This window comes from Mauremys reevesii, linkage group 2 (genome assembly GCF_016161935.1).
Source record: "Mauremys reevesii isolate NIE-2019 linkage group 2, ASM1616193v1, whole genome shotgun sequence".
NCBI lineage: Eukaryota > Metazoa > Chordata > Testudines > Geoemydidae > Mauremys > Mauremys reevesii.
The window spans coordinates 112,537,379-112,794,690 of NC_052624.1; the positions used below are offsets into that span (position 1 = coordinate 112,537,379).

The following is a 257,312-nucleotide window of genomic DNA, read 5'->3' on the forward strand; positions in this document are numbered from 1 at the left end:
AGACCAGTGGTCCCCAACCTTTTTGGCAGGTGGGCGCCAGCCAAAGGACCACTGTGCCAGTGGAGCACCTGCCGAAATGCCGCCGAATTTCGGCGGGGATGCCTCTCGATGATACTGCTTGCTGTCGACAAGCGACATCATCGAGAGGCGTCCCCGCCGAAATTCGGGAGCGACGCCTCTCAATGACGTCACTTGTCGACAGCAAGTGGAGTCAGCGAGAGGCGTCCCCGCCGAAATGCCGCTAAAATTCGGCGGAATTTCGGCAGGTGCTCTCCCGGGGGCCAGGACGCGGGCGCATTAAGATGCCCCCGCGGGTGTTATGGCGCCTGCGGGCTCCGCGTTGGGGACCACTGACATAGACAATGGACCATGGAAGAGCTTAGCTTCCCTGTGAAAGTTTCAGCCAGACTGCGCGTAAAGGCTGCTATGATTCAGCAAGGCATACAAGAGCGTGTGACCAGACCACATGACACTGAACTCCATTTTGGTACCTATATTTTTCCATAAACTGGACTGGGAACTTATCTTTGAACAAAGGGTTCCCACCATATGGAAAAGCTCTATAAGGTGAGGAGTGACATCATCTCTTAACCTCACTCCCCAAGAGAATTCCTAAGGAACTGGGGGAAGTGCTGGTCCCAGGCTAAAGGGATTTCTAGCCTCTTTATGGAAACTTGGTGGACTGCTTGTATCATCAGTCAGGGTGAGAAATTGCTAATTCAAATCCTATCTACTATATTAGGCCTAGTTTGTATTTTTTGTTTATTTGCTAGGTAATCTGCTTTGGTCTCTTTGCTATCACTTATAATCACTTAAAAATCTACCTTTTGTAGTGAATAAACTTGTTTTATGTTTTATCTTAACTGATGTGTCTTTAAGTGAAGTGTCTTGGAAAATCATCTTGGCAAACACTGGCTTGTGTATAATTTCCCCGTATTGAGGGGAAAGCAACCTATATTAATGAGCTTGCATTGTACAGATCCCTATGCAGTGAAAGATTATATAATTCTGGGTTTACACTCCAGCAAGGGTGCAAGGCTGGGGAGCTGGGAAACTGGCTATTGTCTGTCCTTGAGTGGCTTAGGTAAAGCACTCAGGTAGCTCAGTTGGGTGTGTGGTGCCACCTGCTGTTGTGTTGGGTGATAACAGGGCCTGGAGAGGCTGGTTGAGTCATCAGAAGAGCAGGGTGAGCGGGACCAGCTGAATGGTCGGGGGCAAAGCGGGTCCCATGGCTCCCAGACTGCACCCATCACATACAAGTTCATAAAATTCCCATCTATTAAAGTTAGTCCTCCAAGACCAATTCATTTTATCCCAGTGCTTGATATCTTATTGTTCCACAACAAATGTCATGATGCAACATCCTGGTATCTTGGGGAATTTTTCATATCCTGCACGCCTGGGTTCAGAATGCAGAACAGCCCCATCAAATTATCAAAGCGTGGATGGCTGATAACATTAGATATAGAGGAGCTCCTGGGTTTTTCTGGATCAGTTCAGTGCTCTCTATAACAAGCCCTACTAGAAGGTGCTGCTTATTTTGTCCTGACACACAAAAATAGTGATGTGAAAATAGAAACACCCTCCCCCCATACACACACCTTAATTAAGGGTAAGCTTGGCAGTTGCCTACAAGGGAGAGTGAGGGGAATGACACTTTAGTGTCCTGTAGTAGTTACCCACACTGCAGGTCACAGCATAGGTAAGCACCACAAGGGTGCTACTCCCCTTCCTGTGCAGGCAAGCAGGGGAGAAGGATGAATATAAACCTTGACTTTATTGCCCAATGTGCCAGCCAGCATAGCTGAACTGACAGGGAGGGAGAAGTAAAGAGCTGGCACAGATTATTCCCCCCCTAGCACAAAGGGAGAAGCAGGGACTGAATTGTGACTTTCCAAGGGACAGCATAGCTAGACGCTGCCTTTGCTCAGGACAGATTACATTGTTACAACGTAGCCCTAAATTGGGGATTCTTGTAGCTTTGTCTATTTCTCTTTTATTATCTATCTAGGGTCTTATGCCAAGAGGAGAAGGTGAGTGCCTTCCAGTTACCACTACTGTAAATGGTCAGTCGACTAATTTCTTCCCTATTTCCCCTCTGTCACTAATTTATCTATTCATCACACCCCTGCCTCACAAAGAGTGTGAGTGTTGTGTATTTGGTTGTTGTGGTAATAGAATCTTGTGTTGCTATGGCAACTGAATTAGATTATTAGGGGATAACCCAGCCTGTTTGGCTGGCTGTTGGTTAGTTCTGTGTGTAGCAATAAATGGCTGCTTTCAAGGTTTACAGCTCTATGTGGCTCCAGTGATTTCTCCCTAAAACTGTTGTTCCCAAGGATATAACAACCTGGCAACGAGGGTGGGATCTCTGTGCTGCCCCAGCAACAGAAGGAAGTAGAAGTTAAGGTACAAAAACAAACAAACCTTGTTTGCTGCTGGAAGCGGATGAGAACTGGCTTGTTTGCTCTGACTGTGCAAACTGAAACTAAAATCATAGCTACACTTACAGGACCACTGGAACCTTTTGAGGAGAATATAGTTCAATAGCATGTATATACTGAGCGTTTTGAGCTTTTTGTTATTGCAAATGACATTACAGAAGAGAAGGTGCCAATTTTCTTAAGTGTTGTAGGGACTAAGACCTACTCCCTGCTACGCAGCTTACTATACCCTGTTAAGCCAGAGACTAAATCTTACAGTGAAATTGTGGAAATCCTGGGGTCCCATTTTTCTCCAAAACCACTGGTAATTTCTGAAGACGTATATGGGAGAAGCTGTGCCCATTTTGGGCACTACTGATGTTAAGGTGGAGCTCAATGGACAGGCTGCTAAATTGCCACTGTTTGTGGTGAGAGATAATTACACAGCCTTAATGGGTAGGTCTTGGCTTAGGAAGATCCAGCTGAATTGGGCAGAAGTGCACCAAGTGACATATGCCATCAGGCGGAAAGTTGAAGCGGACCTGGAGCGCCTGGTCACAAATGGAGTCCTAACACCAGTTACCCATAGCCCATGGGCAACTCCTATTGTTCCAATAGTTAAGAAAGATGGCTCCCTCCAGATTTGCAGTGATTTTAAAGCTCTGCACATAACACTGGGTTGACAGTGTTGCCGGCCCAAAGGGCCCGAGGGGGAAACAGCGGCGTTCGTTGCCCGGTGTGCATCGCACTAATTAACACACCAGGGTGGAGAAGCAAACCAAGTTTATTTGAGATCTCAAAGCAATGCCAGGAGACAGACACGTCTTAAATCAAGCACACTAATTACAAGCAAGTTCCCCTTTTATATTTCAAGCTGTTTGTACAAGCCTTTGTTTCTTCTTGTTTTTTTCCCCTTTTTTTCCCCCCTTGCAACAGTTACACTAAACACTATATTGTAGCTTGTTAGAACTGTTCTTATTCGCATGTTTATTTATGGCCTTCACAGCACAGACGCATGCAGACTTCCCTCTCCCTTCTCCCCTGTTTTACTGCCGCTTTTTGCTGTTTCGAGCTGTACTGCAGCTGCAAGCTAAGAAAGGTGACAATTACAAATTTTTTGCTTGCTGTTTGTTAGCATTTTAGGCTGGTTAAAGTTCACAGCATGGAAGAACTTTGGTTCACCTAGGCCTAGAGACACAACTTTGGTTCACTTAGGCCTAGGGACACCAACAACTCCCCCCTTTGAGAATACTCAACAAACTTTTGGCTGAGTTTTCTCAAAATTTGAGGACAAAAAACAATTAAGCTTTAGGGAGCTGTGGTCATTAATGAGGGGGTATTCAGTCCCACATTCATCCTCCTCATGGACCCGGCAGGATTTGGTATGTGGGAGCCCACATCCACCATAACCGGTCTATATGCTTGGAAGGAGCACTGTGAACGTCCACACTTCCATTTAGAAAGTGTCCAAGTATGTCTCCATGACCACAGGTTAGATGGTTCCTGATGTGTCTGTAAGGGCAGTGGGCCAAATCTGGTGCTCAAGATCACGCCGAATGGCCATCAGCTGGTCATTCAGGAAATCCTGAATTTCTGAACATGCTAGATCCCACTGCAATGCCTTCCCAGCCTCAGTGATATTTAATACCATTTTTGTCAGTAACTTCTGGGTCATAGAACTAAGGGTGGAAATGACATGTAACTCACCAACTCCAGCCTGTACTTGGGTTAGCTGAGCTTTAGAATTAAGGCTAGTGGCCTTTTCTAGTTCCCCCAATTTTTTATTATGTTCTTGGCTTTTAAAAGTATTTTAAATGGCTGCTGCACTATTGGCCCTAGCCCACAGGGATCTGGTTAATTTCCCTTTTTTCCAGAGGAAATAACCCAGGCTCTCTGTTGTGCTAATTCAATGGCAGCCCCTTGTGAGCAATCTGGGTATGTAGAAGTGATCTGGAAACTGGATAAGGGCAATGTCATTTAAAAATCAATTAGGGAGGGCATTACATGCTGAAGGATTTATTCAAAACACAGGGCGCAGCCTGTAGAATAAACCCCAAAATTTAATTAATATTACATTTCCAAGCAGGGGTCCCACAAATTTTTTTCTGCCAGTGTATAATTTTTTTGTTTTTTTACCAGGGTTAGTTTTTAATGTCCTTTTTGGTCAGGAATTCCTGGACTTTGGCAATTTCAGTGGAGTGAGTGTTCCGTCTTCTTTCCCAAAACAGTCGTGGTTTAACATCCTACAGGGGAGAGGTTACCAGCACATTACCCTGTAATGGTTTTGATTCTTTTAGAACAGTTTAAAGGCACAGTAAATCTGTCAGTGGACAAGGGAGAGGTTACTAGACTTCACCTTGTACTTTTTTCCTGCTGTCCAGAAAGCACAGTGGAGCTAGAAGGAGAAATAGGCTAATTATTAGTAGGAGAATTCTCCTGATGTGGAGGAGTCTTTTTGCAGTGAGAATCATGGGTCCAGGAAGTCAGTCTTTGGCATTTCACAGCGGTGTTGGTAGTCAGCAGGACTCAAGAAGGGCCTTTCCAGCATGGAGCCAAAGCAGTCTTTCGTTGGTAGACCTTTACATTGATTCAGTCTTCTGGTTCCAAGGAGTGGCAGGGCTACTAGCGTCTTTGGGTAGCGCTTCTTTACCTGTGAGAAAAGAAACCTAACACATTTCATTAGTGCCTGGCAATGTTTTGCAGATTTCATAGCTGCGTGGGCAAATTTAAGTCCCCCCCTTTTTTCTGGTTATCAGCCAAGTTTTAACTGTGAGCAGTGTCCTTTAATGGGGCCAGCGCCTTATTTTTAGACTGAGCATGTTAGCTATTTTTTTTTAGTTTATTTATTTATTTATTTTTGGCTTTTTAACCTACAAAGGAAACTTTTACTTTTTACTTATACACTTTTTTAAAATCATGAACACATAAACATTGCCATTATACAGTACATTAGTTTTATTATTTAATGTATGCCATATATACTCTTTTACTAAAATAACCTTTTACAGAGCATTGGAGCACCAAGCCAGGGCAAGCACACCCACTTTGATGAGTTTATTTAATACAACCTTTAGTCCAATAGCTTCCACCATTCCCAGCCCTCTGGCTAGAAGTCTGAGATAGCCAGAAGGATCCCATGTACAATATGGGGAGTGGGTTAACTTTTCATGTCCTTGCTTCCAAAGACTGTTGGTATGCAAATTTTAATAACAATTTTTAGTTAAAAGATTTGGCCAATAAAGTTTCCTTTTGTTACTTAAGCAAATGTATTAGACTTTAGTATATTACATTTTTTTTGATTTATTTAAACACTTTATATTTTAAGTTGAACAAAACAAGTATTTGCATTTTAATCCAACACTTTTGCTTGATTTTAAACCATCCCATCCCATGAAAATATTAAACACAACAATTCTGGCCACGAGACAAACACCACAAGACAGAACATAGAACACAAAACATAATTTTTATTGTGCCAGTAAATGCATGGTACGTTGAATGCTGTTCAGCTGGCATTAGTTTTCTTTGATTATTTGAAAGACAAAAACAGAGGTCTACCCCTTCTGGGCAGTCAATCATTGCTTAAAATATACAAATACCCTTGTTGATTTTAGGCAAAACAGGGGAATTACCCCATATTTTCTTGTATGTGTTTCATAGGCAGCCCAGGTTTTAGTGGCTTCTACCTTATTAGTTAGATAATTTGCATTAATACAGATGCTTTTTGGCTTGCTTTTTACTTTTTACTTTTGCTTTTAAACACTGAAAGAAAACATTACCACTTATAATGCTCTTAGAGCCTAATACAATTTTAATTACATAGCACTGTATACATTTTTTTAGCTAATTTAACAAAATTGTTCACAGCCAAATGATTGCAATCTAATAATTTTTTTGCCTGAATTTATTTACAAACATTTTAAAGACACCAAGAACTTTTTTTTAAGCATTTTTATAAAGTTTAACTGCTGTTCCCTCCAGCAACTACAGAGTTAACTTTTTACTTTTTTTTAAATTACTTGCTTGTTTTTTAATCACTTTTATTAACTTAAATGACCATTTCAAGTATCCTTCTGGGTATTTGAAATCCCCATGCTTATACTTACTTACTTTTTTTTTTTTACTGCACCCTTAAAAGTTTCCAACCTGTTTTCCAATCTCTCTGTCTGTTGCTTGCCCGCCTGGGCCCGATCCTGCTTTTCTCGCTGAACCGTCCCTTCCATGGGCACCAACTAGTTTGGCTGCCAGTTTAGCTAGGAGGGTGGGCTTCTTAACTAGCCCCCACCCCTTCTGGTCTTTTTTTTTTTAAACATTTTTACTTACAAGACTACCCGAGTCCTCCCTTGTGAGGCTTGCCACCTGGGCAAAAATACATGGCCCATTGGGTAAAGGCCATCTATCTGCTGACACTTAAACAGAAAAGAGAATTACACAGAGAACAGAGGGAATTACGGTCTAATCCAGATTTTTTTACTTCTATTACACTGTCCGTTACAGGGGACGGGACAGAAGGATCTCAATACAACCTCAGAGCTTTATTGCACACAAACGCTTCCACCCTGAGGAATTACGAACGAGAAGTTCAGTTCCACCCACACACCTAACGCCCAAATGAACAGAGCAGAAAAACAACAGCAACCAGTTAAACAGAACAGAACCAGAACCCAGATAGCAAACCAGAACCAGATAGTGTTTCCTTATTCTATTAGGGCTCACCTTTAATTATGCAATCCTCAATTTATAACTTCAACAACATAGAGCAAACATAAAATAACAAGGGTAAAACAGATAGATGGTGTAAATTCTGCAGGGCTCCCCCATTCTCGATTGCTCACCAAACTGAGACAAATTTCTGTTACCAATCTATCCCTCATGTCAGGTGATCAGGCTGACACTGAAGGACGTTGGGGGAAGATAAAGAAAACACACCATATAACCAGATTTTAAAGCTTCATTAAAAATAATAAAACAACAATGGAGAGTGTTGGGAACGCTCTTACATTACTCAGAAAAAATATGAATGCCCCAAGCCTTAAGCCACTTTAATACTTACACATGTTCAGACTGGCCACATCTGTGTATAACGTTCAGAGAAGGGGAATAGATGGATGGGAGATTATCCTGTGTACAGGTTGTTCAGAATTTCCAACATGCTTCCGCTCTTGGGAGGGCTGTTCTTTTACACCCTGGAATCTCCTGCGGTGTCTTTTTTTTAGAGATTTCAGTCCAGGTCAGCTGCCTGTGGCTTTTCCAGTGTCACCAAGCCACACTGGCTCCGGGGTCGCAAAGACACACTGTTGGATCTCACTGGACAGTTAAGCTTTGCAAATGCAATCTTAGTTTTGTAACTTGTATTGCCTTTGGTTTGCCTTTGTCTATATGTTTTTACAGCCAGCTGGGGCCGAAAGCAGTTTTTCTTTGTACTTAGCATAGTCTGCGTTGATTCTTGACCTTGAACGCAGAGCAACTTTCTCTTTATCTCTGGGCCAAGCTGAACTTCAAATTAACCCGTCCCTAGACAAATTGATCACACTGTGTCAGAGGCTCTTCTTTGGTGATTAAAAGCTCCTCTGAGATGTATGATCTTATCTAGATTAAAGGTACCTTCTAATGGGCATTGTTTAGGTGGATTTTCACACGTGTGAAGATTCCAATTCTCTAAATACCTGCAGGTTTTAGGACCATAATGTACGTACATGTAATATGCTGGGGTACCCTTAGGGGGTGAGGTGGAATGTTTAGACTGTCCCTCCCCCATTTTTCATTCACACACACAGGGAGGGTGCCCTGTCCATGCTAGCGGCTCATAAACTAAGGTTCTCTCCCTACAGGGTACTTACACAGGAGAGACTAATGAGGATGACCACGACTCTTCTACACCTCCCTTCAGCAGAGAGCGTCGGCTAGTCTCTGGGAGATGGCGCCGCTTACTCTGATTGTGTCCAGTGAGATGATCAGACTGTTAGTAGCCCACATGGAAAGGAAAGGGGAGGGAAGATGGGTTCACACACTCCTAGACCCAGGTAGCTTCCTCGCTGGACGATGACAGGCCGAGTCAGCCCACCATGGGTCGGATCTTCTAAAGATCCACTAGTTACCAGGCTTGCGTTAGAGTAGTCCTGGTCACGAGCTTTCGCTTCACAGGGTACTCTGGGCATCTTCCAGTAACAGTCACTCACACTGGTGTACACCCCCCCCCCCCAAGGCCTTTATTTCCTATTACCACAATGCATTTTATTTTGCTGCACAGTCAATAAGTTCAGATGGCGTGAGCCCAACAGAGACAGACGTCCCCACGGACAGTCCTCCTCCCAGTGCAGCTCTGGGGCATATGATGGGGGATTTTTTTACAAGAGCTCTCCATACAAACAGCTTCAGAAGCTACCCGTTCACTGACAAAACAGGAGTAATTGAAGGATCGTGTTGTAATTAAGTGATCCTTCCGGTGGCCACCTTTCCTGGCTCTCTAGCTGATACTAAACCAAAGTGGAACCAGACTGCTGGCACTAAACATTAAAAAGGTTGTAGAGCAGTTTTTAAACTAGGAGATGGGGGAAAGCCGACTGCTGCAGAGGAGCGTGTGGATCGGACACAGACTTCTCTTAGGAGAGAGTCTGATGATAGAGAATCTCCAGGTTATAGTCAGGAGCAGAGGAATGAGAAGTATAATGTAAGGGCCGGATCAGATGATAAACAGTCACATAAAAAAGAATCTGGCACATCAGAAAAAGGCAGGCTAATAAACAGGGACAAGTTTTTAAAGTGCTTGTACACAAATGCCAGAAGTCTAAATAATAAGATGGGTGAACTAGAGTGCCTTGTGATAAAGGAGGATATAGATATAATAGGCATCACAGAAACCTGGTGGACTGAGAGCAATCAATGGGACACAATCATTCCGGGTACAAAATATATCGGAAGGACAGAACAGGCCGTGCAGGGGGAGGAGTGGCACTATATGTTAAAGAAAGTGTAGATTCAAATGAAGTAAAAATCTTAAGCGAATCCACAGGTTCCATAGAGTCTCTATGGATAGAAATTTCATGCTCTAGTAAAAATATAACAGTAGGGATCTATTATCGACCACCTGACCAGGACAGTAATAGTGATGATGAAATGCTAAGGGAAATTAGAGAGGCTATCAAAATTAAGAACCCAATAATAGTGGGGGATTTCAATTATCCCCATATTGACTGGGAACATTTCACTTCAGGACGAAATGCAGAGATAAAATTTCTCAATACTTTAAATGACTGCTTCATGGAGCAGCTGGTGCGAGAACCCACAAGGGAGGCGACTCTAGATTTAATCCTGAGTGGAGCGCGGAGCTGGTCCAAGAGGTAACTATAGCAGGACCGCTTGGAAATAGTGACCATAATACAATAGCATTCAACATCCCTGTGGTGAGAAGAACATCTCAACTGCCCAACACTGTGGCCTTTAATTTCAAAAGGGGGAACTATACAAAAATGAGGGGGTTAGTTAGACAAAAGTTAAAAGGTACAGTGACTAAAGTGAAATCCCTGCAAGTTGCGTGGGCCCTTTTTAAAGACACCATAATAGAGGCCCAACTTCAATGTATACCCCAAATTAAGAAAAACAGTAAAAGAACTAAAAAAGAGCCACCGTGGCTTAACAACCATGTAAAAGAAGCAGTGAGAGATAAAAAGACTTCCTTTAAAAAGTGGAAGTCAAATCCTAGTGAGGCAAATAGAAAGGAACACAAACACTGCCAACTTAAGTGCAACAGTGTAATAAGAAAAGCCAAAGAGGAGTTTGAAGAACGGCTAGCCAAAAACTCCAAAGGTAATAACAAAATGTTTTTTAAGTACATCAGAAGCAGGAAGCCTGCTAAACAACCAGTGGGGCCCCTTGATGATCAAAATTCAAAAGGAGTGCTTAAAGACGATAAAGTCATTGCGGAGAAACTAAATGGATTCTTTGCTTCAGTCTTCACGGCTGAGGATGTTAGGGAGATTCCCAAACCTGAGCTGGCTTTTGTAGGTGACAAATCTGAGGAACTGTCACAGATTGAAGTGTCACTAGAGGAGGTTTTGGAATTAATTGATAAACTCAACATTAACAAGTCACCGGGACCAGATAGCATTCACCCAAGAGTTCTGAAAGAACTCAAATGTGAAGTTGCGGAACTATTAACTAAGGTTTGTAACCTGTCCTTTAAATCGGCTTCGGTACCCGATGACTGGAAGTTAGCTAATGTAACGCCAATATTTAAAAAGGGCTCTAGGGGTGATCCCGGCAATTACAGACCGGTAAGTCTAACGTCGGTACCGGGCAAATTAGTTGAAACAATAGTAAAGAATAAAATTGTCAGACACATAGAAAAACATAAACTCTTGAGCAATAGTCAACATGGTTTCTGTAAAGGAAATCGTGTCTTACTAATCTATTAGAGTTCTTTGAAGGGGTCAACAAACATGTGGACAAGGGGATCCGGTGGACATAGTGTACTTAGATTTCAGAAAGCCTTTGACACGGTCCCTCACCAAAGGCTCTTACGTAAATTAAGCTGTCATGGGATAAAAGGAAAGGTCCTTTCATGGATTGAGAACTGGTTAAAGGACAGGGAACAAAGGGTAGGAATTAATGGTAAATTCTCAGAATGGAGAGGGTAACTAGTGGTGTTCCCCAAGGGTCAGTCCTGGGACCAATCCTATTCAATTTATTCATAAATGATCTGGAGAAAAGGGTAAACAGTGAGGTGGCAAAGTTTGCAGATGATACTAAACTACTCAAGATAGTTAAGACCAAAGCAGATTGTGAAGAACTTCAAAAAGATCTCACAAAACTAAGTGATTGGGCAACAAAATGGCAAATGAAATTTAATGTGGATAAATGTAAAGTAATGCACATTGGAAAAAATAACCCCAACTATACATACAACATGATGGGGGCTAATTTAGCTACAACGAGTCAGGAAAAGATCTTGGCGTTATCGTGGATAGTTCTCTGAAGATGTCACGCAGTGTGCAGAGGCGGTCAAAAAAGCAAACAGGATGTTAGGAATAATTAAAAAGGGGATAGAGAATAAGACTGAGAATATATTATTGCCCTTATATAAATCCATGGTACGCCCACACCTCGAATACTGTGTACAGATGTGGTCTCCTCACCTCAAAAAAGATATTCTAGCACTAGAAAAGGTTCAGAAAAGAGCAACTAAAATGATTAGGGGTTTAGAGAGGTTCCCATATGAGGAAAGATTAAAGAGGCTAGGACTCTTCAGTTTGGAAAAGAGAAGACTAAGGGGGGACATGATAGAGGTATATAAAATCATGAGTGATGTTGAGAAAGTGGATAAGGAAAAGTTATTTACTTATTCCCATAATACAAGAACTAGGGGTCACCAAATGAAATTAATAGGCAGCAGGTTTAAAACAAATAAAAGGAAGTTCTTCTTCACGCAGCGCACAGTCAACTTGTGGAACTCCTTACCTGAGGAGGTTGTGAAGGCCAGGACTATAACAATGTTTAAAAGGGGACTGGATAAATTCATGGTGGCTAAGTCCATAAATGGCTATTAGCCAGGATGGGTAAGAATGGTGTCCCTAGCCTCTGTTCGTCAGAGGATGGAGATGGATGGCAGGAGAGAGATCACTTGATCATTGCCTGTTAGATTCACTCCCTCAGGGGCACCTGGCATTGTCCACTGTCGGTAGACAGATACTGGGCTAGATGGACCTTTGGTCTGACCCGGTACGGCCTTTCTTATGTTCTTATGATACTGAGGCCAGTCAACTGTACAGAACCTCTTTAGTTTACTCTTAGTCATTGGATCCGAACCAAACACCTTCCAATTTGCTAGAAAGCATTCTAGGGGCGTACACCTTGCCCTACCGGCCGTACCCTGTCCCTGCCCCATACCATGGGCATGTCCTTGACCCATTATAGGACGCTCTATCGTCTAATGGGAATTACAACGGCTGGGCGTCCCCAGCCTCGGGCAAAAGTCCACACCACTGGACTGTTCCTACCTTATCCATGGGACTGGTCCTCACCGTCACCTGCAACAGCTTCTCCACTACTCGAGCGCGTTGCACCGTTGTGTCCTTCAAGGTCGGCCTGACGCGTCTCTGCCGAGGCCCCTGGTAAAGGCACCAGTGCGCGCTGGGCGTCGGCTGTGACCGTCATCCGCCGGCCGTTGGAGGAGTCCGGGCAAGGCTAAATTTCAGCCTCGAGCCCACCCAAGGACGCCAAAACTGTTGCCGGCCCAAAGGGCCCGAGGGGGCAACAGCGGGGTTCGTTGCCCAGTGTGTGTCACACTAATTAACACACCAGGGTGGAGAAGCAAACCAAGTTTATTTGAGATCTCAAAGCGATGCCAGGAGACAGACGCGTCTCAAATCAAGCACACTAATTACAAGCAAGTTCCCCTTTTATATTTCAAGCTGTTTGTACAAGCCTTTGTTTCTTCTTGTTTTTTTTCCCCTTTTTTTCCTCCCTTGCAACAGTTACACTAAACACTATATTGTAGCTTGTTAGAACTGTTCTTATTCGCATGTTTATTTATGGCCTTCACAGCACAGACGCATGCAGACTTCCCTCCCCCTTCTCCCCTGTTTTACTGACGCTTTTTGCTGTTTTGAGCTGTACTGCAGCTGCAAGCTAAGAAAGGTGACAATTACAAATTTTTTGCTTGCTGTTTGTTAGCATTTTAGGCTGGTTAAAGTTCACAGCATGGAAGAACTTTGGTTCACCTAGGCCTAGAGACACAACTTTGGTTCACTTAGGCCTAGGGACACCAACAACAGTGACAATACCCGCTTCCCCGCATCGATGACCTCTTCGCAGGCCTGGCGGGGGGACAAAATTTCAGTAAGATTGATCTGAGTCAAGCATATTTACAGATGCACGTTGATGAAAAGGCCCAAGAACTGTTGACTATTGTGATGCATAAGGGGCTTTATCGATACTGTCGCCTACCCTTCGGAATAACATCTGCTCCCACCCTGTTCCAGAGGGCTATGGACCAGATCTTGTGTGGCTCGCCAGGAGTCCAGTACTATCTGGATGACACCCTGATCACTGGAAAGAATGAGGTGGATCACCTAAAGAATTTAGAGGCTACCCTACAAAGACTGGAAGAGTATGGACTGCAAGTCTGCAAAGACAAGTGTGAATTCTTCCAGCCCTCTGTTGAATATTTGGGACACATTATTGATGCTACAGGTCTTCACAATAGCCTTAACTTTGGCAGGGGTCTTACAGAGGCTCCCACTCCTCGAAATGTTAGCCAGCTTCGCTCGTTTCTAGGATTATTGAACTATTATGGAAAGTTTATCTCACAGTTAGCCACACTGCTAAAACCACTTCACGAACTCTTTGGGCAGAACAAGGCCTGGAAGTGGACTGAAGCCTGTTATGTTGCATTTAACAAAGCTAAGGATGCATTGCTAAATTCTGAAGTTCTGACGCACTTTGATCCATCCTTACCCCTACAGTTGGCCTGCGTTGCGTCCCCTTATGGAGTGGGAGCAGTCCTGTCACACATTATGCCTTCGGGAGAAGAGAGACCTATTGCTTTTGCTTCATGCACTCTAAGCAAAGCAGAAACTAACTATGCCCAAATCGAACGTGAGGCATTGGGAATCATTTTCGGAGTTCGGAAGTTCCATCGGTACCTTTTCGGACGGAAGTTTATTCTTCTCACAGACCATCGACCCCTGACTTCACTTTTTGGACCCCACACAGGCATTCCTCCATTAGCCACTAGTCATATGCAATGGTGGGCATTGTTGCTTTCCGCACACACATATGAAATCAAATATCAGAAATCCACTCTGCATGGCAAGGCGGATGGTCTCTCAAGGCTGCGTTTGCCAGTCAACCATTGAGATATTGCCCAGAAGGAAATCTTTTACTTTGAACAGGTAGAGAAAACACCCATCACCGCTATTCAGGTAAAGACGGCAACTCGAGTTGACCCAATATTGTCCCAGGTTATGGACCTGGTGATGCATGGAACATCTCCACAAACCTCTCTGGTCTCACCCGACCTTGTTACCTACATGTCCAGGAGGACGGAGTTATCAATCCAATCTGGTTGTTCGTTGTCGGGGAGACGTGTCATTATCCCACCACCACCGAGATCACAGATGTTAGAACAGCTCCATTCCGATCACTGTGGAATAGTGCGGATGAAGGAAATTGCACAAAGCTATTTTTGGTGGCCGGGGTTGGACAGTGCTATTGAAGAGAAGACAAGAGCTTGTATGTCATGTCAGGGTGTGAGGAATGCACCCCAGTGGGCACCCCTACATCCATGGGACTGGCCTGAAAACCCAGGCAACGTATTCACGTTGACTTCGCTGGCCCCCTTGAAGGAAACATGTTCTTGGTGGTGGTAGATGCCCATTCTAAATGGCCAGAAGTCTCTATAATGCAGTCCACTACTGCAGAGAGTACTATCCAAAAACTACGAGGGCTCTTTAGTTGTTTTGGTCTGCCAGAACAACTTGTGAGTGACAACGGACTGCAGTTCGTTTCTCAGGAGTTTCAAAATTTTATGAAGGCAAATGGGATGCACCATATCATCCATCCACCAATGGATTAACTGAAAGATTTGTGCAGACAATGAAAGAAGCTTTGAAATTGGCAAGGAGACAATTATCCATTCAAAAGCGTCTGGACACCTTCTTATTATCCTACAGAAACACACCTCATGCTACGACCAAGGCATCCCCGGCCTTTCTAATGATGGGATGACGGCTGCACACTTCCTTTGATCTGTTGAAACCTTCTGAAACCCGACAAATTGTGCAATGTCAGCAGCAAGATCAAGTCATCAGGCGTGCACCCAGAGCAAAAGACCGAACCTTTAGCCCGGGACAGCCGGTTTGGGCTCGGAATTATACTTCTGGAGCTAAATGGGCCTCTGCCACTATCATCGCTCAAATGGGACCTGCTTCCTACACAGTCCGGACTGCAGAGGATCTCACCTGGCGGCGACATGTAGATCAGCTGCTGCCAGGTCATACCAGTCCTCAGGACACATCCTCAGTTGAGTTGCCTGACTTCACCACCTCCAGCGAGACACCGAATCAAGAGTCACCTGTTCCTGACTTTTCCCCTCCATTACTGCCAGCGGCAGAGATACCCCTCTGCCCAGCACGAGCTGATACCCCATCCTCACCCCTTTGCCCAACGAACCCTGAGCTCATTGTCAGGCCCGCCCCCAAGACACTTTCGGGTGCAACAACACCAGAAGTCCGCCGTAATCCACCTAGAGACAGAAGGCCTCCTCGTCGGCTGGATCTTTAGCTAGGGCGAACCCACGGTTATGGGGCAAAATAATCCCCGGTGTTTAGCAGTCTAAATGGAGGCCTCCTTCTCTAGTTAGTGTTTGTTTTATTTTGGGGACATTCTTATTAAGGGGGGAGGAATATGTTGTGCATTTGGTTGTCGTGGTAATAGAATCTTGTGTTGCTATGGCAACTGAGTTAGATTATTAGGGGATAGCCCAGCCTGTTTGGCTGGCTGTTGGTTAGTTCTGTGTGTAGCAATAAATGGCTGCTTTCAAGGTTTACAGCTCTCTGTGTCTCCAGTGATTTCTCCCTAAAACTGTTGTCCCCAAGGATATAACAGTGAGTCAGTCCTATGCATGCCCTATAGTTATAATGCCTCTTGGAAACCCATCAGAATCACAATTTTATCATGAAACAGAAGATTAAAAACCTGATAGTTACTGCTCAAAGTTTCATGATTTTACAGCAGAGTCAAATACTTGATTGAAAACAAACAAACAAACAAACAAAAACACATCACATACAATAAAAATAAATGTAATGGTAGAAATTGTTTTATTTTTTTTAAAAAAGTATTAAACAAGGGCAGTGTTTGAAGTAACAAAAGTCAAACTGTTTTCAACAATCCATGAACAAGAATATGTTTTCATATTTGATATTTGAAAATGGTTACAAATAATTATTTCTATTTTTAATCTCTAGAAAATGCCATATTCTAACAGACATCCATGTTTACTATGATTGCAGGAACTCATGTTGCCTTTGTGGGATGCTGGAGAAGACACTAATAAGTAGATAAAAACGGATCTGCTGTAATGAGCAGCAATAAAATAATATTTACAAAAGTTCCAAGCAGTTTGTATATTTTTCCTTTTGTACAGATATTAGTTCATTTATTGAGGATTTCTACATTTACAGGACTGAACAAAATATAGTAACATCTACATCATCATCATCTGCTATATACAAGATTCAGGTTAAAACAGAAAACAACATTCTAATTTGCCACACACACGTACAAAGCCAAGTTCTACTCTTGCAGGCCTTCAATGCCACTCCCTGGAATCAATAGACCTGCATGCTTATTTGAGAGCAGAATTTGGTTCATATTTTGGAAGTGCAGATTAAGAACTCTGCACCAAAAACCTGCCTTTAAAATGACAAAGAAAAAATAGGATCTCTTTTCTCTGGTTGTTTAAAAAAATATTTCAATTTTGATTTTGCTGATGATGAAATATCCAGTAAGAGAGTCCATGAAGTGTGTCACAGGTTTTTCATCACAAAATGAATTTGGGATGATCTGCAACAGCAGGGTCAGCATGGCTGAAAATGTCTTCATAGTAATTTGACTCAGAGCTGTTAAAACAATCAACAGGTTACAGTAAGTTTTACTATCTTTAGTTAAAATCAGAACATCACAACTAGCATAGTGAAGCATTCAAACTATTTAGACATTAGCACTTCTGTTTATTATTATGCTGAAATATGGTGATAAAAATAAAATTCAGTTAAATTGCTTGAGATTGAAAGTTTTTCAATTAATACAAAAACAGATCTGTCAGTGCAATCTGTGTATGAAAAATATTCCTTAAGTCAATTTTAATAGATTTCAAAGAACAGTTAACCTAACTGTAAATGGTTATTAAAATGATCTGTTTCAAAATAAAGGATTTTCAGCAGTGCTCAACATTGGCCTAACTCTGTTCCATTACAGTCTATGGTATGACTTCAGTGGGAGCAGCTAGGCCAGCACACAGAGCTTTAGAAAACGTCACACTACATGTATAAAGAATCTTTAACCCTTATCAGAAATTCTTACGTAAGAAAGCTACATAGAAAGAAATACCCAGTTTCAGTTTTATAATCTACTACAGAATGTGTAACTCTATTAACTTCAATGGAGTTACTCCCGACTGAGATCAAAGTGTGTGTGAGAGAGGAATCTGACTCTTTAATTCATGAATTACACACAAATGCTGCCATTTTAATTGAGTCATTTCAATATCCATTGGTTTATTTGTGTAAATACGGAGTCTTACAAAGTCAGTTGTGTTGTGCAAAAGTATAAACCTTTACTTATTAGCCGGTCAGATTTGTAAGAGGGAAGGAAGAGGGAATTGTGGGTTTTATGATAAAAGCATGAAATTTGCCACAGTGTTAGGACATGACCTAATAAAGATTTTCAGAGATGGGGCTATCGCCAGCTCATGCAAGTTGGCTGTGGCAGCCATTTAAAAAACATTGTCATAATCAGCAAATAATGTTTTACAATAGGACATACAAGGGATGTATTCTTGGTTTTGCTTCAACAAGACCTTAAAATTGGTGTAAGGACACATTTTGTACTAATTTTGATTGTCAATGTGGTCTTGGAAGAATTTAATCACATCTCTCTTTTTTCTTTCAGATACTACTTTGGTTGTGTGAAAGCTGTTTTGTGTTTGGGTAGTATTAACTATACACAGTAGTGAAAGATACAGATTACTATTGGCTGTTACTGGTGCTTCAAACCTGTCAAAAAGATACAAGCTTGTTTGAGAGCCAGGTCCGTCAACGGAGACATCCCATTCCTCTACTGACTGAGGCAAGCCGCCTGCGCTTTGTCAGGAAGACAAACGATAGAGTTGATTAATCCAGCAGAATCAAAAAGAGAGCATGTTGGATCTGGCCATCAAACTCTAGCAGAAAATATCAGATGTTTCCATAAAATGAATGCACTTCCCATATCCACAGACAGATGATTAGATAATGGTGATGGTACTGAGAAAACTTTGAACAAGGCACAAATCCTGCTCTATTAAGTTTTTAAAAAAAACTTGAAAAAGCTGTGGATCACTCTGATGAACTGCAGAGGAAATACATATGTTTAGGTGACGAAAACAAAGGACCTCCAGAAAAAGAAAGGTGCTTTATTTGTGAAATGAACATACCATCAGAAGACCTCCATGAAGCTTCTACTCTCAACATTGATAGTTGAGTCCACAACTGTGCACTTTAGCTGCAAGACCAGTGCTTGCTTGCAAACCTAAGTGCAGGGAACTTAGTGGCCCAAGGGACAAGGTATCATGCAAGATGTTTGGTGTGTCTCTACAGCAAAGTAAGGGGGAAGAAACCTGAGCAAAGCAATACAGAGAAGAGATCACATGGGACTATCTCTTCTGAACTGATAACATAGATTGAAGAGACAAAACTGAACGAAGACGTGGGTGCAGTGTTTAAACTAGCTGTCCTCATGATGCTCTATACAGCTAGACTAGAACAGCTGCCTGCCCGCATTCACAACACAGTGAAATAAAATCCCATATCCTTTCACACATTCCAGCTCTCCAAGCACACAAAGAAGGATGTGATGTGCTCCTTGCCTTCAAGTAGGGCATTAAACTTGTCCTCTGAAGTGCACATGAGGAAAACTGATGAAGCAGCATTTCACCTGTCCCAAACAAAAAAATATTCAAAGGGACCTGTTTTAAACAAAAGAACAGTCTACTTGCATCATTTGACCCAGGATGCCAGGCAAAATCTGTGCTTGAGTCACTACTGGCACTGATGTCCATGATATTGTGTGGTTCAAACATTAAAACTCAGTCAGAACAAGTTTCCATTCATCCAGCTACCCTTATTTTGGCACAGCTGTTGCAATACAACAACAACATCCATTGCCATGAAGGAACAGAAAGTTTGAACCACAACGAAGCTCGAGAAATGCCTTTTCCAGTGTACACTAGTTTGATCCTTCATGCACTGCCATGAAAAAGTGAGCTAGTAGATACTTCCTTTAAACTTGGATAGTCCACTATCTCCTATGACAGAGAGTGTTAGCCTCTCTACCAGCATGGCAAACAATGCATGCCAACACTCCGAGGACAAGAATGTAGTCTGTCCGCTCAAGCTCCATGGTAGTCTGTTCACTGTTGCAGCCATAGACAACATAGACCACAATCCTAGCTCCACCACAGCAACAGACTCCTCCCAGAGAATTGGGACATCACATTATCAGCATCCTCAAGTGGAGGGAGTTGTCCACAGAATTTCCACCCTGGACTGAGAGACTGCGGCATCAGTGAAGAAGTCTATATCATCACTTCCTGAGTCTTATAGAATTGTCCCTCCAATGATTTTGAAGAAAACCAATGCTGCCATCCCTGATACAAATGTTGAAATGAAAACAGACTGCCAACTGATTACGCAAGCCCTGCAAAAAGAATGCAGGTGGCTTGAACAAGTAAGGCAAGCAAGTCGGGATACCTTCAATGGAGAACAAGACACTTCCTGGGGAGCTTACCATCCCAGACTTCGCCCCAGCCATCACTGCGCTTCTTCCCCTTTCCAGATGACTCCAAGTCTGTGCAATGATTCGTTAGGCCATGGATGTGATAAGGAACGCTGTGCACCACCTAAATCCATGTGCCAGTGATCACGGTGGATCAACTCCTTTTCAGCATAATCAAACTGATACAGTTGACCTGGCCTGCTGGGAATGGAAAGGACAAATTTGTTATGTTGAGTGGTCTTCATCTGGAAATGGCAAGTCTAAAGCTGATTGAGATTGGCTAGAAGACAGTGGATGGACAGAAGCCCTTGTTCAGGCCAAAGTGGCTTCCCCAGGAACAGCTGACTCCTTCCTGAAAGTGTCTCATGAGACACTTTGGCCTACCAGTGGGTCAGTACATCTTGCTCTAAAATGCATACACACAGTATATCCAAGGTCTCAGGGAAGATGAGGCCACATGGGGTAATATAAATGGTGTGGCAAGTGGAAACTAGAAAACCCAACATTCCACTTTTGACATACCACACTTAATCTGGAGCTTCTCATCTTGACCTATGTGCTGTCAATCTGTCAAACCTTGCTTTATACACTGAATGCCTTGGAAAGCGGTTTCTCTGGTTCTTTGCATTAGATCATACTAATTATGCTCAGTAGGTGCCTGTTCATCCACAAGATACGGTAAGCCTTCACACAGTGTATCCAGACACAGCTAAAGAGTTCCTGAACAGGAAATCCACAGTTTGCAAGACCCAGCATACTTTCTCTGGAATTGCGCTTGACCAAGCTCATGAGCAAAATAATGCCATAATCGAAGGGCATAGTGGAGCTGTTGATCTAACACAAAGTCCAGAGGCCCTTCGACGGTGGATGAAAGCGGGACCAGAAGTAGCCAGGGTGATAGGAGAATTTGAAGCCACAGCAGAGAAAGGAACCACCTGAAAAGGGTCTAACACAAAGCACCATGCGCAGATGGTAGTGCCCAGGCTTCGTTTACACAACATGTCAAGGCACTTGTTGAAGTCATAGAAGACATGAGCAACCTCTTCTCAGAGGAGAGTGTAGACTTAATTAAACTGGACACTGAAGACATTGCAGACCCTGCTGTGATTGTCTCCGCTAGGGAACTTGAGAAGATCAGGCAGCAGCAGTACATCTCATTTAAAACAGAGAGATTGCAAGACAAAACCAAGTCATTAACAGAGCATATCAAGCAAAATAAACTCCCCTTGTTCAGCAGACCTCGTGCAAGGGAGATCTCCAGGACCAAATTGCAGCTCTTCTTCTTGAAAAATGGTGGGGAATGCAATGTTTCAATATATTGAAGACTGAAAGACTTCCTTGTTTCTTAATTCATTTTAAGCTGCATTTTAAGATGCCTTTTCAATCTTTTTGAGACACAGAAATATCCTGTTAAGCACAGACCGATCTGAAATATCGTTATTAGAAAAGAGAAATGTAATTTCCTGTTCATGAACAGAAACTTGTAAACTTGTTATATTTCTATGTAATTAATATTTCTATAAATACTCCTTGATGCACCTACAACGCATGTTCATTCTAAATATTTTTGTATAATCTCAATTTCATTGCTTTAGTTTTTAGGTCACCTAGGGCAATAGGAATATAAAAATACAAAATAAAATACAAAAAAACCCCACAGTGGGATGGTTTAATACTATAAACAATCAGTATCTGAAAAACATTAGAAAAAATGCATTCAGAATTTAAAATGGCTGCCATGGCCAGCATGGGATGAGTTGGTGATGGCCCCATATTTGAAAATCTTTATAGGTCATGCCCTAAGACTCTGGGAAATGTCATGCTTTTATCATAAAACCCACAATTCTTTCACAAATCTGATCAGCTGTGAGATAAAAAGAGTAAAATGAAGGACTAATTCATTAGACAAAGGAAAAAATCCCTCTCCCTAAAAACCCACGATTGGGTAGTTGCTGGGGTTTAGCCAATCTGTACAGAAAGCAGGGCACAGAGTAGGTGGAAAACTGGCCTAAAACTTACCTTTGCACATCTCTGTTGTGATGACTGCGTGCAGAGGCAGTCCTTTTTGTGTTCTTGTTCCTTATCTAACACATTAGTAGGGTATGTATCTTGGGGCATATTGTGCCAATTTTTAGGCAAAGATTCCCCATTGACTTCAATAAGAGTTCATTTTAAGAACTGATGGTGTGATAAATCTTTGGTTTCTGACAATGCGGTCTCTTCCATTCTTAAATTATATTTGGGAATTTTGTAAATGTTATTTGTAGAGTTGGTCAAAATTATATCAAAAAAAGATTTTTTGTGAAAAATGGCCTATTTTAGGAAACTAAACTTTTTATGAGAACTTACTGGCATTACCAAATTTTTTTGCTTTTTGAAAAAATATTCCCTGGCATTTTTAATCCATATATTATTTGCAATGTTATTTAAATGTTTATCAAAATCATTTTAGAAATAATTATTGAAATGACTAGTTTACTGAAAACTCTGTTTCCAATAAGAAAATGCGATTCTCAGGAAATGAAAAATTTAGCTTATTTTAATAAAAATTGATAATATTTTGATTAAAAACTCACAAAAGACACCATGGAAAATGATTCCATTTCAAACTCTGTGAAACAGAAACAACTTTGACATTCAGGGTTTTTTGTTTTGCTTTTGTGAATGTGTTTTTCCTCTTTTCTTCCCAGTTATTTTGTTTGACTTTAAATTACTTTAACATGAAATTAATAATACAGGGCATTTCTCTAGCTACACAAGGGAGACTGAGTGTTTTCCCTCCAAACACTCCCATATTTTTGTACAAATACAAACAGTATATATAGTAGCCTGACCTATAGCAGCAGAGCCTGGAACAGTCTGCCTCAGGCATCCCTGGCCACACAAACAGGTTAGTCAATTCTAGTGCTGTAACTCCCCTCAAAGGCTATGCAGTCCTTGTGTGTGTATTTGTGAGCCAGGAGGTAGCAGGGGATGACAGAGGATATGTCTACACTACAGTTAAACACCTGTGGCTGGCCTGTACCAGCTGATTCAGGGTCCCAGGGCTTGAGCTAAGTCTGTTGAATTGAGGTGTAGCTGTTCGGACTCAGGCTGGACCCTGGATTCTAGGACCCTGCGAGGTGGGAGGGTCCCAGAGCTTGGGCTGTAGCCCAAGCCCTAAAGTCTATACCACAATTAAACAGAGTTAGCCCAAGCCCTGGGAGCCTGAGTCAGCTGGCAGAGGCCAGCCCCAGGTGTTTAATTGCAGTGTAGACATACCCTGAAGAGCTGCAGATGGGCTTGGGAATCAGGAGTTGTTGAGCACGACAGGCAGGGAGTTTATCTGCATGGACTTTCCTAACCTCTGGCTGCTAACTCCCACGACAGGCAAACCTCCTAGAGACAAGCTCAGCCTGCTGCATGCAGCCAGCACCTTCAGCCTACCAGGCTTTGAATCCAGGCATTCCGTGCTGGATTCTGTCTTTACTACTTGAGTAAGCGCATGCTAGAAATGCATCATCTCCATCAGCACCTTACTTCTTTGTTGGCATAAACACCAGTGTTTAAAATTAAACAGTTAAGATGACATGTATATGTACATACATAATAGACACATACCAAATGGCATAAGCAAAAATAGGCAGTACTGCACTATGTCCGGCATTATGCAAATAGTAGAACGTAGGCCCCGTTACATCATTTCATACCATTGTTATAGCAGCATGTGTGCAACCCACAAAGCAAATTTCTGTGGGCCAGAGAGGCAGATATGAGAAAGGGGAAACATTCAGTGAAGGAAGAGAGTGAATTACAGGGAGAAAGTATAGTACTTTTATACCAGAGCACTCTCTAGAGAAGATTGTTAATAAGGGGTGACACAAATAGGATTCAATAACTTTTCTAATATTGTTAGAACATGCAGATCAGTTTTAAGACATTCTCTCATGCCCCAATTTAATTGGTTATTATCTTATAATTAACGTGGCAGCCTGGAGTCTTATTAGCTTGATCATTTTAGTATAAGGATTGAGCTGAGAAAACCAGTTACTTACTGAATTTATGCCTGTCAGTCAAACCATTGTTGAGAGGCCTAATACATGAGAGGTTTTGTTCTGACGGAAAAGGGAGGGAAATCTAATTAAAACCAACATTACAGTTTGCTAGGAATAACCTGGATCATACTAACACAACAGCGGGATCATCAGAACCTTTTTGTCACAATGGCACATCATATAACATTCTCCTGGTTCTAGGGATAGTTCAAAAATGTGTCCTTAAACATTTCTAAACATTACCTCTGCTTAATCATAAGAAACTGAAGATGAAAATATTGGATATCATCAATATGTTTTGCTTCATAAAATAAAAATATAAGATGCACCATCATCTTCCTGATTTTATACATGCAGCAGGAAATCGTTCATAATAATGTCCCCAGAACACATTTACCCATTTTTACATTTTGGTTTCTAAGAAAATTATATCTCAAAGTTATTTGTTGATATGTCCCTTCAATTACTCTTGAAATCCATAGAGCTCTGTGTGGCTCGAAAGCTTGTCTCTCTCACCAAAAGAAGTTGGTTCAATAAAAAAATATTACCTCACCCACCATTAGGGTTGCCAACTTGGTAATGGACACTCCAGCAGGAGTGCCGGAACCTCCCCTGCCCTGCCTCTCCCCACTGAGGCCCCAGCCCTGCCCCACTTCTTCCCCTCCAAAGCCCTGCCCCTGCCCCATCTCTTCCCCATAGGCCCTGTTCCACCTCTTCCCCCAAGACTCCGCTCACTCCCCTCCCCTCCTCCTCCCCCATCACTCGTTGCTTTTCCCTTCGCACCTGCTGTCCGGGTCGGGGGAATCACCTGTGGAGCTGCAGCTGCCCAACACCGGGCTGAGTAGGGCTAGCAAGGGTGATGACCCAGCACCTCCCCGTCTCCTCCGCCCGCAGTGATCAGACACTATCAGGCATTCTTTTTTACTGGACTTTCCAGTCAAAAACTGGGCACCTGGCCACCCTACCCACCACGTGTCTCTAATGTCCTGGGACTGAGATGGCTACACCTACACTGAATATTTCAAATCCATAGGCCTAATCTGACACTCATAATCCTCAAACCAATGGGAATTTTCTCTCTGTGATAAACTCAGGATCAGGACCCAGCTATTTTCAGAGTAGTTACTTTTCTATGTAGTCTCTAAACAGGCATCCAAATTACCTTTTTATGCCAACCATAAAATCCACAGTTCTCCTCCATGATGGTTTTATCTGTTGCACGTCCCTATCAGAGCCCATTTCCTCAATTCTATGCCTCTGCACCTTGAGGTCTTTAAACCACGATCTGAGGACTTCAATAACTCAGATATAGGTTAGGGGTGGGTGGGTGAGATTCTGTGGCCTGCGCTGTGCAGGAGGTCAGACTAGATGATCATAATGGTCCCTTCTGACCTTAAAGTCTATGAGTCTATAAAAGTTTGTGCTGCAGCCACCATCATGGTGGCTAAAGAGAATGGGTGTCCTCAGAACCAGTCTATGCTTCTCCTTAAAGAGCCCAAAGGGTTGCTATGAGTGACACAAAGCTTTTCCTTCCAGCACCTGGAGTGAGCAAGCTGTGCTGGCAGTGCTCTCAGCCTGGGGAGCAAGGGAACCATCATGAGTCTCACACAGCAATGCAGAGGTCAGAGTGTCACCACAGAGGCCGCAGAAGACACGTCTTACACTTTCATCCTCCCATAGATTAATCAATATGCAGGGTTAACAGTAAGAAATAAGGCTGTGAAAGCTCAAAGGGGTTTCATTAACAATTTAGAGCCAAGTGCTCCAGATTCTTCAGTAAATCCCCAGCCCACCAAAGCACTTAAGCATGTGCTTAAATTTAAACATGTAAGTAGTGCCTTTCACATCAGTGGGATTATTCACAAGCTTCAGTGCTTTGCTGGATCAGCACTTACGTTCACCCATGCTCATGTTAAAAAAAAGAGTGCAATGTGTGCCTAGAAGGAGCCCAACTCCTGAGCTGTGGACTGTTGGAGATGTTCTCTATTTAACTGTGGCAGGAAGGACAATACAAATGCCGTGCACCTGGAGTGAGGTGTAAGCCAAAAAATGGAGGCAGTTTAGGGAAATGTATGCTGAATATTGAATTTACAGACAAGCTCACCTACACTGCCTTCAAAATGCAGCAGAACCACGGATGCTATTTGTGCTTAATGTTTTCCATCTGCAGCTGGAATAAGTCAGCACTGTGTTCTTGATACACTTCTCCTTGGCTGGTTTGGCAAGGACAAGTTTGATGCATGCCTCGACTGGTGTCTGGAGTCAAGGGCAGATAGATAGGGCCCCCATTCTGATCCATATTGGTCAGGAGGCCTTGATTTAATCCTGGATCAGGGAAGCTCTAGCTCCCTTCAGCTCTAGGTAGGTGAAAGAGCAGTCTGTGGTTTGCCACATACAGGGGATTGCACTGCTTACCAGCCAGAAAACAGCTGTGTTATACTGTCTACATTTTGGCAGGAGAATTTGGCCTATATTCTGTGACTTCCTGTTTCCGTATAGAACAATATAATACTTGGAATCAGTATGAGTTTGTTTTAGTTTGTTCATTTCCTTAGGTAGCTTAGGGCCAATTTTTCAGACCTTAGCTAGTTGTGCATTTGTGCACACACAAATGTGTTATTTTGTGTGTGCACTATGGTTAGATATCCATAAATTCCAATTTATGAACTTGCAGGCTAGATAGATTACCATCAACCATGTACACACACAAATCCCAATTTGCACACCAGCATCCAATCCAACTTTGCACAAGCAAAGTAGGTACATATTTGCACCTGTGCTAATCAAACCCTTAACACATCATGTATTTAATTTATCCCGAATGAAATCTAGAGGGTCCCCTGGAAACACAGCATGGATATTTGTCTATGGGACCAGGCCCGCATAGATCCAAGAAGGGATCGTGTTGTCATTAATGTCCTTGCACAAACAGGGATTTTCATTATAGAGGAAATAAAAATCACACAGAACACTGTTGTAGTATTCAAGCACAAGGGACATGAGCCTTAAAAAGGTGACTGCTCTGACTAATTCTAATAGCACTTTATTTCCTAATTGCTTCAGCTTTACAAGTTATATACTTTGGGAACCTCTCCTTTAAATCACTGTCGCTTGTGGCAACATTAATTACCAGTATTCATTGTGTTCTAACTCTACTTTTGTTCAAGTTGACATGTAACCAAGTGACATATAGGACCTCGGAGATACTCTGCTGACTGCACATCCTGTTGGGTAGCATCCTCTAGCCTTTGTCCTCTAGTGAAACAAACACATTATCAGCAGTGCTGACCATAGAGCAGGAAGCTCTATACTTTGTCTACAGAGGTTAACTTGAAGGGCACCTGCAACTCTCAGATGGATGCTGGCTCCAGACTTCATGATGTTACAGTTTCTGGGAGGAGTGCAGAGACCGTTGTCACTCAGACTCAGTGTGTGAGTGAGAAGTACATTGTAGCCCTGCTTTCTTTATGGTGCCAGGCTATGTCTTGAGTTGCAGTCAAAGTAAGGTGTTCAAGAGAGACTGGGGTTTCATTCTCAGGACTTTAGGGGGGTGCCTCTTTTTGGGGATTTAGACTTGGTCATACTCCTGCAGTTTGAAATTCTTTTGTGAGGGCTACTGAAGAGACTTTTCACAGCAGGAGGCCAACAGCTGCCAATCCCAGCGCTGTTTAACTGTTGCTTTTAGCCACCACTGTCAAGATGCAGCTTCTATTACTCTAGCATTACTGTGCAAGAGGCACTTAATTTGTTTGTGTCGTCCAATTTTAAGTGCTCTCTCCAAATCCATAAAGCCCGATTCTGCCACATTTACATTGAGTAGGGACTTACTCCCCAAGAAGCCCCATTAAATCAATACGACTATTCACATAATAAGGTACAACATGACTAATGCCAACAGAGTTTGGCCAATACAAATACATTCTACCTACATAACAAATAATAGAAATGTTGACCTTCTCATGCACGGGCAGTTCAGAGCAGTTAGTGTATACAGGCCAAATTCTGTTCTCAGTTTCACCAGTGTATGTCACAGTCATTCTGCTGAACTCAGAGTAGAATTGTAATTGAAAGCAGCATTTGGACCAGGAAAGGGTTTTTAAGTGAATAGAGTTACTGCTGAAAGGTGCTGGGTTGACAGCCCCGGAGTGTGAAGTTCTTTGTTTATCCAAAGACACTGGTGGCACATTGCCCTGCAGGGATCACCCCCTCTCAGTATGAAAGGGTAGTACAGCCTCCAGGTCTATTCAGTCCTTGACCTCTCTGATGGAACTGCCACCAGGAAGCTGCAATCATGGCCAACTGTGGTGCTAGCTCTGTGATGTAGGCCTTTGCCTGACAGGGAACAGACTCAGATACCAGCTCTTTTTACTGTTCCAAGGGGTTAAAAGAAAAAACATGGATTTCCCCTGTGAAGATAAGTTGTTTCTAAAATGGAGACTAAAATCCATCAGCTATAAAACTGTATAAAAAATGTCTACATTTAAACAACACTAAGGGCCAAGCCCTGCTCTCATTCACACCCATACAAGCCCACTGGAATCACCATTGCAACTATGAAGCACTGTGCAATTATGCAACCCAAACGAAATCAGTAGGTTGCATGGGTGTAACTGATAGCAGAATTTGGCTCTAAGAGTCTTACTGAGTTCAATGTGAAGTATGCTCAGATCAAGACCCGACAATCAAGGTCTTAGAAAACAGCTTAGTTCAGTATTGCCATGTTGGTAAAATGATTGGTAATCATAATAAGTGAAATCAATTAAGGCTTTTTGTACGACTTGTGAGCTAAAAGGTGAAATACTTACTGCTGTAACATACTGGTTGGTGTGTTTTGATCTAGGATTCTTCTCAGGGAGAGCAGGAGATGTGCACTGGGAAGGAGGTTTAGAGCCAGGATTTGAAGCATCTTCATCCAAGAACGTCTCTGTAGAGAGCTGGGACAATCCAGGATGGGCAGAGCTACTAAAACCACTCACACTTTCACCGGAAGTGCACTGGGATGATTCTGAACTCTCTGTCACTAGAAACAGGAAGAAAGCATGCAAAGTTAGACTCTGTCTAGGCCTGTAGTCCAACAGTCTTTACACATTTAAAGACAATATATCTTTCAGTGTCTAATATTTTAGGACTCTACTGATCCAAACTGAACACTATACTCTGAGTGTGGCCTAACCAGTTCTTTATAAAGTTATAGACAATCTCCTTAGATAGATATACTCTTCTTGATAAAAACCACCATCCTAATAGCCTTCTCCATTGGTGTGGGCATTGGACTGAGGAGGAGCGTGCACACACAGACCCCCACAAAAAGTTTGGAAGAAGGCTAAGATTGCCTAGCCCTAAGGAACTGGGCCTAAGGAGTAATGCAGTGCCTGTGCAGTGATGTGGGAGTCAGTGTCACCATTGTTTCCCTTATTTGGTTCATGTATTTAAAGAGTTCTTAAAATAAAAAGTTTAAGATAACCACTTGCGGAGGCACTACTTGTACATCCCACCCTAGGTGACAGTGATGGCTCCAGAAAGCAGCAAGGAGCTGTCATGGTTGTTGCTACCTGGAACTAGAAATGTGATCAATTTGAGGAACTAAAAGTATAGCCGAAGACATAAATCACAAAGCTCTGATGTATTCTACCTCTACACATCTGGGTGTGTCGATCCATCGAGATACACACATCAGAACCAGAACAACCTGCCATGTTCAAAATCCTTACAAATCCCTTCTAATCCAGATGCTGAAATTCACTCACTCATTGAAGGCTGACTGCCAGTTTCCTGCTCCAGTTCATCTTCCTCAATGCAGGTTCTAATATCATATGACCAGTGGTAGAAGGGTGGTCCTAATAAGCCTGGATGAGGTGGGCTGGAATACACATGCAGGTTCAGTGATCCCAAAATGGAAGAAGAGGACTGGCTGCTTGAGGAAGATGTGCTACTGTTTGAGATAGTGGAATGCGGCCTTTTAAATGGAGTGGAGTGATCAAATGAAGACACTGCTATTGATGCTCGAGATCTTGATTCTACAAGCAAACAAGAACCTTTGATCATTGGAAGGGAACAAGGTGAATAAGGGAAAATGCTATTTTGAACAAGAAATAAAACAGGATTGGTACAGTGTAATAGGCTAGCTCACTAATCTTCTACTACTTGAATTAAAATGTTATTGAACTGAGTTTAGGAAAGTCCATTTGTTCAGCCCACAGCTGCCCACGTGCTCTCCAGATTTTCTGACCAGGAGAGATTGAATACACTTTGAGGTCTGTATTGCTGAAGTTCTATGAGTTTAACAACAGAAATAAGATACTAAATCTATGACACCAATACAAAAGTACAATCAATTCTTTGCAGAAATATGTTGCAATCAACTTTTTTTTTTTTTTAATAAAGAGCGTGAAAAAATTAATGAAGACAATCATCCTAGCAGACTGGCAAGTGGGAAGGCAGAACAGCAATGTAATGTGAGTAGTAGACAGTACCTGTTCCCTTCATGATGTAATCTATTGCTCGGTCGCTTATGGCTGCTTCACTGGGCTTGATGTCCATGAAAGGTTTATTGCCTATTCCCATTGACACCATTTCTTGCATTCTGAGTTCTAAAGTGGGAAAATGCACATATGAAAAAGATCAGCAACCCCTTTGATGTTTTAGTTATGCTGCTATGAGAGAATGAAAATATTTTCCTCTTTCCAGTACCTTAGGCAGTAGCTTACTGACCCCCTACAGGAGAGAAAAGCATTTATCAGCTGCAAACACTCTAGCTCTGGAGCCAGCCAGACACTGGCAACTTGAGTCAGTCAGATTTCATTTTTTATAAAGTAACTAAAGGATTGTAAGGGATGGTGCCATCTCCTCTGGTGCCATCTCTCAGACCCATTTCACTATTATTATTGAATCTTTTTACCAGTATGTGGTTTTTTTTCCTAATGGCAAAGTGAGATTTGTTTTCCAACCATCCTCAAACATTACAGAATAATTCTTTAGAGGGAAAATGGTATGATCGTTGTTTTCATCACCACTGAATGTGACTCAGTTTCAGAACATCCACAGTCACACCAGTCAAATACATTGCAATTCAAAGTAGAGTTCATAACTTCACTCTTACTAAAAAATAGCCCTGGAAGTGGCATGTCATTTATGTCTAGCACAAATCACCAAGCCTATTGCCACCAGGATACCATATTATGATGTTAACTTTAGTGTCAGGACTGTTTTACACAGTACTTTGAGGCTAGCAGTACAAATATCTTCCCTCCTTTAACTTAAGGTTCTTGGCAGAGAATCTACCCTTATTAAACTTTTTTTTCCCCGTTGTGGATGGATGGCTGCTTGTGCCAAGGATGGAGACTACCAGAGCAGCATGAACATTATGGTACTGTTTTATTATGCATGCAACACAATTAGGGTGGCATGCTCCCCTCTCTGGGCCTGGCCAGTCCCCGCTCTCTTTGAGGCAACTTGCTCACCAAGGGGAGTTTGGAAAGAACGGTCCCTTTGATTGGAGGAGATTGGGGACTATGATTGTGCAAATTAAAGAGGACATGGAAGGCTTCTTAGGGGGCTGATAGAGTCTTTCAGGGCTGCATTTCAAATCCTGCTCATGTAAGTAGCAACTAAAAACCATTCATTACTATCTGAGGGCTGTTCAGCGACGTACGTGAAAAGAGTTAGTGAAGTCTCACTCCTGGTCCAAGCAAAAACCAGCTGCCATTACAAACACCTCAATTGCAGTTAGCACTAATATTGGGCTTGGGTTTGTATTCCCAACCAACCTTCCTGTAGGGACAGGGCTGAGGCAGGGCATAGGGGCAGGGCAGGGCATGCGTGCTGCCGCAGGCGTGGCGGCACGCTAGCTGTTTTTCAGTGGCACTCACACTGCCCAGGTCCTGGCTCTGCATTTTAATGTAATTTTAAATTAAGCTTGTTAAAACATTTTAAAAACCTTACTTTACATACAACAATAGTTTAGTTATATATTAAAAACTTATAGGAAGAGACCTTCTAAAACACATTAACATATATTACTGGCAAGTGAAACCTTAAATTAGAGTGAATAAATGAAGATTTGGCACACGACTTCTGAAAGGTTGCCGACCCCTGTTGTAGGGGAACAAGCTTTGCTGCTGTCCATGATGCACGCAAACAAAAAACAACTCGAGCTCTGGATACACTACAGAGCTTACAATGGTGCACTTGTGCCGCTGTACCACTGCTAGTGCAGATGCTTTAAGCTCTTCTGGAGTTATGTCGGTGGGAGAAGCTCTCCTGCCGACATAGTGCTATCCACATTGGTCAGTGTAATGCACTTTGCTCGGGGGAGGAGGGGGTGGCTTTTCACACCCCTGAGCGACATAAGTTATACCGACGTAAGCTGCAGTGTGTACAAAGCCTCAGTCTTAAAGCAAGAGGAACAGAAACAGAAGTTTTCCTTGACCCAATTTCATCACAGGGGGAAGAGTCAGACCCTCCAACACACAAAGGCCTCAGGAATTGTGCCAATCAGCCCTCACTCCTCAGTGGCTTTACTTCTAGCACTCAGTGATCTCTCTCAGGCCTTTGCTTCCAATTCCCTAGAGATTATCCTGATGATGTAAAATAAATGGCTTGCGGCACAGAGGCTCAATTTGTCCAAAGCTTTCAATGTGCACAGATATTTTCCCATTCTTCTAGGGCTTAAATTCAGCTGGAGCAATCTGGAGTAGAGTGCCAGTAAATATTTTTAAACCCACAAGGAGCCCTGGCACCCCAGTGCCTCACCCCTAGGGCTGAAGCTCTGAGCCCTGGTGCCTCCCGTGGGGCTGAATTCCTAAGCCCTGGCATGCCCCAAGCCCCGGCACGCACACGCCCCACAACCCCACTTCCCACAGCTGAAGCCCGGAGCCCTGCAGCTCCACAGGGCAGAAGCCTCTTGCCCCACCAACCTGCAGCAGGGCAGAAGGCCAGAGGCACTCCCTGCCCACTGGGCCCTGGAGGTTTTATAGCATACTGGGGGTATGCGGGAGGGGGGGGGAGGCTCTGTGAAATAATCTATGAGATTTTAAGCCCTGCTTTCTTCTAAGTAGTTTAGATGTCATTAACTGACCCCAGGTCTGCAGTAAAAATGAACTTATTGTTTCTCTAATAATTGTGGATTAAAGCACACAGCTCAGTGGAAGGAGGCAGGCACTGACTGGTACATCAAGGTCTTAGCCTGGTAGCAGAGTTTCTCAAACAGGCTGGGAACCATTCTTCTAAAAACCCATTAAGGTAATGAAATGAATCTGCGAATGTAGTTTATCACCATTAATCAGGCACATGATCTTTTGATGGGATATTTACAAAACAACAGAGCCAAATTGAAGCTGACCATACACATTCAATAATCCTTAAAAAAGAAAGATGTACAAAAATCTTTCCAATTATAAGAACTTAGAAATATCCAAATCCTTAAGAAGACACTATTGCTACAAGTACTTCTCAGAAAGAAAAAAGCTGCAGCATTAATTCATGGAATGCCCAGATGGATTTAGAATAAATATGCCATGTCCCTCCTCCTTTGTTCATATCTATTCCTTTCATGTCAGTTCTGAGTTTACTGTCGCTTTCTGTGCTACTTCTCTTTTGGTGTGAATTAGGAATTTCTGGGGGGAATTCTGAAGTGATTGGCTAGAGAAGAATAAAGGAAAAAGGATTTAAAAAAGAGGAAAGCATTAAAGTGGCTGAGTTAAAGCTTCAAATCGACCAACTAGTACAAAGTCTACTCGTTAGTATCTCCCCAAAAATGCTTACCACCAAATAGGATTCTGCCCCAAAGTTACTATTTTCTAATTTTCTTTTTTCTGAGTCATGTATTTAACTTCTAAATTTAAAGTAACCTGAAAAAAAGGGGGAGAGGAAATCATGCCCCTTTCTTCATTATGTTGTATAACGAAGGCCTAAAAGGTAAGAACTTTTTGTTTCCTTGTTGTTTTTCTTTCCTTCCTTCCTTCCCTTCCTGTTTGACTTTTACATTAGAAATGTCTACCCTATTTTTGTCTATGGATGACAGCAAAATGGTAGGAATGACATTAGAGATACCATAACTATGTATACCAAACTACTTATGCTAAACAATCTGTTCCACCTTGTACTCAGAGTGTCACAGCTAAATACATTTCCCAGACCTGAAGAAGAGCTCTGTCTAAGCTTGAAAGGGTCTTTCACCCACAGAAGTTGGTCCAAAAAAGGGTATTACCTCACCCACTTTGTCTCATCAGCGATACTACTGGACTAAAAGAGGGGGAGGTATTTTTGAATCAGACTGCTTGAAACTCTTCACCCTCTTTTGTCATTTGTTTTGATTTTGTCTGCATCAATTTAACTTAAGTGCCTGACAAATCCATGGGAGAAAGATGTATTGGTTAAAGATTTAATTTGCCCTTCAAATAAGGGCTGAGAGAGCTCACAATTCACATTTGGAGCTTCCAGAGAGACTGTAGCAAGACCAGAGCTCCCTGTACTGATATTTCTAACATTAAAACAAACAAGGAGAGCTCTTCACCACCCTGCACGTCTGATGAACAAAAGGTTTTACTCATAGCCCTTAAAAAAAAATCCCCCCCCCCCCCAAGAAAGGGCAGCCACCTAATTTTTTCTTCTGGAGCTCACTTCTAAGCACTATTAGCTGCAGAGGTGAAAGTAAGCTGGTACAGGCTGGTACAGAGGACCGGTAAGAAAAGGAGACTGGCTGAGGGAGGGAGAAGCCTGCCCCCTGCATAAGAATAGTTTAAACTCAGCTGTTCCCTGAATGGTTCAGTTAGGAGGGGTTTCTGGCATCCTTGTTAATTTCAGTCACAGTAGCTGGGGGGGGGGGGTGTTTGACCATGGCAGGGGCAGTCCTTGTCTGCCCCCGGGATGAGGAGATCTTGTCTCCAATACTAATATACACAACAAATACAAGCATTTGGCTGCACAACTTAAATCCAGAGCTAATAAAAGCAGGTGGAAGGGGAAAACTCACTGTCACATTGGTTTCTCGTCTCCTCCCTCCCCCTCCTCCAGCCAGGCTGCAGACAGGCTCTGCATTCCTCCCCCTCCACCCCCAGCAGGGGTTCTCCTCTAGGCTCTAGCTTGCAGTAGGGACACTGGCTGAGATGCCTGCTGCTGCTGTCTGCATAAGAACAGCTTAAACTCAGCTGTTCCCTGCACAGTTCAGCCCCCAGGGTTAGAAGCCGTTTCTGGCATCCTTGTTAATTTCACTCCCAGTTGTTGTTGGGGGGTGGGAGGGGGGAGGTTGTGTGTGACCATGGCAGGGGCAGTTCTTTTCTGCCCCCGGGATGAGGGGATCTCCTATGCACAAAAAACGCAATCAAAATCAGGAACCATTTCCAAGTTCAAATCTATCCCATTCCCTCCCCAGCAGAGGATCATGGTTGTGATGTCCAAACTGCTTGCAGGTCCTCTTTGAAATGTTACTGAACCGCGCAGGGAACAGCTGAGTTTAAACTGTTCTTATGCAGGAGGCAGGCTTCTCCCTCCCTCAGCCAGTCTCCCTGCTCCCTGCTGCAAGCTAGAGGGAAGCCCCTGCAGCTGCTGCTCAGTGCCAGGCGGGGAGAAAGCATGGAGCCTAGTGTCTGCAGCCTGGCTGGAGGAGGAGGGAAGACAGAGAAAAATGTTACAGTGAGTTTTCACTTTTTCAGGCTTATTCCAATAGTAAAGTTTTATTACAGACAGTACTGGTGGTAGTAGTAATAGTAGTTTTATTTTCTCTATCTATGTTATGCAATGGGAGGGATCCATGAAGCATGTAGGAGAGGTGGGTTGCTTGCGATTGGACCATATGGGTAAGAAATGTAAATTACTTTCACCCCTGCCCAAATCCCAGGGCTTCCAACTGCCTCTGCAGCTGGTAGCTCCGGGGGTGATTTAAAGGGCCCGGCTCCTAGCTTCAGCTGAATCCCCGAGCCCTTTAAATCCTGATTTAAAAGCCCTGGGTTTTAAAGGCCCCACTTCTTCCGATAGAGGCCACGCCTCTTCCGGTCGAGGCCCCTCCCCCTCTGCAGGACTCTGGAGTACCGGCAAGTCCTTTAAGTTACTTTCACCCCTGATTAGCTGCATTTGTAAGACGCAGTGCTACCTACTGTGGCAAGACTGAAAACCAAGTGTGTATTCCACATAGGTTTCCCAGGGGGTTATGTTCCATACTTACCACCATTAAGGGTATACAGTATAGCTGTAGCCATATTGGTCCCAGGCTAGTAGAGAGACACAGTGGGTGAGGTAATATCTTTTATTAGACCAATTTCTTTTTCAGATCTGGGAAAGGAACCCCCAGCATCATAGCAAAATGCAAGGTGGAACAGATAGCTTAGCATAAGTAGTTAGCACAGAGTCTAAGGGACCATTCAAGATAGAATGGCCTGTTAACACCTCTGCAGTCATAGGACAAAAAGGGGAGTTAGTGGGTTACAGATTGTTGTAATAAGCAATAAAAAATCCAGTGTTTAAAAACTAGGTTTTCCCACAGTGCTCGCAACATATCTAAGAGGCCCTCCCAAAGCCTACTAATTGTAGAGAGACAACTTTATTGTGCTGTAATTGTTTTAGGAGTGCTGTTTGAAGAAACTGTTTTCCGGTTGCTTTTTTAAAATTGAAGTCTTTGGTGATTGCAGACATATAAGGGTCACCTAATGGGATTGTTTGACTTGCCTTTATAGAACTACAAGGAGTAGACTGCTAAACCCTTCAATTTCTTTCTGAATTAAATAGTTGGTGTACCTCGATTTCTCAGAGCTTGTCTCCAAAGAATCCTTCCTATGATACTGGTCCAAGCAATTTTAACTTCTGCTGAGTTTGCTTGAAGGATGTATGTGTCCTGGGATTTCCTCCTCCTTCTAAACCAGATTTCAAATCGCAGACCACTGTCTCCAACATTCTCTGTCATCCCAATCTCAGCCGTCTAAAATCATATTTTAAAAGCACACATTCAACTGGATGGAAACATGTATAACAAACTGATCTAGTGGAATTCTTTGCATTGCTCATTCTATAATGGTAGAAAAATGTCTTTATCTTGATTCCTTGCTAGTACAACTGTACACAGCTATAAATATTTCTGTTTGAATTTTCAATATCCCGAGTCAGCACTCTAGTTTCCCCATGTGATCTCTTTGTATAGCAGCATGGAGCTGGCAGTGTTAAACTCTAGGAGAAGCACAGAATCCTCAGAAGTTCAGAGAGCTGCAATGAATTAAGTTGAAGCTGAATATCTGAAGGCAGATCTTCAGCTAGTGGATGTTGTCATAGTTCAACATATACCAGCTGACGATCTGCCCCTTGGGGTCTAGTATGCAGGGAGAATGCTCTATGTTTGGCCTCAGTTCAACAATTCAGTTCAGCATATGTTTAAAGTTAAGCACATGCTTTGGTGAATCAGGGTTTTGCATATATCTGGTGTTGCCAAACAAAGATAGTTGCAAACCCTGGCTTCACACACATACACCTCTTAAGACTGAGAGGTATAAGTCTGTAGTCAGAATGGTGGCTGAGAGGGCATAACTACATATCTGGCGCTTCTTGTTGTAATGAAAGAAATGTTAAAAATAATTATTTCTACAGGAAACACCTGGTTTCCCATGAGTCCGGTCCAGCAAGACATACATGCACTTATGATACAGCGTATAGACACACAGACATGTTTTGCTCATTTTACTCATCAGTTTCTGTTTCTCTCTTTTCCAACTTTTAAAAAACACACACAAACTACTTGAAATGTAACGTACAATGGAACTGTGATCCTTCAGCTACCATTGTCAAACGGATGGGGTTCCTGTCCACTCAGAATACTAAGCAGATGGCAGAAGGCATGCTGCATTGTACATGCTATCCAAACCATAACAGCAGGATTACATTTACCTTGAATGACTGTTTGTACATGTAGATGTCATATCCCCCATCAATCTTTTTTGTTTTGCTAAACAAGATGAGGTCTTCAAAAAGGAAGACATGTCTCAAATACTTCTTTCTTCCACAGCAAACAAGAAACTCATCTTGACATCTCAGCTGTCCTTGTTCTTTCAAATTGACCTGATTGGAGAAAATGACAATGCTACTAAAGATAAGCGACGGCTGAGCCGATTTTGTCCAGTCCAAGGATGAATGGGGGAAGTGCATTATGTCACTTAGACTGTACACTCTTAGGGCCACGGACTGTCTTCTGACTCTGTATTTGTACAGCTCCTGGCACATGGGGTCCTGGACCATGACTAGGGCTCCTATGTGCTACAACATATATATAATAAAATAAAATAAAATAAAATAATCTGCCTCTTAGCAACTTTCTGTCTTTGAATGAAAACTGCAGCAGCAAAGCCAAGGGGATATCTGAAAAATAAAGGAAGGACTGAGAAATGCTTACATCACACCCTCTAATGGCATCCATAGCAAGCAAGTCGTTTCCATGACGAAGCTGGAATTTTACCATTTCTTCAGCTGCCCTGAGATCATTGAGCTCCTGCTCCTGGGTCTTAGTGCACTCTTTGATCATATCTTTTAGAAGAAGAGCATATTTGCTCATTCTTTGAATAGGCTTCAGCAGATAGGAAGCCAGATCCATCTTATCACCTAAATCCTGTTGTTTATTCTGTGGGAATATTAAAGGAATGTGTAAACAATATTTGATATACTGCATAAAAGTACACACGGCAGTGAGTGGTGTTCACACAATTCACATTAAATAAGAAACTGGATAGTAATTACTTTAAAGAATGCATTTCCATGGCTTGTAAGCAAAGCATCCGATTGTGGTTTGTTCTTGCTGTATAATGCATACATTCCAAACTGTTCTTCCTGAAAAAGTATAGGAAAAGATGTTATTCCTTGTTATTTTCTATTTCTCCAATGATCAATTCCTTCTCCATTTAACATCAGTTTTGTACAGAAATCATGTACAGTTTATAACACACACTCCCTCCCCCAATGGATGTATTCCAATCCAAAACTGCAGGAGGTGCTTTAATCTAGACACATTTCGGCAATGGATATCCAAGAACCATTTATTTAGGAGATTTAGTTCTCTATAATTTTCAGCTCTTCCAGATTGAACAATTTGCAAAATTCACCTGTTTCAACTGTCTATGGTAGGTATTTCTAGAGCACTCTTCATTATAGTATCTAAATGCTCAATCAGCCAGGCTGACTTTAAACAATATTGGCAACTCATGTGAGTTTGTCAGGATCATTCATGTGAGTAAGGGCTACTCACATGAGAAAGTGTTTCCTGATGTATGCTAGAGTTAATTTAGAACCATTAGAAATTGTAAGGCACTCCAGTTGGGGGATGGGGGTTGGGGTCGCAAAGGTACCTAGGCACCTAAATCCCAGTTTTAGGCTCCCCTGCGATTCTCAAAACTCTCGCCAAACCCTGTAGGTGCTTAAAGTCATTTGTTGTCAAAATTTCACATTAAAAGTTCCCTCAGTGCTCAAGTTCCTGCCTTTGGGCATGCACACTGCTGCCTCCCTCTAGGTGTCCGGGCACTTTTCTCCCATCTAAGCCCCAGAGCAATTCACAAATTGCAGAAGACAGGATTTTGCTTGCCTAACTTGCATGCAGCACCTGATCTGATGTGTGCGCTCAAAGGCTGTGTACTGGATCGGGTCCTGTTCCAAAACTGGCGGGAGGAGATGGTGACAGCAGTGACCACCTTGTAACTTTTAGCCCAGGGATTAGAGCACGTGCCTGGGATGTGGACCCATGTTCAATTCTCCCCCCATCCCCACCAGATGGGGGAGAAAGGATCTGAACAGAAGTCTCCTGTCTCTCAGGCAAGTGCTCTATTCACTGGGCTTAAAGTTCTAAGGTGGGTAACACCACCACCTCCTCTTTTGGCCATTTGCATGGAGCTAGGCAGGCACCTAAGGGTACCTCTACGCTGCATTTTAGAACTTGCAGCAATGAATCTCAGCGCCTGGGGACACAGACTCGGGCTTGCGGTGCTGCACTAAAAACAGCTGGATAGACGTTTGGGACTGAGCTCTGAAGCTGGGGCAGGGGGTTGGGCTTCAGAGCCTGAGTGCCAGCCCAAGCTGCAGCAGCTACACTGCTATTTTTAGTGCTGGCGCCCAAACCCTGCGAGCCCCAGTCTGAAGACGCGGGCTCTGGGGCGCTCTGTCATGAATTTTAAAAAGTAACGTAAACGTATCCATACTCATTCTCAAAAGAAATACCCTAGGTGCCCAAACCACCTGACTCCCATTCATGAATTGCTAGGAGAAATAGGCACCTCCTTGCGGCCCAGACTTAGGTGCCTGTCTCCATGAGAGGGGCGGGGCATAGGACACACTCTTGTCCTCAGCATCTCCCATTGGGGCTAGCTTAGGTGGCTTCTCACCCAGTGTGCTGGCCTTTGTGAAAAGCGGTGTTGCTCCTGAGATTGTCTAGGTGCCTAAAAGTTATGCACCGTGACACTCAGTGTTGCAGCACCTAAGTCCTTTGTGAATCTGGGCTTCAGGTCCCAGTGCTGAGTGTGTTATAGATGGATATCTAGATAGCATTGTGCCCAGTCTAGTCTTTAGGACAGAATGAGATCTTCTCCAATAACTGAATGGTATTAAAGCATACAAAAAGATCCCCTTTTAAATTCCCTGGACATGAGGGAAGCTTCCCAATTCATTGGAAGGTATAAAAAGATCAGGCAAGATCACTATTTTCCCATTGCCTCGGAAGACTGAAATAAACAATCTTTTTCACTTCACATGTTTGTTTTCCTTCTTATTAAACAAATTATCTTCTTCCTTCCTTTAAACTAACGGGACCCAAACAAATCATGTACGGATAAACAAACAGATCTTCCCCTCATAATACAATCCGAGCAAGCAACCAATAAGTAAATGTTGGTTTTCTTTTCAAAGAAAAAATAAACAGATTATTATGAACTGTTCTCTGATTTTTGCCTGATGTAGAATAGTTTTTCAGATAGTTTGTGTTGATACAATAGAGTATTTATAAAAATACAGCACAATTGTGCTTCTCCCAGTTTATCCATCGAATAATAAGGGAATGCACATATCAAATGATCAGGTTCTATAATACTTTCTCAGGCAAAGCTCCTGTCAAAAGAAGATCAAATTTTTCAGTTTTCCAGGTTTCTTTCTCCTCCTTTTTCTATTTCTCCCTCTTTCCCTTTTTTCCATTTTGACACTGAAAATGAAAGGGAGGGGGCGCGGGAGGGAATAAAATAAGCAGAAAGAAGGTAAAATAAGTTTGAGTTTGAAAACCAAAAAAATCCTTGGTTTTAGTTTTTTTTTTCTTCGAAAAAAATCAGACATTTTTGAAAAAATGCCTCATGAATATATTAATTTTTTTATAACCCCCCACCCATCAATGAAAGGCCATCCTTTGTCCTAATCTTTACAAGGGTCCGCCTCCTTTTATGTTGTTATTCCTAGTATGAGAACAGGGTAACTAACAGAGAAAATGTGGGGGCCTATATGAGCTGGAGACAGTTTGATCCCTGAAATCCTCTGCTGGAGCCCACAGAATTAGGACATCAGCCTCTCTTTCTCCTGCAACAGCTAACGTATAAGGTGGCAGCCCTAGCAGTAAAGGACCTGTATGAAGTTTAGGGTTATAGCTCCCACTCCAGGCTCCCCTGCATTACTCCCTCAAGTGTAATGCTCGAGAACATGGGGAGCAAGGGCAGGTCCCCTTCCTCTGGGCTTAGTGATGGCTCCCAAGCAGATTAACAGAGTATGAGTGAAAACTGCCAGTTAGTTGAGTGGCGGGACTGGCAAGAGCGAAGAGGCTTGCTTTTCATCCAGGTACTGGAACACAGCCCAAAACCACTACTCAGCTGAATAGCAGGACATATGAGTCAAAGACAATCTGGTGCTGCTGAGTACCAGCTACAGGCAGAAGAACATGTCATGGTTCCCTTGTGCCTGCACTCACAAGACAATGAGCACGCTGGGAGAGTCGTTTGGAAGGGCAGTGCTACAAAACCCTCTTGCCCAACTTCCCCAACTAAGCTTCCCTGACGAATCAGCCACATTGTAAGTAGCACACTGGTATTTGCTCCTTTCACACAAGTAGAACCCAGGAGAGCAGACAAACAAGCTTTTCATGTGCAGGCCGGATATCTGGCAAACTGAGGATGTGGGCCAAAGGGAATGGTACAGCATATGATCAAGGATGAAGAGAGGAGCGGGAGAAACAGGAAAGGAGCAACTTCTCGTGTGTCACTGGACTGAGAAAGATCCGACCTGGTATTAAAGTTGTCTCACCCATCCAACCCTAAACACACACACAATCAACAAAGCTATCGCTTTCCTCTACAAAGGGAAAGAAACTCAGATCTCAGCCTGAGGAAGTATCATTCAAATTGGCCACCCTGCTATGGCCCAGAGCTTTCAAAAGGGTCTGAGACATCAGTAAACAACTGCCACTTTCATACTAATAGTGTCTAGTAACGAGCACTAAAGTAATCTTTTCCTCTTTCACCAGGCCTTGAGCAGGAAATAGCACTATGTGCAAAATGCAGCCTGAAAGAATCTGAGTCCAGGACACCGTCTTCTAGAGCAGAAAATCACCACAGCAAATTTCTTCCTTATCTACCAGCATCCCTCAACCTACTAACTGAGCAATATGGACAAAGTAAATATCAAGGACTGACACATCCATGCAGGGGGAACGTCTGCAAGCTGAGCACAAGCAACAGGTTCCTGGATGGAGTCACTTCTGAAGGTCAGAGTCTGGCCCAAAGAGTTAGTCTTCCAGTGTTTGTAAAGCCCATTAGACATGAATAACATTAAATACTCTAGGTTTCAGAGTGGTAGCCGTGTTAGTCTGTGTCGACAAAAACAACGAGGAGTCCTTGTGGCACCTTAGAGACTAACACATTTATTTGGGCATAAGCTTTTGTGAGCTAGAACCCACTTCATCAGATGCATAGAATGGAAAATACAGGAGCAGGTATAAATACATGAAAAGATGTGAGTTGCCTTACCAAGTGTGAGGTCAGTCTAATGAGACAATTCAATTGACAGCAGGATACCAAGGGAGGAAAAATAACTTTTGAAGTGGTAATGAGAGTGGCTCATTTCAGACAGTTGACAGGAAGGTGTGAGTAACAGTAGGGGAAAATTAGTATGGGGAAATTAGGTTTAGGTTTTGTAATGACCCAACCACTCTCAGTCTTTATTCAGGTCTAATATGATGTTGTCAAGTTTGCAAATTAATTCCAGTTCTGCAGTTTCATGTTGGAGTCTGTTTTCAAAAAAAATTTTATTGAAGAATTTCCACTTTTAGGTCTGTTATTGAGTGACCAGGGAGATTGAAGTGTTCTCCTACTAGGTTTTGAATGTTGCGATTCCTGATGTCAATTTGTGTCCATTTACTCTTTTGTGTAGAGACTGTCCAATTTGGCCAATGTACATGGCAGAGGAGCATTGCTGGCACATGATGGCATATGTCACATTGGTAGATGTGCAGGTGAACGAGCCCCTGGTGGTGTGGCTGATGTGGTTAGGTCCTATGATGGTGTCCCTTGAATAGATATGTGGACAGAGTTGGCACCAGGGTTTGTTCCAGGATTTGGTTCCTGGGTTGGTGTTTTTGTTGTGTGGTGTGTAGTTGCTGGTGAGTATTTGCTTCAGGTTGGAGGGCTGTCTGTAAGCGAGGACTGGCCTGTCCCCCAAGGTCTGTGAGAGTGAGGGATCATCCTTCAGGATAGGTTGTAGATCTTTGATAAATACTAATTTCACCCTACTGTTACTCACACCTTCCTGTCAACTGTCTGAAATGAGCCACTCTCATTACCACTTCAAAAATTATTTTTCCTCCCTTGGTATCCTGCTGTCAATTGAATTGTCTCATTAGACTGACCTCACACTTGGTAAGGCAACTCACATCTTTTCATGTATTTATACCTGCTCCTATATTTTCCACTCCATGCATCTGATGAAGTGGGTTCGAGCCCATGAAAACTTGTGCCCAAATAAATGTGTTAGTCTCTAAGGTGCCACAAGGACTACTCATTAAATAGTCTAACTGCTACAGTGGACTGAGAGCCAGGTTATTACATCCCACCTATCCTCTGTAATGTATGTTTCGTTTTACTATCCTAGCATAAACAGAATGATATCTTGGTTTTTTTCTGCAAATCAGGTGGGGACACAGGCGACACATTTCCATTAATCTTTACAGAGATAGAGTTCTAAATGATTAACATATACATCCCACCTGGAGGCACAATGGTGATTTTCCTAGATGACTTGAAGGGTTCTCTGTTTTCTAGAAAACTAGAGGTAGTATGCATTGCAAAGGGGATGAGGAATAGAATAACTTGCTCCTTTGTCAGTAACAGCACATACAGCATACAATGCTTTTCAACTTTACAAACACAAATTAATCCTTACAACACCCTGGTATGGTGAGAAAGTAATAAAATCCTGACTTTTCCATCCTAGGCAATAGGAAAAATCACAGCTGTGGCTCCAGGTGAGGGGCCTACATTACGCATTCACAACAAAAATGATTCTCTTTTCAGATCATCTCCTTACTTAAAAAACAGTGGGCTATTTAATCAATCATTTATTGTCAGGGTTGGGATTTTCTTTTGTGGTTAATATTGGTTACACAGGTTCATTAGGAAAGAGTAAAGCAACACCATGTGAAATTGGATGTGTTTTTCAAGCCATTATTGTTCATTTCCCAACTGCTTTTAATGTTACTTTGACACAATTATGGCATACTGAGAGGGCTTCAACAGACACTATGGGAATTTATTAAAGTGAAACAGGTTTAGAAAGCGGAAATAGACAGACAGAAACCTATTTGCTTCTGTTCTAAAGTAACATCTGAGGATATATGGTTCAGACAAAGATGGCTATTATGGAATATAACAGTGGGGCAAAAGTTTGTATAAGATATAAGAAGAAAACACGAATAATGTTCAATTAATGTGAATCCCAAACCATAGGGTAGTATTTGTTAAGATATGCTTTTCAAAATGAGAGGACGACAGCCAAAATACAAAGAAATGCAGGAGCAAGCAATGGGAAAAACATTAAACCTCTTGAGCCCTGAGCTGCTACCGCAACAATTATTTACTTAAAAGTATCCAGCCTTCTATATTGCAGTACTCTCTCCTTAACCGTTGTATATGAGCACTCAGGACCACAGAATCATGACTGATGACGGCCAAGTGGTTAAAGAAGTAGGGAGAAATAGTTCATTATAGTGAGAGTAACCATGACCACTATAGTTAAAAGTTGCAGAATAGAAATGCTTTTATGCCCCGTCTGCCTTTCCCCACTCCCTAGCTCCCAGTCACTTTTGGTTTTTAGGCTGCTTCAAAGTGAACATTTTTGGAAAGTCTGAGCAAAAACATTTCCAGTGTTTTGCAGTACGTGGAAAATGAAAATAAAAAAGCTTTTCCCATTGTAAAAATGACCTATTTTTGAACACTGGTAGCACTGAAATGACACGGGTAAAAAGCTGAAATTTGGCATGGAAATAGTGTTGTTTGAGAAGAACCTTTCTAAGTTCTGGTGAAAACTGCTGTATATTTTTCCTTGTTATGACACACTGAAATCACGTTATCTGGATGTACAATAAATTTTACACAGATTATCTTGCTAAACTTGAATGCATGGCTAAGGAAGGCTGAACTGCACAGATATGCGCAGTGAAGGAAGATGCAGTGAATGAGGAAGGGGTTTCACATCCCCTACGTATCTGTGTACCAAAAATTGACCAGCTTGTAATATGTGTGGAACTGTCTTCTCCTGTAAAACTCTTAAGGTGTGTGGAATAGGACATTCCGGTCGGTGGTTTCTTACACAACAGTCAAATGTTGAGGAATTTCTGACCATAACAGTCATTTCCTGATGTTCAAGTGCTTGCCATGTCACCGTAGCATTCGATTAACATTAATTTTGATGGATTTTAAAGTTGGCTTAACTCATAATCAGTGTAATATGCAACTATAAGTCTTTGAAAACATTTTACAAGGAAATCCTGATCACCAGGCCCATTCTGCTTATCCCGACAGTAAAAATTGACCTGAAATCAGTGTTTCCCAAACTTTTGAAAGATGGACCTTCCCTTCACGAAAATTAAATCAACCCTGCCATGTGTTGCTAAAGGCCTCCCCATTTCTCTGCCCTGTGTTAGCGCCATACTGAGATTTCTGCAGGGGAGTGAGAGGCCAGGTCCACACAGGGCCTCTCAGGAAGGTAATGACACGTTCACTTGCATAACCTCCCCACCCTCATCAGTGGTTCCTCATGTCCTGACAATAGAGCAGCACCATTTCAGCCACTATATGCCCCTTTCCACAATGGCTGCACCATCCTCTGGATCAGTCATGCTGATGCAGACTCCCCATACGTTGAAAGAAGGGATGTGCCCTGAACATCCTGCTAGGAGAGGGTCAGAATTAGGCACACAGCGAAGGAGGCCCAACAAGGCATTTCCAAACAGCAAAATGTTAGTGCTTTTAAATGTAATTTTAAATTTATTTTTCTGTCCAGACACATCTGATTAGCTGAGTGGAAATGTTCATGTATCACAATTAAACTACAAGTGGAATGCTGGAGACTGATACCCAAAACCACAAGCCACGCATCAGACCAGCCTGGTATATGCAGAACGATCCTTCTGCCATCCCAGAGCTGTCCCTTGGGTAGAACGAATCGGGGCAACTGCTCCTGGCCCCACGGACTGGTGAAGTCGGTCCCAAAAGAGATGAATCCATCACTTCTTCCCCACGCCCCTTCCCCACCCCAGGGACAGCCCTGCATCATCCAATACATAGCCCTCTGTGTACACATTACACACAGAGAGCACATACCACCATCTTTTCTCTGGTTAAATGTCTGCTATATTCAGCAAGTATAGTTCACACATGTCAGAGCAGATGTGTAAGCAGCAATTTGATGCTTTGTCTATTGTAAGAAAATTACTGTCAATAAGGTAAGATTGTGGAATTTAAGATTAGTTTCCGCTTGAAACAATATCAGCCCCTTTGTCCCAACTCACACCTTGACATTAGGGTGATCAGATGACACTAGGTACTTTTCCAGTGTGATTACAAATGATGCTATAAGAGCACCTGTGCACTGGTTCATAATAGGAAACAAAATTAATAGAAAACGTATATAATTATAGAAAACTGAAAACTTAGAGGCTTGTGTGGCAAACTCAAGTATTACTTCTAGCAAATTTAGAAAGGGTCCAGCCAGCATGTTTTGAGATATCAAAAGGTGCAGCTTCATGAGGAACTAGGGGTACATGTACAACTCTCTGAGAGAAGACAACAGGCCACATACACAGACAACAGTAAACATTCATCATAGGACATCTAGAACGTACACACTATGGGAAACACAAAAAAGGTAAGTGACATTATTTACTCGGTAATAGGATCTGTGATTAACTCAAAATATCTGATTCTAAGAATTCACCCTTCTTTGGGAACGGGACTTACATGTCTGAGAAAACAGTGGCTGACAGGCAATGGGAAGTCTCTGCAGTGTTCCAGCTCTTTTAGAAAATACTGGCAATGGAAATCATAGAGCTTCTCCAGGTTCCCAAAGATAATATTCCGCTTCCCTCGCAAATCCTGAGGTAAATCGATTCTTTCCATTTCTGGAAAATAGTTGTCGATGATATATCCTAAGGATCTAACATATTCCCTTTCTGTTGTGATCATTTCATCCATTATATGTTGCACTTTGCTGCTGGAAGACACAGAACAGCTGTTTTGAACACTGACAAATTATGACAATGGGTAATCACTGAATACTGAGTGACTGTCTTTGCTATTTGCATTATTTGGCTAATTTTTACCTGTCCTTTGAGGAAATCACGCTGTTGCACTGGTGGCTAAGTTGTTTACCATTATAGTAACAGATCTTTCACGTTTTTTTTGCTCGTCTCGAGCAAATTTTGCCCACAGTTACAATGGTGGAATCTCACTGACTTCAGTGGAGTTACATGGGCATACCAGAGGACAGGATTTGGTCTACAACAGTCTACAGCAGCTGTAATGTAACAGCTAAGCAGCCAGAAAAGAAAGAAAGAATTTTGAGCTCTGGAAAGACTTTTCATTGTATTAAAGAACTTTCTATTGCATTTGCAAAAGTGTCATGACCTTTTCTATTCCTGCATTCTGTTTGGAAACAGAGCAACATTCCTGGGATGATAAACTAACATATAGCTAAATTCTCATGAGTTTCCCCAAACAATATATCCTCTGATACAATATGAGCTCCCATTGAGAAAGCATGTTCAGTTCTGATTAAAATATGTGACCAGTTCTAGAATTACATTAAGATTTGCATGCAGCAAAAACAGATTATGAAAAACAAGGCAAACTGAGGAAGCAATCAGTTTGGAAGAAAAAATTTCTGATTAACATTAAACATTTGACAACATAGAAGCAAACAATTTCTTTAAGGAAAAAAGGTGTATTCTCATTCATAGACTGAGAAATAAAAGTATAGAAAATGTTGGTTTTGGTGAGATTTCATTAACTAGTATACTTTATTTGCAAGGAATTGAAGCTATCTGAACTTTTGATAATACAATATGGAACAAGTTTGACTTCATAATAATTAAGTTTTTTCTTTTTCATATTAACATTCCTACAATAATTTAATAAACAACTTAAAAAATAGTAAAAACATTTTTGGATGGTTAACAATGACAGGAACAGATTTTAATCTTTACTTCTAACATAACAAATCAAACAAAAACCAGCCACTACAGTAGAGTAGTCATGATGGGAAATGCTGCTGAATAAACTTGATTTAATGAGGTGGACATAGCTGATGACAATACAGAGAACTTTTTGATTTATTAAATCATTTTAACGGCATCTGAGGTTACATACTAACAATTCCATCAGCTGGGGGGACATAACTATTTATATTATGAATTTTTTTCCCTTATGAAATTGGCTAGCTCTTAAACCTTCATCAGAGGCCAGCTAGAATAACTTCAGTCAGGATTTCCTGTCCAAAAAGGGAAATGCATCTTACAGTAGCTCTTTAGTGTCAAGATTAGAGGTGAGCTTGAATCTTAAACCCTAGATCTAAACATCCTTGAACTTGGGGTTTTGAATCCAAATCCAGATTTGTGGCTGAATTCTATGGCCAATAACTTGGATCAAACACCAAAACGAAATCCCAGATCTGGACAACCACAAGCTTTAAGTGAGGTGGGATAAAAATCTGGATTTGGAGCTCAGTGTTGTACTCCAGGCCAGGGATCTCAAAGCACTACACTGTGACCTCTTTTCTCCCATTTCTCACCAGAGGGAGCAAGGAGGTCAAAAAGTGTTTTGCAAATATTGAGTAAGCTGCACAACAACTTTGTGAAAGAAGCGTTAGTTTGCCCATCTTTAGAGCTGGATGAAAAACGGGACATTTTAATGACAGTTTTTGTGGGGAAAAAATTAGTTCATTTTTCATCAAAATTCAAATTTTCATTAAAAATTCTGTTGAAAGCTTCACATTTTGCAATGTTCAAACCAGCTCCACCTAGGAGTAATTAGAGTCACAAAGCATTTAAGGGACAGGCTGTGGCTGGCCTCTGTAGAAGCAGCATTGTCAACTCTCAAGATTTTTACCTTGACTTCCTGTGATATTTGGTGTTTTTCTTAAAGCTCCAACACCTGGAGTCGGGTGAACATATGAGAATCTTGAGGTTTTTTAATAAATACATTTCTAGCTCTCATGGCTGCAGAGAAAAGCTAGAAAACATGACCCCCAAAAGCTTAACAAATGCAAGAAGGTAAATAATAGACCCCACATTTTAAAAACGTCATGATTTGTAAGCCAAGCTAATGTATTTTGGGGCTTGACTCATGGTTTTTGAATGGTTGGGATTGGAACTACTGCATGGATGCCTAGCAGACTTCCCATGGCTACACACTGAGTCAGTGGAGAGCTCGGACTAGAACCTAAGACCTTGATTCCCCACTAATTTATACCAGTGTAAATAAGTGAAACTCATGTAAATGACAGGAAAATCAGACCTCATGAGTCCATACGCAGCCTCACTCTTGAATCACTACATTGTGCTACGCCTCATGGAAAAATCCTATATAATTTAATAGAAAAATTAAATTACACTTCCAATAGAATTCTATAGGATAATTAAAAATTAAAAAAAAAAACTTACAAAAAGTATGCCAGTATTTATTAACTGTGATAGGTTTTAAGATAACCAATAAGAATCTATAAAATTTTGTTCCTATTAAATTCTAAAGGACTTTTCCATAAGGAAGACCAGATTTTAACTCATGGCATTCCGGAGTTGAAAATCATAAGCAAAACTTTATCTTTTTATGCTTTAATAACTACATAATCCAATACAAATGCATTTAAAAAAAAACTTAGCAGATGTAATCCTGCAAATACTCAGCCATGTGAATAAAAGTTACTGATCTGATAAGTGGCATTGATTGCAGTGGTTCTACTAGACTAACCTTTTTCACATTTGTTAGCAGGATTGGGTGCAGTTTTTGTAAACTCCCATTAAACCACTGAGCCTGGTGAAATACTATAAACGTCTGTGATCCCATGACTTGGTCCAGAATAATTAGATAATCAAATTACGGAATTATGTCTGAACATAAGTACCCACATTTGCATGGATTTAAGTGTCTGCAGGATTGGGGCTTAAATGGGGAAAAAGATGCTGTTAACCTGAACAAATTTGCACTGGAGGACTATATCCTCCATAGTCCGAAAATAAAGACTCCTAATTTTATAAGAAGGCATTATGGAAAAGTGGAGTCATTCCAAAGTTTACTCATTTCATAAAAAAGAAGTCAAATAAAACCACAAACTACTTTGATTGTATTGGATTTTTTTTTGTAACTACTAAAAAGTCAACATACATATGTTTTAAAAGAGGAAAGTACATAATTCAGTTTGGACAGCTTGTTTTGACCCATTTAAAAGCAGCTTTTACAGATTAAAAAAATGGAAACTGAACAGACTTTTAAAAACACCAATTTCTATGCAAGAAAGATCACACAGGATGCCCATTCTTCCTCTGTTGCACAAATTGATGGTAACATTACTATTCAGCAACACAATTAAGCATGTGCTTAACTTCCAGATCATTAAGTCAATGGGATTTAACCATCTGCTTAAGTTTTTTGCTGAATAAGGATGGTTTGCTGAACTGGAGCCCCTGAAAGCTATAATACACAGATACTATAAACAAAATGTATGATTATGAACTACTATGGGACACATTCTGATATTCTTACTCAAATTGAATATCAGCTTACTCCATGAGTAATCCCACTGGCTTCAATGGGATTGCTTGCAGAGTATGGTGTTACTCACTGTGTGTAAGGGTATCAGGCCTTCAATTACTAGACAACAAATATAAACAGCTTGACTTTTTAAAAACTTAAACATAAATCCTGACTTTGGTCTTCCTTTTAACCATTTTTTTTGGCACTAACTGGGATAAATTTATGCTGTTAAAATACAAAATCCCAGGGAGGGAGGATCCTAATCAAGCATGCGTGCGAGAGAGACACCAAAAGTAAGTTTAACGGAAAAAAAATAGTTAAACTTAAGCAGAACTTCAAATTCAAATTGGAGCTAAAGACAGTGTTTAAATTTCCTCTGCATTTGCACATTATGTTTATCTGTATTTCCTTAATATTCTGTCACCAACTCTACTACAAATATACTTTATCTTAAAGAAAAACAAATTATTTTAATGGTCATTTCCAATGGAACACTGTCAAGATAAAAATAATATATTTAAAGCCGTTCTTTACCATTGTTACTCAGTCAGATTATTAAAATAGTAATTTTAAAAAAAATCTAATTCACTTTTATAGTAATCACACAGTGATTACTATATGCACTTCACTCAGCTTGGAAAATGAAACTTTTGGTTAGTTTCAATTTCTGGCTGTTAAGTAACAGCACAACGGAACTGGTTTTCCAAAACTGGAGGGAAACATTTAAATCCAAAATCCCCAACACATTAATATTGAAAAAATAAGGAAACATTTCTTTTCATACTAGGCTAAGGCCTCAATCCTGAACAGATTTACACACGTGTTCAACATTATGCCCTCTGAATAGTCCTATTGATTTTCAGTGGGACTGCTCACAATGAGTAAAGGTAGACTCATAGACTTTAAGGTCAGAAGGGACCATCATGGTTAGGGCCCTACCAAATTCACGGCCATGAAAAACACAATCGCAGACCTTGAAATCTGGTCTCCCATTGTGAAATCTGGTCTTGTGTGCTTTAACCCTATACTGTACAGATTTCACAGAGGAGACCAGCGTTTCTCAAATTGGGGGTTCTGACCCAAAAGGGAGTTGCAGGGGGGTCACAAGGTTATTTTAGGGGAGCCACAGTATTGCCACCCTTACTTCTGTTCTGCTTTCAGAGCGGGGTGGCTGGAAAGTGGTGACCGATGGCTGGAGAGCAGCACTTGTTGGCCAAGCGCCCAGCTCTGAAAGTGGCACTCTGCCAGCAGCAGCACAGAAGTAAGGGTGACAATACCATACCATGCCATCCTTACTTCTGCACTGCTGCAGGCAGCGGCTCTGCCTTCAGAGCTGGGCTCCCAGCCACCTCTCTCCAGCTGCCCAGCTTTGAAGGCACCGCTGCTGTCAGCAGCAGCGCAGAAGTACGGGTAGCAGTACCGCAACCCCCTCTACAATAACCTTGCAGACCACCCACCCACCCAACTCCTTTTTGGGTCAGGACCCCTACAATTGCAACACCATGAAATTTCAGATTTAAACAGCTAAAATCATGAAATTTACGATTTTAAGAATCCTATGACTGTGAAATTGACCTGAATAGACCGTGAATTTGGTAGGGCCCTAACCATGATCATCTAGTTCAGGGGTCGGCAACCTTTCAGAAGCGGTGTGCCGAGTCTCCAGTTATTCACTCTAATTTAAGGTTTTGCGTGCCGGTAATACATTTTAATGTTTTTTAGAAGGTCTCGCTCTACAAGTCTATATATTATATAACTAAACTAGTGTTGTATTGTAAAATAAACAAGGGTTTCAAAATGTTTAAGAAGCTTCATTTAAAATAAAATTAAAATGTTGATCTTACGCCGCCAGCCTGCTCAGCCCGCTGCTGGTCTGGGGTTCTGTTCACCTAGGCTGGCAGTGGGCTGAGTGGGGCCTGCGGCTGGGACCCCGGCTGGCAAGGGTCTGGCAGCCAGAACCCCAGACCAGCAGCGGGCTGTGGGGCGCCAGCGGCCGGGACCCCAGACTGGCAGCGGACTGAGCGGCTCAGCCCACTGCCGCTCAGGGGTTCCATCCGCCGGCTCCTGCGAGCCGGGATCCCAGCTGCCGGATCCGCTCAGCCCGCTGCCAGTCTGGGGTCCTGGCCCTCCCCACATACACTGGGTACCTACCTTCTCCCTGGTTCTGGCCATTCTCTTCCTCTCTCTGCACTGAGCTGAGGATGGGAGTGCACTGAGCACAGGGCTGGGGGTGAAGGGTTGGGCCAGGGGCTAAAATGAGGGGGGGGCCCTCAGGGTTGGGGCAGGACGTTTGGGTGTGGGGCACTTACCTGGGCAGCTCCCATTTGATGCGAGGGGTGCCGGTGGGAATGTGGCGAGGGGTGCAGGAGCTCCTGTTTGGTGCTCCGGGTGGGGATGTGGCATGTGCATGGGGTGTAGGAGGGCTGGGGATATGTGGGGGTGGTGCAAGAGTCAGGGCGGAGGGCTGGGTATGTGGGGGTGCAGGTGTCAGGGCAGGGGCTGGGTATGTGGGGGTGCCAGAGTCAAGCCTAGGGTTGTGGGGAGTGGAAAATGAAGGAGTCAAGCAGAGGGCTGGGTGGGTATGAGGGAGGTTCAGGGCTCAGGTCAGGGGCCTGGGTGTGTGCGGCAGTGCGGGGCTCAAGGCAGAGGGTAGGGTGGGGTGTCTGTGGGGTGGGGTCGGGGTCAGGGTAGAGGGCTGGGTGACTGACACCCTTAGAACTCCCAACCCCTGCTCCTTGTCCCCTAACTACCCTCCTGGGACCCCTGCCCCCAGGACACTACCCCCTATCTAAGCCTCCCTGTTCCTTGTCCCTTGACTGGACCATACCCCCTACCTGTCCCCTGATTGCCCCGACCTTTATCCACACCCCGCCTCAGACAGACCCCGGGACTCCCATGCCTATCCAACCACTCCCGCCCCTGACAGGACCCCAGAACTCCCGACCCATCCAACCCCTGCCTGCCCCAACCCCTCTCCACACCCCTGCCTCCTGACAGGACCCCCAGAACTCCCGACTCATCCAACACCCCCAGCTCCTTGTCCCCTTCCTCCCAGGTATTTAGAGAGAGAAAACATAGCTTCCCATAGCCTCTGCTTGGTTAGGCTAAACAAGCCAAACTCTTTGAGTCTCCTCATACCCCTCATAAGGTAGGTTCTCCATTCCTTTGATCATCCTAGTAGCCCTTCTCTGCACCTGTTCCAGTTTGAGTTCATCTTACTTAAATATGGGAGACCAGAGTTGTAAACAGTATTCCAGATGAGATCTCACAAGTGGTTTGTATAATTGTACTAACACATCCCTGTCTCCACTGGAAATACCTCACCTGATGCATCCCTCGACTGCATTAGCTTTTTTCATGGCTGCAGTACATTGGTGGTTCAACCTGTGCTCAATCAATATACCCAGGTCTTTCTCCTCCTCTGTTGCTTCCAATAGATATGTCCCCAGCTTACAGCAAAAATGCTTGTTGCTGGTCCCTAAGTGCGTGAACTTGCACTTTCACTTTGCACTATTAAATTTCATTCCATTTCTATTACTCCAGTTTTCAAGGTCATCCAGATCTTCTTGTATGATATTCCAGTCCTCCTCCATATTGGCAATACCTCCCAACTTCGGGTCATCTGCAAATTTTATTAGCACTCTCTCTCACCTTTTGTGCCAACGTCATTAATAAAAAATGTTAAATAAATGGATCCCAAGACTGATCCCTGAGGAACACCACTAGTAACCTCTCTCCAGCCTGACAGTTCATCTTTCAGTCTGACCTGTTGTAGTCTCTCCTTTAACCAGTTCCTTATCCATCTTTCAATTCTCATATAAATCCCATCTTTTCCAATTTAACTAATAACTTCCCATGTGGAACTGTATCAAATGCCTTATTGAAATGCATTTCCTTTGTCTAAAAAATCAGTTATCTTCTCAAAGAAAAAGATCAGGTTGGTCTGGCACAATCTACCTTTTGTAAAACCATGTTGTATTTTATCCTAATTACTGTTTACCTCTATGTCCTTAATTACTCTCTCTCTTTCAAAACTTGTTCTAAGACCTTGCATACAATTGGAGGTCAAACTAACAGGCCCTTAGTTTCCTAGATCGCTTTTTTCCCCTTTCTTAAAAATAGGTACTATATTAGCAATTCTCCAGTCATATTAGCAATTCTTCAGCAATTCTCCAAAATCTAAGTTTACAGATTCATAAAAATTAAGCATGTGTGCAAGCCTTTGCAGGATTGGAGCTTAAATCTTGAAGTCCTTACTCAGTTTCCACTAAACTCTTACTTGATTTCAGAGGGCCTCAATAAAAAGTCTAAGGATTTTGTCTATTAAGTTGTATAAACTATCAAAAACCATCTCCCCCAGCCCCACCAAATCTAAGTGTTGGGCCTAAAATGACTTGACAGTGTCCCTTTAAAATGAACAACTTATTTTGTATTCAGCATGTTGAATTTAATGTCTCTTTTAAACTGTTTTTCAGAAAGCGTTTAGAATATTCAGTACTTTATTTGTTCCTCACTCAACAAAATGGATTGTGTTGCGGCCATTTCTCACCTTCCTGCTCTCTTTTTTTCTTCTTCTTCTGTATGATGGATCCTTGATGGGGAAGATAAACTTCGGTTTCTACTAATCAAAGGGCTTTTAATATTCAAGCGCTGCATGTATTTCTTCTCAGCAGCAACATTGCTGGCCACCTCCAATCCCTTGATGTAAACTCCAGTGTATCCGTGACGGTGCAACTCGCTGTGGCTGCTCTCAAGCTGAGTAAACTCAAAGCTTTGCGTTTTCTTCATGATTTTCTTTAGTGGATGTTTTCTGTGGCGGGTAGTTGGTGACTGGACTGGCTCAGAATAGCAGGAGGCTGATCCTGAGGTGGAAACATTGTCCATATCTTCTGAGATTGGGCTAGTCCTTTGAAGCCCACCCAAGAGAGGAGCAAATGTCTGTGGTGGAGAGGCATTAAGCTGCACATATACATCCATATTTTGATTGGAGTTCTCATGATCTAAAAAAGGTGGTACTCCGGATGGCAGGCTCATATGCTGAGGTTTATGCAATGGCTTAGCATTATTATCCCAAATGTCATTATCAGTGCTAGAAGAGAGTCGAGAAAGGGACTGACTTGGTCGTCTAGCACCTTCAGTATCAAACTCACAGTTCACTTTCACATTCGCTTCCTGGGGGACTGTGCGAAAAGTTTCTTTGTTGGAACCTTTGAGAGCTTCAGAAAGGACCTCTTCTAAATGGTGCCTTGTTTGCTGACATTTTAGCCATAAAATATTCCATTGTTTTAGTTCCTTTTTGCTAGCCAGACCCAATACCATCTCATTCACTTTTTGAAAGTTTTCTGCAGAAACTTTTGTAGCTTCTTGGTGGTAGCTCTGCAAACTCTGAATCACTGATTGAGAGTATTTGTTCTCCACAGTAAGAAGTTCAAGATACTCATTGCAGTGTAACATCCACCCATGTGCCTGGATTAAAAGTCAAAAGTACAGTTAAATAATAAGACTGTGTATTCACATAACACCTTCTGCTTTAGAATCTCAAAGCAATTTACAAATATCAGGGTGAAAGTCAACCTTGTGCAGAGGACCAGCAAAAGGCCTGTGCAACATTTAAGTCCCATTTAAGTGCTCATAATAGATCTTAACATGATATAAGTGCTGAACAGGTGTTGTGCTGTCCCTTTACCCAGAGATGAATTTTGCTTCTTATGGTATGTTCTACACAGCAATGTAAGCCCGGGCTTGAGCCTGGGTTCAAGCCTAATCTCCTCTGTGTCCACTCACCAGTTGTGTTAACCTAGGGCTTGAAAGCAGGATTGGAGGGTCTAAGCCCGTGTTAAGCGGGGACCTAGAGTCCAAGCCTATTGCTTTCCTGTGTGCATGTGGCTCTGGCTGGACTCGGGTCCCAGAAGTTCTCCGGATGTATCCTAAAGTTCTTTGAGACAACTTCTTTAGTCCTCTCTATGCCGACAAGCTGTGGTGCAGTCCCAGAGAGAGGCGGGGGGGGGGGGGCAGAAAAGGAGCAAGGGCTAGAGAATGAAGCTGGGACTAAGCAGCTGCCCTGCTGGGAGTGGCAGAGCTCCTGGCTCAGCACAGCCAGGGGAGGGATGATCCCCAACACCTCAGCTGCTCCACCGCCCTGCAGGGCAGCCGCTTGATCCTGCTCCACTCTCTGGCCCTTGCTCCCAGGCCCCCCTGTCCTTCCTAGGGCAGTGTGTTGCAGAGGTGCCCAGGCAGCGTGCACTGGCAGGGGGGCAAGTGTGAGTCAGCCCCAAACTTCCCCACAGCCTCCTGGGGATCCCTTATTCCTACCCCCTGAGGTGTGGTGGGGGCAGGGATAAGGGATCTGGCCCGGGGGGTGCTGGAACACACTGCACCCCGAGCCCTGGGGATGCACTTTACCGCTCTGCAGCCAGCAGCAGCCAGGCTGGGGTGTGTGTGTGTTTTTTCACTGATACCTTCATCTTATGTCAAACTTCTAAACAGACAAAACTAACAAAAAACCCAAACAAACCAAAATACTGTTGCTGAACATCCCACTTTAAAAATGAAGAAGTGCAAAGTTTCATTGTAATAGTCAGACAGCCCTGGAGACTGATTGCTAATTATCCTCAAAACAGGTGCACATGGGAATTTTCCTGCCCATGTGACTCAGCCCGGTGCTGGAGAGCCCAATTCTCTGATTACAAGGCAGCTCAGTATAAAGTCTTCTCAAACTGCCGTCATTCTACTGAGACAGCCACCAAAGGAGCGAATTGTGCAGTTCATATATTTGTGCTGCTTATGGGCACCTGAGTGCCATTAACAGCACCACCACCAGTTAGGAAACAGGGTGGGCAGTAGAGTTTTCCCACAGTGCAACACATTTGTAGGGCTAGGTCAGTGGCTCTCTTTCCAAACTACGGCTCCCCTTTCAGGAGTCTGATTTGTCTTGGGTACCCCCAAGTTTCACCTCACTTAAAAACAACTTGCTTACACAATCAGACATAAAAATACAAAAGTGTCACAGCACACTAGTTCTGAAAAACTGTTTACTTTCTCATTTTATCATAGAATTATAAATCAAATGGAATATAAAATATTGTACTTACATTTCAGTGTATAGTATATAGAGCAGTATAAACAAGTCATTGTCTGTATGAAATTTTAGTTTGTACTGACTTCACTAGTGCTTTTTATGTAGCTTGTTGTAAAATGAGGCAAATATCTAGATGAGTTGATGTACCCCCGGAAGACCTCTGGGTACCCCTGGTTGAGAACTGCTGGGCTAGAGTATCAACACTATGGTGAGGGGCACTAGGCACTCTGGAACAGGGTTACTTTGACTAGGGTCTATGCACTGCAATGTGTACACCAGAACCCTAGGTTCGAACACAGATCAGAAAATCCTTAACATAGGGTTCCCTGACACAGGTCAGGTGACTTGAGTCTCACTAAACCTAGGCTTAAATTGCTGTGTACCCTTAGTGAATTAAGGCTCAACACCCATGAAGTGGGGAAATATTATTCCCATGTCATAAGGTTTGGTGAATTACCCCAGGTCACACAGGAAACTCTGATGTAGCTGGGAATCAAACCCAGAATGCCTAACTGCCAATCTTGAATTTCATCTCAAGACTACTTTTTCCTGTCAAGAAATTTTGTTCTACAGGATTCGACCCTGCGGCCTCTTGTACACACAGTGTAAGTCCTGATCCAGTAAAGCACTTAAGTGCAGGTACCTTTCAGCACAAGTAGTTTCACTGAAATCAATGGCTCTACCCATGCGTTAAAGTATGTGCATAAGTGCTGTGCTGGATCAGGGCCTATATTACTAAATTAATGACCCACAAGTTAAGAAGTACTGTTGTACTACTGGCAGTTGTTAACCAACTTATTTTTTAAAATTCTAAACCAGACAATTTTCACAAAACAAAATATTATCTTTTAGGTTGTTCCTAGGAGCCAAAGAGTTCTTGTGACATAAAAGGGGTGTTTATACTTAATCTCAATGAAGCAATTTTTCTATGATTTAGAAGCTACAGTGAAAAGGTTTTCAAGGCCGGCACTGAAATCCAACAGAAACAAGCCTTGTTTAATTTAATCTTCACTGATATTCTGTGCGACCTACTCACTAGAACTTTCAGAATCAGAAGGAGAGAAAAAACCAAAAGCCTTAGGACCCAATTCTCCATTTGGGTACACTGATGTTAATCAAGAGTATCTCTAGTGAAGTCAGCAGAACTGCACCAATGTAAAACAGATGTAAGTGAGGGTATGTCCAGACTACCTGCCAGATTGGTGAGTAGCGATCGATCTATCGCATCTCATCTAGATGTGATACATCGATCCCCGAACGCGCTCCTGTCGACTTCAGAACTCCACCAGGGCAAGTGGTGGAAGCAGAGTTGACGGGGGAGCTGCGGCCATTGATCCCGCGCCATGAGGACGGGAAGTAAGTCGAAATAAGATATGTCGACTTCAGCTACGCTATTCCCGTAGCTGAAGTTGCGTATCTTACACTGACCTGATTTTTGGGGGTTCCCCAAAAACTACTCGCAAAGACGTGAGTGCGGTTCTATACTGCTCCCTTCTAAGGTATGGGGCTAGGCCTGATTACGTCCTCAAAGACAATCCTGAATTTGGGGAGGTGGTGGTCCTCCCCTCTGAAGAAACTGGAAGAAAGAACTGGCCTGCCTTCAAAGAAACCAGAGGTGAGTATCGTTGCTCTGAGAAGATAAGACCAGGATTGAGTGAGGGTCCTCCATAGTTTGGACACTTCAGATAAGCAGCCAAATTTTTGGATGGTGGCCCAGACTGAATTCTGACCCTTTTGAGGTTGCCTATCCACAGATTAACTATTTTGAAACTGATTTACCTGGTGCTTGTATAATTATTTTTCCAGTGGAGATTACAATCTTCTTGAACTCTAAGCTCCATTGGGCAGAGATCTTGCGTTAGTACAGTGCCTAGAACACTGGGGCACTGATCCTGATTGATGTCTCTGGGTGTTACAGTTATACACATATTAAATAAATAAATAATAAGCGCTTTCATATGTAGCTTTGCTGTAGTAAGGATGGATTACTCTGTGGTTTTATACACAGAATGCCTGTGAAAAAGCTTAGGTTTATACATTTTTCATTTCATTCCCTTTATATTATAGAAGCAGAGAAACAATTATTTAAAAGGGTAAAGGTGCTTATTATGTCATTTGGAGCTTCATAATTGTGCAGAGAAAAATTCTGGCCAGTCGGGTATGTAAGTTCTTGGATTGCACACGAAGAGCAGTATATGACTATCTGTGCATAGGGCAGATTTAAAAAGGTTTTGCCTACACATTCACAAGAGAAAGAAGAGATCCAGGCTGTGGTCCATACAGGAAAACCTGTCTCACTCTGGTACTGCTGTTTCTGGCTGGGTTTATAATACTAAAAAAAAAAAAAGCTCCTAATTGCCAGTCTTGTGATTGCATGTGCAGTGCTCAGGGTATTAGATTCACTGAGACTCTGGGCAGGGAACAGCCAGCTTAGCTGCTGTTCTGTGGCTGCAGCATAGGCATAGTCTGACTTCTATATCTGGGGGAAGGGAGCAGCTCCAATCAGGCCAACGGGGCTGCGCATTGAGGGAGGGGGAATTCTGTGCCTGTCTGAGGCTTGCAGTTTAGGCGGGGCAATGTGCCTCCTAACTCCCCTCAAACTGCACTCATGGGTTGCAGCTACACATGTAATTTCCTGCCTAAACTCTGCCTGTTCTTTTGACCCTTCTGGTGCTTGTGTGTGTTTCTGAATGACACTGATCTCTCTGTCCTCTGTCTGGCCATTATTCCAATATATACACCAACACTTAATGCAAAGCAGGAAAACAACAGACATCCAGATAAACAACAAGGAGTCCGGTGGCACCTTAAAGACTAACAGATTTATTTGGGCATAAGCTTTTGTGGGTAAAAAAAACCCTCATTTCTTCAGGTTTTTTACCCACAAAAGCTTATGCCCAAATAAATCTGTTAGTCTTTAAGGTGCCACCGGACTCCTTGTTGTTTATATGGATGCCTGTTACAGACTAACATAGCTACCCCCTGATACTAGACATCCAGATGGGGGAGGGGGGAGAGAAGAATTGCCATTCTCAGTTGTTTATTTGGACAGCTGAGGTACTCTGGGGAATACCAAATGCCAACACACCTTTGCTCAGGCACTTGAATGACCAATACAGCTCTGGCTTGATGTGCTGACACTAACTTGTGCTGGCTTTAGATACTGTTGTCCTGGGAGGCCTGCAGGAGGGAATCCCTGCTCCTAACAATGTTATTGTGGGGATGTTAGTGGGTGCAACAGAGCATGTCATTTTAAGCTGCCAAACTACAAATTACTTCAGAAAACTTTTGAAGTTCATCAGTGCTCTGGTGAACTTTGAAGGGTCATCAATTTCCTTTGGATATTTGCCAGATTCTGACATGCCATTTTGACATGCCTCAAATTTGATCCTGTGGGCTACACCTCACCAGGGTCCTTCAAACAGGCCTATTTAGAAATCTCGTGGACAAACTATTCTTTACCTAGGACATGGCTAAAAAAAAAATGCACTAGAAGAAGAAGAAGAAGAAGAAGAAGAAGAAGAAGAAAGTGTCACCACTGATTTATCAAAGAAATCTTGCTATCAGGTGCAGTGCATGGGAAAGTGCATTGATACCTCCCAGCAGCCTGGGAGACTCATTAGCACCTCCAGTACCTTGGAGTGGAGAGAAAGAGGCTCATACAAAACACATGGAATATTGTTGCACAAATATTTAAACTACTATAAATCTGTACTGAACCTGAAATGTTTCTCTTACCATCTCGTAAAACTCATACAAGTGGATCAGCTTCTCCAGCTCACTCTTCCTTTTCTCTGTCTGAGTGCTGACATTACTCAAATAACTCTTGAAGGTCTGAACTTTTTCTTCCAAGTTCAGTGACCAGTTCTTTTGTATCAGCTGCAGCCCTTTCTCACAATATTGCTGTTGAGTCCAAAATGAAACATACTACATTAGCACATTGCTTCTTCTGCTGTCCGAATTCTTGTTTGGCATTGTCATTTACTCCATACAATTGTTATAGGCCAATTGTAAAGTGAGCAAAAGGTCAAAAGTGAATGATCACTCTTGCTGATCCTTTTGGTGCTTTTTTTCCTTTTTGATACTGTTCTGCTAAGATAAAATTACTGTTGGGCTTTTTATAAATCTAAATTTATTTTGGGAAGCATAAGAAAGAATATAATGATATGATGGAGCAAAAACTACAGTCAATTAAGCTTGAACATTTGAAAAGAATTATTATTACATGTTTAGAAGAGTCACGGTTATGTTGCACTTAATATCATTGTGAGAACTTTTGTTTCACAAGTAACAGCTCTCCTGTACCCTTCTTGATGCAATTTCTTTATATGAAATAGTTACAAGCTGAACTTTTCTCTTTACTAAGCTCTAGGAGGGCATCAGAGAGTCCTGTGGCACCTTTAAGACTAACAGATGTATTGGAGCATAAGCTTTCGTGGGTGAATACCCACTTTGTCAGATGCATGAGGGCACGTATGTATCTAACTTCCCATTTTAATTCTGGCTTCATTTACCGTTTATTGGTTGGTGTGCCTGTGTATGCTGCTCCTCATGGATGTACTGTGATGGCAGACCTGCACACAACGCTGTGGTTGGGCTCCAAAAATGTTTAAGAGTAAACATTCTACCATAGAAAGCAGCCATTCTTCTTTAGCACAAGTGGTAGGTGTGTGTGGGCCTGACCTAAAGCCCACTGCAGCCGAAAGGAGCCTTTCCATTTACTTCAATGGGCACTGAATCAGGCCCTTTTATTTCTGGAACACAAACTCCAGAGTTCTATTCCCAGTACTATGTGGGCACTGAGTTATTAATATCATTTATGATTTTTGTTGTTTCTGGCCACAGATTAATTAAAAACTCTCTCCTAAATTCCTCAATTATGCTTTGCATTACTGAGAATTTGTGCAGTCCCTCTTGCACATGCATAGCTCTCCCTCTCCATGTATTACTTGTATTCTTCTTGGATATAAAAAAAAATTCAGTTCAAGAGGCAGTAACTTTCCCAGAGCCACAGAGTTAGTGTTGTTATATTACCAATAAATCAGTGAAATTAACATTCTTAATCTATTACAGCTTTGGTTTGTATTTCCCCAGTTAATTTTCTATTAGGCTATTGCAGATGCAACTAAAATAACAAAAGCAAAAACAAGTGGTCCTTAGTACAATACTCACCGTCACTTTGTCACTGAAAACTCTGAATTCTTCTTGCTGCTTCTTCACACTTTCCAGAGAGAGCAGCTCTTGATCTAAAGGGCCAAGATATTGCTCCCTTTCATTTTCAAACCAGAGTTTTATCTATAGAGGATACAAGATTTGTTTTTTAAAATTAATGAGTAAACTATATCTAACACAGAAATTAGCAACTTTATCAAAACAAATTAAACTCCTGTGAACATATACCAAATAAATCTTTTAAATTCTTTATTTCAAAACTATGCAAAAATATCTCTCCCCTTATATACAATTTATTTAGAAAGCTATTTTATGTACTGCGCTTAGTAACAGACACTTTAGTCAAACATATTATTTTGCATCATATGTTAGGCCTCACCTTGTACTCCTTACACAGGCAAAACTCCCATTGAACTCAGTGAGAAATTTGCCTGTAGAGACTGTAGGGCAAGATCATTAGTGATTAATGAATAAAAATATAATTAGGATAGCTCACTGAATACAAAGAGCCAAAAGGTCTGTGCTAATTTTAAAAAACATTTATTAAAATATTTACATTTTCTTTACTCAGGATTTATTACAGATGTTTCACTGACTTGGAAAGTTTACCCTTGTGACAGATATGGCAATTTTCCTGCAATATCTTTGGGAGACCTTACTGAATTAAATTTAAATAGCTTTACAGTCCAATGTATTATAAATGCAAAGTTTATGTATTATTATGGGATTGCACATAAACTATTCTAGTGGGGAGACATGGCCAATGTAAAATCTGAGCAGTGCTATTAGCTTCAAAATGCCAGATAAAAAAGAACTTTCAGGACCAACAAAGTGAAGTGGATTTCCCAGGAGATACCTGGGAGGAGTGGAATGCAAATTCCCACCTCCAGACACAACCTTTTGAATCTATGCCTTGAGGAGAGAACCACTCCTTGGCTGATTACCTATTCAACTTCTCTTCAGATCATAAACCCAGGCTGTAGAAAGGAAAGGCTAATCTATGCATATGGGTTCTTGTTCTGAGCAAAAGCTGTTATGATCTTGTGAATACAGAAAACCCCCATACTGGGGTTTGAAGGGCTGAATCCTACCAGAGCCCTTGTTGGAGTAGGGGAGGATCTCTGGCTTATGCGCAGGCATGTACGCACTTTTATTGTCTTTAATGTGTTTTCTGTGTAAAGCTTTCACCTTAAGAATAACTGTGCTTGCTTATAAAGGGCTGTGTGGTAACTTGCAACTGTGGACAATTACAACTGTTCATAACCTCTGAGGAGAAAGCACAGCAGGCTTACTTAGGTAGTCTGACTTGCCACAGAACTCAGTGTAGATAGGGACTGTGAAGCCTGAAAACCCTGGGTGAGAAGGGAGAGAGACACATTTCTGCCCAGGAGAGGTGACAGCTGAGGAGCCTGGAGCCTAGAGTGGGTGTCCTTGCCAGACCACAAAGAAATACAGCTGCAGTTACCCCGAACTGTGACATTATTTGCACTGCATACACACTTATATGGCCAACCCAATATATAGCTTATATTCACAGATTAATTTGGCCCCAAGATGGAAGGTTAGCCCTATAGCTGGTATACATTAAATCTCAAAAATAGTACTGACCTGGTCACAATGTTCTTCAAATTTTCTTATTTCCTGGAGATTCTCCAGTTGTTGCAGACACTTATTCGATATGAGAACCAGCCTATGGACCTCCTCATCTACTTGATTGTACAATCTTGTTATAGCTTCCATGGCATCTCTATGGGGGGAAAAAACAACACATAAATGTCCAGTGCAAACACAATGCCAGAAAAGTCCACTCTATATTTCAGAAGACAACAATCAAATCTGTTAATCAGCAAAGCAAAGGAGGTTTGGGCCAACAAGCCAACACCTACAGAACATATTAGCTGTGTGTTAGCTTGTTCAACTTGTCAAAGAAAAATGTATCCTACTCAGAACCACAGATACATGGCAGCCAAGACTTTCAAAAGTGACCAGTGATTTGAGGTATCTCAGCTGCTGGGTGCTCAAGCGTGTGTAGCTCAGCAGACTCTCTAAGGCATCCGAAAATCACTAGTCATTTTTTAAAATCTTGGCTGTTGTATATAATTGGAGTTGTTTCAGCCAGCCAGGCTGCACTAACCCAGAGCTGCATATAAAGCCTTGATTCAGCAAAGCTTCAAGTCTGCAGGATTACTCATGTGCTTAAAGTTAGGCAAGTGCTTTGCAGGATCAAGACCTTATTACAGTTATAGAATTCTCTGCACGCTAATTACCTAATCTGATCAGACTGGCATAATACCTGCCTCTCAACTTCTGACTCATCAGGTATGTGTCTGCCCACCAACCCCTTCCTACCTCACCCTGCATAGGGGGAGGGATAGCTCAGTGGTTTGAGCATTGGCCTGCCAAATCCAGGGTTGTGAGTTCAATCCTTGAGGGGGCCACTTAGGGATCTGGGGTAAAAATCAGTACTTGGTCCTGCTAGTGAAGGCAGGGGGCTGGACTCCATGACCTTTTAAGGTCCCTTCCAGTTCTAGGAGATAGGTATATCTCCAATTTTAAAAAAATTAAATAGTTGAATTAGGGAGGGCCCAAGTCTTTCCAGACATAAGTCTGCAACCAGTCTTCCAGCCAGCCTCAAACCCCTACCAAAAACAGGTATCTTGACTTCATGTTCTCAAAATCTGAAGGTAACTCCCCGTATATGAAACGTTTCTCTGAACTTTTCAGTTAAATTGACAAGCACTTTTTCAGATGGAGAGATTTAAAATTTGCTTCTTTTTGAAAATTTTTGAAAATTTAATGTTTGTTACTCTGTTTTGCCTTAGGTCAATCACTTCTTAGAGAGACAAATGCTACATACAGTAGGCGATTTGTATGTAAATCCCATTTCGTCCACTGGGAACCGTGTATGTATAAATGAGGGCAGTATCTGGCACAAAACATCTATATTTGCTATTCTTCTTAGTTGGGAACACGAAATCTGTTAAGGTGTTACACACGTCTTCCCCTTGTTACATTTCCTCTCTCTTTGGGCTTGACTACAACGGTGCCACATTCTGGTCTACAAGGGTGTGAATTGTAGAGCACTCTAACATGCTGCACTCTAACGGCCCCATGCAGACTCTTCTGGGATGAACTAAAAGGTACCTTAGTTTGTGTTAACATAGTTGTAAAGAGTGGTCTTCTCTCAGGCACACCCTCATGGCCTTGGGAAAGCCCTGAAAATGCTCTGTGTCTCAGTTTTCCTCATGGCTCCCCAGTAACTCAATACAAGTTTAACCTCCAGTCCAGTGGTTCTCAACCAGGGGTACACATACCCCCGGGGGTATGCAGAGGTCTTCCAGGAGGTACTCAACTCATTTAGATCAATTTTTCTCAACCTGGGGGTTGCGACCCCAAAGGGGGTTGTAGAACAGGTTTAGGGTCGCAAGTGAAGAGCTGGCATTAGGGGTGGCCACAGTGGGCCCTGCGAAGCTGTTACATGCTTCAGCCCTGGGCAGCAGGGCTCGGGTTTCAGACAAGGCTCACAAGAGAAAAACAGGTTCAGTATCACACTGAAATGTAAGTACAATATTTATATTCCAATCAATTTATTTTATAATTATATGGTAAAAATGAGACCGCAAGCCATTTTTCAGTATGAGTGTGCTGTGACACTTTCATATTTTTATGTCTGATTTTGTAAACAAGTAGTTTTTAAGCGAGGTGAAACTTGGGGTACCCCAGACAAATCAGACTTCTGAAAGGGGAACAGTAGCCTAGAAAAGTTGAGAGCCACTGCTCCGGTCCGTCATAATTTATTAACAAAAAGTCCATAACCAGTAGTGCCAAAACATAGTCCAAATCCCCCAGGGCATGTAGCCTTTAAAACCCGGCTTGGTTCTCACCATCCTAGTGTCTTCCACCACACCTGGACTCTTTGGGTATGTCTACACAGCAAAGAAAAACGCGAGACTGGTCAGTGCCAGCTGACTCAGGCTTGAGGGGCTAGGCCTGTGAAGCTGTTTCACTGCTGGGTGGACTTCCAGGCTTGGGCTAGAGCCAGAGCTCTGGGACCCAGCCACCCCACAGAGTGCTAGAGCCCCAGCTTCAGCCTGAGCCCAGACGTCTACACAGCAATGTAATAGCCCTGCAGCCCGAGCCCTGTGAGGCCAAGCTGGCTGGCAAGGCCAGCCGCAGGTGTCTAGTCACCGTGTAGACATACCCTGAGTCAATCGTCCTTTGTCAGGACCAGCCACCCCAGCCCTTCCTTCTGGGGCACAACCCTGCTCTTCACAGCAGGAACTCCCACACCATCTCCGCTGGGAGTGTCCTCACGTCTTGTCTGGGGCCCAGCTCTCTGGCCAGGAGACATCAGGGAGTAAGTCGCTCTGCTGTTCCCCCTTCCTTCAGCCCTTGGCTCTGGCTCTCTGGTTTAGAGCCAGCAGGCATCGTCCTCTGCTGCTGCTGCTCCTCCTGCCGTCAGCCCTTTCCCGCCCCTTAGCTCTGCCTATGGGATGCCAGCCACAAACCCCTCTGGCTGCTCTCCCAGGAACCACCTTCTCTCTCTCTGGTGGCTCCCATCTCCTACCCCTCTTGTCTGACTGACTCAGTCTGCTCTGGTTCCTCACTGACCTTTTATAATCCCAAATGCTGCCCTGCGTGCTGAACTGGCCCAACTGGGAGCACCTGGATGGGAACAGGAGAGCCGAGCCCAGATTCATATGATGGACCAGAGACTGTTACAGTGCTCCTACAGGACTGCATCACTGCCAACTAGGTGCCTTCTAGTTCACACCAGCAGGGTCTACATGGGGCAGTTTAATCTAACATGTTGTGCTCTCTACAATTCACCTCTCCACACACCTACACAGACACTGGACTGCAGCGCCATGTAGATAAGCCCTTTCTCTCCCTTTTCCCTTCTCTGATTAACATGGGTCTCTGACGCAGCACTTATTGCAAAGCAAGCACCTACCGGTAGTCTTCTGTATTGCAGAATTCCTCTTTCCTGAGTCTTGCAAGGATTGTCCCACCCTCTAGCCTTAATGTTACCAGCAAGGCATCTTCCAAAACAAGTTTCATCATTGTCTTGTGTTTGTCAATTAAGTCCCTTACCACCTATACAGAAGAAACACAATTAATCTCATTTTACTAGAAACTTAGGTAGTGTTGGTACCACAGCTTGGCTAGCATGGCTTTTATAAAACAAATCCATGTGCACATTGGTCAGGGAATAACAGAACCCTGTTAATGCCTGGTTCCCACTTGTAATTTTTGCCCTACATTTCCCAGTTGCTTCTACTGGTGGAGCTGAACCAGTTTTAGCAATAATTTTTGGCCAAAACATTATGGAGACTGAACTGCTCTCTCATTCACTACACTTGGTCCCTCAGGTTGATTCAGGCACTCTGGCAAGGCAGTGTGGGGAAGCCTGTACCATCACTGACTAAGCTGTGCATCTTTTGTGGACAGAGGAATTCAGTTTCCAGGGCTAGCAAACTGGCACCTTTCACAGAAAATGATTAAAACAACAATAATTAGAGATGGGCCAAAACTGGAACCTTGAATCCAAACTCCTTTAAAATTAAAGGGATGCATATTTGAATGACTATACCTGAACTCACCCCTATAATTTTGTGTTGCATTGAAAATAAACCAAAAGGGTCAATTTTCTAGGGTTTGTTTTTCAGGTATGGCAGAAATCTTATGAGAGAGGCTCATCTTGCAAGATGTCTACAATCTTGGTTTCAAATTTTGTGAGAACAGCTCATGGGACATTGGTACTTTCAGATCTAAACCTTGACACCCTATTCTGACCTCGTAACTGAATGCTACTCTAAACCTGATGCAGACAGGATCCAAATGTTTCTTCCTCAGATAACAGCCCCCATAATATATTACTGAGCTACCTCAGGCTTCCAATTTTTTGAATTCAAGATATAGGATTTGTGACATCAGCTAATACTTACCTGCACTGTACTTAGGATTCTGTTAGAGTTCAGTGAACAGACTGAATGCCGTAGAAAGACAATGGCCTCTTTGCAGTTTGTAATAAAGGGTTCCAGTTTCTGCAGCGATAAAACACGATGACAGGTAAAAACACTCAAAAAGTCAGTCTCAGGAAATAGCTTTGGCTTCTTAAACTTAAAGTGTCCTAGATGGTCAGAAAGAGTTATTTGTATGTTAATCACAGTAAGGGCTTGTCTGCACGTAATTTTTGTACTGCTTTAACTATATCAATTTGAAACCAGTATAATTAAGTGGTACAACCCCCCTAGTGTGGATGCAGTTATACCAATATAACTATTCCTGTATGGGAAGTGGAATAAAGGGAATAAGCCAAACTAACAAGGGGAATAAGCTACACAGATAAAAGACACTTTTATACCAGAATAACTACATTCACACTAAGGGTTATATAGATCTATTTCGGCAACAACAAAAATTACTCCCTTAACTGAAATAGTTAAATAGGCATAAAAACTGTGTTTAGACCTTAGACAGGTATTTTTTTTTAACATCAAAATAGGCAAAGCCTTAAATAAGATCATTGTTTTCCAAGTCAGTATTTGGAATGTGTGGTTATATAGTCTCCATAGATGCCAGACCTTCAGCTGGCATAAACTGGCATAGCTCCATTGACTTCAGTGCCAGAGGATAAAGTACTGCACATGAAGAAAACTTCAGGGCCAGTTATTGACTTTAATATAGCTAAGCTGATTGACATCAGTTGAGGATCTGGCCCTAGTGATTCAGATATGTGTTAGAAAGTGAGTTTTGCAAATCTAACATAATCCAGAGTGGAAATCTGTCTGAATCCTGCAACCATGACACAGCTGAACAGAGGCCAAGGCTGACCTAGCCAGGGATTAACAGAGTACAGCGGCACAGCTGTGTGGGGGAATGTTTCAACACCACCTACATGCAATGTACAAGACTCTAGCTGGTGCTATTTGTTTCTCATTTTTATGAGGAATAAAAGTTACTAAATTCCATCAAGAACATTCTAAAAGGGAAAATAAAACCAGAGGAGAACAAGTAATGGGAGCTGCAAGCACTATCTTACCTTTCGGAAACGCATCCAGTCATGGTGGTTATACAGAAAGGTTCCATCAAATTCTGCTGTCAACTGGGTACAGTCAATGTGCTTTTGCAGAGCCTTCAGTGATGTGAGGACTTCATACTGTTAAGGAAAAATTGTGAATGGAGCTATATTAATGCCATAAATCAAACCACTGGGAAAAAAAACTTACATAGTGCCAGTTGTCAAAATCTTTTACAGAATCTCTTGAGACAGAGGACCAGATCCTCAAGTGGGTATAAATGAGTGTAGATCTAATGAAGAAAATCTGAGCCCCAGTTCTTGACTTCATGTGTAATACTCTGTCTTCTGGAAGGAAGTCAATGGAGCTATGCAAATCTACACCAGCTGAGGATCTGGACTAAAGTACTACATCTTCTTTGTAGAAAATATTTTCTGTTACTATTATATATTTGTTAATATATATATAAGATTGAAGGGAAAAAAATCTCAAGTGACTTCTGTCTTTAACAACCATCTGTGCCAATAGAATATTACATACAAAGAAAAAAAAAGACATTGTTAAAAATTCTTTGGGTATCAAGTTTTATTGAGAGAAAATTGTATATTTTAACTCTACATACAAAGTTAAAGAGAACAAGCTTCTGTTCTGATTGATTTAAATAATAAATTCATTTTTCCCTCTAACTTCAGCTCCCTTTATATTCATTTCAAACATCCATCAATTTTGTATTTTTAAAAATATTTTAATTATAAAATTCCTGCATAGTAAATACAAAAATAGCAGCAGTAAGTCATCATGTTATTGTAAAGAACACAGTTCACACAAAAATACTTCTGACTACCCACTTATACAATTCAGCAAACTGGTTTATGCAGTAAGTCTACCCAAAGGGCAAATTCTGCCACCCTTACATTCCTTACACGGCAGGGCTGTTGTGAGGATAAATACATTAATGACTGTGATGTGCTCAGATATCATGGTAATGGCAGCCACATAAGTACCTACAATAAGATTTGCATTGAGAAGCACGTTATAGATAGATATAGATTTCAGTGGCACTATTCACAGTAAGGTGCTACTGAATTGGAGCTACTCAAAGTATAATGTATTATTCAGTGAGTAATAGCAGAATTTACCCCTTAAAAACACCAAAAAAATCAATTTCTTCTAAACAAAATAAAATGTCATGAAGTCATATTTTGCAAAGTAACTTTTCATAACAAAATTTAACTTTACAAAATATCATGCACATTCTTCTTAATGTTACCTGAATTGCAGTATCTTTGTCAGGTCTAAATGTAGATTCCTTCTCAGTTAATATCAGCACACTGTGAATGGAGTGAGGAACTGCACTCTGGAAAGCAAAGCAAAATGAATTTAGAGAAATGCTTTATTATGAACCTCCCAATCTTTTTTCCTTTTTGCCGTTTTTCAAAATTCAGCTTGATTGGCTAATATGATCATCATAAGACAAGATAGTCTTAAATCATTATTTTTAAATAATGTATTTTCCCTATAATAAAAGTAGTTCTGGGGTCAAATTCTGTTCTTTTTGTTGCAGGAGCACATTGTTTTATTCTTCAATAAAATTAACTTGGATTATGCTACAAATGCAATGATGTTTTCTTAATGACTAACCTATGCTGTATGTGTTCTTGCTTTACACTATGTTTTTCCCATAAGGCATTAAAGAGCCTTATTTGAAAAATGCGAACAGCACAAAACAAGGCTGCAATAGCCTGCAATGATCATGGTCAATCTTGTCTATCACATATTAAAGTGTGTTTGTGGTTCTCACATTGGTGTGACCTCACATATATGTGTTCACCTGTAGTGTTTGCTGAATCCTCATAGGTCGACATCAATATGAGACTACATCATCATGTTGTAAACTATACACATTTCAAACAGTAACTGAAGTTTAAATACTTTAACTAATAAAAGGATGACATTCATATTTCTTGCTTCATGCAGTATTGCTTTGATGGTGTTTTCTCTCTTATAAAAGTGGCTGTTGGAGAGGGTATTAGGTCTCAAAAGACATTGCATGTGTATTTTTTTTTTAATCAAGAAGTTATGCATTTAGGGATTTATCCAACCTCTAATGAAGACAATCAGTGTTTCTTCTGCTTTCAGTAGGTGCAGGATCAGGGCCTAATTCATCCCAGTGCTGGAGATAAATATGGTGTAGGGCCATAAGTAGGTATTATATCACTATTATGCCTTCCTTATTCTGCAGCTCTTATTCAAACGGAGGTTTCAGGAGGCAGAGCACATGAGTTCGCTGCCTGCCTACCATCCATCATTCTTGCCAGTGAATTTTAGGTCATTTGGTGCTTCACTTAGAAGTACAAAGCAACTCTTCATATTTTAGCCCTAAATCTTGATTGGGGTGCTTCTGCGTCATCATATCCACTCAACAGCTTGCAAAAAAGACTTATTATTTCTGTTGCTATGACACAATGTACTATTGGTGTTACTGGCTTTTTTCATTTTTAGTATTCTGTGTTCTAATTTTCTGTTATCTTTATCTAATATTCCTTCTCGTTTTCCATCTCTGTGTTTAAAAGGATACTTCAGAAAACATGGCTTAGCCATACACATCGGACGTGCTCTAATGCAAAGACTGAGCATTGGGACAATACAGGCTGAGTGGCAGAGTTAACTCTGATTTCACTTGGGGCTTGGTTATAATTTTACAGTATGCCCGGAATCAGAGGCAATATACAGCTGCCTTGAGACAGAGAACAAACACTGAGAACGATTCCTCCTCCATTCCCCCTTTGCTCTGGGGGAAAAGTAAATGGCTTGTCCCCTTTTCCTGGAGCAGCTTACACCTCCCTGTGCATGGTGCCAGGGCTCCTTCCCACTTCCCACCCCCTCATAGAATCATAGAATCTCAGGGTTGGAAGGGACCTCAGGAGGTATCTAGTCCAACCCCCTGCTCAAAGCAGGACCAAACCCAACTAAATCATCCCAGTCAGGGCTTTGTCAAGCCTGACCTTAAAAACCTCTAAGGAAGGAGATTCCACCACCTCCCTCTAAAGGCTCATCGTGAGGGGTCCTAGGCAAGTAGTCCCTGTCCTGCCTGCATGACCACAGCCACCACCAGTGCTGGGCTGAGGAGGAAATAAGAGTGAGCTGAAGGCTAAGACAGTATAGCTTTGATTTTGTAAGTTAAACAGAGGGAACTGATGTTGTAAATAGAATGACAAGAATGATAACAAAACCACCAATCCCAACTCTGAGCCCTCTCTACTGATGATGTATTAAGTCTTTAATCACAGCAGCTGCAAAGCATGCTGTAATGCAGAGTCCAATGTATGTTTATGGTACATGCTCAAGTAGCCACATTTATATTTGAAGCACATTGGTCACCTTTCCGGATTGGCAAAATCAGTATTTCATCTTTGTCGTTTTTCAGAAGTTCAACAGTGTTTGCTCCTGGCGTGTGGGAAGAGAGTATCTGGAAGCCCACGTTTTAGTTATGTCTCCTACATGTGCATTTCAAAATGGAAAAAGCCAAACTAATTGAAATTTTTTTTTGTTAATGGCAACCCCTTCTCCACCCAAACACACAGACCAAGTTTCAGCCCACTCTAAATTAAAATGGCTAGTCTAAATCTTAAAATATCTAAACTCTAAAAATGGAGCTGACAAAGGAAAAATTGTCAAAACTGTTGCATTTAATTTCATTATAATAAAACTATATCTACCTAATTCCACATTTCCATTGCTTTCATCTGAGACAAATACCTTGTTAAACACTGTGCCAAAACCAAACTCATTTGCTTCCAGGGTTCAATTCATCATCTTGTGATGACATGTTTTTCCTCAGGGCATATCTGCCACATATCAGATGTGTAATATACTTAAGAAAACACTAAAGCCAGCTTAATAAAATAATTACAACACTGCAAATTCAGTAGATTTCCTTTTTTCAAGTTGGTTGCCAAGCCGTTTAGAAGGTTCAGTTACAATAAGAACTTAAGTATTTGGTGGAAATTTCCCAGTGCATATTTCTTTTTTCTCTAAACTGTTTCGGTGCACCAGCTGTGTGTAGGAAGGGCAACTATATAGATCTAACTGCTACATATGGTTAGTGTCTGTCTGCAGCTGTGGGAAAATGGCTGTGTAAAACTCACAGGGTGATGTTAAGTAAATGCAGTAGCTGGTGGTACTTGCACCTCAAGTCTGAAAATGTTTGATCTATTGTTACAATACTCAAGTTCTCACTAGAACCATAAAAGATTAAAGATCAAAAATCATTTTGCTCTGGTCTTCTACTTTGTTTACTTTGGGCACCTGACAGCACTTTGGAAACAGTTAGTTCCACTGTTTCCCTTTTTTTAGTCAGTTAGGCCTCATACAGGTACCATGTGGAGCTGATTACAGGACTGCAGCATCAATCAGTTTCCTCTCATATTAGTGTGGATCTTCATACAGTAAATGGACGGGGAAAACATTTTAGGAAAGATGGTCAGGAGAATAAGAAGGTTTAATACCTGAAACTACTTGTAACTAATTTTTTTAATTGATCGGATTTCAGGTGGACAGCGTAGTGTCTTTTTAATCTGATGTAGTTACAATATAAGGCTTGTAAGGGTAGATGGGAAAGAGTGAAAAGGTGGGAGGAATCATAAAGAAGTCATCATCTACAACAACTTGTTCTTGTTTTGTTATATTTCTCCTTGAATAACATGATTACCATATCTACATCCTGCACTGTATAACCTTAAATGTCAGCTATGGCTCAAAGAAGACTCTGCATCGGAAAATTTCACTCCTCTCTCCATGAGTTTGCAATGTTTTCATTTTGCTGTTGTCATGATTCAGAACCAAGGCTGGGATGTACAAACTTTGGAAGAATGTCCATTTTCTGACTCTGATTAATTCTGATCTGAACAAAAACCACTTCACCCTTGTCAAAGGAATACTGATGAAAGCCAAGCACATTAAAAGGCCGTTGTGATAATGATGTGCTAGAGTCACTGTAATGTCAAAATACGTCGTAATAGAAATTCAGACTAGAAGATACTAAGACCTTTGTGCTAGCGTCTTTTCCTTTTTGAACTGTTCAGTGAACCAGCACTAACAGATCTTTAGTTTCACTGTGCAAACAAAAACAATTCACTCCATTAAAGGCAGAAGAAAAGTTGGCCTCAGTTGTCAAGACATTTTGTGTAACTTTTACTTTGCTATTTGTTTCCCTCAGTGCACCAAACTACAGGTTAACAAAATGATTGTTGGATAATATCAAATGCAAGTGAATCTCCATAACAACTTCCCAATAAGCTGCTCTAGCCCTATCACTATTTGAGAAAACTGGACTTAATGTCAACAGACAGACAGTGCTTATTTTTGTAGAACTAGCACTGAACTCTCAAGAATATACCATACTTGTAATTTTGTATTTTAAATCTATTCCTTCTACTTATATTTATACCTAATCAGCTTTAACTTTTTCAACTGGTCCTTTGATGATCCTATTGTGTAGCACAAATTATTTTTTCCATGTGCTGAATGGAGAAAGTAATTCAGAAAGGAAAGAACTACAACTGGTATTAAGTTTAACACTGTAAGCTCTTTGGGACAGGAGGCAACTTTTGATTGTCTGTGTGCACAGCACCCAGAAAAACAACACCCCAGTACCTTATTAGTGGCCTCTAGGTGCTATCACAATACAAATAACAACAACAACAACTTAAAAAAAAACACTAGTATTTTATTTTGTGCTCTTAAACAATGCACCATAACCACTAGCACTTACCTGTAATGCTGTGAAAGCTTTGAAAAGACCAGGACTAGGCTGGCACTTACGAGCATCCACTAAAATAACGAGCCCCAGATCACGTACTTCCTTCCTAGAAACAGAGAGGCAGATATTTCCTAAGCTGCATTTCCTCTTGATAAAAGTATTTGGATACAATTTTATAAACATTTCGCAAACAAACAGGTTGATGATGGGGCCACCTAGAACAAATATATTTTGTTTCCAGTCAGAAATAAAGCAGCAGACCGTATATTATGCAGAAAACGATTATGGTCAGCCCCTCTTATTAAAAAATCTGTTGTAGGAGGTCAGGGGTGGGAAAACTTGTGATTCCCTCTCAGAGTTTTCTCCAGATCATACTGTCAGGGATGAACAATTTGCTGTTGTGTTGTCTCTAGATTACTTGTGGTCCTTCCCATTCTCCTGCCAGCATGGCTCCCTTTCCAATTGTCCACTGTATCTAGAACTCTGCCTCCCCCACATGCCTTAAAAGCGGAGTTTCCCCTGTATGGAATGGCTGTTTGGTTAAGATAACAGAACCACAGTAGATATCCTCCAGGTTTATTGGGGGTGGGGGAAATGATCTGGAACAGTAATACGAAACTGAAATGAGTTCCTGCTCATGAAGAACTAATTGCATGGCAGACTGATGCCTTGTGCTGGCATGTCAAATGGTAATATCCCTATTTTTCAGATAGACTGGTGTAACTGAAATGCTTTCCCTAGTATGAGGGTTTTATCAGCTAGATGTAAACATTTATTCTGAGTTAAACTGTGTAGGAGTTGCTTGGCTTTGGGGAAAATTATTGGAGCCATAAAAAGTTTTAGCATTAAATGAAAAGGCAAAAAGGAGATACGATTCCCAATATATTTGTGCTCTTACAATCCGCCTTTTCAGTTAGTCAAGATTATAGACTCTGTGACTAGGCTTTTAAAACACACTTTCAACAGATTTGGGTGCCTCATTCCTTTATGCTACTTTGAAAATCCCAGCCCATAATGCTAGCCAATAACACTGCTATTTTCAGCAGGAACTAGAGTTTTGGGGACTGTTCTAACGCCTAACTGCACTCGCTTTAAGGGGGAAATTCACCCCTCTGCCGAGACCAATTGCACAGGATTTGACCTTTCAGCTGTTGCACACATGAAATATGTTGTTTCAAATTTTGTTTAAAAGTTGTTTTATCATCCTCCAGACACATCTTTACATGCTGTAATTATATAATCTAAATATTGGGTTACATATATTTACACTAAGTATAAACAGCAATTACCTTTAAAGGCATTAATGACAAATATACATAATGAACAACTAAACATTACTTTAAAAAGCCAGGGCCATTCCATGGCAAACAGTACATTCAAAGAATATCAGGGTTATGAAGCAAGTTTAGAGGGGAAAAAAGGAATTATACTATTAAACATTAGGGCACCTTCACTGCAGTGTGAGTGGGTACAACTATCAGACACTAATTTATTATGCCCTGTAGTGGGGAAGTACAGATTTTGGGCTCAATCTAGCTTCCATTTAAGCCAATAGTAAACTACCCATTCACTTTAATAGGAGCCCTAATTCCTCCCCATGCAAAAACATCTTATAGATGTGAATAGAAAATTATATCCTTTCTGCAGTTCCCTTCCTCCACCATCCTGAGAGAAAGGACCACATTCTCTGTTACAATCTACAGGTTTTACAATTAGTTCTGTAGAACCTTATTGGTTTTGTCCCTATGAAAGTCTATATGACTTTTCTGTAACGGATAAGAGCTAGATTGTCCAATTAGGCACTGAGACATTATCTGATTAAAATATGACCATGTAGATCATTCTTGCTACTACTGTTACATAATTGCAACAAATCTTGTACAAAGTATGTCAGGAAAGGTGTCTATGGAATGGGTATGATTTGCTGAATATGATTATGCTATTTGTACGCATGAATGATTTTTGTATTTGAAGTTATGAGTATTGGGGCACTATATCTGGATTTCGAATGTTTGCTCTTGGGGTAATGCCCACAAGATATTTAGCCTTAACTCACAAGGGACCATGGGAGATGCCTATCTATGCTTAATGGACTTTCCTGCCATGACTAAGTGAAATCATGCATGGACATGCAACTTGCCCATGTGACCCCAAACACTCTCTTTTACCTGTAATTTTCCACAGTGAGAACAATGGGATGCCCTTCAATTGGCAGAAGCTATAAAAGGCCCTGGAAACATCTCCATTTTGCCTCTTTCCTGCTCATACCTCTGGACTATGGACTTATACTAATGGGAGCATTCTAACTGAGGGACTGAGGACCTTCCAATGATTTGGAAGCAACCAGAGACTTGACTTAAGCCAGCAGTTTATTCCATCACTGCTTCAAGCTTGCACCAAGAACTTTGCAATTGTATGTATTTGATTGCTTTAACCAATTTTAACTCTCACTTTTCTTTCTTTCTATAAATAAGCTTTTTTTAATATCTAATATCTAGACTGGCAACAGCGTGATTATTGGGTAAGATCTGAGTTATATATTGACCTGGGTGTGTGGCTGGTCCTTTGGGATCAGAAGAACCTTTTATTTGATGAAATGGGTTTTTAAAGAACCACTCATCTTTAAGTCTAGTGTTTTCAGTGGTGATATAAGGATTGGAATGCCTAAGGAAACTGCTTTTCTGACTTGTTAGCCAGTGTAGTGAAACAGAAGTTTACTTTTGTTGCTGGTTTGGTGTATCTTATGGGAGAATAGCCACCAGTTTTGGGGTGGGTCTGCCCTATTTCTCAGCAGTTTGTCCTGAATTTGGTATTCTCGGTTGTGACCCACGGAGGCACGGTTACAGGCACCACGAAAGCAGAGGGTGATGCAGTGCCACACTGCTGGAACAAGTGGTGGGGAAGGGACTGTGACTCAAGGCCTGATCCAAAGCCCACTGAATCAACTTAAGGACTTCCAATGACTTCACTGGGCTGTTGGCTCAGACCCAAAGAAAGGTACAACCCCACCCTAAGCTCCCTGGCATACAGGGGAATGCACCGTAATGCATCTGACAGTGTGTGGGATCAAAGTTGAGAGGGGTCATGGTCCTCAAGGGGGTGATGTATGGCCCTCGGAGCAAAAAGAGGCAGCAATCCCTTGGCTTCTGTGAGCACCGCAACTGCATCTATCCCTGCTCTTTGTCCCCTTCACATACAAGCCCAGGACAGTATGGCCCTAACTGTATTTTTCTTTGGTTTTTGAGTCGGTAGAGTTTGATACAAAATTTGTGAATTAGAAACAAAAAGGTTTGTAACATAGAAAAAATAATTTCTCTGGAGTTATGTGCCAAAGTGGACTTCCTTGAAAGTAGAGGGACATTTTTCTGCAGTGGTAGATAAACATAGGCCAAGACTATAACAGGGTTCAAAAAAGAACTAGATAAATTCATGGAGGATAGGTCCATCAATGGCTATTAGCCAGGATGGGCAGTGATGGAGTCCCTAACCTCTGTTTGCCAGAAACTGTGAATGGGCGACAAAGGATGGATCACTTGATGATTACCTGTTTTGTTCATTCTCTCTGGGGCACCTGGCATTGGCCACTGTCGGAAGACAGAATACTGGGCTAGATGGACCTTTGGTCTGACCCAGTATGGTCGTTCTTATGTTGTTATACTAGACTAGATTCTCATCTGCACCCAAACAAAGAAAATGCTTTTGGGTCACCGATCCTGGGATTTATTCTGTAGTAGCCTGGTTCCCACAGGGCTGCTCTAAACTAGACCAGCTGGTGAGAGCTTCAGAGGACTTCTTAGCCAACTGAGGACTCCTTTAAACCAGGAAATTTCAGCTGGATAGGTCAGTCAGCTATCCAGCCTCTTTGGTACAGCAATATATGGCTTATTGTGAGGGACAATCTGGCCCTCTGCATTTACCAAATATGCCACTGCTTTGAATTAGGGTAGGACAGGGCCCTTCATACACTTTTGGAAGTTGTGTGAAGACCACTGGTCAGTAGTACTGTATTTTTTAAACTATACAAAAAAATGTTAACAACATCCCCTAATACCTGAGTTATGACGTTCATGTATCCACTAATTCATGGGGAATTCTTTTAAAAGTATTTTGGGCAGAACTATTTGTCCAACATTGGGCAGAAAGATAATTATCTCACAGGATTATATTTTATATTTGGAATGCTTTGATGTTTAATTCAAGCCCCGTAGGTTTATTTATTTTATATTAACTTTTGGAAACTTTTCAAAATTCTCACTCTATAAATAATACTTTTAAAAGCACCTTTACTATGTTTATTAGTATGTATAAAGGCACAGAACAAGACCTACAAGATAGGAAAATTGGCAACATTTAACGTATCTGGCCAATTTTCAATCATCCTCATTTTTTGTTGTACAAATAAAACTGTACAAAAAGTTCTCCATAAGTTACAGTATTGTTTGAATTTGCACCCACTATCCTACACGTGTGCATGCACAGAGGAAGAGACTTAAAATTTGGTCCATTACTTATAAACTTAGATGTAATTTCTTAGATATAATTTCATCTGTTTCCCCATAATAAAAAATGGTGTCACAATTATTAGCGCGCTCAGAAATTTTAATAATTTTTTTATTGAAAAATGGTCTTTCAAATATAAAAGATTTATTAAAAACTGTTGATTTCTTAATTTTCATTTTTCACAACATTTTTTATTACTTTTTTGTCAATTTTTTTAAATAAAAAAATTGCATTTTTCATTCTACTGAAAACTAGGTTTGTGACACAAATTTTGATTACATTTTAATTTAAACAATTTTAGAAAACAAATTGAAAAAAACAATGAAAAAATTGATACATTTGAACCTGTAAAACTAAAAAAAACCCTTAAAAATGTTGAATTTTAAGTGATTTAACAAAAAAAAAAGTTACACTGGCTATGATAGAACTAAGGGACCAATCCTGCGAATGCTTACACACTAGAAACTTCACACCTTCATGTAGTCCCACTTGTCGTGTTAGTGAGTTCAGCTGGGATCTGCCAGGCTTGGGGACCCTCCCTCCCCCCCAGCAATCCCTCTTTTTATGGGTTTTTTATGGAAGCAAATGATCTGAGCCAATATGACTTCTCAACTGATACAAATTTGAGGAATTACTGCGTGTTCCCCATGCGCTGTACTGCTTTAATGTAATGAAAAATACGTCTCACATTTTGCAATTTTGCACAGTGGAAAGTGAAAAAGACAATTCAATAAGTTCTGCTTGTCCATTCCAGAGGTTTCCCCATTGTGGAAAGCAGGAGCCTTATTTATTTAAGTTCTTTTTGTAAAATCCCCAAATGTCATGACAGTAATTTGTACCTAACAGCACCACTTTTCCTACTCAATTTAAACTTTTATTCACTTGTGGATTCTTACTTGGATTCTACAACTGCTATTGACTAAAATATGCTTCTTGATGAAAATGGAATAGAACCCCCCCCACGTTATGAGGTTTTCATTTACAAAACTCATTATCTGTAGTGTACAGGAACTGGCTCGCATCCCTTTAAATAATATGTGAGCCCTCTAGCATGTGTCTACACTACATCTGGGACTGAGCCTTCCAGCCTGAGTAACAAACTTATGCTGGTGCTCTAAAAATAGCTGTGTAGATGGTGCTTTGACACTGGGGCTCAGGATCTCAAGGCCCCACCTCCTGCCCCACAGGCTTGAGAGCCCAAGCTCCAGCCCGAGTTGCAATGTCAAAGCACCATCTACACAGTTATTTTTAACATGCTAGCATGAGCACCACCACCACAAATCTATGGCGCCAGGCTGCGAGGCTCGCTCCCAGGTGCAGTGTAGACATACCCCTATGGGCCCTCACGGTCTTCTATTTTTGACTAAGGATAATGAAGTCTGTGCAGTTCTCCTTGTGTTTTGATATCCCATGTTTCCCCATAATTTGTGAACTCATTCATATTCAGAGATATAAAGATGACTAAATTTACATTAAAATTCTGGCTTCACAGTACTAGGAACAGCATTCATATTTTACAACATATAACAGGACAGAGTCTGAGGGCACCACGCAAAGAACTTAATTCTCAAATTTGGGATGAAAGTAGGTAATATAATGAAAAATGCCAAGTACTTTCTGCTTTGCCATTTTCCCCTTCTGCTTTGGAACACTGCTGAAATCAGTGCACATCCTTTCAGTGGGACTTTGGGGGTGATTTCCAATATTTTACAGTTTGGAGATATCCGAGTTTAAAGGTGCCAGATGAACTCCTGATCCTTGTCCATTTAGACCACTGCTCTAGGTAACACAGTCTTCAAGAGGAGTCTGTTGCATCCCTGAACATCCCTGTTACCTGACCATTGGAGTGGGACTGACACTAGCCTCACAGGAGACCTACCTGGTTCCCACTAGCAGAGGAGAGCAAGAAATTATAAAGGGGGAAATATGTAGCCTGAGCAGAAAGAGTAGCCTACTGGGCTATTAGTCACACTAAAGTATACATTCTATACCCAGTGCACATACACTGAGTAGACCACAATACCTGAAGATACCAAACAAAGACAAAAGAAAAGCAGAAAAAACCCTCTAAAACTATTCTTTTTAAAACCAACGAAAATATCCCTAAATCAAACTGTAGATCTGTGATATCAAAGATAAAAGTAGTCAAATTATAGAAACACTGAAAGTAGCTGCAGGAAACACTCCATAAATAGCTGCAGAAGTCATTGCAATGTTTCCTGGTACAGGATTGCACCCTGCGTTCTTTTCACAGAATAAATGTAATCAGTGTTATACATGAAGGGTCACATTTGCAAAGCAGTCTCACTGTGATCTCTGTAAATTGCATGCAGTTTTATAAACATAAATCAAATCACTCTTGATCTACATGACCTGTGCACACAAAATTGAGGACAGAAATTTAGAGACCTTTTCCTATTTATAGAAAACAACAGGGAAGACCAAAAAGAAATTGAATGAGTAATGAAGAAAGGTAAATGCAAAGAATAAGTCCAACAGGATTCCCAAATTGTAACTCCTCATTTCCAGGGATGGGGATATCATCCTATAAATTTACTCCAGGCAGGGAATCAACCTATAAATTCCAGTTCTAATACATTTTTCACTGCCATGAGCTATACACACATTCTAATACATATAGATACAATTTCTAAGGCCCAGATTCAGGAAAGCATCCCTGTTCTGGACAGCACTTAAGCACATTTGTAACTTGAAGTCAATGAGACTGAGCAACATGCTTAAAGTTATGCATGTACTTACGTGCTTTACTGAAGCAGGGCCTAACTGCATACAAGGGAATTTTTCATTAATAAAAACAAAAAATTGTTTAGCGCCATCCTTTTGAATGTCTATCCAAACTGGGCTGATACTCCAAGCATTTTGATGCTCTGCCATTCCCAACAGTGAGAATGGCACTGTTAAATTTATGTGACACAGAAGAAATCAACTAGAGACACGTTTTCCAGTTTATTCTAACAAAATGTATTTGTTTCACTGACAAGTTTTGTTATACTTGAAACTTATCAAAATGTCCAAAGCTAACAAGTATTAACAGAACAAAAAAATCTTGTTAACTTTAACTTAAGGGAACATTGAAAAGAAGTAACAGATATTCAAATATACTCTCAGTGCATAAAATCTCTTAAAATAAGTGTAAACATAAAATATCACACTGCATATTTGACAAATTTAACACTGCTACATAATCAGCACCCAGCCTCAACCTATTCACCAGAAACCTTTCTAAACTCATATCCCCTTACACTGTATGCATTTCACATCTAAACTGTGAAATCTCACAAAATGCTAACTTCCCCCACACACAGATAACAGAACCAATCACACACCATCCCCAGTTCAGTTGCCTGTTATTACCTAGAGACCTCTATATTTTGCCTTTTCCCCTTGCTATACAGAACAGAGACTTGATCCTTCCACATCCTACCTACCCACAATGATCAAAGGATGACAACCTATCACATATTAATCTCCATATACAATCCAGAAATAACCCCCTTTCCAAAGGCACAAAAGACCAATGTACTCCATCCACCCTTTCTTTACAGAATGAAAAATCTCATTATACCTTCCCTAGTAACCCTCCCATTATTGAGTCAGATACAGATACTTTCCAGATACAGACCATATGTCCATCTTCATCTACATCATTCAACACACATAGGCCACAGATCTCAAGAGCACTTCAGGTTTCTGGCTCCCCTCACCACTCCACTGCCTTCTCCCTAATCTTCAAGATTGAAGAGTTGCACAATATTCCTGGCTCCTGCTCCTCTCCTTTTAACTGGCGGCTTAGGAGACCTCAGGATCAGGATCACTACGTGCCCTGACCTCATACCGCCTTGCACAATTTATGGGATATCTCTTTCTAATGGGAAAACTTTGAAATGACATCAGTTCCTCAGGTTCCCCGCCCTGTGAAGTGGAGGGGTGATACACAGGGGTCCCTTTCCTTTATTCAGTGTCCCATAGGCCACATAGGCTTTATAAAGTGTGCATCAATATATGAAACAAAACCAATTTTTGTAAATAAGTCTTTCAAAAGGTTATTTTAAATAGTGCTAAGTCCTAGATGTTAATGGTATTTTACTATATGTAAAGACTGAAGTTTTACAGTCAAGCTGTTTTTACCAAAAGGGACTTCAAAAAGCAGGCATTTTTAAAAAAAAATGTACAAGTGCACCTTTAAGCCTCTGTCATCTATTAATGGCTTGACAACCACCCTTCAAACTTAAATAATTTTTACGTACCCTGAAATTAAATCCCCAAACCACTTCTTGTGTGAAAAGGGAGTGAATACAGGGACTAGAACTGAAACCTGGCTACAATCTTAGCTAGTGAGCTGATACTGGAGTAGGTCCATAGGAAGGTAATTTTTAAGGACCCTCAACTCAAAAACATTGTTGCACTTTGGTGAATAAAACTGTACTTTGGAGCAACAAAACCATTGCTGCGAACAGAAACAACATCACTACTAGATTAACCACACAAACCTGGACTAGATCGCCAATCCTTTAGGTCCAAATACACAAGCCCCAGTACGTGAGCTGAAAGAAAACCAATGCCAAATGCCACAGTACACTATGAAAGAACCCGTCTGATGTGCCTAATTTGCAACCAGCCACCAGAGAGCAAACTGTTCAAACACACTAGCCGTCACAATTAGACACCTAAGTAGTTAATTTTGTGTAATTTTGTTCAAATACAGCTTTCTGCAAGGATTTTTAAGGATATTTAAATATGCAGATATTTGATAGGATAGTAAGAAGCTATTTTTGAGCCAGAAGGACACAACGGTATGTTAGACAAACCACACGTCAAATAACGAGTTATTTAACGACAATAAAACAACAGCACAGCCAAGTAAAGCTGGCAATTCATCCAAACCAACATCCCTAGCCAAAATCTTTGAGTAGCTAAAAACGACAGTTTATAATGGAACCTGGTTGCAAACTTAAGACCTGATTCTGATTCTGATTCTGCAATGCACAGGTCTGTGATGCTTGCAGAGACCCACACAACTTCAATGGGCCTCTGCGTGAGTATAGCACCCCACCAGGGCATTGTAAATTGCAGGACTGGGGCCTTAACGAAGAACCGGCTGTTACTGTGATCGCAACATCTGTATCACCTGAAAAATGACCAGCCCAGCTCTCTTCATACCTGGGAATGCTATAGAAATACATCAGAAGACGAGCAAGCTCTGTAGTTGTGGAATGTTCACTTGACCAGATGGTATTTCTTGTGCAGACTTGCACCACTGCTCTGCCACCCCGGTCTCGGCTTCCTAACCAAATAAAACACACGAAGAAAAGCCTTTGAGAAAGCATGACTGAGAACGCGTGATTTAGAAGCGTGTGTGTCTGGAAAACGACAATGCAGAAACTCTTAAAAGTGAAAATCAATGATTTTCCATCCCCTGCATTTACCTTATTATATAGATTGTGATCACAAAATTTCTTAATCAGTGTGAGATCATTCCTACGTATTTAAGTTCCTACTGGTGATTTTTATGAGCAAGATATCTAGCTGGTGTAAATTGGCTTGGCTCCAATTCATACCAGATGACCCCAATATCTTCTAAAAAATAACTTTTTCTATGGCAAACAATTTATCTTGGCTATCTTTAAGAGATTTGTGTATATATACTATGCATGTGTGTACTTATGTTTCATTTATCATCAGGCACATTGTTATCTGTAATTACATACCACATAGAGAAATGACTCCAGACTGCAGTAATTCCTGGTTGACTTCAAGTAATTGGTTTGGTAATCTGTGGCAAAGGTCTCCAGCATTTGTAGACAGCAGCTCACTCTCACAATGGAATAGCTCAGGAGATGCATTTGTAATTGTGCTACACTCACCCTGGAAACTGTTTCTTGAGTCTATTACTGTTGAGTGCTGAGGAAAAACTGGCCAAATGAAAGACAACTGGTTAAAATGTTTGCTTTTCTGTGTATTTGAAAATTGCTCTTTAGGTAGCTTTCTATCAACACGTAAAAATTAGCATATATTTATATATTAGCATATAAACAGAACAGAAACCATACATAGATTACATTAAAAATAAATTAAAAGAACATTACAGTTGTAAAGTTAAGCTCTCAGAAGTTAGGAAATTCCAGAATGAAGGTTGCCTGTCAGACCTGTGCATATGCATGATTCAGTCTAATTATACGATCATAGAGTATTTTCGGCACAGGACCCCTGCTACTCTCAGGGCACAAGAATCCTTCTGCCCCTGCCCCGGCTTATTCCTGGCTCCAGTCTGTTCCTATCCTCCCCAGGCTCCTATGTCTGTTCCCCTTCTTCTCTTATTCCCCATGCCCAGTTCCAGTCCCTGTTCCTGTCCCCACACTCACCACAGCTCCAGCCTCCCTACTATACTCTTCACTCCCAGACATTCAAGACAGGCTGTTCCTTCTTCTCACTGGAGAGCCAACAGGAGGCAATCTCCCTGCTCTCAGGTCTTGTGCCCAGCACTAGTGGCCCCTGGCAGTCATGAGAAGCAATTGCAGGGAAAGTCCCTTGGCCGGAGCATACAGGCTCTGTGGGATGGTGCACGAGCACGCAAATTGAGTAGGAGATGTATTGGGTCTGAGCATGCTCAGTAAGGATGGAATAATCAAAGAATAATGCTGCTAGCATCTAATAAACTTGCACTGAGCACGTGGGAACTGAGATTTTCAAAGGTTTATAGTTTGGCTAATTTGGAACAAAATTTTACAGGGATGGCAAAAGGCATATCACTGACATGATGGTGACCACCTCTACCAAATTTCAAGTCACTGCTTCAATGCATGAAGGTGCTGCAGCTTGTCAATCAATATGTTATATTAATTTTGTTAATGAATATGGACAAAACAATGCATTTTCCCTAACTTTGTTATTGGAAATAGCTAAACTGCTTTAGCGGAAACATCTGGAAAAAATTCAGCCTGAGGCAGAAACCCAGCATGGAAAATTTCAGCCCAAACAGTTACAATTTGGCAATGTTATAAGCAACCAAAAACAGGGTTTTAAATTGGTGACCCTTAACTATAGGTTGTGGCAGAGCTCTGACCTTGCTCCCGTGGGTCCTGCACTTCTAGGCGGTTATTGCTAGCCTCAATGGCTCACTGTGACCCTCCACGTAACCCTTCAATCTCTAGGGCCAGGGTTACAGTCTACTGAGCCCTTTTCATCATAGGCCAGCAAGGAGGTTGGTGAGAGAACTCCCACAGTCTCTGTTCAGCCTCCTGTCCTGACAGGGACCTGACTTCCCCTTCCAGGAGCTGTTCCTGTAGTGGTGGGTTGGGGGGAACCCAGGCCCGCCCTCTTCTCCGGGTTCTGGCCCAGGGACCCTAATGGTAGCAGCTGTTGGCAGCCAACCTTTCACTGCCAGAGTTGCTACATTTCCCTGGGCCACTTCCCCTCAGCAATCCTGCTTCTCCCTTCTTCATCCTTATCTTAGGGCTCCCTTAACGATAGTTTGAGGGTGTCTTCATTAACCAGCCCTTCAGCTGCACTTCCTCTCCTCTGGCTCCCTGGCTCTCCTCTGCCTGCCTGGAGTGAGCCCTTTTTATAGTATCAGCGGGGCCTTAATTAGAATCAGGTGGTCACATTACCTTAATGGCCTCACCTGACTCTTTGCAAGTTAATTAGAGTCAGGTGTTCTCATTAGCCTGGAGCAGCCCCTGCTCTGGTCAGTCAGGGAACAGAAAACTGTTAATCCAGTGGCCAGTATCTCTGCCTTCTGCTATTCTGCTGTACCCAACTGGCCTGGGTCTATCACAAGGTGTAGCTATCAAGCCTGCCTATGCTAAAGCTTGCATATTAAATTGAATGAAAAAAACTGGGATTAATGTCATATTAAGTTTGAGAAACAAAGCACCCAGAAGTCTGGAAATTTCAATCTCAACTCTGCTATGTTGTGCTTATGCCTTCAAATATGGTCAGGGCTTAATTTGTGCCAAGGTTTGCCAGGGCTGAGCCCTGACACCTCTAGGCTTGGCAGTTCATAGCCCTCTGGGCTTGCTGTATCATTTATGAAAGTAAAATAATTGCCAGAGCCAGGCACACAATTGCTTGAGCCCAGGTACCTCTTTCATTACAAATTAAGCACTGAATATGGTCTCTCTTTATATAATTATAAATTATTGTTAAAATTATAGAAGTGGTGATAGCAAGTCCATAGCCAAGACTGCATTTAGATTTTTTCTTTTTAAACATAAAGCAGGACTAAAGCCCCTTCAATATTAATCCTTCAGGGAACAATTAACTGCATTATCCATTTCATTTTTAAAGAAAATATTTTCAGACTTATGCAGAGCAAATATTTTTAAATGAACCCTGACTGAAATGGTCCCGAGCATCTTGCTTTTTTTGGCTCTCTGTGGCTAAAAAACCTCATTCATCACAAACACCACACTTCTCGCACACACACAAATGCAATTCCTATAACCTCTCACAGATAGACCACTTTTCAAATGTTTAATGTTAACACAAAGTAAGTTATTCCCCTAATTCATCATTCCTTTATGTGGCTCCATAAAGAAAAGCCAATGGAAATGGCCAGGATCAAGCAATTACTTCTTTCCTCTGCGGGTGCCCAGCCTGCACTGAGGCTGGGATCGCTTGCAGGCAAGCTGGGGTTTGTCTTGTCAGCCCGGTTTGGCGGCCATTTTCCACCTAAACATGCCCCTTTCCATTTTACGGTCTTTAATAGCAACAGGGAGCAAGCAGAAGGAGAGAGATTTACAGCCACATTGGGTTGACACAACCCGCTTGTATTGCACCTCAGCAGCAGCAGTAATATACTACAGTGATGGGGGGAGGCCTAGAAATAAATAGATTACATTAGATAGTAGGGAGACACTGGATCTGATTAACTTCTTTGTTTCCTAGGCAGGAGAACCACTCTGATGATCCATATTTTTACATGTACATAAATATACACAAATACACAGACAAAAGGGAAAGCAGAGGAAAGAAACACAGAAGAAAAAGTTCCTTGGCTGATATCCCACATTTTGGAGATGTCTACATCCCACAGTGCAGCACTCAAAGGTACATCAACAAGAAACAGGGAGAGAGCAGAGTTTGCTAACTTGGAAAGGACAATTCAGCTGGAAAATGGCTATTTTCAAACATCCGAAAGACTATTACCAGCAAGAGAGAGAAAAAATAGGCGTTAAAAGCTATAAAAATACACAGTACTTGACATCCTCCCATGGCACTTTATATTACTAAAGGATTATAGATAAAAATCAGCATTTATGCTGGTGTTGCTAAATGAGCAAAACTGAGTTAATTATGGAATAACATTCTTGGCACAATGAAGCAACAAATGGCAGTGTAGTTGACTCAATGCCAAACTGAAGCTGCACAAGGCACCTAATCAACTGTAAAGAAGAAGAACCACTGGCTAGGGCATGGGACTGGGAATTTGGAGACTTGGGTTTTGTCCCTTGATTTTGCCAATGTACTTCCCATGGCCTTGAAAATTATCACTGTAATACATCATTTTATTGTTACTAAAAATAAAAATCTTAAAATGGCTTTAGCCAAAACACCACCACTATACGCGTGGGACAGTTGCTCAGCTGGTATAAATCATCATAGCCCCTATTAACGTCAATGAAGCGGATTTACAACAGCTGAAGAACTGGCTCAGGTTATTTATTTGGAAATGTTCTGGCTGCAAGGGTCTCTGCAGGACTTGGCAGGGATATTAATGCCAAGGGTGTGTCGTAGCTGAAAAATATGCAAGGTGCTTGAACCCTCTAAACTTTCACTAGGTGCAATGTCAGCTGAGGGTGCGCAGCACTTTGCAGGATTGGGCTCTGCATTTTCAGAGGAACCACTAATCTGAAAGCACAGCATGGAACATAGGTTTATATTTTAGAATAGTTTATAATGGCATCATTTCAATGCTTTCTGGGATGTAACTGGTTGGACCTCTCTGGCTTTAAGATTAAGCTTGATAAGTTTATGGAGGGAATGTTTATGATAGGATAACGTGATTTAGTCAATAAGTCAATAACGTGCGACCACTGGTAATTAGTACCGAGGGTCAATGTTGGGATATTGAAAGTCTTTTTCCTGAGTGTCTGGCTGGAGAGTCTTGCCCGCATGCTCGGGGTTCAGCTGATCGCCATATTTGGGGTCGGGAAGGAATTTTCCTCCAGGGTAGATTGGCAGTGGCCCTGGAAGTTTTTTGCCTTCCTCTGCAGCATGGGGCAGGGGTCGCTTGCTGGAGGATTATCTGCTACTTGAAGTCTTTAAATCAGGATTTGGGGACTTCAACAGCTGAGTCAAGGGAGAGAATTATTTCAGGAGTGGATGGGTCAGCTTCTGTGGCCTGCATCTTGCGGGAGGTCAGACTAGATGATCATAATGGTCCCTTCTGATCTTAAGTTCTATGATTCTATGATTCTATGAAAGTACTTTATCTGTGGTTGCTGGTCTATTCCTTCTTCCAATTGATGGAGAGAAGGTAGAAATCATCTCTTCCCATAAAACATTAAAATCACTTTGCTGAGAAAGTTTTAACTCTCTCTCTATCTTTGCATATATGCTAAGAAGTCTTCAGGATCTCTGCTGCCCCACCTAGGTTCTGCAGCCATGGGGACAAACGCAAACCCTAAGGGAGCCAGACTTAAGAGTCTGCCCTTCCCAAGGCAGAAAGTGTGACTCCACTTCGCCAGCTGCCATGTATAGCAATTGGAACAGGGAAAAATGCAAGGGGAGGCAGTCCAGCCCTATTATCCTGGGGGAGCAGAGACTATTCCATCTGACTGACAGATAGACAGAGTGGATGAGCCATGCTTCATGAGGACAGCTCTGTTCAGCCAGAGAATGAAGACAAGGCCACCGGGTCAAAGATAAACTCTCCTGCCCCACTAGCAACTAAGATAGAAAGTAGCAAAAAATCTCCCATGGAACTTCCCAAGCTAACTGGAAGATGAGATGGAAGAAACCCCAGCCTAAACCTGCTCCCTATGCCGCTGGAGCTACACAAGTTTTGCTACTGCCCTGGAGCATGAGCTCTCCATCTCTACCTGTCATGCAGCTCTGTGATCTCTCATCTAAACTAGGCTCTAGCACTCAGAGGATAAAGCAACATGATGTAGAGCCAGTTTATGATGTCATCAGAGGCTTGCAAGCCCCTTACAGCAATGTAAAGTTAAGTCAAGATTTGGCTTTTTGATACCATTGTCAGTTTTTACAAAACATGGCTCTATATCCTAGTGTAAACCATTAATTCTAGCTATGATACCATTGATATACGTCACCATGAATACAGATTTTGTCACAAACAACGAGGAGTCCGGTGGCACCTTAAAGACTAACGGACTAATCTGTTAGTCTTTAAGGTGCCACCGGACTCCTTGTTGTTTTTATGGATACAGACTAACACAGCTACCCCTCTGTGATTTGGATATTAATTACATCAAATTGTTCACTGAAAGAACGACTGGTAAAACCCAGCAGCCTTCTCACTCAAAGACTATAAAAACACAATAATAGGGTGTTCCCAGTTTCAGTACTTGTGCTCCAAATTTTCAAGACATTATCCCACATTATCTTAGGTGATAACCCATGGCATTACAGAATAAAACAACACCAGTAGATTAACAGAATCTGGAAATCACCAGTGGCAAATGCCCGGTTCAGAAGCTGTGAAATCACCTGAGATTTCTCATCACACAAACTGGAACTGGGGGGGGGGGGAGGGGGAATAGCAGGGGGGAGAGGAAATCTCTGTCCAGAAACACCTCTCCAAAAACACCCCAGTGCATAGCTCAAGATGCTAATAAAAATTATATACTACAAAACCCCATTGTCTTGCTATGATGCTGAGCAAAAAAAAATATTTAAAGAGGATTCTTGTCTTAGAAATGACCCATATCTAAATAAATAAATAAATAAATGACAACTTCTGCATTTCCCTTAGACTTGCAAGCATAACCTCTGAACTCTAAATGAGGAAAAAATAAAACTCTAACTCCCAGAAGCTGAATCTGTGACCTCAGTCACCTCTGCTGCCAATCATAAAATCAGTTGACCATAACATGACAATTTTTTAAGCAGAACTCCACACTGAAGTCAATAGAAAATTTTACTTAAAAGCTTATGGCATGTCCTGGCCCACAGACTGACATTTTTATATTTTTATTGTGGCTTGATTCATGTTTGAAGATAAAGGTGACACTGTGATACATACATTACCTGAAATATAAGAACAAAGAAATGCTGCAGATGAGAAAAGACCACACATTTATGAAGTTTCTCTGTTGTTTAAATGCCATTAAATTACATAGAAGCAGTCTTGTAAAAGTCTATCAACAACCATTAAAAATATGTTGCACACTATTTGTAATTCAATACCATGTTTGTTATAACTAACCACACACTTTCCCTTATTTGAAAAACAGGCTCAGATAACTTAGTTTGGGAGGGCAAAGGTTACTCTGGGATAATGACTGTTTCATTAGAAAGGTGGTATTCATGGTGTTCTCAGGACTGCATTTCACAGCTATTTAACACTTCTCCATTGACAATTTGCATTTAAAGGTAGTTGATTTTTTTTGTACTGATCCAAACCACATGAAAAGTAACTTGAGTCGTTTTTAATGATATAAATACAAAGTATAGAGGATAAATTCCAGACCTTCACTACATGCCCAGCATCTATGCTTTTGGTAACATCTGTAAAACGCTAGCTGACTCCAAGGACATTACATGGGATTAACTGAGAGCAGAATTTCATACGTTTCAAGGTTTTTTGTTGATCTCTGATCAATTTTTTTAAAAGCAGAATATACAAAGCATTCTGAAAAGCATATCTTAAAGCAATGGCAATAAAATAAATGTACTTAAAGTATTAAAACAGTAGTAAAATAAATGTGAAATAATAAAACACTGATGATGTCACTGCTATTTGTGCTTTAAATCTGAGCTCGGAAAGCAGAAAAAAAGTAATTTATGTACAAAGTTTATATATGTTGACATAGGCAAGCTAAAGATTTTATAAAAAATAAAATCCATGATGTAGTTTGTTTTTTACCTTCATCCTCCTTGTTGCATTTGTTGCTTTTCACAGAAATGAATAAATGACCATTGGAGTCCAACTTCCCCAGTCTTAAAGCATGTCCATTTAAGAGCTTTTTAGGGTTTGAACTTGCTGAACTATCTGAGAACAACCTTGGACTATGATCTTTACCATGTGAACTCTTATGTGACCTATCTAAAGACCGAGACCTCCTCGGTCCAGCCTTGCAATCTGCTACTGAGAAAGTTTCATGAGGCATAGGCAGTTTTTCTGAGGCCTGTGAACAATCTTCAGGCCTTATGACCTCTGTTGTTTCCTTCTTTGGTGCAAGTCTATCAGCAAGAGAATCTTCCTTCTCAACTTGTTTCTCACGAGATTTGCTCTCAGAGATTCTTAAGTCATCATTCACTTCACATGAGTCCACTGTCTGGTCTGAAGTCTCCTCTTCTACAATTGACTCCTCTGAACTGGAACCAAGATTCATTGGGTTTTGCAAAGCTTCCATGTATGACTTTCTAAACAAGCGCCTTGTCTCAAAATATGTAGAATCCCTGAGTTGTCGTCTTCTTGGACAAGGGCTGCTCAAATCCGTGCTGAAAGTTATGCTTTTGATGCTGTTCTTTCTCTCCATTATGGGCGATAACGCGCCGCCTTTTAATACTTCAGGTGTCATTTCAGGCTCAGTGGCCTGTGGTAAAACCCTCTCTATCATGCTGGGGCAGTCCTTAGTCAACGTGCTGAGATTTACGTACTCTCCTGTGCTCTCCTCAGCTGGGGTCCCAAGGAATTCTAATTCAGCCCTACTTTCTGCAGTATGAACTGGACTATACACTTCACTCCCTTGGTTTCCATGATTATCGGTAAGTGTTGCTTCTATGACAGTAGAGCCAGTATCATTGGAAGTGGAACTGTCATGTGAACTATTGCTCTCCATGGTCTGTGTCATTGTTTTCACATCAGTATTATTGCTGATTAACCGACCGAGGAGAGGGCTACTGGAATAATTATGCAGGATTGTTTCAGCTGTAGGGACAAAAATAGGATTCACTATATTCTTCCAAGGTGTTCTATACACAGCTGGGCCAGTGGTAAGTAAACAGCTTTGCAAGGGAACACTCTCCCTTTCACAATTTACATTTTCCAAAAATTCTGCTGTAAAAACACATCCATACATGGTTTCAGGTACAATAACTTCTTCCATTCCTTGTCCATGTTGGGAGAGGCATTTTAAAACTAGCTTTGCTGACTGCTTCCCAGCTGAAAGAATTTGTAAGTAGAAATCCCCTGGTTTCAGACGGACTCTGTGAAGAGATGCTAACTGTACTACCACTTTTTCATGGATGCACAGTGGCCAGCCTTCATGGTAGAAAATAAGACCAGTGTATTTAGCCTGTAAGGAAAAGAGAAAGCAAAGTGTCTGAGGAAAAAATCTTTATCTTGGACGACAGCATTTTGTTACAAATATAAAACAGTGAGGTATAATTCTGCACTGACTACTCCATCACTGAGTTCCATGCAGTTAGACAGGGCTATAAAAGGTTCGTATAACATAAACATAACACAATTTAAATAGTGTGTCTTAAGATAAAGTGATATGAATATTATGCCTCTTCCCACTAGAATAAGCTATTAGTTTAGTGTTACATCCTATCTTGCAGCCTAATTACATTAATAGAACTGATAATAGTTTCAGGAGAAGGTAGATCTCTGGGGTATAGAAAAAAGGGCAGCAATAGGCCACACACAGACATGCAGATAGGAGCCATTAGGAGAAAGCTTAAGATAAGCCAGAAGGATAAAAATGGCAGCAAAAATAAAGGAATGGTAAACTCTTCCCTTCTAACCTAACATTCAGAGTCACCATTGCTCTGGGCATTCTCACAGTCAGTGAGAAGCAAAATGTGGACAATACTGCCCATGATGTGTAATAAAACATTTTTCAATGCACACACACTACAAATTTCCCACACTGGTATTTAAAGTAGTACCAGATACATACTAGCTGGTGAGTGACAGGAAAATGAGGGAGGGGCATCAGTGAGATCCAGGGTAACATTCTGGTAAAAAGCCCAGGTCTCACTCTGTCTATAGTTGCAGGGAAGGGGGAGTGTGCTGACCCTGGACTCTGCTTAGAGAATTTATTTTTCATATTAACCCCTGGTTTGCAGGTGTCTGATAAATCTGCAGCCTCTCGCTCTGCCAGCTTAAAGGGAGTTATTTCTCTTCCCTCATTTCCCCACTCCAGAGTCTTCAGGCTGTTGGGGCAAAAGTATGTCCATTTCTTCCTCTAACCAGTGACCTAGATGCTGCTTGGGTGTGAGAGGGATGTCTCTGCTACTGTACCCACTTCCCACCCTCCTGGCTGCTGTGAGGAGAGTGGAGAGATGTCTTTACTATTAAACCCTTCCTCCAGCTTCCTGACTGTTGCAATGGGGGAGGTTTTTCACTACTGAGATTTTCCTCGCCTATAAAGAACTTCAGTACCTGCCTCTGATGCTACTAGAAGTTTTCCCAAAAAGCAGCAGAGTGAAAATGCAGTAGTGCCAACCCCAGGCATTAAAAATCATAACACAGGCCCACAAAAATCACAAGATTTTAAACATAATTGGGGGTTTTATTTTTGAGCATTTAGGGGTAATATTTTCTACTTTTTGTCTGCAACCATGAGGGCTAGAAATTTATCTTAAAAAAGAAAGCCAAGCTATTCTCATATTCACATGACTGTAGGAGTTGGGGCTTTTAAGTAAAATATCAAATATCACAAGACTCATGATAAAACTGGAAGTTGGTAACACTAAAACTGATGTGATTCTTTTCAGCATCACTGCTGCCCACAAGACGGTCACCTGGGCAAAGCTAGGAGTAGCAGCAGAGTTGTCTCGACAGACTCAGAAAGACAGCACAGCACTAGGTCACTTTTGGAAGGTTTTGTTTTACAGCCATAAGAGCTCAAGAATTAATATTTTTTAAAATATAACAATGAAAGCTTAAGTTTTGCAGAAATTGATAGTGTCTTAAGACCTATAGAGAAAATTTTCTACTCTTTGCTAGGGGAAGGGTTTGGATTTTTCAAGCTTTGTACTAACATAAACTATATTTTTTGCACTTGAAATCAAACTAGTTCTGGTTCTGAGCAACTTGCAAGAAGTTTTAGAATAATCTAATCAGGCACTGGGAAAAAAAAACAATAAGAAGGAAAACCAGAGAGTTAGGAAGCAGGAAGGGCTTGGGGCTTTGGGGCTGAAAAGGGGAGCACACCCTCTCTTTCCCACCTCCTTGGGGAATATGGTCTTATCTCCTTCTTCTTTGAACTTGTCTGTGTAGGTCCCACCCAATGATTCTCTTACCATGTCCCATGGAATGCTGAGCATCCCACATGGCTGGCGCTCTCTCCCACCTGGCTGGGTACACTCCCCAGCTTCCCTATGCCTGCATCCCTTTCTCAAGGAATTCTCCCTACTGAGCCTCATAGAGCAAGATGTTTTCTTGGAACTAAATACTGAGTTTGCCTGGGCAAAGGGAGTAAAGCACTGATCCGTTCATTCCATCGGCTATGCAGAACACTGCACAATGTCTGCATGCTATTAGGCTGAGCAGAGAAATGCATGAAAAAGTGGCCTTTCCTTTCTGGGGATGTGTGAGGAGCATAAAAAGAATAAACCTGTGATTTCACAGATAATTGGTAAAGATGGAGAGGTATCAGAGTAACCAAAAGAAGGAGGGTCTCCAGGAAATACATCCATGACACCTTTATCTTGAGGAAAGGGTGGGGTGGGGGCAGAGATGGGAGAGGAACCTGAAGTTCACTTTACACAAAGATTCATTGTTTGTAGTTAAGTTCCAAATATTGGGAGAGCAAGGTACTTGCTTGCAACACCCTGTTTGCTTGCCAGGAATGGAATATGTTGGTCTCCAGTTTCCATTCACTCTGCACAATCTCTCTTTTTGCCTATATATCACTAATGACAAATGACTCTTGCCATTTGGACTCACCGTTTATTTTCATATATGCCCAACTGCCTCAAACATTCTTTTGGATTTAAGACTTATTCAACTAATGCCACAGTAACAGCAATGCATAAAACAAAACAACAACAAAAACAGCAATAAGGTTACAAGAGTGAAGGAGATGCACATTCCCTTCCCCTTACTAAAAAAAAGCCAATAGCACAGGAACAAAATATCAAGACTGAATGTTAGCTCAGGCAAAAATGCACCTGCTGCAGAATCCTCCTGCATCTGGGACTAACTAATACAGCATAAAACTGACAGGGTCATAACATGCAGGCAGAAAGATTTAAGGACTGTAGCAGCTGTAAATACAGTAATTTATACAAACTGTACTATCTGACAGATAAGGAAAGCTCTGCATGTTTCAAGAAAAGTTATTTTAAAATAAAATAAAATAAAATAATATGACCCTACACAATCTTGCTTCTTTTAATTCAGTTTCTGTTAAACTCCTTATTAGTGGTCACTAATGCTAACATATATATGACACTGTTTAGCTCATAAGAGAAATATTTTAGTGACATAATGGGGAGGGTGAATTCTTCTGAGAGGATCTATATACGGAGGGGAGCTCCCCATTCTCACTAGCAGGGTAGTGACAGCTGATTCCTTGGTACCATCACCCCATGCACAGATCCTAGGCAGATTGCAGGTTAGGGGCAGATAGCCCCACCATCCCACCTTAAATCTGCTAAGAAGTAAATGCAGTGTCTGGTTCTGCAGGGTGGGGGGTAACCCCTGCCCTCCTCAATGGTACCATGTAAGGAAAACTCCACAAAAGGAACCTCACAGTTTCCCTCCCCCCATGGCCGCCTCCTATTGTGCTTTCATGGTGTTGTGTGTTTTTGCCCCCCATTCCCGCAAGAAAGGAACAATTTCTCCCTTCCCCTCATCAGCAGTTCTTTCACACAATTGTCAGAATATACATTCAGTTGGGGGGAGAGAAGGGGAGAAGATAATTCACCCAAATGAAAATAAGAAGCAACCCTCACTATTTTTGTCTGCCTCTATTTATTTCCCAGCTTTTATTCTAATCTAATTAGTCACTCTTCATGGCAAACACAATTACAGCTTATTTCTTTTAGTATTCTGTAATAGTAAACTCACTGTTTAAAATTCACAGTAACAGATGAAAATTACAAACAGCTTTAACTGTTTGGAATGAAGGCTAATGATCAGTAATGTTACACAGTTTATGATGAAGAGATTTCATTTTAAAGTAAAAAAATATACTTGTGTAACTAGAAAGATGAAAAGAAAAACAGTCACAGAGACTAGTGTTATTTACATGTCACTACAACAAAACAAAAGGTTTGTCAAGGCTTTACTGTAACATTCCTATTCTATAAATCTACTCATTTTGACAATTATTTCATTATTTTTGGAAAAAACAAAGAAGCTGAAATTTGCAGTTTTATCCCTAACACTATACGGTCTTTAACCAGGCAACATTCACTTACAGAAAAACCGTCTTTTCCCAGCTCCTCAGCTAATGACATTTTTAACAAATTGTTGAATTCTTCAGAGACCATGAAAGGTGATGAGAAGTTCAGAAGGAAGCCAGCCATCCAGAACTGGATTTAAAAACTGTTAAGAAAAAGGATTTCCAACCACTTCCAGACTGACAATGAGATGTGCTGGTCCAGTGGGCATAAGAGGAAAGAAAAAGCTGAGGCTGGGAATGTTGGAAAGCAGCTTTCAATTGTTAGTGCAGTCAGCTTCACAAGCTCTCTAAAAATAATCTGTCTCGATACCAAAGAAACTCTGTTCCCTAAAAATCAATCTAAAGAATGACCTTGATAGATTTCCTACCACTAAACATGGGAATGGCTGTTTCTCTAGGCATAACTCATACTCAAACTCCCCCAAAAAGATATTGTAGCGTTACTGAGGAAACGTAATACTACTTCATATGGAGAATGTAGAAATAGAGTGTCACGCAGCAGAGAAGAAATTACTATTTCTCCAAGAAATAAAGAATGACCCCCCCCAAAATTATATTGCAGCCATAACAATCATCACAAAAATACATCTGGCACAAGACGACCACTTGGAAAGAGACTGAGTGAAATCCTGGCCACTTGAAATCATTCAGGGTCATTTGTACAAGGTGTATCAGTCCACACTAAAGAGGTGCAAATTCTAGTAAACACTAGCATGTTGTGCACTAACTGGCCTGTGTGGATCCTCCTGGTGTGCACTAAAAGTTGCCTAGTGAAAGTTAATATATTCCCACATCAACGTGCACAAGGAAAACTTTTAGTGCACTCCAGCAGAGTCCTCACAGGCCAGTTAGTGCACAACACGCAAATGTGCACGAGAAGTTACACCTTTCTAAGGCAGACTAATGAACCATGCAGACAAGGCCTTACTTCAGGGAACCAGAATTTCACCCATTCACTCTAACAGCAAATCATTATGTAAAAAACATTTTAAAATGATACATTACATGTAAGACAAATATTAAAATGATGCAGATGTTTCAAGTACAATGCAGACATCTCTTGGACTTCTTTGCTAATTTAATATGGTAGAAGAAACCACAGCATTTCATACACAGAAAAGCATCAGTGGTCAATAGAAAACTAAATGACCATGACCATATGATACCTGGAATATTGTAGCAGGTTCAATCTGGTTTTCCCACACTGGATCTTAAAAAATGGGTATTGGCAAGTGGAAGTGGATCCAAAGGACAGGGAAAAGACTGCTTTCATAGCACGGTAAGGCCTGTGGTAATTTAAAGTGATGGCTTTTGGCTTGTGCAATGCACCAGTCACATTGGAAAGTGTATTGCACAGCGTGCCGCTCTCAGTCTGTTTGTTATATCTATATGGTATCTGGGTGCATGGTAAAACTTTTGAACAAGAATTGATACATTTACAAGTGGTCTATGATAAGCTTAATGCTGCCAAACTGAAACTGAACCCAAGGAAACATGAATTGTTTCAAAAAAGAGGTAATTTATCTCGGGCACACAAACAGCAAAGGGGGAATTTCCGCTGACAAAGAAAATGGAGGCTATGCAGAACTTGCCAACTCCCCAGACACTCGGTTTTGGAGATGCCAACAACAACAAAAAAAAGTTGTGAACCATTCCTATAATCTAAAAAATGTACAGCAGGTTAATTCTAAGACCTGAATACTCTGGCACAGGTTTTTTCCATCTCCTATACCATACTTCATCTTAAAAGTACAAGCTGTCCCCCTGTGACCAGAAAGTTTTCACTGTGGTATTCTGAGGCACCTTTCTAGGTGCCAAATGATTTTCCAGTCACACACTGTTTTTATACCAGGATCCTCTCTGTGGGAAGCTTTAGTTGCTCTGAACTCTGCTTCTACCACCCCACATGCATTGTTTTAGTGGATGAACCAGGAACATTTTGGCAAATTATGGGAAGAGAGGAGACAGCCATCTCCTCCTCAGCACACTCATTCCCTTGAGCAAACAATTCCTTGCTATCCTGCTTAGGGCAGCATTTGCAATTAACTGCCCAACAAAGCCATCTGGACAAGGCATCAGCATTACCATGCTCATGTCCAGGCCTGTGTGAGACTGAAATCACAGCACTACAGGTTTTTCCAACCACCTGGCAAGTTGCCCTCAGGATTCCTGAATCTAAAGAATTATTGCAGGAAAGCATGGTCTGTGCTGACCACAAACTTCCTCCCATACAAATATTGGTGAAAGTGTTCTATGGATGTAGCCAGTGCCAGGAGTTCCTTTTGGGTGGTGCAATAACTTCTCTCCGGAAAATATTTTTGCTGTAATAAGCCACCACCTTAAAGTCTTTGGGTTCCTATGTCAGTACTGACCCCAAACCATAAGCTAGCAGCTGTGACCAATATGAAAAGGGGTTTTGAAACGTAGATAGGCCAAGACAGGCGCAGTCACCAGAGCCTTTTTCAATGAAAATGCTACATCTCACTCTGCTAATCACTGAAATGGTTTCCCTTTCTCACCCAACCTATGCAATGGTCTTGCCATATTGGCAAACCCACAAATAAGGCTTCAGCAACAGGAGAAGAGTCCTATAAAACTCTGCACATCTGTGAAGGATTGGGCAAAGGAGACTCGCGCCCGACCATTAGGCCATGTCCCAATACGCTTCCCTCCATTCTCCACTTTTCTGTCCATTTCTCTCTCGCTCACTGAGCTGTCCTTTGTTGTCTGTTTTTTCTCCTCTCATTTCCACCCTCATTTTATTTTTGCTTTTATTTGTTATTCTGATTTAGGTTGGCACAAGTCTTCGAAGTACACAGTTCTAGTGGAAATGTCTTATGTTTTCAGTGTGGTCTCTGGGAAATAACTTATTTTGCTTGATCACTGATTTAGGTGGTGGTATTTTTTGTCACCACAGAATTTGTCCCTAAAACCTGAATTTGGCTGATAAATGAAGAATAGCTTGCTTTTCTGGTACAATAAAAATAATTAATTATAATAATCCTTATGATCACTTTAACTAGTTTTTAAATATTAAATTCAGATGCATCTAAAAACCTGTGCATAGTTATGAAGACCAGGCATCCTTCTGAGTAACAAGATGATTTAGTTGCTACATTAATAAGAACTCTATAAATCAATGAAGCAAATAATGAAATATAATACAGATGGTGACATTTTTGTCAACAGAGTAATAAAATGTTTTACTCAGAGAAAAAATAATGAATAGTTTCTGGATGCAAAGCACCTGTCCAGACCTGAAAGAGAGAAAGATCCCCTGGGCCTGCCTGCTATCTGCCTCAGTAACCACAAATCTAATGACTTTATCAGTAAGCTCATCTACCTAGGTACTGGACAATCATAAAGGCGGTATATTGCTCCAGGAAAGAGATTTCTACTATACAATGGAAGTGTTCATAGCTGAAGAGTCTTTGATAACATTAAATCAGACATAAAATACCTCAACCTACAATATAAGTAATGTCTGAAATCATACACACAAGGGCTACTTGTAGTGGCATTACAGTTATATGGCAGTTCCTTAATGAGTGTACTGGTATCAATTAAAGTTTAGTACTGTCTAGTTCTCACATTACGCTTTTATTCAGTAGATCTCAAAATGCTTTACAAAAGAGGTCAGTATCACTATCCCCATCTTACAGATGTGGAAACAAAGGCACAGGAAGTTCATGTAATTTGAGCTGGGAATAGAACCCAGGCCCCTAAATTCCAATCCAGTGCTCTATCCACTAGGCCACATAATTACTGCAGTACAACTTTCATAAATGCAGCTTTTGTTACAAACTCAGAATGTGTGTCAGGTGTGCTAAAGGGGTCACTGAGGCTGATGAACCTTTTGACCAAACTTGGGCAGAGTTTGGAGTGAACCTCAACAGATCTATGGTTTTGGGTGGAGCCATTAGAAATCCAGTGGTTTTGCCTGGTTTCATCTGGACACCAGGAAAAACTTGTCAGGCCATCAGCTAGTTTTTGCTTTGGGTTTGAACCTAAAACTTAAAAGTGAAGCAGAACAGCCAAGGATCCACATGAAGCAAAACCAGAAACTAGGTTGGCACAAGTCTTCGAAGTACACAGTTCTAGTGGAAATGTCTTCTGTTTTCAGTGTGGTCTCTGGGAAATAACTTATTTTGCTTGATCACTTTTCTCCCAGAAGCCATTTATAATTTGCTTTTGCAATCTGCTGTTTAAGTGTTTGATCCTGTTTGGTGCCTTTCTGCATAGACTATACCTCCCTTTGACAGTTACCTGAGTGTTACACTTTGGAAATACTTGCATATATTTTGTCTTGCCGATAACAATGATTAAGTTTGAATTTATTTAGGTTTTGCAATTTGTAGCTACTAATAAGTAATTTAAACAGCTGCATCTATTTAAATTTTAAACAAACAGTAAAACAAATGTCTTTGGACTAAAACATGTTACTTTTCACCCCAATTCCTTTATACTGTGTTCTGGTTAATTCAGCAAAAATCCTGACATCTCCTGCCTCACAGACATCAGTTCCTTGAGTTGCACGTATGGGCACTTTTGTCTTATGTACGAAGAAATCAGTAGTGCTGTAAACCATCATTTGAAAAGTAATGTTTTTCTGTATTCTCTCTCCCGCTCTCTCCTCCCGCCCATATGCAGCAACGTGTTTAAAAATTCCACAGAGGCATTGAATTGGAAAACCCATGACGACATAGAAGGGCTAATTGATAGGTTCATAGATCACTCTGTTCCACCGTGGCACAGGCAGAAGCAGGGCAGAGGAGACAGGCAACTCCACCAGATTGTCTTTGTGGAATTTCCTAGTGATTAATGCCTCAGGTAAGAGGGTTCTGAGGAGTGCAGAGCAGGTAGGGAGCATAGCCTAGTATTTATGGAAAGAGACACTCTAGCCCTAGAGGCACAGGCCTATGCACAAAAGGCACTCTTCCCAACCCTCCTGTTTCTCCACAGTTATGCCACAGCAGCTGCAGAGAGGATCCAGAGGGAGTCACTATTGTAACAATCAGGTTTTGGTTTGGGTTAGCTCAAAGTGATGTTGTGGAGAGGAAGACTAGCCACTCCCACATCTTCCTATACCCAGCAGGAGCACTTTCACAGGATGGTGGATTCGCTGGAGCTGTGCCTTCACCCTTCCAAAGCCCCTTCTGGCATTCCCTGTCTTTGTGACACCAGAGGAAAAGCTCTAGACTACCAAACTTTGAGATGGAAAACACCTACTGGGTTATTTAACTCACTGTCCAGAGAGGGGCTAATCCAGGTCTGTTATCTACAGTATCTTCTACAATGCTTTGTCCAGACTAGTTTTAAATGACTCTAGAGAGTCTCCTGTCTCTAATTTGTTTTCTGAATATCATTAAATCAACAAAAGTTCATTTTTCTTGCATCTATTTAGGCTATGAAGATTATGTTGCTTTTAAACTGCCAGTGGAAGCAATGGTAGGTTCAGCTTCCCAGCCAGGTAATTGGAAGTTATCAGCAAAAAAAGGAGACAAGGGTGAGAAGAAAGGCATTTTGTGGGTTGAAACCTCTGTCATTGAGGCAATGAATAACTGCATGTAGTACATAGCATACTCTATGGCAAGAGAACTGTCCATTATGTGACTACAACTAAATAGTCATTAAACCCCTTATTCAGAGTGCTGCTGAGATTCTATATTTTGGACAAACGTTGGATTATAAATCCTTCAGTGCCTTGTAAATTACAGCCTGAGGACTGTAAATCTTCAAGTCATTTCCTGAATAGTTGCATTCCTGAGAGACTTCCAGTTCACAAAGTATAAATATGGGCAAAAATTTCCCTCCTTTTCACACTGCCCTCATCCCCACAACCTGATCCTCTCCTCCCACTGAAGTCAACTGAAATACTAACTTCAATGAAATCAGGATTGGGCCCTGAAAACTTTAATAAGGCTGTTGTGACTTGCGTATTTCTAGCAAAGAGCAGAGACCCTGAATTCTGAATTAATGTTTTCTCATTCAAAAGAGGTTGTAAAATAACATGACTGATTATCCTTAATTGTTTTAATAATCACCTCAGCCATTGTCTATCAGGCAAAGTCCTTCTTCATGATATCAGTTTCATGTAACCACGAGATACTCCAAACGCTTCCATGGTCTGTCTCTGACAGTGCTCGTGTTATCATTTACTCACTTCAGATATAAATACCTCACTGATGTGGCAATCTTGATTCAAGGCTTGAACCTGCAAAACCCATAGTCACACAAATAACCTCATTATTCTCATGGAAATCAGAACTACTTGCACAAGGAAGGGCTGGCAGCACGGACAGCACAAGGATGAAAACGACAGGGTTCCATGCGCCAGGATAACAATACATGTTTAGTTTCCAGGCTCTCGTGAATATCATTATCAGTGACACAGAGCTATACAGTAATTAAAAATGAAAAAACTGAGCTATGAAACTATCCAAGTGTCTGCAGACTCCAACAAAACCCTATATTTCTTATACTTGTTTACATCTCTGAAATTTGGTGAGCCGGGGTTTGATTACTGCGTTCCCAATAAACTGTGCATTTGATTTTAAACAATATTTTCAGTAGTGACACTAATTAAAGCTCAGGCCCGGGCAGTGCTGAGCATGGAAACTGAGTCCACTCAGCATCGGCCAAGTACGAAGCACCTTGCAAAACTGGTCCAAATGTTTACCCAAAAAAGGGCTTAAGAAAAATACTGAAGCCAAGAACCTTAATATGGGACCGTTAATATAGGAATGTCAATTGTAATGAGTAGTGGCATGTGTGAGGACTCAAAAGATTTGTTTCATGTTTGCATTTGGGGGGACGGGGGTGGGGGAAATCATCCTTGTAACTTGGTTTGTTTCAGATCCCTGGATATCAATATTGTCTGATCATACAAAGTGTACTTGGCAACGTTTGAAGCCTTTAAGTAGGAACATTTGGGGTGAAATATAGGGAAAGAAGGAGAGAAGCAGACCATAGGAATTTTCACTCTTCTCTACTCTAAGGCCCAAAGAGGGGAGCTGCAGATGGGTGCAGTGGGAAAGCGACATCATCATTTCCTTGCTCTGATGATTTCCTGTCCCTTCCCCCTGCATGGTCCACAGAAGGTGGAGAGCCTGGCTAGCAGACCAGGCAAAAAGCGAGATATGCGATCTACGTCTCTTTAACTCTGTCTGATCATGACTAAGCTACAGAGAGATAGAGGAGAGTTGATTGTGTCTCCTAGTAAGGATCTAGTGCTATCCAGTAAGGGATAGATGGAAGAAATATCTTGCAGCCCAATGTTTTTGGACTGTCAGTTGTGAACAATGAGTTTTCCAAACAGTACAGATATTCATGCTTTTCAGCAAATGTATTACACCTCTACCCCGATATAACGCTGTCCTCAGGAACCAAAAAATCTTACTGCGTTATAGGTGAAACCATGTTATATCGAACTTGCTTTGATCTTCCAGAGTACATATCCTCGCCACCCCAGAGTGCTGCTTTACCGTGTTATATCCGAATTTGTGTTATATTGGGTTGCGTTATATCGGGGTAGTGGTGTATTTCATGCTCCCATCCCTCCTATCAATCTAAACAGTGTCTTTGTGTCTCCACACTCCTCTACAATGGAGCTAAAGCAACAAAAAATTCTATGGGGCTAATTACCCCATTTCTGAACTGGTGGTACCAAGATATGCAGAGCTATAGGAGAAATGCTCAGAGGCATTCTGCCTGCAGGAGATCAAAGCAAATGGGAATGCTTTGAGAAGGGAGCTTGAAAGAGGAATCATGAACTCTTCCCAGTTCCTGCTGCCATATACTAGCAGGCACACAGAGGATGGTGGGGTTCTTACCACATCTTCATCCCAACTGGCCTCTCCCTGTAGGACTGTGCTGAGCTACTGAGCATACTAGCTGGCTCATCAATTTTGGGCTAAAGGAAAGACTAGGGGCCAGAGCCCCAGCTAGTATAATGAGACATAAGCCTGGTCTACACTACCGTCCACACTAGGAGGCACCTTATATCGATTTTAATGGCTCTTTAAATATCGGTATTACCATATCGGATTAGGGTTAGTGTGGCCGCTGATCGCAGTGCACCAGTGACCGCTCTGGACAGCATTCTGAACTCGGATACACTGGCCAGGTAGACAGGAAAAGCCCGAGAGCTCATCAGCACAGGTGACCACGCACAGCTCATCAGCACAGTTAACAATGCAGTCTCCTGAGAATCGAAAAGAGCCCCAGCATGGACTGCATGGGAGGTACTGGATCTGATCGCTATATGGGGAGAGGATTCAGTGCTAACAGAACTGCGTTCCAAAGACTAAATGAAAAAGTATTTGAAAGAATGTCTAAGGCTATGACGGATAAAGGCCACAGCAGGGACTCAGCAGTGCAGAGTGAAAGTTAAGGAGCTCAGACAAGCCTACCAGAAAACCAAAGAAGCAAACGGACGGTCCGGGGCAGGTGGAAGATGAAGATGAAGAAGAGGAGGAAGACCTAGCAGAGAGCACACAGCACTCCGTGAGCCCCAGCAGCCAGGAGCTTTTATCACCCTGCTGCTCCCAGCCCTCACAAGCCACTATCCCAGACAATGTGCAAATAGCAAACATTGTTTTTAAGCAAGCCTTTTTAATGATTGATTTGCCCTGAGGACTTGGGATGCATTAAAGTTTGTTAACATGTCCGGGATTGAGAGGAAATCCTCCAGGGACATCTCAATGAAGCGCTCCTGTAGGTACTCCAGAAGCCTTTGCAGAAGGTTTCTGGGCAAGGCAACCTTGTTCCGCCACCATGGTAGGACACTTTACCACACCATGCATGTAGCAAGTAATCAGGTATCATTGCGTGGCAAAGCATAGCAGTATGGTCCCGGTGACTGCTGGCATTCAAGAAGCATCCGCTCTTTATCTTGTTCTGTTATCCTCAGCAAAGTGATATTGTTCAGGATATCCTGGTTAAAAATCAGGAATTTAAGTAAGGGGCAGGGGGTGTTTTCTACTGGGTTCGTGGACTGCAGGAGCAAAAACCTTTCCTGGAAATGCCGATGATCTTTTTGTGTTTGGTCACTGGCGATCTTCCCCAAGCTACCAGCACGCAGTGGGTGGGGAGGGTGGGAAGGTTGTTGATTAAGACAGTGGCTTACCATGGCTGCATGCAAGCTGAATTCTGATGCCTGGACCTGTGTCTGTGAGATCTGTAATTCCAGAGCTGCAAGCACTCACTATTAAGATGAAAAATGCGACCTGGGAAATCGCATGTGCTAGGTGAATAGTGCTGTTCACTGTGAAAGTGTATAACCATTGTTCTGTAAAATGTATTTTTCTAAATATTTATCTTCCTCCATCCCAAAGGCTAGCACAGATAAGGCGGAGGAAAAAGAAGACGCAGATGAGATGTTCTCGGATATTATATGAAAGAGCTCATCTGAATGAATGGAAGGACCTGGTATCAAATTACAGGAAAGAGGCCAGTGAACATGAGGACAGGAGGGATGAACGTGAGGACAGGAGGGACAACCGAGATGAGAGGTGGTGGCAGGAAGACAGCAGGATCACAGAGTGCCACTGCAGCCTCACCATGTTCCACATCCTCCTCACCCAGGACAGCCCAACCAGAAGGCTGTCGTTACTGTGAATTTTTTTAATGGCCTTCTCCATCCCTCCTATCCTCCTCCAAAACCACACCCTTACTTCTCTCCTCTTTATAATGAATTAATAAAGGCCATTGATGAAGCTCGTTTTCAGCTTCTCTGATCGCGCCGCTTCCTGGTGTGCTCTTCTAATCTCCCTGGTGTCTGGCTGCGCATGCCTCCCACCCCGCCATAAATGTCTCCCCCTTACTCACAGAGATTGTGGAGAATACAGGGGACATTGGTTTGGCTGAGGTCTGCATTCCACCACCATTCTGCACTTGCTCAGCCTGTAATTGAACAGATCCTGACCACTGTCCAGGCTGCCTGTGTTCAACATCCCCAACTGTTATTTTCTGGTCTCCATCCCACGTGGATGTTTGTGAAACGTCTTGTGGTAGCTGTCTGGCGTTGCAAGCTTCCACAGGGCTATGCCACTCGCCTCTACTGTGAGGCTGCTCTCATCTTGGTATTATGGCATTTCAGGGCAAGTTCCATGAAAGTGCCCTTACGCATGCGAAAGTTTCGCAGCCACTGGGAATCGTCCCACACCTGCAAAACAATGCGGTCGCACCAGTCAGTGCTTGTTTCCCGGCCCCAAAATGGTGTTCAATGGATAGAATCTGATCACTGTCATCGCCGCCTGCCCGTATCCGCCTCTCCTCGCCTCTCGGTTTGAAGGTCCTGGTTCACCATAGACTGCACGAGTGCGCGGTGTTTAAAACATTCACGATTGCGTATTGAGCTGAGCAGGGTCCATTTTTGCCCCATCAGGCACTGAGATCTCAACCCAGAAATGCCAAGGGGCGGGAGGCCATAGCTCCACTGGCTTCAATGGAGCTATGACAATTTACACCAACCAAGGATCTGGCCCTCAGTTTATATTTTGTACCTGATGCCGGTTTCCCTGTTCAGATGTACTAAAAATGCTTTATTGCTCCTTCCGCAGACCTAGAAATTCAGCTCTGGTGCTCCAGTAAGTCCTATGCATCAGGACCAAGATCCAAGTGCAGCAAACGACAGGAAAGCAAGAGAGAGCAAAGGTTTTGGATTTTTTGGTAACGTAATGTGACAGACCCACACCAGTGGGGTACAGGAGTCTGGTAGAGGGCAAATATACTGGTCACTGGATAAGCAGTTTTCTGTTCCCTGAGTGACCAGAGCAGAGGCTGCACTAGAGTAATCAGGAACCTGCTAGAACCAATTAAGGCAGACAGGCTGATTAGATCACCTGCAGCCAATCAAGGTAGGCTAATCAAGGCACCTGGGTTTAAAAAGGAGCTCACTCCAGTCAGGCCAGGGGGAGCTAGAGGAGAGGAAGTGCGTGTGAGGAGCTGGGAGCAAGAGGCATAAGGAGTTGAGAGTGAGAGGGTGTGCTGCTGGAGGACTAAGGAGTACAAGCATTATCAGACACCAGGAGGAAGGTCTTGTGGTGAGGGTAAAGAAGGTGTTTGGAGGAGGCCATGGGGAAGTAGCCCAGGGAGCTGTAGCTGTCATGCAGCTGTTACAGGAGGCACCCTAGACAGTTGCAGTCCACAGGGCCCTGGGCTGGAAGCTGGAGTAGAGGGCGGGCCTGGGTTCCCCCCAAACCTCCCAACTCCTGATCAGACACAGGAGGAGTTGATCCAGACTGTGGGGAGGATCACTGAGGTGAGCAAATCTGCCAATAAGTGCAGGACCCACCAAGGTAGAGGAGGAACTTTGTCACAACTGGTGTCAGGGGTGGGATTTGGTGTGCACAGCGTGGCAGAAGGAGGGTTATTTAAAAAAAAAAAAAGGTAGAGGGTTTTTTTTTTTCCACCACAATGGATGACTTAGTCCGGGCATTGATATAAGCTATAGCGGCCCAACAGGAGGCTACCCATGTCCAGGCAGCTGCCCAACAGGAGGCAGTGCGGCTGCTGCAAGAGACTAATCGCCTGCTGATGGACCAGGCTTCTCAAGACCGGGATATATGTTGCGGGAACTGGTAAACCAGGTAAAGACCCTTACAGAGCTGAACCGTGGCCATGATGGGACGCGACTCATATGGGCCAGCCACTGGCTGCAGAAAATGACATGGGAGGATGATGTAGAGGCATACCTTCTGGCCTTTGAGAGGACAGCTCTACAGGAGGCCTGGCCTCGAGATCAGTGGTCTGGCATCCTTGCCCCATTCCTGTGTGGGGAGGCCCAGAAGGCTTACTATGATCTGCCTGAAGAGGCTGCAGCAGACTACCCCCAGCTGAAAGCAGAGATCCTGGCCAGATCTGGGGTAACGACTGCAGTGCGGGCCCAGCAGTATCACGATTGGAGGTACCAGGAAAACAAAACCCCGCGGTCCCAATTATATGACCTCATCCATCTCGCACGAAAGTGGTTGCGAACAGAATCCCAGAGTCCAGAAGATACACTAGAGGTTCTGGTCATCGACCGATACATGAGGGGGCTACCGCCAGACCTTCATGCCGGGTAAGCCAGAATGAACCCTCCACCTATGATGAGGTTGTTGCACTGGTAGAGAGGCGAAGGACGGCGAGGGAGCTGACCTGACCAGTTAAGGAAGAGGCACCCCGGGTTAAACTAGCAGCACCAAGCCCTAGAGCTCGGGTGACTGGGTCACCAGGAGGGCCCAGGTGGAAAAAGAGAGGGGCTGAAGGCCCACCAGAGGCCACAAAGAGTCGGAGCACTGAGAGAGAAGAGGATCATTATGTTAGATTGCCCAAACCAAGAGACTGGGGAATGCCTAGGGCTCCATACAGATGTTATGCCTGCGGGGAGTGGGGACATATAGCTGCACAGTGTCCCAATGCTGAGGAGTCGATGCAGTGTAACCTGGGGAACTGGGCAGACCCATGCTCCCTTATCCACCTTGTGCGGGTCTCACTAACCCCACATATGTACACCAAACCAGTGAAACTAAATGGGGTAGAGACCACGGCACTGGTTGATTCGGGGAGTGCTATCACGCTTGTCTCGGGGAAGCTCGTCAAGTGTAGTCAGCTGCTGCGGGCTAAGCGTACGGGGATAACATGCGTCCATGGGACAGTTGGTTATTACCCCACCATCCCAGTAAAACTCAAGATTCAGGGGAACACTACTGAGGTAGCAGCAGGTGTAGTCCCTAAACTCCCATACCCGGTGCTCATAGGGAGGGACTTCCCAGGGTTTGGAAACTTACTCCCAGTAGGAGGATTGGAGGAAAAGGGGAACCCTGAAGTTAGTGAGGCATCCACAGTAGACTGTCAACCCCCAGTCTTCTCTGAAATATCCCCAGATTTATTTTCCATTCCCAGACAGGGTAGAAAGTCGAAAAGGGAAAGGAGGGCAGCTAAGGCCTTGGGAACCCGAATACTGACCCAAAGCCAGAGGGTCGCTCTCGTAGGTAGGCGGACCTGAGCAGCTGAAAAGGAGGCCACCCAGGAGGGAGAAGCACCCGAGTCTGACCCCCACCCTAACGCTTCTGAACCAGTAGAGGCAACAGAGACTGGGCCCCTAGATCTTGGGCAGATTAGCCCCGGAAGAGGAAATTTTGGATGGGACCAGGCCGAAGACCCAAGGTACGACAACATTAGGAAGGAGGTGACTGAAATAGATGGGGTCCTCGTGAAAGGGAAAACCCAGGGACCAGGACCCTACTTCATAATGAAGAAGAATCTCTTATACCAGGTTGCACCAGTACGGGGGCAGAAGGTACAGCAGATCCTAGTACCTCAAGAACACCAGAACGCTGTATTAAGTCTTGCTCATAGTCATCTTTTTGGGGGGTATTTGAGGGTAGAGAAGACCCTGGCACGAGTTCTACAACGGTTCTTCTGGCCTAGAGTACATGAAGAAGTGCGGAGGTACTGTGCGTCCTGCCCAGAGTGTCAGCTGCACAGTCCCTGTCCCCACCTGAGGGCACCTTTAGTACCCCTTCCCATCATAGAGGTCCCCTTTGAGCGAATAGCCATGGACCTAGTGGGACCCCTGGAGAAGACAGCTCGGGGCCACCAATACATACTTGTTGTTTTGGAGTATGCTACTCGTTACCCAGAAGCCGTCCCCCTGCAGAACACAGCCTCTAAAACGATAGCCAAAGAGCTGGTGGGGATCTTTGCCCGAGTGGGGCTACCAAAGGAGATATTAACAGACCAAGGAACCCCATTTACGTCAAAGCTAATGAAGGACCTCTGTACGCTGCTCCATATACATACCCTGAGAACTTCAGTCTACCATCCGCAGACTGATGGGTTGGTAGAAAGGTTTAACCGAACCCTCAAGGCTATGATAAGGAAGGTGGTAAGTCGGGATGGGAAGGATTGGGACACCCTACTACCCGTACCTCAGGCCTCAACTGGGTTTTCCCCCTTCGAGTTATTATACGGGTGTCACCTCCGTGGCATACTAGACATCGCCAAAGAGATCTGGGAAGAGGAACCCAATGAGGGGAGAAATATAATAGAACATGTAATACAGATGCGAGACTGAATAGCCCCGGTCACCCCTATTGTACGGGAACATTTGGAAAAGGCACAGGAGGCCCAGAGAACCCATTACAATCACCAGGCAAAAGTCTGACAGTTCCAACCAGGGGATCGGGTGATGGTGTTGGTACCCACGGCAGAAAGCAAGCTTCTGGCCCAATGGCAGGGACCCTATGAGGTGGTTGAACTCGTGGGTGAAGTAACCTACAAGGTGCAGCAGCCAGGATGCCGAAAACAAGAACAGATTTATCACATCAACCTTCTGAAACCCTGGCATGCACAAGAGGCGTGCATAACTATCCAAAAAGTCCTAACCCAGGAAAACAAGCCTTCCAAACAGGTAAGAGTGTCTCCCATTTTAACACCAGACCAGAAAAATGAGGGGTCTGAGATGATCTTCTGGAACCAAGATGTGTTCTTGACAAAACCGGGTCGAACAACCGAGACATATCACCACATCGTCATGAACCCTGGGGCCAGAATAACAATGAGGCCCTATCGGGTGCCAGCGGCCAAAAGGGAGGAAATAAAAGCAGAAGTAAAAAAAAAATGCTGGAGTTGGGGATCATCGAAGAATCCCACAGTCAGTGGTCCAGCCCAATCGTGCTGGTGCCCAAACCTGATGGCACCACAAGGTTTTGCAACGACTTCCGGCAACTAAACCAAGTATCCCAGTTTGACGCATACCCCATACCTCGCATAGATGAGCTAGTGGACTGTCTGGGTAATGCCTGGAACTTGACTACTCTAGACTTGACAAAGGGGTACTGGCAGATTCCCCTTGTGGAAGACGCAAAGGAAAAGACTGCGTTCTCTACACCAGAGGGTCTTTTTCAATATACTGTCCTCCCTTTTGGACTACATGGGGCCCCAGCTACTTTCCAGCGCCTCATGGACAAGCTATTACGCCCGCATAAGAGTTATGCTGCTGCCTGCTTGGACGATGTGGTCATTCATACCCTAGACTGGGAAATCCACCTAGAGAAGGTGGAGGCAGTCCTTGATACCTTCAGGCGAGCTGGCCTTACAGCAAACCCTGCCAAGTGCGCTGTAGGGTTTACAGAGGCCAAATATCTTGGCTACATTGTGGGAAAAGGTCTGGTAAAACCCCAAGTGAACAAGTTGGAGGCCATTCAAAATTGGGCCCGACCATGTTGCAAGAAACAAGTCTGGGCATTCCTAGATGTAGTGGGGTATTACCGATGATTTATCCCCCATTTTGCCACAAGGGCAAGCCCCCTGACAGACCTAGTGAAAGCCCGTGGACCTGATCTGGTGAGATGGTCTGAAGCAGCAGAGGAAGCATTGACAGACCTACGGACTGCCCTCTACAGTAACCCCGTACTGATAGCCCCTGATTTCACCAAGGAATTTATTCTGCAGACAGATGCATTAGAAGTAGAGTTGGGGGCCGTTCTATCACAGATGGTTGGGGAGGAGGAACACCCAATTCTCTACCTCAGTAGGAAACTCCTTCCGAGGGAACAAAAATATGCAGTGGTGGAGAGGGAGTGCCTCGCCGTAAAATGGGCCATGGAAGCATTGCGCTACTACTTGCTCGGGCACAGATTTGTCCTCGTGACCGACCATGCCCCTCTTCAATGGATGCAGCGGAACAAGGAGAAGAACACAAGGGTGACCAGGTGGTTCTTATCCCTCCAACTTTTCCAGTTCTGTGTGCAACACAGAGCAGGGAGCTGTCACGGCAATGCCGATGGCTTGTCACGTGTGCACTGTCTGGCATCCCAAGCTGCCCAACCCCTTGGTGTTGAACAGGGGGGAGGGATATGTGACAGACCCAGACCAGTGGGGTACAGGAGTCTGGTAGAGGGCAAATATACCGGTCACTGGATGAGTAGTTTTCTGTTCCCTGAGTGACCAGAGCAGAGGCTGCACTAGAGTAATCAGGAACCTGCTAGAACCAATTAAGGCAGACAGGCTGATTAGATCACCTGCAGCCAATCAAGGTAGGCTAATCAAGGCACCTGGGTTTAAAAAGGAGCTCACTCCAGTCAGGGAGTGGGGAGCCAGAGGAGAGGAAGTGCGTGTGAGGAGCTGGAAGCAAGAGGCACAAGGAGCTGAGAGTGAGAGGGTGTAGCTGCTGGAGGACTCAGGAGTACAAGTATTATCAGACACCAGGAGGAAGGTCCTGTGGTGAGGATAAAGGTGGTGTTTGGAGGAGGCCATGGGGAAGTAGCCCAGGGAGGTGTAGCTGTCATGCAGCTGTTACAGGAGGCACTATAGACAGTTGCAATCCACAGGGCCCTGGGCTGGAACCCGGAGTAGAGGGCGGGCCCGGGTTCCCCCCAAACCTCCCAACTCCTGATCAGACACAGGAGGAGTTGATCCAGACCGTGGGGAAGATCACGGAGGTGAGCAAATCTGCCAATAAGTGCAGGACCCACCAAGGTAGAGGAGGAACTTTGTCACAGTAATAATAATCATTGTATTATTTTTATGCAAAGACGAGAGCTGTCCGAAAGGCTCAAAAATGTGTCAAGTCTATAGAAAAAGGAAAACTTAAATTCAAGCACATTAAAATTTCAGTGCTTTGGGCTTGGGAATAAAGAGACAGAGCAGACATTTAAACCAATATAATTATGCTGACAAATGGTCTGTTTATGGAATACTGGAATGGGAAAACACAAGTAGAAACCACTAATAAGCTCCTAAAATATAGAAGTACTAGGTGAAAGAAATAAAGCCAGACATTACTCAACAAAAACAATGCAAAGCAAAGCCAAACACATCATGAGAGATATAACAGGCTCACTGAGACTACCGATAGTCTAGATTGAGCATGATTAGAGATAAAGTTGGGCTTCTGGCTATAATGAGGTAATGACAAAAGTACCTTTTCCGTAACTACTGTTTCAGTGTCAGCATAGGGTAAATCAGCAGCACAAAGTAGAATACTGAAAAAAAGCCATTAGGTGATAGAACTGGCAGAAGGGAATATGTGACACTGTGTGGTGTGATGGGGAAGGGAGATTCAGATTTCAGCCAATGAGGGACAACACACATGATATGGGATTTCATTTAGAAGGGTGAGAAAAAAGTGCATCAAAGACACAGAAAGCAATCAAGAAAGCAATGAATATAAGAGCAAATATATACTTTCTTCCCACGTTCCTGGAAGTGCCTTCCATCTCTAGGTTATGCTGTGGAGGTGGGAGATGCATATTACCCACTTTGATGGGTACTGCGCGCACACACAAATTTTGCTGTAAAGCAGAACTGTGGGGGAGGTAAATCCTTAAATCTACCATGTTTGGCAGAAATTCCTGATGGAACATGCCCTCTAAGAAGATTCGAATGATTTACACCAGCTGAGGATCTGTCCCAAAGTTTTACTCTTTTTTGTTATCTAGTTTAAATGGAACCAGATTTCTCTGTGAGTAGAAGAAAGGAGCAGGGGAGAAGAGAGGGAGGCTGCACATACAGACAATTTTCTCAAGTTTGCCCACTGTCAGCCTAGCTTCCCTTATGGAAGCATGGCCCCCAGGACCTCTCTTCCAAAAGCCCCCATAGAAGTCTTTTTCCTGGGAGTTTGGTGCAGGAGGGGCTGGGGCAGGGGATTGGGGTGCAGGATGAGGTGCGGGGTCCAGGAGGGAGTTTGGGTGCAGTAGTGGATTCTGATCTGGGACAGGGGGTTGGGGTGGAGGAGTGGGTGTGAGGTGTAGGCTCCGGCCAGGAGGCGCTTACCACAGGCACCTCCCGGCCAGCGGTGCAGCAGGGCTTAGGCTGCCTGCCTGCCATAGCCCCACCCCGCTCCTGGAAGCAGCTGGCTGCTAGCACATCTCTGCATGCCCCTTGGGAGCTGTGGGGACAGTGTTGGGGATGGAGCCGCCTTCCCCCCACTTGCCAGAGGCCACAGAGACGTGCCAGCAGCCAGCCGCTTCCGGGAGCGGCGTGGGGCCACAGCATGCAGGCAGCCTGCCAGAGCACCCTTTTAGCGGCCCGGAGATCGCTGCCTGTGATTTATTTTTGTGGGACCCGCCTTGAACTGGGGCCCTAGGCTGCAGCCCCTAAAGCCTCTGCCTTAATCCAGCCCTGACCTTAACCACTGCATGCGCTAGACAATTATTTAAATTTCATTAGACACAGAGCTAGTGTGGCTCCATATACAAACCTTCCTGATTGTAACATTATAGCACTTGCATGGAAAAAAAGCAAAACATCAGTGTGGTGACAAAGCAGAACACTTCATATTGGAGACATGTGGGTATGCAGCCAGTTATAAAACCTCAGTTACAGACAGCCCCCCAACCTGAAGTAAATACTCACTAGCAACTACACACCACACCACAGAAACACTAAACCAGGAACCAATCCCTGTAACAAACCCCGCTGCCTTCTCTGTCCCCATATTTACTCTAGCGACTCCATCAGAGGACCCAACCACGCCATCAGAGGCTCATTCACCTGCATATCTACTAATGTGATATAGGCCATCAAGTGCCAGCAATTCCCCTCTGCCATGTACATTGGCCAAACCGGACAGTCTCTACGTAAAAGGAAAAATGGACACAAATCAGACATAAGGAATAGTAACATACAAAACCCAGTAGGAGACCATTTCAATCTCCCTGGACATTCAATAAAAGATTTAAAAGTAGCCATTCTTCAACCAAAAAAACCTTCAAAAACAGACTTCAAAGAGAAACTGCAGAGCTACAATTCATTTGCAAACTTAACACCAGCAATTTGGGCTTGAATAGGGATTGGCAGTGGCTGGCTCACTACAAAAGCAATTTTCCCTCTCTTGGTATTGACACCTCCTCATCAATTATTGGGAGTAGACCACATTCACCCTGACTAAATTGGCCTTCAACATAGGTTCTCCACTTGTAAGGTAACTTCCTTCTCTTCATGTGCCAATATATGATTATGCCTCTATCTGTAATTTTTACTCCATGCATCTGAAGAAGTGGGTTTTTTACCCATGAAAGTTTATGCCCAAATAAATCTGTTAATCTTTAAGGTGCCACCAGACTCCTCATTGTTTTTGTGGATACAGACTAACACAGCTACCCCTCTAATAGTTATAAAACCTACGTTTTTTGTCATCTACTTCTGATACTTCATCTGCAAGGGAGGGAAAATGGTAGCCTGGCATCTCTACAAGTGCCAAGTTAAAGTAGGTTGGCTATCTTAATTGGGAATTTCCATAATTTCAAATATTTGGGTTTCTTATAAGTGCGACCTTAACTTTGAATTCCCTGAGTCTCCGAGTGAGCGAGTGACTGACAGACACATATACAGGTAGTACATGTAGGACCCACCAAGGTAGAGAGGGGACTTGTCACAACTGGTGTCAGAGGGTGGATATTTGGTGTGCACAGCGTAAGAAGAGGGGAGAGGTGATTTAAAAAACACACACACACAAAAAAAAAAGAGATTTTTTTTGTGTATGTTCAGAACTCTGATACATGCCTGCAATCTTCACTTCACCTTAAAGTTTTTTTGTTTGAGAATACTTCTGTTGTAAGACTCTTAAGAAATTTGTTAAATGAAAGCCATTAAGTGTAGCAACGCTACATGATAAAATGCAAACATACAAAAAGACATATTGCTAGGTGCTAAAAATATATTTAAAAGAATGACCTATGAATAATATTCTCACCTAATGGAAAATACACATACAACTCAGTGCCCGCTAAAAACACTACATCAAAACAAAACATGCTACAATAAAAACATAACAAAGAAAGCCAAGTACATAAACTATTCATTACATAAGTCCTATCTACTTTGGGGCACTTCCAATAGCTAGCTAAGGAATGATTAAGCAGGATGGTGATTCAATTCCTTCCTCAGTTGAGCACAGCAAAAGTCTATAGATGCAGCTGTCATACAGCATGACTTAAGGCAAGACATATTAAGGATGGGAAGAACAGACTGTCAGTGATCTAATTCTCTACCTCCATCCTCAAAAGTACACTGACTTTGATCTAGTGTCCAGACTCACCCCTCTTTTGGGAGCTTGGCTTATAACTAAGGCTACAATTTAATCATGAGTATTTTTAGTAAAAGTCATGGACAGGTCACAGGCAAAAAACAAAAAATCACGGCCCCTGACCTGTCCATGATTGATACTAAAAATACTCGTGATTGAATCTTTGGGGGGAGACTGCAGTGGGGAAGTTGGGGGACCCGTTGCGGGAGAGGAACCCCATGGAATCCATGACTTCTGCGACCTCTGTGACAGACACGGAGCCCTACTTATAACAAACAACCTAAATCTCAGTGTAAGCCCCTACTTCCTGCCTGAGTATGGTTGTTCCAGTAGTTTCCTTTCCAGGATCTCTTCTGTGTTAGCTTCCTATCACCTCTGCCCTGAGAGACACTCCAGCATCTCTAGTACCCTGGGAACAGTTAATGAGCCACACTTACCAACTTCAGGAGTTCTATGCAGGTTTCTAACATCTGCTAATAGTAGTAGGTCAATGGAGAAGCCTGCTATCTTGTTACACAGCCCAATCCTTCTTTAGGTACAAAAATACTGGGAAAGTATATCCACCTCTTTTTGTTTTCCTCCCTGCCCATCAACAAGCATCACTGCTAATCTGAATGCTTTCACTGGTTCTCATGAGCTGAGCATGGCATTTAGCGGCAAACAGGAAAAGTTGAGGCAGTGGAGGTCTGCAGAAAGACAACAACAGTTCCCTCTGGAAGAAGCTAATGATGGTAAAAAAACAACAATTTTAAAATTTAAAGCTAAAGGAATGGAAAGCATACACAGCACGCCGACAATGCCGAAAACCAGAACCATTCAGCATTATTATTTTAAACAGGTCAGGAAGAATGATTCAAGAGCATCATGCACCAAAGAGTCTAAAGGAAGCTCACCGAACAGGCCACGCTAGGGGGAGAAAAATGAAACATGGAACGAAACCAGACAGGCAATAGCTCAGTTGGACAGCAAATTTCACAGAAGTTATAGAAATGTAGGGTTGGAAGGGACTTCAAAAGATCGTCTAGTCTATCCTCAAGCTCTGAGGGAGGATTACGTATTTAATACTATTTTACCACGTGTAAACACATCAGAAATCTAAATGAAACTACTCAGGTGGAAAAGACAACCCGGAGAAGAGACAACAATTAGCATTTTCTGAAAATCTCCAACAGCCTACAATGATTTGGGGAAAATGAAAAATCAGATTTCACTTATGTTTCTATTACTGGTGCTGAAGAATGGAAAGGAGAAAGGGAAGTTGATTCCCATTCTAAAGGAATGGTTCCTAAAATTCTGTCTTTCAATACTTCTATTGCATGTCTCAAAGGAAAGCTAATCCAGACACAGTCCCATTATGTTTCAGGTTGGGACCACCATAATAAAGAGAAGTTCCTTGTTGCTAGGCACCAAAAGAGACACTATGCGACTGATAAATAATTCCAGCTCTCAGGATGCTGAGACTGAATACAGAATAGGGGCAGATGAGAGCTGCATCTATGCAGCATTGTGTGGAATCAAACTGTGGATGTGGTAAGTTTGTGGACAGAGCAGAGGGCTCCTTTGCACGGATTGATGCTCTTCTCTCCTGCATCATGGACACAGTGTTCACTAGGGTTGCAGTCAGCTCTGAGGAATTGCTGCAGGGAGAGAAGGTGGCCAGAAGAGAGTCCTTTTAGTTACAAAGTTAAATAGGAGAGATGTCTTATTTGGAGTGTGGAGGAGCTGACAGGGTGCCTGTACCTGCCATTTGCATGCAATGGTAGTTCTTCTGGGTCTTGACTTCTTTACTACTGACAGCTGTATCATATCAGAGATGCCAGCCAGGAGTGCTGAGACAGAGGAGTACAAGTCCTCTAAGGTTCCCTCTAATTGTCTGTCAATCAATCACTGGAAAAATCTTCCCTCTACACTGGGGATGTCACCCCTCAGGACTTAAACCTCTGTGGCCATGAACTCCAAGTGTACAGCCCTAGCCAGCTCCATACTCCAGACACATCACTGGAGAGGATTTTAGTCAGCTTGGAAAAGAAAATAACCACAGTAATATCTTTGCTACAATATCTGCTCCCTTTAAAAATACCTTCCAGTCTTATGAATTTTTTTGTTATTGTAAATATTTTATCTTGGTCCTCTATCATTTCAGTGCATGCACTGGGATATTTAAAATCATTATCAGTTAAAAGGAAGACCATGTTTTCCTTCCCAAATTTTGCTATCAACGGCTTCTGTTGATTGCCGCTAGTTTCCTGTTCAGGTTTTGCAAGTTAACTCCTTTTCCAGACACAGTTTTAAAAAGGTTGGTAAATAATTCTCTTTCACTGTTCTCCTTGGTACCTTTAGAATTTGCACTGGTTATCCAAAATTTTATTTGCTAGTCTAAAAGAGCTCTCTAGATCAGAGATTAAATTCCATCTTATCTCTTTTCCCAAGTCAAGAACAAAGGAGGCCTCTGTTTTGCCAGAGTAAGCTATACTTACACAGGTTTCTTGCTGAATGCACTGTAAGACTCTCTTGGCAGGGACAAGGAAATCAATTAGGCACCTGAGGCCATCTCCTCGATACAGCTTTTCAACTATGCTGAAAAGCTGCCACAGGACAGTGGCAGCTGTGGCCTCGAAAGGCGGGTATAATGCAGAGAGAGTGTTCTGGGTGTAGGTGTCAAGGGACTCCGAGTCCTGGAATAAAAAGCAACACGACAGCAATTTGTGAGAATCAAACATCTAACAGTAAATAAAACACTTTAAAACTTCAATCTATTGATTTCATGGGGTATACACTGGTGCGGGGCTGTTCTTCTATTCTGCCCAATTTGTATAGTAACTAAAAAGTGTTTTAGCCGGTTTTTAAATCATAGTTCAAACTTCTGTAATTTAAACCCCATTCAGCTCTGTTTAAACTTCAATGAAGCTCGAAATTTCTTAGAATCAGATTTAGTTGAAACATCTTCACACAAGTTCAGTCATTTATCCAAAATATGAAAACTGGCACACTAAGCTTCAGTCAAAGTGCATTTCTTAATGCTTCTAATGAGTTATAGTCTCTGTTCTGAAATCATGTTTTACAAAAAGATCTTCACTTGCATTTAGCCTCTGAAGCACATTTTTGGTAAAGAGAATAGAAGACAGCACCCATAAAATGACACACTCCAAATGTTTATATATATTATATACATACATACATACCCACACAAATAGATATCATGACATAACGTTTATGAACAAAGTTGAAATACCACCTTATGTTTATAACAACATAGTATAAACACTGTGATAGCAACTCTCTAGTAGTTCTGTGAGGAGTGCCTGCATGTAGTGAAAGAACGCTTTTCTTTAAGAATCTCAGTACATATACAGGAATGTACTTTTTTAGGTACAGAATTTCCTGAGGAAATACCTCACCTACTATTTCTGGTGGAAATAATCAAGCCTGGATTAAAACAAAAATTCAATTTCAAAAGGGGGCACCAACAATGAAAATACAGTCAGGGGAGGTCAATTACTCCCTTTTGGAGCTGGCAGCCGGATATATAGATGAGGCCACTCAACCCCACTGTTTCTTCTGTTATCAGACTAGCAAGGAGACCCCACCCCCATGGTGGGTAATAGGGAAGAAGCATTTCCTCCCTAGGTCCTGCCCTGGGTTGTGGAGTCTCTCACAGCCTTTGGGGGTGAACTGTCTAGCTGCGGCACAGGCACTAACTGCTGCAGCTGAGGAGGGCCTCGCTTCTTGTGCGCCACAAGCACAGAGACTGTCCAGATTGTGAGACTCCATATGGGCTGCTGAGCATGCCTGGCAGTGTGCGGCTCTTCCCCTATCCTAGGCACAAGGGCACTTGTTCAAATGGTATTTTTATCCCTTGTCTGGCTGCTTTTCTCACCACGATTCCACCAGTTTGTTCCCCTAATGTTGCCCCTTTGCCTAGCTTCAGCTAACATTGACAAATTTCTGCTTAGTACAAACTGAGCATCTTTGACCCTACTGTGATCCTGATAAGCCAGCTCCTTTGTACACACACATATTCGAACCCTATTCCGCTTGACTTGATGTATTTTTCCCCACTCGGCAATATTGTTCTGATAACAGGATTTTGTCCTGTGCAATACAGTTTTGTTAAGGAGAACTCTTGACAATACAGCCAATTCAGAAAATTGGTACACAGATATTAAAAATCTTGACATTAAGGGGAAATACGTAGATGACTCACACATTTTTGTATAAATAGTGTAAATGATATGGCTCATTTTTTGCTATAAAATGAACTGCTGCTAGAATGAACAATTCTACAGTATGCATGCAAGCACATATAAAATGTATACATACATATACAAATAGTTACATATTACCTACAGATTCAGAAGTGACTCCATAGTCAAGAATGAAAGATAACTCCCATTCTAAGCCCGAATTTAGACTGTACTTTCTCCAAAAACCTGCTTTTGGCATGACATTTCTCATGCTTAGCCTCAGCACAGTGTAGATTTTTATTTTCTAATTAAGATACATATTATATTAATTTTGAACATTAGAAATTGATTGGACAAGACATTTCTTGATATGAGACTTCGAGAAACAACGATTCTTTCTTCCTGGAGAAAGAGTTCTGTTTGAAACATTTCTGTATCGTCTCAAAAACTGGAAATAAACTCTTTGAATACATTTGGAATACAGTGGTCTGAAAATGAAGCACATGCATGAACACTGAAGGGATCCTGAATTTATTTTCACTTGTTTAATACTGTTCAAGAGACTGAGCTTATTTTTACAGCTGAGAATTTGGGGCCTGATAAAACATTTGTAACCACAGCCTTATGTATTCCATAATTCTTCAGCTGCAGAATTTGCCTCAGTATCCTGCCCTAACTACAGAATTGTGCTTCAGAATCAAACTGCCAAAAATACAATTACATTTCTAGCTGATTTGGTTGTGAAAGCAACAGTGTAAACTGAGGCAGTGTTTTTTTTGAGTTTGCAGACAGTCTGAAGCAAAAGCTCAGTGAGCCATGAACTACGTTAGTTCATCTTGATGGATGGTTGACCTGGGAATCTGATTATAGCAGTTTATATGTCAACGTGGTTAAATATTATTTCACTGCTGATCATTTTTGTGGAAAGAGCTCCAACCAGCTAACCTTTCCACTTAAATCCTCTGCACATTCCTTATCTGATGTACCACCTCAAGGGGCGCTCCAGTAGGCACTGTCTCTCAGACAGCTGTTGTGTCAGCCCTTATGGAGCTCCTAGCCCTGCTGTGCCCTTACACAAAATGGAGTGCAAGTACCGCAACTATGGTTGGCCTCTGTAGAGAGGGAGCAAAGGGGAATACAGGTTTGTTCACCCACACAATGGCCAACCACTGTTTAGCATATGAGGATGTGAGACAAATGGGGAAGAGAAGGGGAAGAGGGAATATGTCTGTATGTCAAATTATGAATTCCATTTTGTGAACATCATGTTATATTTCAACCTCCACTTTGAATGTAACATTCAGGGTGGTTTAGAGCACCTATTTTGTAGCAAGTACTTGACCCTTACTGGGCTATACCTAAAATGTAGGTATACCTAGCTACATTACTCAGGGCTGTGAAAAGTTTCATGCCTTGTGTAATGTAGTTAGGTCGACCTAACCCTACTGTAGATGAAGCTGAATTCTTCTATCAACCTTGCTACCACCCCTCAACGGGGTGGATTTACTACAGTGACAGAAAAATCCCTTCTGATGCTATAATAAGTGTTTATGCTACAAAGTGTAGCTGCAAGAGCTGAAGCTGTGCCACTGTTGTGCTGGTAGTGTAGACATATCCAGTGGAGGGACTATTTCTAGAAAGCTGTGACAGAGCAATTGAGGGCCATCCACACTGAATGGCTCTACCCTAGCAGAACAATAGGTTTTCTACCAGGAGGGCCATCGACTTTGAATAACTCTCTACCCAGAAGCCAAAACTGTGTTGGAGCCTGTAAATTCCCCAGCAGAAGCCCATGGACAGAATAGAGGATACAGGTTGTTTTAAAAGAGGCCGGCATGTTTGCTGGTGACTTAGGGCTTGTCTACATACAAAATTAGGTCAACCTACAGATACTGCAGTAATTCAATTGGCTGTTGGTGTCCATACTGCCCTCCTTCTGCCGGTGGTGTGCGTCCTTACCAGGAGTGCTTGTACAGACTGAATTGGGACGCTGTGGGGGCACTGACAGCTGTGCAGGGCTCATAGCTGGAGCTTCCCACCTGCCCTGCAGCAATAGCCAGAGCTGTGAACCAAGCTGGAGCTCAATTTCACAGCATGGAACCTACCAGCAGTGAAATTGACATTCTTATGAGTTTCAGGGCTGCTTCTGGCTCAGAACTGGAGCCATGAAACTGACAAGAGTATACATTTAACTGCTGGTAGGCTCCATGCTGTGAAATTGAGCCCTGCACTGGGCTCATAGTTCCAGCTGTCACCCCAGGGTGCTGGGGGTGTGATGGGTTCGGTCACAGAGACCCTATTGGGACTGTCACCTGATGTGCTGAAGCTACCTCTGAGCCCGCTTTCCCTGCCAGCTTGGGACTCCAGAACCCTGCCTTGTTGAGCCACACATGCTAGCCTGCTGCAACACAGACCCAGGTCTGGTCCATGCCCCCAAACTAAAAACTACTCAGCAGGTCACCTATCTCCAACACCCAGACACCCAGTTCCCAATGGGATCCAAACCCCAAACAAATCCGTTTTACTCTGTATAAAGTGTATACAGGGTAAACTCATAAATCGTCTGCACTCTATATCACTGATAGAGAGATATGCACAGCCGTTTGCTCCCCCAGGTATTAATCACTTACTCTGGGGTTATTAATTAACAAACATGATTTTATTAAGTATAAAAAGTAGGATTTAAGTGGTTTCAAGTAATAACAGACAGAACAAAGTAAGTTACCAAGCAAAATAAAACAAACCACGAAGGTCTAAGCCCAATACATTAAGAAACTGAATACAGGTAAACCCCACCCTCAGATGTTCCAATACGCTTCTTTCACAGACTAGACTCCTTCCCACTCTGGACTCCATCCTTTCCCCTGGTACAGCCCTTGTTAGTTCCAGCAGCCATCTTAGGTGAAAAGCAGGGGCTCTCTCATTTGTTCTGTTCCACCCCCTTTTATAGCTTTGGCACAAGGTGGGAATCTTTTGTCTCTCTGGGTTCCCACCCCTCCTTCTAAATGGAAAAGCACCAGGTTTAAGATGGATTCCAGTATCAGGTGACATGGTCACATGTCCTGTGAGACCCCAGCCTTCATTCTTCCATGGCTGGCCTGCACACACCCAGGAAGGTTTGCAAGTAAACAGACCACTTACAACCAACTGTCCTAGTCAAAGGGAGCCATCAAGATTCTAAACCACCATCAATGGCCCACACTTTGCATAATTACAGTAGGACCTCAGAGTTATACTTTATATTTCTAGTTTCAGATACAAGTATGATACATACATACAAATAGGATGAACACACTCAATAGATTATAAGCTTTGTAATGATACTTTACAAGAGACCTTTTGCATAAAACATATTCCAGTTATGTTATATTCACACTCATAAGCATATTTCCATAAAACATTATGAAGTGCAGTGTCACAGGGGGCTCCAGCTGTGAGCCTGCCATCCGACTGACAGCTGGGGTGGCCTGCAGCTGTGAGCCCACTGATGGGCTCAATTTACAGCATAGCGCCTAATCAGCAGTGAAACTGACATTCTTGTCAGTTTCATGGCTCTAGCTGTGGACCCCAGGCTGCTGCTCTGAGCCAGAGGCAGCCATGAAACTGACAAGAATGAGAGCCAGTAGCCAATGTAAGTAAGGCAGTTTCTACATGGACACTGTGTCACCCTAACTACATCAACATAAGTGCTACGCCTCTCATGGCAGTGGAGTTATGTCAGTGTAGCAGGACACCTACTTCGGTGGAAGCAGCATTCTAGTGTAGACACTGATATAATTAGGTCATCATAAGCTACCTTACGTTGACCTACCTCTGTAGTGTAGACCAAACCTTAGCCACACCCCCAAGTCATCAACCAACACCCATTGGGACCATGGATTCCCATGAGGCACTGTAGCCAGGACGCTAGTTCACTGCTCAATGGAGGGGTAAATTTATATCCTTCCCTTGTTGTGCATGGATGTGCTGGGGGTTCAGCCCTCATCAGTCCAGCATACCTGCACACAACAAGGCAGAATTTTGGCACAATCTTGACAGGAAAGATATTATCAAGATCATGCAATGCACAAAGTCCCTGACAAAGCACTTTTCAAAGTATTTAATAATTACATTCTGATAGCGCAGCAACACAGCCAACAAAGAAGACTGCACAAGTTCCACAACTCATCAATCACCTTAGGCATTAGAATGCACTTTGTTTAGAAGACCATTTGGCCAAGACTCTGTGTTATCCCCTACCCTTTTAAAAAAAAGTACCAAGACATCTCAAAAACCCAACTCAAGATGGTGTGAAGAGATTTTGGTTTAATTTCTCATCCAGTTTCTCATTTCAATTCAATGAGACTTTACAGATGAACAATAATACAATGCCGCTGTATGTGCTCTGTTACATGGGGTGGTGGTTTGTGCTAGAGTTTATATTGTTTATTTTGCATTAATTTGTTAATAAAGCCATGCCCTAGGAAAGGGCGTGAGTTTTGACCCTAAATAGCATGTGAATTTTGTTTTAGTGACAGCTGGGAAGGCCACCTGTTTACACAGAGCTGCAGGAATTTTATCTACTACATGATACATGCAAAACAATGCAGTAAGTGTTGACAATTGGACTGGAGATGTGGGAACCATCAAACCACTCTGTGCTCCCCATTGAGTTACCAGCGTCTCTTCTCCCTCAGAGCAGGGAAAATGAGTCTCTCTTTGTACCAAACAGCCAGACGTGGGAGATGAAGAGGAAGACCACGATTCAAAACTGTATTCTAAACTAGTGTCTTCATTCATCTGCAATGGGGTGTGCTGCTGCACTCCAGGGAGCATTCACGGGCTGCTATGGCAGAGTAATGTCTGTACGCTGCCATCCCTCCGGGGTTCAGAAAGGGGGCACCAGCTAAAGCGCCATAGGATGTTCAACACAGGCTGCCTGAAGAATATATTTAACCAATATATTCCTCATCTGCCTTGCCACTGGCCACACCCCCTTGTCAGCTGGTCCCCTGGAGGTGGCCGTGATGTTTTAGGTCCCTTTAACATTGCAAGTCCCTTTATGGCTGACTTTTTACCAGATTCTGGGTCCTGGCTAGCGATGGGGTGGGGTTCCCAAGAGGGAGTTAATTTTATTTTGCAGAGGATTTAGATATTTTGAAATCTGGTTTTGTTCCAATTAGGAATGAAAACCAAAAATTTTGAAAGTCTCTGTGAAAATGACTGGAGCCTGGCTCTGGGGCAATCCTACCTAACAGCTGCTTGAGCTGGAGCCACAGATCCTGGAAGCCCCATGGGTAAGCTGGCAGGAAATCAGGCAGGTTTCAGACATAAACATGCCTGGCAGGCCAGGTTCCATTGGAACTCCACCAGAATCTAACAGTCTCTGCAAGACATTTTAATTTTGATGACTTGGCAAATTCTGATGAAAGTATGTCCCACTCTTTTTCCAGCCAGCTTTAGTCCTGGGCTTATCTGCCCTATATCCCTAGGTCCTTTTCTGCATCCCTGTCTAGAGATTGCCTAGTAGTCTAGCAAGGACCTAGTCTAGAAAACACTGTTTTCCAACGTGTTTAAAAATCTGCAAATCATCAGTCAGAATTGCTATAACAGTGCTTAAAAACCAATTCCACTGAACCTTTTTGAATTGTCTGCTACTGCCCCTCTTCCTGGGGCAGCTTTTCTAGTTTATCAGATAGTAGTATGACAGGACAGCCACCAGGATAGGAAGCTTTGTTGTCATCCTGCGCACTGTATCTGAGTGAAGAAATAATTATTTCATTCTCTCAACTTTACTCTTTTTCCTTTAATCATGAGAGATTTAAAACAAAAAAACAGGAAGCTTCTCTTCCTGTTTAACTTTGTTTCTAATTGAACTGGTTGGATTTAGAGCAGTGACTAAGACCTGTCAATAGTCCTAAAAATATTAGTATGCCTTAATGGCATCTCAGCTACAATAATCTTACTTGAGAGGGTCTGAACATTGTCCTAAAAACCTCTCCCTCTCTCTCACACACCATTCACTGGCCATATTTTTAATAATAATTAAACTAATAAATGAAGAGGAAGTTTCCAGTAAGAAAATCATGTTTAGGAAAAAAGTTCAGAAGTATTTTTGGTTGGAATAAATTAATACAATAGGTCACTTTAAAGGTTGTATATGTACTATGGGTTTATATTAACTCTTTTCTTCAGTTTATTCTACAGATGTTTAAACAGCAACACTTGAACTGAGTTTGATTAAAACAGAGCATACTGCAGTTAACATCCCATAAGAAGCATTAGCTCATTACAAAGCCTGGGAACTCTCCTTAGCCCTTCCTCCTCATCCCGTCACCAATGTCAGTATGTAAACAAGAGAACAACAGCATTGCTAATGGACCTGTTGTGAAGACCAAGGAATTAGTCAGTTGAAAGAGAATAAAGGCCTCCTCTTATACAGCCCATGTGGGACAACTAATGTTCATCAAACACCATCTAGTTGTAGGTGTTTGTACAGCTTTAAGCTTGGGTGAAGAACAAATGGAGGGACCTCTGCCCAAACTGAAATGAGAGCTGGTGCAGACTCAGAAGAGCTGAAGTGAATCCTACAGCTGCAGGTGAAGAAATCATTATGCAGATAAAAATAAGAAAAGAACAGCTAAAGTTGTAGCTTCCAAAGTCAGACATGAGGGTCACACACTTTGTATTGTCTCCTAACAGTTTACAACCCCCACTTTGTTGTGATTTATCTTAGATATGGAGGTACTGCCTACTAAGACTAATGATTCTAATAGGCCAGAGCCCAACGGCCTGATTCTTCACTGTGCTACACTTGTTACAGTAGTTTTACACCAACGTAATTGCACTGGAGCCAAGAGAGTTGTACAACACTGGAGAATCAGGCCCCATGTCCTTTCCTTTCTAATAAGATAGTGAATGTCTTGCTGTTTTGTTTTCATCTCCTGTAAATTCAATTAACAATCAATTTCTAGTCATCCAGCAAAGAAGATACAAACAACTATTGTGCTTCTGTGTCTTTATTTGCATATAAATGTATACATTTAAATGCAAATTAGAAGCAAGCACATGACAAGTTGCCAAAGTGAAACCAAATTTTCAGTGGCTTACAGTTTAGCACTCAGTAGTTAAAATCTAGTCACCTGACAAACTCAAAAAGATAACTGACATACTCATTGGTATATTATGCCTGTTCTATTTCTGACTTTAAATGGATAATTCATTAAACGTGATACTTAGTTTTCTTATAATTTACAAGCAGTGATTGCAGTAAGATCACAAACAAGCCCTCCTTGGCCAATATTGGCAATGATTCAGTAGTTACATAAATTTCTCCTTCCCTGTGAAAAGCATCTCTCTCTCCTAATGAACTGGAGCAGCGCAGTCCTCATCCATGTTTCCAGTGTGTTGTTCAGAAACAGGCACAACAAAGAGGTGAACTGTCGGATAGATCAAACGGAATTCTGGCATTTTATCTCACATTTCCAGAATTCTCTATGCTAGAGGTTATCCCACAATACCCATCAGAAGTTTCCATTAAAGCAGAGAGCCTGCAAGCAGTGTAGATCTCGGGGAGAACACCACACTTCTAGTGACACAGCGCGCTGTTACATAGACACAAGCACTGAAACACGCATCGGCATAGTGCACTCCACCAAAACAGATTTGCAGGTACCACTATGCCAACCAACCTTTTACTGGGTGACTTTTGTCTATGGGCAAGCCCTTATATATAGGGCAAAATCCTGCTCTTGCTAGTACGTGGTCTATATGGGGGAAAAGCAGAGCAGTAGGGAGCCAAGATGTTCCATGAGCAATCCTGCCAGCACTGGAACTTGGAGAAATGGCACCAAGCTCTCAGGACTTTACACAGAAAGCTGTATGTCCTGGACCCCTAACATTTTCTATGACAGAAGGAGTGCTCTAAGCACAGTCTCATTACTCTCTCAATTAAGATCCATGCACAAAGTTGATTAACACAACTCAGTGCAGCAATCAGATCCTACATGTTCTATGATTCCACTAAGCAATATTGCATAGCATAGCTGGTCTGGTGGCCTGGTAGTCTAACCAGGAATTGGTTGTTGAGCCTGAATGAGCATGTGCACACACATAAGCGAGCAGGCGCATAAGAGAGACGAAGACTGACTGGAAATTTAGAAAGTATTTTGGATTCATCTGGATAAAAAGCTCTGAAAGCAACTCCTCCTCCTCTGTGAAGATTAAGGCAGGCTGGACAGCTACAAGAATGCTGCTGTAAATGGGGCAATGGAAATCAAAGTATAAAACTGCAACAGGTAAAATATTCAACATGATGCATTAGATATCCTTCATATCCTGAACAGCCCCACTCCCTCTCCTTCTCCCTCCCCCTCCCCCCACATGCACACAAAATGAGGAGCTTGCCTCTTGGAAGACCTCCATTTATTCCAGTTTTAATAAAAAATAATAAGTATTACTTTGAATTGTGTACAGCCGACCTAGAGTGACAACTACATATGAAAAGAGAGAAAGGCATGTGAAAAGTATTGTTTTTCAAATAATTTGAGAAGTGGAACTGTTGTCAAGTCAGGAATGTGTCTGCAAAGATGCTTGGGAACACACCAGGAATGGAAAGCACCTTGAGGGAGGAATTTTCTAATAACTAAAAGGACTGTTAATCAAACTGTTTGCCAAAGAAAAAGGTCTTTCATTAGGGATTAAGGGTCACTTTAAAATGGCGCACACACAGGTCAAGCCTACCTATTTAAATTGTATGGATTTAAGGTCAAGGACTGTGCCTTCATTTGTTTGTACAGTATGCTGGGGCCTCAATCCCAATTGGGGCCTTTTGGCTCTATTCCAATGCAAATAAATAAAGTAAAAATGATAATTCATAATGTTAGAGAAAATATACAGCTATTTTCTTTTTGTTCCAGGAAGAAGGTTAAGTCATTCTGAAATAAATAGCTTCAACGAGAATGTACAACTTCTTTGCACAACTGCTGAGGTGTATTATGAGGCTTTTTGTTTTCTTTTGAAGCAGAGGCATTAGCTATTGCCAGAGGCAGAGCACTGGGCTGGATGGGCCACAGGTTTGATCTAGCATGGCAAATCGTACACCTTTTGGAGTGAACAAGTAGCAATGTGAGAATGACATATATTTCTCTAACACCCCCATTCATTCACAAGGAACTCAGACACGATTGAGGTACATACAAGAACCACTTGACACATCACTAAATTAAAGCTACCTCTGAGGGAGAAGGCAATAATCATTCCGCACTAGTGAGTTCACATGGTATAACACCGTTTTGGCCAGTAAGTGAAGAAAAATATAGCCAGTCAACACCCCAAGATTTGAGAGGGCAGGAATGCAGGGCCGCCCAGTGGATTCAGGGGGCCAGGGGCAAAGCGGGGGAGCGGACATAAAAAAAAAAGGTGCCACCCGCTGCAGCGCTTGTACTCACCGGGCGGTGCTCCGAGTCTTCAGCGGCAGCGGGTCCTTCACTCACTCCGTGTCTTTGGCAGCACTGAAGGACCTGTCGCCGAAGTGCCGCCGAAGACCTCAAAGCGAGTGAAGGGCCCACCGCTGAAGCACTGCCGAAGACCCGGACCGCCACCGCCTCTAGCCAGGGAAGGGATTATCGGCCAGGGCTCGCGGGGCCCCTGTGGGGCCTGGGGCAAATTGCCCCACTTGCCCCCCCCTCCCGCTCTGGGCAGCCCTGCAGTAATGTAGACTCAAATATGTAAATGTCTCTATGCACTATGAAATAGCTAATGCAGAGGCACAAACTGGCGGTTGAGAAAATCCCTTGTCTCAGCCCATATATACCTATGTGGTATGCATGAGGTCTTGTCTCAGGCTCGCATCTTGGATGTTGTTTGTCTGGCATACGCAAAATTTAGGAATTGCCAAGGTTGAGTGTGTGCAACGTTACCTCTGCCCCCTTCTGCATCTGCATCACAATGCAATCACATAACGATACAATACCTTACTATTTTTCTACAGGTTGAAAGGTTTGCAGTGAGTAAGGCAAGGGCTCACAAGAACCCTTGTCCCATTCACTGTGCATCTTGGGCTCTGTTTCTCTGGCATACACAAAACCCTAGACGATGTCACGTGCATTTAAGGCCGTAGAAAATTTTTCATGAAGTTACTATTGTGGCAAGTCACTTCCTTTGTCTCACCAGACCAAGCACTTCCCCCTCTGGCAATGGTGGGCCTGAGATAGATCAGCCCCACCCACTCTGGGCAGCATTTGTCCTCCCCCCTTCTGTGCTCCTTTGGCCATATTTCCTGGGTAGGCCTATGGGGTGATTCTCCACCAAACAAAAGGGAAATAGTCCCATACACATAAAAACAAAGGGTGATACCTTCCCCTGCCTCCTCACTGGGGCTGCAAGTCGCCCTGTAGCCTGCCCTGGGGTGTCAGTCCTTCCCCTAGTAGGCACTCAGACTTGTCTGCTTCCCCTATGGGGAGGAGCACAACCTTCCCTCCTGGAGAAGCTTACTTCCCTGAAGCCACTAGCCTGGTAGCAGCTTGTCTCTCTCCCCCTCCTGGTTTTAAAAGGTCTCAGGCAGCCCTTAACTGGATCCAGGTGTTCATAATTGACCTGAGGTAACCCCTTCTCAGCTTATAGGGCTAACATATCTGACTTCCCACACCCTCTTGCAGCCGTCCGGCCTGACTTTGTCATATATCCCCCCTCCCTGCTCAACACCATTGGGCTACTTTGTCACACTATGCGTTGTTAGAGAGACCAGATCACACAAATACATTGGACAGAGCTCAGGTTGAGTACGCAACCTTTCCTTTGGCATCTCATGACTTCTGAGTGTTTAACCATGCATCCTAAATGTTCCTATCACATAGCTGTTTCGTTTTTTTCATACGGATTTATGTATAAGGTGGTTTAGAGTAATTGTCATGACATCAATTGGTTATTGAAGGCATTTGTTTAGCATTTTATCTGTATGTAACTACTGCCTTTTCCTTCTTGTGTAACTCGTGTTTTAATTTGGGATGAGAAAGACTGTGGGAACTTGCCAGCGTCAAGAAGGAGAATAAATGTCAGTTTGTCAAGGGCAGTCATGATTTGGTAGAGTAGTCCCAGTGTCTCAGCAGATTACATTAAAACCATAGGTTCTGTTCTGATTCATTTCATTCTAACTTTCTACTTTCCCTCTCTACTTCTATCCTCTTGCTACCATAATGCTCACTTTAGAAAACAACTGTCTTTGTGTTGGGTCCCAGTGCTTAATTCCTTGTCTGATTATGGAATTTGTCCTCCACCACCACAAATGAAGCATAGGGTGTCCCAACACCTGTAAATAATCCTCTGGATAGTAGTGGGGAAATTCAATAATCAGACCAACCAGGAAACAAAGCACTGGGCTCATCAAAGAGTCAAACCTGAGTTTAGGGAGAAGACACCAGACGTCGTTGCGGAGGGAGGGGAGAAGCAAGAATGCCAAGAAGAATTAGGAGTCAGAGCCAGGGGAGAAGTGGGAATGCCACTGAGCAAAGTGGGAGAGAAACAAGCACACTCCCAGCCAGTGACATGTACTGCCATCCACCACCAGCCAATGACATGTTCCCACCACTGACATGCAGTGACACATTCCCCTTACCCATCCACATCCTAACCCCCAGACAATGACATATGTCTCCTACCCATGCCTCATTCTTTGGCATTACTTGTGCCTATGTGGTTTGGTTCAACCCCTACCAAGTGCCCAACTTTGAACTGAATAAAAACCTTTCCTGATCTTTAAGAAGATAAATGCACTCCAACCTGAATCCATTCACCACCTGCCAAAATCTACCCAGTAGACTGCTACTCCTCCCCCAGCCGTAATACAATCCAAAAGAATATGTTCCAATTTGGTGTTCCTACATTGAACCATCCTATGTTTGAATGCAATGATCTTGGAATTACTGGACCCGCTGAAGGGCAGGCTATGCTCTTATCGCTTCTACTGTCATCTCTATATTTACTAACACTGAAAAATCATGAGGGAAATAATGGGGTGAATAAGGAGAAATGAGATTCAAGGGATAAGGATTTTTTAAAAAAAAATTCTCTCTTCTGTTAGGGTGGCGAAAGGAAGGCAACCATAAATCTACACTTTTTTAGAAGAGGTATATCAAATTTAAATTTTGCTAATGACTCCCTTTTTGTAAAGCAGGGGAGGAAATAAAATCTGAATTCAATAACTCAGGACAGAGACTGTGCACTTTTTTGTGTTTGAACATCCCCTTGCACATTGTAGGAGCAATAGTAACAACAAATTAATCTCTGGTGAAACTCTACTGAAGCCCACTGATATACACCAGGGATGAATTTGACCATTTACATTAAACACGCTCATAACAAAATGCACACAAACTAAAAAGCAGGCTACTATTTATATAAAACACAGATTCTGCTGCATGTCAATTAACTTACTAAGTGACTGATGTATATGCTGAAGAAACTATATATGTTGAAACTTTCCATTTAATTATAAAAAGTGAAAAGAACTTTATGCTGGAGCACTGCCAGTTTAACTTCATTCTCTAGTTTACAAGAGAGATGGAGGAGTAATCAGAACTGAGGTTATATTGCCTTTTTCTTTCTTCCTCCTCCCGCTCTCAAAAATGCATTGTTTCTGTAACAGAATCTTCATGGTACCTAAGCATTCCAGAAACACGGAGCTCCCAGCTGGCTTACATTCCACTGATTTATCTCTGATTAGCTAAGTCCCTCCTGCTATACTCTCCATCCCAGCCTGATCTAGCAGTACACACAAATGTTAAATTAACCTACTTTGAAGAATTGGCTAAAGTTTGAGAAAACTGAAAGCTTCTTAAAATAGGGTTACCAGTGTTTTCTTGCTAGGAAAGGAACAGTGGAAGAGTTGCTGTTCAAGCACCTGGCTATTCACAAATCAACACATTCTGGTAATTTGGTTCAATGGACAGGCACCTGGCAGGGAATCAGGAGATTCTGGATTCTGTTCCTGTCTCTAACCCGGCCTTCTGTGCAAACTTAGGCATTTCACTTCCAGATCTGTATTTGTAAAGCACTTTGAGATCTATGGGGATGGGCTATATAAGAGCTAAGTATTGTCTCTCAATGACAATCAAAGAGTAAAATTCCACATGTAGATGTTTGCAGGTTCAAAGCAGGGTTTAAATTCAGTTGGAGCCACCCAGAGCAGAGCTCCAGTAAATATTTTCAAACCCGCCAGAGCCTCGGTGCATCCTGTGAACAGAAGCCCAGAGCCCGGCACACCGCAAGGGGATGAAGCCCTGAGCCCCAGGGCTCCAGGAAATACTTGGGGAGAATTTAAGCCCTGGCTCAAAGCATAATGGTCTAATCTTGTGAACCTGTACAAGTTTATCCCCTACATTTAGATAGAATATAGCAAAAGATGGACAGACAACTTAGTACAGTGGGGAGAGAATGACAAAGATCAAGTGAGAGAAGTTCATTTTTATGTCTCTTCTTCCAACACCTATATCACATTCTGACTTCAGTGTTGCTCCTCCGCTATACATACATACATGCACACTTCTGGAGCAAAGGTGTTCTAACAGCAGGCAGGGCAGCCCCTTCTCTCAGGAACCTCAGCCACACCAGTGCCTGGTTACCAGGGAGCAACACTGCCCCAAGAATTGACTCTGATATCAGAGACCAAAAGCAGAGAACAAACCTTCCTGCTGCTCACACAGCTCCCTCTCCCAGACCACTGGTTCTACAGAGAACACTGTATTACAAAAAACTAATACCACACCATGTCTTTCCAAGAAGGAACATTTGCTCACACACTAAGTAAAAGAACTTGGAAGATTATGTGTAACAGTACGACCTTGTGACATCTGCCACAATAATATGACTACTTTGGTTTGTTGAGTGTGCATCTCATTATTGTTTACTATTATTTGTTCTTCATAAATTAACTTTCCCATTCCTTTCCTTTTCCCCCTCCTCTTCCTACTTTTTCACTGTCACCTTCTTCTCTGTGCTTCTGCCTTTTGGTGAAAGGAAGGTGACTGGAGTAAAGACAAGAGTACATCAGGGCTTCCAAAAAGACTTTCAACTATTCTCTCCAAATTAGTTTTAAAACATTCCAATTATAATCTGAATCATTTTGAGATTGAATTTTCAATCTATTTCTAATTTTAAAAAATAATTCTTGTTGATGCCCAGAGACACCAATCAAGATCTGGCTAGGTATTATACAAACATATAGGAAGACATACGCCAAGCCCTGAAAAGGTCACAACTTAAGGCTTCAATCCTACAGCAGTTAGCATGTGGGCAGTTGCTGCACTTGGGCAGAACCCCATTGACTTTATCTGGGCCACATGTAGGCACAGGAATCTATTCGCGCATTACCAATTGCAGGATTTGGACCTAAATAGACAAGACGTACAGATAAGAATACACAAAGAATACACAAAATTTACAAAGCATTCAAGGTGCTGTTAGGCACATGTCCTGTTAGTTAACCTCTCCCTCCCCAACCCCTTTGCAAATAAAACATCTCCACACCCTTGTCCAGGTGCCTCAGCCAGCATGTTCCACTGCCCCTGCACCTAAGCATTCTCTTCATCCCAAAGACAGTGGAGAGGGGCAAGGGCGAGGTGGAGCCATTCACACACTGATGAAATCAGAAATTTCCTGAAGCAAACTGCAGACCTTCGTTCTCCAGTCTCCTTTAGCTTAGGTGGGCTAACTAAATCCTTTCCAACACTCTACATAATAAAACAAGATGAGATATAGCACTAATTCTCATGCCTGTAACATGTTATTCACACATGAAAGGTTTTTTGTTTTAATCTTTGAAGGAAGCCAGCATTGGTATTGCCAAATGCATTCCCATTAGCTGTCGTGAGAAAAAAAGACCATCCTGTGTGAAAGATGTGCTACCCTCCCTACTTGCCAGCTTCACTTTTAAACCCAGCCAAAACAAACTGTTTTCAAAGACAAAATAGACTATTAAATCCTTTGCCAGAGTCTGCCTTGTATCCAGTCTGTAAGAAACCCACCTGGTTTATCAAGTCTCCAAAATAGGTTTTATCATCTGTTCAGTACCTTTCAAGTATAATTTTCCCAGTAAGCTACTAATTATTCACTCAATATTTTAAACCAACTTCTCCATCTCATTGCATTAAATTAGCTGATGCAAGCTACTAAAGAAAATAGAAACTTGCTAAACACAAAGCTTGAGCACTGAAAACACAGTCAACATAGTCATTTAAAACAAATTATCATTTTAAAATATACCATCAGAACATTCATTATAGCTATTGCTTGAGGACTGTAGGAAAATTTTAAAACAATATGGGATGAATGTTGCTGTCCTTACTCAGCCTATAATCTGATGAAAGTCCTGTTAACACTATGGAGTGTGGAATGATTAAGAACTGCAGGTTTGACCTTTTGTGTTTGTATTCATATGAAGAATAAATAATAAGTCAGCTTTTTCATGCTTCTTATTTATGTGCCACGGTAACAGTAGAACAGATCACAAATTTAGTTACAACTGTGTGGTTAAAAATTACAGATTCTTGAGTGAGCAGGAGTGGAAATCAATGGCATCTGTTTTATTCAATAAAGGGTGGGGGGAAATACTGACAAATACAGCATTATTGAAATTATACATGAAATATTGCATTTTTCTTAAAAAACTAGTGACTTATAGTTGACCTTTAAAGTCTGAGTCAGACTTGATGAATGGTGCTCAGGAATAATGGATACTAAACTGATTCATCAGCTTAAAGTATGAAACCATGCAGGGACATCTCTGTATCACCACACCTGCCTTCCTGAATATTACACACTTTCAGGCTGTACTGTAAAAAATACACTACAGTATGATCAATGTAGTTCTTACTATACAGTATATATATGTTCAGAAATCTAGTTCTCTCTATCTTATTAGACATCCTATCTTGTCCCAGCAATGTTGCCTTCTCAACTCAAATATTCAAGATTTTTATTTTAAGAATTTGGTAGATGTCTCTGAGGTTTAATTCAACTAATCTTATACCCACTATGTCTTAAATGCTTACATTCTTTTGAATTTTCAAAACTAAAGCTATTAAAAACAGTCTTAGTAATACAATGGTCAACATTTCAAATAAGTATTTGCTGCTGTGAAGTTACTTTGTGTGTCAAAAATACAACCTGTAACTATGGGATGGCACTAGAGAAAATTGCAAATCCTTCTGCAGAAAGAAGGGCAAGTTGCTGGTCATAACCATATACCAAAATACCAAGAAAAGTATTGAAGGAATTCATGTAGGAACCTGGCTTTCCACAACAAAACAACAAGGTCTCTTTGATTTATTCTTACTGTTGTTTTTAACTAGAATTACACTGTCCAGTCCAGACACGTTAGCAGTTTTGTAAGTGTCCCATGTACAAGTATGTCTTTAGTCTTCACTGATTTATAAAACCAGCAAGTGAAAAGGTTATTTTGATCCAGTTACAGGTTAGCTGTTAACAGGGAAAATGTATAGTAGGGCAGGGCAAAATGGTTCAAAGAGTTAATAACTTGCCTGAAGCTTTGCTCAACCCTCAGTCCTTTTTCTCTGATTTGGATCAGTTTAGATAAGGAGCCTCCTCCCATCTACATGACCTTCTAATGGGCTCTGGCTCCCTGTCTAACTAGGTTTTTATACCATTGTTCATCACTGTAGAATCTGGGTGCCTTCCACAAGAAATAAACACAAATCTATGATTCCTTAAAATCGGTAACAGCCCAAAACAATTCCTTCCCTTGTGATGGCATTCCAATAGGTCCCAGATCCTTCCCCCCATAATACTGTAACCCATATTAGAAAGTGGCTGAGATCCACACAGGGTATTGTCTACCCCAATGGTGCTCAAACTTTTACAGTCATGCCCCCTCTTACCACTAATGCAATCTGTCTGTGACCCCCCTCCATTACTGCACAGGCTTCCTCAGCAAAGGAGTCTGGGCTGAAGGCAGAGATGGGGGCAGAACTGGGGATGGGGAGGGAATGACAGCAGAGTGGGCTGGGGCCGGAGCAGTTGGTGCTGTGGAGTTGTGGCTGGGGTCAGAGCTGGTCTGAGGTCAGAGCAGGGGGCAGAGTGAAGCTGTGGCTGGGGGCAGAGGAGCTGTGGCTGGAGCTGGTCTGGGAGCAGAGAGGGAGTGAGGGCGGAGCTGGGCCTGGAGTGAGGCTGGAAGTGTGGTGCTCCCTCCTCATCCCCTGTACGGCCTGTCCTGGCCCCGCAGTGCACCCCACACTTTCAGAAGCTGGGAGAGTGCTTCCCAGGGCAGGTAGACATACACAAAAACAAAAACAGAGTGGCCATGGCAGCAGGGGCTAGCCGCCCAATTATAATCCCACCCAACCTCTGGGTGTGTACTCAGGTGGCTTGTTTGAGCTGCTGCCTGGGCCGCCATGGCCACACTGCTATTTTTATCCCACTAGCTTTTGCAGAGCTGGCACATAGCTGTCTACCCACACTGGGAGGCACGCTCACAGTTACTGTGTAGCCTAGCCACACATTATACTATCAGAGCTAATAGCTCTAGCAGGCTTTGGTAACCGAACAACTAACAGCCTTTTCAAAATTGGTTATTGTCTAATGGGAAGAAAGGTTAATTGTCAAAATATTGATTTTATTAAATATATTTAAAAGAGTGCACCACTAGGACTGCAGCAAATTTGGCAGAGTTCATTTACATCTTTCCTGCAACCATCCTACAGCATGCAGTACACTGCCACGGCGCTAATGCAAGCCAGGATTCTGACCTTTAGGCACAGTCCATGGGACAGGGGGATATGGCTCTGCTCCCCGGTATGGGTGGGGGCAGCACCAAGCACCAAAATGCCTCGTGGGCGGGGGCATAGGCTGCAAACCTGCTACTGCACCTCTTTGTAGAGTGGAACTTGTTTACCTCTGGGCAGCCAACTAGCTCTTTTGTCCAATGTCTGTGGAGGTAAGATATCCCTGCCACCACCTCTTGTACTCCCTCTTTGGGGCAAGATGGACCCGCTTTGTGCTCCTCCAAGCACAGGGACTGGAATTCTGCCTGCCCCTTATCCAGGTAAAGGGAGAGGAGGCTCCGTGCACCATCTCAACCACTATCCACCCATGTAGGGGCCAATCAGAATCTGGCCCACCATGCAGCAATGTATTGTAATACGGATTCAGTTGATTGGCTACAGCTAGCAGCATGGTTAGAGACTTCTAGAACAGTAAATATGACTCATGCTCATATCCCAGAGTGAGGGGCTTATTTAAGACACATAGCTTGATTAAGATCAGTTACATTAGGTCCCAAACTGCAGTGGTAAACAATCATTCATTTTTACTTGAAGCTGTGTAAGATTCGTTAGAACAAAAAGGGCCTCAAGAGAAGTATTTAAAAAAAAAAAAAACCTGATCAGCCGCAGCCTCTTAGCTGCTTTCCACCTAAAATGGCATCTGTTTATTAAACAATATCTGATGAACTTTTGCAGGAACTAAAATGCTGATTAATTACTTTATAATTTCTAGAAAGATACCTAATGGCATTACAAAGCTCTTTGACCTCAAGAAGAGAAAGTGAAATAGTTGCTTTATTAGCGACAAAACAGATTATATAAAACACATGATAAATATAAACAGAAGCAATTGGCACATCTGAAAAACTCTCTCTGGAGAGAATGTTCACATCCTCCTTGGGAATCCCCACACAGAGTTTCAGAAAAAAGAACAACAAATATTATTTCTGTAAGTATGCTGAAAATCCACCCAAAGAACAATGAGAGAATAGTGATATCTTACAGTATCCATCTCTGAATGGAAATTCAGAAAGGATAGTATATAAAAAAAGTCCCGGTTCTCTGAGCCTACGAGATGAAGAAATAGCAATTGGTAGTTCAAATGACAAAAAAGGCAAACTTAGCTGTCAGAGAATGAGTGAAAGCCCCAGAATTTTAAGCTTTCCTTATATCATAAAAACAATAAAATCAGAACTGGAAAGATCTTAGTTAGCTCGAGGTCAGGTCTTGCTCAACAATGTATGTTTCGCTATCAGCTTTGAAAAGTCAGCAGCTGGAGAAAAAGGATACACAGGCAAATGCGTCACAAAAGGGTCGTATCTGAACATTTTGAGTCTCAGGAGAGCAAGTCATGAACTTTTTCTTTTGTGCTTGGGGCTGTTAAGTTAGCCTTTTCTTCAGAGCTGGTTACCTTGTATTTTTGCATATTATTTCTCCTTTCCTAATAACCTTTTAGGGTATGTCTACACTGCAGCTGGGAGCGAGCCTCCCAGCTTGGGTAGACAGACTCACACTAGTAAGACTTGAGCTAGTACGCTAAAAATACAGGTGTGGACATTGTAGCTTGGGCTTGGAGCTCTGGCTCTCAAACCTAAGGAGTCAGGTGGGTTTGAAAGTCAGAGCTGCAGCCCAAGCTACAACCTCCACACTGCTATTTTTAGCGCACTAGCTCAGTCTGTCTACCCTCCTAGGAGGCTCACTCTCAGGGACAGTGCAGACATACCCATAGTTCTCCATTTGTTTCTTTCTTACATTAGCTCCGTTAACTGATCATTTCACTTATTGGGCCACACGCTGCATCAGCCTGAGTTTATCCCATGAAGAGGGCTGGAAACTTCACAAATTCCCACTCTCAGATTTTTCCTTCCTATCCATCTGTTTCACTGAGGCTTGGGGAGAGTTTACTTTCTCCCATTCCTTCCTGAAACTAGGAGCCCCGATACCAGCGGATGGGTAAAGATCTCATGACAGATACAGATAGCAGGAGCTTATGTGCAGACAACTCAGTGCTTCCACACAGCATCTTGAATTCCTCCCTTCCTCAGTATGCCACGGTTCTCCCACAGTACAGTAGCCAGGTTGCAGGCAAACTTCTCAGTGGTGGCTACATCCATCTGCTAGTACAACTTTCCAATGTTCAATCTGCTCAGACTTGAGATGAGCAGACCACAGACAGCAGTTCCTTCCCAGGCTACACCCGGAAGTTGAAGAGCCCAGGCCCACCAGAGAGACTTCTGCAGTGTCCAGGATTTGGAGAGAAGGCTGTAATGGACTGTTGCTCTCCATTCCTCCCCATTGCCCACAAATTGCTCCTACCTGCACTGCATAGCAAAGGGTCTCTGTAATTTGGTAAAACTTTCTCAATAGAACTTGAGAACTCTAATAGAAGATGCAATAAAACTGCATCCACAAGCACCAAAGGAGATCAGGAAAGACTTTTAAAAACACTAAACCAAATCCCCATGGGCTATTAGGATTCTATCTGAAAGTCCCTCAAACTGCATGATGAATAAGGTTAATTGCATATGGAAGATGCAAGACAAAAATATATCCATCTCACCCAACAATGTGGTTTGAACTGTGCAAGAGCTGATATGCCAGTTTTTCATAAACCCCTTCTTACAAACCTTCAAAACTAGAGACAAACTGTAAACTTTACTAGGGACAAACAGGAGCATTGACCAAAGCTATTGTCCCAAATTAGATTTTTCCAACAGTAGAGGAAATCCTGACTTTAGAATGGAACTGGGATATCTTCATTACCACAAAAACATAAAATCAGCCAAACTAAACTTAAACTAAAACATATTTAAAACAATAATTGGATGATTGTAGTAATTTTTCCTCATGTTAAATGCTGGGAGACTGAACAATACAATCTTTTTTCCCGTAGTTTGCTGGCCAACCTGAAGAACTTACTTCCCTCTACATTAGAATTTGCTCAAATCCTATGGAGCTGCCCTTCCCAAATGTGTCCAAAAACCTTGCATCAGAAGTATATTTGACTAACTCACTTTCGCAAGAACAGGGGTCACCTCTCCCCTATCCCTGTGTGTGTGAGAAAGAGAGCAAGAAATAGATCTTTAGGTAAAGCATTAGCAAAAGAGACACTGCATTTGCAATTTGAATCTCCTAGCAGTTGGACTTGACGAGGGCTGGCAAAAAGGACTATGTATGTTTCTGCATAACCCTCAAACTATTATGAGTTTTAGTATTACTTTTAGAAAAAGCCCCAATTTCAGACTTACTGAGGGACTTGTTTAATCTTTGTAGTCTCAATTCTAATGGATTATATACCAGAAAGGAAGATTTTTTCCCCTCTCTGCGCAAAGGGAAGTACAGCCCTTGCCTCCAGTGTCAAAGGGGCAATTTTGCTGAATTGTCCTTAACTTACTAATAAATCCTCTGAATCAATGTATGTGCAATTCTCCCAGGGAGTCAAACAAAAATATATTTTTAATTAAATAAGATTGACTGTTTCAGCCACATCCTGAAACAGTGTTTTTTTAAGGGGAGGCAGACACACAGTTGATAGGAATCTCGTATCTCTTGAATTACAGTTGCCTATTTTAAGAGCTTAAAGTACATTGGGTGGGTCCAATTTACAGACCCAGGAAAAATGTTTTCCCACATTCAAGGTAGGTCACTGGTGGACCACCCAGGCAAAGTGCAATGCCTTGATTTTCAGAGGGCTCTCCTGTCCGGCCAGCCAGAATGCTCCTTCAGTTTCGCTGGGGCTGGGCCAGGCAACTTGATCCTTAGTGCACTGCTTCCTGCATCAGGGCTCTGTGATCTTACAGCTTTGGGATGTACTGTAATAAGGAAAAGAGATGGTCTGTGGCTATTGGGGGGAGGGGCCAGTCAGGATTATTGGAAACAGCTCACCCTGACCCCTGCCTCTCCCTCCTCCTCTAGTTTACATGCCCAATGTGTCCCTCACTGCTGGGTCCTATTTCCTCCAGGAAACAGCAGAGCAGAGATGGCTCACAGTTGCTGCTCCAGCTGGGGCAAAAAAAAAAAAAGAGTACTAAAGCTGCAACAGTAGGCAGCAGAGAGTGGAGGAGGGTGAGGAAGGGCTAAGGAAGTAGGAGGGCTAGGAATGAAGCAGGGCCAGGAAGGGAAGCACAGCGGGAGAGAAGAAAGGTGGGAGCCAAGTTTTGCCAGCTCTGTATCTCATCTTAGAACCTACAGAACGAAGAGTGTGTAGAACACCCCCCGACCTATGAAGCCCTAGAATGCACAGGATTTTATGATAGCAGCTGGGTGAGTAGAGTCTGCTAGACCTGTTGAGCCCTCACAAAGGGCTTCACCAGACAAACACAAAGGTGTGTGAATATTAGGGTGATAAATATTAGGGTTACTAGCTTCAGGAATCTGGATAAGGTGGCAGGAACTGAAGGAAGCATATGAATGAGGATAGGGTTTGGCAGGGAGGAGACTTCAAAAGGTTCAGAAGAGCAGTCAGTTTTTTGGGGTTTGTCCAAAATAAAACATCTGAAGTTTGCCCATAACTAAAACTCTTATTTATGCCACTAATTAAATGGAGGAAGCTGACTTCAACACACAAAACAAACGGGCAAAGCAGACGCAGTCCCAACTATACAGATTGTTGTGGCTGTGTTGTCTCTTCAATAGAAGAAAAGGTCGAATGACCATAAAGTGCCAAGAAAAAAATATTTTGGCCAGTTTTTGCTTTTAAAGGAAACACCTGGACATGTTGGACATTACTTCAGTCTGTGTAATGAACAATACAAGCTTAAATAAGACTGCAAAAATTACATTTAAATATTATTTTACCACTATTATCTCATTCAGACTTAAAATGCTGATTCTTAGTTAATGACTCTCAGCAAGTGCTTGATTCTTCATCTTACAGAGAAATTCAATATTAAAATCATTTGAATGGACTCCCAATAGCTTGATTGTCTAGATATTTTACAAATGTATTAACTCTGAATACTCTTCATGACATTCAGAAAAGTTGTGCTCGTCAGAATGTTACTGTAATAAGAGCACCTACAGCAAGAGGCTGCATGGTTCTTAAATTCAGAGGATGAGAGACAGATTGATACGACTCTTACTCTCTTTTTGAGGGGGGGGTAGAATTAAAATTAAAATCACTCGATTTTCCTCAGTTGTTCCAGCATTTTTCATTGCTCTCATCACTTGGTGTCTGTTAGGGTTTACTGTGTTCTGGCTGCAGACTGAATCCTATGACCTGACAAAATAGAGGTGTTTTTTAATCTCTGAATAGGGACTTTACTAATTCTGAACAAGGAGTCCAAGAGCGTCCCTCCTCACCTATCTATTCTTAGTATTATTTGTATGACATGATTCGCTTAAATCAATTTTTCATCTTACTTATTTTTTTCATAGATTTATGTATATAAAAAGAAACCGACGATTTTAAAAATACATTAACAAAATACAAACCTGAAAATATGCACATCAATCAGGCCTCCAACAATACCTCTCTTAACCCACAATGAGCAGCATTATCAGGCCCAAAAACCTAGGTAAAAAGACAGGTCTTGAAGCATGCCTTGAAGGTCAACTAATACTGTTTATTTTGGACCAAGGAACAAGTGATCTTCAAAGCTGAGGGCCTCTCATAGAAAATTTAATTTGGATTTAATTTTTTTCTGTAAAATAATCACCTGGCAGATTTAAATTCATATTCAATGAAGAAAACTGGATCAACTTTCAAAGGTGCAATCCACAATATGCAAGTAACTGGGGCCAAATTTTCAAACTGGTTTCAACCATATCCAACATTTTGAGTGCAAAACACTGGATGTCCTAGTTTCTGTGTGGCACACAAATCTAATTTCAGACTGCTGAGGTGGGGCAAATTTTGCAGTGTGGATATGTCTCCACCAAGAGACAGACTGATACTATCATCATTTCATGCTACATAGGCCAACAGACTGCCATCAAACAGTAATAGTTATTATTACTTCATCTTTATCCATGTGAAAACATCAAAACGGTCCATTCTGGCCCAAATGACCCAAACCCGTTGAGAGTGCCAAGAAGGTGCAAACATACCATCATCTCCCACTCTTGCCAATTCTATGGAAGACATATTTTTCTGTATTTTGGGCTCCTTGTTTTGGGAGAGGGAGGAATGTGGCAGAACTGGGAGTGAGCGTGGCCTGTGGAGAGCCACTTCCTGCAACATCACCACACCGTAAATCACAGGGATTGCCCAGCATATGAGAAGACCGACAGTGTCAACATTGTCCTTTGCACAGGCCATCAATGTGCTATCATGTGGGGTTTTGGCCCAGGTATAGTCAGAGAATCAACAGGAGCACCCCACGTTGCCATGAGACCTAGAGAACAACACAGGCATCTGTATTCATGCCCTGGGCCTCTGCACTGGCTACGAGATCTTCAAGATTTCCCTGCTTGGGACCTCTGTCAGTTTAGGAGAACACACAAAGCCACTCTCCTCTTTCCTCTTGTGCTCTTTCAACAGAATTAGGTTCATAGGAATCTTGGCAAGAGGAAGATTCCAAATGTTGGGCATGAAGGAAAAAGAATAGTGGTATATGGAAATACACACAAAATATGAATTGTTATTCACAGTTTCTACACTTTTTGCCTGCTCTGTTACTGAAAATACTATATACCACTTTCAGAGCAACATACATGAGTAATTTTGTTTCCAGCTATCTAATGCCAAATGTTAGAAAAGCTTAGAGGTCTTTAAAGACAATTTTATTTCTTGCACCTTAAGGAGGCCAGCTGTGCTAAATGACAACAACTTTGCAAAGCCAGTCCTTCTAATCAATGGTTTTAACATTTAATGTTGTTCTGTCTGGAGGCAAAATAAAGGTTTAAAAAGTCAGATGGTCTCTGGCCATGGCAATTATCTCCTATTGGAGAGACAAGGTGGATAAGAGAATATCTTTTATTGGGCCAACTTCTCTCGCCAACAGCAGTTGCTCCAATAAAAGATATTACCTCACCAACCTTGCCTCATTAAAATACATTAATTTAAAAAATATATTTTTAATATATTTTAAATATATTTATAGTCTACCAAGAACTTTTCTATGCAAAGTGAGAATCCTGAAAATACAGGGGATACTATTTATCTCAACTGTTTGAAGTTGACATCATTGAAACTTGAACAATAACACACAGCACTTCTACAACTGTTTCCCACTGAGTCTCAAAGCACAGCACAAATATTAACTGATTAATATTACAATACCCAGAGTAAGTTTTGTTAACCCCATTTTACAGCTAGAAATTGAGACCCAGAGAGGATAGTGACTTGGGTCACTAGGTCCTATCTAATTTAAATATTACCCTACAGTATGTAAGTGTGTGAAAGGCATTCATTAGGTGGTCTGTGGACTGTATTTACTAGCTGTGGTGTAAAATCTAAATGGCTAGATTGTGGCCGGCCCTGTCTAGGCAGGCAATGGCGGCATGAGGGATGGTGCAAGGAGCTCTCCTCTCTTCCTGCTTGAGCTGCTTGCAATCATAGCCTTTCCCTTCCCTGAACAAAAAGCTGCTTGAGCCTGAGGCCAAAGGGCGGCTAGCCTCCACAAAGAGACAGGGAAGGGTGAGGGCAGAATTTGATGCCATGTCTATATTAGCACTTATGTTGGCAAAACATTTGTTACTCAGGAGTCTGGAGGATTCTTGCAGCTTGAGGTCTTCAAACCACAATTTGAGGACTTCAGTAACTCAGACATAGGTTAGGGGTTTGTTATAGAAGTGGATGGGTGAGATTCTGTGGCCTGCATTGTGCAGGAGGTCAGACTAGATGATCATAATGGTCCCTTCTGATCTTAAAGTCTATGAGTCTGAAAAAAAAAAACCCCACCCCAGAGTGACACACATTTTGCCAGCATAAGTGCTCATGTGTAGCGTGCTGCGTCAGTGGGAGAGTTGCCAGCCTGCCCCGCATGCCAGGAGTCTGGGGTCGGGGGCTCCTGGCCAACCCTGTGGGGTCAGGAGCCCAGGGCAGCCATGCGGCAGGGGTCCATAGTGGGGTCTGGGGCAGCTGGCCAGGCCCACAGGGTCCAAGGTCAGGTTCTGGGCTGCCGCCGGTGCCCTGCCACCCAGCACCTGCAGTCCAGGTAACGCATTGTGGGCTGCATATGAGTCCCACAATGTGTAATAAGTCAAGAACCACGGGTCTACACCCTTTACACTGGCCAGGTGATCCAGTACACTGCAGGGGAACAAACACTGAAGCCTTTCAAAGAGCCACATGCTGCTCTCATTTACACTGCAAATAAATCTGCAGTAATTCCATTTAAGTCAAAACAGTTACTTCATATTTACACTGTTGTAAAAGAAACCAGAACGTTTTGCCAAAGAAGTAGAACACAGGCTGCTCAGGCAATACATTCCCAGGTGCTCCTGTGCCTTCCTCAGAGGTCCTTTGTCAGCAAAACTTTTGTTGTTCAGGGCTGTCAAAAAACACAAAGTGCTAGTGTGAATAGCGCTTTGTCGGTGGGAGCGTTCTCCTACAAAGCTGCTGCCGCTCATTGGGGGTGGAAGTGTTTTGCCAGTGGGACAGCTCTGTCCTGCTGACGAACAGCAGCTACCCTCTGCCCTTTTTAGCGGCACAGGTGTGTCGCTAAAAGGTGGGTAGTGTAGACAGAGCCTTACAGTCCAAATTTATCCCAAAGAGTTAATCATGATGCTATAATTTTTGCTGGCAATAAAATAATTTGCGAGCCTTTAAAACAGACAAAGCAGTTTAATCTTGAGATCATACTTGCCAAAGGAAAGGTCCCCTGAGCCAAAAGAAATACAAAGTTTGATTTCTGGTTTGCTCTTAAAAAAATAAAATAAAAACATTAAAATACATTTTGGCACATTTAAAAAATGGCTAAAGATAAAGCCTACATTTTAAAGAATTTAATTTTTTTTTAAATATACATTTTGGACGTTGCTTTAACATTTTACCATATTATATGCACAAGTAAATTAAATATCTGAAAATATCTATTCAAGGTACAGTATTGCTAGCAGTATCAGTTTCAAGAAACCAAAATGTAATTATTTAAAAAAGATAAAATTAGATTTAAATCTACTGTCCTTTGTTTGACCTACCTAATCTTACTGTTAAGGGAGAACAAAGGTTACTTTTACTTGGTGCATAAGCAACAAAAATACAACTCCATTTCATATCAAAATCTTAATCATACTTGCAAACATCCACTCACTACACAATGGTATCTAAAGGACTGTAGCTCATTGGGCAATAGGAACAAAGTTGTGCCCACCTGTTGATTCAAGCCCAAAGTCAAATGAGCTGTTTATGATTTTTGTCTTTGTCATCCTTCAAGCTCAACAAGAAATAAAGTATTCAGTAGATACTTCAAACAAAATTAATATTAAACTGTTGTGTCACATACAGAAAGTGCTAAATCAAATTTTTAACCAGGCGCACAAAGACTAAAATCATTGGACTATAAAGTGCTAGTCTGAATGCATTTCTTACTTTGGAAGACAACAATAGATTGACATGTCAAGCTGACTAAATGTTATCTCTCCCATTGTGTACCTGACAGAGGTCAAAGCTGCTGAACTTTGCTGTGACCCTTTGGAAACATTCCACGTATGCTTTAAAATCCTAATGTATTGAACATTTGGCTAGTGTATAAAAAAAGCTTACGATTCAGAAACCAGTGGATTTTTCCATATAGCGTTATATAGCAAGAAAAATACACATTGGGTCAGTTGGTGAAAGAGGTTACTAACTTAGTGGGTTCCTTCCAACAAATGTTGACTGTGAATGTTAATTTGGTTTCAGCTTTACAGCCTAAGCAGTAATACAGCATCACACAGTAAGTTATAAACAATGAACATTTATTGTGGTAATTGTGCTTTGATATAATCATAATCAGCTAACACTAGGCAAATTATGTATTAATAGAATTTATTACAAAGCATCCTTGTGAGACAAATATTGCAATGCATACATCTGTACTACAATATGCTCACAAGACCCAAACCTACTGATATATATTTTAAACTTCCCTTTCAGAACATACAAAATACTTGTATCCTAAGAACATTATCATTGTTTCTAAATGATTACTTCAGATATTATCTTAACATATCTGATTTACAAGCTTTAAAATCATGCAGTTTCCCCTCTCTGTAATTGCAAACGTTTTAATGCACTTTTATTCTGAATTAACTACATCGAACTATCGTGTGATTTGAAGTATTGCTGAGTAGTAGCCGACTTGCCAATGGAACACTCTCAATTTAACTTTCTCAGTAAAAGCTGAATCAAAGACAAGTCAACACATTTTAACAACTCACATAAAAACACAAAGCAGCTTCTGTCAGTTCTATCTGACACTGAAAAGATTGTTTTGTTTTACTAAGCCATGCCCATTCTTTAAGCCAACAGACATTCCTACATATAAGCCACTGCCTATATTCTTAAGGCAATAAATTCCATTTCTCCCACAGTGAGAAGCAGTTTGTTGAGTTCATTTTACACAGTTCTGAGCTAAATAACAATTTATCACCACTGCCTGAGTTAGCAGATGAGAGAGAGTTAAAACCGTCTTATTTTCACATATATTGCTTTCTCCTATGTAGCTAACCTAAAGGCACTGAGTTACTCTTTATCCAAATGTGTATTTCTTTGTCATATATATTCAAAAAGATTTAGACAGGTTTGTCTACGTTTACCTGATTGCAATGGGAGTGGAAAACTGAACTTGTAAAATATACAACTTCTGGATTACTTTTCCAAAATAATTAGAAAACTGTAACTGTTGTCAATAAACATAACATTTTATTGTAACATACTTTTTATGACCATACACATTATTGCTATTCTAACCTCGTCTGTGTTCAACGTACCTTTATGCTCAGATAATTATCACCTCTTGTCTTCGGAGCTGTAGCTCGGTGATTCATGTTGACACTTCCTCTGTTCTGAATTCAATGTAAAAAATGATTCCATAAAATCCACTTTGTCAAGACAATGCAAACTGTACCAAAGTCCATGTCATTCTAATAATTTCACTTGACATTTTTTCTAGCTTTCCTTCTCCTCTTTTGCATGTGATTTTACACACAGTAAATGTTCTCAGGAAGTATTCTTCACTGTCACTTGTCAGACCGTGAGAACAGAGTGTGTCCACTTCCAACAGTACGAGTTGCTCTCCCACTGCTTCATTATGCATGCTGATGTAACTTCCTCCATCAGTGCAAAACAGAGTGCCTCCCTCCAAAAACATGAAACAATAGCTGCTCTCACTTAAGTGCCCTGCAGGAATCCAAAGGATCATCATGTTTCCCTTTTCATATTAAAAACAAAACTCCACTTCAAGCTGAAATTGCAAACCTTCTCCCATCAGAAAAGGAAGCTTCTCCGACACCTAACCCAAAACACTGGTAAACCTGCAAAAATACCTAGCAACTAATTTGGAAGTTATCTGATTCAAAAACCTAAGAACTAGACATTCTGTAATAAGAGCCTAGGATTAGAGGCAATTCTATTATCTTGAATCTGAGGACCTCGGGCAGCTAATAGAAATCAAGGTATGAGTATTTTTCATTTCACATTCTCTTCAGATTACAGTGGCTTTAGGCAACTGTTGCTGATGGTGAAAAACACAGATGCACACCTAAATTAGGTAGGGCTGTTCACTTATCAGAGCAAATAAACTTTAGAAAAGGCTCTTTAAGGATTAAATACTTGCTGCGGTGCTCAAAGGTTTTACTAGTGGGGTGTATCAGAATATCATGTAAAGCATGAAGTGTAATTTTAAAAGCACGTACTGACTTTTAGGAATAGCTACAAACATCTCTCGAGTCAGCGTTTCATTCTCTATAATCAGCAGTGACTTCTGCTAGTGCCTTCTGTTACCATTTTATAGCTCTTGTGAACTTTTTTAGGGTCTAGATATGCAGCTTGCCCCTTTTAAAACAAGCACCACTCATCCAAACAATTAAAAACAATATGACATGACTTTGTATATAAAATAAGAATTACCCCCTATTTATACCACACATGCTAGCTACCTCCCAGGAATACCTTTGGGCCAGATAATGCTCAGCTGTTCTGTGTGGGTTGGGGAAGCAAAGCATTCCCTGTTGGGTCCCAGCACAATAAATATCTGGGCACAATTTCAGTCCAGTGCAGAGACTGCTCCCTGGTGCCTGGGACACCCCAAAAGAGGATAAGGAAGAGGTGGGACCATGGTCCCAACCCCAATGCAAAGGCCAGGCATGCAGGGGAAAGCAGGCTGCACTAATTGAAGGGCATAGTAGCACGTTTGCTCCTCCAGCAGGAAACAGATTTCCTCCTGGATCTCTACTTGGGGCATGCCATTCTGCACCTGCCCCAACATAAGAAAGTGCCTAACAGGCACAATACAGTCCTGTATGATTAAACACAGTTTCTATTAACTTGCCTTGATAATGCACCTGCGCAAACACCAGGGAAAGCAGTTGGATTGCTTTGTATAAATCATTTCTGGGCAGGGTTGCTTCTGGAATACATTATCATCAGAGATCAGATGTCAGGTAAATACATGTTAAAGACACACAACTGACAAGTATTTGAACAATCATTAGTCTGCTAATACTTTAGTCTCCTATTCTACATTAATTGTATGCACTTTTAAATTACTGTACTGTAACTGAGATAAATGAGAGGCAGGGAGAGCGCAGCTAAACTCACTGCTAAATGGGGCATTGTTAAAACATAGCAACAGTCATTTGGTGAATTGTGAGACTCCAGGTAGCTTCCATAGATGTTACGCACGTAACTGAAGGAAGAACCAACCTTAAATTCTTACAAAGGCAATTTTATAATTCTTTTTATACACCCAGCACTTTACAAACACATACAGTAAGATGACAAGTCTGTACCAAGGAGGGGGCAGCTGGGAAGGATCGCGGGGCAGGGGCCTGATGGTGATGTCCGGAGGGCCAGGGGCAAGGGGAGGGCAAGGCAGAGAGCACCCTCTCTGAGGACCCACTAAAGGAAAGCCCTAGAGGCTATAAGATTGCCCTTACCTCCTTGAGTATATGCCAGAGGACGTCAGGGGTGGAGAGCCCCGTGGCTGAGCACCAGGGGGTCCAACCAGTTCCTCTGGTCATAGTCCAGAAGGTCTCTGATCCTGGCGGTATCCACCAGGACCAATCTCCGGCACACCAAGGGGGACTCTGCTACCTGCACACTGAGATGGGGGCTTGTGTAGCTGGGGCTCCGTGAGGAGGTCCTACCCTTCAGCAGCTTCCAGGTCCTGAGGAGGTCCTGGTAGAAGACCAGCACCTCGGAGAGGTCTTGTAAAAGACCCATTGGATGGAGGTAGAAGGGCTGCCAGTCGTATTGGAGCTCTCAGAGGTGGAGGAGGAAGGCGTGCGCCAGTGTGCTCCATGCCTGACTACCTGCACCTTAAAGGAGTCTCTGCAGGGCCTGGAGGCAGAAGTCGTGGACCTGACTGCAGCCATAGTATAGACACAGGGCATGCAGACAGAAGGAGTTTTTCTGTTGATACAACCTTAGTTAAAATCAGTACAATTTTTGTTTGTAGACAAGGCCTTAGGCTGAAAACTTTTTGGGTCAAGGACTGCCAATTTATTATATGTGCACACAGCTCCTCACACGTGGGAATCTGATTCGGACCTCTTGGCTCTACCACAATATTAATAATAATTTATGGGATTAAGCCCTTTTTTTGCCCAATTTTTATGAAAAAGTGAGGTTCAGTTCAGACACACCGATAAACTGTAACTGGATATTTTAGTGGCTCTGTCCCATTCCTTTAAGTAGATTACCAAACTCACAGAATCTTTCTTTTTAAAAGTAGTTACCACACGGCATCAATAATTATATTTTGTGTAGAAAGTTATCTGGAAACTTCCATTTTGTTCTTCAGGTCCCTCTCAGTGATCTCACAGCACAGTAACCTTGTCCTTCTAGACCAGCGGTTCTCAAACTGTGGGTCAGGACTCCAAAGTGGGTCACGACCCCGGTTTAATAGGGTCACCACCAGTGTTCCCTCTAATTTTTTATGTCCACATGTGGAATGAATTTTGTTATGTGCACCAATATGGAGGTGATGTGCGACACACCACCTTCATATTGGTGCACATAACAAAATTCATGTGGTGTGCGTGAGGCCAAGAGGTTTGGAGTGTGGTAGGGGGCTCAGGGCTGGGGCAGAGGGTTGGGGTGCAGCTGCCCAGCCCCACTTTGGCACGCCAGTCAGGGCAGTGGGTTGGGGACTGCTCCACACAGCTCCCGAAAGCCACGGCGTGGCCCTCCTCTGGCACTTGAGCCGGGGAGCAGGAACTCCTCATTTCTGGCCCCACCCCAGAGCCCACACCCCCAACCAGAGCCCTCACCGCCCCCTGCACCCCAAGCCCAATTTTCTGAGTATTCATGGCCTGCCATACAATTTCTATTCTCAGATGCGGCCCTCGGGCCAAAAGGTTTGCCCACCCCTGATATAGGTACATAGTAGTGCCCTCTACTGGATGAAATACCTCAGATCTGCTAAAGTGTTACTGAACCCAACACTGAAAATACTACTTGGAATAATGCTTACTCCCATGAGTAGTCAGGAAACACAACCAGTGGTAAATGCTTGCAGGAGCAATATCTTAGTTTGTCCATGTCTCACCCTCTAGTGTCTGAAAGGTGACCTGAAAGAAAATCTAAGTACTACTACCACCACCAAGTAATGATGGTTCTCATTTAACTCAAGCTTCCTTGCCTGTAGATGCAAAGTTTGTAAATTCCACCCATATCTAACATGTTAGCTGTAATTGTGATATCTCTATATGTATAAAAAGCGACAGATTGTAATTCATTCAGTCATTGACATAAAAACTTAATTTAATGGTGGAGATTCTTGGAACAGGATAGTCAGAGTTTAATATAGTGCTCTATGTCCCACAGGTCAGTGAATATCCTGTTTTTAACTCCTTACAGAAATGTTTCAGGCAGCAGTAACAAGAAAATTGGCAGGAGACAATTTTTAAGCCTATCCTGGACAGGAACCATTTCTCTCTATCCTCCGTTTTTTTCTTCCTAGTATATTGTACAGTGGCAATCAATGTATGGAATAACTCTATGGCTAAATTCTAGCACATTTTAAAAATCTAATTAATTTAATTTATCATAAAAATTGACAGAATACTTCATGTTGAGTATTTTTAGTTGTATAGACTTTAGTACAAGGTGGTTTTTCTAAGTCAACGAAATATTTTTTAAATTGCTTTTTCAGATTAGACAGTTATCAATGGTCAGCTTTACAGAAACACTTCATCAAAAGGCCTAATGTTCCAGCAATCTTTTACTAAGAATTTTTGCTCTGAATGCGTCTTCTCTGGTATTGATGGTTTGACCCAGAACTAACCTTCAGTTCATAGGTCACTTAGCATGTGTGGGCTTAGAATTTGCTCTAGGTACACAGCTTTGTCTTTCTGCCATTTCTTTTCACAAAGAACAACAGTTTTGACTGTGAATGAAAATTCTTGTGTGTTGCATTATCTGATATGGTTGTTAAAATACAAGTATTACTGTTTTGCCATTAAGATGGGACTGAGTTTACAAAAAAAACCCCACCGTACTGATTCCAAATGAAAAGAGGCTTACCGAAAGGATATGGAGTAATGAAATATAAGTAATAGTTAAAAAGTGGCATTTATGAAGAGCTTAGTTTTATTGATAACTCTAACTACTTAAAACCTTTAGTACATTAACTTCCTCAGAGGTATTTAAAGGGATGAAGAATAAATATCAATTAACAAAAATGCTCCAAAGTGGTTTTTGCTTGTTGACTTTATCTTAGTAGCAGAATAAATGAAACAATTCAAAACTACTATTTACCCTTAGAACTCACAGGAAACACCTACCTGGCAATCAAAACTATTCCAGTACTGAAAGTCTGAATTTCCATCAGGAAACAGAGGAGAAAAGATATATAATAAAATACCATGTATTACACACACTCACACCTATGTGACACACAAGTCTATTAAGATGTAATATGTAGAGCCAAATGATTCCTCACACTTCACAACATTAAAAAAGATGAATGAATAAAGTACTTCTTGGTTAATAGTCTGCAAGCATATTACTGTGTTTACTACTGTTTACTTTAAAATAGCTCAATTATTTCTAGTTCTCTCCTTCTTGGTTCTGCCATAATAGAGGCAAAGCTATTGTGCCCTGGGACACAACAGTTTACAAATGAATCAAATGCTCCCCCACTTCCCCACAAAGCAAAATGTTCTGCCCTCCTTATGTGCTCAAGGAAACCCCTATAAGCAAACACAGTTGGTTTGGGCTGTGTGTTGAATTCAAGTCTATTTATTTAGATTATTTATGTTGACTCACAATAGGAATAATAAACACACATTCAAGTGCCCTGGGTGCCCTTACAAGAATGAAAACATACAGCCACAGCATGATGAGTCAATAAAACAATATAATAAACTGCTCCTATGCCTCAAACAAATGCATTATTAACCCCACTAAATACTCATTCAAGTAAAGCTGTCAATCATATCCCAGAGCATGCCCCAAAAGCCTAGGAGAAAAGATGCATCATGTTCATCCAGAAGAATTGGCCTACCAGAACCTGGATTTGTAAGAGTTCTCAAACTGAGGGGCCTTCACACGCCTCTGCAACACTCCCACACGTTTAAACTTAAAGAACTCCAGTCAAGAAACTCTGCTGCTCTCAAATGCAGCCACGTAGGACAGAGAGATATGTAGGCTCTTAGTTAGCAAGGTCCAAAACCTTTTCAGCCTTTGTAGGTAAAACCACCACCTTGTACTCTACTTAGAAGCCTGTGGACAACCAGTGCAGATCACAGAGCACAAATATCAGGTGCTGCTCCCTGTGTGAAATTCTTTGTAATAAAGTCTACAGCCACATTCTGCATCAGCTTCAGCTGCCCCATGTAAGGGGCATTTCAATACTATAACCTTGGGGTGACAAAAGCATGGATAACCATGGGAAGAAGGTTCACCTCTGAAAGAAACTGCTCACGCTCCTCTCGCTAGCTGCAGATGAAAAAGAAATGCTACTAGCCATCACCAATATCTGAGCATTAAGTAGTAACCTGGCATCTAACAAGACTCCTAAGTTGCAATCCTGTTTCACAAATGGGGCCCCTCAGAGCATCCAATTTCAGAATTAATAATAATATTAACACACAACTTTTATATAGTCGATCAAGACTTTACAAAGGAGGTCACTATCATAACCTCCATTTTACAAATCATAGATGGAGTGATCTGCTCAGGTTACCCAGCAGGACAGTAGCAGTTCACTCCTCTTACAGCTACTGTTTCAGGCTCTCTGCAGACACAGGGAGAAATCACTGCATCAGTTACATGCAGGTTACACTTACAAGGTGTTCTTTCCACCCATGAGAGTTAGGCACATACTTTTAAAAATGAAAGCTGAGCTTCTCGAGTTATTGTACACTTCCAGGAGCTGGAGCCATAGGCACGTGCTGCTAGTGTCTATGCCTTAGTTCAGACAACGGGGGGGAGGGAGGAGGGGGAAGGCAGCATGGCCCTGCATGACCCTTATCTGGGCAGTGCAAGGGAGGCAAAAGGCTTCCTTGTTCCCCATCCTGTTCACCTGCATAAGGACCACCCATGATCTATCTTTCAAGCACTGGTGGCATATAAATTCCCACCAATTCTGGTTCTTTCCCTCAACATGTCAACATTACCATCATCTTACCTGAACTGAGCCTCAGCTAGCAGTCTCCCAACCCAGTCCTCAATCTCTTGCAGTCACTGGTTCATTTGTTCTATCACATTAAGAGGGTCTACAGATACTGAAGACAGAACAAACCCTGGTCTTCTAACCAACCTTCCCATCAGCCACATCAAACAGGGGAGGAATCAAAATCAGACCCTGCAGCAATCCAAATATGTGAAGTCTTAAGGCAGCAGAGAACTCCCTTCTGTAAGGAGTAGTGTGACTCCATGCACCCTCTAGCAAGGGACCGTAGCCATGTCAACAACACCTTGTAGTCTACAATATCAAAAGCAACTGGTAGAATTAAATGAATCAACACAGACGTTCCTAGAAGAGATCATAAGCCAGTGAGTGCCACTGATGCAGTTTGCCTCTCATACATAAAATTAGAAACGATATTGGCCAGGATTAGGGAAATCCCAGGGCACCAGATACTTCCAGAGTTTCTTTGCCACAATCATCTCAAATACCTTTATTACAAATGGGAAATTTGATACAGGTTGAGAGTTGGCAAGGCTGTTGAGTCAAGAGAGCTTCCTGAGCAGAGCTTCTGCTTCAGAGCCTCACCCTCACAAAGGGAGGCACTGACAGTCTCCTCCCAACAATGAGCCCAATTCTCTCTATCACTTTGGTGGCAGATGATTTCAGGCCAGAAGCGGGAGCATTCAGGAAGCATCCTCACAACATGAACTCCCACTCTCAAGTGACTATGTCATAGCTGCAGTGGGAGAGCCAATGGCTTCATGCCTCTTGAGTGAGCTACGATGACAAGAAAGAAAGAGGATGGGGCTGACACACCACACAGATGCTCCAGAATTCACAGGCTTGCTACTGGATTTCTAAGTTATTTGAGCTCCACTGGACTTGAAGGCTATGACCAATGCCACTCTGCAAAGCCAACACTCTTCCTCTGTTTAAGGAGAATAGCTGAGATTTTTTCTGTGTGGGTAACTGGATCTTATCGCACAGCCTTGGCCCTGCAACTGTGCCCCTGTAGCTCCATAGTGTAGACACTTCCTACACCAATGGAAGGGTTTTTTTCTGTTCATAGGCTCATGGAAATGTAGGGCTGGAACTAGAAGGGATCTTAAGAAGTCCAGCCCCCTGTGCTGAGGCAGGACCAAGTAAACCTAGACCATTCCTGACAAAGGTTTGTTCAACCTGTTCTAAAAACCTCCAATGATTATTCTTTCAGTGCTTCACAACAGGTTCAGTGCATCCCCAAGCAAAAGTGCAGTGTGGAATCTCAAAGCCAAAAAATGTTACTTTGTAAAACTGAGGCTCAGTATATTCTAAGAGAAATGCTTCAACTCCTGGGACAAGACGACTCAATCAATCACAGTGAAGAGACTGCATAGACAATGGTAAGATTCAATTTATAATTGTTTTGTTTAAAAATTGCAGAGCTCTTTGGCTTGTTATGGCAGGAGGGAAGCCACAGCTGACTACAGAAGCCTCTTCTCTACTTTCATGCATTCCACATTCTTGAGGACATTACAATCGAGAGGTTCCAGAATGGCAAAGAGATTTTATTCCAAGCTGCCAGTGGCAAGCCAGCTGTTTATGCCACAGAGGTTTTCAAATGATGGTGACAGAGTAGCACACGTATGAGTGGAGTGACTTGGTGACCTATAGGGGTGAACCTGAAAAATATGACCTTCCCTGAAATTTGACAGCCTATCACACTGTGAGGCTATCAGAGCCCAGGATTGGGTCAAGATTCATGGGGGAAATCTACAGGAAGTGGCGTTAGCATCCACATGGATGACTGCCTCTCTGTGGCTCTCTACAGCTCCCGATGCAGGCTGCTCTCAATGCATCTTCCCAGGGACTGCATGCAAACACACATGATAACAAAAAGACTCCCAAAGAACTACACAGCCATCCCCCACCCATCCCCCAGCACATTTCTGGACTGCATACAACCCACCAGCCATACTCTGGACACTGATTTAGTCATCCATGGATTGCATTTAACCTTCCCTTCCCCCTCACCCTCCAGACAGTTTTCTGTTTTCAGAAGCAGCAAAGAATCCTGTGGCACCTTATAGACTAACAGATGTTTTGCAGCATGAGCTTTTGTGAATATGAATACCTCGGATGCAAGCAGTGGATTTCAAGGGGGGGGGCAGGTGTGTATATATATATAAACAAGCAAGAGAGAAAGAGAGATCAGAGATAGATCAAATCATGAGGATGGGAGGGGGCAGCCAGCAGCTGAAGAGTGAAAAGGAGAAACTGGAGAACTGGGTTCTGTCTTTTGTCAGCCATTCACAGTCTTTGTTTAAATTTGCAAATGGTTAATTTTACAGTTTCTCTTTTTGCAGAGTCTCTGGTCTTTGTCTGGTCTAGGAGTTTAGTCTTTTGCTCTGGAGGAAAACCACCTTACAGAAAACCACCTAAAAACAGACCTCCAGAAGAAACTGCTGAGCTCAAACTCATAAAATTATTTGTTTAACACAGTTAGGACACCTCCACTGTGATGACTCTGCCTCTGAATTACAGACAGGGCCCCTCCCTCTGGTTTTCACACCTCTCCTGCTGGAACAGGCCCCATCCTCCTGATTGATCTAACCTTCTAGCCTCTGCTCCAACTGCTTTGCTTGCAATAATATTGCCACCTGCCCACTGGGAGAAGCTGCTTTCCAGTCAGGGTATTCACACGGTGGGTATTCATCTTACAAAGCTTCTACTCTTGCCAGTAACAAACCAGACCTTGCATCCTTCTGTTTTCAGGTGGCTCATTATGTTGTGATGGGCCCGATATCGTATGGCACGGCATGTTAAAAGAGAAGGCAATATCAGATTCTTATTTGAAATGCCTCAACATGTCTGTAAGAATGTGCGAGTTTCTGGGAAAAAAATTGTAAATGCTTGTTTCACTGTTTGTGCTTCCCACTCTCCATTTTGAATTCCATGTGGTGGTGGTGATGGTGTCGCCACCAGGGTGCTGGCGTGCAACCCACCATTAGCAGATACACACTGCTGCCCATGGCTTGCAATACATTTTATATTGGGCAGTAAACCAGAGGTCCTTCCCATCCCTATATTCAACAATAGCAGCAAACATGGAACCAGAAACTTACCAGACTTAAGGGCTACTTCTGCCTCTGGTGTTTCTGATGCTGGTTCCATAGCAGGCAGCTCTTCTAGAGGAGCATCAAAAAGCTCCTCTGAGTTGAGACCCAGAATATGCTACAGGTGCTCCGACAGCAAAGCCTCCTTAGGGCCTGGTTTGAGTATAAGAATCATTTTGGCAGCCTTCTCCAGTGCTTGCTGGCTCCCCTCTGGTCCTGTACTGAACCCAGGGTGAGAAGGTTGCCACCTGTTGACCAGGCGGTCATGAAGTACTAGTGGCTCAGTGCAGTACCCAGTCAAACTCCTCGAAAAAGGAGCAGGATGATGCCGAGTTCCCAGAGGTGCAGTTCTCATCCCTAGCTTTCCAGTAGTTAGTCTTGAGCTGCTTAATCCACTCCCTGCACTGGTCACTAGTCCAGTGAATCCCCAGTACTACCAGCTTCTTATTATTAGCTGGTGTGCATGGTCATTTCTGGAACTCTTGCTAAAATTGAACTGTTTGCTCACCTCACACCAGAGATTTATCGAAATCTGTGTGCGTGGCAAAGGGCTTCTTCACGTCTGTGGTCATTACAAATGCAGAAGGTGGTTCACTCTGCTCACTGCTTAGGTGTTCAAAACAAAATGGAAGGGTTAAATGCCAAGCAGCTGTACTTGAACCAGTGGAGTTGCTTCCATTTCCTGGGAGTCGATTGGTCAGTCTTAGGATAGTCTTAGGACGCTGTCCCATGAGATTGTGGGACAGCACTGGGGGACTCTTGGGACCAGAGTCAAGGGGGCCCGGGCCTGAGTGCATCCACACTGCAAAATGATGACGTTTGGGCCCAAGCCCCTGCAGAACTGGGGCTCCAACCTTACACCCCTGCAAGGTCCTGTGCCCAGGTCTGGGTTAGACAGAATTGCATATAGATGAAAAGGGGGTTTGGACCTGAGTCTGAGCCTGGTTTGACGTTGCAGTGTAGATATAAACTGTGATTCCAATTAAGTCATAATTTAGCTTATGGACTAATATGTTCAGTTCTTCCTTATTATTCGTCATACTCCTGGCATTTGTGTATAGAAATCTAAGACAATGAGCAGATTTCCCCACTGATTTCCCTCTAGTTGCTCCTATGACCCTATTGTAAATTTATGTCCCCCCTCCACCACCAAGAGGTACCCCTCTGTTAAGGTTGCTTTTTTTAAAAAATGCTTACCTGTGGGCTTTTGTTATCTGCCCCATTTGAACCTAATCTAAAGCACACCTCACTAGCTTGGCGAGTTGGTGAGTGAAGATGCTCTTCCCCTTGGTCAGCTAGATCCCATCTTTTCCCAGCAAACTTTGGTGGCAAGCATTATATAAAATACATGACAGAACAGATGTGACTAGGATTAGATTAAGCACTTTTCCCCCAAACATGTCCCACACCCCCAATGAGGCTGCCTTTGGCATCATAAGATCGAGAGAAGGGAATGCTCAGTGTTCTGCCACATGTTAAGGACAAATCAACTTTCAACAATAAAATAAAAGCTGTAAGCTCCAACTCTCCACAGGGGGAAAAAAAAAGTCTACTGTCCTACCACAGAGGAAACCAGGAACAATTCTCTTCAGTGTGGGAAGGAATTCCAAACAGAGTTGTGCATATAACCAAGTTTTCATTTTGGTAGCCAAACTTGCAGAAGGGAGGAGGGAAGAGAAATCAGTGGGGGAAAAATTGGTTCAGGTTGACCCGAAATATTTATTCAATTTTTTTTCCATCAAAATCAAAAAAGTTGAAAACTTTGGGTCAAACTGAAAACAATTTGGTTTTGAGGATTTTACATTTTTTCAATTTAAAAAAAAAATTGAGTAAAATTTCATTTTTGGAAATGCCAAAACCAACCATTTCAACATTTCTTTTTATTATTTAAATTCTATTGAAACAATTCACCAAAATTGGCCCAAATTTGTGAATTGCATCAGTTGACCTGAATCTGCATTTTTTGGCAATTCACATAAAAAAATTTAAGCCCTCCCTGCTGCTGTAGATGGAAAAAGCTTTTCATGAAGATGTGGTAAATAAGTCTCTGCTACTTATGCCTGGTATCAGACACCATCTTGTGTGATTTGTTAAAATAATAGGATCATTAAGTCTCTTGTGAAATAAGCTTTATATTTATTGACTGGATTCAGATGCTTTTTTCCTCCATCCTTCTCATAAATATATTCTATGGAATGTTCCATTTGAATTAAACATATGAATGTTAAAATCTGAAATATTGAAAATACTTTCTGCAGCAGCACAACAGTCCTAAAAGGGTTACAACTTCTCAGGATTACCTGTGACAACAGAAATCTGAAGCTGAATCCACACACAATGCACTCACAGTAAAAAGAAATGTAAGATGTACTGCCTCAAGAGACCCACTAGATTGTTCCCACACTGGAAAGCATTAGAGACCATTTGGCTGTCTGATAAAGGACTTGATCTGTATTCTTTGATCTCCTATCCTATTCTGATCTTTCACTGAAACTATTTGGACATGCTGAACAGATGCAAAAAAAAGTTTTGAATTCATCATGGTTTACTCTGTTAGTTCTGCTTTCTAATTACCAGCTTGAATTGAACTGGAATATTAACAGTAGATGCAGATTTTGAGAAACTGGATCTTCCAAAATATTAACTCAAATGGATTTTTAAAAGGGACTTTTATTTTAAATGTTGAGAAATACACATGCTTAGGGATGTTTTTAAATGCACACAGACTCTAGAAACCATTGAAAAGAATTTGTTGATGCTTCTATTACTGCGGACAGTCTCTGTTATCCCAATGTGTTCAGTTTTCTGCATGTAATCATAAGCAATGAGGCACAGTTAAGTCACTCTTTACACACTCCTGGATAAGGTCAGCAGGCATTCACTCAAGACCATGCACAACACTACATTAGGTGCATAGCGTAGACCAGAGTGGGTCCTAAGGCTCATGCATCTCACTCTTTACATGTTGAATATTTTCAAAGGAGGGGCAAATGTAAATTTCACATACTAGTTTCAGCCCAATAGAGGGAATTATTTCTTTCTTCTTGAATATTTTCTAGCTGGCCAAATCAGATATGCACCTCATAACTCCTACAGCATTACTGACCCTAATAATAAGTGGGGTTCAAAGGGGTTCTAAGCATCTCTGCTTTAAGACAGGCCATGTTCACTATCCAAACAAAACGTCCCCCCTTTTATTTTTGAAGTTTGAAACTTTGGATCTGATACACTAGGGGTCCCCAACACGGTGCCCGTGGGCGCCATGGCGCCCACGGGGGCATCTTAATGCACCCGCCGAAATGCCGCCGAATTTCAGTGACATTTCAGCAGGGAAGCCTCTCGATGACGCCGCTTGCCGCCCGCCAGACAAAAAGGTTGGGGACCATTGTGATACACCATATCCCTTACACCAGTTTTACACTGACAGCCCAGTTTCCAGCCACTGTCCCAGTGTTCAGGCTAGTTCTAGTGAAACTATAAAATGTGTCCAATTCCTCTAGGATCAGATCACTGTCAATGTTTCCTTTCCTAGCCCCCACGCTGCTGTAGTGGTAGCTAGCTGCCCTCCATCCCCATTGTCCTGGAATGCTCTGGACAATTCTCAGTTGTGCAGCTGGGAACAAAAACCGTATCTGCTCTCTAAAGCAGCTAGGCCTGAAAGACAGTTTACAAAGAATCACAACAAGCTCTCTCCAAAGTAGGATCCTACTACTACTCACTCTTGTTCTAGCCGCTGATTGTTGTTTTCCAGGAGAGTGCTGCCGGGTCTCCTTCCTCAAATAACATTATGAACATCTTCAGCAAGATGAGAGTTTTGCAGCATGCTGTGAGCATAGCAAGATTGGGCTCACCCTATTTTAGTTGGCAGGGGATTTTGATAGCTTGGGTTGAGAAAGCTCCGTTCTTGCTTCCCTCTAGCCTAACTCAGAGGCTCTGCTAGCTGTCATGAGCCAACTGAACAGTTTCTCTGGCACAGAATGAAGGGAGAAGAGGGCTTCTCGGCTAGTATAACACCAAGACCAGGACCGGTTCCTTGAAATGAACTTGCAATGAATGGAGAGCCAATGCAGGGCCCCAGTTACACTCTTCCATCAGTCTGTCCCCGCTAGAAGGCAGACTGCCATGAACTGGATAAAGTGCCTCTTCACAGCCTTCATTTCTGGTTCTGGAGTAAGTTGTGACAGTTCACCCAGGAGGTAAATGAAAGGATCAGGTGTAATTCTTCACCTGAGAGGAAAGGCGTGTTTCCTTGCTAGCTGAAGAAGAAAGACACCGGGGGTCACAACTAGTATTTTGGTGTCCAGGAGCAATGAGATTAGCAGGATTCTGAGGCTGTACACAGCTTTGAGCAGTGGTGGGCACATGCTGTCATTTGAGAGGGAGTCTGCAGTATCAGCCAACTCTGCAAAATCCTTCTTCCACCTTCCTATCAACAGTATCACAGTCTTTCCTGGATTACAGTTGAACCAGTTGTCTTTCATCCAGGCTACTATTTCTTCCTGGGATACCTGGGAAAGACTACTTTCTGACCAGGATTTAAGGGACACTTAGAGGTTTGTGCCATCAGTCTATGTCTGTCATTGTAGGCTATACCTCTGCATTCTGCACTAACACTCCTAGCAATTTCAAATAGGAACAGAAAAGACTGAGGACTCTAAAGGCTCTCATATATGAAGCCCCGGACAGGGGGAGCAGCTGTCCATCATGACCCTTTAGGATCGCCATTTTATATCAGGCCTGCCCGTATCTGCCAGATCTCTCAGATAGATCAGCAGCACCTTATGATCAACAGTTCCAAGGCCAGACAATAAATCAAGTTGCATCAACATTCATCTCTGTCCCTAGCCAGAAGAAGATCTTCCATCTGTTACTCAGGACTCTTTCCATGCTGTGTTCGGATGCAAGGTCTCATAGAGAAAGGTCTGAGATACCAGTGAAGGTCAGGTACTGCTGGAAATGGCTCACTACCAATTTATGGATGATCTTACTCATGATAGGAGAGTAGTTTGATGAGAAAAATACCAGTTCAATGAAGTAAAATGTTTCTGCAAATATATTACACAGATTCAACGAAACACAGGCAGATGTCTGCTGGAAACTCCCTGGGCAGCCGTGTTCCAGGCTGGAGCCTGGCCTACTGGGGTTGCTAGGCTCCCCACTGCATGGCAGTGGTGCCAGGCTCCTTGTTGAAGAGCAGGGAGCCCAGAACTCCGAGAGCCCAGGCTCCAGCTGGGGCTCCAAGACAGCCCTGCCATGTCAGAGCTTTCAGGGTCCCTGGTTCCAGCTGGAAGCCAGAAAGCCCCAGGGTACCCTGGCTTGGTTCCTGGAACTGCAGCAGGGAGCCCAGACATCCTGACAACCCTGGCTCAAGCTGAGGCTCTCAGAGCTTCCAGGTTCCCTGCTGTACAGTTGGGAGCCCAGAAATCCTGGGACTAGATCCCCCCAGCATCTGCTGCTCGGGGGCAGCCTCACTATATGGACTTTCTGGACAGCCCCAGACCAGGAGAGGAAGCGAGCCTAAGAGTCTGGAAGCTCTGGGGTCCCTAGCATTGGGGCAGTCTGCATGATGGGTCTGCCCAGGAGCTGCATATCCTTGGGAGCCCAGACAACTGCTGAGTAAAACTGACATTCCAGGGCAATGGTGAAACTGACAAGAACATCAATTTCAAAATATTTTGTTTTGGGAGTGTGAGGGAGGGGGATTCGGTATCTGAGGCTGGTGGGGAGAGTCCGCGGCCGGGGGTAAGGGAACCTGGACCCTCCCTGCTCCACAGGGTTCCAACCCAGGGCCCTGTGATTGGCTGGTCGGTTATGCAGCCTGGGGGGTGGACACCACCACGCCTGCTCCCTGGGTCGCCTCCTACTGTGTCCTCAGCCCCCTCCAAAAATCACAACAAGGGTCAGCTTTTGAAATCACAGGTACGGAGGCTCTCCTCCTTTACTTGCAGCCCTCCATTCCTGGCCACTTTGACAATTCTGCAGCAGGGTCTGGGACCAGGCAATGTGGAGCTCCTGCAGCGTCCAAAGCAGCGCCAGCCAGCTGCAGCAGCCCCAGCTCCAGCTCCAGCCACGCCAGCCCCGTTGAACAGTTTAAACAAACATTTTTAATAGTTTAAATGGTTAATTTTTTAACGGTATTTACACCCCTAATTTGGTCCCGAGATTATTTTAATTTTTGTTGGTTACATTTACCCACGATGGTTATACACAATACTGTGACTATATGCATATTTCAAAGCTTCCCTTTCCCAAAAAGCACACACTTATTCAGTTCTGTCAATTCGCTAGCTCTTGATAGAAAAAACAGTTGAGATGTGAGCATACAGATACCTCGACAAATACTCCCCTGCTGCAAAACTGGCCTTTATGTAATGGGTTGATTATTTATTCACCATGGCAATCTCTGCATGGCCACTGTGTGTGTTAATATCCACAGCCAACTGTGGAATGTCACATCTTCTTGAACAAAACAGCTACAGTATTTGAGACCAGTGGCTTGCAGCGTATGGATTTAAGGACTTCATCCTTAGGTAAACCTTGAACTTAAAATAATTAAAGAAAATCAAAACTTACATGGTACAATTAATTATTCAATTTAGTCACTCTTTTAATCAAGAATTTAAACCAACTTCTCAGTTCTTCTGAAAGAGTAACTTGATCATGGCTACTTGACTGATACTCAGGACTGGTTCTACGGACAGACAAGCAGGGTGGTTGCCCTGGGCACCAGGTTCCGGAAGGTGCCATACTGCTGCACCAATCAGGTTTTTTTTAACCTCCCTCTTCTGCTCTGGTTGGCTGGATCCCCTGTCCCCGCAATCACTGGGAGTGGGGTGGGCTGAAAAATGTTTTCCACCCTGGTTGGCTGATATGGTGTCTAAATTTCAGCCCATCTCTAACTAAATAATTTGATTTTTGGATGGCATTCAATGTATTGTAAATAAGTATCTCTTGCAATAACACATCACAGCATATACAACCTTAAAAGATTTTTTCAATCCTAATTAGGATATTATGGTAATTATCAGAGGCATGGATTTATACACAACCGTTCTTCCAAATTTGATCCTAAAACCTTTATATATTGACTATACCAATTGTGGCCTCTATGTTTTAATCCACTCTGTGGTAGAGGGAGGAGTCACACCTACAGAAGTTAGAGAGATAAGGGAAAAATAATTGTAATGTTCTACCCTCAGCATGGCTGCCTTAAATCACCTCTCAGAATATCTGCATGGTCTGAAAGGAGGAGGGGTCAGGGATTGAGAGAAACAGTTGGGGCACTGTCTATTAAAGGGCATGTTCCCCCATCCATTTCAAAGTGAAGTCACTGAAAAAAGAGAGGTAAAGGAACATTACTCAAAGCTGCATGAATTCATTCTTCCTGTCTGGGAATCCCCTTGGGGGAGTCATGGCACATATCCGGCAGCCTAGTATCCAAGGGCAGCATGGTCTTGAGCTATCCACTGTACTGGGGATGAGAGCATGGAAACGACATTTCCTCCATCTGCCTAGCAAGATTCTGAAGGAAATCCTGCCCCAAATCCTGTAGATGCCTAACCAAGGCATCTTTTTAGGCCAAACCCTCATGTACTTTGCATAACTACTAGCCCTGCAAAGTCAGGGAGACAATGAAACTCTATGGCTAAAAGCAAAAGCCCAGAGTTTAATTATTTGTTCGACTCTAAAAGTTTTTTTGCAAAGAAGAAAATACAGATTGATTATATAAGCTGCACACCACCAGAGCAAAGCACAGCAGCTCATATGCACTTACAGCACACAGCAACACTATTCAAGTTTTAGGCAGGAAATTGAAAGACAATAGCCATTGGAAACTGCATGGGGAATTTGAAGTGAATTTTTGCCAAGACACCAAGATTAACATATGTGGTCTTGTGAAAAAGTTCCATGGGATCTTTAATAATCACAAATATTCAGGGTTACAGGTTTACCAAGATACAGCACTTCCTTTTTCACAAAGCCCATAGGATCATGCTGGGGACACTGGTTCAATACTGAATCAGAAGGAAAAGTGCTACCTACTAAGCCACCAACACCATTTTCCTTCAAGGCCTTCATGATCCTGTCCAATTACTAAGTTGCCCTGATCATGTTTAAACAACATGGTAATATAACAACTTTTAGTATCTGTATAGTGCTTTGCATGTTAAGTGCTCATAATCTAATGAGATCACAGCTTGCAGTGATGTGGCTACAGACCGGCAGGAATGACCAAATATTTTAGATGCATCAATAATCCCTCTCGATACCGATTGCACACGCGGGAAGGTACACTTAAGCCACTGTTAAATTAATCCCAATTAAAATTGTCACATTCATATAGGAACTGTATTCTTTAGCTCTGATTCTCCTCTCACATTGCTTTTACACCAGTAATACCACTAACTTCCCTGGTGTTACTCCTGATTTACACCATGATCGGAAGAGAATCAGACCCTTTATGTTCTAATCTAAATCATTAAAATCCCAAAGAATCACTAAACCAGCATCTTTTAGTGAATAACATCGGGACCATTCTCTGTTATAGAGAAAAGTCAGAGCTATATCTAAAAACTCTTATTTAATAAATCTTCAGTTAACTATACAAGGTATTAGAACTTATCAATGAAGATCTCTTATAATGATTGTTTAATTATTTCAACAATCTGCCCTAAAATGCAAAACTCAGCCAGTTAAAGATCTACAGTAATAGAGTAGAAACTGGCATCATTTCTTAAAAGCTGAAAAGGACCTTGTTTCAGGCTTGACACTTATCTACTAGAGCAGTTCTCTGACTAAACAAACAAATCTGGAATCATAGTGGCATTCAGATGAAAATTACAAGTATTTTCATGCTCTCCCACAGATGGGAATTAAACAAGAAAATCCTGTGGTTTATTTGGATTTGTGAAATGAATGATTGATGTCAGTTTTCTTTTCTTACCATGCCGTAGTGAGTTGTTTCATTGCTTCCAAAATAGGAAAGGGACAAGAGAGCCCTTGATTTCCTTCACTATTTACTCACCTTGACTTTTAGGGCCAACGTCTGATCTTAATTACACTGATGTAAATCAGGAGCAACCCTGTTGCCTTAAACCAGAGGCACTCCAGATTTACTCATTGATATTAAAATCTGGCCCATAGAATGCAAAATCTAACCAGTTTCCCACAATAGCCAAAGCACATCTGAAGATCTCAACCTTGACCATCAGAAATACTGCTCATGCATGTTACAGAGATCAGGAAATACCTGGAAAGGAAGAGGTGAGAGTGCAATGACATGAACCCACGCATCAAATACTTTTGAAAACAATACAAAAATATTATTATAACAATATAGTAAAGCACTGACAGACAAAAAAATCAAGAAATTCAAAGATAAGATGAGAATTGCGTTGAGCTTTGCTTCCTCTTTGTCCCTTCCTGCAGGTTTTACTGCGGAAAGGGGGTTACCCAATCCCTGGAGTGGAACTGGAATTTTGTGACTCAGTCTCATTACTAATTGCGGGTTAGTGACCTGGACTACACATCCACAAAAGGGAGTTAGAACCTTTTATGCAGACTGTCCGGATCTTAAGTCTAGACACACAGGAGCAATTCAGGTTACTCACCTGCCTGTTCCCTCAGAGCAAACAGATGAGGAAATGGCTCCACCCTCCAATCTCTAGCCAGAATAGCTAAACTAGTGTCAGGAGGTTGGCAGGGCAGCAAATGATTTACTGCTGAAATAGGCCAGCAGTAAAATCCTACCCTGGGAGCAAGGGGGGAGCAGGGGAGTAACTGCAGCTCAGATGTGTGTTACTGAATCACAATGTCTTCCAGCGCTCCTCATGAGCTGATCCATCCCTTCCTCAAAGCTTTGTCTGAAACCACAAGCTAGCCCTTAAACAGGAATTTTCACTGGACTTTGATAAAGTATTATGATACACTGGCTATTCCAAAATTCCATGTGTTTTAAAGTAGTTTGAACAATTTCAAACACATTTGTAAAAGCCTGAGATCTGAAGTACCCAAAAGTAAATACAGCGGGTTTTCGTCCCTCCCTTCTGTCTCTAGTAGTGACATGTTTTTACTAAAGCTCTTGCTAATCTCTTTTATTAGCTTCTCTTATTTCTCTGTTTATTGTTTTCCTAATGCTCCCATGCTGTCGTTAGTATTTTTCTTTAAGGTCTCTGTATTGCCCCTGATTTCCCTCTAAAAGTCAAGGCTCATGGTGTCGTGGGCTTCTGCTGCAGGTATGTCAGAGATTCAGAAACAATACATTTTTGGCAACAGTTTTCAGAACTGGAAAATGCAAAAATGGTTAAAATTTAATTTGGGTCTTGGAAACTCAGATGTTTATTTAATTTGCAAGTCACCTTTCAAGTTCTATTTCACTGCTAGTCCTGCAACCATACATAGCCAATCAGAAGGTACCACCAATCAGTTTTGTACAAGAAAAAGGGTACTAGATGTCAAGAAAAGCACAGGTAAAAAAACCCTAAGATATACACCTCCCTTGAAAAATATGCACAGACTAAGTTATTCTAAAACATTCTTTCTGTGTGTGTGTGTGCGCGCACATGAGTATGTGCACTTAGAGTTCACACATATGTAAACGCATCCAGGCTCATACTACCTTTTGACAACATTTTATTTCCACACTTTTGGATTTAGACAGAGAAATTTGTATTGTGTTTATTTCCAAGAAACTGCCATGCTATTTCCTAAAGAACCTAACAGATTACAGCAGCCAGAAATTCACAATATTAATCTAACAAACAAAAATTATTGCTATCTAATGGTTACCTGATGTACTATGTGAAACTAATAGGTGGGCTCAGTCCACTTCTTAGTAGGCAGATGTCCAGGTCACAATTAGCACTCCTCATGGCAGCCTCAGAAAAGAGGCTAAGGACTGGATGACCAGAGAAGACTAAACTACCTTATCTGTTCTGAGCGTGGTCCCTTCCTGGTCAAGTTTGATACATTTCTCCAGGCAGTGTAGTGGATATTTATTTAAGAATGGGAAAGCAGCAAAAAAGTTAGGAAGCTATTCCTACTTTTGTCTTGTCACATTTTTTGAGATACTGTTCATTTTAGACAATTACACTAAAATTGAGGAACTAGGTGGGATCCTATCTTTGACGTTCCCAGGCTGAGGGGAGCACTGGCCTGCTAAACCTAGCCTTGTGAGTTCAATTCTCAAGGAGGCTATTTAGGGATCTGGGGCAAAAATCTGTCTGGGGATTGATCCTGCTTTGAGCAGGGGTTGGACTAGATGACCTCCTGAGGTCCCTTCCAACCCTGATATTCTATGTATGCTTATTAGAGGAAAAATATTCTTGTTTACTTGCATATTTATAAAGAAGCTGTAACTTTGCAGCAGAACGCAAGATGGAGTATTTCCTTCTCCTATTCCTGGGCACATTTCAGGAACACAAGTAGTACAATATAAAAAAAACCCTAATTCTTATATGATTCATCCTCTTACCTTTGGAATTCAGCTGGATGCTCTCTCTCTCAAACTAATTTTGTCTGAAGCTTCAGGCTAAAACAAGAGGAAAAACCAGACAGAAGCAAATGACTTAGACTGGACAGTGATGCCAACCAGGAAGACTCTCAAAGCATTAAAAATAATCTGGCTAAAATTCCTTTTAGATATTCAAAAATATTTTCAGAACATACCACTTGTATCTCTAAAAGAGCCTTTTTCTGTCAAGGAGATGTCCTACTTCTATATTATAACTTCAAACAGTCAACCCACAGCCCAGAAGGCCCCATCCATTTCATGGCAGTTATCCCTTCTGCCAGTGAGGCCTGAATACAACTTGTTTCAGAGCCGGTCAACTAGGATTGCTGGGGTCCAGTTTTCAGGAGGGATAGCTCAGTGGTTTGAGCATTGGCCTGCTAAACCCAGGGTTGTGAGTTCAATCCTTGAGGGGGCCATTTAGGGAACTGGGGTCAAAATCTGTCTGGGGATTGGACCTGCTTTGAGCAGGGGGTTGGACTAGATGACCTCCTGACGTCCCTTTCAACCCTGATATTCTATGATTCTATGACCCTGGCAGCTCCTGTCAGCACTACTGACCAGGCTGTTAAAAGTCCAGTTGGTGGAGCAGGCAGGCTCCTGACCCAGATCTACACAACTCTTGAGAAGCTACCAGCATCTCCCTCGGGCTCTGCATGCTACCTCTGCCCCCAGTACCAGCTCATCAGCTCCCATTAGCCAGGAACCATGGCCAATGGGAGCTGAGGGGGTGGTGCCTGTAGGTGCAGGCAGTGCACAGAGCCACGTGGTGGCGCCTTTACTTAGGAGGCGGAGGGAGATGACGCTTCTTCCAGGTTGCTGCCTGAGGTAAGCGCCACCCAGAGCCTGCTCCCCAAAACTCCTCCTTCACCTTGAGCCTGCACCCCCAGCTGGAGCCCTCACCCCATCACGCCCCAGCCTGGTGAAAATGAGTGAGCGAAGGTAGGGGAATGGAGTGAATGGGGGTTTGACCTCTTAGAAGGGGTGGGGGCAGGGCGAGGATGCTCAGTTTTCTGCAAATACAAAGTTGGAAACCCTACAGTCAACATCCAGAAATCAGCTGACAGCAACATTAGTTGCATTCTTATCCAGAATGCGACCATACTTGCTTTCCCCACAGAGTGCTAATAGTTTTAAAACTTTTCAACTCCTGCTTCTTTTTAGCCATATTTACACAAATATGTTTTTCTGCATAAAAACGACAAAATCGTTGTGACTCAGTATGAAGAGCACTTGCCTGTGATCCATGAACCCCTTTACTCAGCACATGTATGAGCTACTTATAATGGCCCTGATCCTGCAGGCCTTACTCAGACAAAAGTTTGAAGTCAATTAGAGTTTTGCCTGACTGAGACCTGCAGGATAGAGACCTATAGCGAGCAGGAGCTTCACAAGAGGAAGGGATTTGCCCTTGTTATTTGGCAAACCTTGTTCAAATGGATGTGTGAACCCCCATTTAAGACAGTTGTAAGAGGCTGTTAAGGGGTGACTGTGACACTGATGGCAAGAGCTGGCACCTGCTGGAAACCAGACCAGATCACCTGTATGTTATTGTCGTTCAAGAGAGGTGTTAGACTTGTAAGGATGTGTTTAGTGTTTAGACTCTATAAAATGCTTGTAAGTTGCGGAAGGTGTGACCCATGTGCCTAATAGGGGGATCTCTTAAAGAGATCTAGGAATGGGGAGTAGGAATGAGCTGTGTCTGAGGGTATGGCTACACTTGAGATTTGCAGCGCTGGTGGAGGCTTTCCAGCACTGCAATTAGTAACTGTCCACACCTGCAGGGCACATCCAGCGCTGCAACTCCCTGGCTGCAGTGGTGGCCGTACACCTGGGTCTGCTTGGAGTATAAGCATTGCAGCGCTGGTCATAAAGTGTGGCCACACACCAGCGCTGTTATTGGCCTTCAGGGTATTCGGAGGTATCCCAGAATGCCTGTTCAGCCACTCTGCTCATCAGCTCGGACTCTACTGCCCTGGCCTCAGGTGACCCGCCCTTTAAATGCCCCGGGAATTTTAAAAATCCACTTCCTGTTTGCTCAGCCAGGTGTGGAGTGCAATCAGTGAATCTTTCCAGGTGACCATGCCTCCACATGCCAAATGAGCCCCAGCATGGAGCAACGGCGAGCTCATGGACCTCATCAGTGTTTTTGGTGAGGAATCTGTGCAGGCACAGCTGCGCTCTAGCCGTAAGAATTATGATACCTTTGCCCAGGTATCAAAGGCCATGCTGTAGAGGGGCCATGACCGGGAGGCACTGCAATGCAGGGTTAAAGTAAAGGAGCTGCGGAGTGCCTATTGCAAAGCACGCAAGGGAAACCGCCGCTCTGGTGCTGCCCCCACATCCTGCCATTTTTACAAGGAGCTGGACGCGATTTATGGGGGTGACCCCACTGTAAATCCAAGGACCACGATGGACAGTTCAGAGCAGGGAGAGGAGAGGGAGGTGGAGGGTGGGATCGAAACAGACAGTGAGGGTACTGGGGTGGGGGGAGACACCCCGGAGTCCCAGGAGGCATGCAGTCAGGAGCTCTTCTCAAGCCAGGAGGAAGCTAGCCAGTCGCAGCACCTGGAACTTGAAGAATCACAGGAGCAGGTCCCAGGTAAGCAGCTTTTATTGCAATGGAAATGTTTTGGGAGGGGGTGGGTATGGCTGCATGCATGCATGCCTAGACGTGGAATATCCCAATTGATGTGGTCTATCATGTCACAGTAATCGGCCTCGGTAATCTCTTCAACAGTTTCAGCAAGAGCATGGGCAATGCGCTTGAACAAGTTTAAAGGGAGAGCCAGTGTGGTCCCTGTCCCAGTCAGGCTAACGCGTCCGCGCCACTGTTCCAGGAGGGGTGGGGGGACCATTGCTGCACACAGGCAAGCTGCATAGGGGCCAGGGCGGAATCCGCATTGTTGTAGAAGACCCTCCCTTGCTTCCCAGGTAACCCGCAGCAGGGAGATATCTTCAAGGATTAACTCCTGTGGGAAATGGAGGGACACTGTTCATTGCAGGTCCCAACAGCAGCTTTCTGCTTTTCCCAAAGCACAGAAACACCAGTGCATCCCTGAACCAATCAGCCCCCCTTCCCAGGCAACCTGCGGCAGGAACATATCTTCCAGGATTTATGAACTTCTACACTAATGTTTTACCCTTACTTTTACCCTTACTCACCATGGCTGCGAGGCTGTTAATTCTCTAGTTGTGTTTGGAATGTGTGAGGAATGCTACAGTGTGAGACTGGAAACTACCTCACTGAGATTATACACAATGCTGGCTCTCTTAAAATGTATCATTTGTTGTATTTTTTTAATGTCCTTGACTACTCCTAGAAATGGACCGGCCTTATCAGAGACTGAAAAAAAGCTTCAAAACCTAAGAATGAAACCTACAAAAAGCAAGGAAGATTTGGTGAAGGCAGTTATGAATCAGTGTGCAAGAGACAATAAAACTATGCAGGAATGGAGAGACAAAATTCAGCACTGGAAGGAAACACAAACCAGGAGAAAGGAGTTGTCGCTGAAGAAAACCACGAGGCAGCTTATAAGCCTCATGGAGCGCCAAACGGACTGTATCCAGTCACTGGTAGCCATGCAGGCAGAGCACTACCGTGCCAAACCCCCCCCCCCCCAAACCTCTTGCCCTTGTGCACCAATGTCAGCTCCAAACCCCGTTCCCCAGCATCCAGGTTCTTACCTACACCACCACCAGCTGCCCCCGACACCTGTATGGTCACCTATGAGCCCAGAGAACTATGACCCTTACCCTCTGCACTCAACCCCCATCACCATGCAGCATTATAATCCTGAAGTGCACAGCACTCCTGGCAGTACATATGCAAACCTATGACTGTACAGTTCAACAACCAACCCCCCTGCCGTTTTACTTACTTTTTTTTTTAAATAAATGATTTCTTGGCATATGAAACAGTTTTTATTATTGCATAAAGTGAAAGATAACAAACCCCAAGGAAAACACAGGCACTTAAAATCACTGTGCCCACTGCACTTCACTCCTGTTTAAGGCAAAAACCATTACTGTTGGCTTTCAGCCTCAAATTCCTCCCTCAAGGCATCCCTAATCCTTGTAGCCCTGTTGTGGGCCTCTCTAGTAGCCCTGCTCTCTGGCTGTTCAAATTCAGCCTCCAGGACTTGTACCTCGTTGGTCCATGCCTGGCTGAACGTTTCACCCTTCCCTTCACAAATATTATGGAGGGTACAGCATGCGGATATAACCGCAGGGATGCTGCTTTCCCCCAAGTCTAGCTTCCCATAAAGCGCTCTCCAGCGTCCTTTTAAACGGCCAAAAGCACACTCCACAGTCATTCGGCACCGGCTCAGCCTGTAGTTGAAATGGTCCTTGCTCCTGTCAAGCTTCCCTGTATATGGTTTCATGAGCCAAGGCATTAACGGGTAAGCGGGGTCCCCAAGGATCACAATGGGCATTTCAACGTCCCCTACTGTGATCTTCCGGTCTGGGAAAAATGTCCCGTCCTGCAGCTTCCTTTCCAGGCCAGCCTGTGTAAATGTCAATGAAACACCCACGGTGATCCACAAGCGCCTGGAGAACCATAGAGAAATACCCCTTCCGATTTATGTACACGGAAGCTAGGCGGGGTGGTGCCAGAATAGGAATATGCGTCCCATCTATTGTCCCTCCACAGTTAGGGAAACCCATTTCTGCAAAGCCATCCACAATGTCCTGCGCGTTCCCCAGAGTCACGGTTCTCCTTACCAGGATGTGATTAATGGCCCTGCAAACTTGCATCAAAACGATTCCAACGGTCGACTTTCCCACTCCAAACTGGTTCGCGACCGATTGGTAGCTGTCTGGAGTTGCCAGCTTCCAGATTGCAATAGCCACACGCTTCTCCACCGTCAGGGCAGCTCTCAATCTCGTGTCCTTGTGCCGCAGGGTGGGGGCGAGCTCAGCACACAGTCCCATGAAAGTGGCTTTTCTCATGCGAAAGTTCTGCAGCCACTGCTCGTCATCCCAAACTTCCATGACGATGTGATCCCACCACTCAGTGCTTGTTTCCTGAGCCCAAAAGCGGCGTTCCATGGTGCTGAGCATTTCCGTTACCGCCACAAGCAATTTCACGTCACACACGTCAGGCAACTCCAGATCATCATCGGACTCCTCACTGTCACTTTGGAGCTGAAGGAATAGCTCAACTGCCAAACGTGATGTGCTGGCGACACTCATGAGCAAAGTCCTCAGCAGCTCAGGCTCCATTTCACACAGAAATTGCGCTGCACTCACAATGGCAAGAAACGTGGACAGGAAAACTGTGACTGCTGGGATGTGAAGCGATGCACCATGGGGTGTTGGGACAGGAAGCGGAATGACCCGCACCCTTCCTTCCCCTTCCCACAATACTCAGCGCCAAAATGGGACGAGGTGCTCTGTGGGATAGCTGCCCACAATGCACCTCTCAATACAGCGCTGCAAATGCTGCAAATGTGGCCACACTGCAGCGCTGGTAGCTGTGAGTGTGGCCATAAACCAGCGCTGTCCCTACACAGCTGTACAACCAGCGCTGTAACTCCCAGCGCCGCAAATCTCAAGCGTAGCCATACCCTGAGTCACTGTTGCTAGGCAGATGCACAATTAGCACTCCACATCCAAAAGCTTCTGGAATTGGGTGTGGTAATTTTGGATATGCTTAATAGATTCCCTGTAGCTGAGCTCAGATTTCATGCGGGCAGTAAACTGTAGCCCACTCAAAGGTTACACATGTATTACTTGTAATGTCTGTATCCCATGTTATATCATAATATGCAAGTTTTGCTTTGTAATTGTAAAAATGCCTGCTCTGAACTTGTGAACCCCAGCAGGAAGAGTGGTGCCCGCACCTATCAAGGACTATCCAAACAAAGTGGGCCATTGTGGAACATGATGATACAAAGACTGGGTTAATGGCCCCTCCCACACCCTTGAAGGTTCTACGTGCAAGAACGCTCATCCCATTAGCTTAAGTGCTGGAAGAAGGGGATAAAACATGGACACAAGAAAACTTCCTCTGTCTCTCTACTGTTTGGACTCTCACAGGGCTGGAGCTAGGAAACAAAAGCAGCTATCCCCCAGGTCAATCTAGGTTAGACACTCAACGCTGACAGATTATTACATGTCACCCTTTTGAACCACCGACTAACTTATTTGTACATATATGTTGCCTGCTTTATCCTGTAAATAACACTCATTTTTTTCCTAGTTAATAAATCTTTAGTTAACTATGGGTGTCATAGGTTTATTCCCCACTTTGAACTTTAGCGTTCACAAGATGGGGACCTGCATGGACTCCTCTAAACTAAAATCCTAGTTTAGATCTGGTTCTCGCTGCCACCAGTCAAGTTTTTTAAGTGTCTGACACACTCCCTGTTCCCCCAAAAACTTTTCCTGGGGAACACAGATCCAAACACCTTGAATCTCAGCACAAAGGGTAATAATCCATTTCCCCCACCTTCTTCCCCCTCCCCTTGTCCTTGGGAGAGATACCTTGATTCAAACTCCTTGAATCAAACAAAGAGGGATTCACTTTTCCCCCTCCCCTTCCCCTGAAAATCCAAACAAGGGAAGAAATCAATCAAGTTCTAAAAAAGAAAAGATTTTATTAAAGAAAGAAAGAAAGTACACTATCTCTGTAATACCAGGATGGAAAATATCACAGGGTCTGACTTATAAACCTGGAGAGACTTCCCCCTCCCTCCTCCTCAGAATAATCAAAGTAACAGCAAACAGGAATAAAGAATTTATCCAGCAAACACACAATTGCAAATACAGAAAGTAACTCAAAAGACTAATCCGCCTTTTTAACTAATACTCACTATATTGAATAGAAGAGGCTATTTCAGGAAACTTGGAGAACTTGAAGGATATGACTGGCCTCTCTTAAATCCAAAAAGAGACTAACTCCAAACAAAGAAACACAGACAAAGGCTTCCCTCCACAGAGATTTGAAATTATCCTGTCCCTTGATTGGTCCTCTGGTCAGGTGTTCATCAGGTTACTGAGCTTGTTAACCCTTTACAGGTAAAAGAGACTTTAACCCTTAACTATCTGTTTATGACAATGGGTTTAGCTACAAGTGTTGTCTTTGGTGAGAGATCGGAGGTACAAATTGATCTGGGGTAAATGACTGGTCTCTTGGGACTGGAAGCAACCTGAATATTTCGTGATCTTTGGTGTATGGCAACCAACTATCACTAATTCCAGCTAGCCTGGGTGGCAGAATAGACTGGAATGCCCAAGGGGACAGTCTGTGACTTCATGGGAAGACTGTTATAGTGATCCAGGAGATCACATTAGGTACTAGGTTGGTGAACTCTAATTACAGAACATACCACCAGTTTGGGGTGTCTTCACTGAGGTTGGCACTCCCAGTCATGAGCCACTCCAGACAGCATGGCAGTGACTCCTAAAGCAAAGCCTGGTAGAGCCTGCCCAGAAACTAGCACTAGGTGGGCTGAGGGTTGGACTGGGTGTTGTGGCCGGAAGTTGGAGGGGTGAATAAGAGAATATGCTGGAAAAGAGACAGGCTGAAGGAGCAGCTGAAAGCACTGCAGTGACTGATTCTGAAAGAAACTTGGACAGAGATTTTTGGGCCAGTGGTGCAGGCTGAAAAGAGTGCTCTTGGTGCTGAAAGCAAAAGGAGTTGTTACCTGCTATTTGACTCCCTCTGCATTCAGAGACATGGGACTTTGTAAATAAACACCACCGCATCAAAGGAATACCTATCACCAATTTCTACTCCCAACTGGAACACCCCCAGTGCCCCAAACTTTGAGTAGGGTCAAAAAGGGGCCCTCAGGTTGAAAAGGGGCAACAGTTGTTTGGGTCAATCACTCTGAGCTGAGCATTTTCTGAAGAAGTGGGCAGTACATACTGATCTCGCCCATCTAAGAGGGAAGTGCTACTTACTGCCACTAGCATGTAGCTAATGGAGATTTTTCAAAACAGACTCACATCATCCCAGCCTCAGAAATACCTTTGGGAAGGAGTTTGATGGGAGGAAAAAACCTCCTTCAAGCTCTTCTTATAGAGCATCCCCCAAATCGCTCTCTGAAGGGGCTTGGTTTGAAATGAGATGTGGCTCTACTCCAAGTCCTGACAGATCCACAGGAAACAAGGCCCATAACTGCAGCAATCCTTTGCCTCTGTGCCACTCTGGGAACCGTGGCACATCCTCTTCCTGCTCTCTGGCAGCTCAGCTCCAATGAGTCAAGCTGCCAGATCTTCCCTTGATCACAGCTGCACTCAAGACCCCTCAGCGTGGGGAGGCTCTGTGGACAGGTAACACAAACTTGGGCTGTATAGCAATTTCTGCCTCATCTCTGCAGAGCTGGGAAGTGGATGATCTCCCATGCCTAAGATGAAACCTCCATTGGCTCCTAGGAAAAAGGAGAGCTGGTGCCATGGAAGTGGCAAACACGGACTTTTGTGTGGTATGGGGGAGCTGTGTGCATGGGGGGCCCTGTCTGCCTGTCTGGTGGAGGAGGGAGGAATGATTCAGGTGCACAGCAAGGAACAGAGTCCCCTCATTTAACTACAGATGAGTGTAAAACATTTGGCCCTTTTATTTAGTGTTTGAATTTATACGTTGCACTACTCAGACTTTTCTAAGAATGTCAACAGGTGAGGGAGAGCATATAATCAGATCTGATAACCTGTCAGAATACTCCATAAACAGGCCTTACCTTCTGCTCTCACTTACACTCAGGGATTTGACTGGTGCCAGGAGCTAAAAGGCACTTTTTCACCCTTTCTCCTGAGCTGGGATTAGCACCCCTTGTCCACAGCCTAGACCTATAAATTCCCTTGAGTATAAACCATATAGTTTGTAGCCAATTAGATAAAAAGTGTTTGCTTCCTATTTTCAGAGGTAATAGTGAGTTCAGGTCCTGAAAATAGGTTGTGCATTTCCCCTTCATCTATGTAATTTTAAGAGTCTTAACTTTCCAACTGTCATCAGAAGGGGACCTATAAGCATGCCTATTTCAAATTTCACATCCTCTAAGGGACATGTCGAATTCTGGACACAGACAGCCCTCCAAAAAAGCACAAAATGAGAAGGAAGGACTGACAAGGGTACAAGAGTCTCCATTTTCAAATTCACACACTCTCTTACATAAGTGAAAGAATGGGCCTTCTTACTCAGGTAAAAATTCCATTGCAGTCAATGGCAATTTTGCCTGAGCGAGAAGTCCGGAATCTGGATCTAAGTCATTGAGTTTAATTCTCTACCTGCGTGCACATTGTGTACTTGTGTAAAATGAATATCAAATGACTGTACAATGCCACCTAATCAGAATGGTAGCTTTGTACATCCACTTGGTACAGGTGTAAGTGACTACACAAAGGTGCAAGGGAGTAGACAAACAAGCCACTTGTCACTATCTGAAATCATTTGTCCTTATTATGTATGGAAAATTAACATGGCACATACTATTTCAATCTAATGTTTTTGGTTTTCACGTGTTCACAGTGACCTATACTCACTGACATATGTATGTACAGGGCCGGTGCAACCATTTAGGCAAACTAGGTGGCCGCCTAGGGCGCCTAGTGGTTGGGGGCGCCTAAAAGTCCCCTCAGGCGAGGAGGTGCAGTGGAGGTGAGCTGGGTGGGGGGGCGTGAGGGGAGGGCTGCCCACAGTAAGGGGGGGGGGCGCACAGGGGAACAGCTCCCCGCCCCAGCTTACCTCCACTCTGCCTCCTCCGCTGAGCACACAGCCCAGCTCTAAGTCTCCTCCAATCAGCGCCGCAAGCCTGGGCGGGGAGGAGAATTAGAGCAGCGCCGGCGTGCTCAGTGGAGGAGGCGGAGCCGAGGTGAGCTGGGGCGGGCTTCCCAGGCAGGGTTAGCTGCCGTGGCGGGAGGAGGGAGAGTGGGGAAGTCTCCCCAGGTGGGGTTATAGCTGCTGTGGCGGGGGGTGGAGAGGAGGGAAGTCTCCCCAGGCGGGGTTAGCTGCTGTGGGGGGACACTCCCTGGGCAGGGTTAGTTGCCGTGGGGGGGCGGAGGGGAGAGGGGTTAGCTGTCGCGGTGGGGGGGTGGTAGCTGCTGCGGGGGGGCTCCCCGGGTAGGGGGCTGAGTTAGCTGCCGTGGGGGGGGGCAGGGTTAGCTGGGGGGGGGGGTGCAAGGTGGAAGTTTCACCTAGGGTGCAAAACTCACTTGCACCGGCCCTGTGTATGTACACAATCAGGACATGATCATGTGAGAAGTGGAGTGCCAGCTGCAAGATTCAGAGCACCATCATCTTCCACTGAAGTCCTAATAGGGTGCTGAGGGCATTCAGTGCTTCAAAAACAGGACTCAAAGTTCAAGCCTTTGAAACCTGGCTGAATGAAAAGAGAATCTGAATCGTGTTTTTGAAGTGGAACACTATTTTTTAAAACACGTGGATAACTAAAAAGTAGTGACTGGATTTTATCAAAACTTCGCCCTAGAATAAAAGTTTGGAGTTAAAACCAAGAACGAGAAATTTCAACTCCAAATTAATTATTTTTTAGAAAGTTAGGAATAACTAAGCCCATGTCTACACTACAGCAGCACAGGTACAGAACTGCAGCTATCCTGCTGCTGTACTGCAGGTTAGACCAGTGGTTCTCAACTGGGGGTCCACAGCCCCCCAGGGGGCCACGATCCATTTCAGAGGAGCCCTGGTGTTTCCTGCGGGGCTGGAGCCCTGAGCCGATAGGCAGAGATTGAAGGGGGGGACCACAGGAGTGTTGCCCCCTCAAACTGCAGATCCAGAGTGGGGCAGTCCCAGGGACAGCTCCACTGCCCCTCCTTCTCTCCCCAGTTCCCCCGAGGCCTGGCCAGGTCAGAGGCTGAAAGCTGGAGTCAGGGAGCGCAGGGCAACTGCTGCTCTCGATGGTGGTAAGTGCCACTGAGGTGGGAGGACCCGGCTCCAGGGCCAGCAGAGCCCTCAGGGAGCAGCAACTGTGGGTGGCTGTGGGGTGGAAGAGGACCTCACAGCACACAGCTCCTAGCTATCCCCTCCCTCCATCCTGAGCTACACCCCTCACTGTACACAGACCCTAGCTATCCCCTGCCTGCACCCTGAGTGGTTTTCAAACTTTCCGAGCTGAGCCTCCTGCTTTGAGTTATGATTTTTGGTTGCACCCTACCCCCACAACCCAGACAGGCTGGTGGCCTGCTGAGGTGAGTCAGGGGGTGGAGGCGGTGCTTTCTTCCTGAGCCCCACCATACAGAGCTGGCCCGAGCCCCACCAGGCCCTGCCCTGGCCCCCATCCCCAAAATAGAAGTCAAACTACGCCTATGCCTGAGGCTGCCCCTCCCACTCAGGGTTCTGAACTCCAGCCACCAGAGTCCCCCTCACCCTGCTGGGCCCTGGAGTCTTTATAGCACGTTGATAGGGCAGGGGGAGGAGAGCTCAGAAAGAGGAAAGTTAAGAACCGCTAGGGTAGATGCTTTCTACATCAACAAAGAGGTTCTTCCACCTCCTCACGTGGCAGTAAATAGGTAGGAGACTACACCAGAGGTCAGGCTGGCCCAACTATGGTGTTCAAGGTGCAAAATTTTGCACAGCGACACAACTAGGTCTATCTAATTTTTAAGTGTATATCAAGCCTAAGAAGAGGTGTGTGTTTGTTTCCTCCTTAGCTACAACACTGGTATCTGCCATTATAATAGTGCTCAATAATTTAAATTTAATTTTCTGTTTAATAATTAAAATACTTTATTTTTAAGAGAAGTGTCAGATTGTGTTCCCTTTAAAATGCATTGGAAATACGGCTTACAGACACACCTATACGGTACCTGTGCCTACAGGGAAAATTTCCCACTGTAACACATTCTTGTCTACTGACACTTGTGAAGAGTTAAACCCTATAATTGTCTTGTCATTTCTTCATCGGATTCTTGTAATCAGAAATGAAAACCAAAGAACCCTCTTCAACAGAAAATAAGGTGTTTTTTTTTTAAATGGCAGACCAAAATATCAGATGAAACCACAATAGATGGTCTCATCCATGTGTTTTTTTCCATCTGTGGTTCAACGTGAATCTCACCCACACATAGCACAACTTAGAAAAAGTGTGCTCTTATAAACAATAAAATGGATTTGTTTTCAACAGAAAATATTGCTTTTGATGAATGAACAAGTCATAATTGTATCACTGCTTACACATTTTTAATACAATATATTTTGAATACAATAAAACCAACTGTTTTATTTTAAAGTGCTGCTTTAAGTGGTTGGGTGGCTAAAGCATTATCTTATAATCTTACATGAAATGAGACTTATCTGCAGTGAGACATAGCTCAACTAAGCCTTGGTTGGATGTACTAGAAACATTTTAATTTGTTGTAAATTGTTACTCTTTTCAGAAGAGATCCCAGGTGAAGTTGTAGTCCAAATTGCTGTTTTTGCCATGTAAAAAACTGATTAATTTATTTCATCCACAACACAGTAGCTATCTCTATCATAACTTCCATTAGGTACAAAGAAACGAAGCACAGTTTGGTGGCTTGCTAGTTTTACTTATTCAAAGTCCATCTCCTTTCCATTGTTAGAAAATTTCTACCAAAGATATTTTTCATTGGGACAGTTTTAGACACTTTCCTTTCACATCTCTTGCAATGGTCTCCATGTTTAGGTTTATATGGGTGGCATTTTCTAATGTTTCTACAATAAGAGATGCAGTGACAGACAGATAATATTGTTCGTTTCCATTCTAATTGCCCTCTTCCCCTACGCTCTGCAATCAGTTCAGAATAGCCAATGCATGCAAATAATGAAAAAGTGCCCTTTTGTTTAAATCCAGACATTTGACACTCAATTAAAACTGATACCTTAGACTAAAAATAAAATTAAATGTTTTTCTTAAATCAGAACCTCTCACAAAATGGGGTACACCTTTATTTCACCTACCCATGATGTAATAATGTTTAGATCATTTTGATGTATAGTCCATCAATTATGGAACTTCAATATCCTTGTAACCAAATATGTCTTGCATGAAGGATTTGAATTTTTATTACTTAGAACACTATGAATTGATACTCTGCAGACAGGTACAAGGAAACTGTCCACACCCAAGGAATCTACTGTCTAAGAAGCCAAATAAGCCAGCATGTAGAAGAGTTTGCTGATTTCACTTAAGTAAATAGTCCTAATCAGATCAGGCTCTAAATTATTCCTGTATTAACTGTTATTCCTCTCAGAGGAATTAACCTGAAATAACTCATCAGAACTATCCAGAACTCTTTCAATTTATGCCAGGATTTTCTTAAGGATGCAATATTAACTTTTAAAAACAAAATTGTTAATGGGTGGAGGCAGGGGCGGCTCTAGGTATTTTGCCGCCCCAAGCATGGCAGGCAGGCTGTCTTCGGCGGCTTGCCTGTGGGAGGTCCGCCGAAGCCGCGGGACCAGCGGACCCTCCGCAGGCATGCCGCCGAAGGCAACCTGCCTGCCACCCTCGCGGCGACCGGCAGAGCTTGGCTTGCTGCCCCAGGCATGCGCTTGGCGTGCTGGTGCCGCCCCTGGGTGGAGATAAAGAATCCCTCCCTCCCCCCCAAAAAAGTCTTAAGATTCTGATGAGCCTTCCATGAAACACACATGCATAATAGCAATTATTTTAGGACTCAGCTACGCTGCTCAAGGGTATAAAAAAATCCACACCCCGAGCGAATAAGACTGGAATAATCACTGGAATAAGAATTGTTCTGACGATCTAGCTACTACCTCTCAGGGAGGCAGATTACATACGTCAATGGGAGAACCATCCCATCACTCTAGTGAGTATCCAATGAAGGACTATAGTGCTGGAGCTGTGCCGCTGGAGCATTTCAAGCGTAGAAAAGCCCCAAGGCTCTCAAAGAGCCTTACAAACATTCTTAATGTTTCACACACTCTTCTGAGTATTATTCCCATAGTTAGAGAAGAAAAATAAGGGACAAGATTGGAACTTCCCAAAGGTCCAGAGCAAGGTAGTAGCACAACAAAACCCTGACAGTAGCTGGAACAGAACCCTATGTGTCCCAACTCATAGTCCCATGCTCTACAGATTCCCTTCCAGTATGTGTATATTATTAGATTTTCTGCACCATAAGTTCAAAGAAAATCTCTTGATTTCTACTGAGCCAGTCAGGATGGAGTATACATTGACCTTGGAAGCAGTCAACACAACTTAATGACACCTGTTTTAGAAAATCACAACCACTGATTTCCTTCTTTCTATATAACAAAAATATACCCTGCTTCAAAGTGCTACATTCATTCACATGGCCAGAAAGTACTACATAATTCCATCATATTTAGCATGCAACATTTTAGCCATTTTACAGATAAATTTCCATTTCACTAGTATTAATAAAGTTTCTCTGTACATACAGCATTGACATATAATATTGAAAGTGATTAACTAAGGTGTAGAGTACTTCTGTCAGCAAGTACTCTATCTGTACATTGTATACATTTTGCTGTATTATACAAACTTAAGTCCTGGGGACTAATTATGGGACTGAGATGAGCAGCATTTGGCCCTAATGAAAAGCCACTACTCTTATTTATTCATTTTATCTTTTGCAGTAGCTACAAAACCAAGCCCACACAGACTATTTAATAAAGAATTCAATAAAGTTGACATTTATTCTCTCCAAGAAGAAACATTTTGTGAAACCACCTGCTATTTCCCAAAATAAAGTTATGTAGCTTCCATAACAGGTGGTATTTAAGTAGTTAAACATCTAGTATGCAGTATCACTGTAATCCACACACCTATTAGTCAAATTAGAAACCTGCTGTAAAGTTGTCCTGCTTCTTCATTTTCCCCAATGGTTAATGTTTTGAATTATGGATGACATCAGTAAAACAGAGCACACCTATAACTTAGTAGCATGCAGGGCTAAACACATGCAAAAGACAATTGGATTGATTCACCACTTCATTTGCGCCATTAATAGCAACTCCATTAATTTCAGTGAAGTTACACCAGTGTAAAATGGATATAACAGTACAGAATCAGCCCCACTCACTTACACACAAAGTTTAAGCCTATTTTAAAACTACTGTGCTCTTTTTTCATAGATTTGTCTTTTAATCTTCCGGATATCGTTCTTAAAAGGTTCTGTGATTACAGATATATTTCTGCTCTTAAATCAAAGGTATTTTTATTTAAATTGTTTGGATAACCTTTCTAAAAACTTAAACATGAATATACCTGTATCAAAAGATTGTTAAAAGGAGTAGATATTTCTGCCAGTTTTCCCAACTTGACTACAGATTTAATTACAGAAAGCAATTTAGGTTCATTCATTACCAAAAGACCAGTTGACAACTACAACAAGGGGCTGAATAGTACATAATAGTTCTTTGTTCTACTATCGAGCATAGTTTGGATGCTGTAGTGGGCCATAATATTAAAAAGAATTAGCCAATGTATATTTTAATCTGGCAACTACAATGGCGAATTTTGTAGAACAAACGTAAGCAGGTCAAACAAAACAGCCTTTAAGCAACTCAGATTTTTTTTCCTGGTTTGTCTTTGTATAATTGTATATGTTGTTTTTTTAAGACCATAGCAAAGACCAGCATGTTGAAAAGATTTCTTTTAGGCTCATCACACTGCAAGCTCAAATTCTTCAAAAGTTCATTGAAGTATCGGGAGGCTACTAATGCTCTTAACTGTTCAGTGCATGTTTGAGAAAGAAGGGGCAGCTTTACTACTATGTGCAAGATCTTCAGGTTGTGTAACTAGGCATAGCGCCATAGAATTTAGTGAAACTATACCAGACTACACCACCTACTTCATATTATCTCACAACACAATTGAGTCTCTATGTTCACACAGTAAATTACCCAAGCACACAACAGGAAATGTAAGTGTTAAGGAACAGATGTACAAAAACTAGAAGAGAATTAAGGTAATAATTGGTGCCATCCTGGGGAATGTAGGGAGAAAATCAGATTCTTACAACTTGGGAGTGAGGGCATCAGCCTAATGAAAAAAGTGGCCCAGGCAGACAAAGCAAATTTCCCTTCTGACTGAAAAAGATTTACCTGGGGAGGGGGGACAAGTGGGGCAATTTGCCCCAGGCCCCGCAGGGGCCCCCCCGAGAGTTTATCAGGGGCCCTGGAGCAGGGTCCTTCACTCGCTCCAGGGGCCCCGGAAAACTCTTGCAGGGCCCGGGCCCCCGGAGCTTCTTCCGCTCCAGGTCTTCGGTTGCAATTCGGCGGCGGGGGGGTCCTTCTGCTCCAGGACCCACTGCCGAAGTGCCGGGTCTTCAGCGACAATTCGGCGGTGAAGACCCCAGGCCCCCTGAATCCTCTGGGTGGCCCTGACCCCAACCTGCCACCCCAAAAGACTTGGAACAGATTAAGGGTCTGACCCTGTGAGGCACTGAGCCACGTCTTAACTAAGAAATGCAAACAGAGTATCACAGTGAGGCATTAGACAATCCCACAGGCACCCACTCAGAATTTACAAGCCTTTGAATAAGAAACGCATTGGGCTAGTAGGAAGACCTGAAGAATGAAGCACGAGGACTCATGAGTAGGGGAGTGAAAATATAAGCCAAATTAGAAGAGAAGTACTGTAGTATTAACAAACACAATCTATTCCTTGCCCTCAAAAGTTGCCTGCAAACAAACAATTCAGAGTCATAACATTAAGGTTTGACAGTTAATCAGACAGGCAGTGGAACAGCAGTGGCTGACAGGACAAAGTCCATAGGATTTTTCTTTTCACATTTTCTCCAGTGAACTGAAGAGAAAAGGCAGGAATCAGGCTTGCGAGGCTATGAAAGACACGGGTGATCAGACAGCAAATGTGAAAAATCGGGACTGGGGGTGGGGGGTAATAGGAACCTATATAAGAAAAAGACCCAAAAAGAAGGACCGTCCCTATAAAAATCAGAACACCTGGTCACCCTATGAAAGACAGGCATCCAGAAAACAGAATTGTTATTGGCAATAGTCATTGTTTCTATTCCACAAAGCCCAGGGATTTCTGTTGACTAGCAAGTATCTCCAAGTTCCCTGTGGGTCAAAGTATTGGGAATTGTATAGCCTGGGATGAAACTGCAAGAAGAAATCACATGAAGCTGCCAAATTTATGCCTCCACAAAGTTTTGTGGCCCAGCATTAAAAAGGTGTCTCCCATGTAAAGCGAAACCTGGCCGGGGGGGGGGGGGGGAGATCAGAAAGAAGATATCCATGAGAAAATTAGTAAAGAAAAATAATTGAATAAAATTTAAAGAAAGGATGAGAAATTAAAGAGAAGCAAAGGAAACGTGAGAAAGGGAAAGAAGTACAGCTGGTGAGCTGAAAGCGTCATCACTACAGGAAACAGATATTCCTAGCTCAAATATGGTGGGGGTCAAGTGAGCATTGCTGAGATCAGCAAAATATTTTGGGACTAGGAAGTAAGTCGTCCCTGGAAGCTGCTCAGAAGTCCTTTTGTAAGAATTTTATGTATTCTGTATAGGAAGGGTGTGCTTAACTTTTGTAAACTAAAATGATTACATCTAAAATTAGCCTTTATAAAAAAAACCACACACATATATAATATACGCATTCTACATACCTTTGTTGTTGTTGTTTTGGTGCTTACCTTGTGCTTAAATGTCACAGCTAATAGATGTCATATTTGGGCTAAGAAAGAAAATGCGGGTAATACTTATAGGACATGAGGGGCCAAATTCAGCCCTCACCCAGGCAATGCAATAGGGTTGAAGTGCAATGGGAATTACACAGGTGTGATGGGAGGATTTTGGCTCCGGACATCTGATACAAAGAGCACTTTGCCCTGACCTGTCTGTAATTAATACAATCTTCCCCATCACCACTCCCCCCGCCCCCGGCCCAAAAAATACCAATCATAACCGATGTATAACACTCAGTTTCTTCCAGCCTCACATTTATTTCAGTTCTCCCTTCTCTACCTCCACTGTTTAACTGAGAAAACAAGTTTTCACTGACAAACAGAAATCATGAATAAAGAATCAGGACATTATATAATAGCATCCACCCAGCAACACAATAACTGAAGCTTCCTTGCACAGTGATGGGAAGGCAGGGAGTCAAGGGGAGATTTACTAGGTCGGGGTGGCCAAACGGTGGCTCATGAGCCACCTGCGGCTCTTTTACCATTAAAGTGCAGCCTGCAGACCCCCCTTACACACTTCCCCCTCCCAAGCTCGAGGGTGGGGGGAGCTCGGGACCTCTGCCTTGCAGCAGGATGGTTGGGTAGGGGCTTCTGCCCAGCAGGAAGGGGGGGTCTTGTAGCTTCAGCCCTGCGGGGCGCACCTGCCAGGGCTTGAGGCTTCAGCAGGAGCAGGGCTGGTGCCCCAAGCCCCTGCACCAGGCAGGTGTGCGCTGGCTCTCAAACTTCTCAAGATTGTCATATGCGGCTCAGAAGGCCAGTAAGTTTGGCCACCCCTGTGCTAGGTTGTGCATTTACAATCTTCCCTATATAAAGGGCGATGCTGCCTAGGCTCACCCAACTCTATCTCCTCTCTAGACCTCTTATATGGCATTTATTAATTTTGTTTAAAGAACATCATGGATGAGTTTGTGATTCTGCTGGCACCCATTAAGGGGTTAGTGTGAAAAAGGCAACAATCTGAATATGCTAAATATTAGGTTTATCCTCTTTCTAATTTGAGGTTTTGCTGGCTAACTGTGTTGTCACTACAGCTGGGTTAAAAAAAATATAATAAAAACTCACAACGGATTTGTCCATTCACTGGCAATTTTGGAAAGTTGTTGGTGTTTTTTTAAAGAGTCATTTTGCGTCACACCAAAAACAAAAGTTTTCAAAAATTAAAAAAATTGGGGTCAAACAAAACATTTTGTTTTTTTTCCCCAATTTCAACCACTTAAGTATTTTTGAATTTTTAAAAATAAAAGGAATGTTTTAAACAAAGTAGTTTAAAAAACACATTTGTTTTGTTTCAAAAACAAACAATTCAGCAAAATCAACACAAATTCGTAAAACATTTTGGTGTAGTTGAATCTGTATTTTTCACTGAAAATTTTTTGCCCAGCTCCAGTTGTTACTCCTGCTTGAAAGAGCTTTCAGGGCTACATGTCACCCTTTACACAGGACAGATTGTAAATGCACCATCAATTTATTTTATCAAGTCTTTCCTAATTCATCTTTTTGTTTTTCTACTTCCTGCGGTGTACGGGGGGAGTTAACATTAAAACTTACCTGTTCCAGCTTGTTCAATTATGCTGTCTCTTTTTGTCTGTACCTTTGGGGCATTTACAGCAGCTACTTGGCAAGCACAATAAAATAAAGGAACATATACGGGTCTCATTTCAACTCGTTCAGCCCTTCCTCATCCCTGTAGTGCACCCACACTGCAAGTCATAGTTTGGTCCTAACAACCCTGAAGAAAATAGATCAGGAGACCAGTCTAATGAGCTAAATACCAGATGTCCCCAAAAGTTCATTTTTAAGAAAACTTTGATAGAACAAAAATACATATGTTCTACAGCCTGCTTTAAAATTAGACCAAACTGAGACTTAGATGGATTTATAACAGTATCTACTTCCAGAAAGCAATGAGAATTGCATGCCTCGGGGTCTAGCAAACTCACCTTGGGACAGGCAGCTAAAACATTCTTGTCAAACATAAGTTTGAGGAGGCAAAGAGAGAGAAAGGCCATTTCTGAGATAACAGGTACCTGGTCCTAGATCATTAAGGGCTTGTAAATTCAGTAATCACTGTCACTTTGGATTTCCCTCGGTGAATTAGCATCCAATATAGAGAATGAGGCACAGCTGTAATACAATTATACTATCTTTCCTACTGAACAGATAGACAAATCCACTATGGCAACTACAACTAGTTGCCTACATGGAAAAGTAAGTATTAAGGATTCAACTTTCTATGTATCTTTTCCAACAGGCTTTCCTAATTTTCTTCATTTACGATGAATGGTGAATAAAAAAACCCTATTATCTTTTTAAAAGTGGAAGTCAAATCCTAGTGAGGTAAATAGAAAGGAGCATAAACACTGCCAAATTAAGTGTAAAAATGTAATAAGAAAAGCCAAAGAGGAGTTTGAAGAACGGCTACCCAAAAACTCAAAAAGGTAATAAAATGTTTTTAAGTACATCAGAAGCAGGAAGCCTGCTAAACAACCAGTGGGGCCCCTGGATGATCGAGATACAAAAGGAACGCTTAAAGACAATAAAGTCATTGCGGAGAAACTAAATGGATTCTTTGCTTCAGTCTTCATGGCTGAGGATGTTAGGGAGATTCCCAAACCTGAGCCGTCCTTTGTAGGAGACAAATCTGAGGAATTGTCACAGATTGAAGTGTCACTAGAGGTGGTTTTGGAATTAATTGATAAACTTAACATTACAAGTCACCGGGACCAGATGGCATTCACCCAAGAGTTCTGAAAGAATTCAAATGTGAAGTTGCGGAACTATGGTTTGTAACCTGTCCTTTAAATCGGCTTCTGTACCCAATGACTGGAAGATAGCTAACGTAACGCCAATATTTAAGAAGGGCTCTAGAGGTGATCCCAGCAATTACAGACCGATAAGTCTAACGTCAGTACCGGGCAAATTAGTTGAAACAGTAAAGAATAAAATTGTCAGACACATAGAAGAACATAAATTGTTGGGCAAAAGTCAACATGGTTTCTGTAAAGGGAAATCATGTCCTACTAATCTATTAGAGTTCTTTGAAGGGGTCAACAATCATGTGGACAAAGGGGATTCAGTGGACATAGTATACTTAGATTTCCAGAAAGCCTTTGACAAGGTCCCTCACCAAAGTCTCTTATGTAAATTAAGTTGTCATGGGATAAAAGGGAAGATGCTTTCATGGATTGAGAACTGGTTAAAAAGACAGGGAACAAAGGGTAGGAATAAATGGTAAATTCTCAAAATGGAGAGGGGTAACTAGTGGTGTTCCCCAAGGGTCAGTCCTCAGACCAATCCTATTCAACTTATTCATAAATGATCTGGAGAAAAGGGTAAAAAGTGAGGTGGCAAAGTTTGCAGATGATACTAACCTCCTCGAGATAGTTAAGACCAAAGCAGACGGTGAAGAACTTCAAAAAGATCTCACAAAACTAAGTGATTGAGCAACAAAATGGCAAATGAAATTTAATGTGGATAAATATAAAGTAATGCACATTTGAAAAAAATAACCCCAACTATATATACACAATATAATGGGGCCTAATTTAGCTACAACAAATCAGGAAAAAGATCTCGGAGTCATTGTGGATAGTTCTCTGAAGACATCCACGCAGTGTGCAGCGACAGTCAAAAAAGCAAACAGGATGTTAGGAATAATTAAAAAGGTGATAGAGAATAAGACGGAGAATATATTATTGCCCTTATATAAATTGATGGTACGCCCACATCTTGAATACTGCGTACAGATGTGGTCTCCGCATCTCAAAAAAGATATACTGGCAGTAGAAACGGTTCAGAAAAGGGCAACTAAAATGATTAGGAGTTTGGAACGGGTCCCATATGAGGAGAGATTAAAGAGGCTAGGACTTTTCAGCTTGGAAAAGAGGAGACTAAGGGGGGATATGATAGAGGTATATAAAATCATGAGTGATGTGGAGAAAGTAAATAAGGAAAAGTTATTTACTTGTTCCCATAATGCAAGAACTAAGGGACACCAAATAAAAGGAAGTTCTTCTTCACACAGCGCAGTCAACTTGTGGAACTCCTTGCCTGAGGAGGTTGTGAAGGCTAGGACTATAACAGCGTTTAAAAGAGAACTGGATAAATTCATGGCGGTTAAGTCCATTAATGGCTATTAGCCAGAATGGGTAAGGAACGGTGTCCCTAGCCTCTGTTTGTCAGCGGGTGGAGATGGATGGCAGGAGAGAGATCACTTGATCATTACCTTTTAGATTCACTGCCTCTGGGGCACCTGGCATTGGCCACTGTCGGTAGACAGGATACTGGAATAGATGGACCTTTGGTCTGACCCAGTACGGCTGTTCTTACGATAAATGAAGGGGGGGGGGAAAGCTCGCTTTCATGGACACCCAGCCAGCCAGTTAGCTACAAAATTCCTGTTAATAGCTCTTCTCTACTTACTTCACCTGTAAAGGGTTAAAAAAGCCCATAGGTAAAAGGAAAAGAGTGGGCACCTGACCAAAAGAACCAATGGGAGGGCTAGGACTTTTTAAAATTGGGAAAAAACTTTCCCTTTGTCTGTCTGTCAGTTGTTCTCCGGAGAGAGGGGACAGAGCAAAAACAGGGCTGAAGCTATGCTGTAAAAAGCTGTGAACCAGGTATGAAAATCACCAGATCATACCTAAGAACTACTCAATTTAAAACCCCAGATATGTAAGTAGATCAGTAAATGTCTTGAAAGACGCAATTAGGTTTATGTCTTTTATTTTCTGTAAGGCTTGTGGACTCCTCTCTGCTAACCCCCAAATGCTTTTGTTTAGCTTGTAACCATTAAGTTGGACCTCAAGAAAACCATTCTTGATGCTTAATTATTATAGTTGCTCTTTTTAAATCTAGCAGTAGCCTAAGTTCCAGATGTATTTTCTTTCTTTTTAAAAAAAAATAAAATTTACCTTTTTTAAGAAGAGATGGTGTTTGTGTTGTCCTAAGATGTTTGGGCATAGGTTGTTTAATTAGCTGGTGGCAACAGCTAATTTCCTTTGTTTTCTTTCTCAGCTCTTCCCCGGAGGGAGTGAAAGGGCTTGAGGGTAACCCAAAGGGAGGAATTCCGAAGTGCGCCTTCCTGGGTCAAAAGGAGTTTTTGCACTTGGGTAGTGGCAGCATCTACCCATCCAAGACCAGAGAGAAGCTGTAACCTTGGGAGTTTATTACCAGCCTGGAGTGGCCAGTATAATTTTTAGAATCCTTGTGGGCCCCCACCTTCTGCACTCAAAGTGCCAGTGTGGGGAATCAGCCTTAAAATCTGTTCTTATTTTTGCTGTATTCTAGTATAAGTCTTTCCTCAGAAATTTAACTTAATTTTCTTCACTATTCAATCTAGTTTTAAACTGATCTAAAAGTGTTATTGATCAAGCCATAATTGTGTGCTAAATGCAGGGCTGGCTCCAAGTTTTTTGCTACTCTGAGCAAAATTTTTTTCCCCCGCCCAACCCTCTGACCCCACTCAACTCCGCCCCTTCCCCACCCCATTCCAACCCCTTCCCCAAATCCCCACCCCAGGTGTGCTGCATTTCCCGTCCTACCCCTCCCTCCCAGGCTTGCCGCAAAACAGCTGATTTGCACGGCAAGCCTGGGAGGGAGGGGGGAGAAGTGGAGTAGCAGTGCGCTCGGGAGAGGAGGCAGAGGTGAGCTGGTGCGTGCGGGGGAAAAAGCGAGAGAATTTTTTCCCTGCATCCTCCACCTCCGCTCTGCCTGCTCCCCTGAGCGCGCTGCCACCACTCTGCTTCTCCCCCCTTTTAGGGGCTCATTGACTGTGGGTTATTTTGGGCACAAATGTACACTCCTTACACAGGCAAAACTCTTGCAGACATTTATGGGTATTTTGGTTGCCCAAGGAATGCAGGATGAAGCCCACAATCACCACATCATAGCCTAAAAACACCGTATGCTATGTAAAAGGCTTAGATTATTTCAGTTTGACAAGAAAGGGTAGCTAGAGACATGATCAGCATTTTACTAGATTGTTAAACTCTTCAGAATATTTATATCAAAAACTGTTATATGGCTTAGTACATAAACAAACAAAAAAATCTAATCTAGTAGCGTGGGTGGGAATTTCCTGTTTCCACTGAACTTCACAATTCCTCCTGGGACAAAAGAAACCATGATTGCAGGGGGTGGGGGGGATGGGAGACCATTAAAATGTATGTACAAATAATCGACAGACATGCCAATGTGATTTTTATAATAGATTGTTATGCCAACAATATTCTTAATGTTTCATAATCCAATCACAAAGTTATTTTTCCTTTTGTTGAGAGCTGTATCTTAATCTGATCCTGAAGCAACAGGAACAGTGAATTATTACAAAGTTCCCTTTCTCTTCCTCCTGCAGATTTTTATTCATACCTTTATTCTGAACAGGCTAATCTCAAAACTGGCATCTGACAATCTACTGATCCTGAGGGAAGATGTTCAATTTTGTACATATAGTTAATTCACTAACAAACCCAGCACCTGGTATTGTTATGGTAGAGCTCTTCCTAATCTAATGAGAATGTCTAAAAGGAATGACTCTTAACCCATAATTAACATTTGTTATCTCAGGGTCTCAAAATGTCACTTGGCAATTTAGACAAATGTGCACTGCTGATGGGCAGCCATCTTTTTTGTGATAGAGGGGATAAGAGAAAGTTACTTTACACCAGTAAATTACATGTATTCCAAATATTTCAGTCGGTGATCTTTAAGTTCATTAGACTGTCCATTGTTCTTACCTATACTGCACCTGTTGCAATGACACTGTACTAGGGTAAAATTCGCACCAGTGCAGAGAGCCTGTACAAGGTCCTATGCAACACATCACCATTCCTTAAACTGATTCATTCACCTTCTACTGGCAAAATAAATGTTTCCCAGTGGTTTGCAACATTGCCCAGGATTGGGATAGGCTAGATTTGAAACCTTAAGTGCTGCAGGATTTCTGGCAGGTGGGACACCTACTGGGAGATGATTTTTATAGTTAGAGGAAACGAATGAAAAATGTTACAAATTTTAATAGAAGAAAGTGTTGACCCTTGAAAGCCAAATTCAGACTCCTTAGAGGAGGAATGGGCCTTACTTGGGGTTTAATGTTAAAAGCATCTGGAGAAAGAGACCTTATAAAAGGAGATATCATAAATGGAGTTGTTAGAATGAATGAACGTACTCCATATTGAAACTGAAAATAACTTAGGCAACAGGTTGGCACTTCCATGAATAGTTACAGTAACCACATATGAAAATATGCATCCTTGATCTTAACAGATATAAATATCTCCCCTTGCTGTAGAGAGAAATATCAACTTCTTTTCTCTCATCTTTTTAAAACCCGGACTTAGGCATCTCAATTCAAATATTTCTCCAGAGGGTTTTGGTACAAAAACGTAACAGGAATCAATATTGCAGATTTCCTATTCAGGCAGAATCCAGGTTATTGCTTCTAATCACACACAGCTGAGAACTCACAATAATATCTCCATTTATTCTGAGCGATGCTGCAACCTGTAAGGCTTTGCCAATGGGAAGACTTACACCACCCAAACACTCAGGCAGCAAGGGGAGAATACAATGGCAGCTGTTTGCAGCCCTGCTCAGCCACTTGATGTTACGCCAGACAGAAGTGAGGTATCTCAGGAAGCTGAGCCAAGGCTTGTCAAAACACCCAGATCAACCAAGATCTCACCAACATTTCCTGAGAAAGTACTACTAATGTTCAAGGAACATAAATGTTTAGGGGACAGGTCTGGGCCATCTGATATAGTACAGAGCAGCTACAGGCTAGCACCACTCCTCAATACTAAAAGAAAAGATTTGGCATGGGGAGTATGCTGATTTAGACACCCTTCTCCACGAGGAGACCCCTCCTCAGCATATTGCCCTTGATGGCCAGATAGGCTGGAAGAGCCAAAAGAAGGTTAAGAAAAGGGTCCTTGAGGCACAGTGCATCCTTCCAGGCTTTACAGGCTGTGATAACTGAAACACAGCTCAAGAGATATTTGTCTCTGCTTAAAATACCAGGACATTGTCACGTCCAGGCTGGTTTTGGGGATGAATGCAGTATGAGAAGCCTCTTCAAAAGGGAGAAGGATAGTGACCCAAATATACCCTGGGAAAGTTCAGAAACAGATTTCGATTTCTGCTAATGACTCTGGAGAGAGGGTAACTTGTATCAAGTGTACAGCAAGTTGCCTAGCCGTCCTTACTGCTGCCAACATGGGTTGGGAACCTGGGACAAGCAGGTTTGTTGTATGGGTCTTGAAGTGCCTGTCACATGTGCATCCAGTCTGCTTCTTACGAGACCCTGCAAGGGTGTCCTGAATGCGATGGTCAGCACAGAGCCCATGTTTACTGAGAAAGTTGTAGGTCTCTTCAGAGAGGTGATAGTGACAAATATTACTTTCAGAGGAGGGGGAAAAACATGGTTCCCCTAGAGGGAAGGGGATCCCAATTAATCTTAATATGCCTTGGGATTCATTGTTGGATACCTGGAGGAGACTGCAGCTGCCTCTTTGAGGAAGGCTGTCAAGTAGGCTTCAGAGTTCCTTACCATGGTCTCAGTTCATGTTATGCGAAAGTGGCATGCCCTGTGGGTTGCTGGCCAACATCGATCAAGAAATGGCTGCCAGTTGCATTGCCGTCCCCATCCCCTCACTCCCTTTGCCTCATCCTAGCATTTTCCACTGAGTGCAATCCCTATAGGAATATATAATTTATATGAAAACATTTCCTAGCTCAGGGCTCTCTGGTAAGGGATGCCATCCACTCTGAGGCATGCTCCATGTGACATCACTTGTTTGATCACATTATGCAGCTCTGTTTTTAAAAAATGGGTTAGTGATGGGATTAATGATAGTTTTGCAACAGGTCTCTGGTCGTAGTGGCCATATCACAGATGGATGTGTGGTCTGGATGGCTATTACCAAAACCATCATGGAGAAGAAATGCCTGGAGACAGAAAGTTGAAGAGCCAGGGCTAGGATCCGCACAGGATCTTCACAGAAGTGGGTAAAGTCCAGGGATCCAACTTCTTCTTGATCTTGTATAAACACAGCCACCCTAGGAGCATGTGTAGGTGAGAGTGTCCAAAAAAATGCATGGATCTAGGCAGGAGCCCACTGTCATCCTCATCCCTCTAAGTCTGCTCAGTGGTTTCTGAGGTGGCTACAAGGAAAGTGCCACTTTTTGCAGAAGGAGTAGGCTTGTCCTAGAGAGAGCTACTGGCATCAGCACAGGTGAAGGCATGTATAGTAAGAGATTGCAAGGTGAACCTGTGGCCAGTTAATTTTCATGTGCAGGGCTGGCCTTGGGGAAAATGGCACGCTGGACAAACATATTTTGGCCCCCTTGCCCCTGCTGCCTCCCTGGGCTCCCCCACCCTCCATAATCTGTGGCCCCTGCTGCCTCCCTGGGCTCCTCTCCTCCCCGCCACCCCCGGCTCACGCTGCTTCCCCATTCATCTCCCCCGCCACCCCACCCTCTGGGTGATGTTTCTCAGACTCAAATTTGAGTCTGAGAAACATACATAAACACATGAAAAGAGAAACCTAATATGTTATCAATAAACACAGGAAAACAGTCACCTAAATAGAAAAGGGCATGCCAAGTAAAAGCATCCCAAAGAACGCATGACTACAGTGATGATGTACAGAGGCAGTTTCACAGATGCATTAAACAGCAAATGCAAGTGATCAGATACTTTTAAGAGAATGGGGGGGGGGAGGAGAATTTTTAATGAAAACCCTGCACCAACAAAATCGAAACCCATTCCTGTACCAAGGTTAATAGACTTATGCATTCAGCTACGTTGTGTAGGATCCCAGATTAAAGATGGAAAACATCTGAATATTTGAAAACAATGAAAACATATGTTGGAGTCTATAGAATGTAATGTAAATACATATGCTACAAATAAACATTGATAAAGAAAACTAATTTTTTTTTAAAATAAAGGTGATACAATCCCGTCAAAAAATGAATTTTCCACATTAAACAGCAGCAATCTATGTTACGATTATTTCTTTGGTACTCCAACATGAACAAAAAATAAATACTTTCTACATTTTAAAAGCCGTATGTTTCTCCACAAGTACGACACCTCATTTAAAGTGGTCTTTTTTAGTTGCATTGCAGAGAATAAATGTAAACAGAAACTCAAAAACAAATTCTAAGCATTAGAATTACCCTAATTACCCTATATTTCCTGTTCTGCCCTGCTTAAGAGTCATAATGCTGCTTTTTTTTGTAACTAACTAGAGCCATTATTGTGACACTCGGGGTACATTTTTGGCATTATTTACCAAACTTTTTTTTTTATTAAAGGTATTCACTGACCTTCAGCCTCTAATTCATTATTATTTTGCTAATGGCCCTTTATCTGAGCTTGTGGTCCAATCAGCATCACTACTACAAAGCAGCAACACTTAGACTGAAGTCTCTTTATTATCACAATAAATTACTTCACTGGATATACAGCAGCTCATGCAGAAGGGAAAGCCATTGGTTGAGTAACCATAGGCCGTAGTATGCTTTGCCTTAGACTTGAGCTCTAAAGAGTCTCTCACTTTCATAAGGTTACAAATAGAGGTTTCTATTATTTGTCATACTTCAGCTACATAAATAATTTAGGTACAGCAGTTGGAACTATCCCCTTTACAGGGACTGCAGATAGACTGCACCTGAGGTTGTTGTTGGCCACCTCAACCCATAGACTAGGAAAGAGGGAAACTGCCAACATTGTGTTCCAGAACAGGAACAAACAACCCTGCTAGGTTACAGGGCATTAAAACTTGCATTAATGCTCAAGATATAAACATGAAATAAGACATAATAAGGATTACATCATGCTCAAGACCATGAGTAAATACTACTCTGTTTCATTAGATTATTGGAGAAAAATAAAAGACAGACATGTCTGTAAGAAGATGCAGAGTTTATCAAAAAAGTTAGACATTTTTTCAGGAACCAGAGAAAGTTAAAAGTCTGTCCTCCAAAACTGTAAAGGCTTATCTATATAATAATCAGTACCCTAATGTCTTTTGCCTCTAATCCCTCTGTGCCTTGTGCTGTCATTTTCTTTAGAACATTTCCAGTGTCTTCTGGAAAAGCAATAATACAAGTGTAGCCATCAAGACAGGAGTTTTCACTCAAGTATGGTATGATGCATAGATCAAATCCAACATGCAAAATCATTGTTTTCTAAATGCCCCTTTTCTCTCTTTGAGAATCAATCTAAAAATCATGGCAAAAGAAAGGAAGACTTCCAAAAACTAATAGCTGAGTATAGATGGGCTGCTCATTCATATTAATGTAACCAGTTAAAGTGATAGGCAATTTTAGCTCCAATTTGCTACACAGCCTCACCTGCAAGGCTCTACATCAGCCTTTTAAAACATGTGACATGTAAGGCCAGTTTTAAGTTTGGTGACTGACCCATACCACAGCTAGTATCCCCACAACCGAGCAGTCTTCCATCTACCAAACCTTCTAGTACATGAAAGGAGAGCTATATATTCCCAGGCTGTTCAGCTCCTGCTTCACGGATGAGAAGTAGAGCACTCTGATTAAAGCATAGTATGGAAGAGTGCAGAGCACTAGGAAAGTACTGATCACCAGGGATCCTAGTTTGCCATGATAAAAAAATCCAGAATTCTCTGATAAAAACAAAAATCTGTGTTTTTCTGTGATTAAAATGAAATACTGAACTTTAGTTTCCCTAGCCAATTGATAGCTATATACACACACACACCCCTCTACCCCGATATAACACTGTCCTCGGGAGCCAAAAAATCTTACTGCATTATAGGTGAAACCGAGTTATATCGAACTTGCTTTGATCCGCCGGAGTGCGCAGCCCTGCCCCCCCGGAGCGCTGTTTTGCCGGGTTATATCCAAATTCGTGTTATATTGGGTCGTGTTATATTGGTGTAGAGGTGTGTGTGTATATATATATTAGCAAACACAATGTTTTATTGATGTACAGTAGAACCCCATTTATTCTAGCCTCCATTATCCAGCTCTCCATATTAACCAAACCACCAGCTGCCCAGGGCAGACAGTAGCAGGGCTCGGACAGTCAGCCCTAGGCAGCTGAGGCTTGGCTGTCAGCACTGTGTGGAGCTGACTGCCCAAGCTCCCCCTCTTCCACATTAAAATAAGGGATAGAAAGTTCTTTGCCAATTCTCCCGATTACTCCAATTTTTTATTATCCAATCTGGCCTGGTCCCAATTAGATCGGATAAATGAGGTTCCACTGTAAACTTTAAAGCGCATTCAAAAATCAACCACAAGAGGGGGAGGTTGCACACATTGAATAAGTGACACTGGTACTTTCAGTAAAACGTTTCTACTTTTTCACAAAACGTAAAAACTAAAGATTCTCTGTAAAAATGAAAATTCTGCGTTTTTTCTTGGGCAACTGATTTCTAGGATCCTGGATAATCATAGAAATCAAACTGGCTCGCAACTCTGCCTCCACGTTTCCTGGTTTTCAATTTAAATTTATTCTGCAATCAGGATATAGAAAGAATTTTTCTTCACATGTTTGTTTCTGGAAGTGAGGAAGCAAATGGACGATTGTGAATAAAAGATACAACTGAGCTGACTACGTGCACACTTCCAAAATACAGTCACTCTCAAGAGCACTCGTTTGTGAGAAGGACTCAGAGCATCCTCTGCTTCAGGGAACGACATTAGCCTAGAACCTTCTACAAAAAGTACGTAACAGTGGTGCAGATAGCAAAAAGCTTATCCTGGTGGCAGGTCATAAACTCCAGTCCTGGGCCCTCAGACTCAAATTTCTTGGAAGTTGTCCTTCAGCACAGACTGGTAGACAGGGCGCCAGACTGGGATTCATTCTGGAGACCTAGTTTCTATTCTGGGCTCTGATCTGATGCTTGACCCTGAACAAGTCACTTCACTGGTCTGTGCCTCTGTTTCCCCTCCCATACTTTGTTTTGTCTCTTTCGATTGTAAGCTCTTTAGGGCAGGTACCATCTCTTACTGTGCATGCGTATAGCACCTAGCAAAATGCCCCCCCCCCACACCTCACTCAGTTGGCTGGTTTCTAAGCAGTACTGTAATGACAACAACATCTTGTTCGCTTACTGGCACAAAGATACTTTATAATGTAAGTTATTAACAGGATCGGACATGTCTTCAAGCCTCTTATTAAAGCATGATTGCTTACTTCTAAATACTATTGTCTGCCACCAGGTGTTATTTGTGCTGATAAAATGCATACTGTAGCACCTGGCTTTGAAGTGTCCAGTTAATCTGCTGCCACAATTTTAAAGGATTTGATCCAATGATCAGGTCTGATTAGACCTGATATTAAGTAAAATGTTAGAAATGTGCTGCATATTAGTGCTGTACAAACAACGGTACTACTCTGAAAATAGAAATTACTCAATAAGTTCTAAGTCAGGGGTGTCAAACGCCCCGGCCCGCAACCCAACTCCGGCGCGGGGGTTTTTTTTGGCCCGGCCAGCAAAAATCCTCCCCGCCTGTTCTCCGTTTATTGGCCCGCATGTATTTGGCCCTCACCAAAAAAACTTTGGACACCCCTGTTCTAAGTGCTCCACTAACACAAAATAATTAACATGCTGCAATCTGCTAACTGTCAAGCCATGAGTGGAAACACCACAATAGGATTTTAAATGTAGATTAGGAGGAAACTGCCAGTAGTTCAAGAAATCAGTTTACAAACATCCGAAGACGGCAAGTCAGATAGGAAAACTGCAAGACAGTGTACTATATGAGAGACACCTGCCTAGCCATAGGCCTCTTCCATTCTCCCAAGCAGTTAAGGTTATGATTGTCATGTAGGTGACATCTTGGTTCACAAGAGAAAGAGTGTACAGATAACAGTTTTTAAAAAATCTACCTAACTAGCATTTTGATTTGCATTATTTATTCGGTTATATAATCATACTGTGTATATTTTACTTAAATCATTAGCAGATACTGTACTGGCCAACCATCCTTGACCTCGTGTTTGTTTCTATACTCCCATTTCACTAATGAAATATAAAGAGAGAAAAAAATTAATTTCCTTTCAACATGACATAAAAGAGAATTACTATAGTTAAAAATAAGATGTTTTAAAATTAAATAGAAGTACTGTATTTCCTGTCCATAGAGAGTTACCATACAAACACAGTAAATTATATTGTGTCAGAAAAAAAATGAACTAGACATAAAATAGTTGGCTTGAAAGGTGCTGCCTCCTCACTTCTTGTTAAGCAAGGCTTTAATTGTGCATGATCACATCATTCAGAACAGGAGCACTGCCTTTCAGGGAAATCTCTCATTCAGTATTTGAGATAACACCACCTGTTTTTCCAGAAACATGCTACAGTATAAACCCAAACATACCCATAACTATAAGACCGGAAGAAAGTCTGCTATCTTAACAGAACAGTAAGAGTTTACCTTTATTTTTTAAGGTAGAAAGATAACAGCCAGCTAGATGGACTTAAATGCAAGAAAGTTAAGTAATGAAAGTCTCTCTTTAACCTACATCTTTCCTCTATCTTTATGTGTCATTACTACCCTCTGGGGTCTGCAGGGCACTGCTGCATGAACTGTCCAGAGGGCAGAAGAAAGCAACAGCAACTACGACACTTCCTTCTTCCCACCTGTAGCAGGCGCAGCATGTAGCCTGGGGAGATCTGATACAGCTGTTTCCTCCACAATACTACAACAGGCTGTGGAAGAATTAGAGGAAGGAAGTATCAAATTAAGTAAGGGACAGGCAGCAGTATGTGTGCGCCCATCTAAGCGAGACAGAAAGATTTTGGAGAAGAGGAAGAAAACAATGTGTGATGGGGAGGAGAGGGAAAGAATAGGAAGTAGAATACAAAGAATGAGGAAGATAAAAGAGAAGAAATGATAGAGATGGATGGCTAGAGGCTCTGGGGAAACCAGAGATCTCCCTGTTCTTGTCGTCTATCCTGGCATCCCATTTGGTTTAACAAAAAGGGCTCTCCTCCTACCCTGCATTTTCTCTCCTGGTTGTGGCAGGTCTCATGGTGATACCAAAATTACTTCCATTTTATTTGGATTGCACTCAGCCAGCAAATCTTCATTCATGCCCCTGGCTCCAACAGTCACTGGATCTGGCACTCCACAGGGTCAGATGAAACGGAGGGGGTTGGATGTTGTCAGCATACTGCAAACTCTGCAGCTCATGCCTCCTTACTTAGCCTTCCTGATTGTCCCATAAACACATTGAACGAGATGAAGCCTGGAGAACTCCACACAAGAGAAATATTGGGGCAGAAGATCAATTGCCCAAACCTACCCTTTGGGGCCTCTCAGAGGTAGGCATGAAGCTAATGTAGAGCAGCTCCAACTACTCACGGCAGGGTTCCCAAGCACGTTAAAAACACCCATAATTAGGAGTACTGAAGTTAGCTGCTAGCTCCAACAGCATCAGCATGGACACCTTATATTTATCTAATGCCTGAAGGAGATAATCTATTAAAGCAAACAATGCAGGCTCTGTGCCATGCTCCTGGGTATATCCAGACTGAGAAGGGACAAGAAAATCTGACATAGCTGGGCGCTCTGAGAATTGTCTAGCCATGCCCTTCTCAATAATCTTGGTCCAAAATGGAAGATTTGATACTGGGTTATAGTTGGGTTATACTTGGCCAGGTTATCAGCATCCACAACTTGACAACTGTTTTGAACAGAAACCACACAACTGCTCCCTTTGCAGCGATCACCAGCAGAACTAACCTTGCTGCCGTATCCTCTTTGGTTTTGACCCCTGACAGCAGCACATCTCTTCTTCCCACTTCATCTAGAAACTGGCAGTGAGCCAGGGGAGCCACCACCACCAGTGAAGAAAAGGGACTAGAGGGAAAGAAGAAACAGGCAGCTGTTAGGAGAGAGATGCAGAACCATGACGGAATAGGGGATATGGAACCGAGACAGGGGTGGGGTGAGGGGTGGAAAAGAAAATGAGAGATCAGGTAAGGGAGTTTTGCAGAGAGACAGGGCAGAATATAAAGGGAAGGGGAAAAACCAGGCCAGAAGAGGGCTAAAAAAAAAAAGACAGGGGCTTATCAACAGTGGAATGGAGGCTAGAGGGGAAGAAATATTCCTGATGAGTTGCTATCCTTACAAAATGCTTGAAAGATCCTCCTTTCCTATCAGCCGCTGGTTAGTAGATTATGATAAATTTGAAGTTTTACCCCCATCCCCATCCATATATATATGGGGGTGGAGGGGAAGAAAAGATAGAAAACTCCTTCTCCCTTCCTGTATACATTATACTTGTATATACTGGAAGGAAGACTGAGCTTTTTGTTTCTTCCTACCCCCCCCCCCCCCCAGTATTCAGAGACTCGATTGTGTCACTCTGTTGCTTGGTGTATCTTCATTTGATGGAGGAGATTGTATAAATCTCTGCCCCTTCCCCTCCTGCCCTTTGTTTCAATCTCTCACTCTCTCTAGCTTAACAGACATACACCCCCCACTGCTGCCAGTTGATGCTGTTTCTTCAGTAGGCCTGAGGGAGTCACTACACCCACCCCTAAAGTTAACTAAAGCTATTTTTCCTGGATGCTGATAAGGAAGAAAGTGGAGGCACTCAGATTTTCCCTATGGAATAAGTGTGCTGCCTTCACAGTATTCCTAGCCCGCTGCTGGCCTGGATAGCTTGACAATGAATTCTGTTTCAAATCTAATAAACAGCAAGCCAATCCTTGTTCTCTTGGGGAGTCTCTGCTCTTTCTACCCCCTCTTTCATGTTTAATTGCTCCTTTCATCCTCTTCCTTCCCATCCTGAATCTCTTCTTTTCAGTCACACTTGATGTTCCTGCAGCACAGTACTTCCTTAGTGGGACCTGCAAAAGCAACACTGGAGTGAAACTGACACAGACATTTCACTCTGCTGCTTCTGGAGACATGAACTGAAAAAGCAGCTGAACCGGTTTGATCCTCTGCTGCTAGAGCTGCTGTAGGGTGATGCAGAATACAATCACAGGCCATTTTTAAAACCCCATATTCAGCCAAGACTTTAGGTATACCCTCCTCAAGAAAGCATAATGAATAAAGTTAAGAAAGACCAATTGACTGAAGTCTCGAACATTCACTCATGACCGTTTCAGATAACATGCATGTTGTAATATTCATGAGAACTTTTGGGGTCGGATTTTCAAGAGCATGAAGTATTAGCCTAACTCTGCTCCCATCAAGCCAATGGTAAATCTACCATGCTGATACCTTCCTGGTACCTATCAATATCAGGGATTATCTCCTCTAGAGCAGCTGACAAAAGTAAAAAAATATTACATTTTTAATTAAAACAAATCCCGTGCAACAAAGTCAATGGAACTGCTCAGGTGACTACAGTTCCATGCTTCAATGTTTGTAGGATCAAGCCTGTATATAGTTCAGTCTTTTTGTTATTTGAGTTGTGGTAGCATGCACAACATACTAGACACTTTCCAAACACAGGGAAAGATACAGTCTAAAATAAAGAAACAGATGAATGGTGGGAATAAGAGATACAATATACTAGCAAAGTGTTCAAGGAGATGACTGACACATTAGTTCTATAGTTATTTCTATGTATTTTGATTTTATAGTTGCCCTTTCTATTCCATTTCTAACTTTTGCCTGATTTCTATTTTTTAATTTTATTTTATAAATTGCCCTTGCCTGTTTTATGTTTTTTTCCTTGAATACTTTTGTAAAAATCTCAGTGACAGATTTTAAAAGCACAAATAGACTAGATATCCAAGGCTTGAGAAAAATCCCAGAAATGTCCCATGTTGATTACTGATTAGAGGGAGGGATGGGCCAGTGGTTAGAGCACTACCCTATAGCAGTGGCTCTCAACCTTTCCAAACTACTGTATCCCTTTTAGGAGTCTGATTTGTCTTGCGTACCCCAAGCTTCACCTCACTTAAAAACTACTTGACTATAAAATCAGACATAAAATACAAAAGCATCACAGCACACCAAAACTGGAAAATTGCTGACTTTCTCATTTTTACCATATAATTATAAATCAATTGAAATATAAATATTGTACTTCCTTTTCAGTGTATAGTATATCGAGTAGTATTAACAAGTCATTGTCCGAATGAAATTTTAGGTTGTACTGACTTTGCTAGTACTTTTTATGTAGCCTGTTGTAAAACTAGGTAAATATCTAGATGAGTTGATATGCCCCCAGAAGACCTCTGTGTATCCCCAGGGGTACACATACCCCTAGTTGAGAACCACTACCCTACAGGACTTGGGAGACCTGGGTCCAAGTCCCAACTTCATCACAGACTTGCCACGTGACCTTGGGCAACTCACTTGGCCTACATTAAAGACTGTGTGGTGCTCAGATACTACAGTATTTGGGGCCATACAAGTACCTTAGATAGAATAGGATTATGAGTATACTGTCAAAAACATGCTATATGCTTTACAGACAAGTATGAAAAAAGGTCCCTGCCCTGAAGACAACAATTCTGCAAATACTTAGCCATGTGAACCATCCCCTGAAAAATTAATGAGAAAGTCTCTTGTGCATATTTGAAAATGATTGGACCCAAAACAGACAATTCACAAATGAAAGCTAAGAGATAAAATGTAGTGAAAAATACACAATGTGAATGCACGATAAGATTTTGCATGCTTCTTAGTTTCATAGTTTTTTTAATTGGAGTTTACGTCTGTCATCTATTTTCTTAATAGTTCATTAGGGCTAGATTTTATTGGCCTTTTGGAAGAAGTGAAGTTTTCAAAAGGATGCAGAGTAACAACATAGTTCATAACCCAATTTGTAAAAGAATTTCATAAAATAGTACTAACAATCCCTTAGAATATTTGTATTTAGTTCCAAAGTAAGAGTTTAAAATACCTGAGTTAGTTATTTCCCCACTTTTACTTAGACCATCAGCTTCATGGGAACAGGGACCTATTACAGGGGGAGGGTGGGCTATCAGTATGTAGGTGATCCTGTTAATTAATCATGAGGATGACTTTCAACCTTGACTTCCCCCACTTGCTGCTCCCTTGATGGAATCCAGTTACTAAAACATTTCTTGAGTTGGTTGACATATGCCAGGACTAAGACTTATGCACTGCTACTAATGCTGGCTGTCACAGGGTCCACTCACCAGGAGCGGTGCCTCCTGCTGGCCATCCTGGGGATTAGCTCTGCCAGCTTGCACTCTCCCTCCTGTGTTGTCTTCTCCTGTCTTGTGTCACTCTGCTGCCCCGCTCATTCCCAGGTTTGCAGCTTCCTCTCCATGGCTTGGGCCTGAGGCCAGGTCACTAAAGTCCTCCTGTCCCAGGGAATTCAGTCTTTCCAGACCTGCTGTCTGGCTACCACCTCCAAAGCCCTGCACCACTCCCCAGCAGCTGATAGGGGAACCCAGGCCCACCCTCTCTCTACACTGGGTTCCAGACCGAGGACCCTCTAAAAAGCAGCCACACACCCTATACAGTCCTGCCTCTTGCTGCTCTTTCCCTGGGCTTCTTCCTACATATCTGGCTTTCTCCCCTCTCTGGGTTTGCCAACCTCCACTGGGGGAGGAGCCACCTCCCAGGCTTTATATGTGCCCTGCCTGTTCCCACACAGATGAGCCTGCCCTTAATTAGCTGCCTAAACCTCCACTGCTTGCAGCCTAATTAGCTGACTGGGCCCACCTGATCTAATTCAGCTTTTGCAGGGCTAGTGTGGGGGGTCCACCCCATCACACTGAGCCACATAAGAACCTTTTAATATCATTGCAGCTCCTCTGGGGCAGCAATGAGGAAAAAAGGGCATTTTACTCAATCTTATTAATTTAGACAAGATTTTAAATTCTCCACTGTAAATGCCTAAAAGGCTGATTTTTACAATTGCTGAAAGTGTAGTTCCTCATAATTACCACCCCAAGACCACTTTGTAGGAACAACTCCCACAATTCTGGAAATACAATGGATAAAATCATCAGTATTAGATATTTTTCTGAAGCCAAATGAAAGTATCTTTCACAACTAAAGGTTGGACAGATAAGACTATCTGTACCCAATGAGCATTTTTAGAAACAATCTCAAGTGCCAAGAAGACTCCTCACAGGCATGGGAACCAAGGCCATTTCACTGTTCCTAAATTATATCGTCCAGACTGGCACAAAGGAAACAATAGCTGTCCCAAACATGCACAGATCCCCAATCACTGAGCTTGCAGAGAAACCACAGCACCCTTAAAATATATAAAGTGAGAAGAAAGACAGAAGCAGAAATGTGTGAGAGCCAGTAACAACAACTGTTACAGTGCTGTCTAAAAGGAGAGATCGAGCTAAATTCTGCCCTGGAATGGAACCACTCAGTTCCCAGCCAAGTGAAAGAGGGCTGCCTCCTTGAATATCAGAAGAGAATTTGGCCCTCATCTGTAACAGACATGGGAGGAGCATGTGGAGATTGGGTGGGCCACAGTGTTAGGAGTGGGCTGGTTAAGGAAGATGCACATCATTCCTCCTCTGTGGAGGATCTGAATAAAAAAATAATATAGCTTGAGGCTCTGTTAACTCTTCCACTGAGTCCCTCAATGGTCTTTGGAACAGATGCAGATAGGGAGAGTCCCCAGGAGCATGGCTTCAATTGAGCCATGCTGTCAGGGAGTCTGGGGAATAGGAATGGAGGGTCACATCCTGGATGCCCCTGGCCTACCACAAATCCTTGGGGATCTGCCTAGGGTGACCAGATGTCCCGATTTTATAGGGACAGTCCCGATTTTTGGGTCTTTTTCTTATATAGGCTCCTATTACCCCTCACTCCTGTCCTAATTTTTCACACCTGGTGTCTGGTCACCCTAGATCTGCCAGGCTAGTGGTGATATCTGTCCTTGACAGGACAAACAAGGGGTATCCTCACAGATTTCCTCTACCAGACCCCCATTCTTTGGGGAAACAGTGACTTTACCAGTGACAGCACTCATACTGGTTCAGTTACCCTTACAGCACAGACCAATTTTCACACACACTTCCCCATGCTTGCAGGAAGGGCCGGAGTTCCAATTAGGTACAGTAGGCACATGCCTAGGGGTGCCGGCATTCTAGGGGCGCAGACTAGACCAGAGCAGTGAGCAGTGTTCTTTACAGTGTTTGTGATGTCATTGACTGCCATAGAGAAAGGAAACTATGAGTGCAAGTCCTAGAAGGTGAATAAAAGAGGAATTACAGAGAGTCTAATCCTGAAAACAAATATATGCACATGAGTAAATATACTTGTGAGTACAGCTGCTCATGTGTGTAAGTGTTTCAGTACTGGACCCTTACCCCTATTAGGCTGCAACTTACTGAAAAGTTACAATTATTTTTAAGCTAGTATTTTATATTTTATTAAGTATTCATTGCAATGTAATATTTTAATAATACCTAGCTCTTATATTGTGCTTTTCACCCAGAGAGCTCCAAGTGATTTATAAAGAGAGTTAAGCTTCCCTATTCCTAGTTTACATATAGGGAAACTGAGGCACAGAACAATGATGGGACTTGCCCAAGGTTATTCACCAAGACAGTGGCACAGCTGGGAGAGAACTCAAATTTCCCGTGTCCCAGTCTCATGCCCTAGCCACTGGATCACAGTGATTCCCCTTCTTTCTTTACCTCTATTTTATTCTTGTATGTGTTCACATAAATTATTTTAAAGACGACAATGCAGCTTAAATGCCTTTCAGTTTATCTTTCTGAACAGTAAAAATAGGTGTGTATCAGTATCTCTGTGTACTACTACTGTGTACCTTCCTTACTCTATGTTCTGTATAAATAAAGACATCATTCATATCTGCACTGTTATACTGCAGCAGTTCCCGAAATGTACTAAACTTTATACAAACCGATAGAAACAGTGCCTACCCAACAGAGCTAATGCATATTAATGAATTATTATGTTGCCACCAATCCCTCACTTACTGAAGTTATATTAATAATATAACAAGAAAGGGCTCTGACATATCCAGCTTCACAGAAGTAGCATGCCTTCAATTCAGTCAAGAAAACGCCTCATCTCTACAGGACAGCAGAGGTTTCCATAAAGGTGACAGGACACAGCAAAATCTCAAATAGGGAACAGGGAATTCGTGAGCTTCCACTCATAAATTCCTTGTAATTGTCCCATCAGGAAGGCAGATATTAGCCTGATGACCCATCCCACTCAAAAAACGGCCAGGGCTTTGGTCCGCTATACCCCATCCACATATATCTGAAGAGATCCATGGAGACCAGAGCCACACTGGCCTCATGACACACTGCTCACAATCTCTCCCTCAGAGGATCTATTTACTGTGCAATGGCTTGAACTGTGAAAGGTATGGTGACCAGTATTTCCCCCCTACAGCCCCACTCTTCTATAAACTGAGACCAATCCACCCGTGGAGGCACTTATGTGGGAAGAGGGAGCAGCTGAGCCACAATTTTCCCATCCAATGCCCTCCAGGGAAAAAACAGTGAATCTGGGCCCTCTCTGAATTGGAGAATACAATCCAGTTTGACCAATTAAGTCAGAAACAACACAGGGGTGATTTCTTTTAAGTAGTACAATTAACATTCAGTTTTTCCTGACTCAATGTCATGGTTTTAAATAGATTAAAGCTAAATTCCTAATGATGTGCTTTCTAAAACTGCTCTAAAAGTCAATCATTTACTGTGATTTATGAAGAACCGGATGTGTAAACAATGACCACACTTACACTCCCCACTTCTTATATACATAAATAGCAAACTTAGCTGCATTTCTGGATCATTTAAGTCACATCAAATGTCATGTTCACACACATCAAGATTCCATATAACAAGACAGACAGCTAAGTGTTATTCTTTAATAAGGTTTTCACTATTCTACGAAATAGAAGATTTATACCAGAAACATAGTAGACTGGCTAAAAGCAAAATATATGGAGCAGAAACAAATTTGCATCACATAAAATCCTGATACCACTGACCCAAAGTACAGGTCAAATGAATCTAGGAAGCTTTACATCTCAGACAAGGAAAAAAATAATCTTGCTTTAGGCTACCTACTATGCCTACTTGGATTCTTGCTTATCAAAGCACTTTAGAAGTATAGGGACCAAGCATCAGCAAAAATTGAGAGCTATTTTGAAAAATAGATTCAATACTTTTAAGTTTGGACCAAACAAAGTACTTTATTTCTGAAGATACTTGAAATAATTAAAACACGCTTTTAAAAAAACAGAGGGTGAAGCTCAAATCCAGCACATTAGAAATGGTGGACAACTTGAATAGTAATTCATGCAGCATCTAAATAAACTTTAAAAGAAATATGAGTTAATACATAACTCTCACTTTTACCCTAGAATTCCTAGTCTGGTCTCTCATTCCATGGCCAGATGAGTCATGGAATGTATGCCCTCCAGTTCCTTCTTCAGAGCCTTTGCCGTTCTTCTTCACCTTTTCTCAGCCCTGGCTACTCCAAAGCCTAAGAGAACATTCAGAGTCTTGTCTCAAGCTATTGGATTTGTACTCATTTCTCCCTCAATGACTGCACAGTATGAGAATGTCGCAGGGGCAGCACACCCAGCCTCTGGAGGAAGGAAATATTTTGCAAAGTAGTGGTGGCCCCTTTAGTGAATAAAGAAGCAGGGTGTCCAGCTGTCCCCCACCAGAAGCATGCTGAACATCATGAGGACTCAAGGAATGGTGAAAGTGAGAAAGTAAAGAAATCTTTGGGACTCCATAATGAAAATGGAGAACCACTGGTGGAGGTGTAAAACAGCCTAGAACCCAACCCTCTAGAACAAGGGTGGACAAACTTTTTTGGCCCGAGGGCCACATCTGGGTGGGGAAATGAATGTAGGGCTGGCGCAGGGTGTTGGGGTGCAGGAGGAAGTGTGGGGTGTGGGAGGGGGTGCGGTGTGCAGGAAGGGGCTCAGGGCATGGGGTTGGGGCAAAGGACGGGTATACAAGGGGGCTCAGGGAAGGGGGTTGGAGTGCAGGAGGGGGTGCACAGTGCAGGAGGGGGCTCAGAGAAGGGGGTTGGGGTGCCGGAAGGATGCAGGGTGTGACAAGAGGTTGGGGTGCTGGCAGGGGGCTCAGGGCAGGGAGTTGGGGTGCAGAAGGAGTGCGGCAGGGGGCTCGTGGACAATGGGAGCTTCAGGGAGGTACCCACAGGCAAGGGCAGCATGCGCAGCCCTCTGCTCCCCCTCCCCCAGGGGCCACAGGGGTGCCAGCCACTTCCGGGAGCAGCGTGGGGCCTGTGGCGCCACAGGGATGGCAACCCCACGGGCTGGATCCAAAGCCCTAAGGGGGCCAGATCCAGCCTGCAGTTTGCCCACCCCTGCTCTAGAATGTGTAACTGATACTTTACCAAGATCACTACATCAATCGAAATAATTTTTGACAGACATTTTCAGCCACCTAGTCATCCAAACACTACTCACTCTTAACATAAGACCGGCTATACTGGGTCAAACCAAAGGTCCATCTAACCCAGTATCCTGTCTTCTGACAGTGGCCGATGCCAGGTGCCCCAGAAGGAATGAACAGAACGGGGTAATAATTAAGTGATCCTTTCCCTGTCGCTCATTCCCAGCTTCTGGTAAACAGAGGCTAGGGACACCATCCCTGCCCATCCTGGCTAATAGCCATTGATGGACCTATCCTCCATGAACTTATCTAGTTCTTTTTTTAATCCTGTTATAGTTTTGGCCTTCACAACATCCTCTGGTTGACTGTGCATTGTGGAAGAAATACTTTCTTTTGTTTGTTCTAAACCTGCTGCCTATTAATTTCATTTGGTGACCCCTAGTTCTTAAGTTATTTACTCCTTCTGATAACACATTTACTTTCTCCACATCAGTCATTCCACAGCCCTAATCATTTTTATTGCCATTTCTGAACCTTTCCAAGATATATTTTTTGAGATGGGGTGACCACATCTGCACGCCGTATTCAAGGTGTGCACATATCATGGATTTATGTAGAGGCAATATGATATTTTCTGTCTTATCTAGCATTCTGTTCGCTTTTTTGACTGCCACTGCACACTGAGTGGATGTTTTCAGAGAACTATCCACAATGATTCCAAGATCTCTCTCTTGAGTGGTAACATCTAATTCAGACTCCATCATTTTATATGTATAGTTGGGATATTTTCTAATAAGCATTACTTTGCATTTATTAACCCTGAATTTCATTTGCCATTTTGTTGTCCAGTCACCCAGTTTTAGGAGATCTTTTTGTAGCTCTTCACAGTCTGCTTAGGACTTAACTATCTTGAGTTGTTTTGTATCATCTGCAAATTTTGCCACCTCACTGTTTACCCCTTTTTCCAGATCATTTATGAGTATGTTGAATAGGACTGGTCCCTGGGGACACAACTACTTATCTCTCTCCAGTCTGAAAACTGACCATTTATTCCTACCCTTTGTTTCCCATCCTTTAGCTAGTTACCAATCCACGAGAGGACCTTCCCTCTTATCCCATGACAGCTTACTTTGCTTAAGAGCCTTTGGTCATGGACCTTGCCAAAGGCTTTCTGAAAATCTAAGTACACTATATCCACTGGATCCCCCTTGTACACATGCTTGTTGATCCCCTCAAAGAATTCTAGTAGATTGGTGAGGCATGATTTCCCTTTACAAACACCCTTAGAATCCTAAGTACCTTTTACAATACAGAGAGAAAAAAAATATAAACAAAGAAATCTCCCCCACCACATTCCAGTGAAATCAGTAAGAGTATAGAATTAGACTATCAAGCCTACCACTTATTAAGACATACATGTTTGGGGCTGTCTGGGGAGAATAAGATGTGGTATCCAGTGATCACTTGATCATAGTCAGGAGTTGGATGCAGGCCAGTAGAGACTCTGGCCTGTATATGAAGAGTAAGAGGCAAGATTGTTAGCTAATAAAAATGAGTATATGGGCCAGTGGAGAATTAGTAGCCTATACTGTACAATGTGCTTGATGAAAGGTGGGGGGGTAGGAGAGGGTTTCTAGTCTATAGGCCGGGGTGGGCAAACGTTTTGGCCCAAGGGCCACATCTGGGTATAGAAATTGTAGGTCAGGCCATGAATGCTCATAAAACTGGGGTTGGGGTGTGGGAGGGGGTGAGGGTTCTGACTGGGGGTGTGGGCTCTGGGGTGGAGCCAAAAATGAGAAGTTCAGGGTGCAGGAGGGGGCTCTGGTCTGGGGCAAGGGGGGTACAGGGTGTGGGGGGGGTGAGAGCTCAGGCTGGGGGTGCAGACTCTGGGGTTGGTTAGGGGATGAGGGGTTTGGGGTGCTCCAGGCTGGCACCAAGGGGTTTGGAGGGTGGAAGGGGGATCACGGTTGGGGTAGGGGCATGGGAGGGTGCCTCAGGGGTTCAGGCTCCGGGTGGCGCTTACCTCAAGCGGCTCCCGGAAGCAGTGGCATGTCCCCTCCTCTGGCTCCTATGCGGAGGCATGGCCAGGTGGCTCTGCTGCACACTGTCCCATCTGCATATGCCACCCCTGCAGCTCTGGCTGCTCTTATGCATAGGAGTCATTAGGTGGACATGCCACTGCTTCCGTGGCGTAGCCCCCAATGCTGCTTCCCAGCTGGAGCACCAGAGTGGGGCAAGCCCCAGAACCTGCTCCCCAATGGAAGCTTGAGGGCCAGATTAAAATGGCCCGCGGGCCGTTGTTTGCCCACCCCTGCTATAGGTGAACGTGAGTAAGTTATACAGGGGCTGAGTGAAGATTCCTTTCTGGAATGGGTAATGAGATAGTGTACATTTATTTAAGAAATTGCATGTATTCCAAGTGTATTTGAATATTTAATCTAGCTTCCCTTCAGGGTTTATCTTTGTATTTTTTTAATTAACATTTCTTGGTATAGAGAGAATTTTATTTTAATGCATTTTTTTCTCCTATTAATAATTATCTTATGTGAGAAAGGTAATTGGAGACCTTTTCAAGCGGAGACACACCTGTCTCCAGATTAACTTGTAAACAGGTTTATTTTGCAATTATTAACCCCTAAATATTTCAGACAAAGTTGCAGTTGTTGGAACATCAAGTGAGTCATGATTTTTAACATACTACAAGTTTAACAGTCAGGATGTTTACTCTCACCTTTCCAAATGTTTTCCTCATGGGATAATCAGTTTGTACTAATGCATCCTTTTCCATATTGGAAGTCAAAATAATACATGCAAATCTTCCATAACACAAAGTTCTACTTTACAGAAGAGGAAGAATTCTAGTTACAGAAAATAAAAATATGTGATCTCGGTCTCTCACCTCCGGAGGTGCAAATATACTGTAACCATTGCATTACGACTCATTAAAACAAACCATCGCTTGCTTGTATCAGTCAACATGTTAAGAAAAAAATTTCCAATTCTTTGTTGTGGCTTCAAATAAAACACAGAGTTTACATCTTTAAAATGTTACCCGTGACAAACCCTGGGTTTTAAGCGAACACTAAGTCAGCCATTTCTGTTCTCTCTAGAAACACAGAAGGAAGCTTGAGGTTTAATCGGGTGGAAAAAGAATGCAGCAGTGTAATTGTTTTTTTTTGGGGGGGGGGCACTTCTGCTTGAAGCTTCTTTGATGTGGTTATAAAGAAACGATTTTCTACAGAGACTCTTATAAACATGGGCTCTAGTGGTCACACTAAGCTGAGGAAAAAGGCTCGGAAACAGAACCAGCCCCTGGCCCAGACTCCGTGGCAGTGACCCTTGGGCACTGAAGTCGGGAGAAAGAGCCCCGACAAGCACACTGACCTCCAAGCCCGCTGCACAGGAGAGCCGGGGAATGGCGAGGAGTCCCCCTGGCCCAGCCTCCCGTAGGTCTGCACGGCAACAGGTGGATTTCCCTGCCAGAGGGGCTTCCGCCCGCCTTCGGCTTCTTGGGGGGCAGGCTCGTCTCCCCACCCAGGCTACAGCACAGCCCCCCTGCCCGGCTCAGGCGGCTCCCGCCCACCGGGGCTAGTCATCCCTCCCCTCCCCGTTCCCCATCTCCGCTTCAGCAGCATCCCCAGCAGCGCGCCGCGCCTCCCGTCCCGGCTGCAAGCGCACCGAGAGGCACCACATACCGCTGCTCGTGGGCGCGCCAATCCTCCCCTTCGGAGCGCGGGGCCGGGGCCGGGGCCGGGGCCAGCTCCCGCGCCGCGGCGGGTCTCGGGGCAGAAGCGAGCGCGCCTGTGCCCGAGCCCCGGGGCAGGGGCAGGGGCGAAGCGGCGGCTCTGGCACTGGGGAGGGGGCGGCTGCCCCCGCTTCGTACCTGCGCGCTGCCCCCAGCTCCTGCCGGGCAGGTGGAAGCGGCTCGCCAGGGCACTGGGCTGTAGCGCCGCCGCCGCAGCTGTGACTGGCGGAGGGAATGAATGGGAGGGAGGCGGAGACAGCCAGGGGGGCGGGGGGCTGCTGCCACCGCCCCGCTCGGGTCTGTGGGGAGTGAGGCTGCTTCCCCCGGCTCCGCTTGTCGTCCCTCCCGCGCCTGTGCCTAGCTCAGCAAGTCCCCGCGGAGGTAGCACAAAGCAAAGGCGTTTGCAACCCCCCAGACCCGCGGGGTCTGATCTATCTCCCCAGGGCTGGGGGTGGCCCCTGTGTGGCCCGAGCCTTGGCTGGTCTTTAGTTGCTTGCAGAATGTATGTACGCTAGTGATAAGGTTTTACACTTTTTGCTGGGGCAGATTCCAGAGGTAACTAGGGGGCTAAGTTCTGGGTATTCCTGGAGGTCCCATCACATGATGAAATCTTTCATTAAAGATAAATCTTTAATATCTGGAGACGCTAGAGCAGCCTAGGGTGACCAGACAGCAAGTGTGAAAAATCGGGACGGGGTGGGGGGTAATAGGAGCCTATATAAGAAAAGGACCCAAAAATCGGGACTGTCCCTATAAAATCGGGACATCTGGTCACCCTAGAGCAGCCCTAACACGCACCCTTACCTTAAGAGCCAGCCCTGCTCTCCCTGGCCACAAGGCAGCTGCCTGGCAGGCACTCAAAGGGCTCCCCCCGCTTCCTTCTTTCGCGTACTGGCTTCTTCTCCAAAGGGACAAACTGCTCTGATTTACTCCCCTCCCTGTCCCCGGTTTCTCGGTGGGGTCCTACTAGAGCCGATCAATAGTTTTCACGTTTTGAAATGTCAATTATGGGGGGGGGGGTTGTTGGGTTTTTTGTTTGTTTGTTCAAATTTGGAAACCCAACAACAGATGATGTGGGGGAACCACTGAAATGTCTGCAGAGGCGTAGCGAGCGCCCTCCGTACCCTCCGACCGGAGGGGGCCCCGCAAGGAAAGGGGCCCCTAAAAGTGGCAAAAAAATTTCTGCATTGTAAGGGGCCCCGGACATATGTTCGGAGGGGGGCCCCGCAAGGAAGGGAGCCCCTAAAAGTGGCAAAAAATGTTTCTGCATTGTAAGGGCCCCCGGACATATGTTCAGAGGGGGCCACGTTCTTTGTTGCTACAGCCCTGAATGTCTGTGATCTCCCGCCCCCCCTTTACCCCTAGAAGCGCCGACTAACATGCCTTGTAACTCCGGGCAGAATCCGATTCTGAGTGGCTGCCGCCTCTGCTGCAGCGTAATTGTGGGATGAAGGTGCACGGCCCCTCCCCACGTTTATTGTGTCATTGGGGCCGCACAGGAAACGGCTTATCCGATGTCCATGAACATCACTGACTCATAAAAGTCGGAGACTTGTTAGATCAACCGGTTACCTCCCTACCACTGCAAGTGTGTTCTCTGCAGTGCATTTGGTCTAGTCTAGTTTAAATATCACAAGGGCTGGTGCTTCCCACACACCCCAGTGCAAGACCGCAGCCTTACTTTTGAAACTAGGTTTCGTTGGTGATTGATGCCACACTCTGAACCTTATTTTTTTAATGGTAGGTTATAAGTTTAAGGTTTAATATACAGAACAAATGCCTCAGACACATGAGACGTTACACTGGGGAGTAAACTGTTTGAGTTAATGTATAATTAGGGTTGGGCACTGGGTTGCGAACAGCTGTTGGTGGTGTAATGTATACCTGTGCTTTTCTTTTAATTATTTACCCAGTGGATTGCAACAGCTCCAGTTGGTTGAATATCTGTAATGTATGTGTATTAATTTTGAAAATCCATAGCAGTGCAAGTTGATAAAGTCTGCTAACTGGCTTTGTATTTTTTCATTGCTCTTAAAAGGTGTATTTTTGACACCACCTAAGAAACCATTGCTGTCAGCCCCTTTTAAATCTAGCTTCTCCACCTGAGCGCTCTGCCAGGCCACTGTAAATCTTTATGGCATTTTATATGAAAATGGTGACTGCAGGGTAGCCAATTAAAAAACCCTAATAGCATGGACTTCATTCTTCCGATAGCTTTTCATAATAAAATAAGGTGGTGGTGTTTTAAATTATTTTTTTAAATGTTCTCTTGGCACAAGATCATGTTTCATGCTAGAGCAAATTTTTATGGCCATTATAAACTTCTGGGCTTTATGTTAATGTGCTGACAATCTGAATAGTAGCTTTGTGATTGGTCGGTGTTATACAAATAGATGGGGGAAGCAGAGATGTGTAGGTGAAGAAGTGGATACGGTTGGAGTAATAAACTACAATGAAATCTGCTGTGTGTGCTTTCCAAACTTGAGAACACTCCTTTTTTTTACAACTTATTAGGCATCTGTTTTATGTGGAGACACATTTGAGAAGGTTCAAAGCCACCTGTGAGACAAGAAAAGTAATTAAGATCCAATTCTGTATTCCTCATGTACCCAAACCTCTTATTGACTTAAATGGGAGTTTGTAGTGAACTAGGAATGCAGAATTAGGTCCTTAATTAGGTGAAGATTCATGACCCCTTTTATCCATGTAGTAGTTTGTGTGGAGTCAGGTGCTACATGATGGCAGAAGTGTGCCTAAATGGATCAGGACCTAACATTTGTTCATTCACCCATGTATTTATTTAAATTACATGTAAATAAATTTCACTTTAAAATTCACATAGTCTGTGGCAGGACGTACAAGAGGGCATGTGAACTTTGATGTTTGAGGCATGCTGGCCCATATATGAAAGTTACTAGCAGCCTGCAGGGGCCTCCTGACACCATCTGAAAATTGAGAGAGGAAATTCAGAGTTCTGCAGAAGTACAGTGATTTGCCAGAGTGCAAGAATGTACCATAAACTCAGAGGCTGAGTATGAATGGATATATGCATTCTCATGCATGTATGTAACAGGATATCACACACATCAGTAAAGAAATAATGTACTACATACATGCAGTATATTAATTTCATGTATTGATTATTACTTAATTTCTTTATTACTCAACCTATATTTTCTCCAAAAACAGAGCAAATTATACATTGTCCAGTGAGGATTTGGAAATCAGCCCATTTTCAGTTGTAAAGACTAGCCATATTTTTATTTTTCAAAGCACAATAAAAACACATGGAAAAAAACATTAGTGAAAACTTCTGTTTTTTTCCATACTCTGATAACACAAAAATGCCTACAATAGATTTTCTTCAGACTTTTAATAAACAATCTCCCTGTTGGGACTAGCACAAGTTTCAATGAAAAGTTTCAGCCTTAATGAAATAATTTGGGAATAGATAAACTCTTGAATATAGGAGCTAAAAATAAAAAGACCTCCTCGGCCATTAGTGTAATGTTGTAATCCTAATGGCAATTCTCACCACCCTAGAAGGAGTGAGACATTTGTTCTTAAAAGTAATGCTTTTCTAATCTTTTATTTCCCTGGGTAGATACCCTCATGAAATATTTGACATTTTTTTCTACTTCACATTTCACTCAAAGTTTTTGATGAGTTTAGCATCTGCTCCTCAGTAAGTAAGCTATCTCCTTTTGAAGTGATTTGTCACAAAGGGAGAACCCAGCCTGACTCTATTCAGCAATTCAAAGTGAAGTGAGAACAAGAGGAATGACTGGAGGTATTGAGATCAAGCTTTGCATGCTTGGAAGTACAAGCATGTCAACAGGACTGAAAGCTTTTGTCATCGTATCCAGATTCTTGTCCATCACACAGTGTTCCACCTGCAATAAGGTCATGTGGATCACAAGGCTATCTGTAGCACAAACTCAAAAGGCTACTTAAATGCATTCATTTCTTCCAAATTAACCCTGGAGAGATTATGAACACCCCAGCAACTGGATGATGTGTTAGATGGAATGCTGTTGGTAAATCCCAATTTTCAGGGATCGCACTGAGTTTCTGTGTATATTTGTGATAATTCAGTGTGTAATGTGGACCAACTATTAGGGGGCTGAACGCTGATGTTCTGACTCAAGCAAAATCCTCTTTGAAGTCAAAGGAAGTTTTACCTCACTGAGGATAACAGAATTTGACCGGTTTGCAAGACAGACTCTGCATGAAAACAAAATACTGTACTCTTTCTAGTTATTATTTAGACATATATATTTGTTAATACACAAACACTGTATATTAGGGAAGCATTGTATGGAAACATCAGCTGTTCTGTGGCTCAAGAAAATGTTTTTGTCTCCAGTGCTCTCAATTCATCTTACATTCTCATTGAATGTACTGTTTATCTCAGTAATTTAAGTAGGAAAACTCCCACAGCTCAGGGGTGGAGGGTACATTTTCTTTTGCTTTTCTCATGTCCAATTGCTTATTCATGCCTCACCACTTTGTCAGCTCATGTTTAGAAATACATCTATTTGTCTTTAGGATTCAGTGAATGTTCTCTGATAACAAAGACACTGCATTTACTGAATAAGTTAACTTATTTTCCATATATGGTTTCTCAGCCACAGTTTCATATCTTTTTCTTTGCTAACTGTGACTATGTTAGCTAAAACAGTACCATCAATTTTCTTCTTCTTTTTAAGCACCTCAGTTTGGTCACCTTAAAAACCATATTAAATCCAGGGCTATCTAGAAGTTCCTAAAGAGACAATTCTGCAACGGGAAATTGAAGAGTCTACCATGTGCTTTTCTCTTTCCTGTGGCCCAAAATCTGTTTATTTTAAAAGAGAAAATTCATAAAAATAAATTACAGTTGAACAAGTTAAATAAATAAAATTTAACAAGCCACCTACAAAAATAATTGAAATTTACTTTAAGTCCATTCCTACCTACCTATTAGTCTCCTCTTCATCATACAGGGATGCTTCCCTTGCAGAATACATCTACTCACATGCACACGTGTTTTCCCACTACTTACAATACCTGTAGAGTGCATTGCAACCCTTCTTTTCCTCCCTATTCCCCATACTCTGTGCATCTATGAGATTGGGCTACTTGATAGGTTTTGCTGAATCTCGCATGGCTGAATGAGTCATTGGTAGCCATTTTGAATCAAATAAATATGAGGAGATGATTATTCATTCAGTGGGTAGTTCCATTGCTACAGGATTGAGGGATATAATAGGCCCCACTTGTACCTAAGATTTTACATGTGCAAAACTCAGCACTTTCTAATTGCATGAATACAGTGAGCTTTGTTTGGCTCAAATTTCCTTCCTCATTTGCTGCTCCATAGAGGCTCAATGAGCTTTCCAAGCTCTGCTGCCCATAGAAACAGCTTCTGAAGCAGAAATTGCCCCTTGGAAGACTTGATGCGTTTTCCCCAGCCAGACTTCTTTCCAGGAGAGCAGTCCATGACTGACCACCTGATATGCATCTATTTCAATCAGACTTTTGTGGTGATGGTCACTCAGCCAAGGAAAAGTGTCCGTGAAGAGAGAATGTTTCCCCAGTGAGAAAGGAAGGTGGTGGAAGAGTGTCCACTACTGTGACAAATGGGGTCAGGAGCCTGCCCCTTTGCCCTCTCCAGTGACTGGAGAGACTGAGACACCTCCTCCCTTAAGTCCAGTGTAATTTTTTTTTTTAAATATAAAACCCATCCATTGCTAAGACATGGCCTGGGTCCTTTTCTCTCCCCTCTTTCTGCCAGCACTTCTAGAGACATTGAGTGAGGTGACTAGGAGCTGCAGCAAACACTGTACTCTGTCACAGACATTGAAAGGAAATGGCAACAATGGTATATATGAAAGACCACCACCTCAGCTTCCTAGATGCTAGCAAAATTAGGAACCTTGCCAGAGAGGGGCTGCTGGCTGTCACTGATATTTTTAACCCTGCTCTGAATAGGTCTAATTGACAAGGAGACTAACATGGTAGAGGCAGTGATCCACTGACACTTTGATTCCCCACAGCAGGGGACCTGAACTGGTGTTAGCAACTGTGGAACAGTGTTGGTTCTCCCCCTACTCCCACTTGATCCCAGAGTAGAGTGGCTCAATACAGAACCTCTATGCAAGGGTTTCTCTGGGACTTGCATATCACAGAAGGCCGTATGTTCAGTGTGATGGATCTGGCTATTAGAGTTAGTTTATTTTACTACATAAGGGCTTTTACAAATACAGCCATTCAAATGGTCACTTTTGATTGTTCTTACAACAATCAGAGTTTTGAAATTCCTTATTTTTGTGTATATAAAGTCTCCACCATAATGTTTTAGTGATAGTTCTCCCTGCCCCTTGCAAACCTTTAGATAATTTCCCTGAAATTAGTTTAATGATGTTAGTGTGTGAAGATTAACCCAATTTGAAATATATAACCACACTCATGTTAAACAAAGCCATAAATTTACAATTATAAGGGTCTAAAATACCTAAATCTTTTATCATGCAAGGCTGGAGAAAAAGAAACAATCACAACAAAAGGCTGTCCAGTGAGGATTTGAATGAGAATCAGTGCTATTGGCGGAGGCATTTATAGTGCAGAAGGAGAAGGAATTATGCAGCGTAAAAGAAGGATTAACTAGAACAAAGGTCATGCAGCCCTCAAAAGATGGATTCCCTTCCATGTAGGACAATCTTTATAAAAGGCTTCCTGTCTTGTAATCAGGTGGTTGAGGTGAAATATGAACCAAAACAGTGAGAAAGCATTTTGAAAGCAGACGTAACTAAAAGTAGTTTAACTTTCATTTTGTAACTAATAAAAAAAAAAAACTTAACTATAGAGGCCCAGTCTTTGAAATTCTTACTCATCTGAGCAGTTCTTACTCACACGGGATTAGTCATGGGGGTACTCTTTGAGAAAAGGTTTTAAGGAGCAGACCATTTGTAAGAAATCTGTTTTAGATACCAACCAGACATACTTAATAAAGACATACATTATGAATAGGGTACCTTTACCCCATAGCCCCAGGAGATACATCAAACATGTATCCCTCTCACAAGGCATTATGAAAAGAAAAATGTTTGGCACAGAGATCCCATTGTTAATCCCTTATGGGATAAAATTTAGACGGATCTCTACTGGGAGGGATAATCGCATATAAAAGATAGACAACATTGAACAAGACAGCCCAATATTGGGAAAAGATACAGAATCCACCAACTCTTTTCAGGTTCATCAATAGCAGGACTTCACATGTCTATTTAGTAACTTTGAATTACTAACCAGGAAAAATTGGCTATTACTCCAGGGAGGAGAGGCCTTTGGAACTATATTTTAATCTTTTGAAACTTTGTTTTAAAAATCCAGTCTACAGAGGCATAAGATGACATTAAAATATCTCTATGATAATGTTACCAGGCAGCAGCAATTACAGCATATCAAAGTTTATTTAAAGCCTACTTCTAGAGTAGACTAAAGGGTGTTGCACAGGATTAGTATACTTTTCATTGTCAAGTGGTAAGGATAACTGTATAACTCCACATAAAGCAACTGGTGGATTACATATAGATTTTCACCCTTTATATAACAAGTAAATTTGGAAGTGAAACCTACTTAATCATATTATATATACACACCTTCTCATGGAGATTTTTCCATATTGGAGAAGTCTGATACAGTCACTTTGTAGAAATATTAAGATTCATGTTTACTTTTATGTACTTTAATCCTCACTAATTCATGAGCTGGAGGAAAGTAGTACACCCACATCTCCTTGGTAAACCACATTTGAGATGATATCAATTATTCTAGCTTATACATCTTTATACCTGGTCAGACTTCCTCAAACCTACATACATCTGTTCTGCCAATGTGTGGAGAAGTCTAAATTGGTGAATCTACATGCCAAGGAACTAGAAAAATATATAAATTAAAGTTGCCCCTACAATACAATGGCTATCTTCTTCCACATCTCAGCTTCTGAAGGTATATCAACTTGATTCCTTTACACATTGCTAGAGTGGTTGTAAATAACCGTAAGAGAGACTGAATAAGGCTGTCTAAGTTAGATGTCTCTGCACTAACTTATACCACCTTACATTTTGACCCATAGTGTGCACTTGTGATGTTTGCACCATCTGTCAGCACTGAAGCAGTAGATAACCAAAGCCTTGTTTATATTCAAGTTGCACCAGATGAACTAAAGGTATGATTTTAAACTAGTTTAGTTAGACCACTGTAACCCTGTGTGGGTATTCAATTCACTTTGAATTTGGTTGATCATGATTTAGAGTTAAATATCAATTAGCCAAGTTTAAATTGAATGCCCATACAGAGTTTTACACCTGTTTAATTAAATCAATTTTAAAACCTATTTCAAGTTAAACCAATGCAACTTTTAATATAGACAAGTTGTAACAAATGCTGCTGGAATGCAAACACAAATGCCTTAGCTGATAAGCATTGTATCAACTGAAATTGGAGTTGAAATATTGCTGCTTGTTAACATTCAAAATACATGAGAAATTCAATGTTTTGACAAAACAGAAAAAGAGGGGAGGCAGAAAAATGAGGCACTTAGCTTCTAGAAAGTTATTAAAAATGGAGGACAAAAACCATTTTCAAAATTACTCCATGGTGCCCTTCTTCAGAACTATTAATGCTATTAGTTTTTATTCTAAGATTGTAGCTTTCTGCTATTCTCTACTTCTGCCACTTTTAATATAGTGAAGAAGCTGAGAAAATGTGATTATCAGTGTACCACTAAAACTTAGGGTTGCCAACTGTTTAATAGCACAAACCCAAACACTGCCCCTTCCCCAAAGCCCTGCCCCTGCTCCCTCCAATCGCTTGCTCTCTCCCACCCTCACTCACTTTCACCAGGCTGGGGTAGGGGTGTGGGAGGGGTCTCTAGGCTGAGCCTGGGGCAGTGGGTTGGGGTGTGGGAGGGGGCTCAGGGTGCAGGCTCTGGGAGGGAGTTTGGGTGTGGGAGGGGGCAGGTACAGGAGGGGTTTTGGAGTGCAGGCTCCATCCAGGCGGCACTTACCTCAGGCAGCTCCCAGAAGTGGCGGCACCCTGGACAGGCCTCTTCTTTGCTAAGCTTTTCCTGAGTTCAGCCACCTTTACTCACATAACTGAGGTGTTTGATATCTATGAAAATCTATTAATGTCAGAGCTGTGTCCATCTTCCCCTGTTATATACAGCCTGAGTGTCCCACTCATATGGGGAAGCAATGATTTAAATAAGTTCACCAGATGTGTAAGCATAACAGATGTAAATCATTGGAAAAGCTTCAACCAGTCTAAGAGCTGCCAAATGCAAGCTGTCGCTGAGATTTACAAACTCAGCACTCCATCACTGACATGTTAACTACTCTTCAGGCTTCTTTGCTTTCTCAAATTTAGCTGGTCCTCTACGTGGCTACTTTTTGTCCTTTATCAGGAGCTACTGAAGGATACAACTGGGGGCACACCACTGAACAGTCCGATTAACAATTGCAGTGCAGATCATAATTATTTCCTTGTCAAGGCAGAGTGGAAAGTCACCCATAAAAGGCAAGGTTGTGGGATTCACACACAGCCCCACATAGGCAGCTGTGCGGGCCCTGGGAGGTCATTGGGAGGAATTGTGCCAGGGCTGCTCATTATGGATCATGCTGAGCATGCAACCCTTCCTCATAATGATAGCACAGATCACTTCTCCAGACATGCTACCCCTCTGGCCAATGGAAGGGGAAAAGCACAGGGCTACAACCATGTCTTTTCTCTGCCCCTTTGGGGGCAATTTAACTTCTAGATAAAGCATTGACTAACTCCTGATTACAGGGACCACTGTTAAGAAGCACTTGCTCATGCTGTACAAGATTGGGGGTGGGGTGGGGGGGAAGTCTTCCTGCATGCCACTTTGAATGCCTGTGAAAGGACTGATTATCATATGGCTAGAAGTATTTCTCTGCTGCATGAATAAGGAGCACTAACCACACATCTCTCACCATCAGGGGCGGCTCTAGCCATTTCGCCGCCCCAAGCACGGCAGCATGCCGCAGGGGGTGCTCTGTCGGTCGCCAGTTCCGCGGACGTGCCTGCGGAGGGTCTGCTGGTCCCGCGGCTCTGGTGGAGCATCCGCAGGCACGCCTGTGGGAGGTCCACCGGAGCCACGGGACCAGTGGACCCTCTGCAGCCACGCCTGCGGAAGGTCCACTGGAGCCGCCTGCCGCCCTCCTGGGACCGGCAGAGCGCCCCCCGCGGCATGCCGCCTCAAGCACGCGCTTGGCGTGCTGGGGTCTGGAGCCGCCCCTGCTCACCATAACTTCTATGTCTTACTCCCTTCATGTAGAAATGAGGGAACTTTTTCTCCTCTGTGTTGAAGGGTTTTGCACAATTGAGATTATAGAACAGTTTTTCAAAGTACCAGTTGCAGCAGTGTCTGTGGGTATGCATGCTTCCACACCTACAGAATGAAACCTAGTTTCAAAATTTGTATAGGTACAGGCAGGTTGAAAATCGGGCCTGAGAAAAGTGCATCCCAGGTGTGGGCATACATGGAATTTGGGACAGGCACAGCACAGGGGCTTTGGAAAAAGCTTTTAGAGAGCCAAGTCTCCATGGCCTCTTCTGCTCTTGACACTCAGACAAAGCAGCTAAGAGATCACTCAGCTGGTCTCGTCTCTGCCATCTTCTATACCATCCAGGTATTGGTAGGCCCACTAACAAGGCATTATTAGGCAGCTCTCAGCCCTGCTGGAAGTTGCTGCAAACAGACTGGACTCAAGTCATTTTAATTAAAATATTTGATTTCTGCAATCGCTAACTTTACAACAAAAATAGAAGCTGTTCTTCCTCAGGTCCTGCAAAAAAGGAAGAGGCCATTAGACATTCTCAGTTTTTCAAAACATTTAAGCTGAAGTCATGAATAGGCAGCTAAGTGTACTCATGTCTGTGACCACTTAGATCCAGGAGCTTCACTTCTGCACCAATGCCAGTGAAGATCAGTCTTACCAGGAAACTCAGTTGGATCAAGCAGCCATCTATCCAGGTACCAGAACACTTGAGATACATTACAGGTTTCAACAGGTATGGTGTACTGCTTCCTTGGAAGCATCTTACAGCTGGGCTGCAGGAGGAGGAGGAATCTGAAGACATCTGTTTTCCAGTTTTTACTTTTATGTAAGCCCTTGATCTTAGATTAGACTGCCAAGACGGCTTTATAGGTGTTCTAATCATATATTACTTTGTTCTTCACACCAGGTTTACAGTAATGTTAACATTGCTTTACTCAGATTCCAGCACTTTGTTCTTTATACATATTTCTGTGACACACTTAAGCAATAACTGTTTAAAAATGTCTAATGATTTATCCTTACTGGTGGTCAAAACAGCTGAAGTGTGCAATGCAGCCAGTATGCTCCAGAAGAGAGTAAAAGATGGGTTACATGGATATCACTAATCTAATAAGAACGGTCATACTGAGTCAGACCAATGGTCCATCTAGTCCAGGATTCTGCTTCCAACAGTGACCAGAAGACAGGGTACTTCAGAGGGAATGACCAGAACAAGACAATTATCAAGTGATCCATCCCTTATCGTCCAGTCCCATCTTTTGGCAGTCAGAGATGTAGGGACACCCAGAGCATAGGGTTGCATCCCTGACAACCTTAGCTAATAGTCATTGAGGGACCTATTCTCCATGAACTTATTCATGAGCCAAGGTCTAAGTCTGAGTGTCAAAACCATTTGAGAAATGGCAATATCTCAGCACTGTTGTATGCAGTGTTGTTTTAGTCATGTTGGTCCCTTAAATTCATAACTTTGCTAGACACTAAAAATCATGCACTGAATAGAAACACTGGCTCTATGGCTTATTACAACCCCCCACCCCAGCTGCCTTCCCTCTCCCCCTCCTTTCCCCCCATAATTGGAAGGGTGTCAACAGGCCACTTCACATTGAATGGTTCCTTGAAATGTGTTAACTATTTTCTTCTAAGCAATCTGTTCCATCTTGTATTTAGCTGTGACATTCTGGGTATGTTTCCCAGGCCTTGTCTACACTGGCACTTTGCAGCGCTGCAACTTTCTCGCTCAGGGGTGTGAAAAAACACTACCCCCCCCCGAGGGCTGCAAGTTTCAGCGCTGTAAAGTGCCAGTGTAGACCGTGCACCAGCGCAAGGAGCCACTCACCTTGTGGGGGTGGGTTTTTTTTTTTTTTTTAAACACAGTACTAGGAGAGCTCGGCAGTGCTTTAACGTTGCTAGTGAAGACATACACAGAGCTCTTCTTCCGGTCTGGGGGTAAGCTGGAAAGCTTGTCTCTCTCACCAAACAGAAGTTGGTTCAATAAAAGATATTCCCTCACCCACCTTGTCTCTTTACTATCTCAGCATTGGCACATGGGAGTCTCTTAATATGATTTTAAGAAAGGTAAGAGAAATTGAAACACATTGGTAATTATTTATCTCCAAAAGTTAGGGGCTTTATTTATGTTGGGTTGGACTCATCATCATTCTCCACTGACTATATCTTCCAAAACTCTTTTTGTGGTATTTTCAGTAAAGATAAATATTTCTAAAGCTAAGTATCTCATTAAAAAACCAAAAAACAAGAATTTAAAATGAATAGACTCTCCCTCACTCAGGCACCACTGTGATGTTTAGTCAGAGGCAATTTTGCGAACAGTCCCCACCAGTGCACTCTGGATAGGGTAGGGTAGGGTAGGGAATTTTCTATATAGAATCTCCAGCTATGAAACTTGCTCCCCTTGACAGTACACAAAAAAACCCAATTTCACTTACCTTCAATGCACTGTTCAAGACAACTTTTTGATCAAGTATTTCCTATGTACTATGTGTTGTGAGTAGTTTAAATTTAACTTGTTGCTATACTTCTATGTCATGCACCCAGAGGCAGTTGTAAAAAAGCCATTAGATAACTACAATACAGCTGTGCTCAGTGGAATAGCCTCATGAGATACACTTCTCATGGGCCCCCTAAGGTTCAGAGGACAGCCATTATCCTTCAGTACCATACAAAAATATAACGTATGACAGAATCTAAAAATACTGTCTAGAGGCTATATGGACAACAATGAAATGTCACTCCAGCTGTATTCAGTATTGTCTTTTTTTTTTTGTGCACTCGGATTACCTATCCAACCAAGCAACGTATCTAATGCCAAGTCATCTCTTAACTCATCTTTCAGTAACTTAATCCAGCATTGCACTTCAGCTCCAAGTGCAACTGCACATCAGTTAAGATTAAAATATTAAGACGACCACAACAAGTAGGACTGATGAGGACTTGAAGGAAGCCATGTAATGAAGAAAAAAGCATGGGAAACCAAGATTATTAGGTGTGCGTTCTGCAACTTCATCCTAGTCAGCTGTTGGTATTTATTGACAGTAACCCTGTCTGAAATATTTCTGCTTTCAGTGGAAAAAGAGCGGGTTGGAGGTGGTCGCTCTTCATAGTGCACTGACCTCCACTCTTCCCTACTTTCTTCCCCTGACGTATATTACTGAGCTTCAATAGTGACCCTGTATTTAAAAGATGTTGTATGGCAGTTTCTATTATAAACTGCAATTTTCACCACCATTCTGTCTAAAATGTCTTACTGACTCTTAGGCCCCAGGAGATATTTTTAGGTGAGTTTGAGGATATTCAGACTGGCCTATTTTTAATTACGATGAAGCTTTCAGAAAATGCTGAGGTTTCATGTTCTGAAATAGTTTCTCAGGGCTAGATTGGGTCTTTAGGCACAACCCTGAGCAGGGGATGAGGCATGAGCTGCACCAGTCTGGCACTCGCAACAGAAGGCACTGTGATTCAGAGAGACACCTCTGAGTAACAATTCCTTCCCTGCTCCCCCCTTGCTGTGGGACTCTGGGAGTAGTAATTTGCTGTTGTCTATATCTGCAGTAAATTACAACTCAGCTTCTCTCATTCCCTTGTTGGCACAGCTGCCTTGTCTCTACCCAATATGTTCCCCTCCACTTCCACTCCTCACACACTTGCTGGAAGATGCAGAAAGAGTCCCTGCTTAATCCTACGTTCAGAGGCCTAATGTCCAGTTAGTCTATGCAGGGCTCTAAGGGTTCTTGATTCCCTTTTCTTCCTTACATGGGTGTGTAGTCCAAGTCAGAATCTAGCCCCAATGTTTGTGTAAAAACATTTCGAAAGCTAACTTGATACATTATTCCACAATGAGAAATGGTGCATTAAGGCTAGATGGACATTTTTGTCATTATTACAAAAAATCCAAACCTCTAGAAGATCTGCAAGTGTCTCAGCAGGTGTTAGAAACACTGCAAGAGGCTCTGTGGGAGTTATAACCAGATTGTAAATTCTATGAAACAAATAGTACTGCTAAGACAGAGTGAGAGATTCCAATGGGATCCTAATGCCAACCCTAATTCTTTAGCTTTAAAAATAAATCCACCTGAAATTTGGCAATGTGTTGTCTTGGAACAGGAGATTTTTTGGAGAATGTTGGCTATTGGTTGGACAAAGCATTTTTGAGTTATATAACTTTGAAAAAGACAGAGGCTTTTTTTGAACAATCTTCTGAAGTGGTTTTGGAATGTCATATCTCAACATCAAATTGCTTGGGGTTAAGGAGAGGTTGGGTCTATGGCCTACATATGGTAAGTGGCTGTTAGTGGGCCAATAGGTATGCTGGACGCAGAAAGGGATAGTGACATCTGTAGACAACTAGGTAAATATAGATGGGATAGAGTAGGTGAATATAAGGTCAAAAGTTACAGGTATTTGTAGAACTATTTCTTGGCTGTCATATGTGTGGTTTTGAACTACATTTTAATGAGATTTTTCTGGGTTCATCTATCCTTAATTCTACCATCAAGGTGGGTTGTTTTTTTTAATTACTATCTAGGAACTGCATTCTCTTTGCTGTACCAAAATAAACACAATTGAAAAACAACAGGGTTTATACACTGGAAATATTAACCTGGCCACTGACATGGTTGGCTTTCTGGGATCTACTGGTTCTTTGCTTCTGACTGTCTGTTTTATGCTGTTCTGCCTCTCTTCCTGCTAATGTCCTGGCTCTCCTCCAGAGCTGCCAAGTTTAAGTAGAGGGAGACACAAAGCTCTTAACATTTTCAGGCCATATTGTACAATTTGTTTAATAAACCAAAGATTTGTGTTTTAAATGATAAACATCTATTCCACTCATTACTGCTTTGCTGGATCAAATTCATACCTGTATACATCAGAAAAATTGAGCTGCACCAGATTACACCAGGTCTGAATTTGCCACCTGTTCTTAACACATCATGAAGTGCATCTTGCGCAGTGTCCAGGTGCAGAGTTTTCGAGATCAGCATCTCAGAGTTCTAAACCCTGCATTCTGCATTCCTGGGCCAGAGAAAAGACACAGGGAGGTGCTGAGGGGTTTGCTCCATAAATTGACCTATACTCATGGCCAGTAGATGCCAGTAGATGCCACCCTTTTGTCCTTCACAGGGGTAGAAAGGATGGAAGATGCCAGTGTCCAGAGCTTCCAGTGACTTCACTGTAGCAAATGTGTTCTCATGTACCAACCACCTGGCTTCTCCCCACAGCAAGTATCAAGATAAATTCCCCACAGGTGTCATCCACCAGGACAGGGTCTGATCCCACTAACATTGCAGAGAGGGCTGTGAGGATGCTCTTTACCAACCGGCCATGAGAGAGTAAGTAATGAGACTTGTGCTTCCAACTCAGACTCAAAAGGCCAGAAGGGACCATCATGAGCATCTAGTCTGATCTCCTGCACATTGCAGGCCACAGAACCTCACCCACCCACTCCTGTAATATACCCCTACCACTGCCTGAGTTACTGAAATTCTCAAATCTTGATTTAAAGATATCAAGTTACAGAGGATCCACCATTTACTCTAGTTCAAACCAGTAAGTGACCTGTGCCCTACACTGCAGAGGATGGTAAAAAAACAAACAAACCCAGGATCTCTGCCAGTCTGACCCAGGGGAGAATTCCTTCCCGATCCCAAATACAGCAATTAGCTATGTAAGTGCGGGAATGGTCCCACTATTGTGGGGAACTTTCCTGATTTATACACCTCCCCAGTGAAGTGGGCTAGCGAAAGGATCTGAGTCCTCGCTCCCACTTCCTTTACCCAGAGGCGTGCCTGACCTCAAGGGCTCCCCTTCCACTCGCCTGTGTGGCAGAGACCTTGTAACCCTAACAAGGCTGGGCTCAGGATTCCAGGGGGGCTCAACCCCCCACCTTGTCATGGCCACTTGGGGCTAGGGTGTCCCCACTTCAGGGTGCACTCTCTGCATTGGATGCTTCCCTGACTCACTGATCATTACATACAGTTCAAAGCAAATACAAGTTATTAAACAGCAACCAATAAAAAAAAGGGGGGAAAAATGGTAAAGGTTAAAGGAAAACCCGTCACCCTGCTCTGTGGCATGGGGACGTCACAACCAGTGTCTCTGGAATGTAAGGGAAGTTCAGTCTGTTCCTCACAAGTCCCGGGCCTCCTTCTCAGTCCCTGGCTGTGCTGCAGGGATGCTGCGGGTCAGACACTTTTGGCAGTGGCCACACACCCTCAGGCTCAAGGTGGCAGGACCCTTCTTCCCAGCGTCGTCCCTGCCCCATCAGGGTTACGATCCCTCTCCAAGTCTGGCCTGCCAGGCATCTTGGCTGGGGGCATCTCCCTGCACTAGGCCCACTGCCCTGGTCCCCCTCCCTCTACCCAGCTGCTCACCATACCCGGCTCTGGACTGCTTCAGCCCCAGCTCCAGCTCCACCACTCTGCCTCAGCACAGCTGCTGATCTGCCCCCAGCAACCTGGGCTGCTTCTCTGGTTCAGTCTCTGACTCTGGCTGGCACAACTCTGCTCCCCAGCTCAGCTTGGGCCTCTGCTCTCTCCTTAGCTCAGCCCCGCTCTATCTGACACAGGCAATTCCAGCTCACACGGAGGACAGGACTCCCCTGGCCTCCTGACTCCCTCATTAGCCTGCCCACCCTGCCAATCAGGCTGACCTGGAGTATTGGCCTCTCCCCATTGTTCCTGGGGACTGTCAATCTCAGGGTCCTGATTTCCCATTCACCCTTCCCCTTTCTTTTGGTACTGGGAGCTAATCAACCAAAACACCCCCATTGAGCTTTAGTAAGGGGCCAACAGTCCCCTTACAGTTAGACCCAGAGCATGTGGGCAACACCCACCAGCCAGGCACCCAGGAAAGAATTCTCTGTAGTAGCTCAGAGCCCTTCCCCTCTAATGCCCCATCTCCCGCTGTTGGGGATATTTGCAGAAAGCTGTCACTGATGGACCACGTGCCATTGTAGGCAATTTCATCACACTGCCCCCTCCATAAACGTATCGAGCTCAGTCTTCAAACAAGTTGCCTCCACTACTCTACTTGGAAGGCTGTTCCAGAACTCCCTTGGTTGCTTTTGAAACTCTCCCCCTACATGGGTTAGAACCTGGCTACTCTAGAGCACTCCCCCCTAAAAAAGTATGTATTTATTTGGCTTTTTAATCAACTACAATAAAATAACGCTCACACAGTGCTCTGGGAGCCTTTAGCAATCTTTTAAAAATACAACAAGCAGCCCTGTCAGTCGCCCCTCCGTCCCCAAGATCAAATGAAATAACGGAGCAACAGCATAAATATAGTTACTCCAAACAATCCCCAGAGGCCCACCCCACTAATACCCAGTCCTAGCCAACACCTCTCTCCTCACAGGCAAGGGGAAAGTTGGGACTTGCATCATGCCCTGTAAGCTGATACATTAAAGCTCTTACAGACCTGGTGAAGAAGTGCGTTCCAAAGGTCCAGGGCCCCCTCTCATACTGATGGGACTTCAGCTCAGATCAGCTACATATGCTGACCATAGCAATATGTCATTGGGGGGAGAGGCAGCCTCTTAGATAAGCCTTACTGCTATGATGGAGATTACCGGAACCATTTTTGGTGAGTCTCTAGGTATTCACACATGGATATTAGAAGTAGGGGATTTTCTGTGTAGAGTTCCCAGCTCTAGATCTTGCTAGATTAAAGGTATTTTGCACTGGGTGACTAAAGTTAAGCTATAGCAGGTCACAGAAGGAAGCATCTGTTTGCTGTGGACAGGACTGCAGTAGAAGGCGTCAATGAGAGGAGAGGTATGGTAGATTGCTTATATTAATGTCTAGCATTATTTCCAGTGTGATAAAGTGACTCACCAAGCAGCACGTCCCCTTGTGACTTGGCATGCCTGGGCTACCTCCTCAGGCACCTTACTCCCCTGTCGACAGCTGCTTCTGTACTGCTGTGGTCTACTTCTTCTCATCACTCCACCCTCCAGCCAGATCACATAGTCCCACCCCTTGGGGGGTAAACCGAGTCCTGTACAGCTGTAGTCCAGAGGTTTCATACCAGGCCTTCACCTCAACTTCAGACTTAATAGTCCTTTCCAGCCCTTGTCTCTGTGCTGCCTTCATTGGTGGGCCAGTAAGTGAACCCTGGTCCTCCCTCTACTCTGGCTCCAGCCCAGGGAACCTGAAATAAATAGCTAAGGTCTATCTACAGACCCACTGCTCCCTCCCTGGGCTACTTCCAGCCCCTTCCCAGGCTCACTCTTCCACAGACTGCAAAAGGAGAAACAACATAGTCCCGGGAAACAAAATACATGTAAAAGTCCCATGCCAGACCTACCTTCCTCTAGAGAGGCTAGAAGGTCTGGCATCTAGCTGTCTCTGATTATCCTCTAACTACAGCCACACCTTCCTTCTGGCAGTCCCAGGACAGGCCCCAGCCAGGCCTTCTATCAAGCTGCTGCAACAAAAGGTCCCCCTTTCCTCCCAGTCACGGAGATCTGTTGTTGGCGGCCCATACCCCGGTTGGGGTGACGGGCATGAATGAATGAATGACTACCTATTAGGTTAGGCTTTCCCCCTCTTAACCTCTCCCTCTAGGCTTAACGACTCTCACAGGTGAAGCAGGGTGGGTTTATTGAGCCAGCTGGCTCTCCTTAACCCCTTCCTGCCTACTGCTGGCTTTGTGCACCCTGTCACAGTCATGCACTCAGATGCTATGGCAGTAGGCACAAGAAATCATTAACAGTGAGATGTTTCAAAGTGTCAATAGGATTTAGGAGTGCATTTAGGTCTTAGTTCCACTAACTTTGACACTCTCACCCTAAATGAATTAAATCAATCCTAGCAGTAAAAGCTTCTACTTTCTCTTCAGTGGTTGCCAGGGAGTGCCCTGAAATAAAGTCTGTTCTCTTATGTAGCAAGTTTAGACTTGTTAGTTCTCTTTGGATTCAGCTATTTTAGTACCTACAGCTAAGAACTGCATGTAGAGTGTTCCCTTTTTAAAATGGCCTTTCTTTTCTGTGAGAGGGCTTGCCAGCCCTACGTGGTACTGCCCTCACAGTATGGTGGGATGCTTTCATTCAGTATCTAGTTTAAAAGCTGAAACACAACATACGTTATAACTTCTTACTCTGTTTAATGTTAAGACTAAGTCATAAACAATGTTAATAGTAAATAATGAGTCAAATCCTAAGATGTGCATTAGCCCTTTACTCCACTTTTATTTAAAATAAAGTAAGTTTCTTGCCCTTTTCACTCAAGACAAAAGTGTATGTAAAATGATATAAACCAGTTGCTAGGACTGAAGATTTGTGGAAAAAAGATTTCTGATGTCCATGTACAGTACTATTAAAAGTCCCCCATGCAGCTGCTTAGGGCTGGCCTTTGTGGCCAGATCTTCAGCTGATGTAAATTGGCATGTTTATACCAGCTGAGGATCTGACCCCTAGGCCCAATCCCTTTGATTTTTCTGGTATCCCAGACCAATTAGTAGCTGTAGGGAGTGAGGACAACTGGAGCTGCTGCTGATTGCACTGAGATCACCACAAACTCCCTCCCAGCTGAGATGCCTACAGCTGAGCTACTCCTTTGTTAAGCAGGAGGTGTAGTCTTCAGCCACAAACAAACTTAGTCCTGTGGGTGGTAGTATGGTCTGATGCACTTAATGTGCTCCTAGAAGCCATATGCCCGGTGCTCTAACCCTGAGTCTAATACCTTCTGAATAATGAAGTTTATAATATTTACTTACCTTCTTCACAGTGCTAGTGTAAACGATTGGTTAGTTAACGTTTGCAGAGTGCTAGATATTAATATTAGAGGGGGGGAAGAGAGAGGGATGGAGAATGTTGAAGAGGCAACAGCATACAGGACAAAACAAAAGGGACGAAGATGAGAGCATGGAGAGCAACAGGGGCTGAGAGGTCAGAAGGGAAACAAATGAGCAGAGGCATAGTAACTGGGAAAAGCAGGAGAGACCATAGACAATGGGGTGAGTATGACAGAGAAAAAATGAGAGGCAGGGAGATGCTTCCTTTCTATGGAAGAGAGAAAACTATAAAGTGAGAGAAAACACTTGAGAAAAAAGAAAAGGGGATATATGGAGACGGATAGAATCAACCTCAGAATGGAGGGAGAGAAAAAGGAACATAGAATTGAAAAAAAGGAATAAGCATGAAAAAACACAACCTTTAGCGTGGTGAATTCCATTTAACTTATTTATGCTTCTTTATTAAAAATACATTTCATATATTTGAGATCCAAAGCTTTGCACATACAGTAACTAGCCTGCATAAATACATGATCTTAGTGCTTTTTACCCTTGCTATAAAAAACCTCCACTTGTTGAATCTTGTTTCAAGTTAGAATGTAAATTTTGGTGGGCAGGGATTATTGACAGTAAACCTTTAATCAAATTCTACTTTATTCATTAGTAACAATAATTTATTAATAGACTCAATTTGTTATTTTGTTTTGTAGCCATGTATCAGGAATAGTAATCATAAGGATTGTGATTAGTAGAATGACTGCTGTAATTAGCTTTAAATTCACCCTGAGGAATCCCAGATTATGAAACCTATCCTTCATCTTGGATCTCAGAAGAGAGGGAGAAAACAATCATAACAAATAACATTGAGGGTGTGGAGTGGGCAGCAGGAGGCAAAAAGGAGTCTGCGAGACAATGGAACATTGCAGTTAGATGCTGAATAACGCCATTCTGTATTTACCTATTGGAAGCATTGTATGCTTGCAGGTGTTTAAAAGGCTGTGGCTTTTTATTTTTCTTATATTTTGTTATATGTTGTTTATTTTCTGTTTCAAAAGCAGTCATCCTTTCTTTCCACACATGCTAACTTGGATTAATAATCTTGTTTTAACTCAATTTTTATTTATGGCCTTGCAATTTTAACTGTTGAGGCCAACAGTTCCAGAACTTGTAACCAACTGTACTTTCCATGACACTGAAAAATCCTGACTCCTGACATTGAGCTGTTAAACTCTACTGGAAAAAGCAATTTCCCCAAAAAAGCAAACCGAGAAATCTCCAGGGAAGTAATCTTTAGAATATTCTTTTTAAACATCTGTGATTTCATAGGCCTCTTGGAATGAGGTGGGTCAGGAAGTCTTGCACTTAAGTATATATTTTTGAGACTTCCCAGTTCCCAATGTCCAAGATTTACAAGGCAGAGAATAATGGCACCATAACTGTAGTCAGCTTTTACCACAATGGTACTAGCCATTAGTAACACACTGGTAACTTGAAACTGCCAGGCTAATTTTTGAAGCAGTGGTATCCTGGTACAATGATAATTCCTGTATATTACTTGGGAAATCAGAACACAGCAGTCCCACAGTAGTAAGATGCAACACAACACTGACCACCTTCTTACTTTTTCCCACCCAGAGCCATTGAGGTGAACTCATGTCAATAACTTGAGGTGGGGTGGAATCTAAAGGGCTTCTCTACGGTATGGAGCTGTGAGTGTGAATGCTCATTTGTGGTATTTTGTCGACACTTTTGCTGACACAATACTTCCAGCCCCGTGAGCGGCATAAGCTTTGTCAGCAGGAGCGTGCTTCTGCCGACAAAGCCGCATTCACACTGCCGCTTGTGTTGACAAAACTTTTGTCTTTCGTGGGGGGGGCTTTTTAAAGTATCCGCAAAGGACAAAAGTTTTGGCGACAACTGCGCAGTGTAGACATACCCTAATTAGACCATTGTATTTTTACAAACAAACATTAGAACACCAGAACATTGTAAATCAGGGTTAGACTTTGTTTCATGCACAATAGGTGATGTGGCAAGCAGGCAGAGTTGTAGAAAACAGATATCTGAGTATTCCAAGTTGCTATGTTGAAGGTCTACAGTTTGAGAGAGTGCAGCTAGACCTTTGCTTACATACCCGAGTCCCCTGGTGAACCACGGACCTAGTTTTCTCCTGAAACCTGATCCTCTTTCTCCAGTTTCATTTATCATACTGCACACTTGAAACATTTTTTTTGAAAGTACGGAAATGTAGGTCTAACAAACTCCAAATAAAATTCCTGGTAACTCTGCCCCAATACATACTATTTACTGCATACACCATTGGTTCCCTCTCATCCGTTTTCCAGCTTTCCTTGAGGCATTCTTGAGTCTTCCTCTAATATTTTCATTTGGAGAGTGACCAGGAACTAGGTATTTGTACAGGGGATGAGGTTAAGGTGGCAATTTGAATGTCTGCAGCTTTGAAGTGGCTATTTGAATGTCTACAGCTTCGAGTATCTATTGAAATGAGATCCAATGTAATGACAACCATCAAACGGTGTCTGTAGAGTGTATTTAAAAGATAAAAATAAATATTTTTGTCTTGACTGTGTTAAGTGGAGTGAGTGTGGGATGTAGCTTTGGTGCCTAGAGCACGTATTAAAATGTTGATGGAGCTGGGTTGTTAAGGTAGGAAGAACTGGGGAAGAATCTGTGTTAGAGCAGGTCAAATAATATAAAAAGTGATTTGCAAATATGTTTGTGAATTCCAGTAGCTAATGTGCTATGCTGTAATTTGTTTTATTTGTAACCTTTCTGCCAGGTGGAGCCGGCAGCAACCAGGGCTGGGTTCAATACTTAGGGGTTCCTTTTTAACAATACAACACAGAACCAGCTCTAGCTCCCACTCAGTAACCTGGGAAAATTACACGCCACCCTTGGGCTCCTCTGAGAGGCGCTATTTCCCCACTCGCAAGTACAGAATCTGGGTGTAGAAAAGAAACTTTTAATGAAAGGAGGGAAGCCACCCAACAGTAATTAGAGAAAATGCCACAAGCAGGATTCAGAAACATAAAACTGTGAGTAGGACACTCACCCCAGAGTGCATGGTGCAGAGACTTCTGCCTCATGTTCTTGAGTTCTACAACCAACAGTTCCTTTTCTGTGCCCTGCTCTGCTCCCTCACCATACCTCACTCACAGTGGTTGTCCTTGGTCAGTGAGGACCCAGGATTTGGAGGTGCATCTGTGTGAGTTCAACCCCCACCGGGTAAGACATCACCTTGCTTGCTCTGCTATCTGAGCACTTGCTCTGGCTGGCCACCCTGCCAGCTGCGGTTCCTCACCACTGGCCACCCCGCCAGCCGCGGTTCCTCTCTGTCGGCTGCCCTGCTCACTGCCTGCCAACTGTCAGTTACCTTCTGCTGCCACCTGCCTCTCTACTGTGACCTCTGCAGGTCAGCCTCTTAGTGGCTGTCAGCTTTTAGAAGGCTGGGCAGAAACACTGTCCCACTACAAGTGATTTCAGCCATCATTTAAGCAGGTAAAATAACAAAGGCTCCTAATGAAGCCTATTTAGCTCTATCTTTGAATAGTGGGGAGGAACAGGTTAAACCAGACCAGGAACCCTTAGGGAGAGGCCACACCTTCTGGCTGGGACACCTGTCCCCATCCCTATTACTTTCACAGGGCTCTGGCATTCAAGCCCCTGGCTTAATAAGGTCCTTTCAGCTGACGGTGACCCCTCATTTGAGACAGGTTAAGCACAGTGCTGCTCCTCTTTATTCATACAATAAAAACAACAACGTTGATAACAGCATTTCACTACCCCTGCATTCAGCACTAAAATGATTTGTAACCCAACACCAGCCAAAGTTGATCACTTTGAGCAACACTGCTCTATCTGCTGGATATCTAAGCAGGTGTGTTCATGTAAATACAGTTTGCTCCTTAAGTCACTCCCCCTCCCAGTTAGCTATCAGGGGAGAGTTCATTCAGACCCTGCTTACATCTTTATTCTTGAAAATACTCATGAGTCCTGAAAAGATAGCGGATAATAATAAATATTAGCATCACAAGTATCATACAAGGCTATGCATGCTAGAGTATATAAAAACACTGCAGTAAAGTGATACTGAAAGTCAACCCAGTGGGTAAGACGTATAGTTTTAGGAAGGAGGGAACAAAGAGAAATGTTTCTCAGTATCCCAGTACTTTTTGCTCACTTCTGTCTTTAAAAGTGTCTTAAAATATTCAACTGAAAATTCTGATGGCAGTTTTTGTTGCGGGCATGTTGGTATTCTGAAAAGTATGTAAGTGGGGGGGGGTTGTTTTGATTTGTAAAAATATATTTAACAAATATAAGGTGGGCCTGTCATTAGAACATTTTGAAAACATTTTGGGTGGGATTTTCAAATCTGCCTAGGAGTTTTGGACAGCCAAATCTCATTCATTTCTAATGGGAAATGGACATCCAAAACTCCCCTTTCCCCCCACAGCTTTGAAAATCTCAGCCTTCATTGTAGATGTTTTGTTTACAGTAGCTCCAGCTGGCTAGGCTCTGGCACAATCTGATGTTGACTAACCAGCTTATACTGCAACAATGGAGAGAGAAAATGATAAAGAGAGTTCTTTTCAGTGCTTATGCAGAAACAATTAAAGAAGTGTATACACTGGCATTTGACACCATTAATATACAAATATTTTTGTATTACACAAGGGACAGATTTTGCCACCCTTACTCACACTGAGTAGTACCTTCCTCCACAGGTAGTTCCATGGAAATCAATGGCACTGCATGCAGAGCAAGATACTTCTCTGTATTAGTAAGGCTGTCAGGATCTGGCCCTTTTAAAAGCAAACAACATAAAAGTCAGAAATTTGTTGTAAAAAATGATGCTAAAATAAAGCCTACAAAAATTAAGGAAACAAAACGAAAAATCCTCCCTCTGGCACCCCTTCAGTCTTCTGAAAGCATTTACTTATACATTTGGATCCCAATTCCAATCTCATTTACATGGGTTTTTCACTGCTCTAAGTCCACTGATTTCAATAGAATTACTCCTAATTTTTACTGGTGCAAGTGGCAGAACTGGCCTCCTGACAATTTATTTAAAACAGTGGCTAGGACCAATAAAACCATGTTGTGAGAATCTCTCCAGTTAGCTATATCCTTTGATAATTAATGACAGTGTAAATAAATATTTGATTGACGTTTAGAGGAAAGGATGGGAGAATATTGATAGAAGAGAAAGAACAAATTAATCGATGGGCAGAGCATTTTAGAGAGACTCTAAATAGACCAAATCCTGAAGAGGTAGTTGAAATAGAGGAAACGAGTTTTCAGATGGAGGTAGAACAAGGGCCTATCACAGAGCGAGAGATAGAAGAGGCCATTAGACAGACAAAAGAAAATAGGGCACCAGGCGAAGACAGAATAACCGCAGAAATGCTAAAAGCCGACCTGAATATGAGTGCCGGGATTCTAGAGGAGCTATTCAACAAGGCATGGGAAGAAGAGAAAGTACCTGAAGCATGGAAGAAAGGTATCATTGTGAAATTACCAAAGAAGGGTGATTTGTCTTTGTGTGATAATTGGAGAGGTATAAACCTGTTATCAGTGCTCGGGAAGGTTTTCTGCAGAGTCCTGTTACAGAGAATAAGACAAGCAGTAGAAGAGGTCCTGAGGGAAGAACAAACAGGATTTAGGAGTGGGAGAGGATGCGTTGATCAGATATTTGTATTACGTATGATAATGGAACAATCCCTTGAATGGAACTCGCCACTGTTCATTAACTACCTTGATTTCGAGAAGGCATTTGATAGCGTCCACCATCCATCTCTCTGGAATATCCTAAAAACATATGGATTCCCTCCGAAAGTTATTAACATCCTCAAAGATATGTATGCCGATAATAAGTGTTGTGTTCACCATGAAGGACAGCGGAGCGAGTGGTTCCATGTGAGAACGGGAGTTAGACAAGGATGCGTTATTTCGCCCATCCTATTTCTTGTGGTTATAGACTGGGTGATGCGGAAAGCCACCGAAGATAGGCCAAGAGGGATCGCATGGGGACCCTCTGGTCATATTGAAGATTGTGACTTTGCAGATGACATCACCCTGATTTCAAGCTCTCAGATGGACCTCCAAGAGAAGATTGATAGAGTAGGTAGAGCAGCAAGGTGCGTGGGACTTAATATCCACGCCGGTAAGAGCAAAACAATGAAAGTAAAAACAGCCAGCTCGACGACGACAGTAGTATGTGACGTAGAATTGGAGGAGGTGAACGATTTTAAATATCTTGGTAGTTACACATCGGCTGATGGTAATATTCAGAAAGAGATATCTACCAGAATCGGTCTTGCAGCAACTGCATTCTATAGACTTCAGAACATTTGGAGGTCGGCCATCTTGCAAATGAAAACCAAGGTAGAGATCTACAGGTCGAACGTCCGCTCTGTGTTGCTTTATGCGGCGGAAACATGGAGGACCAACAAGAAGATAGAAAGTCGGCTTCGGGGTTTTGAAGGAAGGTGTCTTAGGCGAATTCTTAACATACACTGGCCACAGCGTATCACCAATGTTGAAGTGAGCCGATTAACGGGCATTAACAACATAGTGGATGAAGCCAAACAACGAAGATGGAGATGGTTGGGGCATGTGTTGAGAATGGGTGCTGATAGACACCCTCATATTGCCCTACGATGGACACCACCAGGAAGAAGGAGGAGAGGTAGACCATTGGGGACGTGGCGAAGGACCATTGAAGAGGAAATGAAAGGCATGGGAATGAAGTGGGATGAAATTTGCTGCCTCGCTCAAGAACGAAATGAATGGAGGAGAATGGTTGACGCCTTATGCTCCACTGGGAGTGAATAAGAGGAAGAAGAAGAAATAAATATTTCCCTCCCTCCACATAGTTAATCCATATGTGTAAAATAATTATTTGCCTAATAGCATGTGCCATTAGTTGAAGCTATCAATTTCCAGTAAAGCTTGTCTGTAATCTCATGTTGGAGGGAAAATGACTCAAAATGGTTGGAGTTCATAGTTTGCAAGTTTAAAAATAAAAGTCTGAGCATGCACCATAGAATACTTTTAATTCTTTTTTTAGGGTGTCTTAAAAATTGGTTTAGAATAGTGTCCACCCACTGAATTACTTTCTCCCTACTCTCAGCCTTTTAGTTAGGTGTCCAAATATGTTACTTTGATTGATATACAACGTATCCCACCATGTTTCAGAAGCAGGTTAACATGTATGAGTGTCTAGATTTAACTCCTTTGCAAAAAACAAAGAGTTCTCTGCTTCCTCCTTTTCCCTCCCTATGCCCACACATAGGGGCATTGCCATTATAGAATCATAGAAGATTAGGGTTGGAAGAGACCTCAGGAGGTCATCTAGTCCAACTTCCTGCTCAAAGCAGGACCAATCCCCAACTAAATCATCACAGCCAGGGCTTTGTTAAGTAGGGCCTTACAAACCTTTAAGGATGAGATTCCATCACCTCCCTAGGTAACCCATTCCAGTGCTTCACCACCCTCCTAGTGAAATAGTTTTTCCTAACATCCAACCTAGACCTCCCCCACTGCAACTTGAGACCATTACTCCTTGTTTTGTCACCTGCCAACACTGAGAACAGCCTAGCTCCATCCTCTTTGGAACCCCCCCTTCAGGTAGTTGAAAGCTGCTATAAAATCCCCCCTCCCTCTTCTCTTCTGCAGACTAAATAAGCCCAGTTCCCTCAGCCTCGTCTGGTAAGCCATGTACCCCAGCCCCCTAATCATTTTTGTTGCTCTCCACTGGATTCTCTCCAATTTGTCCACATCCTTTCTGTAGTGGAGGGCCCAAACTGGACACAATACTCCAGATGTGGCCTCACCAGTGCCAAATAGAGGGGAATAATCACTTCCCTTGATCTGCTGGCAATGCACCTACTAATGCAGCCCAATATGCCATTAGCCTTCTTGGCAACAAGGGCACACTGCTGACTCATATCCATCTTCTCATCCACTGTAATCCCCAGGTCCTTTTCTGCAGAACTGCCACTTAACCAGTCAATCCCCAGCCTGTAGTGGTGCATGGGATTCTTCCTTCCTAAGTGCAGGACTCTGCACTTGTCCTTGTTGAACCTTATCAGATTTCTTTTGGCCCAATCCTCCAATTTGTTTAGGTCAGTCTCAACCCTATACCTACCCTCCAGCGTATCTACCTCTCCATCTAGCTTAGTGTCATCTGCAAACTTGCTGAGGGTGCAAGTCATCCCATCATCCAGATCATTAATGAAGATGTTGAACAAAACCGGCCCCAGGACAGACCCCTGGGGCACTCCACTTGATACCGGCTGCCAACTAGACATTGAGCTGTTGATCACTACCCACTGAGCCCAACAATCTAGCCAGCTTTCTATCCATGTAATAGTTCATTCATCCAATCCATACTTTTTTAACTTGCTGGCAAGAATACTGTGGGAGACCACACCAAAAGCTTATAGACCCCCAAGTTGTCATAACTAGATATTTTTAGGACATACTTCAGTTCTATTCTGTTACACAATCATATTTCTGAGATCATTCCAGTCACAATGTTCGGTGGACTGGTCCTGTACAAATCCTCATCTGGCAGGCCATCAGGAAAACCTTCTCATAGCCTTAGGAAGACTTTTCCTGAAATCTGTATCTCCACTAAAGCAGATGAAGGGGCCTGTACAGAAGAGATCATCAAAGATTATATGAAAAATAAACTCCTATTTCCGGAGGTATTAATACAAGAGCAAGAAGGGAGGAAACTGGCTTGGCTGTAATCCAGTTAAAACAATGTATGACAACATGTACCCACAGACATACATTTTAGAAATTTTGTTGATATAGTTTCTTAATTGATGTATGTTCTAATTTTAGCAATGAAGTATATAGCTCAGAAATGCGCAGCATAACTCCACCAATGATATGAATGACAGGTCAGATTCTGTTCTCACTTACACTGGTTTAAATCAAGAGAAACTCTGGTGATAGGGCCCAACCCTGAAAGTTGTTCCATGTGGGCAGATGCCTGCTAATGCATGGAGCCCTAATGACTTCAATGGGGCTCCAACAGGGCATAGGGGTTCTGCTGCACACAACAACTGGACAGATGGCAGATTGAAATAGGTGTCACTGAGAGCAGATTGTGACTCAGTGATAGATGTGACCCTTCATATATCCCATGAGCTTGCAGTGGAGTCCTCACTAGTCCCCCTCCTCTCAGAATACAGCTGTGTTGTGAGAACACAGCACATGCAATTATGATATGACAATTTCAGATGGATCACATCGGTTCCTCCCTTTCTCTCTCCCAGACTATTTCTCTCTCTGGGAAATCTTTCTTACTCTTTGTACTGTCCCTCTGCCCTTCCTCCAATGTCCAATCCACTTTGGCATGAAGAGAAGCACCTCTCGGGTCAGTCTTTCTCCATGGGAGCAGGCAGGATTAGTGAGGCACTCTAAAGAAAATGCAGAACAGCTGCAGCACTGCTAGAGGTCCCTTTATGGGGAGGAAGTGGCGAGGGAAAACCAAGTTCCCTTCGCCTCTCATAAGTGGCACCACGCCTTATGGTTCTGCTCCAAGTCTCACTCATTTGGAGGGAGACTTTGTTTCATAAAGAATCTCCTGCTTGTGATAAGGAGATTTTATTGTGTGTGTTTCAGTTAGAGAGATGAAATCCCCCTCACTCGAACAGATTGTACCATCACATGACAGCGGCTGTACCTGCTGAGACTTTGGACTGGCTGAGCAGGGAGAATACACATTATACGGGCTCTTTTTAAAAATGCCACTACTAGCAGGGTATGTTATTTAAATGTTACAAAAGTACTCCAGGCAAAAGAAAAAAAGCATTCAAAGCCAAGGCCCTGATCCTGCAAACACTTACGCCTATGCATAGTTTTATTCGCATATGAATAATCCCATTGACTTCAGTGAGACTGCTTGTGTGCTTTAAGTTAAGCATAGCAGCTTTCTTGACTTGTGGAAGTTCAATGTAGTGGAAGCTGGTGTTGGCTGCAAATACAGCACAGACTGTTTATCAATTTTGTTTCTGAGTTTGCATTGCTCTTTGCAGTATGGATAGGGTTACCAGATAGGAACTGTTGAAAAACAGGATGGGCGTGGGAGGTATTAGGCACCTATATAAGAAAAAGTCCCCAAAAACATGACTGTCCCTTTAAAAACGGGACAGCTGGTCACCGTAAGTATGGATGTTGTTAAGACCAGGGACCTATCTTGTTCAGCATAGATGAGCTGTCTAATGTGAAACTTCTTAGTAGAAAAAGTCTTCATATCAAATCTTAAATTCTACTAACAATTTGGAAACTAATTAAATAAGTACAAAACATTCACATCAGCAATTTAAGGCTATAAAAAGGAAAGAAAGTGAAGAACTAGGAACATGTAAATAAGATCTGATTTAAATGTTAAAAATCCATTTTAAAAAGTCAGTTTTTGTCCAGTTTGGATCTCTCCAACCCCTGCATTCCAGCATGTCACCTTGGATATGTTTACACAGCACTTTGGAGCTAGTGGGAGTGAACCTCCCAGCCTGGGCTGATAGACTCAGGGCTAGTGGGGTTTGCAATAGTGTCTAAAAATAGCTGCATAGACAGTGCTGGGAAGTTGCAGCTCGAACTCTGAAGCCCTCCTTTCTCCCTTAGCTTTAGAGTTGGGTAGCGATCTGAGACGTGATACATCGATACCCGAACACACTCCCCGTCGACTCCAGAACTCCACCAGAGCGAGCGGCAGTAGTGGAATCAATGGGGGAGCTGTGGCCGTCAATCCCGCATCATGAAGACGGGAGGTAAGTCGGAATAAGATACGTTGACGTCAGCTACAGTATTCCCGTAGCTGAAGTTGCGTATCTTACATCGACACCCCCGCCCCAGTGTAGACCAGGCCCAAGTTCTAACCTTAGCTGCAACTTCACAGTACTGGCTCTTCAGCTGTTTTTAGAGCACTAGCGCACACCCCATTAGTCCGAGTATATCAACCCGGGCGGGGAAGCTCACTCCAAAATGCTATGTAGACATACCCCCCGAGGGAGGGCTTTATGAGAGCCTCCCCAGAACAGTCAATTGCTTTCTTATAACTTTCTTATTTTGAATTATCTTTGGCTTGCCTTGCCCAAATATTGGAGGCCCATCTGCCACGTTTGAGACATAAGAAACAAGTTGATATAAGCAAGTGAGGCATCCTGCAGGCAGCTCACGCAGATGTTGAATAGCATTCACACAGCAATTTCTACAGAGGTGCCTGTCACTGCCTGCCTAGATGCTGAGGAAGCTCTTAATTTGGTTGAACATGTTTGCTGTAATAAAAATATTTAAATTTGGTGATTGCTTCCTGGCAAAAAGGAGGTTTCTGTACACTTGCCCAATGGCTTCTCTGTTAACAAATGGAACATGTTTGCCAAAGATACGACTTGCTAGACATACCCACCAGAGTTATCCACTATCTCCACTCTTACTTTTGCATGCAATAGAGACACTTGCTGGCAAAATTCATGCTCACCAAGAACTAGATGGGTAGTTTGCAATCTGGCCCATGTTTCAGGAGTAACACAGTGTTGTGCTGTCCTGCTGGTTGACTATGACTTGGAGAGTCGCAATATCCTCCCAGTCTTCCCACTACTCTGGGGAGGGAGTAAAATCAGAGAGGTCTATATATGTCACAGTGTGTGCTCTCCAAATGCTGGTGTAACTATGCTGCCCATCCTGCCCCTTCCCGCCAATATGGATGGCGGGGGGCGGGCAGGGTTGTAGCGGGTCTGTGAAGTCTGCTTTCCCTATGCACAGGAAGTGGTGGTATAGAGCACCAGTGCAGGGTGATAAAGAAGAATCTCCTCTACTCTCTTGTGCCAGCATGCAGGACTAGCTGTGTTCTGGCCCCGTAAGGTATCCATCTGTGTCAACAACATAGGGTCTGATCCAATGCCCATTGAAATCAATACAACAAATCTGTTCTACATTTGTACAACACCTAGTACAATGGATCCCAGTCCATGATTGGGGCTCTTGGTACTACGATAATACAAATAATAAACAATAATAATAAATTCCTATTTACTTCAGTGAGTCCTGGATCAGGCCCATAAAGCTCATCCTCAAAAACCTGGAGCTTCTGTTTCTAACTTTCTGGAAGTAATTAACATTTTTGCTCTATTCTCATGGTTTAAAATTAACTGGAAAAGTTGAGGGTGATGCTGCTCTCTCAATATTGTCTCAGAACTACTTTTTCCAACTGGGAGTTTGTTTAGTGCCAAAAATAAACAAAATATTTGGTTATCTAGATCACTGCTGATGTAAAGGACATGATTTTCAGAAACTTATCTGCCTACAGTAATGAGTGGTAACAGAAATGATTTAGAGATATGAAACAATAATTTTTCCCCACAGTGAAACAAGTAACTCCTGTAAAATAATTTATGCTGTTCAAGTTAATTTATTGTTGTCTGTGATACCACTGAATGTACACAATGCTTTTTTAAGAACAATGATAGGGCCAGATCATTTACACTGGTTGGTACCTTACTCCTTCAGGAGTCCCTTGAAATCAATAGACCCAATTGTGGAGTTAAGTACCACTCAGCATGAGTAAGGTAGCACAAGCTGACCGTCTGTCTGTGGTCTTGAATAAAGCATTGAATATATCAGGGATCGGCAACCTTTAGCACACAGCTTGCCAGGGTAAGCATACTGGTGGGCCGGGACAGTTTGTTTACCTGCTGCGTCCACAGGTTTGGCCAATCGTGGTCCCCACTGGCCGCGGTTTGCCGCTCCAGGTCAATGGGGGCTGCGGGCAGCAGCATGGGCTGAGGGATGTGCTGGCCGCCACTTCCCACCGTCCCCATTGGCCTGGAGCAGCGAACTGTGGCCAGTGGGAGCCACGATCGGCTGAACCTGCAGGTGCGGCAGGTAAACAAAGCGGCCTGGCCTGCCAGGGGGCTTATTCTGGTGAGCCGCGTGCCAGAGGTTGCCGATCCCTGGTATATATGTTTCCACAAATTAAAGAGAATAAAAAGCTAGTGCAAATGAATAAACATGTCCCTGTGATGTGTGGAACCCAGGTGTTATGGTCACAGTTCTGGAATTGGATGTATCCGGCTGCACATTTGTGTCCACAGGAAGCCCATTGACTTTTGTGGGGTTCTGCATAGGCACAAGGGTGTCTGCTGCCTGCATAGATCCAGTTGCAGGGCTGGGGCCTAAGTGTGATATTACGGGGAGGTGCCTTTAAGGACTGAGCTTCCCAGACAGTGAGTCTGAGGAGGTGCTGTGAAACTCTTGTTATGCACAGCCAGTTGGAACCAGACACAGAATAAAGCATCTTAAGCACTGAGGGAATCACTGAACAACACACTAAGAACCTGACAGTGGACCTGACTATAAACAAAACCAGCGACTCTATTCATTTTCATCACCGAGGCAAAAAGTAACCAAAGAGTGGAAGTAGGAACAAATATTAAAATTAGTTAATTTTGTAAATTTGTTAGTAATCTGTGGTGTTATTAGCAACATTGGTAAAGAATTTAATTTGATTTTTAAATTGACTGTATCCCTTTAACTTTCAGATTTAAAGATAAATTCTTGAATGTTTCAGAATATAAACTAGTTAAAATGTAATTTAACGAAAATGTGAAAATACATGAGACTCAGAAGGCTTAGGACATGAAGGAAATGTAATTCCAGCTTTGAGCATGTCATAAATATAAAGGGAAGGGTAACAACCTTCCTGTATACAGTACTATAAAATCTCTCCTGGCCAGAGGCACCAAATCCTCTTACCTGTAAAGGGTTAAGAAGCTCAAGTACATGGTTGGCACCTGACCCAAAGGACCAATAAGGGGACAAGATACTTTCAAATCTGGGCAGGGGGCTTTTGTTCTGTCTGTTCCATGGGGCTTTGGCCAGAGCAAGATCAAAGAAGCAAACAATCCAACTCCTATAGCATTAGTAAGTATTTAGCAAGGAAATGTGTTAGATTTACTTTTATTTTGGCTTGTGAATTTTCTCTGTGCTGAGAGGGAGGGTATTCCTGGTTTTCTTTTTGTAACTTTAAAGTTTTGCCCAGAGTGAAACCCTCTGTGTTTTGAATCTGATTGCCTGTGAGATTATCTTCCATTCTAATCTTACAGAGGTACTCCTTTCACCATTTTTCTTTAATTAAAATTCTTCTTTTAAGAACCTGATTGATTTTTCATTGTTTTAAGATCCAAGAGTTTGGATCTGTGTTCACCTGTACCAATTGGTGAGGATATATTCTCAAGCATCCCCAGGAAAGGGGGTGTAGGGTCTTGGGGGGGATATTCTCAAGCCTGCCCAGGAAAAGGTGTAGGAGTTTGGGGGGATATTTGGGGAAGGTAGGGCTCCAAGTGGCCCTCCCTAAATGTTTGTTTAAATCACTTGGTGGTGGAAGTGTTACCTAATCCAAGGTACAGGGAAGGATTTGTGCTTTGTGGCGTTTTTAACCTAAGCTGGTAGAAATAAGTTTAGGGGGTCTTTCATGTGGGTCCCCACGTCTGTACCCTAGAGTTCAGAGTGGGGAGGGAACCCTGACAGAGCAATACATGAAAAGGACATACTTTGGATAATTACATTGCCATTTACATCCCAAGTATCTGATAGTTGCTCTTCACCAAAATGGAATTTTGCTGGACTATACTTTTGACTAGGGGTGTCAAGCGATTCAAAAAATTAATCACGATTAATCGCACTGTTAAACAATAATAGAATACCATTTATTTAAATATTTTTGAATGTTTTCTACATTTTCAAATATATTGATTTCAATTACAACACAGAATACAAAGTGTACAGTGCTCACTTTATATTTATTTTTATTACAAATATTTGCACTGTAAAAAACAAAAGAAATAGTATATTTCAATTCACCTAATACAAGTACTGTAGTGCAATCTCTTTATAGTGAAAGTTGAACTTACAAATGTAGAATTATATACAAAAAATAGCTGCATTCAAAAATAAAACAATGTAAAACTTTAGAACTTACAAGTCCACTCAGTTCTACTTCAGCCAATCGCTCAGACAAACAAGTCTGGTTACAATTTGCAGGAGATAATACAGCCTAAGTCTTCTTTACAGTGTCACCTGAAAGTGAGAACAGGTGTTCGCATGCCACTGTTGTAGCTGGCATTGCAAGATATTTACATGCCAGATGCACTAAAGATTCATATGTCCCTTCCTGCTTCAACCACCATTCCACTATATACGCGTCCATGCTGATGATGGGTGTAACGGGTTGGATCACAGAACCCCCCTTGGGAGCTGTCACCTGATGTGCCAAGATTACTTCTGCCTCTTCTTTCCTGCCCTGTCAGCTTAGCACTTCAGTGCCCTGCCTGGTTTGAGCCAGACTCTCTAGCCTGCTGCAAACCCAGACCCAGGTCTGAATCGCATCTCCTAACAGCTGTAGGCTTCCCTGAAAGCAGCTCACAGAAATGTTCTTGTCTTTAACACCCAGATGCCCAACACCCAATGGGGTCTAAACCCAAATACATCTGTTTTACCCTGTATGAAGCTTATACAGGGTAAACTCATAAATTGTTCGCCCTCTATAACACTGATAGAGAGATATACACAGTTTTTTGCTCCCCCAGGTATTAATACATACTCTGGGTTAATTAATAAGTAAAAAGTGATTTTATTAAATACAGAAAGTAGGATTTAAGTGGTTCCAGGTAGTGACAGACAGAACAAAGTAAGTCACCAAGCAAAGTAACATAAAACACACAAATCTATGTAATCAAATTGAATACAGATAATCGCACCCTTAGAGATGCTTCAGTAAGTTTTTTCCTCAGACTGGACCAGGGCTGGCTCCAGGCACCAGCACAGCAAGCAGGTGCCTGGGGATGCCAACGGAAAGGGGCGGCGCATCCGGCTCTTCTGCGGCAATTTGGTGGCAGGTCCCCCAGTCCCTCTTGGAGGAAGGACCTGCTGCTGAATTGCCGCCGAAGAACTGTCAGCGGTAGAGCTGCCGCCGATAGCAGATATTTTTTTTTTTTGCCACTTGGGGAGGCAAAAACGCTGGAGCCAGGACTGGACTGGACACCTTCCAGGCCTGGGCACAATTCTTTCCCCTGGTACAGCTCTTGTTGCAGCTCCGGTGGTAGCTAGGGGATTCCTCATGATGGCTGCCTCTTTGTTCTGTCCCACTATATATATCTATATCTTTTGCATAAGGTGGGAATCCTTTGTCCCTTTGGGTTTCCACCCCTCCTCACTGGAAAAGCACCAGGTTAAAGATGGATTCCAGTTCAGGTGACATGATCACATGTCACTGTAAGACCCCAAGCCTTCATGCCTCCCAGCCTGACTCACAGGAAGGCCTGCAAGCAAACAGAGCCATCCACAGTCAATTGTCCTGGTTAATGGGAGTCATCAAGATTCCAAACCACCATTAATTGCCCACACTTTGCATGATTACAATAGGCCCTCAGAGTTATATTTCTAGTTTTAGATACAAGAGTAATACATTTATAGAAATAGGATGAACACGCTTAGTAGATTATAAGATTTGTAATGATACCTTACAAGAGACCTTTTGCATGAAGCATATTCCAGTTACATTCTATTCACTCATTAGCATATTTTTATATCAGAGGGGTAGCCGTGTTAGTCTGGATCTGTAAAAGCAACAAAGAATCCTGTGGCACCTTATAGACTAACAGACGTTTTGCAGCATGAGCTTTCGTGGGTGAATACCCACTTGCATCCGAAGAAGTGGGTATTCACCCACGAAAGCTCATGCTGCAAAACGTCTGTTAGTCTATAAGGTGCCACAGGATTCTTTGTTGCTTTTACATATTTTTATAAAATCATATAGACTGCAACGTCACAAAGCAGAGCAGACCAACGCATGTTCATTTTCATCATCTGAATCAGATGCCACCAGTAGAAAGCTGATTTTCTCTTTTGGTGGTTCGAGTTTTGTAGTTTCTGCATTGCAGTGTTGCTCTTTTAAGACTTCTGAAAGCATGCTCCACACCCCGTCCCTCTCAGATTTTGGAAGGCACTTCAGATTCTTAAACCTTGGGTCGAGCGCTATATCTATCCTTAGAAATCTCACATTGATACCTTCTTCGCGTTTTGTCAAATCTACTGTGAAAGTGTTCTTAAAATGAACAACATGTGCTGGGTCATCATCTGAGACTGCTATAACATGAAATATATGGCAGAATGTGGGCAAAACAGAACAGGAGACATACAATTCTCCCCCAAGGAGTCCAGTCACAAATTTAATTAACACATTTTTTTAACAAGCATCATCGGCATGGAAGCATGACCTCTGGAATGGTGACCAAAGCATGAAGGGGCATATGAATGTTTAGCATATCTAACACCTTGCAATGCCGGCTACAAAAGTGCAGTGCAAACACCAGTTCTCACTTTCAGGTGACATTGTAAATAAGAAGCAGCCAGCAGTATCTACAGTAAATGTAACCAAACTTGTTTCTCTTAGCAATTGACTGAACAAGAAGTAAGACTGAATGGACTTGTAGGCTCTAAAGTTTTACATTGTTTTGTTTTTGATTGCAGTTATGTAACAAAAAAAATCTACATTTGTAAGTTATTTTTTGTTTTTCATTTTTACAGTGAAAATGTTTGTAATAAAAATAATAATATAAAGGAAGCACTGTGCACTTTGTATTTTGTGTTGTAACAGAAATCAATACAATTGAAAATGTAGAAAAACATCCAAAAATGTTTAATAAATTTCAATTGGTATTTTATTGTTTAACAGTGAGATTAATCATGATTGATTTTTTGAGTTAATCGTATGAGTTAACTGATTAATTGACAGTCCTCCTTTGGACAATTTTTTTTTCCAAAATATGTATCCAGTTGTCTTTTTTGTTTCCTTTTAAACGTCTCCCAGGGCTGTTGGAAAAATTTGGGGTGTGTGTGGGGGGTCTGGGGGGACTGAGAGCCATTGAACCAAACTGTAAACCCTGT

At 42.7% G+C, this 257,312-nt stretch overlaps 1 protein-coding gene across 10 annotated transcripts; it reads right to left on the minus strand.

Moving 5' to 3' along the window:
• Window positions 1-16,239: 16,239 nt before the first annotated feature.
• PLEKHG4B (pleckstrin homology and RhoGEF domain containing G4B) lies at window positions 16,240-219,501 on the minus strand. Of its 10 annotated transcripts, none has more exons than XM_039525799.1 (27): window positions 210,294-210,670; window positions 173,510-173,566; window positions 153,635-153,712; window positions 152,076-152,150; window positions 121,759-121,956; window positions 93,825-95,199; window positions 86,482-86,685; window positions 85,934-86,057; window positions 76,265-76,358; window positions 71,762-71,848; window positions 70,515-70,631; window positions 69,418-69,516; window positions 68,424-68,566; window positions 65,078-65,216; window positions 63,470-63,592; window positions 62,036-62,200; window positions 55,769-56,685; window positions 47,431-47,680; window positions 38,702-38,791; window positions 38,361-38,585; window positions 37,859-38,029; window positions 36,722-36,902; window positions 30,466-30,582; window positions 29,740-30,009; window positions 28,798-29,012; window positions 23,993-24,052; window positions 16,240-17,044 (listed from the first exon to the last, which is right to left on the minus strand). In XM_039525799.1, exons 3-26 carry the CDS (start codon window positions 153,692-153,694, stop codon window positions 24,011-24,013), a joined length of 5,481 nt encoding a protein of 1,826 aa, XP_039381733.1. In that variant the 5' UTR covers window positions 153,695-153,712; window positions 173,510-173,566; window positions 210,294-210,670; the 3' UTR covers window positions 16,240-17,044; window positions 23,993-24,010. The 10 variants fall into 10 exon arrangements, with proteins under 10 accessions (XP_039381733.1, XP_039381728.1, XP_039381734.1 ...); XM_039525794.1 differs by having other exon boundaries at window positions 47,431-47,683; XM_039525798.1 differs by lacking the exon at window positions 16,240-17,044 and adding an exon at window positions 21,269-21,343 and having other exon boundaries at window positions 47,431-47,683.
• Window positions 219,502-257,312: the final 37,811 nt, after the last annotated feature.

Coding starts and splice junctions, on each gene's coding strand:
- PLEKHG4B (XM_039525794.1), bottom strand. CDS start 153,694: ATGATTTATACAAAGCAATCCAACTGCTTTCCCTGGTGTTTGCGCAGG. Junction 86,058..86,481: donor TGGAGTCATTTCTCTATGTG/GTATGTAATTAC, acceptor TTATTTGGTTAG/GAAGCCGAGACCGGGGTGGC. Junction 63,593..65,077: donor TTGAAGAACATTGTGACCAG/GTCAGTACTATT, acceptor TATCCTCTATAG/ATAAAACTCTGGTTTGAAAA.